Source organism: Nyctereutes procyonoides, unplaced genomic scaffold (genome assembly GCF_905146905.1).
Source record: "Nyctereutes procyonoides isolate TBG_1078 unplaced genomic scaffold, NYPRO_anot_genome, whole genome shotgun sequence".
Classification (NCBI taxonomy): domain Eukaryota; kingdom Metazoa; phylum Chordata; class Mammalia; order Carnivora; family Canidae; genus Nyctereutes; species Nyctereutes procyonoides.
In genome coordinates, this window is record NW_026575132.1 from 18,372,501 (window position 1) to 18,580,000 (window position 207,500).

Here is a 207,500-nt window from a genome sequence, read left to right on the forward strand (position 1 = left end):
TATATGCTAATATATTGTAGTTATAAATTCCAGTGTTTTAACTTCTATTGTATAATTTTTCTTATTTGTTACCCAATAATTGCCTTTTTTTTGCACTTTCAAGAAGATTGGAAAATTTTGATTAGGAATTCTTCATGACATGATTTTAAATTTAAATTTAATAGTCATCTTTATGTCAAAATTCCATTTTTAGAATTTTAAGTTATTTAATATTTAACTTTCTAGTGAGCTTTGAGTTTCTTTTCTTAAATTTCCCTCTAAATTTTGCCATGTATGGCTTTAATAATAACAGCTTACTAAAACTAACTCTGGGCAGCTATGCTTTATGACTGCTACGTATGCTTTTTTGGCCTATTTTCCATATAATATACAACATACAATCAGTCCTCCATAGCTTGTAGTTGCAGTTTGCTTTTCTCCCTCTTTTTGAATTGACTTACACTTGACCTCACTTTGTCTGCACTTTACTCTGTTTGTGTTTGACTCTATCTTCAACTGGCAAATTGCCAAGGTCACTGTGGATTCTTTCTAAGGCATTGTCCACTCTGTTCTCATTCTACAAATATATAAAAAGCTTGGTTTACTCACTAACTAATTCACTGTGTCCTCTTACATTTATACATGTTCTCCAGAAGATGTGTATGTACCTAATCCCGATCTAGGATATGTAGTCAATGCTCTTGAATTAAGATAGATTGCATCTAATCTTTCTAGTCAGTCTAGTAGTTATGTCTCTTTTTTTAAAAGGTAGGAATTAGTGTGACAAGATTTATTCTTTATAAATGCATGCTGCTTGTATAGATTAACCTGTTCTCTTTAAGGTACTTTCAAGTGGGGTCTCATACGTAACAGCTTTTTTATTATTCTAGAACACAAATCACATGTGTCTTGGCTTTTAAGTGTGACATAATTTCTACAAAGTCTCTTTTCCAGCTTCCTTTTGCACCATCCTTTATGTTATCAAATGTTAGATTAATAAGTACATTCATGAAAACTGCTCCCTCACTCTCCATCTCTCTAAATGCCAATTGGATCTTAATGACTGTGTCTCACTTGATTGGACATCCAAAGACATCTGATTTTTTAAAACCCCATCATCTAATAACCTAATATCTGTCTATCGTCATTATTGATAAATCTTCTCCCTGCCAAACTCTATCTACTGGTTTGTCCTAGTTTCTGTGATTGGGAGAAAGTATATGCCTTTAATGCAGACACAAGTCCACATCACTTTCCTTGCAAGAGTAGCCTTTTTTTTTTTTTGGTCCATATCCTTACTTGCTATGGTGTTCCTTGCTATATTAGGCTAATAAGAATCAGAACTGAAACATAATAATCATTTCTACCCTTTACATTCTATTTCCTGGCATCCCTTCTCAAACACAAGGTAGAGCTTTCTCTTTTGGAGTTGTTACTTTATCTTCTTTTACTCTGGGTTTGTTTGCTCTGCAGACATACCTTGCCTCTTGCTTTAAATTTAGCTCTTCAAAATAGCCTTTTTGTAGAATTCGTAATTGACGATTCTTTTTTTTCTATTCCTGAATATCTTTATTTCCTCTTATAGTCATTGACATAATTATGTTTCTGCCTAAATAAGCATAACTGATCAAGCAGCAACTCAGTACACAGGAATCCATTCATTCATTCATTCAGTCATTTTTTTCCAGAAGCACCTCTTGCATATTTGCTCTATTAAAGACTTTTATTATATATATATATATACACACATATATATATAAAACCATTATTTTCTTGATATTCTAAAATATCAATCAAGACTACAAATATGCTTTGTTCTCTGGGATGAACTGGTCTCATTTTTTCCAGTTGGTTACAGATCTCCCCTTGGTTACATCAATGGATCATCCAAATGAAGAGCCTATTTGAAATTAGTGCAAATACTAATACAAACTGTTAATTAGTGTTAACTTACTTGATGTTTCCTTTTTAAAGATATTTTTGGTCTTTAATGTGAGTGAATTTAGTGATGGGAACAAAAAGATGTGAAAAAGAAGAAACAGTACTTACAAGAAGAACAATGAACGTTTTGACCTCACTAGTAATTTAAAATTTAAATGAAAACAAAATGCCATTTTCTGTGCTTAGATAAGCAAATAAAGGTAATGCCTAATGTTGGCAGGGTGTATTGAGAGGGACACTCATATACTGCAACTGATATATAGATGGGTATACTCCCTTTGGAGAGAAATTTGGCAATGGTGACAAAAAATGGCAATATTGATATACACTGTAGCAACAATAGAAGCAATGGAAATCAAATATTTTTATAGCTCTTTCTATAAAGGTTTTAAAAGAACATGTAATGATATCAAACATATTCTTAGTATAATATTACCTCACAAAAACCTAATGCAAGCTGATCAGTTTCAAAACTATGACACTTACATAGGGGTGAATGCTAGAAGATGGTACACTAAAATGTTAACAGATTTTATGTTTGAGAAGTGGATTACCATCTATTTTTCATATTTGAAATCTTTAAAAAAATTAAATGAAAATAAATATCACTTAGTACTTGATACTGTACCATTTTCAATACCAAATTTATCAAATTAAATGCTCTTAGGGATTTGGAAGGCTGAATCCTTCCATTCCTCTTAAGAAATGATAAATAATTATACTAGGTAAGGAGACTTTTCACTCTCTCCCTCCCTGCCCTGCTGTTTTTTCTTTATTCACACACACACACACACACACACACACACACACACACAGCATTCCAATTTATGGAAGAAATAAAATACTTTCTCAGCATTTGATAAAAATGCTCAGGAATCAAAATCCAACAAAATAAAGAAATGCTTGGTTTCTAATAATTTTTAATTTTCTGTATGAGATTGTGCAGGGGAAAGTAGCCCAGTGCTATAAACAGTAGTAGCTATGATAAATATATCCATAGAAAAGGAGTAAATTTATATAAAATATTTTTCTTTTTTGAATGAGTGACTTATAAGATTAGAGGATTTGTATCCTGGCTCATATAAAATATATTTCAAATGCACAGATTTCCCCAGGGCCCTGTGTGTACATGCATGCATCCTCAGTTGTGTACAGATAGCTTATATGAGGGGAGGACCATGTAAATGCTATCAGAGGGAAAAAAATCATTTCAACCTGAAAAATACTTTCTTTTGAAATGCTTTGATGACATGTCTTTCATAAAAGTATAATATTTCTACTAAATATTTCATCTCTGGCTTTAATGTTTCCTACTAATCAGCTCTTATCATCTCACCCCTTTGATCTATCCTGATGTAAACTCTCTCACTAACAATCTTGTTTTTGTTTTTTTTTTTAGTTTGGTTGTAGATTTCTGTCTATCTTGAACACTCAAATCTGAAAGTACTCATCATTTGATTTATTGGTCTTTCCAATTCCCAAGTTGATTGTAGAATCATGATGGATAAATTCTCTAAGTATCTAATTCAGAACACTTAAAAATTTTTAAAATTCTTCTGACCTTCCTGTTTCCTTTTGAGGACTGGAAACATGGACCAGAGCCTATATCCAGGGCCTTTCAGTGACCCAAATGAAAGCCCATTACAACTCTCAGGCTTACATTTTTCCTTAGACTCTACAGTCATGGAATTATATCCTGAAGTTATAGACATCTCTCTGGAAAACCATGTCTAGTTTATCATGCTTTTGGTTAACTCTTATAAATAGTCATGAAGCTACTTACTATTGTCTTTTCCTTGTTCAAACTCTGGATGGAGTCCTCAGTACTCCAACTGTCCAACTCAATCAAAGTGCAGGGAAAGAAGCGAGAAAATATACTACAACATTTACTGCATGAGTACTTCTGTATAATGGGACTATGATTTAAATCTATTTTGCATTTAAAAATTTCCATAATAAGTATATGTCATTTTTCTAATTAGGAAAAGGTAAGTCCCACTATTGATATCGATATATATATAGAGATTGATATATATATATATATAATATATATCAATCTAGAGAGAGAGAGACAGTGAGTCAGAGACAGAGAAAGACACACACACACCTACAAGGGTGAGACCAAGACCTGATTTAGAATTATACTAAACCAGTAAATATTGTTCTAAATTCTTTGTACTAAATTGGAAGTACCAGTTTCACTGCCACCTCTACCAGTTTCAATGCCCTCAAATTCATTTTCTGTGATCTTTCCCACAAATGTCATCTCTGTTCAAAACACTTCCACGGCTACCATGAATAGTATTTATGAATATAGGTCATCCATTTTAAGGCACACAAAGTCTTCTATATTTCTGTTCCTGTTCACTTCCTCACCCCATACCTGCAGCTAGGCTTTATCAGACTATTTCAGACTCCCCCCCCCAATATGCTGTATGATGTTCATGTGTCTGTGCTGTTGCTCATGCCACCCCTTGTGCTTCCCCCTTTCATCTACTTGGTAAACTCTTATGCACCCTTCAGGATGACATAGTTCAGGATAACATAATCCTGTATGTAAATTTTACTGGACATGAGCAAGGGGGCCTTTCATTTTTTCTTTCTTCCTTTCTTTCTCTGTCTTTCTTTATTTTTCCATTGCATTTGGACACCCTGCCATAACATTACTTATTTTATTAATTACTTATATACATTAGATTGAGATACTTTTTTCAGCTTACTTTCACCAGGAACCATGAAGTATGTTGGCTTCAGAGAATGTTTATACAAAATACATTAAGTAGGACAGAAGCATAAGCTTAAACTTTTTTCTTTTTAAAGAAGCAAACTAAGTCATCTTCACTCCCCCAGTTCCAGCACTCATTCTATACAAATGACGTTTACAATCTCTATGCCATTCTATACCATCTTTTCTATTATGGGAAGCCCTAGGAGGGAGCTTTCATTTATCAGCTTCCTTTCCAGGGCTACCAAAGGATGATGCTCCAGTGTTTCTAATCTACACAGACACACGACTTCCATGAGTGCTGCCACAAGCCAATGAGACCTTTTGCCTGCCTGATTAAACACACAGGACTGAAGGGCTACACGAATCCATTTCGACTTGGTTGAAGCACGAATGCTCAAGAACTTTATAAATGTATAACATTTTAAAAACTAAAAAAATCTTGACTTAGCAGTAGTACTTACATGAAATTCAGTGCTGGCTATTGTTTCCTGCACTTCTTATAAATCGTTATTAACTCTTGAGAGATATATAAACAGGCTACTTTGCTCCAGTTGTGTTTTACTTAATATTATTGATTGCTTTAAAATTTGGAATACAAATCAACGCAATAGTAATAATGTAATATGCTATTTTATTAACTCAAAAAAGAACAATCTATATTTATGGATAAAAGTTCATTTTGATGTAATTTTTACTATCTGTGGTTGGCATCGTCTTTTTCTGAGCAGAAAATGGCAATTCCTCAGGTTTCTTTGGGAATCCAAAATCTCCTTTGAGGCAAATTAGGCATCATGTCAAACACATATAAAAGCCTTTGATCTTTTGCATTATTAGAAAGTTACTAGTCTTTAGGGTGAGATTCCTAAGGTTATCCACTGTGTCTAGGTCATTCTATTCAGCTGCATAAGCAGTTCCTTTGATGGATGGCTGGTTTTCTACAACACTAGCATTATCTCAGCAGGAGAAGGCAGTGTTTGATGTGTTGCAATTTGTATTACATGTCCATGGAACATCTACAGACATTATCTCAGGAGGAGGGGTTAAGAGAAGGAGGAGCTGTGGCTAAAGACATTTAATGACAGAATGAATGGAAATTCAAAGATTGCCGTGCAGTCAGCCTTAAACACTGGACTGCACCCCCCATCTTTCTTTCACATTAATTTAAAAAATCTCCTAACCCAATTCTCATAAATACACATAATTTTATTTAATTTTAGTCACAAATCAACATCTTCAAAATGACGAGGATTTTGACAGCTTGCAAAGTGGTGAAGGCCCTGAAGACTGGTTTTGGCTTTACCAATGTGACTGCGCACCATCAATGGAGATTTTCAAGAGCTGGCATCAGGCTCCTCTCAGTCAAGGTAACATTGCCATATTTATTGTTTTGGATAAAATTGTATGGGGTATAGTTTAACATGAAGCAGAGGTGTCACTTAGGAAGCAGATACAGATATGCATATAGTTCTGAAGAGCTACTTGATTAATATCGGCTTTAATATTGAATCTACTGGTTTAATAAGTGTTCATTTTCTATTGCTTTGAGTAAAAATATGGAAATTTTCAACCAATGTAAAGAAGGGTCACAATTCCTGTGAATATATAAAATGTAAGTGTTCTGTTTAGAAAAATAGTTACTTTTAAAGGCTATCAGGGTCTGTCTGTGCCCCGTCACTAGTGCACACAGTTAGGGTTCAAACATGAAGTTGCTTACATGTTCATAAGCCACAGCACAAAAGGTAATGTTGTAAGCTATTCTTTACTAGCTCATTGTAAAGTTTTCTCTTGGGAATGTCATTTTTTTAAGGAAAAAATTTTGGACAGAAAATACATAATTCTAGTATTTCCTGACTGTGATGTAGACATCTTTGCTTTTTTTTTTCCCTTTCCCTCTCAACCCTTCCTTTGGTGGTCCACACTTATTATTTTTATTTTGCAGATTAAGACATTCAGGCAATTAACAGCTGATAATTCTGTCCCTCTGAATGTATCTCTAACTGAAGAGCAGGTCTGGGAAAAGAACATTAAGTGTTCTTCCCCACTCCCACCTTTGAGTTATGAAATTCCAGTAGAAACTTCTGTTCCTTCCTATAAATTTATGAAGGCATTTATTACCAGAGAAGTTGGAAATTATCCATGGGAATTTTGCCAATGAAAAACATTTTTAGTGAATATAAAGTTTAAGTAATCACAGTAGCTTGAAATAGATTGCTTCTTTAGTAGTAAGAGCTATAAAAAGTGAAGTAGAAAAAAACCCAAACAACCTCTATATGTTGATGTAAAAATTGGTTCTAATAGTTTTGGGTGTTCTACTAATGCTTTGTATGCTCACTGGGTTGGCTGAAAATCCTCCAAATACTTCCACAACTTCCATTGCTTAGATTACTCAAGTCAGGATTCAGCATGATTTTAGCCCAGAATGACATCTGTAGGACTAATCTTTGTGCCTCCTGATCTTTGTGGCCTCCAGTTACAGGGTGGGGAAAGAATATGCATCAAAAGAAAGGAAGAGGGAGGGAGACAGAAAGAGGCAGAGGTGAGGAGTGAGGAGGGGAGGAAGAGAGTGAGAGAGAGAGAGAGAGAGAGAGAGAGAGAGAGAGAAAAGAAAAATAACACAAGATCTCAGGAGAAAGTATCAGAAACTACCATTTTTAAAGTAAGAAATCTAGAAACAACCTTTTTTTTTGGGGGGGGGGGGTTTCAGTTAAATTGCAACAAGACAGCCAGAAAGGAGATATGTTCTAAACTATCATTGAAGATGCACTGACTAGGTACAAACTCTGAAAGCGAATATTGGTTTTAGTTCAGTGTTAGTAATATCTCAGGGGTCCTCATATATTACTGCAGAGAGAGTAGAGAGTAATGAAAATACTATCACTTACAGTTAGAGGTGCATTCTAAGACTACAAAGTTGTGTCCCTGGGAATATCTTTTTCTTCTTACAAAAAATACGTAGGTAGGGATAGGTGTACCTCTATCAGACACCAGGAACACAGAAATCGAGTGACTACTTAAACTGGCAGAGATGTGACCAAGATTAGAAGCCACTTTTCCGTGACCATAAGTGCTCCCTATGACTACAACCACAACAAAAATGATTTAATTATGTGGATAGACTACAGTGAAAGTGGTTTTTCTAGCTCACGGTGGCATAAGTGTTTTAAAGGTCTGTCAAAGTTCATAACTAAGAGTGACAAATTTGTAGGAGGAATAAGCCACCGTTTCATGATGTAAAAGTCATTACTCACACTCAGTCATCACTGGCCAGAGTTTTGGAGGAAAGCCAGGCTTGACAAATAGAAGTTCTTGAACTTCTCAATAGTGGATTAAAATTCCATATAGCAGTCTCAGGGGGTTTGTGTTTTATTCACTTATTTTGAAACAGTCCTCTACCTGCTTTACTTCCTGCCTTCATTTTTAAAACTCAACTCCCTTAGAAGTTATATCCAATTTTATTCTTTTAGATGGACCATACAAATTATTAGGATGTGGTTCCATAATGGTCAGTGAAAGGCAGTGAGAGTTGGCATTATCGCTATTTATAGCTAGTAAATAGATTGCAGAAGATACCCTGTGGGCAGACCTATAAGCATTGCCCTATATATTAGTTGCCTTTTTAGTGGCTTTGGAGGTCACTTTTCTTCTCCCACTGGTGACAGAGGGGGTTTGACGACAGCAGTGACGCACTTGGACTTTTATGTGGCCCTTCCCTGTGTATTTATTTGTGGCCAATATTTACAAAGTGTACCTTGCCAATCGACACAGTTGTATTTCTCTTATAGGGACGAGGAAAGAATTTCAAGGTACTCTACAGTCAAGGGAATTAGATATCAAGGATAAATATGATCAATGACCATATCAAATGGAAGTTTTAAAGATCTTGATCTCTTTCTATTAACATAGAAAATGTTCAGTGCTCAATATTACATTCAGCCCGTTGTAGCTGTGTAGCAGAAAACATACTGGATGGGGAATAAAAAGATTTGGATTTTAACCCTTCTTGTGCATTTCTGAACTTGGTTAAGTCACTTATTCTCTTTGAAACTAAGTTTTGTCATCTGCAGCATAGAAACAATTCTTGGCTTACTCAAAGGGCTGTGTGATTATCACATATAATCAGTGCTTAAAAATCTACAAAATACTGGGGCGCTTGGGTGGCTCAGTTGGTTAAATGTCTGACTTTGACTCAGGTTATGATCTCAGGGTCCTGGGCTCCCCAGCTCAGCACGAATCTGTCCTTCTCCCTGTCCTTCTCTGCCCCTTCCCTGCTCATGCTGTCTCTCAAATAAATAAATAAGATCTTAAAAAAATCTATAGAATACTGTAAAAGCAAACCCTGGATACTTAAGATTTTATTTATTTATTTTAGGAGAGAGAGAGAAAGAGAAGGACAGTGAGCACAAGCGGGTGGGGGTTGGAGTGCGGGGTGGGGCAGTTGGGGAGAGAGAGAATCGAAAGTTGACTCCATGCTCAGTGCAGAGCCTGATGTGGTGCTCTATCTCACGACTTCAAAATCATGATTTGGGTAGAAACCAAGAGACGTTTAACTGAGCCACCCAGAGCCCCCAAGCCTGGATACTTAAAAAAAAAAATTCTGTCCAATACATTTTAGTAAAAAGACTTAGTGGAAAGATCAGAATTTCTTCATGTTTTTCATGAACTATAATTATTATAATGACAAAACGTCTGATGAAAATTCTCAAATATATATAATGATGATTTTTTTCACCTTTGCCTTAATATTAAACATAAACCTAGGAAGATATTGCTTATAGCAAATTAAACTCAAGAACTATGGAGCAAATGATCTCTATTATTTTGAATTCAATTCCAAAAGTCAGGATGTATATCCTAATATCTTTTTTAATGCTTTTATCTTGGGAGTATACAGGAAGAATAATAAATGGAAATAAATGAGTAGTAAGTGCATAGTCTCTGATTTCAAGAAACTTATAAATTTAAAAATTCTGAATCACAAGTTCTGGGAAGCCACCAAGATGAAATAGTTTTATTTTTACTTGCAAATGAATTTGGAAACCAAAGGTATTAAATTGAAAAGGTTAAGTTCCTTATGAATATAAAAGGGTTCAGTAGGTACTGCTTCTCACGGTAATCCACTTGTTTTTCAAAATGGTGACCTGTGTTACAATTAAGCCAAGAATCTAACAGTCCAAGTGTCCTTCTCTCTGGTACTTCAGATACAATTGAGCCCTAAGAGTCATTATTCCCTTTGAATGGTTTTCATTTTGTAAGATTTTTATATTCTGTTTCCAACATGAAACTACCTATTTAGCTCAATCTTGAGGAGCTATTGTCATTTGACTAGAAATTGGCAACTACAAAAACTCATACAATTAGAATCATTTAGTTTTATTGTACTAGCTTTAAAGACATTCACAGGAAATAGAGTTCATTATTATATTGGAGTTTCTTTGTATGTATTAGAGGTGGGGGTAGGGATAGGGTTATCATACACTTTCAAAAATAGCTATTGTATTAAACCTTTAATACACATAGATATGTTTTTAGGGTTGGATTTCATCCATGATATTACAGATTTTTGAAAAAAAAAAAGATTAAAATTCAGTCCTTGCATGGAGACTGCTTCTGCTCCCTCTGCCTGTGTCTCTGCCTCTCTTTCTGTGTCTCTCATGAATAAATAAATAAAGTTTTTAAAAAATAAAAATAAAATAAAACTCAATCCCAAATGAGTGGTTGAAAAATTGGTCTGGATTATTAACAACATTGTATATTTTGGATTGATGATATTTCTTTAATTAGGAAGTAGCCTCCTTTTTGTTTATGTACTCTACTTTTTATATCCCCCCCCCATTCCTTCTAAAGTATAGGCTCTTTTGTTGGTCATTAAGAGTGCCTTGTCATTTTGAGCTTCTTGCCAAAAACTGTTGAAAAAAATGATAGTCAAACAGGACCTAGATAAGCATAGGGCGAGTGAGCCACTAAAAGTGCATCAGTAAAGCAGGGCCATGGTGTGCCTCCATCCATGTTGCCTAAAACGCACCTCACTCACTTCATCTGAGTTACAATCCTATGTAAGAAGCTAAGAAATCTGATAGGGGAAGTGCCTATAGAAATGGGACAAGTCTTGGCCTTTTACTTCCTTCTCCAGCTGATGGAGATTTGAGTTTCCACCTGACCATGCTTAGCAGAATTACTGATGGTGTAGAAGTGAATTTAGGTTCTACTCTTGTGGAAATGGAGAACATTCCTTTGCCATCACATCTTCATTAAACCTTTTTCACATTTCTGACTTGTACCAAAGCCTGGGGGTATAATAGAGAGTTTTCAGTATTTCTTAGCAATGGCCATGCCAGAGCCCACTTCAAGGCTTCAGCAGTTTGCTATGCAAGACCAAACATGCTTGATGTGACTAGTATTTTCTAGGGTATGCATGGTGACTGAGGTGTGAAGGAAGCTGCGTGAGCCAGCATCAGACTTGGTTTTGGACTCTTCAGTCTTAGTGACCAATAGTTTCCACTTGATTTTTTTCATCTGATCTAAATTAATTCAATTCATAAACATTTTCTTTTTAATTTTTATTTATGATAGTCACACACACAGAGGGGAGAGAGAGAGAGAGAGAGAGAGAGAGAGAGAGAGAGGGAGAGAGAGGCAGAGACACAGGCAGAGGGAGAAGCAGGCTCCATGCACCGGGAGCCCGACGTGGGATTCGATCCCGGATCTCCAGGATCGCGCCCTGGGTCAAAGGCAGGCGCTAAACCGCTGCGCCACCCAGGGATCCCTCATAAACATTTTCAAGGCTCCTCTATTCCTTTTTCTTGTGTTGTTAACTTACTAAATGCCATATGTCAGTCTTTTATATTTCACAGGGAGATTATTGGCTAACGTGAAGTTCTAACAGATGAATCAATCGGGTCAATGCATCACTAAGAATTTTACTGAAGAAGTGTCATCTATGATGTAGAACTAAATAAAACCATATTAATTTATTACCATAAAATAAAAATTAGCTTACAATATTGGAGATCCCTCTCAGAATAATTTTACCATGTAGGAGACGCTCATTAAGGTACTTGTTAAAAAACCTACCCTCTGTGAATTTATTTTGTAATGGAATTTTTCTAAATGCTACATTTTATTCATAATGAGAAACATAACTAGAATAAAAATTACTTATGGATCTGACTCATTTGTTTACAAATGTCCGGAACAGAGAAGTATTCAAGTAAATTAACCTTGTGATTTCCCCCCTCAGCAATGGCTTAGGTTTAACCAAAGCCAGAGAGCTTAATATTAAGTTAGGATGTTGTAAGGCTTAATTGATTACTGCTGTTACACTACTTTTACTTGTAAGTGTTAGGCATTATAACTACAGAGGATCTCATTAAAAATGCCACACAGAAATTGTGCCTTAATTCTGAATTTTAAGTATCCATATTCTGATAGTATGATTTCAAGAGTGAAAAATAAGGTTAATTTACCAATAAAGAATGCCTTAATATTTTAACTTTTACCATATTATCTGTGCAATAATAACTGAAATAAATGCTGGCTTTAAGCTCCTTCCTTTCTAAAGCTTGCTTCAGATTTATTTTATTTCTGGGAAGGATGAGTATTGATGTAAACTAATAGCTAAGAAACATCAGGTAAGCCAGAAATCAAAGATGTTATATGGCTTTAGGCCTTGGTGAAAATGGAAATAAACTCATGGGGTTTCAACTTTTTCTGATATACAAATAATTTATGTAGACAAATGATTTAACAGCAGTATAGTCAGATTCCCAGAGTAAATCATTTTCATTTCTACTACTAGCTCAAGGGGATTATTGCAACTATAATGTTTTATATTCAAATATTTTATGGAGCTTATTGATAAATTTGTTTGGGGCTTTACATCCAGAATATCTTACTGATAAATTCTCACACTCAGGGGAAGAAACAATGTAGTTATCCCCATTTCATGGATGTGTAAGTGCTAGAGTTAACACAAAGACACATGGATGTCTGTTTTGGTACACCAAGTGAAATATGCCCGTAGCAAATCTGGTTAGACTTTTAATTAGGCCCAAACACCACTTAGAATTTTTTAATTTGGCATTTTGCTTACTGTGCTTATATACTTGAAGCCATCATTGATGTTTAACCTGGTTTCAGAATGCTCTAAATCACTTCTCCTGCTGTAATGTTTTTGCTTACTCAAGAGTCCACTTACATACCACACTTTATCCCCACATAAAATAAATTATTTATATTTTATTACCTTTTTTCTCCCTTTTTGTTTGCATTTTAAGAACAGATTATTTAAATCAAAGAATTAGTAAGGGTGCTTGATTTAATAAACAATTCTCTAAATAGGATATTTTAGGGCAGTGCTATTTATAGTTGACATATTTCTTCCACTTCAACCAAAATATTGTCATGTGTTGTAACAAAACATGCTGTCTTTCAATTTTCAATTTGTTTCTTTCTCGCATAGTCCTGTAAGCTTCACATATGCAGAAATCTAATGTGATAGGTGTTTACTGATAGCAATTTTCGACTGCTAGAAAAGTCTTATTTTGACTTCTTTCCACTGTCTCAAACTAAAGGATCCAAAGAAAACTGCTTCAAAGGACCAATATTTTTGAAGTTAGCCCAGAGTGATACTGGGATGTGGAATGATTAAGGAATGAGTGGATGACTTTTAATAACATAATACTGAATGCAAAGGAAAAGCCTAAAAACAGTAATGAACACTGGGCTCTTTTAAAACTTTCATAGGTTAAATTATAAATTATTCTTTTTTTTTTATAAATTAATTTTTATTGGTGTTCAATTTACCAACATACAGAATAACACCCAGTGCTCATCCCGTCAAGTGTCCCCCTCCGTGCCCGTCACCCATTCACCCCCACCCCCCGCCCTCCTCCTCTTCCACCACCCCTAGTTCATTTCCCAGAGTTAGAAGTCTTTATGTTCTGTGTCCCTTTCTGATATCTCCCACACATTTCTTCTCCCTTCCCTTATATTCCCCTTCACTATTATTCATATTCCCCAAATGAGTGAGAACATACACTGTTTGTCCTTCTCCGATTGACTTACTTCACTCAGCATAATACCCTCCAGTTCCATCCACGTTGAAGCAAATGGTGGGTATTTGTTATTGAATTTTGTTACTTCCTAAGCCTAAGTCCTCTAAATCAGTTGAGCATAGCACCGGGGACACATTTTCAAAGCTTTTTGAAGGAGAATTTAGCTGTGTGACTCCTATTATTAGTTGCTGCATTGTTCTTATCCTGGAAAGTTCTTTGAATCATCTACCCTCTTAAACCTAATTTCAAACTGAGAGTATTAGGGTATAAAATTTTGGTCATTTATTTGTGGTCGCCTAAAGCTAATCAGTCATCTTACCAGGAAATGAAAATAGACTCATAAATGTAGGTTTACAATGAATTTTAATTTTGGGGAAAAAAAATCAGAAGCCCTAAAGAGATGAGATGTTTAGGGGAAATGGAAGATTTGCTTATAGCCTCACATTTTTGAGATCATTAAAAAATTTATGATATGGTAAAACAACAATATCAACTTCCTTGGCAGACAAACCAATAAATAGAGGATTTGTTGGAATTTCTACTTATATGCAAGCTGCCTCACAAAAAAATGTGTTTTTGTCAGAAATTACCTATACTTTGTGAAAGAATCTCCAGGTTCTATAAATATTAGAACGTACAGCACCCAAAGATTGTGCAGTTTATTAAAAATTCCATTTAAAAAGTAGCATAAGGATACAGATCATGTAGAAATTTATGTAATTTAGTTTAACTTAGAGAAAAATACAATTGTAAAATAAAAGGTTAAAATGGAGTATTTACATATATATAGGAAAATTCCACTTTAGCCTACTTAAATATTATGTGTGGGAAAATCTACTATCTTATGGGTGTTCCTCTTCTAAATTTGCAGACAAAAGTAATGTTTAGTAGTACTAGGACATAGGAACTACTAATTTCAGTCTTTATCCCTCAAAATCATATAAAGTCACAAAAACACACAGTTTCTGATTACTTGTTTTGTAATCTAAGTGGCTTCCAGATCCACAGTATCTGTATACTCCAGGCTAAAAGAAATCAAACTATAAGCGTGAACTAGTTTTGATGCCTTTTTCTTGCTACCCACATTGGCTACAAACTGTTGGCCTTATTTGGCAGGGTGGGCATGAGGTGCAGGGGTTTGTTTGCATTTTTTGTAAACATAATTACATGGATGGGAGAAAAATACAATTGTGACAAGGTGGAGATAATGTTATTAATTGCAGACACAATTTAAACATTGGTTCAAGGTCAATCAAGAGACCTTTAGAAGGTATAGGGAAGTGTATGTATGTGTGTATGTGTATGAATTTTATTTTAGGCAGTTGCATACTAAACCTGTGCTTAGTGGCCCCTAAAAGTGAATGCCTACTCCCAGACATTGAGCAACTTGGAGGTACCATGAGCTTTGGACTAAGGACCTTGACTGACCTTTAGGCACAATGTCAAATTCACCCAAAGTTTGGGCTAATTTTTAATGTTTGAAGGATACATGAAGAAAAGAAATCCTTTGGGTGTCCTGCCATGTTCCATATGCATCTAGTTGTTGTTTCTGGGTTAGAACCCCCATAATTAGCAAAACTTTATTTCTTGAGATTCTCCAAAGCCTTTGAATTCTTATTGACTTGTTTGGCTTAAGTATCTATCATGAGTTAGGTTCTCCAGAAGCAGATACTGAAATGGTGTTTAGGGAGCCAGATGTTTATTAGGGGTCAACTCCAGTGGAGGGAAGTTTGAGGAAACAGAGTCGGGCAGAGAAGTAAACTGTAGTGCAGGCTTGGTGAAGCATAGGTCAACCTGACAGAGAGCTCCAGATACTCCATCAGAGTATCCTATGTTGGACCTGACCTTTCATCTCCCTGCCTGGTTCAGTAGCCAGCGTGGGCATGGGGCTCTCCATGCTGGGCCTCCATGGGCTCATGGCAGGACAGCTCTCTGGAGCTAAAGTAGACCCTGAAGGAACTGATGACTATCCCCAGGCCTCCCCCCCTTGCAGCAGGACAGTGGGTCCTTCATGAAAGGACCCAGAGGGGCATCTCCAGGTTTATAGCATGTACGGTCCTAATAGTCTTGAAAGCTTCAGTTACTCTTCTCAAGGGCTTGGAATCAGTATGAAAAGTTCTCAAAGCCCTCTGGTTCTCCTAAGATTACAGGATATAACTAATGGCTTGACATTTCACTTTGACAATTTATAGATTTAAGTTAGGTGATTCTTGGTTGACCTGGGCATGTTGCAGTTTATCCATGACAGTTTTGAAAGAAAGCTCTTATTAATAAATTCAAGTGAGTTTGTAATTGCACTGCTTTTTATCCCTATTTTAAAAAAATTGAAAAGAAGGAATAGAAGTAGGCTTAGAAAAAGAAAAAGAGGCAATACATAATCTTAAAATGAAATTTTCTACTTGGCTCCAAGCAGAGGGAAATGATAGAGGGTTGTGGATTGTAAGCCATATTGATGACAGTCAGAAGTCACTGCTTTTCATTTACTAGTGAAATGATCTCGACTCCTCCAAACCTCAGTTAGCTTTTCTTTAAAATGGAGATCTTAACATTATCCATCTCATTGTTTTTTATGAGGATTAGAAGAGAAAATCCATCAATAGCTTTAAAACAGGGCCTAACATGTCATGTTAATTGGTATTAATGAGGCCTCAAGGAGGGGATCAGGGTAAAGTTCCCAGGGAGGTCAAGGTGCTCCCAAATCCTATTTTTCCAACATAACTTCATAATTTTATTTGAAATAAGATACATTTCTCAGAAAAGTAGACATTTATCACTCAAACCTATATACACAATTTATCTGTGCAACTGCATATAGACCTTAATAAGCACAGATAACTATATATGACATCTGGTTTATGCCTTAACAGGGTCTCATTAAAGCAATACCAAAGGTAGAAACAGGACTGTGACGGGTCACTCTACTTCTATAAGGCATGCTTAAGACATGTTATGCTTTATTTTTTTTCAAACATAATGATTATTTCAGAATTAAAATGAAACAAAGTAGGAGGTGCTTTAACATATGGACGCAAAGTAGAGAAAAATTGAAGTATACTTGTCATCTTTAGTTACTATTCTCAAAATTAGTTAAAATATTTAATGTGTTAAATATATACCAGCACTAAATGTAAATCTCAGCAAAAATATCAATAAAAATATGGCAGCCTCAGTTTTTTTTCCAGAGGGGAATAAAAACAGGTTATTCATTGTAAACTATTTGAGGATTTGGTATAGAAGTGTAATATTATGAGACTATTAGTGAATGAAAATAAATGGAATTGACCCTGACATATAGAAAAATTTGGCAAGCATTTTAGATGAAAAGTAAGGGAAGAGGGGCACCTGGGTAGCTCAATCGGTTAAGCCTCCAACTCTTGGTTTCAGCTCAGGTCGTGATCTCAGGGTGGTGACATTGAACCCTGTGTCAGGCTCCACGCTCAGGGGACAGTCTACTGGAGATTCTCTCCCTTTTCTTTTCCATATACCCCTCCCCCACTTCTCATTCTCTAAAATAAATAAATAAGTCTTTAAAAAAAAAGTAAAGGAAGAAAGGAGAATAATTGGGCAATGTATGCTACATCTAGTTTATTCCTTTTCCCCAGTGATGGAGGATTAGATTTAAGTCGATGTTAAGATAATAATTAGTACTGATAATGGAAGCAACCTATTAGGAAGCCCAAAGAATAAAGATTAGAAATCATCTTCTAGGCTCTTCTGAAGACATTAGTTGTATGAACCTAGTCAGTGTAGAAACCTAGGGGTGCTTATGACACAAGGTTGACACCCAGTCCCAACTCACTCTTTACTTTCATCTTCCATCTTTTAGCATGAACTATACCTATGTGGGACATCTGTATTTGCTCACGAGTAAAAATAAACAAGCCAACAAAACCCAGTAGCCAGTGGGCATTAGAGAATTGTTTTGAAAAACCATGATATCAGCATGTGAACAACATCTTAACATGACATAATGCCCCCCCCCCATATTTCTGTGCATTCACCAAGTATGTAGTGACTGCCTTAGTGTGTGAGCAACAGTGGGCTATTTCTGTGAGAATATAAAATCGAATTAGGCATTGGGTTTTCTGTCTCAGAAGTCATGAACTAGCAAAGTAGAAGAGTCATTTCAATTAAATCAAAAGGTAACATACAAACAATATACACAAATGCAATGAGATCACAGGAAAATCAGTTGTTAATTCTGACTTGGGGGAATCTTTGAAGAACTATCAGGAGCAGGACTAGGAAAGATAACCAGGTTGTAGACAGGAAAAGGAAGCACAAAAGTCTAGAAAGGTGGGGGGTCTAAGAAAATGGGCCAGATGATGGAACTCGGAATGTTAATTGGAAATCTGAAGATTAGTATTATGAGGTAAGTGTTTAAGAAAGATAGCTTTTAACTGCACTGCATAGGACAGGTAGAAGCAGGGAGGGATTGGAGACAGGGAAAAATTGGGAAGCAATAATAAATGATGATGGAGATTTTCTCTTGGGTAGTGACAAAATCCAATGTAATGTGGAATTAATTCTAGACGTAAATAGATTACTACCTATGAGCTACTAATAGTCATTATGAATTAGTAGATACTATGATGCGGTGGAACTGTTTTATTTTACTTTATTATAATAAGAGTACTATACTATAGTATAGTAAGATTATTACAGTAAGAGTAAAAATAGAATAGTATTTTATTATAGTAAGAGGATTTATTATAGTAAGAATATATAGTATAATAAGAGCATAGTAAGAGTATAGTAAAAGTAAGAGAACATGAGACTCATCCTCTTAACAAATTTTTAACTGTAAATTTTTTTTTAAATTTTTTTATTTATTTATGATAGTCACACAGGGAGAGAGAGAGAGGCAGAGACACAGGCAGAGGGAGAAGCAGGCTCCATGCACCGGGAGCCTGATGTGGGATTTGATCCCGGGTCTCCAGGATCGCGCCCTGGGTCAAAGGCAGGCGCTAAACCGCTGCGCCACCCAGGGATCCCTTAACTGTAAATTTTTAGGGATAATGTTGCACAGCAGATCACTAGAACTTATTCATCTTAAACATTTGAGATTTTATGTCTGTTGGTTAGTAACTCCCATTTACCCCTTCCCTTAGCCCCTGGCAACCACATTTCTTTCTGATTCTATGAGTTTGACTATTTCAAATATCTTTTATAAGTGGAATCATGCAATATTTGTCCTTCTGTGACTGGCTTATTTCACTTAGCATACTGTCCTCAAGGTCCACCCATGTTGCCATATATAATGGAATTTCCTTCATTTTTTAAAGCTAAGTAATATTCTGCTTTATGTATATCCTATATTTTCTTTATATACCCATATATTGATGGATAGTTAGGTTGTTTCCATATCTTGATTACTGCGAATAGTGTTCAGTGAAGATGAAGTTCTAACATCTCTTTGAGATCCCGATCAATTCCTTGGGTAAATATCCAAATGTAGGATTGCTGGATTATATGGTAGTCCAGTTTCACTTTTTTTGAATGGTCTCCATACTGTTTCCCATAATGGCTGCATCATTTTGCATTCCCATGAATAGTGGAATTATTTTTAATACAGTAGTAATTATTTAAGTAACTTTATTATCTAGCCTGTTGGACCAGATGTGATTTGAAAGTTCTTCTCCCAGGGGATGTTAGGAAAAGATGCCAAAAAGAGAGACACGGAAACTCTAACATCTTTCTATTAGACTTACTATCTTTGGATATGAAAGATTTGTAAAACCAATGACAGTGAGAAAAATATTGAACTAGAAATCTACATTTTATAAAAGAAGTTCAACTAAAAATAAGACAAAGGAAGTAAGAATTCACAATATGGTAAAAACTTACATCAAGTATAAAATGAAAAAATAAATGTTGTTATTTTCAGTATTAAAGTTTCTAATTTTCAATGTTAAAGGAAATAATGGAAAAGTGGGATGTGGAAGATAGTATATACTTTCATTTTTTCTGTCTTACCAAATTCATTAATCATTTAGCAGTACTCTGCTAAACAGTTAGTAGATTATCTTATTAAAGTAATTTTCCTAAAGTGTGAATAAAGCTTAATTATGATGTAATGACTTTATAAAAAGGAATTGCTGTACCCACTTACATCTCTAGTTGGTAGAATATGGAAGAAAAATACTGTGAAAGCAGGTGTTCTTTATTCCCTTAATTAGTCTCCCAGGAAATAAATCACATGTTATTTTTATTATTTTTATTTTTTTAATCACACGTTATTAAAGACAGCTGTACATTGTCCATTGCTTCTTACCTTTGTGAGCAGCACCTAAAAGAAATAGTTAAAATATGACTGGAGCAAAGGAAGAATGCATTCTTTAATCCAGTTATGTTCCAGAGAAACAAAAATAGAATTACGTAGCACCTTTGCCACCTGATAGCCATTCAAATTTGCCGCCTGATAGCCATTCATTCAAATATTGCATCTTTGCCACCTGATAGCCATTCATTCAAGTACTCATTCATTCATTCACTCCTTCATTCATTCATTCATTTTCATTCATCCATTCAACAAATCAGTATCTTATACTACTAGTAAGATTTTAGGGTAATAATTAATGATACATTCTCTTCAATTTCTCTATTTAGAATCAATACAGAAATAAGACACAGTATTCAAACAGATAGCAGTCTACGTATCAGCTTTATTACTGTTAATGCTACTTAGAAAACAGGACCTAGATATGTAACCAAATAGGCTTCTTGGAACTTCTATTCCCTTAGTCAAGTGAATACAACTGCAGCTGTCCCGCCTTGATGTACAACTTAGAACAGGTTTCTTTGAAAAGAGATTAAGAAAGGCTGAGCCAGTCCTGCCCAATTCCATTTTCCAAAGCCACCAGTAATTCCTCTTACTTCTTCCTTGTGGACCAGGGGTTAAAAGACCATTTCCAAAGTCTCTGAAAGTTAACTTCATGGTCCAAGGTATGAATTCAGAGAGGTACAAAATGGTTTCTCCAGTCACTCACTATGTGCCAGACATTTTGTTATGTGCTGGTGATCCTGTGTGGGACAGACAGGCAGGCTCTCTGTCCTTGACGTGGTCTGGTGTTGTCTATAGTCTTATTGGAGAAATTAGTTACATGCTTGGATATGGGGCAGTAAATAACAAGTGTCAATTTTTGTTTAGCCTTAACTTGGGAAGGGACAAGTCTTCTGCTTGTTTGGTTAATGCACAAAGATAATCAAACTTGGATTTCTAACAAGTGGTAGGATTTGGGTAGGTAGAAAGAAGAGATGGCAGGGATGAGGGTGAGAACTTGGGCATATCCGAGTTATTATAGCTCTTCAAGGCTTATTTTTTTCTGACAAAGTCTTCAAAGGCATCTGTAGAGCTGACCTTTCATATACAGCAATTAATCATATTTATACATCCAAAACCAAAACTAAGCAAACAAAAAACAAATGAAAAAAGCAATGTAATCCATATTTTACCAGCAAGGGAATAGGGAGAGAGAAAGAAAGGTGGGAGGGACGGTCAGCATTGCTCTCTCCAAACCAACTGCGTTTATATTACCTCTCCTTTCCATCCAGAAAGTACAATTTTATTTTTTAATATTTTTTATTTTTTTAAAGGAGTAACTTTTTTTTAAGCAAAGCATCTTTTTTTTTAAATTTTTATTTGTTTATTTATGATAGTCAGAGAGAGAGAGAGAGAGAGAGAGAGAGAGAGAGAGAGAGAGAGGCAGAGACACAGGCAGAGGGAGAAGCAGGCTCCATGCACTGGGAGCCCAATGTGGGATTCGATCCCGAGTCTCCAGGATCGCGCCCTGGGCCAAAGGTAGGCACTAAACCGCTGCGCCACCCAGGGATCCCAAGGAGTAACTTTTTAAAAAAGATTTTATTTATTCATGAGACACACACACACACACACACACACACACACACACAGGCAGAGACACAGGCAGAGGGAGAAGCAGGCTCCATACAGGGAGTCCGATGGGGGATTCGATTCTGTGTCTCCAGGATCACACCCTGGGCCAAAGGCAGGTGCGAAACTGCTGAGCCACCCAGGGATCCCCACAGAGTACAATTTTAAATGATCCCTAATAAATAGGGCTGTGCATGGATTGGTATGGATGGGGCCCGGGTAGAAGTAATTGACCATAGTCTATGATTTTTTTTTTCCCTTAAAGCATCTGCTTTTTTCTCCAGAAATCTACCCTCTCTTTACTTAAAATAATTCCTCACCTGGTTACATGGAAAATTATATTTGTTCTTATCCTAACATGTCAATATATATTTACAACGCATAGTTATTTTATCTTTTAAAATCTGTGACCTAAGCATTTGCCAAACACCATGTGATTGATCTCATTGAAATAAGATTCCCAGATAGACATTTCTTGTTCTGTTGCTAAGGTTCCTTTCACGGTTGCCTTTAGTGGGCCATGCATGTTTGGGTTGTTTTCTAAGCATTTTATTGTCAATTTGGTGGAGTCACTATGAATAAAAGCTAATAATAACAACAACATTTAACTAGTCCTTTGACTTTGAGTCACTTAAATCTAAAATTAGATAGTGGATTAAAAGTTAAGTTTTTTATTGGCTATGATTTTGAGATTTGAAGAATATTCTTATAATTTCATATGCATTTAATTAGTGATGAAGAATTACACTATAATGAAAATGAGTACTCAATTAAAATTAAGGCGCTAAGTGGATCCTGTCACACATGGAATTTAATTTTCATGAAAGTTTTACTGAGAAAAGTTATTGGAATATTAGTTAAAGACCCAGAAGGGAAAAAGTAAAATGAAGAACTGTAAGGACATGTGAAAAAGAATTGAGACTGTTATCCCAAGTTAACAACAACAAAAGAAAAACAAAGGAAAAATCCAAAGTATCCATCTGCAAATAATGCTCATATGTGTATTCACATTTTGGAGAATAGTTGTTCTCCATGTCTAGTGAGAAACTAAATCGTCCACAATTCCATCAAGCAGGGGTCAGAGTTGACCCACTTTAGAATGTATTGCATGCTTCCTTCTATTGCTCTGCAATGATTGACAAAGAGATGGGCAGCAGCCAATTAGACTCTAATTTCTGTTTGAGTAAGGTGGATATATACATGTTTACTCAACTCATTTTGGTGATTGAGCTTTCAGGGTGCAAAATAACTTTTTATCCCTTTGAATTCATCTTGCTTTAGACCTTTCACTTGAATCTGCAATGGCAAATTCATATTTTTAATACCTGAGAGTAGTATAAGAAATCTAAAATAATTTTTCTTCAAGATTCATTTCCATAAATTATCCTAAAATTAAATAGAATAAAACAGAATTTTCTTCCCATTCCTCTATATTTTAGAATTTACTGGGTAAGGAGAGCTTTCTCATTCTTTGACTATATTTGCAAAGTGAAATAGGGAATGAAACAGTTTGTTAAGTGATTCAAGCACTGTCAGCCTCTTTCATGTGAAATGCCTAGTAAATAGTTATAAATGATCTTTTGTTTTGTATTATCATGATATTTGTCTGAGATCTGCATACATTTTTACACTTATATGTAGCATACTCAATATGCGTATGCTGATTTAACCATCCACTGATCTTTCCCTTCTTCACCCTTGTCTCCCTCAATGCCACTCATATCTCTTTCCCAACATAATATCTTCACATTGTTAGACTAGATTAGAAATGTTATAGAAAGGCATTCTTAGTTAAGAATAATGGAAAGGCAACTCAAAACAAGTATTTGCTTGTTTTTAAATTCATATCTTGAACAAACTAAAAGCTGAATAATAATGATTAAAATAGTAATGATTTCCAGTATATTCTTATGTTATTTTCTTCAGATTAATACTCAGTGAATATTTAGTGCTGCAACAAAAATTGAACAATTGTCTACTCTGTGCCAGGCACTGATGTTGGCCCTGGAGGTACACCAGCAAAGGAAGCCGACCTAATAGTCTGCCCACCTGAAGTTTGAAAAATAAGGCAGTGGATGATATATTAGGAAGCAATGACTGCTATAAAGGAAGAGTGGGCTAAGCAGATAAAGCACTGGGGAAGATATTAGCAGATAGAGCACTGGGGCGCATATAATTATTTTAAATAGGAGGGTCAAGGTAGTTCTCGCCAAGAAAATGGTTGACATTTGAGTAGATGTGAAGGAGTCTTTTTTATTTTTAAGATTTATTTATTTATTTTAGGGAGAGGGAGAGAGATCTCCAGCAGGCTCTGCAGAGCACAAGCCCAACACGTGGCTTGATCACATGAGATCATGACCTGAACTGAAACCAAAACTTAACTGACTGAGCCACCCAGACACCCCCTGAAAGAGTCTTTAAATTTTGGACTTTAAATTCATAATCCGACATGAATTTCTTTTGTAAAATTTTAATTTGTATTACTTAAAGATGGAAAAGAAAGGGTGAATTCTTTTATTAAAGAAAAATCTCCCAAAGCCAAGGAAATTTTATCTTTGTTATCCCCACGTCGTTCAGTGATATTCTTCTTGAGATTTCTTCTTTTTATCATTCATGCAGATATCTAGCTCTTTTGCTAAATGGAGGGCCTAGGGACACTTGTCCATGTATCTCCAGAGCCGAGCATGGGACTTGGCACATTGTAGGTGCTCAGTGATTTTTTTTACCTGAATGTCTAAGCAGTCTTATTGGCATATACATTTTTATTAATCACACAGGGACCATGTCATGACCATGTCTACTAAGGTCATTTACTTAGTAGAATTCATATTTATGTATCCTTTGGTTAGTTTCCCTGACATCGTAGGGGTGTACAGGCTTCTCTTCATTAAGGTTTCCTTTGTACTTTCAGCATTTGAAGTATTAAAGTGCTCTGGCAGTAGGCACTTAAATTATCACTTAATGTTACAATCTAATTCCTAAGGCTATGGACCTCTTTCTACTAGGATGAGGCTACTGAAATATCTTACAATAGTAACTAGGTGATTTCTTTTGGACTCATTGGAATGAAATAACATTTGGGGAACTATTAGCTAGCAGAGGGGATTCCAAATAATAGCTCTTTGTTCAGAGTTCCTCTATCAATTCATAGATAAGTCAATTGGTACTCATCATTTTAAACTCATCAGAGGCCCATGTAGTTAAGTGGAATATAAAGGGTACTATAGGCAATAAACAGAAGCCTTGTAACAATATAATGTGTAGTGGGAAAGAGCATTGGAAGATCTATAAAAGCTGCCAAAAAGAACAAAAAATAAAATTAAAGGATCAAAAAGACATATTGAACACAATCTCAGGGACTATTTCAGGCAACAGTAAATGTCTCCTCAAATATATCTTTAAAAGGCTGAAAGCAAAGTAGAAATCTAGTCCCATGGAGAGAGAAAGAAAAATGGCAAGTAGAATTGTAGGAACAAGCTAATAAGAATTGGATTTGCTTATGTTAATTTTTACCTTTCTTTAAAATAATTATATGGTGTCTAACCCAGAGATCAATTTGCAATTCTTAAATGAGAAAAGAAAAAAAAAGATAAAAAAGTAAATGATATTTTAGGCAAGTATGGCTTAGACTAGGAGAGATAAACTGGGGTAGAGAGAACAGTTGCATTTGTAGTTCATGCCCATTTTGCCAACTAACTACAGTTATTTTTAAGTTCTATCAAAGTTACATATTATTTAGGAAAATATTTTCTTCCCTCCTTCCATTTTGTGAAACATGTAGGTTACACATGAATTTCTCAAGAACAGAAAATAGTCCTTTTAGTAGAAAATACTTTTTTGACAGTGAATTTTCATTACTGGACCAAAGAGTTTCACCTAGTGAAACATGTCAGAGATACCTAAGGAATTTTCCCATTAAAAATTCCCCTACCGAGAACCATCACCATAGACATTTGATTAGCTTATAATCTTTAGCAGTACACTGAACATTATTATTCTTACTTTCTAAAATCAACAACCTTGAATTGTAATAAGTCTTGAATTGTAATAAGTCAAGTCATCAGTCTTGAATTGTAAATAAACAATAGTTGGCAAGTTAAAATAAAATGCAAAATAAGAAAATCATGCTATTAGAAGAAGTGACATGCACAGTTGATTTCCTGTATACAGAAGCAGAATTCAGAACTTGTGTAGAAGCCTTGCCACCACTCGTATTACATTAATTACTTATTTTTCTTTATGCTGAGTAATTCCAAAGCTTTTAAAAAAATTTAAATTCAATTTAGTTAACATAGAGTGTAGTATTAGTTTCAGGGGTAGAATTTACTGATTCATCAGTTGCATACAACTCCCAGTGCTAATTCCAACATGTGCCCTCCTCCATGCCCATCACCCAATTACCCCATCCCCTATTCACCTCTCCTCCAGCAACTCTCAGTTTGTTCCCTATAGTTTAGAGTCTCTTATAGTTTGCTTCCCTCTGTTTTCATCTTATTTTATTATTTCTTCCCTTCCTTATGTTTATATGTTTTGTTTCTTAAATTCCAAAAAAAAGTTGCTGAGAAGATAAACCATAATTATTCAAAGATAAAATATCAAGCTTGAGATCTTGAACCCTAGTTCCAAAGCGATACATAAAATGAAACTTTATCTTAAAGATTATTTAATAAGCCAACAAAATTCCTTTGGGTCACTCCATGGCCCCACACATATGCACTCACACACCGAAACATATATAAGAAGTGCAGTATAGCACTTTGTCCAATCTTTCTCAGAAATAGATCCATGCATTGTGCCTCTGATTTTAAAAAAATGAATTCTCCTGTTGATAGGAGTATCTTCAAGATATCAATTTTAATAGGATATACTAAATTATTTTGCTTGTAAATATAAGTTCATGTGTGTGCATATCTACTATAAACAATATTTAGGCATAAAGTATATTGGTTTAAAGATGATCAAACACTGCTTTATACATTAAAGAGCAATCATTAGAATGCCAAGAGTTTTGTGTACTTTATACCTAAAAAAGGGCATTGTATTTCTATGGAGAAGGCTACTAGAGAAAAATAATCAGGTTTTCCCATTTTAACACTAGAAAAGCTGACTGCCTGTTGCTGAACTAAAAGAGAGTAGTAACAAAGGTCTAGAAATCACTTACTGAGCTTCTGCTGTATGCCAGTGTGTGTGTGTGTGTGTGTGTGTGTGTGTGTGTGTGTGTGTGTGGTGGAAGTGGGGGTGGATGGTAGGGCACAAAAGGATTAGACACTATGAGTCTGGTCCTAAAACTGTAAGAGAAAGAAAGTAGAGAATTCCTGTTTCTCTTTAATGGATGCACTTAATCTTCTCAGAGAGAACAGAGAGAGAACAGCACCCTGATCTCCCTTACTTCAACAATTTCAGCTCATGGCCAAATTTATTTATATGTCTATACATTTGCCCTAGCCCTTGAATATTTTAAAGGAAATCTCATATATCATATTATTTTATTCTTAAATACTTTGCTGTATATCTTTTTTAAAAAGGGACTCTTAAATATAAGCACAGTGCCATCTTCAATCTTAAAAAATTACATCAAAAATTAACCAAATTTCCTCAATTCTTGCAGAGATATTTTTCTTTATATTTTTGTAAAACCATATTCCACTTATTTTGCCCTGTAGTTTCTTACGGAGTCTACATTTTGCCTCTCAGAATGTGGCTTAACACATTTCTCCCTTCCCTGAATTTTATGGATATTGAGATTTGACCTAATTTGTTTCAACAGTAGAATTTAGAGTATTTTCGAAGAGCAGCTGATGTCTGCTTCTAAGATAAGTTTCTCTCATTGCCCCTCTTCTTAGTCATGGATTTTTCAGAGGCTGGTTCAAAGATTAGTATGGTGAAGTAATCAACTTCAGAATGCCTTATACTCTAAAGAGAGAACCAGACATAGATACCATTAACTCTACTAAAAAAAATATAATGTGATCTCTTTTTAGATGTTTCCTAGTGCTTCCTTTTGTATCAGTATTAATAGAGGGACAAAGTTTTGGCTCCTCTATGACCATAGAGCTCACCATCTCTCTGAGGTTTAAGCTAGAAGGAATCTTAAAGATTATCCATCACATTGTGTTCTGGAGCCCTCTTGTGTGATGGAGTTGTCCCATGGGCTGCCTCTCTACACCAGGTCTCCGGAACACAATGTGATGGATAATCTTTAAGATTCCTTCTAGCTCTAAACCTCAGAGTGATGATGAGCTCTATGGTACAATACACAACGTTTTTGCAAACTCATGAACTTCCCTTAAAGCAAGACGCGGGCCACGCTCTGGAATAGTAAGGGGAAAAAGATAGACTTAACATTTCAGCTCAACAGAAGTATTTCTGGATTGTCAATAATTCTACAAGTAGACTTAGAATAGACAGTGTATCAACATGCTTCAGTTCTTTTTTCAAGCAAAACAAAACAGCTGCCAGTGACGAGTCATACGTTTGAAGAAAAGTGACAAGGAACAGGGGAGCAACTCCAAATAGAGGCAGTATGGTTTCATCAACTATGGTGTACATTTATTTAAAAGTGTGTGTATCATAACTTTGGATATTTCTCAACTAGTTGTGCCTCATGTTTTGTATTCAGCTAAGATTCATGGATCTGTTTCTTTAGGCACAGACAGCACACATTGTCCTGGAAGATGGAACTAAGATGAAAGGTTACTCCTTTGGCCATCCATCCTCTGTTGCTGGTGAAGTAGTTTTTAACACGGGCCTGGCAGGGTGAGTAATGCTCGTGCTCCAAGGTTTTACTCTTCCTCTGTGTAGAGGAATAACTAGATGACCTGACTCACAGTGGGAAGTTGAAATCATCACATCTTAATAAGACTATATATTCGGGGATCCCTGGGTGGCGCAGCGGTTTGGCACCTGCCTTTGGCCCAGGGCACGATCCTGGAGACCCGGGATCAAATCCCACGTCGGGCTCCCGGTGCATGGAGCCTGCTTCTCCCTCTGCCTGTGTCTCTGCCTCTCTCTCTCTCTCTCTGTGACTATCATAAATAAACAAAATAAAAAAAATATATATATATAAAAGACTATATATTCTCCTGACATTGCTCTGTGCTTGCATGTGGTCTATTTCAGCATACACACAAACTCTTCCCTGCTGCGGTAAAATGAAAGAACACAAATACTGTTATTCCCCTGAAAATAAAGAATAAAATTAATCCTAGAAACCTTGAGTCCAAGGACACAGGTTATATGAGATTACTAAATGGCTTCTGCGAGGGAAGGTATAGATCTGAGTCAGGTAAAAACCAAGCAAGGAAAAGGATGGGTATCACACTGGTGCCATTCCTTTAACACAGTTAAGAATCCAACTTACGCATCTACTATGAACTACTATAAGGAGCTAAGAAAGTTCTTAGGTATTCTGTGTAATTTTGCACTATAGTAAGAAAGGTGAAATAACAGATACATTTATTGTCTTACAGGTTCAGAGATCTAATATTTTCAAAATTTATAAATTGAGACTCAACTCAGTGTTTAAGATTTGCTAATAGATGCGTGGCAACAAAGATAAGAGCTGCCACAGAAATCACACAGCTGTTCTAATCAACCAACAAATGTTTGTTCATTGGGAACCAGAAGACTAAAGTTCTGATCAAATTTCAATGACAATAGATTCTGCAATATTGAGAAAAATCACTTAACCTTTCTGAATCCTAGTTTCCACATCTAAAAATGAAGGAGCTGTATTAGATAGCAATTTGTAGCTGAGATTAAAAAAAAAAACAAACAAGCTGAGTCCTTTAAAAAATTTGGCTGGGTGATTTCAAGAGGTTTCCATTAGAGATTCAATGAACTAAACTTCCTTGGAGTATTTGAGAAATTCTTTAGGAAAATTCAGTTAACCTTATAAAGACAAGGAGACATTGGGTTAACTGATATCGAAGTTATCGACTGATCAAACTTCCATTATATTATTAACATACATTCTTCTGTAAACTCTCGACTCTCTGTTTGAAATGAAGAATATTAGGTGGGTTTTAAAATAGTTCCACTGGTGAGAACATTAAATTACAGTGTATGAAAGCTGTTTGCAAAGTTTTGCTTCGCCAGGCAATTATTTAAGCTTTTCGACAGCACTAATTACTAGCTGTGTTAATATACCTGCCAACAAACAACTGTTTAATATAGATCAGAATGATGGAGGGCACTGGAGTTTTCTTCCCTGTGATAGATTATGGGTAATAAATCTTGTCACATCACAAAAGTCAAACAGGACCTGATGGATTAATTTGCTTCTAACACTGCAGTTCTCTAGGACAAGCAGTATTTATTCATTTACCAGAGAGAGTATTGTAAGCATATGTTTAAAGGGAACGGCCGGTTCTTTTATGGAGAGAAAGAAGAAAGGGAAGTAAAATTAAATTAATTAAAGTTGTTTTTGAAGTAGAAAAAGGCATTCATTAATAAGATTAGTCCACAGACCCTATTTTCCATTGAGAATTGTTGCTTTCATTCATTGTGTGGCTCACTCAGCAAGGTGGTTGATAATTAAAGGGGTTATTTTGTTTTTCATCTTCAAGAAATGCATTTATATTGTGTGTAAGCCTTGGTTAAAAAATTATCAGTTCCTGACAGGTGAGAGGCATCTGAGAAATTAGCTGATGGAGGTGTGGATAAATATTACAGCACTCTAGTCACCTCAGGGGTTGCTGAGCTGAAAGACTAAGTGTTTTGTTGACAAAGGTAGTTCTGGGAGGAGTTTGTCTGGATGGGGTTGAAGAATTTATGTTGACTACTGCCTGAGTTGAACTTTATTGGTTTCAAGGTTGTTGATTCTGTCCCCCTCAGCACCTGAATTCATTTTCAGTAGTACTGATCCACAAGAAAAAATTTGGTTTAACTCTTTCTGCAGAAAGTGAAAAAGTGAGGGGGGCAGTGGGTGAGTACAGGGGTGGGGGGAACCGCATTTGCATTTTATTCAGCACAGAGAACAGCTACAGATAACTGCTGGTATTTACTGGAATAATGTTTCTTAATATTAAGAATAAGAGTGATATACATGCATATATATATATATATATATATATATCATAACATTGAGACTATATGTGTCTTTAACTTTAAAATAAAGACCTAATGCATTCCTCCCTAATTCCACATTAGTAGTTTAAATAGTTATTTGGAATCTTTTGATTTAGAAGTCAGAAGTGCTTCAGGTCAATTTTTGTGGGATTGATTTTTTTCTAGGTTGATAATGATTCTCAAACCTATATACCTCTTTCTAAATCTATTTTAACAATCAAGTATATTGAGCAATTCTTTCTTAGAATATATGTATTCTTGTTTTTCCCCTTTTCCAGACTTTAAAATAAAAACCTACGACCTTTAGGTTATTGGGTAATTCTAGCACAGAGATGAACTCAGTCTTTTTTTTTTTATGATAGTCACACACACAGAGAGAGAGAGAGAGAGAGAGAGAGAGAGAGAGGCAGAGACACAGGCAGAGGGAGAAGCAGGCTCCATGCACCGGGAGCCCGACATGGGATTCGATCCCGGGTCTCCAGGATCGCGCCCTGGGCCAAAGGCAGGCGCTAAACCGCTGCGCCACCCAGGGATCCCTGAACTCAGTCCTTTTAAATGTTCAGTGAATTTTAATAAACATAGATACCCATGAAGTCACTGGTGATGCCAGTGACTTACCAAAGATGTAATCAGGATACTCTTCAGTTTCCTAAAAGACATTTTAAAAAAGTAACTTAAACATTTTTAACAATTAATATTTTGGTGAAACTGGCATCCCTTAATAGTAAATATCAGTTTGGATTCATGTCTGGTAGGCAAGGAGAAACTTCAGGATACCTTCAAACTTTAGATAGAACAGTTTTTTTCAAAGTGAAGACCCATGAAGGAAGTTTTTAAGGAATTAAAGAGTTGAAGATGTAGAGAGAATGAAAATTATGTGCCTTAGTACTTAGTACTTATGAGTCAGTTTATCTTAAAAGCAGAATCAGACCCACAGATACAGAGAACAAACTGATGGTTGCCAGAGGGAAGGGGGGTAACATTGTTGTCAACTATACTCAAATGAAAAAGCTTTTTCAAAAACTCAGTTTGTCTTTTCATATCAGTCGTATGATGGGATAGCTTTTCATACTCTACCATAAAATTTCTTTAGATTTGTAAAATCTAGAGGCATCTTTATAGGATTTTAATCTCATGTTCTCTGATTGTCAAGAGTTCAATAATTAAGAGTACGTATGTGGATTGTAGTTTTGTAGTTACATACATTTTTTTGTTCGTAATTTTTTGGCATCTTTACTCAGGTACCCGGAAGCTCTTACTGACCCTGCCTACAAGGGACAGATTCTCACCATGGCCAATCCCATTATTGGGAATGGTGGAGCCCCTGACACTACTGCACTGGATGAACTGGGACTTAGCAAATATTTGGAGTCTGATGGAATTAAGGTAGTGCCAGTGATGACTATGTAAAAAATCTCAATTCAGGGCACTTAGCTGGCTCAGTTGCTAGAGCATGAGACTCTTGATCTCAGGGTTGTGAGTTTGAACCCCACGTTGGGAATGAAGCCTACTTTACAAAATTAATAAAAAGTCTCAGTTGGGGGGGTAGTTGATTTATTTTTAAGAATTTAAGGCGGTCAAAGTTTCTCCTCAATACTGTAGTACAAATCATTAAACTTGTGTTCTCAACCTTATGTATACGAGAATAATTTTTTACATGATATTATTTTGAATCTCATTTTTCATGGCACTTTTCATTTGTTCTTAATGCCTTGGATGAAACTTGGCTAATTTGGAAAGATGTTGCTATAAGTCTAAATGACAACTATGCTACAAGAAATGGTGATGAATTATGTTTTAAAAGGTCTTTGGTAATCAACTCTGTATCAACTATTTGCCTTTTAATCTTATCCTACTTAGGGGATGAATAAAAGATAGCTATGTGCCAGTCTAAAAGTAAACACATTAAGATTTCCTAATCAAAATAAATTTGGATAATATTAGGAATGTGGACCATAGAAACAATAAAAAAATCTATACTCCAAATTCATCACTCTATTTTTCTTTTTCTTTTTTTTCCCCCACTCTATTTTTGAATGGCTTGGACTGATCATTTAGCTTAATTCTATTTCTCACCATTTCCCCCATATATCTCAGTATCCTTTAAATGAAGATGAAAAATTATTTATTCTTCATGTACATTAAAGTAATTATTAATTAGATTATTGTTAAATGCCATGAAGAAAAAGTACCATGGTGCTGAGATGGGAGCCTAGTTTAGTCATAGAATTTGGCAAATGGGGTAAGACTATTCCTCGATGTGGTAATGAAGGTAATAATGATGTATTTTATTTATTTATTTATTTATTTATTTATTTATTTATTTATTTATTTATGATGTATTTTAAGAGAAGAATGTTGATCTTTTTTTTTCATGTCTCCAGAATTTTAAGCCTTGTATCTGTGGATATAATAAACGTTTTTTTAAAAATTGCAAACAGACTCGTAAGACAAGTCACAAGAGTTGGATAGTATTTTGTGGTCACCCCTTCAAAACAATTCCCTGTCTTTCCAGGTTGCAGGTTTGCTGGTGCTGAATTATAGCGATGACTACCACCACTGGCTGGCTACCAAGAGTCTCGGGCAGTGGCTACAGGAAGAAAAGGTGAGAAATATGCAGGCTGACCTGTCTGAACTAATTCTCTTCTAAACACCAAGGGCCATGTGTTTTTGGTTTAATCCACTACGTGGCACTCACACAGGCTTGATAGCATTTATTTTTGGGGAAAGGACCTAGAGAATGTTTTAGAATCTCTTATTTTCTTGAGCCACTTAATTTTCCCATCCTCTTATATCCAGGATTGCGACATACAACTTGCATCATGGGTTCTAGTACTGGCTTTACCGTTAACTATCTGTGTGATTTTGTGCAGATCGTGTAATCATACCATACTTCCTAAATGTTTAACTCTATGGGATAAATAGATTGCTATTAAATTTCTTTCTGCTCAAACATTACGACTCTATGACATATAATTTGATATAATCTTATTTGAAGTAGTAATTGAAAAAGGTCATAAAACCTTGTCTTATACTTTCCTTAGTTTAAGTATTATTTTCTAATCAAATAAGAGGATTCTCCTGGTTTCAATATCAGATGTACTTAGAGTTAAGAGACCTGCTATATTTTTGGCTTCATCTCCAGTGTTGCTATAGCTGTTTTTTGTTGAATTACTGTGGGGTCTATAACTGATAGAGTATTATTCTGAGAAGCTCTGCCACACAATGAACATCTACCTAAATGTTCCTCCTTTCTGACAAATCAAGAAATCTTGATATTGGCTTCCTGGGTTTCATTCTTTCTAAATCATAAAGAGGGAGAAGAAGGCATCTATATCATCCTCTGAATCATTGCTCTTTCATTCTCAACCATTATCTCCATTCACCTCCATTCGAGACAGCTAATTTTTGTAATGGTCATTTAGGAGACCCTCCGCTTAATGTTTCCTTTGTGTCATCAGGCAACTGATATTACAGCTGCTCTGTGTCAGAACCAAAGGTTTGAGTAAAAACTTAATCCATGACTTGTTAGTTTGTTTTTAAAATGTGCTTTGAAACTTCTTTCATGATCACAGACACATAGAGTAGAAGAGGGTCTAAGTATCTAGTTCACCTCTTTCTGTGTACAGTGAGGAAGAACACGTTGCTCAAACATCACTCAAATAAATGGGAAGAAAAAAAATTAAAACCTGTTTTGTTGCTTCCTAACTCATTGCCCTTTTATTTTACCACAACTGTCTCTATCCAACCACTCAAAGAAAAGAAAACATGGTGGTATTGCCTGATTTCCTAATAGGATGGCCAAATCTCATTACAACCTGACTACTTAATAAGCACCTTCAGAAAAATGAGTTGAGTGTCTCATAGGTAGCCAGAACATTTGGCTTAAAATGTGGATTTGCATATTATTTATATTTCATTGCTTATGAAGTTCACAAATTCCATTATTTATATATATAAATACATTTAATATATAATTATATATTATTATATATTATAATATATATAAATATGTAACATTACCTATTTAACATCCTGTTGTAAAAAGAAACAACACTGTAGCAGAAGATTGATGTTCCGAATTTCTCATTTTTTATTCTGAGGAAGGGCTTGGGTATTAAGAGTCCTGTTCCCAACTGGAACAGCAATTTACCGTGTTCTGACAACACAGTCACCCTGGGTCAGAGAAAAGAAGGAGCAGGGAAATTATTTACTGCTCAAGAAGATAGATGATGCTAAGTTTATAACTTGAAAACAATATGCTGGATCTAATTTCCTCCAATTTCACTGTCACTACAAATTTTTTTTCTTATAGATCCCTGCAATTTATGGAGTGGATACAAGAATGCTGACTAAAATAATTCGGGATAAGGTATGATCATCATCTTTAGCCAATTCTATGTTTCTCTCTCTCTCTCTCTACATAGATAGATAGATAGATAGATAGATAGATATGGATATCTATCTATATATATATTCCTGATATATATCGCATATAGTATATTTATGATGCTCACTCTTTATAAATTAAAAAATATAATATATATTCTATTTTTTCTCAGTGCTTGAGGAATCCAACGATATGAGAGAAAAAATTGGACCAATTTCTGTCATTTGGGCCTCTGTCATCTTGTTTTACTATTTCTGATGTATTTTCAAGACTGAATACTTGATTGGGATGCTTGTTGCCAAATGGACTTGAGATTAATTCACTTGGCAGCAGGTTATTTAGTGCCCACTGTGTGTTCACTGTCCCAGTGAGTTGAGGCCTTTATAATTCTGCTCAAGTGACAGGGTTAGTGAGACCAGTGGAGAAGGTAACCAGGTGCATAACGATTTTGCCTCAATTTAATAGTGACCTGCTGAAAAAGGCAAACAAGGAAGTGTGCAGCATTGGTGCTGTTATTTGTTTAGTCTTGGAAGAGTAATCTGTAAAATTAATGAGTTATATTTCATGGGTGTGTCCAATGAGCCCTGCAAACGTTACTTCAGTTATATAGTCTTTCGTAAGACTGTACCAATGACCTAGATGATAAAAGGTAATTTTATTTTTTGCTTGCATATCTGATTGCTGAACCATCTGACCCCTCCTTTTGAGAATATGTCATCATCATCTGCTTGCTTCTTCTAGTTGGAAAAGGAGGGCACTATTTTTTTCCCTACACAAAACCTTCATATCCCAGACCAGAAAGAAAATTACCTCACTAATGCTAACTTAATTCCCCAAATACCACTAATGTTTCCCATTGAATTTTATTACATAAAAAAGGAAATAATACTATTTCAAAGTGAAATAGACTCTTCAAGAAAATCTATTGTAGACTCCTTATTAGGGGATCCCTGGGTGGCGCAGCGGTTTGGCGCCTGCCTTTGGCCCAGGGCGCGATCCTGGAGACCCGGGATCGAATCCCACGTCGGGCTCCCGGTACATGGAGCCTGCTTCTCCCTCTGCCTGTGTCTCTGCCTCCCTCTCTCTCTCTCTCTGTGACTATCATAAATAAATAAAAAAATATTTAAAAATATTAAAAAAAGACTCCTTATTAGAATGCACATTGACATAGGATCTCTGTAAAGAGAAAGAAGAGCTTTCTGAAAACAGCCTTTTGAAGAAGGCACAGCCACACACCCATGACTGGAAGGAAGACATTGAGAGCTTACACAGTCCTTCCACTCCACCTATGATTTCACTTCCTCCTCCATAATTTTCCTGAGATACCAATGAGAATGACATGCTGGTACTTTCCACCCTTACTCATTCCCAGGTGACTGCTCCTTTCCTTAAGGGATACATTTCAGAAGGAAATAAAGGCTTCTTTCTCTTCCCTTCAATGCAGTGATTTCCTTGGACCAAGGCAAATCAATGAATTATCTTGACTTTCCCCAACCCCACCTGGTAAAGTCTTGGTTACTAAATGCAATATGCTATTTTTGTTAAATAGATAAAGCTACGCCTACTAGCAAATAAGTAATTCTTATGACATATCTAATAATAAAACATTGGCTGTGTTCAGGCTAGCAAGGCTAATTTGTGAAAACCTCACAGAGGTCTAAACATTCTTTAAAATTCAGGGCCTTAGGGACAACAGGACATTAACATATTCAAAGCAGCAAATATTTTCAACTCTACTTCTCAAAAGTTGTGACTTATAGAGCATTTTCACATCACTTTGTAAATTAATTTTACTACCCTAATTTACTTAATTCTCCTTCTTTTCAAATTTCTACAACTTTTAGATTTCTTATTTTCTTCTCAATAGATTGTCTCATCCATGTCCCCAGTGAACTATCTTTAGGGCACATGCATCGAGGGAAGAGGTACCCTAAATGCTCTAATTTGCACCAGCCTGGAACTCAGTCAGACACCTGAATTCTGATGCCTTTTGAATTTGCTTACTCTAGGTGCCAGTTTCCACCCTAAAAAAAAAATAAAAATAAAAAATAATAAAAAATAAATAAATAAATAAATAAATAAATAAATAAATAAATAAATTGTACTTCCCAGGGTGTTTCTCGAAACATATTGTGCAAATTACTTCATCTTTCCTGGTTGAGAAGATGAGAGACTTCTGCTGATGGTTATGAGCAGTTATAGAGACATTTAGATCTTGGAGCAGCCATTTCAATCCCCGTGGATGGATCCTGTCAGTACCTTAACTATTGCTTCCTTTTAACTAATTTTGTTTTTGATAGGGTACCATGCTTGGGAAGATTGAATTTGAAGGTCAGTCGGTGGATTTCGTGGATCCAAATAAGCAGAATTTGATTGCTGAGGTTTCAACCAAGGTGAGAGATTTCCCTTCCATTTTTTTTGTAGTTTTATTTCTTAGAATATCAAAATCTTCACGTAGGCTGAGGTCATCTTCCTGAAGCACCCACGTTGAGGGGGAGAGGATCTCATAGCTGCTAAAATATATATTACAAATTGGTGCATTTATTTTTTTAATTTGTTTAAAGATTTTATTTATTTATTTATTTATTTATTTATTTATTTATTTATTTATTTATGACAGAGAGAGAGAGAGAGAGAGAGAGAGAGAGAGAGAGAGAGGCAGAGACAGAAGCAGGCTGCATGCAGGGAGCCCGACATAAGCCATCCGGGCTGCCCCAAATCAGTGTATTTAAAGTTAGTAACTTTTACTTGCTGCAATGTAGCATCATTCAGAATGACTCTAGAGAACAGCATCTTATGAAGAATTCGTGCTGTGAGAACTTTGGTGCACCAGGGCCTTTCCTTAAGAAAATGTTATTAAAAGACTGAAAAATCACCTAATTAATAGCATGTCAGCCTCAGTGAAAACATACATTGATATTATCTGATATTCCCATTCCTATGCCTATTCACATGGAAAGGGGGACCATGATTATGGGTCCCTGAGGATCAGTCCTAGCCTTGATGCTGACGTTGGTCACAAACATGCATTCACAGGATGGTGAAGCATAAGAAATATGAGTTGCTAAAGACAGTGAATTTTATTTATTTTTTAAAAAATTTTTAAAAGATTTTATTTATTTATTAATGAGAGACACAGAGAGAGGCAGAGACACAGGTAGAGGGAGAAGCAGGCTCCATGCAGGGAGCCCGATGTGGGACTCCATTCTGGGACTCCAGGATCACACCCTGGGCCAAAGGCAGGCACCAAACCGCTGAGCCACCCAGGCGCCCCAAGACAGTGAATTTTAAATTAGACATGTAATTTTTTATATATTTGGAACCTGAATATGTCATATGCAATATTCCCTTGTTTTTAATTCTAAAATATGTCCATTCAAATGGCATGAAACTTTTTTTGTTTTTGTTTCTATACATTCCCCTGTAAAGTGATTTAGTTGAAGACACAGCATGAAAAAGGGTGATTTTTCTTTTTAGAATTGAAAACTACCTGGGAGATCTACTGTGGCCTTTTCCACATGTGAGGAACACTGACCTAGAGAAATTCACCTTAAAATAAATTCTGTAGTCATAAGGTTAAAAATAGTGCATAATACATTCCTCTCTTCAAGACTCATAATGCACATTCATATATTCATGTGTGGTCTTGCTTAAAACTTGCCATTCTGTATGGGGAGTATATAATGTACTTTGTGTGGGGACCAGCAACAAGGAGCCTCTCTGTATTTTTGTCTACATCAAATCAAGAGAGCGATTGCAATGGTGAAAACTGACTCTGTTTCTTAATGCTAGTGCAATTAAATAATTTCACTGTAGCTGTGATAAAATGAATGTTTGTATCAGATTATATTTCTTCTCTGAGTTTTGTTTGGATATGGTTGATAACTTAATTCATTGTCTTGTAATTGCAATTTGATGTAGCTACAACTAGATGGTAATATTGCTTTCTTTTGTAGAGGCCTAAGGTTAAAAATAAATCTATACTTTTTCAGATTATTTGATGAGAGAGCTGATCTGTAGCACTTATGGATCAGCTCAGCAATAATTTCCCCAGATCATGGAAGGAATGGGGCATTTTTTTTTCTCTAGAATAGTTAACAGGGGAAAAATGTGACAAATTTTATAGATAGATAGATGATAGATAGATAGATAGATAGATGTATTTCAAGTGCAATTTAAGGATTATGATTTCCCATTCTATAGAGTTTGTGGAAAGTGGCGAGTAGACATTTCAGTTAAAGTAAAATGCTCTTTCAAATATCCAGGTTGCAACTTTCCTCTAAAACCTTTTGGAAACATTGAAATCATCCTAAATACAGGATATACTAGGTAACTCTCAAAGCCATAGTCCGTGTGGGCACCCAGCCCTCTAGGCTTTCTCTCCATTTCTATTATTTCTCCTTTTATGACTTTGGGGAACTGCTTCTTGGGTAAATGCCTGTGAAAATAGATCTAGCTCCAAGCAGTGCTTAAGATGTAGGTAATGATTATGATATGCTCAGGGATCCTTTTATGAAGTCTACATTTAAATGTAAATGATTGCATAACCTAAAGAGACCAGTGGTCTACACTAGTTTAGCAATCCTCTGCCTCTCATACTGATTTTATCCATTAGCTCCATTGCATAAGCCTAATGCACAACAGCTCTGGCCCATCCAAACTTTATTGCAAGTTGAGGATCAAGTGGTATTTAAAGCATGATGTATCTATTACCACATCTGTCTAGCGCTGAATCAGGCAATAATACTTGAAAATTCCATTGCCACTGGTTGTTAAGAGGTAAAACATGGGAGAGCTTATTGTTAACTATGGAAGCAACTAATTTCTTAGGGATCATTGTTATTACTGTAATCAACATTTTGTATAAAACAGCAAAGTATCATTTCCCTCATAAAAAAAAAAAGATACAGTTTGTGGCACTCGCTGTGCCTTATAAATTGATTGTTAACAGCCAGTCACTCCCTAGTAGTTAGCAATCAATCTGTTGCCAATAGAAGTGCAAAGCATCCTCAGATGTGTTTATGATATTGGCGTGTTGCTCCTGGCTGGTACTTCCCTCTCACTGTCTGCTTGTTAAAATGGCAGGATGTCAAGGTGTATGGCAAAGGAAACCCCACGAAGGTGGTAGCTGTAGACTGTGGGATTAAAAACAATGTAATTCGACTACTAGTAAAGGTAAGTAATCTGTTCCGTCTGAAAGGTGAGGATTTGTAATTTTTTGAGGATTTGTAATATTGATCTTTCAGGTTAAACTGATCTCCTTTCTCTGTTTCAGAGAAAATTTGTGTGTTCCCTTGGAATGCCGGGGGATCTGCTCTCTAGTTGTCTTTGATCTACAAAATAACACATGTATCCCTGTTAAAATTAGAGATGTAGACTATATATATATATTTTTAAAAAATCTTTAAAGGCCACAGGCACAGAGAAGAATGATGGCTATTCTTACCACATATTGACTGACATTCTGAGATATGCCATGTTTACTTTCTTTGGGTTTAGAGATGACCAGTCAGTTGGAGAATTCCTCTACTGGACTCTGTTTATTATGTGCCAGCTTTTTACAGGGATCATGGCCTGATACAGTGCAAATTTTCATGTGGATTGATATAAACTTTTAGACAACCAATTAAAATCAAACCTTAAAAATCCTTCAGGAGGGTGTCACCATTATTATAATTTTTTCTTGAATATTGTTTTGTTGCGATTTTTCCTCCTCCCACCTCTCCATCTCTCCCTCTCTCCCTCTCTGTGATTCTCTGTTTCTGCTGATGCTGTCTCAGAGATCAAAGACTGTGTTTCTCTCTCTCCCTCGGTCTCAAACACTCATGCATACACAACATGCAGACACACACACACACACACAGACATTTGCATAACACCAACATAGTGTGAGTATAGAGGAATTCTTCAAATCACCTTTGCTTTGTTAGAGAATATCACCAATATACAAATCATGATTTCATATTCTGGTCAATTCTATTAACTAAAATTTGCATGGACTCTTCAGTAGCAGATGCTCTCAATGGCCTATATATATCTCCTTCTCATTTTACCATTATAAGGCATTTTGCCCAACCACCCCTTGAAACGTCTCTACTTCATTGCTTGCAGCCTCTCTTTAGATGGTTGGAGCCTGTTGGGAAGTAGGAAATATCACACAATTAATGATCCCAGAGCAATTCCAACCCAATGACTAGAGAAGGTCAGCATGTAGATATCCGAACATCTTTGTCCCATGACTGAGCTATCTTGAGGGTGGATAGTCAACACTGGCTCTCAGAGCTCCCCAGTGGACTGAAGCTCTAATTGTCCATAGGGCTTGGTAATGCACACTTCATGGGGTGCTTCACAGTGTCACTTTCTGTTGGTACTTCTTAGAAACCCTTCCAAATATACTTCTTTCCCTCAAATCCTTGTCTTAGGAGATGCTTCAAGGGAAACCATCAAAGATATCTTCCTACTGACTTCTATATACAAAAGTTCTAATTATTCTCTCAGAGGTATAAATACTACAGGTAATATGAGAAAACCCTAGGAAGGAAGGTTGATGAAATTTGGTCAGATTTTTTAAAAAGCAAAACTAAAAAAGGTGAGAGGTGGACCAACTAAAAATTTGCAGAAAATAGATTTATCTTTTTTTTTTTTTTTTTGGTCACTCTCTCTACGGCAGGTAGTGAAAATAACCTATATTCCTGGGTTCCCAGTCAGGAAATCCTTAGGTTCCGAAACCTCTTGAAGTAGGGAAAGTGTGTTATCTATTTTTTCAGGATCAAAAGTTTAGTGGTATTTTTTTCTCCACTTTCTATTGACCATTGGCTTTGTATACATCACACAAAACACAGTGAGCCACCAAGGACATTTTCCTCAGCATTCTCTGTTTGAATCATGTACTATTCTTCCCTCCACCTTAGGGAGAGGTTAGTCAAGAGATAGTCTAGGCAAAATTACCCTTTGGCAAAGAAAAATATTATTAAATTGATCATTTTTGCCTCTCTTTTCCAGCGAGGAGCTGAAGTGCATTTAGTTCCCTGGAATCATGATTTCACCAAGATGGAGTATGATGGGCTTTTAATTGCCGGAGGACCCGGAAACCCCGCTCTTGCACAACCACTAATCCAGAATGTCAAAAAGGTGCAGTAAACCTGGGGGTAATGTGTATCTGTGTGTGAGGTCAGAGGAAGTCTGCTCCATGCTGCTGAAAAGGTGGTAATATATTTTAGGTATTCAGATGTTCTTTAGTGCTCCTATCTGTGACCTCTGGGGCAGTGTCAGCTATTATATGAGAGGAACCAGTGAGGAGAGAGCACCAGAGGAAAAATAACCTTTATTCAGGCAAAGTAACTGAGATTGTGTCCTTGAGTTAAGAGAGCTAGAGTCCAATCTCCATATATGCCTTTCTGTGCAATTGTAAAATGACAGTTCATGTTTCTCACCATGATCTTGGGACCTATAACACCTTCAAGTTTCTGAAGATAAATATTAAGTTTTGTTTAGTTTGAATATGAGGTACATTTTTCAAATTCTACTGCTACACATTTGTCAGTCATATTCTTATTTATAGTCTAACTTTTTATTCAATTACTCTTCTCTTTACCTTGTTAATTAAGAAAAAAAAAGATGCTTCATTTTTATTCCTTTAGAGGCAGCATTTATTTTTTTTTTGGAACTGTACTTCTGGTTAATAAAAATTTTCCCTGATTTAGATTTTGGAGAGTGATCGCAAGGAGCCATTATTTGGAATCAGTACAGGAAATTTAATAACAGGACTGGCTGCTGGTGCCAAAACCTACAAGATGTCCATGGCCAACAGGTAAGACTGTTATATGTCTTTTTACAGGTCAAACTAGCTCTGAAATACTACTAATGGTAATTAACACAAAAGCCCTAGAGAACTTACATGCCATTTTCTTCAGAAAAAACAGATAATCGTATTATTACATAGTTCACAGTTGTTTGGTTACCTGATACCACTTTTATTGCATTTTTGAAAGGCAGCCTTCTCTAACAATGACATTGCTATAGTTTATTTTCCTCCCTTGGCATAAATTGAGATTATGTTCAATCAAATGATATTCCAAGGGAAACTGTTCTGGTTTCCAAACTTGGTATCAGAGCACTGATAACATTGTAAGACTAGTGTGACTTAACCACCGGGAAGTCTTCACATCCTCTCCATTTTACTTCCTTACCCCACATAATGCCAATTTATTCAACATGGTGCCCTCCGCCATGGCCTACCCTCCACAGAAAGTGGAATTCAAAATGATTCAGGACAGAGTAGTTGTCTCTTTATTATTTACCAAAAACTCTTCTCTGGCTTTAAAATTACATATCTCCCTTAACATAAATAACTTGTATTTGTCTGTTAAGCTAGTGAGCAACTCTTAACTATTTGTTATGAGCACAGTTCTCCTTTTTACTGATGGTAGAAGTTGAGTAGACCTGGTATTTAACACACAGTAAAGCTTCCTGAATTGATTTCTGTTGCTAAAATTATTGGCATTAACAGTCTATGGCTTTTCTCACAGAATAATTTCCACTAAGCAATTGAAATTTTCATATTTTAATAGATTTTCCTCATTCACTATTTTACAATGAATGCATTTATATTCTTTTCTTCACTTTTTCTGTTTCCTATTCTTTTTCTCCTTTTCTCTCCAGAGGGCAGAATCAGCCAGTTTTGAATATCACAAATAGACAGGCTTTCATTACTGCTCAGAATCATGGCTATGCCCTGGACAACACCCTTCCTGCTGGCTGGAAACCACTTTTTGTGAATGTCAATGATCAAACCAATGAGGTAAGTGCTCTCAATAAACCTGTTCAGTTGGCAATGGGTAATGCAGGGCTTTTCATACTCTGCTGTATAGACATCTTATTTATGTGGACTTTTTTGGTGTGTGTGTGTGTGTGTGTGTGTAAGAACTCTTTTTATAGGTTATTTCCCATAGTCCTCTGCTTTTTAAAAAGTCATTTCTGTCTTATTCTCTCATCAGTTGGCTCATTAAGATCCACTCTTTGAGTGGTTAATCAGTGATCATCTTAGCACATTCATTCTAGTGGTGGAGGTCTCTTTGGGCCTAGTCTATGAATTAACATCTCCACACAATTACATCTACTCCAAATCTAATACCAATATATCATACCAAACTTCAATTCTAAATATGCTTAAATTAAAAAAATAACTCTCATTTTATTCTTATTTTTTACCCTTACAATACCACCATATAATAAAAAAAAACTTTTCCCCCCAAATTAATTATAAAATAATAAAATAACAAATCATACACCCATAACTAAATACCCAACTCCAACCCAATTAAAAAAAAAACACAAATCCCAAAAATACCCATCAAACACACTCATCAATCCAACCCACTAACCCTCCTTCCAAAAAAAAAAACCACAAAACTTTTCAAATCATCTCCTCCCCCAACCAAATTATACCTAACCCCTCCTACTCCCTTCCCCCCATCCCATCTTACATACCCCCCCATCTTCACAACACACAACAAAACAAAACCACCTTACCATAAAAAACATCCTCCCCAATCTCCCCCCCACCACCACCATCCTCACATTTACCCTCACCCACAAACCTCTTCATCAAATCACCCCCATACACAATAAACCCCAAACCCCCCATAACACCATTTCCTAACATACCAAAAAACCCCAAACCCTATCATCACCTCCCCAACCTCCCCCATCATCACATACAAAAACAAACCTACGAACACCCATCCACACAACTACTTACCATAACCCAATATTACCACATCACCTTCCTACACAATCACACAATAAAACACCATACCATCACAAAACCACCCACATATCCCAACCCCCCCCCCAACCTCAGTCACCTTTTATTTATCCATTAATTTGCTAATAAACAGCCTCCTTATATTAACTCATTTCATGTTATTTCTTAATTGTGATTTCATTCACAACTATACTTTTGTCTACCTATGTCATACTACAAATAGCAAACACCTGTAATTCTATCAGCGTCATTATTTTTTAATTTAAATATTTGTATTTTTTTTGTGAGTTTTTGGTTCAGAGCTCAAGGTCCTCCTTTCAAACAAGAGCTTGTGGCGACACCGAAATGTCTGGAAAGTTGAGTGTGGCTTCTTCTCTCACACCCTATGGCCTCCAGTACTAAGAACTATAGTTCTTCTCTGTCAGAGGATACCCCCAGAGAAGACACCTGGGCAAAATGAGGAGAATCAGAATTTTCCTTCTGTAAATTCTACTTCCTCATCCCTGAAGTGCCTTTGTAGATGTAGATGTTTAGTTCATTTTTAAAGATTTTTAGGAAATAATGATTCTTAATAGCCCAATCGGTATAAACAATATTTACCCATGATGAAACATGTAAAGAAAATTTTGGGTGCCTGGGTGGCTCAGCTGGTTAAGCATCTGCCTTTGGCTCAGGTCATGATCCCAGAGTCCTGGGATGGAGCTCCCATGGGCCTCCTTGCTCAGCAGGGATCCTGTCTTCCTCTCCCTCTGCACCTCACCCCCCACTTGTGCTCTCTTTCTCTCAAATAAATAAATAAAACCTTTTAAAAATTATTTTAAAAAAAGAAAAAGAAAATTTGGTTACATACATTTATGGCCTAATGCATGCTGAATACTATTTTTTTTATTTAAAAATATTTTGCCCATATTAGTATTTCAGATTAGGGACATTGAAATTAAGACATGCAATATGAAGTAGCACTCAATCCCTTTTTTTTGGCCTGCCAAATAGTTGCAAAATGAATATTTTTGTTGAAGTTTATCATGTCTCGTGAAACAACAGAAGTAAATTCATTGGTAAAGTTTAAGAATAAGCTTTGGAGATATTTTTAGAGCTGATAGAAATTTTCAAAATCCAGTTATTTCTAACTTTAGGATACATAAGTAGTATAGCTTTAATTTCTTTTGTATTACTAGAGTTTTATTTAGAAGAAACCATTTAGAAGAAAATAACTCATAATTAAGGCAATGAAAACTTGACATTCTCACAAGGGATGATCTGAAATGTTCATTGTCTAGAACAATGTCTATTCTTTTGATAGAATTTGAAGTGAACAATTAGAAATGTTTATTTGATATAATTCTTAGAGTAGTAAATACTTAGTTTTGCCAATTTGGGCAGAAAAACAAAAAACAAACATTGCATATAAATACTTATCCTAAAAAATTGTTACTTAATTGAAGATCAAATTTAACTGGGCATATATGTATTTTATCTATCAGCTTATGAATTTTCTAACTAGTTGATTCTATTTTTTTTTCTAGTACCTATTTGATTCTTTTTTCTCATTGATAAAGAAAGGTAAAGGCACCACAATTACATCGGTTCTACCGAAGCCAGCACTAGTTGCATCTCGAGTTGAGGTTAGTATATGTGGGCTTCTTTTGGTTTATGTATTTTTGATTTTCTCCATCATATGATAATTTTTTAAATGAATGATGTTAGCCATTATAATGTTTATAAAAATGATTGGTAATCTTGTAATTACCCATTATGTTAGCATCTAACTATTTGGTCTGTTCTTGATGGTGTTCATTGGGATTTTCATGTTTTGATTTAAAATCATATCTTTTGCAGTTTGCTTGTTCTAGAATATTTGTAACAAAATAATTTAATAAAGAATAAGCTTTTAGTTTAGAATTTGATATGTTCTATCACTTAATAACTATAGCCTTATATATGCTTGAGATACAGTTCAGGTTATAGAATCATTAGAAACAATATAACCTTTTTTGTTTCAGCTAGAAGAATTATTATTCAAAAGCATGAATAGAATAATATTATTTTATTTAAAAGGAGCAAATGGATAAGAAGTACTATAGCGCAAACTTGAGTCCTTATTTGTGTATATGTATAGATTGATATAAGGTTTCTATCCATTTCCTTCATAGTTAAACCACACATATAACCAAATCATTATTATATAAAATTCAGAAGAATGTATATGTATTTTCAAGTATATATATATATATATGTGTGTGTGTGTGTATATATATATATCAACTCTTTTTACAAATAGAAATAATTGAATTATATGTTTACATGAAATGATAATTTGAGTTGGATGCTGTTTTAAGGATTTCCATGGCAGCCTTTTTTCCTGAGATGGAAAAATTGGAGGTAATCAACCCACCCAGTATGGAATCAAATTGTGGGTTCTTGGTAGCCAAAGAAGCCATGTACTTACTATATAGCATTTTTCTCAGGATATCAACTGAGGTTTCAGATGTTTTTCTTTTGTTAATGATGAGAAAAAAGATAATACCTTTGCATGTAGTAGGCATCCAATAAATACTTGTTGAGACAAACCAAGTTTCCCAAGTTCTTGTCTTTTGCAGTGGCCCTTTTCCTCTGAAGGGTTTGGCACTGGTGCCTAAAAAATAAGCAGTATAGTTATTTGCTTGGAATCATACATACAACCTGTAGAATTTCATTTGCTTAGATATGAGCTTTTTCTTATTTCATTTTCTGTAAGTATTTCTGGCACGAACTATAAAGGTGAAAGTGTGAATATGAAAGTTCACTCATGTCCCTTGCCTTCTCCGTTTTCATTTGGCCCAGAGTCTTGCTTTGTTCAGAAGAAAACTATGAAATATTGAATACACTTAAATTTTAGGGAGATTCTTATCATATATATACACACACATAGATGTATGTATTCACATATATATTTACATAATTTTTTGATATTTATATATCTTTAAATAAGATGTAGACCTCTTCTCAAAATTTCTTACTTAGGTGAAAAACACCTCATGAAATTTGGAAATTAGACTTTTAAATTGTTAGTCTTTTCCCTCACATATTATGTATTTTTTGAAACGTTGTACTTTAAATCATCTAAACGATGTAGTTAGGACTTCCCTTTCTGGAAATTGCTGATTTTCCCCTCTTACTAATCAGAGCAATGTCATTTTCTTATTGCTTACAGGTTTCCAAGGTCCTTATCCTAGGATCGGGGGGGCTGTCCATTGGTCAGGCAGGAGAATTTGATTACTCAGGATCACAAGCTGTAAAAGCCATGAAGGTGAGAGATCTTTGTAAGAATTAATATACTCCTTTAATGAGTCTAATTAGTATTTTATAATTTAGATTTATGACACTACCTCTTTTCAAAGTCATTATAATTGATTTTCTCAACTATTTCTTGCACATCTTATATTAAAGAAACTTTGATCACAGGCAAAACTTTTAACTTTCGCAAAATTTTTTTGCAATTTGCAAATCAAGAACTTTAGAGTGGTCTCCAAAATTATCTGTTACCACCTATTTATACTGAAAACATAGAAAGCCACATTTACAGATATTCCTCATTTCTTTGGAGGCAGTGAGACAAGTAAAATATACTTGTCTTTTGTGTGAAAGAGGAAATTTGCCTATCCTTAGTGCTCTAAGATAAATGTTCTAGAGTATGCTTCAGGCATCGCTGTGGTTAAAATGGAAAGATCCAGTTGAGGTAGCAAAGGCAACATATGTCTTTTGTCCAAGCTTTAGAAGTTGTTATCTGTTCCTCTGGGACTCAACTTCTCATCTGTGACTTGGGCTGGATGACTGACCAGAACGATGAGGTGGGTTTTCATGTGGAAAAGAGGATTTGATACTCATGTGGGAAAGAACACCCACCCTGTTTCTTCAAAGTCTCTTAATATCTCCCCAACCCTGTATCATAGTAAAACAAACCTTTAGAAAAACTTCATTGTACATACAAGGTATTTCTATTAAAGAGCTAACTTGGCTTCTCTTTGCTGTCCTTATTTACTTGAATGATCCCCATTTTGTTGCTAATCAGTTGTCCAGTGTATGTGAGCTCTTCTGTGACCTTGCCTCTGGCTTTGCAGTGCAAAGCCATTCTCCAGAGACTTGGCTAGGAGAAAGCAACACAAAGAAGACAGGAGACTAGGACAACAAAGGCAGGAAAACATTTGGCCAGAATTTTTCTTTTTGTTTTATTTCTGTGCTATATACATAGATTTTCACCTGACAAATGTCTGTTGAAAATAAATGGAATAGCAGATTTCAATTACGTTGCTTTTCTTCCCATTTGTTTTTATTTTTTAATACTCTTCTCTATACACGCATAGGTGCACACACAAGCACATATATTTTTCGTGCACACTTTCAAGGAATACTTTACTTCAGTGTATTATGATTTGATTTCTCTTTATATAGTTAGGGGATGTTCAATGCTTAAGATTGGTTAGAATGCAATGTAAGTGTTCAGGATTTATAAATACATTTAAGAGACATATGTTTTTTTATTCTATTTGGTAGTTTTATAAAGAATTAATATTTTCATAGCTTATATTTTTTTATGCACTTCATTTCCATTAGGTGAAGTTATATATTTTAACTGAAGAATAGGAATTATTAGTTATAGTACCGTGATTAATTAGGAAGTTAGTTGAAATGAATTTATGGACTAAATATTTAAGAATAATCAGATGCTGCATATATTATAGCCAGAACTATATTAGAAAAATAATATAAAATTTATTAGAATAGTTGGAAATTATTTCTAAGTTTTAAAATATATGGACATTCTTCACAGTCATTTGTGGAATCGTTACCTATATAATTTGATTTACAAAAATAACCATATTCATTGTATAACACATTCAGGGAAATACAAATATACTTAAGTCTGTTGGTGCTCTTCTTTGGTAGTGAGACCTCCTGTAACTTCTATTGAAGACGTGTTCTCCATTTAGGCTTAATTATTTCAATATCAGCCTATATTTTAAATGCATTTGCTTATCTGTATGTATTTATTCAAAAATTTCTGAATGATACTTTTTAAAAAATAATTTCTTAAAATATTCAGAGATGACTCATATTGAGGAAAGGGCATAAGACTTGAATCATAAGACTTGGATTAGAGTCCTAATTTTGCCATTTATCAGTTAGAGGATCTTTGGCAAGTCATTAAACTAATTGAATGTCAATTTTTTCATTGGTGAGGTAGAAATTTCTCTTGTAGCCTTAGTATAAAAATCAAATAAATTAATAAAAAAGTGCATTATAAGTTTTAAGGCACTATTTGAATTTAAAGTAATATGAAATATATTTAATATTTTATTCAGATCCTCCCCCCAGAACATGTAGGGCTTTCAAAGATGGTTTCTATACTCTGAATATTTTGTTGATGTTTTAGAAGAGTTCAAAATTGATGTGGTAATAGGTAAAATAATAAGAGCCATATGGCCATATTTTATAATAATTATTTTGCTAAGTGTCACCCTCATCCTAGTTTGTAGAGCTATTATTCTTCATAGCCTGCGCGAAGAATTATTTTTGAGGTCTCTCCAGATGTCAGAAGTAAGATAGACCTATAAATATCTTTATACACACACATAGACACACATTTTTTGCCATATGGTCATTTTCTTTTAATATAATATGTATAAAGAGTTGTATAATGCTCTTTGTTAAAGCACTACGTCAGGCATGACAATCTGAAAAGACGGAATCCAGCAGAAGGTTCTCAGTGCTTCCAGCAAGGAAATACATCATCTTGCATTTTAAGTGTACACTTCATGTTGGTTTCTGACAAACATCGGAAAGGGAAGCTTCTTTGATGTTGCCCCTGTTTCCACTTTATATTTTACTAATTTTTAAGTTTTTAAAATATTTTAGTCTTTTACAATCAATTGAGCTAGAAAGTTCAGTAGTATTCGTAGACTTCTAGTCAAATTCTATAGACATTGACTCCAGTTTTGCTTGATAACCTCTAGCAAGCACTTCAAGGTGAACCTCATGAGGTAGCCAGTTCTTTTTGGAGTTTTATTTTCAAGCAACTTTTTTACTTCCTGTCACTAAATGTTTGTTTTCCTTTCATTTCCATTCCATTCTCTAGCCCTGTTACTGATCTCTACAGCCCACAAAATAACCTAAAAGTTTTGTCACCCAGTTCAAACCCTTCATTTGAATATGGTCATTTTCTCCTTTAGACTATAGGTTCAGATTCTGGATCTTTTTGTTTCTTTCAGGAGGAAAATGTCAAAACTGTCCTGATGAACCCAAATATCGCATCCGTGCAAACCAATGAGGTGGGCTTAAAGCAAGCAGACACTGTCTACTTTCTCCCCATCACTCCTCAGTTTGTCACAGAGGTCATCAAGGCAGAACGGCCAGATGGCTTAATTCTAGGCATGGGTGGCCAGACAGCTCTGAATTGTGGTGAGTTCTTTTAAGTTTAATTGCAGAGTTGTGGCCCATGCACTCATGTGTGATATTTCTGGTTTGGCTCTATCTAACAATCATGCTCTGTGTGTTCATAAGAGCTTCTTTTCATACGCGAGGAAGCAGTTAGCAAACAGACACCTGACAATGTCATATGATAAATATTACTGGTTTAGTTCACAAAACAGCTGAGGTACAAAAAGAAACCTTTGACTTTCATGCTCTGGGGTGGCCAGGTGAGATCTCTCTGCTCCATTTCAGCATAATGCCTTTCCCTGTTGCCAGTGAAACCCTGAGAACGATTATAAATAAAACATGAGAATTATCGTTGATTAAATGCTTTGTGCTCTTACATGTTGGCCCCATGGCATTTGGGTTTCACTATATTTTCATCATAACATAGGTAAGTCTCTCTACCATCCCTTCATGCACCTGCTGAACCCAATATTCTGTGCTTTTTACATGGCTTCACATCTTTGGAACTAGATCATGAATGAGAATCTCATTAGCTAGTCAGGGTAATCAGTTGGTGAAATTATTTATGTATCAAATTTAAAAGTCTTAGCCAAAGTCAGATGGCATGTTAATGGAAACATTATTTTGATGATTTTGAACCCAGGTAGATACCCACCTCAGTGGGATTATTTAAATAAGAGGATCTCATTATAGGAATGGAACTTAGAAGGAAAGAAAATATATTAAAATCTAGAGAGGTTCACTGTATCCTACAATTTTTATTAATGAGGATAATAAAAATCATTTGGAGAAGATGATTGCATAAGTAATAATATCACCAGCAACATATTTTAATAGAATATCTTAAAAATTTCTCTTTTAATATATTTTTTTTTAAATCTTAAGCACAATTCTATTTTAGACTGTGGTGGCTTCTTGGAGTTAATTTTAAAATTTAAAAAATTTCAGGTCTCTGTTTAAAAAAGACGTAGGAATTTGAGATTTAAAAAATGATTATATCTGGTTCTGCAGGAGTGGAACTATTCAAGAGAGGTGTACTCAAGGAGTATGGGGTGAAAGTCCTGGGGACCTCAGTTGAATCCATAATGGCCACAGAAGACAGGCAGCTGTTCTCAGACAAACTAAATGAAATTAATGAAAAGATTGCTCCAAGCTTTGCAGTGGAAACGGTAAGGAATCTTTGTTCTGGAGAAACAAGGGCATTTTTTGTCTTATATTGTAGGGCGAGTGATTTGTCATGCCTAAAAATAATAGGTAAATTATCATATTTACCTGTATTTTCTTTTCTTTTTTTTTATTATTTACCTGTATTTTCTTCCAGAAATGTGTTAGTACCTCAGAGACTTTGTGTTTTAATTGCAGCATTTCATGCTGAAATATTTAGGATAGGTATTGATATTTTATGAAAAGGGAAGCAAAAGCCCAGGGACAAAATGATTTATCAGTGGTTGAAGTGCCACTGAATAGCACATCTCCTGAATTCATACAAAGAACCATGTCAACTTACAATGCCAAAGTGATCTTTACTTTCTGGGATCAGTCACTTATGTTGTATGTGCAGATGACCTGCGAATGGGAGATGATTGGATTGAACTTTTCTTGTTAGAATGGAATAAACAGTTAAACATGAAATCATCTAGAAAAAGCCATTGAATTTAATAAATCAGATTCATGACTGAGAAACTTGTAGCTTAGATGTTCAGAGAGAAAAGATTCTCTCATATTTTTGCTAATGTTTTTTCAGCTGTAGCCTGTTCCTATTGATAGGCTATTCCAAGGTACTACAATAAAGTTGACTTGCTGTATATCTGTTTTGGTCCCTGACTTTATTCCTGATTTCAGACATATAGTCAATGAAGCAAGGGTTCTGGAGGCAGCTTTTGGTGCAATTTTCCCATTGCAAAAATAGGCAGATCCTTAGGGAAAAGAGCAACTACTACCGGGATGACTAAAATGGGCTATGTATGCTTCAGAAAAGAATGCTCTCAAGTACATACTATGTTGCAGAGCTGTCAGTCAGGAAGAATCCCAGGATAGCTCTGCTGAACATTTGGAAAGCTCCTGCCATACATTTATTCTTTCATTGCCAGATTTAATTATGTCCTTGCTTCCTCAGGATGAGAAACAGGCATATGGGAAAGGTGTAATTACATTCCCATTGGTAGTGTAATAATATTCCATGACAGAAAAATATAGCCACCATATGTTGTATTCTGTAAGTTAAAAAAAAAAAATTCCAAGCTTCTGGGACTATTCTCTGTCTGAACTTGAAAAATGAAAACTCTCTTTCTATATAGTATTCCTAATAGCCTATTGCAGTAATATCACGTTCGTTTCAACAGTAGAAAACCTTGTATCATTAAGAGATGAAGACTTTTAAATTGATTTCAAAAATTCAGTATGGCTCCCATTCTCAAATTCACGATGATTATTTTAGTTTTGGCCATTGTTTCATCTTCTATATGGCAAAATAAAACTTACAACAAGAAGATAAAGGACAGCCTTTACTGTGTATTAAAAAAAAATCCTAGAATTTTACTTAAAATTTGTAAAACAGCACTTGTTTTTACCTGAATTGCTAGACTCTCTTGGTATGGTCTTTTTTGCTAGTGTGGTCAGCTTTTAAAACTTTTGAGTTTTTCTTTCTGATAGATTGAGGATGCTCTGAAAGCAGCAGACACCATTGGCTACCCAGTGATGATCCGTTCGGCCTATGCCCTGGGAGGGTTAGGCTCAGGAATCTGTCCCACTAGGGAGACCTTAATGGACCTTGGCACAAAGGTATGTATTTTCACAGACCAAATTCTTAACAACCAAGAAAACAGATTTTATATACCCTTTTAGTTACAGAAAGTTATGTAGATGAGAAATGACCTTTTCTTTGTTTTAAACCACTGTCGTGTTTTCTAAAAGTGTTGTCCAAAAGACAGGACCTTTGGAAGGGAAATGCAGTGCAGTTATTTACATTGGAACACAGCATTAACCCAAATGGTCCTAGAAAAACTGATGGTCACTCTAGTGGTGATCATTTTAATTGATGATGGTCAGTTGATGATACAAATGATTGTACTACTTGATTTCAGCGGTATAAACTCAATTCAATTTCATCTCCCTCTCCTTCAAAATCTGTTCCAAAACAGCCATTGTGCTAAAAAATATTTCAGTGATTAAAAAAATGAATAAAATGCCACATTTCCTATTATTTTTGGAAATAATTTGACATGGATGACATCTAAAATGAAAACAAAATACATTGTGTAGTTTGGCTTTACCTCCAATTCAAGTGTTTAAAATATATACAGTATAAACCTCTTAGTGTCATAAATGAGTGAGCTTTCTTCCAACTGCCACTCACTCATATAAGCAAAAATGAGATTTGAGTGTTCAAAATCTATGTTCTATCAAAATTGCTTTACCATATCACTGAAGAGGTCCTTTCTTAAGTATTAAAGAGAAAATTAAGATATGTTCCAGAAAATAAATTAGAGATTATCAAAGAAAACATGCTCCATGAAAGCAGAGGATTTTACTCACTTTTTCTTCTCACGGAATAGAACAATGCCTGATGATGTGGGGAATCAGTAATTGCTAGCTGAATGAATGAATGTGTGTGTAGCTAAGAGGCCCATGCACCTTAGGTGGTGGTTGTAGAAGTGAATCTAAAAGAATTATTATAAGGGCTACTTTGGGGAGTGCTGAGTAAATACCAAGCACAGCTTGCATCTGTCATTACTTGTAGAGTGAAACAAAATGTGGTCCTTGAATTGTTGACATAGGATTTTGAGAACAGATAAATAAAATTAATTATATTTAAACATCTATAATGACAAACTTACACGTCAATGACTTGGTGTTAGAATTTCTAAAGTTGCCAAAACAAACCAAAAAAAAAAAAGGGGGAAAATATATCAATATAAATAATTCTTGCTTCCATTCTGGAATTATGAATCATATATTTAAAGAAAAGACATATTTATAGAGGCATTTTTTCCTCTAGTATTATTAGATATTTTTAATACTAATAGTCTCATTATTACTCCCTGATAAAGTATAATTATTCTCTATTAAAAATATATTTTTACCATATAAAAAATTTGAATACTGAATTGTCTAAAAAGATTTACAATGAAAAAATTTGAAATGAAATAGTTCTTAATTATTTAAATTCCTCTAAGATAATCATAAGGCATTGAAATTTTTTTTAATCAAAAACCTAGCTTTTCCCTTGATGATAATTACTCTTATCATTAATTCCTAAACCACCCCTTATTCTCTTGAAATTATATTTAGCACCCTTAGAAGCTGCATTAACTCATGTAGGTCTCAGAGTTTGTCTTTTGTATAAAATCTTGAGACTGGAAAGAAGGAAGTTGAGGCAACAGGTAAATTTGATCTCAATTGTCCTGGTGTCAGAACATACAGCTGAATCCATTAGAATGCAGAAAACTTTCCCCAATCCGTATCCTTTGTTTCCTAGATTTCCTCTTTTAGCATGCAATCCTAATGACAAATGAATCATTATTAAATTGTTAATGCTGGCTACAGAGTTTTCTAACTACTTTGAAAACCTCATCATAGGCAGCTGTGGGGACAAATGTGTTACATTTTCAGTTGCACATGACTGTAGTGTTGACTGAGGTTAAAAAGATAATGTCGCGACACATTAAAAAAAAAACACCCAACTAACATTATTTCATTATACTGCCTGCTAATAATTTGAAAAAAATCAAAGTACTTTCCCCTGTTGCTTTTTCTTCCTTCTCACTGCCATTGCAAATCAAAAATATCCTGAGACAAAGGGGGACTTTTCTGTGTTGGATTTTCAGCCACTCAAGGTCCTAAGGTCAGAGACCGCCTCTCTCATATTTTTGGTTCAGTATTCTACACACCAGTGGGTACTCATAAATATGAAATGATAATTATACTAATTCATATCTGTTTAATCAGGCATACATGATATGTGACTCAGGGTATTTAAGCACTTAGGCGGTGATTAACCATAATAATAGTTGCATATGATTCTTCTAATTCTCAAGTTTCGCGTGCCATCTTGGCTAACTGTTTACAACCATCATTATCTCCTTTCTTCTCCTCATCAACATCAACTGACTTTTATTGTGTATGTCACTGTACAAAGCACTCTCAGCTATTTTAGAGAAAACTGGAGTCTTTAGACTTATTTTTCCATATTTATTCGCACTTATCACATTTTCTAGTTTCACAGAAGCCTTGCTGCTGAAATAATTCCATTTCCCTCTGCCTGATTGCTCAATTATTTTCTCTTTTTCCTAAATTAGTTTGATTTAATGTCATATCAGCACTTTGAATGGCAAGCCTCAATAATGTAAATCAAGCATATTCACTGCAGGATGCTATTCCTAGTACCCCACTGATTTTCTGACACATTGTGCCTTCTGGAGCATAGAGGAGGATGCAGGGTGGGCTTCAGACTTCGATACTGACCAGGATTTAGGACAGGGCATTTTGTCAAATATCCATGTTTAAACCAGTGCTTTTCCTTACTCTTTGATGTCTTTTGTCACCAATTTCCAGGCCTTTGCAATGACCAACCAGATTCTGGTGGAGAGATCAGTGACAGGGTGGAAAGAAATAGAATATGAAGTGGTCCGAGATGCTGATGACAATTGTGTCACTGTCTGTAACATGGAAAATGTTGATGCCATGGGTGTTCATACAGGTAGGTAAAGAATCTTCGGGAATTATAGTAATGCCTTCAGCTCATGCTTCTGATGATGCGTAGCAGTCTTTATTAAGTTATTTTCTTTAAATTACTATTCTTAGCTGACAGACTAGTGATAAAGTTTCACAGAAAATAGTATATCACAGTATTGAAAATAACTTCACATTCATTTTGATCTTCACAAAAACCCTGTGAAGTAAGACAGGTATTATCTTGATTTTATTTGAGGAAGAGGTCAAATGTAAGCAAGAGTGATGGCAAAATCTGTAAGACTTGGTGTTGAAAAGAAATGAGGTTAAGAAGGCTTAAATGAGAGGATGAGCATTAGTTACCAAGTGAATGAAAAAAGAGCCACAAGTAATAGAAACAGGTAAAATAAGTTTTTTTTTGGCAAATTTTATTTACTTATTTTTAATAATAATTTTTTTTATTGGTGTTCAATTTGCCAACATACAGAATAACACCCAGTGCTCATCCTGTCAAGTGCCCCCCTAAGTCCCTGCCACCCAGTCACCCCCCCCTTCCACCACCCCTAGTTCGTTTCCCAGAGTTAGGAGTCTCTCATGTTCTGTCTCCCTAAAATAAGTTTTTTAGCAAGAGAAACTAATTAGATAAGAGGGCAAAAATGATGACTTAGGATTTAGAAATACTAAGTTTGAGGCATGGGTGGAATTCTCAAGAAGAGGGTTGGTAATAGGGAGCTGGAATTCAAGAAAAGAAAATACAAATAAAGATGCTGATACAAAGTCATTGGGAGTCATTGGTGTGAAGGACATAATTGAAACTGGAAGCATAGGCTAAGTATTCAAGGGCATGGGCATAGAAAGACAGTAGGGTCAAGGACTGAACTTGGGAACTGTTTAGATTTACAGGACAGGAGAAAGAGGAAGGGTTAGTGTTGAAGATGAAGAGAGAAGTGATAGGAAGAAAACCAGAATGGTACACTACCAAGTAAGCCAATACAAGAAAATATTTTGTAAAACAGCTTTGGTTTTGGCCAAATCAAATGATGCGAAAGGTCAAGAATTAGGATTTTCATGTGGGTTTTTGGAGGTTCAAGAGGACATTTCGATGCAAGGTTGGTTATGGAAGCCATATTGAAAAGAATTATATGGCAATAAGGAATACACAGAAATGGGAAACTTTCACGAAGTGTAGTCATGTAAAGAATAAGAGAGATGTTCTTGTGACTGAGGAGGAGCTCTTCTTGAGCCAGTAGAAATCTGAGCATGTTTGTAGGCAGAAGGAATGGTGACTAAAGATTAAGAGATTGAAGACATAGGGCAGTAATTAGAGAGGAGTAAGACAATGGGAAAGGATGAGATGTGGAAAACAGAGGGATGAGGCAGTCTGGGTGAAGAGGAGATCAGAGTTTGTAGAAGGGAAAACTTGACAGAGAGAGAGAGAGAGATTTTGAAATGAAGAGCAGGGAAATTGAAGAAGTTAGTGTCGATCTGGTAAGTGGATGACTGAGGCCTTGATAGCTAGGTGAACTTGGGAAAGTGTAGAGGGGTTTTTGTCAGTAATGTGTCAGAGTAGTACAGACAAAACAAGAATCAGTTTCTGATGTGCCTTATATGTATTGCCTTGAGACAGTTATTTTCCCAACAAACCCTTAGACTAATCATGTATCACACAAATCAAGTCACTAAGATGAGTTATTTAGATATGCTACCAAATGACAAGTGTTGCTTGGATGTACAGGTGATTCAGTTGTCGTGGCCCCTGCCCAGACCCTGTCCAATGCGGAGTTTCAGATGTTGAGACGTACTTCAATCAATGTTGTTCGCCACTTGGGCATTGTGGGTGAATGCAACATTCAGTTTGCCCTTCATCCTACCTCAATGGAATATTGCATCATCGAAGTGAATGCCAGATTGTCCCGAAGCTCTGCCCTGGCCTCAAAGGCCACTGGGTAAGATCAGACTGATTGGCCATGTGTTTGCAGATTCTTTACAGATAGTTTTGGAAAACTGACAGCTAGTGGAAGACTGAGCTGCATTTACAAGCTATAGTCCCCATTTCTGTATGCTGGCTGCAGATCATTTAGGACCCTAAGGACATGGTTATTAATGAGCTTGCTGCCAGATTGAGGCAAATGATATTGCTAGCTGGCTTTGTTTGCTGGCTAATCATAAACTAATCAAAATCTGGGTGGTCAAAGCAGGCTGCAAAAAAAAAAAATCTGCTTCCTAATTGCACTTTGCAGATACTGTTAAAAAGTGAAAACTAATTCTCAATTTCAGTCCTCAACTGGTCTCTTCAGGTATATAGTAAATGACAGGCAAATTGTATAGTTGACTTGATTCAAGCATTTAGTAAATTATTTTATTTTAGCCAAACTCCACAGGACCAAACATTGTAGGGTTTTTCTATTGATAAATGTTGCAACCAGATGAATGAATTTGCAGGTCATTTAAAAACTGCTAGCAAGCATAATTGGAGGGAACATTAACTAGTACCTTTTGTTTCTATTAATATACTAAGCATATGGCATTTAAATTACATGGCATTTAAATGAGCAGAATAATTGCCTGTAAGGATTTTTTTGTTTAATACAGCTATGTGGTACTGCATGGAGTGGCAGTGAAATGTTGCCCTAAGCAAGAGTCAGGAGACCTGAGCTCTCTTTCCAATTCTCCTGTTGACTTTTGACGCATCACTTACTGTCTCAATCAGTTTCCTCATCTGTCAGATGGGGGAGAAGTATTAAAAGACTCACATGTAATTCTACAGTTCCATGCATTATTTTCTCAAATATAATTACCAAAACTATCCAGTCAAGTTCCTAGAGTGTTAGTTTTGTAAGGAGTCTCAAGCTCAAAAATAATTTGGAGAAAAAGCAAGGACCCACGCTTGCAATGTTTTCTGACCATTGCATGCCCTGCAGTACCAGCTAACTTCATGGTCTTCCTAGGTGCAGATGCTTATATATATTTTCAAAAGAATATATTGCAGATTCTCATCTTTGTGGAGGCTCTACACAAGTGAGCATTTTATCAAGGAAGTCATTGATTCAGTCATTAATCCCAATTAAAGAGGTGAAAGTTGGCAGTTGTAGCACTGAATGTCAGGCATAGAGAGTGAATTCTTTCATGATCCATGCCTCTCTATTTTATCATCACTCATGTTATTTTATAAGTGGCTATTAAATCTTCATACAGAACAGAGAACCAGATGTGTTTTATACCCTGATGTGTAATAATACCAGAATTTCTAAGAAAGACCACTTTATGTTTTGGGCTGTTTTTAATGCTCATTGCTGAAAGGAAAAAAAAAGTATCTCCTCCTTTATAGCTACCCACTGGCATTCATTGCTGCAAAGATTGCCCTAGGAATCCCACTTCCAGAAATCAAGAATGTTGTATCAGGGAAGACATCAGCCTGCTTTGAACCTAGTCTGGATTACATGGTTACCAAGATTCCTCGCTGGGATCTTGATCGTTTCCATGGAACGTCTAGCCGAATTGGCAGCTCTATGAAAAGTGTGGGAGAGGTGAGTCCTTGGTTTATTTCCCTATTTATTCTTGTTCTCAGTTATTTTGTCAAATCTTTAACATCCTTGAAACTCTTAAGGTTGCCTGGATACTGGGTTCTTGATTGGAGGACATATGGGAATGTTATTTCCTCCTTGGTGTTTCAACATTTCTCTGACTGTTAACATAAGACGTTTGTTACATGACCATTTCATGGATCTTAAAAGCTTCTATTTAAAAGGAGAGGCCTGGGACACTTGGGTGGCTCAGCAATTGAGGCTTTGCCTTTGTTTGGCTCAGGGTGTGATCCCGGGGTCCAGGATTGAGTCCCACATCAGGCTCCTTGTGGGGAGCCTGCTTCTCCCTTGTCCTGTGTCTCTGCCTCTCTCTGGTGTCTCTCATGAATAAATAAATACAATCTTTAAAAAAATTAAATGAGAGGCCATATATGTGGATGTAGAATATATTTGCATATATGAAAACCATATTCTCATATATAACTGAATTATAATGTGTTTTATAAACAAATCTAGAAAATAACATGATATAAAATGGTATACGGAAAAGACCACTGAACTAAGGTTAAGAATTCAATTTTAATCTATTCACACAGATTGTGACTTTACCCTCATTGGACCTCACTTTCTACATCTCTAAAAGAAAGGGGCTAGACTAGAAGATTTTCTCTCATGTGCCATCTAGCTCTAAAGTTTGAAACTGAGAAGAGCAAAATGGGCTATGAAGCCCTCTTTCATTATTCTGAAATGGTCTAAGCTTTGAGGACCTTAGATTTTTCATAATGTCCTTTTTATACTATTTGAAAATAAAATTAGCATTTGATTATTCCATCTTTCAAAGATGCAGTGCTCCTCTGTGCAGAAGGAAAGAAAGGAATTCAGACCCCAGTCTCTAATGGTCACTCTCTTCCCTCCCCCACCAATGGGTTTATTTCTTCCTGCATCCAGTTGGCTTGGCATAAGTGGAGAGAAGATGAGCCTTGGAACCAAATGAGCTTGGATTTTACTCTTGTTCCTCTAATTAACGACATTCATGCAAGACACTGGTCTTCAGGTTTTCCATCTGAAAATTAGAGATGATAATATCTACCTTGTGGGATTTTTATAAGGTTTAGGGTTACTACATGTAAATATTCAGTAATGTCTTTTAGATTCATAAGGAATCTCCAATAAATGTATTTTGCCAGTACTGTTGTCATTGTTTATGAGGATTTTTAATTACCAGCAGTACGTGTGAATCTCCATCCCTATCAATTAATTGATCTATTATCTACTTTATTTTATCTCATCCCTGTCTATATATGGCCAACGTCGGAGCTCTTGGTCTATGCCTAGATATCGAAGCTGGTTAGATTACAGAGCAAAGAACTATTTATGACATATTGTTCTATATTGGCTTTTATTTGTCCTATGTTACAGATTATAGGCTATCCTCAGACTAGCCACTGCAGAAAGTGCAGCTTAAATCTATCAGCAATGCAGGAGGAAAGAAGAAAAAAAAAAGCATTTTACTGATCATATTCATGCATGAAAGGGAGAATTATTACTATGTTGGTTTCCCTAGTTTCCAAGATATGAGCGCAAAATTTTAATGTAACAAAAGATAAGGAAAGTTTGACCTTTTTAAATTAAAATGTCCTACTAGTTGTGAAACAAAAACAAAAACAAAAACCTGGTAGTCCTTCATAGCCGCTTTAAATCTCCTTTTTTTTCCATCATGCTTCAAGGTATATAATAGAATTAAAACTCAAATGCCATGGAAAGTCTGGTTGGTAGTTTTTCTGCCAAATAAACAACTGTTATTTGGTTTATTTTGTGGGAAGTATCCCTTTTCACATTGCTCACAGTAAAATTTATAGACCAAAGAATATGAGATAATTTCTGTAATGTTTTCATTTAGGGCTTATTATCTAAGGGATTTTTGTTGTCAGTGAATATTTCCCATCAGACATTTAATTCAAGTTAGGAAGCATTTCCTGAGTTCTTACTCCATGCAAGATGCTGGGAGAATAAAACAGTGAATAAGATGTAGATGTTTGTTACACATTATCTGCAGTTGGTAAGTTCAGAATACATAAATGGAACCAAATGTAAAATGAATTCAACTGAGGTGAAAGTTAAAATACAGGGCATCCCTGGGTGGCTCGGTGGTTTAGCACCTGGCTTTGGCCCAGGGCGTGATCCTGGAGATCTGGGATTGAATCCCACATCAGGCTCCCTGCATAGAGCCTGCTTCTTCCTCTGCCTATGTCTCTGTCTCTCTGTGTCTCTCATGAATAAATAAATAAAATCTTTAAAAAAAAAAAAGAAAGAAAGAAAGTTAAAATACAGTATTTATGGGGTGCCTGGGTTGGCTCAATGATTGAGCATCTGCCTTTGGCTCAGGTGATGACCCCGGGGTCCTGGGATCAGGTCCCGCAGGACTCTGCTTGTGTCTCTGCCTCTCTCTGTGTCTCTTGTGAATAAATAAATTAAATAAATTAAATCTTAAAAAAACAACAACAACAGTGTTTATATACAGGTGCTTTGAGAATGTAGAAGAATAGGGTTAGGGAATAGGGTTAGGGCTATGTCAGTTATTCCATTGAAAAATGATGATGTTTTCACTTAATTAAGGTGAATTTTAATAATATAAAATATTAAAAACCACAAATTTTGACTGAACACAGTTATGTACTCCTTAATTATTATAAGATATGTTTTTTTCTTTTATGGATTATATTCCGTATACCATTATGTATAGTGTGCTTAAAAATAATTAAAATTTATGGTGAGTTACTTATAGAACTAGTTATTTTTATGCCAATTATAAAATATATAATACTTTAAAATTGTATTAAATATTCTAGAAATGTTTTCCTAATTTGATAGTACTATAAAATATTTTATTTCTGGCAGTCTCTCTCATGCTTGGGCAAGCAAGTCTATGACCATATTGTGTAATCCTTCAAATACCAGTATGCCTTGCAGGTTGCCTATCTGAATTGGACTAACATTTTATTTATCTCTGCTCTTGAGAATCTTCCCTACTTCTAATTAAATTTGGGGCCGCATGAAAGGTTATCTGTTTGGCTTTAGCGATTTTTGAATATGTATCTTGTCACACAATTGACATGAAGGTTTACCAAACTGACATGAATGGGAATTTGGGTCTATTTAAAGAATCATGGAAATTTACTGAAGGCAGCATTACCACTGTTATTATTTTAAATTGAAGACCAAAAATGCATAGCAATCTATTATTCCGTGGAAAGATTCAAAGACAGTGTTTATCCACTGAAAATAACTGGTTAGGCTTGAAGGCAATTTAAGTTTAGTTCTGACTTGTAACTTGTCCAAACCAAATCACCACATGGTCTTTCTAATTGATTAGTGTACAGTCAGCTATAAAGACTGTGGGAAGACACATTGAATTTGTCATGGGGAATTCAGACTCCACCTACATTCAGAATCTGAATCTGTCAGTATTCATTATGATTCTGAAGGTTTTATTAATATTAATACTTGGTTATAAAGAAAGCCAACCTGTCTTGGATTGTGACTGATAACCCATTTAGAAATAGTTCTGTTTTTGTGTTAATGTATGTCTGGCTTCCCTTCATTTGTTTTTTATTCTAAAGAACATCTGTATAAAAGCAGGATTTTATTAAGGAAGGGTCTATATGCTCCTTCCACATATTCCTCAGTTTAATATTATGGTCCAGAGCAGGTGCAGACAATTTCCTTATCAGTCTCAGCAAATAAAACTAAATTCCATATGTGATAAAAGACTGACCTAATATTGTTAAAGACTCATTATATCAAAACCATGGAGAAAAGGAGAGAAAGAGAGAGAGAAAAAAAAAAAAACAGTAGCAACACCTACATTTGAGCAGTATACTTCCTTATATGTTTTGTTCCTAAGTCTTTTCTGAAAAATATTCCATTTCTATGTGTGTTTCAAATTCATAATATAGAGACACTTTCTTTAAATACAAGTTCTTAAATGTGCATTGCAGGTCATGGCTATTGGTCGTACCTTTGAGGAGAGTTTCCAGAAAGCCTTAAGAATGTGCCACCCATCTATAGATGGTTTCACCTCCCGCCTCCCAATGAACAAAGAATGGCCATCCAACATAGATCTCAGAAGAGAGCTGGCTGACCCATCCAGCACCCGGATCTATGCCATTGCCAAGGTAATATGTGATAAGGGGCCCAGAGCAACTATTTTCTTCAGAGTACAGCCAACCTGGACTTCAAAGTAAAACTGAAACACAAAGTGGTCATGAATTCAGGGATTTTGGGAAAGAATCCGATTCTCTTTGGTAGTATAATACTGGAGACTTCTGTGGCTTTTTCCAGATTTTTCTATTATTGATCAATTCTATAATTGATTCTATAATTGATCTGCCTTTTTAAAATTTTATTTAAGCCTAGACTTGAGGACACATTGCAGTTTAAAGGATGATCACGTAGATAAAATGTTCCTTCCTTTTACTCTATATCCTATCAATAATACTCTTAAGTAGGTTTGATCATATTGACTTGCCAGTTCCTATCACTCTCATTACTTGTTCCTTGAAAATACATAAATTGTATTTTAGAAGAGAAGATGCATAAAATAGTATCATTTAGTATATGCTACCTCAGACTTTAGAATCTTTATTTGCTTCTTTTTCTATGTTTAAACAACAAGGGCTATAAAGATCTTCCATGATTATAGGCCTCTCTGTGTGATTTTTTTATTGATCTTAACTTTTAGAACAATAAAGCCCCACCTTTCTCACTTCTACCCCCCAGCTCCCTTTTATGCAAATTAAATGCCATATTAATCTCCTTTCATGTTTACTATGTGTAGGGTTTTGAAGTTTCAGCTCATCAGATTTTATAAAAGGTGACTTGGGCAGCTGGGACCTGTCTGGTCAGAAATCCCTGAATGGCTTTTTGACATTTAAGGAAGCTTAGGCATTAATCTGCCAACAGTATCAAACCACACTGGAGCTACAAAACCCTGCTGACCATTTTATATGTGCGTGCATGCATGTGGGATGAGTTGATGAAAATATGAATTCTTCCTTTAAAGAGGAACTCTGTCTTTGTAATTTGCCTTTGTAGCAACAGAAAAATGCTGTGAATGATTTTGAACTCACTGCAGCTTTCATGTCCGTATATTGAGAGTCTGTCCTGCTGAGAGGGGAGAAGGGGAGGGAATGTTTCCTTCGTTGCATATAATGTATACTCTCCTCACCTTTATGGTTTCTAAATGCAGGATATTAAGTTCCATTGAAATTCTGGCAGATGCTAGTGTCTTTTGATGGACATTTCTCAATATTGAGTTTCAAGGTAATAGAGAATTAACATTTTTCAATGGGGAGGGGGGTGATAGTAGTGAAGAGAGCGTATTTCAGAGAGCCGCTTCACCTTCTATATTGTTCTTATTTCAGGCCTTTGTTTAAAAAAGCACTCTACCATATTCATATGTGTAGATGTACATATGATTTTTTGGGGGTGCAGACAAAGGGCAGTAAGTGGATTTTTTCCTTTAGCCTAGTTATCATACTTCTGCCATTTTGAGGAGGATGAAAAAGGGAAGTATTTTCAAGTTCCCAGCAAGGCTGTAAAACTCAAGCAAAGCTCTCATTCTTTTCTAACAGACTTATAAAGGATGAGAATTTGGGGGGAACTGTGTGGAGGTTCTTTCTTGCACAGAGCACTCTATGTACGAGCAAGATTTTCAGAGTCTGAGGTATAAATTATTGTCTGTCAGAATGCCAGCAGAAGGAACTGGTTTCTGTTTGTTAGAGGTCATCATTACTGTTCATTTCCCCAGCAACCAGGAACTTGGTGATTTTGACAAAGAGAGTAAGGGCTGTGGAAGGCTGAAGGGGAAAAGGAATGAAAGGAGTGAGTAAATCTTCACTTGCTTTCATGGTTCTTACAAAAGGGCAAGTTGCTCTGAGGCCTGATTTTTGCTGCAGTCTTATTTCAGGATGACTGGATCATCACCTCTTTTGATCTGGGGAGAACACAGGGCATTATTCTTGATTTGGGAAACATTAGAGTAACCTCAAACTTGTTTGAGTCATTATGAACTTCACTATAGCTGTGTGACATGGCAAAGCTGCAGTGCTTGAAGATGGAAGTCGGAAGATGGGCAGGATCTGGCTTTGGCTTGGACACTGTGGCTGTGACTGTAGTTGTTCTTCGTCATAATGAAATAAGGATTCCAGGATTTTAGGTCCTCTGCCACGGGCAGGGTGATGAGTGTGTGTGACTGTATGAAAACTTCCTCTGGTCTGTCAAAAGTCTCACTAACTTAAGGTTCTATCCCCCTCACAGTATTGATGGCCAACAGCGAATGGTGCCTTTAATCACTTGGAAAATGAGACAGAATATTAAGTCCTCGGAAACCTGGCTATATATAGGGAGAATTAAACAAAAGAAACATAAATAGACTTATAAAATGAATATGCCTTTGAGTATTATCGTTATATGTCATTTTATGCTAGTCAACAGAATTATAAGCTGTGCTGTCTCTCGACACAGTCATTATCTCTCTGGTGCTAAAATCAGTGAGAGTTTAAAGAAAATTAATCTCCTTGGGTTGAAACAGAGTAGCAGAATTACTAGTTACCCACATTTCCTAATGGGTCTTAAAAATACAATGTGCCATCTCTAGAATATGTGGTCTTGAAGTATTATCTGATTACCAATTTTCATGGAGTACAAATATATATCTAAAGATAGTAAAGAAGAAGGGTGAACATCTTTTGAATATCAAGGTTTGGGTTTTGAGTGTTTATCTCCTCTTTCCATTGCCTTTTTTTACTCAGCTTAATGACCCATAGTTGTAATTTTACTTCTGAGAAATTGCTAAAGTAAGCTTGAGGAAAAAGCTGAGCTGCCTATCAGAACAGAAGTTATTACTACACTGTTTTGGAATATATTAGGATTTTGTAAAGTGCCTGTCTTAGCACAAAAGTCCTAGTAACCAATTTCAAAATAATTGTTTGAAGTCCTCTCTGAGGAAATATTCTAAAGAAATAACTCTAAGACAGATTTGATCCATAAGTTCTCACTAACTGGTTTGTGTGAGTGTGGAATGAGGTAATAAAAGTATGGTATTTGCCAAAGAGTAATTATCCAAAATACAAGTTAAATAATCATTATATTGATTCTAGATTTTCCTACCAATTTGCCTTAACTGTAGTCTCAAGAGGTAGTCTTTAATTCCAAAGAGATGTACCAAGTTTAGGACATAATTGGGAACATGGTTATATAAAAAGCAGGGAAGCAGAGCCTGTTAGGGGGATTTTTCTGAGCACACACTACTCTGATTAACTCAAGCCACCTCCTTGGTATGCCATTTGTGGATATAGTTGGCAGCATTGGTAGGTTTATTGAGAGGAACATCAATGATATGATATCAGTTCCATTCTCAGTCTCTAGCCGCAGGTTCTCTGAATAATGTGGAGAGGAATGGCTGCTATATGTTTTCAACCAAATAAGACATTTATAAAATGTTTGCCAAAGAAACCATCTCATCTCCTTTTGGCAGGCCTTGGAAGACAACATGTCCCTTGATGAGATTATGCAGCTCACATCCATTGACAAGTGGTTTTTGTATAAGATGCAGGACATTTTAAAAATGGAAAAGACACTGAAAGGGCTCAACAGGTAAGGCAGTGTTCCTCTGATTCATCCCAGATACCTTCTCTGCAGCTTTTGTCTTCCTCTTACCCTTACGCATTTGGCCAAAATTCTGATTCAATGAAGGAAATAGTGCCAAGGTCAGTAAGCAGTAGCCATAGCCACAAGAAATGGTATTTTAGTTGCTTACATTTTGAGAGGCATCCCTTGATATTTTTAACCGTCTTGCACCATTGCTGTCAAACATAGTGAGATTTTTATTAGGTCTTTTGAAGTCATAAAAATTGGTGTACATCTATGAATTCATGTGCTATTTAACTTACCTAAATCAAAACTCTATCAATCAATAGTCAAATAAATAATATTTCTATTTTCTATAATATTTCTAAGTTCTGAAGTCAGTTTTTCTCTTTTAATATCAACCTACATATTGCTGTATATTGATGAGCAAATGTATTCCTCTTGCATTCTACTGATATTTTTAACATTGGGACTTCCAGTTCAGCATACAAATAAGCCACATTCAAGTTTCTGTTAATAGATTCTTTACCTCTCACTAATTTACATTTTTATCTCCTTCATGGCCAATTATTTTTAAAATTTCATTTAGTGTTCAGAATATTCTGATAATGTCAGTGCTTTAAAATCTACTTTTTTATTTTTCATGGGAAGACCATTTGTTGGGGCACCTCAGGCTTATGTAATCACAGATAGGTTCTAAACATGGATCTTTGATAAGAGGAACATTTATTACCAATCTAGGGGAGAGACTATAATCCTCTTTATCTTCTCCCCTTTAAGAAGGTTCTGAAATGCATGATTATTGGAAAGAAGTCTCACCTACAAGCCCAGGCGCATGTTTAGAGGCGAAAATGTTTTGTCTGTGTAAATTATTGCCAAATGATTAGAGAAAACGTAAAGATATTAATCACATAAAATGTTGTTGAAGACAGTGGAAGTTCTCAAAGCCTACGTCTGTGGCATATAATTGGATTACTATGTTTACCTAATCAAGATGCACAAAGCGTGGGCAATAATAACATTTGCTTTTCTTTGAGCAAAATGAGATTCTTTTTCATCTATTGAACAGTTGCCCACAGTAAATGCTTGGTTTTGAAAATGGGAGATTCCAATTTGCCAAAAATGAAACTAGCTGTGGTTGCTTACAAGTCATCCTTTCTAGTGATCACATAAAATGAACAGTAGATAGCAAATAACGTTAAGAATTGAGCCTATACATTCATCTTAGAATTTTGCTGACTTGAGGTTTCCTTTTTTTGGTTTATGAGGCCAGCAGAACTTCCATGTTGAATTATAGTCTGTTCTACTGTTTCCAGTTTCAGACAACTGATTTTGGATGCCTGTGAAACCACTCCAATTAAACCACATGAGGGTGCTAGAAACTTGCAGTATGCCAATAGTAGCAGTAGGAGAGAACTGGGGTGAAAAATAGCAGATGTTTTTGTGATTTAGATTTTCACTTGATATACATTCTGATTTGGGGGCAAATTCTATGTTTTTAAAAATATTTTACTTATTTATTCATGAGAGACACACACATACACACAGAGAAGCAGAGACACAGACAGAGGAAGAAGCAGGATTCACGCAGGGAGCCCGATGTGGGACTTGATCCTGGGACTCCAGGATCATGACCTGGGCTGAAGGCAGCGCTAAGCCACTGAGCCATCCAGGGATCCCCAAATTCTATGTTTTAATTGAATAGTTTTGTTACAACCAGAAAGCAGGTTGAGATTCTAACTAAGCAAGTGTATATTGATGGTGAAAAGGTCCTTGGAGGATTAGACCCACTTACTGTTAACAAATCACTTATAATATCTTTCTGACTTCCACATGCTGTTACATTTATTCACTGATAATATAACATTTTTAGTTTCTATTTTCTGGCATCAGCATATTTGTAAATAGAGATATTTTGTATTTTTCATAATGACCAACATTTATAAAACTTTTAATAATTTAAGAGTTTAAAAAATTATACTTTAAAGTTATCTTTTGTTTCAAGAACTCAACAGGTGATCTATGGTGTTAGTAAACCTAAACCCTGAACTCATTATTTTCTGAATGATACTTTACTGTTTAATTCTTTCTGTTTTTTTTTTCTTTTGAGCGTCCTAGATGTACACATACAATTTGATGATGATTATTATTTAGAGGTGTTAAATTTAAAAAAGAAGGAATAGATGGCTGCTGAAGCTACCTGTCTAAATCATTGTATGATGCGTAAAGATATGAAGTTGAGTGGACGTCACAGCTGATAGATTTAAGTGTGTAGGACTTGAGTTTTGTTATTCTATTTTGGTTATCTTCACCATTACCCTGGATTATGATGTCATATTAACATATTTCTTGGGAACCCTGGGTGGCGCAGCGGTTTAGTGCCTGCCTTTGGCCCAGGGCGCGATCCTGGAGACTTGGGATCGAGTCCCACGTCGGGCTCCCGGTGCATGGAGCCTGCTTCTCCCTCTGCCTGTGTCTCTGCCTCTCTCTCTCTCTCTCTTTGTGTGTGACTATCATAAATAAATAAAAAAAATAAAAAAATATTTCTCAGCCTCTAAATATCCAAGGAGGCTTAATTATCGAGGCAGATACTCCTCCAACAGTAATAATAACTCTTTATTAGCAGTTGGCATTATATAGCTGAATTATGCATTGCCAGTTTGCATTACATTTATCTGTGCTTAACTTTGTTTCAAAATATCAACTGTTTTAGCATTTGGAAAGGCTGGCTTTCAATGTAGGCCTAGAAGGTGTACCTACTTATTTGGTGTGATAATTTGGTCCCCAAATTCTCTTGCTTCAACATATCTCTGGTGCCAATGTGCCCAGATCCCTTTGCACTTTCCTCATAAAAGTCCCTGGGAAAGTAGGCGATGGGGATCTCAGCTGGGAGAAGAGGAGAAACTTAGAGAGGGAACAAAGTATAGAATGCTAGAGTTTCACTATGCTAGAGTGAACCAAGTTTCACTTGATTCTTTTCCTGTGTGTTGGAAAGAGTGCAGGCTATGGAGCTAGTCTGGTTCCCCACTGTGGAATCATGGGCCCGTCACCTCCCTTACTTCTCTGGCCTTATATTCTTTCTGCTAACGTTTGCTTTATAGTTTTGTTGTGAAGCTTAAACAGTATGAATGTAAAGGACACCTAGCACATGATGAGTGCACAAGATTTTCCCCCTGAAAACGAAAATACTACGTTTTATAATGAAAAGTATTTTGGGATTTCAGATATATACATTTAAAGACTGTTTTTCAGAGTCACTTAACTTTCTTAATTTTCTTTATGATGTACTGTCACTGATTTTAATACCAGACCTATTTTTTTAAAAGAAGCAATGATAGCAAATAATACAAATGCTATTCTTACCAAAAGATCAATAATATTCCATTATGCTAATGAACAAAAATTCCTACTCTACAGTTGTTAATCATGCTAAAATTCTCCTAAAAATCCAATAAACATGTTCACTAGCAGAAAATGAGAATATCATTCATATTGATGGCCAGTCTATGACTTATATTTACATATAGTCATCTAAGATGAAGTTCAGAATTTGACTCCTAAAGGGAATATACCTATGTATTGAGTATATATGTAAATATCCATAGATTGGAGTGGGGAAAACAAAACAATGTTTGTAATGAAGTTGGCATTATGGAAATAACTGATGAGTTTTCCATGTCTGTGAGAAAGTGAAAATCACAGAAATTCTTTTTCTTGAAGGGTGGAGATGAACATGTGTCATGCTGAGGATGATATATGAAAGCCTGTCCTAGTCCAGGGCAATGAGACATTAGACCAGTGTTAGAATAATTGACTCAGCATCCTGGCTGCAAGTGCTTGCTCCCATCAGAACTCAGTTTGCCATCTCCAATACATGAGCATAGCAATGGTAGCCCTCGGGAGACTTCCAGAGCGATAGCCATTCTTACCAACTCAGGTGATAACCATTATTCAGACAGCTTCAACAAAAAATTTCTCTTCCCCACTTGAGTTCACTGACTTTCTCCTTTTCCTCTTAAATTGTTTATTGCTGCCCAAGGGCATGCTAGGAAAGTTGATGGTTCTAGGCAGTTCCCCAAATTTATAAGCTGGTGTAGTAGCTTTAATCGACCTAGAGTGATAACATATTTTACAGTGAATTTCTTTAAGTTTTGAAAAGTTTCTCTTTACTCAATGTGATGTGTAGGATTCCAATGCTTGTTATGTGTATGCACTGGGATTTAGATGTTTAATCTATTGACTTCACATTACTGGATCACTTTGCAAGAAGTTTAAGAAAAGTTGAGTCTGTCAGAATTTTTAATGAAGCTAAAACGTTTGCATAAACTCTATCCATTGGCTTTCACAACTGAGCTTCCCACATTTTAATGTCTATTTTCCCCATACTCCTTCATCTTACCAACACCAACTCTTTCACACATAATGCTTCTCCCATATAGAATTTTCATAAATACTCACTATAAGAAAAAATATGCTTATTTTGATCTATTAAAAATTACAAAAACCTCACCTGTAATCCTTTCCTCCATTAGCATATAGATAGATTCAATTTTGATCATGCAAATAAATCTGACCCGGAGGGCAAAAGTACAAGTACCATAAATCAAATAAATCAAATGTCAAATGTCTTCATCAGCTGGATTCTCCTGATATAGCTGATTCCCTAAGGTAACAAAAGAATGGATTTAGAATGATATCTTTTAATACAGAAACCTGAATTTTAATTCAATCAAACAATTCTGAATGACTGCCAAGTATGAGATAATAATCACAAAATTTATTGACTACATATCAGTCACTGTTCTATTATTTAATTTTTACCACAACCTAAAGAAATTAGTATTATCTTGATTTAATAGATGCAAGCTAAGGTGCTGAGATATTTAGCAACTTCTTTGCTATTACATACTAATAAATGACAGATGTAAGATCAAACCTGAGCAGGACTCCAGAGCTTAGGATATTTGATATTTTACCCCTGTGCTATATGTATATATTTATTCACACATATAGTTGTATACATGTATGGCGAAGGATGTGGAAAGGTGAATCAAATAACATCTGAGGGAAATAAAGTTATATATAGTAGACACTTTCAATATAGTAATGGTAATCAACAAAGGGATATCAGTCCCATCACCAGAGATCTAGCACACATAAAGTTTTCAACTATGTTACTCATTAATAGACAAGCACAGGTATAAGGATCTCTCAGTTGAACCCCTTTTGCAATAAGTGAGGAAGGAAGTCAACTATAATAAAGCTGGTTTATGAGCAGAGACTATTTCAGGACATCACACCCCAAACATTTTTATTTACAATATCAGGTTGGATTAGCAACCAATTTAGATTTTAGATTGAAAGACAACAATGATACTTAAAAAATGACAGCATGAATAGGCAAGAAAAAGAACCGTGAGGCTGCTAATTACCAGCTTTGAGCATCTGTTTATTTTCTACCTGTGTCTTTTTAATTTATTTCCTTGTTTTATTTTTTGGAGGCTTTAGCTATTACTGATTGGCATTTCAAAAGGAATCTGTTTTCGTCCAATTTAGCTATTTAAAAATAAGGGATATGACCGTTACCATATAGTTTATACCACAAACACATAGGAGGCTAAGATTTGGATCTATTTATCTATTAATTGTTGATATAAATTTAATTTACTGTGGATTAATGTACAAATTATTCAGAAATTGCTTTTGTCCAATATTCTATAGGCTTCATTTTTTTTATTATTTTAATTCTGATGATATTCTCTTCCTCCTTCACTGCCACTTACTGCTATATTCAATGTAGTGAAAAAGTAAAGTACCCTTTTGAAGGGCCCAATTTTCATCTGAACATCGCTATGTTCAATATGATAAACTGTGTCCATTGGTGAGTGCTGAAAAATCATAGGTGTGCCTATTGCTTAGGAAAACAATCTAGGGCAAATCCGGTGAGTTCCACTTGGGCATTCAAGTGCTAAATTGAGCTCAGTAAAGTTGGCCATTTCCCTGCAGCCACAAACTTCTGGCAGATGTAATAATGCAGGTGTCACCTTAGCTGGAACACTCCCTTTGAATGTCCTCTCCTACACATGTTAGTTTCTATTGACTTTTTATTTAACTTGCTCATGAGGCATGGCAAAACCAGACAAGAACATTTTGTGCTTATATTTGATTAAAGTTTTTTTTGGGAAAAGTGTCTTCTAAAAGTTGTTAAAACTTAGATATAAGACAGAAAAATGTCTGTACTTTGCTTTCTAATAATAGTTTATACTTTCTGAAAGAGAAAAACCTCTAATAATGAAAAACTTTAGTCTTTAAAGGGTATTCAATATAGAAATAATTTAGGGAAAGATATATATATGTATATATATTTCCTTATATATAACATATAATTGCATGTTATAATTTTGATGATACTCTACTATGGATATATTTTTGTGATACCATTAGTTGTTTAATATATGAATGATGGAATGTTGATGGTTGGATGCTTTAGTGGAGCCCATTGATTTGATTCACAGACAATGGGTTATATGTCCTCTGACCTCACTGCCAACTCACGATATTTCTGAGTCTCAGTTTCACTCTAGTTAAAAAAAACGACACAAAAAAACAAACTCCATTCATATTTTACTGGGAAGCCATGCAACTAAGATGAATATATAACATATTACCTGCAAAATAACTAAGTCCAGAGGAGAACAATTTTATCAGTTACTACATATTATCATTTTATGGCTTTAGTTTTCATACCCTAAACCACTTATCTAATAAACCTCTTTAAGAGTACCAAAAATTGAAGCTTACGTGAAAAAGTTTTTTTTTTTTTCTATTTGAAAGAAGAGTTTTACTGTGGGAATTTCTGTGCCTCTGTGAACTAATGACAAAAATACATTTTATTTTTAATTTATGTTCCATGTAATAAAATATTTTAGGTAATGCCATAGATTTAATAGGCCTCCATTAATTTTTTAACTAATAATTTATTGAATCAGATAGAATATAAAAGCTTACATCAAATATTTAATGTTCTGAGACTCTTCTTTGAATTCACTATTTAAATAGTGTTTACAAATGTGCATTTTGAAAGTGTAAGAGAGAATTTGATTCTAGCATGGGCAAGATAAATGTTTTACTCAAAATGTACAGAGTGATACTTAGATAATTTGTAAAATGGATTATATATATTTTGTGTATTGATTCTTAAATATTTGATAGTTCAAAATCTCAGTTGACTTAAAATAACATATACTCATAATTTGCATGTCTCTATTAATAGTCAATAATAGAACAGATTATCCCTATGTCAATATCTCTGATTTCAGCATGATGAGTTATGTATTTACTTGATGGCATTTCTCTTTATTAGAGACTCTTATTGGACCGCATGATATTTGTTCATCTATACAATCATTAATATTTATTGAGTACCTGCTATGCTCAAGGCATGGTTCTAGGTTCAATGCCATTTGTCGATGGATAATTGTTAGTCATTAACCTGCCTTCATTGGATTTATAATCTATTTTTGAAGATTAAATATACGCAGGTGGCTATACAGAAGAGATACTCTTAACGGACCAACTAGAGGCAGGAACACAAAGCCAGGAAAATTAAATGGAGGTTAAAAACAAAAGCTCTAAGACCTCTGCATATGTTATCTCACATAAATGTTAATTTAAGAGTTCCTAGAAAGCGTGCATATTTTATAAATAAAACAATGACTCAGATGTTTAAGTAAACTTTTCAAAGTTCCAGAGGTAGTGCATGTTGGATCCAGGATTTAAGGTCAGGATTTGTGAAATCCAAGGACAGCATATATCCCTTGAATATATCCCTAAATATATCCTTCGATATATCCCAGTGCCAGGGGAACCAAGGAAAGAGAGATTTCCAAAACAGAATACTTAAAATATAAAGACACTTTCAACATCATTGCATGATTTAGGGAGAGTAGAGAGGGAGAGAATTGAGCAAGTCCACCAAATGTGATGATCAGGGGAGGAAGGAACAGGAACTAGACTGTAAGGACTGAATATGCAAGAAGAAAGGAAGCTGGTAAATGGATGAATTTTACTTAGGAAGCAACGAATCGTGTTTGCTCTTATTTTGTTATATTTCTGCTATGTTTCATAAAAGTGAGAATCTTACTCTAAAGAAATTAAGTCTAGGGATCCCTGGGTGGCGCAGCGGTTTGGTGCCTGCCTTTGGCCCAGGGCGCGATCCTGGAGACTCGGGATCGAGTCCCACATTGGGCTCCCGGTGCATGGAGCCTGCTTCTCCCTCTGCCTATGTCTCTGCCTCTCTCTCTCTCTCTCTCTCTCTCTCTCTCTCTCTCTGACTATCATAAATAAATAAAAATAAAAAAATAAAAATAAATAAAAAAAGAAATTAAGTCTATGAACAGAAATTAAAGTGGATATTATCTACCTATTGTTCAGTGTAGGTAGTAGTTGGAACCACATAGTTTCATTTCAAGGTTCTATAATTATTTGATGCATGTTGGTACCATCCTCCAATTAAATTGTAAATTCCTTAGGGCAAATTCCAAATATCATAATGTCTTAATAGACTTTAATTATAAGTCTTAAGAGTTTTGCCAATTTGTGTGAATACAGAATAAAGTTCGCTATGCTAAAGCATAGCATCAGCTCTGAAACAGATAATAATGGCTTCCAATTCTTTATTGAACATATATTTTCTTGGGCATTGGCACAGTGTCTTCCATCAAGCAAACATTCAGAAATATTTGTGTAATAGTATGTCCATTACATAAAGATATATTCTCGGTAGAAAATGAAAATCAGAATTTCTTAGTCATGGCAAAGAAGGGAAATTAGAGTAGGAAAAACATGCATTTATAATTCCTGGTTGCTTCAAGAGACCCACAAAATGATTACCCAAAAAATATATATCCAAGATATAAACTCACTATGTTGGAAGACACTGTAAATCACTATCTTTACATTTTCATTTTTTAAGTGGCTATATATCTACTGATTAGGTAGGAAGACTTTGAATAAGATGTTCTCTAATAAAAGGGGATTTATCTAATTGTTTTATATTATCAAATGGAGATTTATACACACTGGAAGCATTATAATACCTATATGTACATTATAAAATCTCTACTGCCTGTTGACAAGCCAAAATTCTTTCTATTTCTGATTAAAAACAAAAAAACTATCCAAGTTTTCAAACTTGCACATTTTCTTGAAAGTTCTTGTGAGAAATATTCAAAAGTATTTACAACTATATGAAGGTTCTATTTTAATTAACCAAGTGAGGAAGTTTGAGGCAAAAAATATATACTTATATTATTTATGATACAGAGATCCATATTTCTCTGGTGACCTTAAGGTGAATTTCTGCCATAATAGAGGTAGAAAATATTACTCTTCTATTTTTGTAGATGGTGAAACTGAGTCACGTTGAGGTGTGTGTGTCAGACTGTATGTCACAGCAGTCAGAGGAAAGCAAGGAATCTAGCCCAGGGCTTCTGCCTGCAGTTCTAGTCACTAACCCTTTTCAAATGCTTCTTTTTAGAGATATGACTTTTAAATCAGACAGCTGGAGATCAGTTCCTCCTTAGCTGTCAAGTTGTGAGCTGTGTGTTTTCCTGCCTGAATTGTTGACCTCACTTAGAGCAGAAGCATTGTAAGAGATGTGCCCTTCTCTAGAACTCTTGGGGAGGAAACACAGGGACCTGGCAGGGAGAAAGTCATGGCAGGTAACTTTTAAAAGATGTAAACAAAATTCTCAAGGATATGGAGAGCTGGGATAAGGGGTTTCCTTTTACATTTTGCCATCTTTCAAATAGAAGACCGTCTACATCCATGCATACACACACATACATATTTTTTTTCTTTAAATAAGATGCAAATACCTATCCTCCATGTTAATGCAAGCTGGTAAAGATTTCCTGAAGTGTACAATGGAAATTACATTTATACAAAACAGTCTGCCTCAGCTGTAGTTAACAGAAGCTGGATAATCACTCACTGACCCCCAGAATTTTTTTCACCTGTTCATTCATATCTGAAACATTTCTATGGAGGCATAGAGGCTCTGAGTCAGCCCATGGAGGTGAGGTGCATGATTTCCTTCCTGAGGAGCATAAGGTAACTTAGGCCATGCTCCCCAACAAGTGTTGAAAATGCTTGTGTGCATATGCTGTCCAGAAGATCAGTTGTAATTTGCAGGGAGTACAGAGTACCTTGGGCCTCATTACCTCAAGGTATAGCCGCAGGAATGTTCCAGAGGGGGGAAAGGTCTGAGGAATGCTGAGGTGCAGGGGCCCATTTGAGATGACATACCAGTTTTGTTCTGAATAACTCTGCCTTTGCTTCTCCCCCTTCTGTTTCTCTTTCTCCCCTCTTGTGCCAGGTCTTCCCTTTCTTCCTTATCCCCTGGGGTCCACATTTAGGAAGTATTTATTACTGGTTTGGTATTGTGCCACACACTTCTTATGTCTACCATTTTATCTGATTGATGTGATTCCTTTTTTCCCAGCAGAGTTGGTGCCTGACTCTAGATTTGGCCAGTGATATTTCCCTATGGTTGGAATGGGCAGTCAGGCACTATTTGTCAATTAAATATAATGATAATAATGCAATCAGTATTAACATAGCTGTGGTGATATTACAAATATTGCCTCAAACCCTATCCTACCACCTACTCTTTAGCCGATGGGCTGATTTAATTGACCATCCTTTGCTTTAGGCAACTTGAAGGGAGAGCTACTCAATTTGCTCTTGAGTATAATAGTCATTAATGTGAAGTAAATGAGAATTTTTGCCATCCATGGGTGTTCATGTTTATTTTTCTGTCTTCTTCTGAAAAACACTCAGTGATAAAGATGTTTTGTTTCCTTGGAGGAAGTAGTCCTCAAATTAACATAGATCTAAGGTGATATGTCATCAGACATTTAAAACTAGAATTTTTTGACATCCTCCTAGAAATGACTTTCAATTTTACCCCCTTTAGGAAAGGCTTACATTTGCTCATTCAAGAACTAAAAAAATTGGTTAAAAATTATTCCTTTCATATGTTCCATTTGGCAAGAAAAAATCTATGTAGCGGTTATTGGTAGATAGGCTTCAGTTCAGGAATTTATTTTAATAAGATTCTGAGTAATGGTTTCTAGAGGTCAAAGAAAGTTCTATATTGAAAGTTATACATTTATTGCTTGGAACAACACATCTGATAGGTGGAAAACTACTCTGTGAAAACACGACTTTCTTTAAACAAAGATAATGGAGAGGTTTTAAAATACAGGACTTCCAGATAAGTTTATTTGGGAAATAACAGATTTTAAAACATCAAAGAATACTCATTTAATCTCAATTTTCTACTAAGGCCTTACATAGCATTTATTTTTATCTTTTGTATTTAAATTCTGGACATATAAGAAACTTGTATTTATGGGAAAAACCAGGCTTTTGCTTACTGAATACATCTTAATTATTGGGGAAGGATCTATTGAACGGATTTAAAATTATAAGTAAATGTATTGATCAGAAGTAAGAGAAGCAGTATTCTATAGTATGCACTTTGCCCTTTAGTTCAATCTGATCAGGTGAAAGCTGTACTAATCAGTAAAAACATGCTCTTTTGAATGTGATGGAACACTTTCTTATACACTAATAGACAGGACTTACTACAGTGACAGGGTGCCTTTTGTTTGTTTTTCATCATTACCAAACCCATGGCAGAGAAAAAGAGAGTCACAGCATTTTCTTTTCTTTTTTTAAAAGATTTTATTTATTTATTTGAGAAAGAGAGAGCAGGGAGGAGAGGGATAAGCAGACTTCCTGTGAGCAAGGAGCCCGACGTGAGGCTCGATCCCAGAATCCTGGGATCATGACCTGAGCCAAAGGCAGATGCTTAGCTGACTGAGCCACCCAGGTACCCCAAGAGCCACAGCCTTTTCAACTAGGAATCACTGAGATACAAAATGTGATTTATTATAGTTGAAAAATTACAATTAACCTCTAGTAGGTCATTTTCTCCATTATCATTACTTGGTATTCATAGAATGTAATCATGATATTATAATCAGTAGTATATAAGTGGTCTTATCAGATTGAAAGTAATACAATATTTCTGGATTATTGGAATCAGTAAAGATTGCTAAAAAAATGAAGGTAAAATTCATAAACTAAGAATTGCCTACTTAAAAATGTCTACAGTATCAATTGCTCATAAGCTTTTCCTCTTTGACTCTGTTTTTAGTAGTCTTTAGTAGACTTTCAGTTATCATCCCTTGAAAATCAATACTTGTAATATTGTAGCATATTATCACAATAGCGCTAAGTGGACCTATATCCTAATATATAATTTTCATGCTGATGTGCTTTCACATGGACCTTGGATCTGGGGTACTGTTTGTCCTGTGGATGAGAGGTAAAGATCAAGGTGTTCTTCAATTCCTCCAAAGACCTCACTGCTGTATAGTAACAAAGCATTGCGCTTTGAGAGATGAAGAGAAAATGGTGGTATTTACCCAATTGCCTAGGTTTCATCCTTTGCTTTTCTAAACTCAACTGCTATTTTTGAAGAATGTCTTTTGCATTTCTCTTAAGGAAAAGGGTAGCCACCTATCTCCTTGAAAGAAAAGATGAGAAGACAAATAACTTTTCCCCTGATTGCATTATTGGGATCGTGGCATGGTCTTGAACCTGTGACATGCCAAAAATAATCTGTGAAGCCTTGCAAAAGTCAGAGGAGAGGGCTGATGGGGTGTCTCGGGACAGAGAACATGTATCTTCCTCGGTTCTCTGTGCTTATTAAAGCAGGGGTCACTACTGAGCATCAGGTCCTAGTGTTTTTCTCAGCTTCTGCCTTTTAGGGGATTTTTAAAAAGAAGATAATAGTAAAATCATAAGCCCATCCCATAATTGTAGGCCAAGTGCAGTGCTCATTTTCACATTAGAGATTGTGCAATCTGGAGGGAAATTTGTTTAGTATTACTTGTGAGTTGGTGGATCAGATAAAAGCCAGTCAAGTGGAAGAGAGGACTGTGTGAAGTGTGCTGGCTCCCCTGGTAATTGCGATGCTGCAGGCGCTCCTCCAGTTAATAGATTTCCCCGGCTCCTCTATGCCAGGTGAAAATTTCCTCATTAAGGGGAATTTATTCCATTTCCTTTTATCATTTATTATTGAAGACTAAGTGTGAGTGGAGGAAGTTTCAGAGATGACAGGATAGAATTTTAAACAACAACAACTACCAAATCTACACTGGAAGTCGGAGAGAGACAGGAGAAAGGCTCGTATGGTTTATAAAACCAGAGAACACACGAGAGACTTCCCGCTGGAGAAGCTGAGCCATGCTGTCTAACCGTTAAAAGATTATGGCAGAGTGTGTAAAAGTCTGATGGTCTGTTTTGAAGGTGTTTTTCCCCCCTCCCCAAAATTTCAGACCTGTCATTTTGTGCTGCTAAGTAGAGAGGAGCTGAAGATCATGAAAAGGCCAGCATCACAGCTACTTGGTGCTTCTTTGTGTTACTGTTTAGATCCTTTTATGCCACGATAGAAGTGTAACCTTTGCAGAGTTTGCCCTTGAACTCTGAAGGCATGGAAAGGAGGTGGGGAGAAAAAATCATGTATATGATATAAGCCTGTTTTGGAGGATGCAGTGAAGATCAACAGACACATACTAGTACACACAAATACATACTGAATCACAGGAGGAGAATTTATTGTACATATTTTAAAACTGTGTGCTCTTTGGGCAATATGCTCCATTCAGCTGATCACATTCTTGCTTGGTATAATGCTCCCTAGATTTACAATACAATATAAATGGAGCATTCCCTACTGAGGCTTCAAAAGGCAGTTTTGAATTACAAATTCAGCACTTATATTTCTTTAATAATTATTCTATTTGAGTTTGTTCCAAATTAAGGTTTTTATTTTCCTTTGGAAAAATAAAAAAAAATTACATCCCTGTCCCTAAAAGAAGCTTTCATCCAACTTGATTTTGTTAAAAAAAAAAAAAAAAAAAAAGTCTCCCTCTGGTGGAAGTTCTTTTTAGCAGAAAAAATGGAGGACAGCCCAATGTGGGCAGATAAAGATGAGGAGGAGCATGTACCTGAATCTCTACATTGTTAAATGAGCTTTATGTTCACTTAAGATTATTCATTTTGCATTTGACTCTGAAGAGGTTTAACCTTATCTAAATCACTGGCCCAAAGCTAATGGATCGTATCTTCAAACTGTCTCTTCTTTTATTTTATTATAATGGGACTCAAAATAAAACTTTGTATCAGAACACGTAGGGAATAAAGTCAATTTTCTTCCCTATGTAGTGACATGCCAGCCAGCTTCATGTTATGCAAAAACAGTAGAGAGAGTGGATGAGAGAAATAAAGAGAGAGGCAACCTGTTTCTTGTCTTGGAGGTTGGGGTACCCCACAGAATTAAAGTAGCACTGAATGTAGGGAGGGATCTAACTTATCCATGTCTTTGTAATTATGGTGCTGGGTCAGAATTAACATGTATTTTGTCAGTGAGGAAGACTGAAATGCTTTCCACTATTTCATGAACATGCCTACAGAGTAGAAATTAATAACCAGAGAGATTATAAATAAAATACTATAGAAGATACATCACTTTGAACTTCTTTGATCATACCTACCCAATATTTGCATTCATATTAAAATAGATGAACATGATTATATTCACATGCCAGTCCAACTTAATACATCCTGATTTTCAAGATGTTTATAAAAATGTCATATCGTGATATTGATCTAGCTATTTGAATATTGAGCAAAAGTTAAAAAACTGTTTTGGGCTCACCAAGAAAATATTCTAGGAACCAGCTTGTGAGCTCAAAACATGCACTCTGCAAATCTGGCTTGATACATCTGTTTTGGAAATCTCACCCGATATGAATTGAGGAGGTGCCTATGGGGAAATAGTTTTTCAGCCCCCTCCTGAAAGTCTATCATTTGTGATTCATTATTCTGTGTTCCTGTTGCTCTTCTCAGGCGTCCCCTTTAAATAACGAAAACTCTCTGGGGTGGGGATGCTATGGGGAACAGTAATGATTGAGTTAGTCTTAGTGACAGATAGCTGATTTTTGCCACCAAAAATCAGCACAGAATTAATTCACTTTACTTTTTTTTATGCATGAGACCAAGTCTATCAGTCAGTCTTCCTTTTTCTTTCTTTTTTATTTGCTTGTTGGTAAGAGTCCAATTTTATTTGGTGAGTGGCGGAGGAAGACTTTGCATATTTGCTGAAGATGTCTTTAAATGCTCTATTGGACTCTTTTGGTGGAAAATAATAGGAGGAATTATGCATATTTCAGCAATAGAAAAGACTGCATTGCTGAATGTGGACAAAACAAATGCAAATTTATTTCAACCCTAATAGAAATGTGAGGAATCTAAATGGTTTCTTTTTTGTTTGTTTGCTTAATACCATTTTCTATAATTTTCATTTAAAGCAATGTAGCAACCTTTGAAGAATTGACTGATATTCCTTATAAAAAGAAATAAAAATAAATTGTTCAAGGCAAGGAAAAAAAACAGGTAGAGAAACATGACCAATAGAGCTTAAAGATAAATATATGATTACTTCTGGTTATCTTTGGACTTGAAGAACTTGCATTTTTGCTAGTTCATTGTTGTAATAACAGGTGTGATGGCTTTTTTCAAGGCATGTTTCCTAAGTGTGTCTGGATTGCTGCTATTCAGGATTAGGATTTAGTCATGTAAGTTAGTTCGGCTATGACAAAGGAACATAATATGGGTCCTGCCTTAGATAGTTATTGCAATAATAAAGAAATGTCCTACTGAAGATCTGTTTATTTCTGCTTTTTTCTTTTACTGCTATTGCACAATTATGGGAAAATGTCCTAGCAAGTAGCTAGAAAAATCTAAGGGTAAGAATTGGCTTAATGTTATATGTGCAGTATTTCTCCACCTAACTCAAGCTTCATACTTATGTTTTTAACAAAATTACAGATCATAGGGAAAATGTGTAGTCTTTCAGCATGCAGGTGAACGTAATATGATTTGTCTTTCATAAAACTCACAATTAAATATATTTATTTAAAAAGAACATCATGCATAGTTCTAATTTAGAAAACTAGCTTATTTATCAAGCACTTCCACTTTGAGGGTTAATGCACACTTGCATATAAACAAATGAGCAATTGATTTAGGAACATAATTTTGGCAAGAAAAGTGAAAATATACGTTTTCAAAACAAGTAGCAACAAACAAATTCTTCTGCTTTTGTCTCAAATTTTTTCTTTTTTGCAAGACTAAAGGTAAACATTAGAAACTTGGGTGTTTCAAAAGCCCTCAGGAGCTCAGCAGTCATCTCTTGGGTAAGGCCTTTCCAGACTTCCCGTGGCAGCTGGAAGCATTTCCCCTGAGCCACAGTCTTCTCTTGCATAATTTTTCACAGTGCAGGCAAATCTATGGCTATTTATTTGCCTCCTAATGTACTCTGATCTCCCTGAATATAGAGATTCGATATTTTTTCTCTCCATCATTAAAATAGGTAATACAGAAAGAACATAAATAAGATAAAAACAGAAAGGGTCTATCCCTGCCATGCCCATTGTGGTCTCAAATTATTGCGGACGCAGTTGCCCTTGCCTATAGTACATCTGTCAACTCCTTCATCCATATAAAGCCGAACTTTCTTTATGATTCTGTTCTCATCTCTCTACTGCCATAGTATTTTTCAACTACATCCACTCTCATTGTTATCTCTTTTCTCTGACCTCACATTGTACCACATAGCTTATCTCTCTGTAAAATGTTTTGAATCACTCTCTATCATTCCGTTGTCTCAAATATTGTTTTGTATCTTCATGGGCAGCACTCCCAGGTAGAAATTTCTGTGATGATAAAGTATTCTTTAATCTGCACCATCTAATATAGCAACAGTAACCATTGGCCATGCATGGCTATTGAACACTTGAAATATGGCTAGTGCAATTGTGAGTCAAATTTAATTTTAAAAAATTTTCATTAATTAACATTCAAATTGAAATAGTCACATGTGGCTAGTTACTGACATTTTGGACAGTGTAATTCTAGAGCATGAAGCACAGTACTTGGTACACATAGCAAGTGACAGATAATACTTAATAATCAGATTATGTTCAAGAATTTGACAGGAAAATGTGTTGCTCTGGGAGAATGTTTATCAAATACTTGAGAAGATTAAAAAATCAAAATAAGAATAGAAAAAAGAGACATTAAATTTATTGGGAAGAAATAATGAGTTAACTTGAGAGCAGAGGAAATTTAAGTGCCATAAGAAAAGCAAATTGACTAAGAAGACACATAGCTGTAAAAATCCAAACTAATACTGGTATCCAAAATCCAGAGACATGGCTATTAAATATACCAGACTGATTCTCTCTTTTCTAAACTCAGAATATGAATTAATTAAAGAAGATTAAAGAACAGGATGAACAAAATGCAATAGATTCAACTACATTCTGTTAGAATTTCAATTAAAAATGTTTTATTTATTATTAGATCTTCTGAGAACATACTGTTATATTTAAATTTCATGGTATTGACTATCAAACTGTTACAGTTGAATTTTATTGTATTGACTATAGCTTGAAATATTTGGTTAGATATACTTTTACAGAAATACTTTATTCTTCTGTACCTTGGCTCTTTACAAATTATTTCTTTGTACATTTTGAATTCTAGTTACAAGCTGATTTTAATAACTTGTTTTTTCTATTAAAGCTATGGAATTCCAGTTTCCCTTATTCATTTAATAAATATTTATTGAATGTTGTCTGTGGGCTAGCCTGCTAATCTTTGGGAATGATCTAGTAAATGAGCCAAATGTGATCTTTGTCATCGTGGCATATGAATCTAGCAGGAAAAGTCAGGCTGGTCAATAAAAGCTAAGAAACATTACAAATATTGGCAATATTGACATGCTCAGCAGTAGAGTTCCAATTATACTCCTGGCTCCAAGAAAATTAGTCAGTGAAGAGCCTTGGAAGGTCTGTGTGTGAGGGCAGACTGAGATATCTTCATGGATGAAACTTGGCTCTAGTTGACCTATGAAGTCAACTCCAGAGTAACTGGGAGTTGGAGAGCAGTCAGGTAGGTAATAGGAATGTCACAGCATTACAGGTGAGAGAAACAACACAAATACAGTCCACACTGTGGGTGGGAAATAATCACAGAGAACTATCTTGTCAACGTAGACAGATATGTGATATTAGTAAATAGAAGAAGTTTATGCAGAGGGTACCCAGTCTGATACAATGTTGGGATGCCCAGGTGAAGGTGATCCTGAAGATTCTATAAATAAAGACCTAGAGCATAGGTCAGACATTAGAGAAGAAGCTACAGATTTGGGAATTTTTAAAAAAATATTTTATTTATTTATTCACGAGAGATACAGAGAGAGAGAGAGAGAGAGAGAGAGAGAGAGAGAGAGGTAGAGACACAGGCAGAGGGAGAAGCAGGCTCCATGCAGGGAGCCCGACGTGGGACTCAATCCCAGGTCTCCAGGATCACACCCTGGGTGGAAGGCAGCACTAAACCGCTGGGCCACCCGGGCTGCCCAGATTTGGGAATTATTGACTAATTATGTTGCTTGAACCAATGACAGTGGTTAAATCTAGAGGGAGAGAGAAGATAGCCAGACCTTTAGTCTTAAATCTTTAGTCTTAAATCTGGGAACAAAAGAGAGAGCCTTGGAGGGGGGAAAAAACAGTAAATAATTTTTGTGAATTATAAAGTAGAGAGAGAAACAACTTACCAGAGGAAGGTATCTTTAAAGAATAACATCAAGCAGGTCATACGTTGACAAGTTGAAGAGAAGAAACTTAAGGAAAGTTTCCTAGATTTAGTAAGATCTTATAATATTTAATTTAGTCCATGATTATTTTGAAAGAGGAAATTCATTAAGATAGTAAACACAGAAGCCATTTTTCAGGAAATAAGGAGAGGAGAAGGTGCCAGGGGTGTGAAAGTAGGAAACCAATTTGGTCAACATTGAAAATACGAAAAGATTTCATAGAGGCTGGAAGATTTAGTGGGCTATTTATTTGTGCATCTTTAAAAGATAGGAGATCTAAAAATGCTGAAGATGGAAAATAAGGAGTCTTTGGTGTTTTTGAAATTGAAGAATTCACTGGTCCTCACTGTGTTTGTTCTAAAGTTGAATCTCTCTTTTTCATTAAATCCTAGTGAATCCATTACAGAAGAAACCCTGAAAAAGGCAAAGGAGATTGGGTTCTCAGACAAGCAGGTTTCAAAATGCCTTGGGCTGACTGAGGCCCAGACGAGGGAGCTGAGGTTAAAGAAAAACATCCACCCTTGGGTTAAACAGGTAAAGGAATTTCCCTTTCCTCGAAGGGGTAAACAGAGGCCCCAACATGTAGAGCCATTACCAATAGAAAGAGGGGTGGAATTCAAAAGTGATTCTACTGGTCCCATTGATGGCCACGATGCCACAAATTTTATTCAGCATAGGATTGATTTCAGCTTTAAAGGGAAAGGTTGAAGGGGCGCTGGGACATAAAGGTAAACGTGAGTACATGGTTTTCTCTGCTCAAATGAAAAAAAAAAATCAAAATGACCTCTTCTTTACTTTTTTGACCATGTGCAAATATATCTGCGATAAGGTAAATCCTCAGTGTAATAGGAGGACTTGAAATACTCTAGCATGGTGGCTGACCTCTTGAAAAGAATGGTTATCTCTTTTGGCACTAACTTTTTACAGGGTAATACTTTATTTTAAGTGCCCCATCATTATGGTTCATTTAGTATTCATTGTGATAGGGTTGGGCATAATGAGCTCATCTAGTATGCATGACAATCACACAAGAACTTTCATAGGTGTAGCGTTGTGATTTTTATTTTTTTTCTTTTTGGACTTTAGTAGAGGAAATGTAGAGGGATGCCTTGGCTTAAAGTACCACCAGCTGGTTTTTGTCCTTTAAAATCATTGACTTTTCTCCACGTGCTCAGGGGGCATACACATACCCTTTGGTCTCAGGTTTGATGCTGAATATATTCTGTTCAGCAATTATCTTCCTTCCTTCTCACCTGCCTTACACTCGCTTGCCCTGTTGGCCTTGAATTCTTGCTCACTAAGCTGAGCTCCTGGCCTTTGAGAACTGAATTGATTTACTTTTTCCAAATATGTTCAATGAGACCTTGTCCCCTTCCCCTCTTCCCCAGGCTTTAAGGTATTTGTGTCATCCTATTGCTCTGTGCCATAGGTAACTTAAATCCTATGCTTGAATTTGCAAACCAAAGAGTATCTTGCATACAGGTCATTTTGCTCTGCTCTGAGCTGCTTCAGACAGCTGTTTGGGTAAACCTTCCAGGTAACCAGTTGACTATATGACCATTTTGCTTTGGACATGAGAAGTACTGCTGTAATCCATCAGTGATGCTCTGGGATGTGTGTACTGTTCTTTATTGCTCAGGTGATAACTAGGTCATATCATTGTTTCTCCACACAATCTCGTTTTCAGAATTAGAAAATAATTGAATTGTGCCTACCATTTCATTGTCTTTGTATATGACAGTAAGAGGCATTAAAGGACTGCAGCACAATTTTTACTTTATTCTTGAAAAAAAATACAACAAAGGGAATAAAATCCCAATTTATTCATTTTTTTTCTCTTGCAGATCGATACACTGGCTGCAGAGTACCCATCAGTAACAAACTACCTGTATGTCACGTACAATGGTCAGGTGGGCACTGCCAAATTGCTGGATGCACAAGGCCCTAGATTTAGTGAATGGTCCACATGGGAGAATTGAAGTTTTGTGGTTTTGCTTATCTGTTAATGTTGGTATTAAAAATACATCGTGTGGGTCAGATGTGATCATCTCCTTCTATACTCGATCTTTTCAGAACTGCCTTAAGATGGTGAAATCAAACAAGTGAAAATATGATAAGGATACCAGCTACATGAACATACAATTATGGTGTGTTCTCATGGCTATTTAATTAAAAAGATACTGAACTTATTTTTTTATGAATAAATTTATACTTACGGGTTCTCAGAGACTAGTAGGGGATACACGTCAATAAGAGGAAGGATGAGAAAGGCAGACTCAGTGATGGGACAAAGAGTTTAATTTGGTTGAAGAAGAGCACACAATAACTTTTGTGTCTTTTTTTATTTTCCCTTCTCCTCAGGAGCATGATATCAATTTTGATGACCATGGCATGATGGTGTTGGGCTGTGGTCCATATCACATTGGTAAGGTGGTAACTTATATTTACATAGGACTTTACAGTTTATATAGTACTTTTCATGTTCACGAATAGAGTACACATTCACTCTATTATTCCAAGAATGATGTAAAACAGATGCTGTTAGAAGGAATATTTTGCAAATTAAGAAATTGGGGATCAGAGAGGTAAAGCCCCAGTTGATATGGCTATTAAATGGTAGAAATGGGACTCAAATGCAGTTCTCCAATCTAACTCCTTCTCCCATTTCATTGTGTCCCCCTTTTATGTTTTCATCCTCATGAACTAAATTGAGCCTCTCACTGAGATTGGGGAATGAATTACACTTTGGCATTTTCTCATCTGGCAGTTTTACATAAAGATGTGTATTTGCTCAAGAACTTCATATATCAACCAGAAATTACATTTGTAGATGAGATCTATGAATATATGACTTCTGTTAGTATCAAACACAAAGAGCTTGTATCATTTGTGCATAGAGCATTATATGATTTAATTAAAATATTATCACCACAAATTGTTACACCTCACCCAGTCACTTAAAATTAGACATTTAATAACAATGTAATAATAACTTACAGTTACAAAGTATATAGTAAACAGACAATGATATTTCTTTCTTTTTTTTTGACAATGATATTTCTGAACGAGTATATTTAACATCTAGTCTCACAAGTTATTCTAGTATGGAAATGATGAAATACAGAATTTAAAATGTATGTAGTCTTACTCTGTTACTTTAAACATAGTTTATTTTAGGTTTTACAATTAACCAAGTGCTTCAGGATATGCTACTTCAGCAATCTTTGGTCAAATATTGAAGTAGGTTGTAAGTGTTTATATCTTTACCACTTTAGTTATCTCATGGCTAAGTGGTCTACTGCCTTCTTCTCTAGACCTATCTTCCTTCCTATTCAAATTTTACCTAATTTATGTAATAGTTCTGCATTACCTTAGCGCCCAGGGAAGACTAGCTAGGCTGATAATCAAGTCTATACTTAATTGATAGTGAAAATTAGCATCCTACTATCTTTGAGTAATTATTGTTCTGATAAGAATTTTTCGGAGACAAAATCCTAATGCAAAGGATTAATACAAATCCCAGAACTTTCAGTTCTGTGGCATCCCAGTAGAGTTGATATTTTGAGGTATTTAGGCCATTATTGTACTTCAAATTACTTTTTAGAAGGTCACTCACTCTGTATGGGGTGGCCTTGCCAAGCTAAAAGGATATGCTTGGAAAGGACAGGATTTTCCAATCAATCAAGATATGTCAGAGCTCCAAGGCACTTCAAGGATCATTGGGTTTAGACCTCAGACAGCAGAGTAAGTGGAATAACTAAAACAAGAACTCAAATATTCTGATCACTAGCTGAGCTATTTTTGTGTACTGAGGCCAGTATGTTCACTTTGAGTTCTTTTCCATAAATGAGGGTTTTTTTAAATCATTACATTAACTCACATTAACTTTGAATTTGAATGTTTTAAATATGGAGATTACCAATTGCAGAATTTAGCATACAAAACAAGCCAACATATCATTGTTGTGTAATTAGCCTCTGTTTTTCCTACTATTAATATAGTGTGCATAATGGATCTGAAATTTACATTTTAGAGTTTTAAAAATTGCAATGAGAGGGCATTAGCTTCCTTCGCCTGGACTGACTGGCAATATCTTTCTGCTGCTCTCTGTGTTGTAACTTCGTTTCTCCACCCCTTTCCCAATCTCACCCTCTCTGCAGGCAGCAGTGTAGAATTTGATTGGTGTGCTGTCTCCAGCATCCGCACACTGCGTCAGCTAGGCAAGAAGACAGTGGTGGTGAATTGCAACCCTGAGACCGTGAGCACAGACTTTGATGAGTGTGACAAACTGTACTTTGAAGAGTTGTCTTTGGAGAGGATCCTAGACATCTACCATCAGGAGGTAAAAAGAGAAAAAAAAAAAAAAGAAAGAAAGAAAAAAAGGGGGAAAAAGAAGAAAAATATATGCAGTGCATACTTTATAGGTGTAATATATAATATATATATATATATATATATATATATATATATATATATATGTATGTTGTAATTCCCCTTAGGAGAAAGAGCTGCCAGCGTCTTCCACTGTCTAATTTTGTAGTGAAGCTCTAAAAATATTATCCCAGCCTTAGAGTCTTGAGGTCCTGGCACAGAGTGATTTTTTTTTTTTTAAGCATTCCAACAAGATTGAAAACTCTTCTTGGTAACTTGTGCTAGACACAGATTAACTATACAAGACAATCCCCCAAAATACTTTGCAGAATGATTTAATTGATCATCTAGACATACAATAAGCCTCATCTCTGTAGTTCACTTGTTGTTGCAGTTTAATAATGAATGGTCCCCAGAGGAGAGAAGTCAGTTGTTCACAAATGACCAGCTAATTTTTTGTGCCATCAGATGAAGCCATTAGTCTTCAATTTAAGATTGATGAGTTCCTTCTGACTGATATCGGTACTTCTACAGCTTTTTCTGACAGTTATTCTTCTACCAGTACTCTAATATTATTGAGAATATCTTCACTGTGAATTCCTATGATCACAGGGTACTATATGTCTATAGAACAAGTTAAAATATCTTACAGTTAAAAAAATAACTACTGGAAGATTTCAGAGTGATATCTAGGGGTTGTGTCCTTTGATGTGTTTACAGTTAATTTGCTACTATGGAGAATCATCCCTATGTATGAAATATGACCACTTACAAAAAAAATACTGAATTAGGGCCATAGTACTTAAATTCAAGTTTTGAACTTACAATTCATTGAGTTGCTCAAGTTTCTTAAATTCTGTGTTTCATCTTTGTTGTTGTTGTTGTTATTAATGAACCAGATGATTGTATATATGTGCTTCCGTGAAGGCACTGTGAAGATAATGAGATTTGTGGCTGAAATCACATTGTAAAATTCAGTGCTAGAACATGTGATGATTTTATTCCACTGAAGAAAAATAGACAAATTTAGTATGGATATATCATTATAGTTGTCCATTTGGGACTGGCCCACTTATCTTTTAATATAATGAAATTAAACCATTAGATAGAATATACACACTTTTTTATTTCCCTTTTTGACATGATTTTTCTAATAATTTTTTAAGATTCATTTCAAACCAAATGCATTCTACAAATATTTCTTGAGTACCTTTTGAATACCAGGCTTAGCAGGATAGAGAGCCATAAAACCTTTAAGATATTAGAATAGAACTGGGACCCATAACATAAATATATGAAAAATTACATAGTTGTTTAAAAAATATTAACAAGGATTACAAGAATTACAGCGGGCATTTTACACATAATTAATTATTTCCCCTTGAAATGGTTTAAGGAAAGATTAAAAACTTCTACAGCTGCCTTTGGATATGGTTATACATGGATATTAATGAGATCCTTTCATAATAACTGAGTTCAGTATGATGGTAAAAAATAAATTGGCACTTCTTTGAAGTTAATTGGCATTTATAGTGCTACTATTTAAGATATTTTTAAATGTCATATTGGAGAATTTAAGAACAATATTCCATTGATGTGTTTGTTAGACTATCTCACCGGAAATGTTATTTTAACATATATACATATCATACACACATGTATGTACATTTCCTTCTATGAGGTTGTTGTGTATCCCTTCACAGCCTCCAGGAGACTGCCATAATCCATCTTTGGGTGATGCTAAAGGCACTGAAACATTCAGTAGTAAATCTGCAGAAAATTGGAAGCCATCTAAACTTATTCAAAACACCCATTTGAGTCACTTTAGAAGGGCAATAGGCTACATAGCTACATAGGTTGATAGAAAGTATGATGACTCTCCTTGTCTAGGTCTCTTGGTCTAGTTCAGGACCAACACTATTTCCATGGCAACAAGGATGCACCTCTAAAGAAAACGTAAGGGGGAGTCAGAAAAGTGACATGCTGTGTGAGTAAAGCAGACTGGGTTGGTTAATAGAGCATTCACTCTTGATCTCAAGCTTCATGTTAGGTATGCAGCCTACTAAAAAAACAAAAAAAGAAGTCTTGATCTAAGATGGAGTGAAGGGGGTCCTTATTATTTTTTTAAAAGGTTTTATTTATATATTTGAGAGAGGCAAGATAGCAAGAGAGAGCATGAACAAGGAGGAAAGGAAGAAGCCGGCTCCCTGCTGAGCAGGGAGCCTGACCCAGAGGTCAATCCCAGGACCCTGGCACATGACCTAAACCAAAGGCAAATGCTTAGCAGACTAAGGCACTCAGGCACCCCAGAAGGAATCCTTGTGCTAAATTCTCCTTCCTGCCTGCTAATTTTTTTTAATAGAAAATGTTACAGTGATATATTCTTTTGGCTGCAGACATTTTTTATACTTTATAAAGAGCAATCATTAGAAAACTTAAGTCATTTGTTCCTTGTGATTGCATTCATGGATTCTTACTCCTTTAGAAGAAACTTGCATTGTGATTTTTTTTCCCCTTAATTTTGGTGTTGAGTCAAGAAAATGAGAAGGGGTGACTGCTATCTATGAGGTTTTGACAGATGATATTTTGTCTAGTTCACAATTTTGCTTAGGGTGCTTCTTAAAAGGGAGAGATATTCTCAAGTTATTTTGAGATATATGAGTTGAAAATTATGACATTATTTATAGAAGTTGCAACACTGTGCTTCTCTTTTATTAGATCTATTATTAAATCTATTTTCTAGGGATAAATTATGCAATAATCTTTACAGGCTACAATAATGAATAAGAATCACACAGGTCCTGGGTTGCCTGGGTGGCTCAGTTTTTTAAGTGGCCAACTCTTGATTTTGGCTCTGGTCATGATCTCAGGGTCTGGAGATGGAGCCCTGGGTTGGGCTCTGTGCTCAGTGGGGAGCCTGCTTGGAATTCTCTCTCTCTCTCCCTCTCTCTCTGCCACTCGCCCCACTTGCTTGCACGGTCTCTTTCTATATAAATAAATAAACCTTTAAAAAAGAAAAAAAGACTCACAGTTCCTGTCTTAACTTCACATTCTCCTTTTTTCTTTGGAGTGTCATGGTTTGAAAAGTTATGTAAATGAACATTAATTTTCTTCTATCTCAGCCCCAGATAAGACCCATTTATTATTATTTTTTTAATTTGTTCATTAAAAAGCAGATTGAGTCTAAGAATGCCAGGCAATATACCTGACACCTCATGATGTCCCTATTTGGTTGGAATCCTTAATTTTTCTGCTTTTACAATGAATAATTTACTGGATCATACCCCTTAAAATGTACTCTGATTAATGATATAATTGTTCTATTTTTAATACCTAATGCTATATGTATATATATGTATACAGTGGCACTCTAACACAATTTATGTTAAATGAATGAATAACATTCATTAATGATAGACAAAACCCATTAAAGAATGTATGACTCTAAACTAGAATTGAATTTCATTCCTAGCATTTGATTTAACTATAGTTAAATATAATCTTAAGGGTCTACCTGAAGTGTTGAAAATTAAAGTGTTTTATTAAAATGTGAACTACTAAGATAATAAGGCATGGTAAAGATAATAAATCAGTCTCAAAGACAGATGTACAAAGAGTAGAGTTTTGTAAGTTAGAGATAATACACAAAATTACAAAAATCTGGGCCATCTTTCAATGAATTAAATACTATTTATGTTAGTAAAATAAATTTTCTCCCTTGCAGTCTGTCCATAATTTGCCCACAAAAATAAGGACAAACCAAACTAAAACTGCATTTGTGGTGTGATTGCATTTGAATACTGTTTCAGAAATATTCTTGTGTGGTGTTACCTCAGCTTAGTGATACCAAGTTTTTTTTTTTTTTTTTTTTTTTTTTTTTAAAAAAAGGAAACTAAACTGAGTAAAAAGATACAAACAAATCCAGGTAAGATCAATGGAACTTTGGGACCCTGATGGAATTATCTTCAGTCTATAGTATTTAGAAATCAGTGAAACAAATCTGAATTTTAGGATATTTTATGTCAGTGAGTTATTTAAAACTATTTAGGCTTAAGTGATTATGATAATAATGATGATTTACCCATGTGGGATACCAAGTTCTTTTTCCTAAGTCCCTGCTAGTTCTGTGCTTGGAGTTGGGGCCAATTTGAGATGAAATTCTTTTACAAAGCTGTCCTATATTAACTTCATCCTACAAATATGTTCTCTTGTACTGACTTCTTTTTGCTGTGAGGACAAAACCTACGACTACACCTTCAACCATTACTCTAAAACATCCTGTAGATGTATTTGTGTTTCCAGTGATGATCTTTATTTGTACATGTAGTCAATGATGAGAACGGGATTTTGCAGAGGAAGTTTTTCTACTACTTTTCAAAAAGAATGTTTTAGAAATAGCTCTCCTTGTGTCCTCCAGCATTAATCACCTTTGAAACCAAGCAGAAAAATAGAGATAGCTTGAGATTCAAATATTTGGTTTATTAGTTAAACATAGCTGCTTTATAGTGTGTAGAATGGAGTTCTAGAACTGGCTTTGTATTTGCTAGGTAAGAAACATGGGCAAGTCATTTTCATCTTCACTGAGCCTCAGTTTCTTTAGCTGTAAAATGGGGAGAGTAATAACTGCTTCAGAGGGATATGGTAAAGGTCAAAACAGATGGTCTAGGGCAAATGGTAATATTCTTAATGAATAGTAGCTTTTTATGCTATTACTGTTTTGAAAGTTGCTAATTTGTTGAAAAATAAAAATCAATTTCATAGAGCATTTCAAAAAGTGTTAGTATATTTATTAATCAAAGGCTTTTCACTCAACTTTGAGCTCCTATTTAGTGCAATGGACCCCTATTTTTACTTATGGGTTCATACTTCTCTTTTAATACTACTCTTTTAGAAATTACTTTGAAGGGTTTCACATAAGAAATTTTTGTATGCATTTAATTGAAAAATTAGTTTTTAAGCCTCTAAAATATTAACTCTGCTAATAAACTAAAAATAATAAGCAAATAAAAACATTATTACAGCACAAAGAGTAAATCTTCTTAAAGGTTTTGCAGAGATGTATATTGAACATAAAAAATGATAAAAGGAGCATAGGTGCACTTATAAATATGCAGAACTGTGGATTATTGTTTTCCATACTGTTTACAGTGCATTTAAGCACTCAATTGTAGGGTGTTTGCTTAGGCAGTACTATAATTTATCTCATCAAAGAGAAATTAGCTTTATCCCTTTTAAGACTATTTCAGAATTATTTCAAATAATGATAAAATATATTTGGTACATATCTATTACTTCAGCACTTCTGATATTCATTAGTAGGTTATTAAGGCAAATACAAATTATTTCAAGATCAATGGCCTATCAGATATAATAATATTTTCTAATATTAATAATAATGTCTTATTTATGCACTTACAGTGTGTAAGGTTTTTAATGTTTTTTTTTTCTTATTTAACTTATATAGTGACCTTGTGAAGCAGGCCGATATTATTTTTCTAATTGTACAGACATGAAGACTGAACATCAGAAGGAGTTTCACAGAGGGAATTAAGATGGGAAGGAACTTTTTTTTTTTTTTAAATCTGGAAGTTTTGACTATTAATAGGAGATTAAGGTTAAGGATTCAGACACTGCTTTTAAGGCAAATAGTAAGGAAACAAGAACGAGGATCAGTTATTGGGTATTGTAGACAAGTGCTAAGGTAGCTGTAAAGGAGAGAGGAGGTAAAAATGGGAGGTAGGATTCAGACTGGACTTTTGTCTAAGGATGGTGTGTTAGGTTTTTTGGTAACTAAATGGAAATGAGACCGCCAAGGCAAGCGAGGGTCCAAGAACAGATTTTATTGCAGGCACCCTCGGGCGAGGTTCCACGACTCATGGAGGGGAAGAGTGAGTCGGGGAAGTCGCACCAAGACAAGGTGGCAGGGGGTTTACATAACGTTGTAAGGCAGAACGGTTTCCTATTGGTCGGCTCATATGCAAAGGAAGGATGGCAATCCAACCAGTCAGAGTGACCCTCACTATGCAAAGGAAGGATTGCAATTCGGTCAGTCAAAGGTGACTTCCTCCTCTGGGGTTTGAAGGGCATTGGGTCTGGTTGGGTAAGTCCAAAGGAGAGGTCTAAGGGTCTGCGTCAAGCTGTCAGCAGGTCATTGGTCCATTGGTGTCCCAGGTGGAGGTGGTGACAGGAACCTCAGCCATTTGGGGTATCCGCCATCTTGAGGAGTTTCTCTTCCCGCCTGGCCCAACATGGTGGAGTTTAGATAAGGGAGAGGGGAAGAAAAGAGAGGCAGCAAAGGCACAGGAAGGTTAATGAGGGTAGGGAGCTTGCTAACAGGCATGCACATAGTTGGGGATACCCCAAGCAGGAGATCTTCTTGGTGCTGAGAATGGTGACAGATAAGGCTGGAGACTCTTCATTTAACGTTGATAGTGATGAGACTACACTTTGTCCTTCAGGCGTAAGGAAACTTTGGAGAACTCAAGTATAGGAGTAACTTGGTGAAGCAATTTTGTAGGATGATTAATCTGAATATGAAGGGCTGGGGTAGAAGGAACAGGAGAGGTGAGCGTTAGAAGGGGAGATCTATGTCCCTTTAGGAAATTACAACAGTAGTCCAAGGAGCACTTGATGGTAGTAGAGTTCGTGGCAAAAATATTAATTGTCTTTATTTCCTTTCTCTAATTGTCATGCACGTAAATGTCACACATTCATGTGCGGTTGTGTGAAAGTCTGACACGGTGATGATATGTAGTTGTATGGAAGTGTCACACAGACTTTTTGTAAGTGCCTGGAAAGAATTAAGTTTATTTATCTCCTTGTGACATCATTTAACACTCTCCATTGATGGGAGAAATGAAATGATCCCAACACGTTAAGCATTTTCAGGATGGAAACAAAGGCAATGGTTCATTCATCATGTGACCTCAGTGGCCAATGTCGTGGGTGTTTTTTCCAGGCATGTGGTGGCTGCATCATCTCCGTTGGGGGTCAGATTCCAAACAACTTGGCGGTCCCTCTGTACAAGAATGGTGTCAAGATCATGGGCACAAGCCCTCTGCAGATCGACAGGGCTGAGGATCGCTCCATCTTCTCAGCTGTCTTGGATGAGCTGAAGGTGGCTCAGGCACCCTGGAAAGCTGTTAACACTTTGGTAAGGAGAGAAACACAAATCTGTTTTTAACGGTCGCTTTTGAAGAGTTGTAACCTGAATGTTAACAACTGCAGATGCTAACTGCAGAGCAGAGAGAAGGCTCTTGTGCCTGGTGACTTTACTTTAAAGTTGGTCTATTTCCGTGACCGCAGTTGAATGCTGGTTATAAATTTGGTGAGAGTATTCTCATTAAGATTCGGACAATGAAAAACATTCAAACTAGTTTTGAGCTTGATTGATATTTACAATTAGAAACCAGGAATTTTATGTATTTCAATGTCCAATTTACATTTTAATGGTGTCTTTTGAGAGGAAGGGTGGAAAGAATTGTGTTACCATTTGTCCTAAAGATGCCTTTCTGCAGTTCTATTGAGTATTTCAAACTATTCATGCACTTTTTTGTTGTTGTTTCCATTCATTAGAATGAAGCTCTGGAATTTGCAAGCTCCGTGGGCTACCCCTGCTTGTTGAGACCTTCCTATGTTTTGAGGTAATATATTGTTTTCCCAAAGTAATGATTTCAAAATTAGGAGATGCAGAACTATGTGCTGTATGCTAATAGCATTTGGCTTTGTTGTGTAGTAACTTCTAAATCCATCCACAAATCCCAAGTCAACATGACAGATAGAGGATGTAAGCGTGGTCCTTCAGCATACTACTTTTCTGTCAGAGGGTGGCAATAAGTCTACAGTCCTACATCTTAGAAGCACAGCATAGGGCATCTCCTTGCCAGACTGAGGGAGGATAGTTTTACATTAGAGAAGAGAACAATTAAAAAAAAACCCAAAAGCATAAACCAAAACAAATCAAACTTGGGATTTTTCTCCTCAGTACCTGTTTTCTCGTCGGCAGACTTGGCAGCTTATCTCTGACTATTGTCAGCACCTTCTGATGGGGCCTCTAGTTTGAATTTTTGAGTTTTGAGATCACATTTTTTTTTTTGGAGATGAATTATAATGGTGAGGGACAGGGACAGTGAGGATCTTTTATATTAAACTTTGAAACAAAGTTCTATCATCAAAAGAGAAGTTGTGAATTATCACTTACTCTCTTCAGATGTTACCACATGTAAGACCGACTTCACTGAACAGGGGATAATAAGAGAAACACAATTTGCTGTGCACAATTTGAAAGTGTAAATGGAATTTGAGATGGGATCCTTTAAAATAATGAAAAATTTGAAATGAGGTGGAAAGCTTTTCTTTTTATTTAAATGACATTTTGTGTAAATCTCAGTCAAATAATACTTTTTTGAGGTATTAATGTAAGTTAATTTAAGCAACACACAGACATTTAGGGGAGGGTTGCAGAAAGCAGCTTGGAGTATTGTGCTTCCTTTCTCATCTCTGCAATCTGTCTCTTTAGGACAGATTTCTATCCTGTGAATTATCAATGTTATTGCCTTAGCCTTCCTGTCTTGAGTAGATGGAAATTAAAAGCTCTTTGTGCAAAAATTTGCAATAAAGTAGAAAAGGTAAAGAAAATGCTACTTTTAAAAAATATATATTTTATTTATTTATTCATGAGAGGCTGAGACATAGGCAGAGGGAGAAGCAGGTTCCCTGTGGGGAGCTCGATGCTGGACTCAATCCCAGGACCCTGAGATCACTATCTGAGCCAAAGGCAAATGCTCAACCACTGAGCCACCTAGGCACCCCAAGAAAATGCTACTTTTTAAAAAGAACTGGAAAGTAGTATTTTTCTTCCATATTTTTCCTTCCTCTTTCCTCCATCTTTCTTCTCTTCCTATTACACTTTGAAAATACCAAAATTCAGCATAAATTGACATAGGCATTCTTTCTCACATAATTAGTAAGAAGGACATAGTTGAATTCCTTACAGTCAGATACTGTACATTATATTTGCAAATGTTACTAAAAATTGTATTCTTTTGTAAGCTGGTTGGTAGTAAAATGACCTTTTTGGGCAATAGACCTGTGGGTTAAGATCAGCCATTGTCAATGACCTCCGAAGAAACAGGGTAAAATTAGCTAGATCCTAGGGTGCCTGGGTGGCTGAGTCGGTAAAGCATCCATCTCTTGGTTTTGGCTCAGGTCAAGATCTCAGGCTTATGATATAGAGCCCCGTATCAGGCTCCAAGCTCAGCATGGAGTCTGCTTGAGTCTCTCCCTCTGCCCCTCCCTGCATGCTCTCTCCCTTTTTCTCTCTCTCTCAAATAGATAAATCTTTAACAATAACAAAAAAAGGAATAGCTAGATCCTAGAATGAATCTTGTAAAGGTTTAAGAATTACGTGGAACCAGCAGAGTGAAAACATCAATTCCGAAAGGATACTTTGGGATACGGCTATTGCTACAGCTACATGGTTCTCTTTGGACATTATCACATCTCTCACCCCCAACTTGGGTGACTCTTTACTTTAGTTGATTGTTCTGGTGATTAAATGGAGTAATGACTCAATTTGGGAAAAAGCGTCTTAGTCCAGACTGAAACAGAGATTGCCTGGAACTGTTCTGAGAAGCAGTCAAGTCTAGCATGCTTTGCTCCCAAATTTGTGAAAGAAACTCACCTGTCCTTCTCTCCTTTCCAGTGGGTCAGCCATGAACGTGGTATTCTCCGAGGATGAAATGAAAAAATTCCTAGAGGAGGCCACTAGAGTGTCTCAGGTAGTGTCTGATTTCTTCTTGGTGACTTTTACTTTTGTTAATTTCTACTTTATTTCATATGTCTTTCTTTTCACACCATGTTAAGATGGTTTTCCCTTTTTTTTTTCACCACCCAGTAGTCTCCTATATGTGGGGATAAGAAAAGTCAAATGCATTTAATTGTGTTTAGATCCTTAGGGTTAGTGGAAGAAGAAGACCAGTGCATACTGATCACAACATTTATCTGGTTTTAGACTCCAGGAGTGTGTGAGACTGGATAAGCATCCTTGTCTGTTCATAACTTAGATGTTGATCAAGTTATCACTGGGTTCCCAGCCTCAAGGACTATCCAACCAAGCTAATCATGTATCAGTGAGAGCTTTCCTGGTTTCCAATTCTCACACTTGGAGAAACTTTACCTTAGTCAGCCCTGCAATTTTAATAGTAAACTCCTTTGCTCATATATTGATTTTTTTTTTTTACTTTGGACATTCCATTTGTCAATTAATAAAAATGTTTATAATTTTTTGGTGATTCAACTGCCTTCCTCCCTTGCCCTCAGTTTTTACTTTCTCCTTTATAGCCTCAGTGTGATCCATTTAGGATTTACCCAGTGGGGTTATTGATCTGTAGACCTTGTACTGTAAAGGATGAAAGTAATGTTTTCCTTTTAAAAGCTTTCAAAAGCTTGTTGGGTTTTTTTTTTAAGAGAGAGAGAGAGAGCACAATTCATAAAGAGAGGAGTTTGATGTTAGGCAAGTGGAATTGGAGGGAGCTGAAGAGTGAAGTCAGAAGCAGTTCAAAGAAAGAGCATGGACTGTTCCTGCTCATGAATCCAGGCATCCCTTCTGTATGGTGGTTACTCCCCAAGGACATCAGGTCAGTGAAGAGAGTAGATAAAGATAGAGGGTGAGGAAGACAAAGAATGCAAAAAAAGAAAACCAAGTAGATTTTGAATTCACTTCTGTATGAAAGTCAGATAGCTGAGGAGGGAATCTCTCCAGTGGGCCTATTTTCATTAATGTGCACTGGAGCAAGACACTGTCTTCTTCCTTTTTGAGAAGCCAGTAGTTAGACCCAGCTGGGCTCATGTAAATGAGGAGGCAGGTCTCCTCTCTTTTCTGCCTGGGACACTGCATCTCACAGGGCCTCTACTCATAGAATAGTTTTAAAACTATTTTTTTCTGCTAGCATATAGAAAGGATCCCTACTGGACTAAAGGTTTATAATGGGGATGTCCTGACTGAGTGCATTCTGATTCAATTCTCCCCTTCAAGCTATAGCAAAATCTGGTATTCCCCATTCGGTGAATCTAGAATAAAATCAACTCCCATCAATCATTCATCTTTTTATGTATTCACTCATGTTTAGCACCTGCTATATAATGGCATTGTTCTCAGTATCAGGGGCCACACTCATACAAAGAGAGATACAGTCTGCTCTCACAGAGGACTCTCTTTACTAAGGACATCAGGCTTCAAATAATTACAATAAAATATAATGAGCATTGCAATAAGAAAACACAGAATGCTGAGGGTGAGTGTACATGCACTGGAATGCACCCCTAAAGAAGGGCTTTTTAAAATTAATTTAAAATGGTTGATTTAGAATTAACTGGTTGAAAGGTTTACATTGTGGGTGTGAGTAGAAAGAAAGGACAGCACAGGTAAAGGTTCAAAGCTGACAGATAGCATGGAGTTTCTAGAAACTGATAAAGTATTTAGTATGTGGCTAGCACACTGCGCATGGGGGAGGAGTAGATAGAGTAGGCAGGGAACAGATAAAGAGAACTATGTCATTATAATGAGTTTGGGGCCAGACTGCATTCATGGAAAAAGGTTAGGGGCTCTTGCCAGAGCTCAGGATAGAGGTGACAGTACCTTGGAGCAGAGTAAAGATAGTAAAGATAAAAGCTAAGTACACATATTCTAGAAGTATTGAGAATGTTCATAGAAGGCAATTAGGGAGTGCATGGAGGTAGAAGGTAAAAGAGTATCTGAAAAGGATGACTCCTGAGCTGCTGCCTTGGACAGCTGGATGGATGGTGGTACCACTTATTAAAATCGGGAATACTGGAGAAGGAGAAATTTTAGGGAAGGAAATCATATACTTTATTTTTGACCTTTGCTTTAAAGTGCCTGTGAGGAATCCGAGTGGAGATGCTTCAAAAGCAGTGGGTTATACAAGGTCATGGCTAGCTCTAGACATGTACATAAAATTTTGGAATTAAGTAATGTATTGGTTTAGTCAAAGATTTGAGAATGGAAGTGATCATCAAGAAGAGAGCATAGAGGAAGAGGAATGACTAAGAGAGACAAGAGGGATACACATGTAAGGGCTAAATAGAGAAAATAGAACCATGAAGGAGCCTAACAAAGAAGGAAAAGGTAGTTTATAGATATCAAAGGAAGAAAGTGTCTTCAGAAGGCCAACAATTTATAATGTTGCAGAAAGATTGAAATTTATTAAGAAATCTTCTTTCTCATTATAGCCAGGACTATTTTAGAGATTTGTTCAAATGCCCAGCATGGTAGATGCTGTCTCATTGCCCCACTCAGATCCCTTTACCTGTGGAAGCACCTGTCCCTAACTGTAGTGATGGCTGATAACACTTACCAGCTTGTGCCTCTTCTCTGAGTAATTCTCAGTCATATGGAAGCTTCATCAACAAGGAGGCAAGATCTCTCACCTCAGCACCGCCCTTAAAATGCTAGATAGCAATTGACCTTTGCCTCCAAGTGGGACTTCCTCTGTGTTGCAATTCACCCTCCAGAGCCCCCTGTAGGTTAAGGCCAAGTCCAATTTCCACTGAGACCATGGATGTACTAGCTTTTTCCTGCTGCCCCATCCTGTTTTTCTGACTCTCTTTATAAATCACTTGAACAAGGATCCCTGTCTCAGAGTTGGCTAGAGAAGCTAAGACAGCTGGTAAACTTTATCTTTTTTTATTTGAAGTTATGCTATTATCATCAGAATATAGGGAGAAAATCCCATAGAGGTCTCAGTACAGCTCCAGTAAGCCTGCTGCAGTAAGCATCAAATATTTAAAGAAGACGGAACAGAGATGGAATCTTTTTTTTTTCTTGACTAATAAAGAGTTGCATGTCCAATGGGCTTTTGAAGAAAAGAAAGTATGGAAATTTGTCACATTTAATAGAAGAGAGAAGCTTATTTATGGCATAAGATATTGGTTCTTTTGAATTTTCCACAAAATTCCTTTCTACTTAAAGGATTCTATTAAAAGAGATAAGATATATTAAATTGAACACATATGCATGAGATGAACTCCATGATAGTGGCCAAGAGGGACTTGTTCAGAAAAGGAGATGTTTGGAGAACGCTTAGGGGAGGAGGTAGTATTTAAGCCAGGCCTTGAAGCATGAGTTGACATTTGAAAGAAGGAGCTAAGGAGAGATGGTGGAGTGCATTTGGGGAAGAGAGGCACGCAAACACCATGCTTTAGAAGTGGATTAAGGCATGTCAGCTCCAAGTAATGGATTCCATCTTTGACCTAACCAAACTGGAACAAAATGAGATTCTCCTCCTAAATTCCCTCACAATCTCCTGGAGAGAACTGATTTAGGAAATTGCAGTGCTTGGAAAGATGAATGTAAGAAGAGAAAAAGAACTTGAACCAAGAAAAATATACAATTGTAAACAAATAAAATAGAGAGATGGTCATGACTCTGGGAACAGATAAAGGGACCCCCCCCCATTCGGCCCTCTCCGTAGCCCCTCTTTCCTCTCACTCACTGAAATGTCTATATTTGAAATTTCAGCACTGATGTTCAGTTGATGGAGTACTCACATTTGAAGAAAGACCCTCTGCCTCATGGAAAGCAGAGAATGACCTTGTTTTTACCAAATGAAAGAAAAAATTGGCTAATGAGTCTGTGTAGTGTGTTTAGCATTAAGATCTTTACAAATATTACCCTGGGATTTACTTAAATATACAATTTTTACTTGACACTCTACACACAATGTCTGCCCTTGTGTTTTCCTTGGTGACAGGAACACCCAGTGGTGCTGACAAAATTTATCGAAGGGGCCCGGGAAGTAGAAATGGATGCTGTTGGCAAAGATGGAAGAGTAAGTGCTTTATCACCATATCCCAGATCCCTGCCATCCCATCAAGTTTCTTTGTTGTTGTTGTTCTTTGAAACAACACAGATTAAAGGTCATGATTTCTATAAAACAGGTCTCTAAAAATAGTGGATGAGTTGCTCAGTGCAAAAAAAATTTCAAATTCACTGACAATTTAGTTGATGTGTCATGGGCATCATATATCCTGTGTTTCATACTGTTAGAATTTCTCTTTGATGATATTCAAAATTAATTATCGTCCTGTACTCATCATTCTTTTTGAATAGACTTTTCTCTCTCATTTTCTTTTGTCTGTGGGTTTCCTTTTATGTTTCAATGGGTATTATAAAAACATCCAATACTTTTCTTTCTGAAGTTCCTAATTGAATCCCTAGTTTTTCTCCTCTCTTGATTTCCCAGCCTCCACCTTTTTATTGCGTTAATAAAGACAAAACTAAACAGAGTAGGGTGGATAAGGATAATAACATAAAATTAGCTCACCACATCACATCTTGTATTGCTAGTACGACGAATGCTTCCAACTTCAGGGAGAAATGAAAATGTGAAGAGTACTTTCCTTTAGTTTGCTAGTTGTACTAATAAGGCATTTATGATTTATCTTGAAATATAAGAAGTTATGTTTTAGAGAGTCCATGTCATTTTATTTGCTTTAATGAAAAGTTTTAAAAATCGTCCTTCATTTTCTACTTGGTAGATACTTTTAAAACACTACTGAAAATGTTTAATCTTTTTAGCTTTTTGGCTTCCAGATTAACAGTTCAAAGTAGTCTTTATATCTGTACACACACACAGCAGTGATGACTTTTTACTAGAGTCATATCATCCTGAGTTTAAGTACCCTTAGAAATCACTTATTTCAACCCCACATCCTGAAGGATGAGAATTTTCATGCCCAGAAAGTTGTCACCTGTTTTCTGTTTAACAACTTTGGTTACAGACAGCACAGAAAGTTGTCAGGTTGAAAGATGTCATATATATATATGGATATCTCATTTATTCCTTCTTTTGAAATAAAGTCTGTTTCCCTAGAATTTTTTCATTCCTCACCTTCTGGCCTCCAGAATTGTAGAGCATATGTTTAATCTTTCTTCCTTTTCAACATTTTAAGTATTTGAGACTGAGGTATAAAATGAGAGGGATGTGATCATACCAATGTCAAAGTGGAGAATGTAAAACTGGCCTAGAGACATTTGTGGTTTTGTTTTTTTTTTTTTTTTTATATAATGCCTGTCCGTTGGCCTGATTTGGCTCCAGCTTGCTAGGATATGCTCTTAATCTAAGCTTCTCTCAGAAATCAACATTGCTTATCATCCTGGACTCCTTCTTTTGGAAATGTTCCAGGTTATTCACATAATTTTTAAATAGTCACACTCAGAAATGGACATAGTACTTCAACTATATTATGATTTTTTTTCAGAGCTCAGTGGGAGTATTGCCTCCCCATTCCTAGACAGATTTGAGCATTTACTATGCACTAAATATTGGGTCAGACATTGGGTATGTGTTCTCTTTTATCCTTACAAACAAAGATACCATTGTTAGTACTGCCTTACCAGAAACCACGGCTGGATAGATAAAATACCTTGCCCAGGTCACAGAGCTCGAAAGTGACAGCAGGAGACTCAAATGTCACTCTGCTTTAAGCCATTTATAAATCTGATTAACAAATCATTTCTGTAATTTGTTTAAGTCTTTTGCGGTTACCCAATTATTCTCCCCCACTGTGAGCTTTTTATTTCCCAACGACACACATACTGTTAACATTCAGGTTATGATGATTGAGACCATAAACTTTGGAATGTGACAGGTAAGGGTTTCAAATCTGACTTGGCCATACAGTAGTCACATGCACTTGGGTTATTTCTTCTTATCTTGCCTTAGTTTCCTTACCTGTAAGAGAAGAGAAAGATATGTTATTCTTGCTTCCTTTCTTTCTCAAATTTCAATTAAAAAATTTCTTGCTCAAAAAAAAAAAATTTCTTGCTCTGGATCTTAAGTCTTCTATCTGGTCCACCTAAGTTATACATACCCCTTGCTAGGCATTACCCCCTCCTAACTTTTCTTTTCCAGTGTCTAAAACCTAACCTGGAAGGAAAAGATAAAGATTGCTCTGGTTTCTCCCAAATGCTTTAGTTTCCTATTCATTCCTAAAAGTCAACATAGTTCAGTTGTTCTCTTTTCCTATGATTTGTCCCCATTCTAATCAATGGAGGAGGGAGGTCAGTGCAGCCACTGTCCACTGCCCCAGAGGCAGTCTGTCACTGCACAGGGAGATGGTGAAGTCTACACGCCTGCACAGCTCTTTGTACTCCTCTCGTCAAGGACTCCATAAAGTAACTTGACAGTGTTCCAGGCATCTGTTAGAATTGGGGCAGGGAAAGAGACAGGACAGGGAAGCAGTAGCTTCATCGAAGTAGGTGCCTGACAACTCTTTCTAAAATCTTCTTTTGGCCAGGTTATCTCCCATGCCATTTCTGAACATGTGGAAGATGCAGGTGTTCACTCAGGAGATGCTACTCTGATGCTGCCCACACAAACCATCAGCCAAGGAGCCATTGAAAAGGTCATCATTTATCAATAAAAGTGAAAGGGGGAAAAGTAAAAAAAAATATATATATTTTTTAACTAGGTACCAAAGTAGGTCATAGCTCAGGTGAAATGTAAGTATGAGGCGAACTTTCTTTCTCTGCGTCTGCTGGGTATTTTAGAGATAACGATTTCCTTCCTGCCCTTTTGAGCCCACTTGGCTGTATGCGAGTGTGGTGGTTCTTGAACCTCAGTATGGAACCTCAGGTTGCCATAACAACCTAGGGAACTTGCTAATATACAGATTGCTGGACTCTATCCCCAGCTTCTGATTTAGTAATTCTGAGCAGCGCCCTCAAATTTGTATTTTTAACAAGTCCCTCAGTGATTCTGTTGTTATTGGTGTTGGTCTGGGGACCCCCCTTTGAAGAACACTGCTACAGATGATTCTAATGTTTGGGGGCCACTCAAGTGCGCTGCATTTAAAGTTATGCTTCTCAATTAGAAGCAGGTGTGCAGCAGTCACGTAGGAACCTTCTGGAACCTATAGTTTTCACTCTCACCCTTACCCTCATCTCAAACCAGCACATCCTAATGTGTTGCTTTCAACCTCTTCTTTGGAGTCATTGCTTTAAAGATCTTCCCGAGAATGATGCCTCAGTACTCAATATGCGCTGCTAGGTGGTCTCAGAGACCATCATCTTAAATAATTCATGTTAATGTTCCTTTACTCTTTAGGTATGTTAGGTCAGGCTTGGCTTTTTTGGTGAGCCTTACCAATATCCTGCCATCAGAATCTAGGTAGGACTGTCTGGCTAACTGGACACTGAGCTGGATTCTGAAGATCATTACACCAGCTGCCTAAGTGAACAACATCCCTGGATTTCAAGCGTGTTTTAGTTTATCATATCAGTACAAATAATGTCAAGAACTCAGATTTTTCCAAACCTTGCAGAGTTTGATGTGCCATGGACTCTACTGCCTTTTACAACCAGTTAAGTTGCTGAATCACTCTTATAAAATAAGAATGAGGAGCTCTGGTTTCTTGCTGTCCACGGCCCCTCATTGCATGGATACCTTCCGGCTCTGGTTGGATATAAGGATTTGTATATGTGACACGCAGAGCCTCCCTGCAAGGAAATATAATTTCTTTCTGACAATAATATCTACCCATGTAGAGTCCAGGGCAGCAGAAAAACACATCAAAGAAATCTTTCTGGTCTCTTTGCAGTGCCAGGTAATATCAGGGCCTGCTCTTCTGAGCAGGTAGGTCATGAGACTGACAGGAAGTTTGGACTGGAGTTTCTGATGCTGAAGCAACTAGACTGAAAGAATTCCATTTAGTCCTCAAAGTAAAAACCAGTATATACAGAGGCAGATAGATAGGGACGTTTGGCAGAAAAGTAATTGTGTACAATTATTTGTTCTTTTCTTTGCTAGTCTATTGTGAATACTTAGTACATATTATTATTTTGTTGGTAGATGCCTACTAGTGGCTTCTATTATTATTATTATTATTATTGCCATTATGACTGCTATTATTATGGAAGTGTAGTTCTCTGTAAAGAGAAATTAAAGAAATCTAAGTAATAGGTGTTTTCTAACCAAGGTATGCTCTTTAGCACTATATCATTGTCCTTTTGATCTAGGTGAAAGATGCTACCCGAAAGATTGCAAAGGCTTTTGCCATCTCCGGCCCATTCAACGTCCAGTTTCTTGTCAAAGGAAACGATGTCTTGGTAAGAAATGCCAAGGTGCTTGAGAGGACACCACTGCTGTGTTTGGTTATGTTGATTTGTGTCTTTCTGGTGATCTTGTCTGTGAGCACAGACAGAGCAGCTGAAACTCCTACAGCTGTTCATGTCTGAGGGTAGGTTGTTGTACAGCATAGAAAGCCTGCCTTGTTTGAAGGCAGAGGCCCTTGGTGACACTAATATATATGTCATAGTTCTGCAAAGCTCTCTGATCCACTGGAAAGAGGATCACTGTCTGCCATCTGGTATAGTACAGATGGACACAGTGACTATCATAAAGTAATCTGAATATGTTGAATAATCATAAATTGTATACACTGAAGTTTTAGATACTATTTATATACAAAAAATTGTTAAATCAAGTAGACTAGTCTTAATTAATTGAGTCTATTTAATGTAACCAATCAGTAATTAGTATTGGTTCAGCATCTACTATGTGAAATCATATGGTGGCAACAAAGATGTATACACAACAATCTTTGCTCTCAAAGAGATTCAGTTTGGTGAGGACTGGGAAGATGACTTTGTAGACACCTATAACATACGTTAGAATATAATAGCTGCTGGACGGAATGTACAAATACATCGTACTGGAGTCATAGAACAGAGAGAGCAAATCTGCTAGCCTGTGTCTGTGTGTGTGTGTGTGAACACACATACACGCACACGTGTGTGCCTGAACACATACTTGAATATCATATACCTGGTTTGGGGTGGCTTTCAAGGGAGATTTTGAATTTTAAGCTGGGTCTTAAGAATGACTGGAATTTTGACAAGTAAAGGAAGGGAGAGAGGACATTGTATTTACATAGAACATCTAAGAGAAAATTTGGCATATTTTAGGAGTTAATGACCAATTCAGTTTAGCAAGATCATTTTTCTAGGGAAATAGTGGAAGGTAAAGTTGGAAAGTAAAATTGGGATTAGGGAAACGGTATAAGATAACATAGACATATTGAGGCAAGAGAATAGAAAGCCTTAAAGTACTAGACTTTAATCTGATGGCCAGTGGAAACCCACTGAAGGTTTTTCAGTAGGGATGTGGCATTATCTGAGTTCTGCATTAAGATCTATCAGCAGTGTTTGGGGATGAAATTGTGGGAAATGGATGGAAAAAAGTCAGAATTCAACAATACTGACTAATAAGAAACTGGTTAGCAAATGTGTAAGCAGTGGGAGGGGAAGCAAGACGCCAGCAAAAGAGCCAGTCCTGGGGAAAAACAGCTAGAACCCCAGGAAAGGGAGGATATTAGTATGTTGTCATTTGGCTCTCACCATCTCTTGTCTTTTTTTTTTTTTTTTTTTTGGATTTTGTTATCTATCCAGGTGATTGAGTGTAACCTGAGAGCTTCTCGATCCTTCCCCTTTGTTTCCAAGACACTGGGGGTAGACTTCATTGATGTGGCCACCAAGGTGATGATTGGAGAGAGCATTGATGAGAAACCTCTTCCCACATTGGACCATCCCATAATTCCTGCTGACTATGTTGCAATTAAGGTAACATTAAAAAAAAAATCTATTAGCCATTTTTTTTAAGTTTCAAGGAAATTAAAGGAATAATTTTTCATCAAAAATAATTTTGAGGGGTACCTGGCTGGCTCAGTCAGTGGTAGAGAATGTGACTCTTGATCTGGGGGTCATGAGTTCAAGCCCCATGTTTGGTGTAGAGCTTACTTAGAAAAACTTTTTTAAAAAGTAAAAAAAAGGCCGCCCCAGGTGGTTTAGCAGTTTAGTGCCGCCTTCAGCCCAGGGCGTGATCCTGGGGGCCTGAGATCCCACATCAGGCTCCCTGCATGGATCCTGCTTCTCCCTCTGCCTGTGTCTCTGCCCCCCTCTCTTTCTCTCTCTGTGTCTCTCATGAATAAATAAATTTAAAAACATTTTTTTTAAAGTTACTTTATAAACCTTTTAACTAAAATGCTGGACTACGGATTTTTGATGTTTCCTTTGAATAGTGCACACAGGTAACAGGTTAACTTTATATGAACTTTCATCTCTTTCAAAAATAACAAAAAAATCATTTAGAATTACATAACTTCAAAACCAACTAGCTGAGTAAATTATAAACGATGTTAATGCAGCTGATTCATGGTGGTGTCAGTTTAGTTGGTAAACAGAAATTCTGGACATACTTTGTTAGGATAAGGCTTGAGTTGTGCCCCTTTTGAATTATGCCAAGACGTCAGGAATGCCTGGATCTTATAAAAGTGTTACCCTGTGGTGTCGGTTAAATTCTAACCTACCTTGGCCACCTTGCCTCATTCTTATTTTATTCAGCAACACAATTTTTCCACTTGCAAAGTTGAAATAGCAGTTACCATTCATGGTGGTGCCACGAAGGTAATGAAACTGATGGCATCTTTATGAGGGTTGACCAAAAAGGTTTAAGATTTGCTCACTAATTTCCAATATGTATGTATATTTCTCATAATACCTTAATAATAAAACCATTGTGCTCCTCCAGCTGCCTCAGTATGTCCATGCACAGAGTATGTATATTTATGACCTTTAACTACTTCACGGGGCAAGCATGAGGATTAGTGAGATACCATATAAATATGTTTGAATATTTTAGAAAAAACATACAACGGAATCAATTTATATTGTGTGATGTATTTATGCAACATTTACTTATTTTGGATGCCTTCAAACGATTTCCATTCCTATAGGTACTAGTGATCTCAAACATAACTGTGTTATAGCTGAGACTCTGACTTCTGACTTTTACAGTGGAAGCTTTAATAAGCTGAAGCTACAAATCAAAAAGTATTTATTAATCTTATTTAACTTAATAATTTAGGATGACTTGATTTTGTAGTGCGTTGCAATGGAATGTCACTTGTTATATTAGGGAAGGGTGGCAGTTTATTCCTGGAGACTATAATACAGCATAGATTGTTAAAGTTTTCAGTGAGAATTATTCATAGGTAAAAATACATAGGATTTTTTTGTTGTTGTTTGAGACCAATAGTAGAAGGCTCTGACAAATATTTCCACTGGATATTCCCTATATAAATTTCCAATTCATGTTTCTTAATTCATAGATGCAGAAATATACACACATACATATGTATAGGAAACAATATCCAACTAAAAACAATATTGATGGATAGATATTCATTTTTCAACATGCACTGTATCTTCCAGTTTACTTCCTTCCTAGTTACCATTGTATATGATTCTTGACTTTTTAAAAAAGAATTACTTATTTCTACTCATTCTTAACATAGGACTAGTGAGGTGGGTAGATGTCCATAGATGAGGGTACAGAAAAGATGGAGTGCAGAAATGTATAATAACTTGACTAAGAATGACCCCTAGCTAGAACTCCCAGGATAACTTAGGAGGGTACCAGAATCAAAGGAAGAATGGTCCACACCAGACAAACGGATAGAGATGCAAGAAATAAGGATTTGGTTCTTAGTGAATTGCACTGATAAAATAAATGAAAAAGAAACACTCCTATCTATGTTCTAGTTCACATGAAAGTTCTGGGCAAAAGTGTTCCCAAGCAGAATGTTTTTCAAAGCATTTTAAGAGGTGTCAACAACAGTTTAATGTCTCAGAAGTCAGCTTTCAGACAGACATTTCTGGCATGGTTGCCTGTTGCAAGTTCAAATGATCAGAAAAAGAAGAGGAATGTTTCAAAGGCCTACCAAGAAAAAAATGTGTTTGAACTCAGTGTTTGGGGAGACCAATGCCCAGTAGACTTTGTTTGAAATCACTCCAGTAAGAATATGTGTAGGCCAGATTAGAAACACTGGCCTAGACTGGTCACAGGGGCCCTATTTACAGAAATAATTTGTGATTATTTAACCCATGATTTTGGCCAAGAGCTCAAGAAATTCTTGGAACAGGGTTTTAAAGCTATTTTTCAAGTCAGATGCTTGGACCAAAGAGATTTTTTATGTGTCTACCATAGCCTAAATGAATCCTGTGAGAGATGATTCACTAAATATATTTATCCTCTCCTATTCCTTTTATACCTTTCTCTCACATATTTTTCCTCCCCATTATTTCTGACAGGCTCCAATGTTTTCCTGGCCCCGGTTGAGGGATGCTGACCCCATTCTGCGATGTGAGATGGCTTCCACTGGAGAGGTAACTAGTTAATGACCCATGAACACTTTCATTAAACCTACTTTGAAATCTATGGTTTTATGATCTGAGTATAATACAGTAAGTAAGTTACTAAGTATTAAGGGGACAGAAACTTCTGTTATCAGAGTAGGTCTGAAAGGGCTTAAGAATTTTGAACTAAAGAAGAATCTTAGACCTCTGTGGACCAGAGTCTAAATTTTGACTTATATTTAATTTGTGAATATAATATATGTGTTCCTAATTCATTTCCACATTACACATTGAGAACAGCTTCCAAATATCTCTTTAGATGTCTAAGTAAATATCTCCTGGGTCTTTCTGTTTTAAATTTTAAGGTCTTTCTATAATGGCACTTCCCACCCCCAGCCTCCTCATCTGCTTGCTGCTATGAAATTAGATCATTGGATTTTTACTAGCAGTATGTAGAATGACTGTACAGCATTAGAAAGATCATGGACCTAAACAGTGTGGAATCGGTAGATAAATGCAAAATCCCCAAACAACTTTCAAAGCAGCTTGAATCTCCTGGGGACTATCTAAAAACCTATAATGGAATTGGCCACTGGATGTCCCTCTTCACTTGTGTTGGGATGCTTGTCAGCTGAAGGTTTCTTTAAGAATGTGAACTGTGTTTCTTGTAGAGAGCTGTCAGATTCTAGAAAGTTCCCTACATGTCAGTGTCAGGGCATTTTATGAATCACCTAGCCCTTGACAGACTTACTAGATACAACCTTCAGATTCTCATCAGTGCACATCAGAGTGGCAACATCAGACTGTGAGGCATCATTGTTTCCTCCTGCTATTAAGGAACACCTGAAAAGGGAAAATATTTAATTACAATAAATACGTGACGTTTTATGTGGTTGCCTGGTTACAAGCAACATCTGTGATGAGAAGTTAAGTGAGACAGGAAGGCAGGCAGTGAGGAATAAATGGCTATCTTGTTTGTATTTGGACTGGAGATTGCCTTATCTTAGCTCCTTTGCTGCTGCTTTTAATTTAATAGGTGAGAAAACCCAGCTCTAAAACGAGGGGCCTGCATTACAGTTCTCCGCTGTTTAAGGAGATACTCTTCAGGTTCATCTGGATCCCATGGTCACCGGGTAGCAGGCGTGTTTACAGCAGATCCAGGATTCAGATCAGGGAGAGATGTTTTTCTTTGTGCTGCTTTCTCTAGTGTGGGAAACTTATTTTCAGTGCCTCTGTCCATTCTGCTTCCAGACATACATTATTGGAGTTGCTGAACTATGAAAATATGAAAGAATTAGAAGCTCAGCTCACCTTTGTTCTTATCTATTTGAGAAATATAGAGATAATTCTTCTTCCATTATTAGAGTCATACTTCCAGGTGTCACTGGGTGTGATGCTACAAGGCCTGATTTCATAACTGAAATCAGAATAATAATTCTAGCTTAGTGAGATCTTAGTTATGCTTCAAAGAGACATTTTCAGTGTTCAAATGGCTTGTTGAGGGATTAAATTAACCTTTACCTCTTGATCTAGGTAAGGGGTATTTTATTCTCTTAGTGGCAAGGTGGGAATGTTAGTCCAAAGCTTACTTGAATATCGGACTGATTTCTATGTATTTTGTAGAAACCTGACTGTTCTCTATGTATTTTGCTGAAACCTGTGTATTGTTGTGTCTGCTTTTATGATGAAATTGCCTCGTCCTGTCGATAGAATTTGGGTCTCATTAACTGAGGGTGACATGACTTAAGCTAGTTGGCCAGTAATTGGCCAAAGATAGTGTTCGCTGTAGAGGGAAAAGCAACATGGACTGGGGGTTGGCTGAAGGTCACAGTTATGAGAACATCCCTTTTACAATATGGGAGTCATTTGCTTAAAGAATGAATTTAGCCATCAGTGTTATTTACTATAATGGTGGTTCTGTACCTGTGCCAAATGATGATATGTATGGCCAGATCTATTCCCATCATGCTCAAATATACCACTTGTTCTACCGTTATGGTGGCCATTTTTGACTTGTAGTCATATAGCAGCACAATTACCCGAGATGAAACTTCTGTGTATCCTGACATTATACATTAGTTTGGATTTTTGTTTTGTTTTGTTTTGTTTTGTTTGTTTGTTTACATCTGGCTGTGGTATTTAGAACTAGTAGCAGGGTGTTTCCGTTCATTTTATGAAAATGATTTTTTTTAAAAAGGTCCTTTGAGATTTTCCTGGATTTATTGAATTTCTCAGAAGGCTTTCTCATAAGCCGTATGAAATGACTCCTAACCAATTGATCAGCAGTTATGCATTTGTGCTACTGACCCATGAATTCATGCACTGTGGCATTGCATACATAATATACTCTGTTATTTAAACATTAAGTCATATTAACATTTGGTAACTTACCACATTATGGACCAGGCACTATGATTTGTATCCAAATAACTCACAGTAGAATCCAGTTATGTTACTCCATGGAGTGTTGTTGGAGAGAGAAAGAATTGCTTATTCATTCATTATGCTTAATTAAAAACATAAGATACATCTGCCCTGGCAAGCTTTTTAATTCCAGAATTCAGACTGCATGGTCTTTGGGCAAGTCAATAAAATCTAGCAAAGGGCTCTACGAGTAAAGTGTTTTCCATTTGTATTTATTTATTGGTAAGAGCTGTTGACTAGGATTTGCTTTCCTTTTATTTTATTTTTTAATTTATTCTAAACAGGTGGCTTGCTTTGGTGAAGGCATTCATACAGCTTTCCTAAAGGCAATGCTTTCTACAGGGTTTAAGATACCCCAGAAGGGCATCCTGATTGGAATCCAGGTAAGTGGTGTGTGGTTGTGTGCATGCCCTTGGGCACATGCTAGGAGTGGCTGGGAAAGGACCTTAATTGTGGAATAAAAGAGGAGAGATCTTAAGTCCACTAAAGAAAACAGCAACTAATAGAAAAAATGGACACTTGTTCTCTATATCTTCCCTGTGTTTTGCCTTTTTCCATTGCAGCAATCAATACAAATAAGTGCCTAAATAAAATGAACAGAAAGAAAATGTCTCTAGTAAAAAGGGTATTTGTTCTGAAAAGGACTTAGGATGCCTTAAACAGGAATCTCTTCTATTCCTTGGTTCTATCTTTTCTATATGTTCTGCTCTTCGTTCTTCATCCTTAGCTTTCTGTAAAGTGGGAGTCTCACCTCTTCCTTCTCTCTGTCTCTGTCTCTGTCTCTATTTCTTGACTTTCTCCTTTGCCATCTCATGACTGTAGTATTCACTGTCCTATCCATAACTTTCACCTTTAAATCTTCATTCTCGGTCATCCCCTATTTTCAACTATCTTCTGGATACCCCTTTCTGGACGTCTCAAGCCCAACACATCCCAAGCTGAAGCTATGTTATCCCTTCCTGACCTCTGTTCCTTTCTTCCTTATAGTCATTCATTCACATTTCAATTTCTGCTATAGATCATCCACAACTTATGGTGGGGTCATGTCTCAATACACCCATCATAAATTGAAAATGTCAGAAAGTCAAAAATGAGTTTAATATACTGACCCTCCTGAGCTTAGTATGGTTTACTTTAAGTGTTCTCAGAACACTTTATGTGAGCCTACAATGGGGCAAAATCATCTAACACAAAGCCTGTTTGTAATAAAGGATTGCATATCTCACGTAATTTGTTGAATACTATATTAAAAGTGAAAAGCAGAATGGTTGTTAGGTGTATGGGTTGGTTATCCTCATGGTTGTGTGGCTGACTAGGAGCTGCTGCCACCCACATCATCAGAGAGTGTCCTATACTGCTACTTGCTAGCCTGGGAAAAGATCAAAATTCAAAATTCAAAGTATGGTTGGTACCAAATGTGTATTGCTTTCACTATTGCAAAGTTGGACCTTTTTAAGTCAAGGACCATTTGTAAATGTCAAAGATCCAAAGCCGAAGAAGACATGGACATTATTTGAGGGATTTTTCTCACTCCATGACTGATTGAAAGTTCTTGAAGGGAAGTAGCTTAATGGGCTTTAGAAAGTTAGCAGAGCCCACAATATACTGGGGAGGTTCTTGAATTTTATTATTTGGTTAAGTCTTCTGAGTCAAAGCAGGGTGAAATAATTATAAATAATTATAAGACAATATCTTTATACAATGAAAAGGCCATTATTGGTGTATTTTTGCAAATCAAATGGAAATCTCAGGGAAAAATGATAGCCAAGAAACTTCGATTACTCCTTGTAATAATTATTGCAAGAATGTACAGACTGTTCTGTTTATAAATTTTCCTGAAAAATACTAAATGCTTCCCACCTGGTCATTCACTTACATTTAAGGTTAGGAATTCTTGGGTCCTATAAAAACAATAGATGGTCACCCCTGCTGTACTTTTAATAAGCCCAAACCCTGCATGGTTACAAAAAAATCAATAAAAATATAATTAGAGCAGTACCAGGTATTCTCAAGCCAGTGGGTGATTATTATAGATACCATCTCATTAGGGTGTCTTAATATCAGCAAATTAGACTGGAGACTAGATCGGTAGTGGCTCTGGAGAAGTTTCTGCAAAGATCAACTTGGAATTCTGCTTTATAAAGGTGCCAAAAGGGAGATGGAGAACAGTTAGAGCAGAGGCTAACAAGATGACTTGCAATCGTCAAGCTTAATGGCAGGTTGGAGACACATCACACCATATGAGAGACTCATCATGTTATAAATGAGTATTAAGTATTATTAAGTCACAAGTATGAGAGTATTTGCCCAACTTCCAGTGATGGCTTAAAGTTTAATGTGAGACCTGGGGGCATTCAGAGGAGACCATGCCCTTAGTCCCCGTCTTCACAACTAATCATAATAGTGCTAACATTTTAAAATACCAGTTTAAGAGGCAGTGATGTATAAAATTGTGCCTTGTTTGGTTCTAGTGCCGCAGGGAAATATTAAGCAAAAATTAATTCGATCCCTATAAAATATTTGTATGATTTTGGCATCAGTGAACAGAATTTTTTGCTTTATAGGTGAAAAAAAAAAGAGGGTTTTGTAGGGTAAAAAGAATTTTCTTAAAGGAATGAGGTTCTTCTGCCCAAAGAACTTTTTTCTTGCAAGTGCACAATGTTAGGGCTTTAGATATGTATCTATTTTAATTAAAGAGTTTTAAAAGCATATTTAAAGAAACGTTTATTGTAAAGTTGTATTTAATACAGTATTTGTAGCGGTGGTAAAATTGATCAGTGGGAGATAGGTAAGAGTCACTCTCTGACCTACTCTATGTGGGCGGCAAGGAAGAGCTGCCAGGGGCAGCAGTTCATATACAGCCTTTCTGTTACCATCTGGGGGATTTTCATGGAGAGTGATTTTTAAAAATGTAACATCATAAATTTAACTGAACAATATGACAGGATATACTAACCAGAGCATTAATGGCTAGAAATATCACTGGGTGTCTTAGCATGGGACCAAATCTAACCTCCTCCTTTTACCCAAACTTCATAGAAACTGTGAATAAAGTAATTAAGTTTCCACATTTCAGGATGCATTGTATTTTTTTTAATCATTCTATTTAATGTGATTCTGCATGGTCAGAATAATTCATATGGACTTGTTCAAATATATAAAGTCAGAACTGAGAAGGACCTAAAAAAAATACTGCTGACATACAAATGGGCATGAGGGCCAGTAAATACGAAGGAACACATCCAGTTGAGTTATCGAGTGAAGTTCTAAGAAAGAAATCCACAACTGCATTTTGACTTAAGATAATCATTCATTTAGCCTGATGCTGTAGAGACTTAACTCGGAGAAGAGCACCGGTAGCCAGCACCACTGCAGTTAATTTGCTTTATTATTCCTTCATGGAGAAGTGAGGAAGATAGTACCTGTCCCATTTATTTGAGGGAAAGGCCTTTTTGTTTTATCTCCCCACCTTGACCCAGCTTCCCGCTATGAACCTGAGGATTTAATTGAAGATACCTTCACTCATTAATGTTCACAATAGGTTGCAAGAGAAAATTGGGAGAAAAGAGAAATTATGGAGAGAGAGGTAAAAGTGACCCTGAGCCAGGAAACATTTTTTTCTTATTTTTGATAGTTTAACACATATTTATAATAGTAATTTCTTACTAGCAAGTATCAGCCACTTCTCAGCATTTAGTAAATAGTGTGTGTGTGTGGGGGGGGCACACATGCTAATTTGTGATACTGCAGTCTTCCTAGCCTCTTATTTCTCTTCTCTTTCCCATCCTATTCCTTTATACACAGCGCCTCTGCTTCTGCCCTCCCAGAGTTAAATCCTATGGGACAAATTACCCAAGGAATTTGAAATAGTCATAACATCAATTGTGTATAACGAGAACTTAGAAGGGAAAAATCAAGATTTAGATTTTGTCAAAGGATTCTTGTCAACTATTACATGCACTAAGTCTCTTAACACGAGGCTTTCTATAGGCTCACATCCTAACATAAGAAAGGCATAATGTAGATTTTATGGCAACAAAATCATCTTTGATTTTCCTGCAATATTTCCAGCTTCCTTTCATCCCATCAGGATTTATTTTTAGGTGCTATGAGTAGGCAATCTGCCTTATTTTGAAGTTTTCTGGAACACCCTTTAACAATAAATGATTTACTCTAGAGTAGATCAAGAGCACTCACTGTTTTTTCCCCTCTGATTGGGCTATTCAGTGATGTTTGTGGAGTGGCGAGCACCATCCTGACATCTGCGCTTCAGCATTGCTCGGAAACACAAAGCAAGCATTTTATTTGAAAAATACAACTCCAAGTGACATGAATAACCTTTTATCTTCAATACAGAATTATTAGGAACAACCATAGAGTTGTCGATGCAGACGTCCCTATAGAGTCCACAGGCACCACACAGTATTAACTTGGCTTTCTGTTCTGGAGCCAGAAGTTGGATTAATGTGAAAGTGATAATTGGAGGAAATATATATATATATTTTCATTTTTAAAGGACTTTCCTTCTTATAAACATTTTCCAGGAAATAAATCAGCTTGTACTTTTCACCTTTAGTAACAAATGGTTTCTTACCCAGGTATTTTCAATCAGCTATTAAATCTGGGGCTACTCAGATACAAGCTGACAGCTGTAATTTCTTTTTGTAGAGAGGCTGTTTTATGTGTCACAAGTGTTCAATACATGTTTGATAGAAGTTTATAATGTGGCTATGAAAGCCAACACCCCAGACCAGAAGGCAGAGTGGTTCCCTGGCTGGGAACTGCCAATACTGTCATGTCGGATATTTATCTTTTCCACTTGGGGGACAGCATTGAAACAGCTCCATAATGAGGTTCTGACTGGTGTCTGCGGGTCTTAGAGGACTTGCTGACTTATTTTACTTTAAAATAGCAAAGAAAAAAAATTACATTCTGGTACTCCTTCCTTAACATTTTTCATTGTGACTTTGGCCAAGGTGAATGCATCTTCACCTTAAATTATAAGATGAGTGAAGGATTGTTCCCCTATTCCCTCTTCCCTCCTACCCCTAAACTTAAGTGTGCATCAGAATCACCTGGAGGGTTTATTAAAATGCAGATTACTGGGATTCATCCTCAGAGTTCCTGATTCCAGAGATCTGAGGTGGGGCCCAAACTTTTATAGTTTAAACAAATTCCCAGGTGATGCTGGTTTCCCTGGGAACCACATTTTGAGAACCACTGTACTTGTGAAACGATATATTTTTTAAAGATTTATTTTAGAGCGAGAGTATGGGGGGAGGGGCAGAGGGGGGAGAGAGAGAGAGTCTCAGCCAGACTCTGCTCTGAGCATGGAGCCCAATGCGGGGCTTGATCCCATGACCCTGAGATCATGACATGAGCCGAAACCAAGAGTTGGGTGCTTGACCAACTTTGCTGGCCAGATGCTCCTAAAATGATATTTTATTTTATTTTATTTTTTTGAAATGATATTTTAGAAAATGGTTTCAGTGTTATGTTATCACATGGCCATATCTTATTTATGACATTTTGCTAGGGGAAAACTTAAGAAATTGAGAATAGTTCGTTTTATACACAATTAATGTATCAGTTAACAAATAAGCTGTTGGACAATTTTATATTGATTCTTCTAATGTGCTCTAGCACTTACTCAAGTCTGTCCTGTGTTCAGCAGGAGGTCACAATGTAATGTTCCAAATCAGGGAAATTTGACAAAATTCAGAAGTTCATTTAGAATATTTCATGTATATTTGCTATATTTTAAGGAACCCTAAAATATGAAGAAAACCTAAGATGCCATCTAATTCAGCCCCTTGCTTTCCAAGAAGAATCAAACTTGAAAAGTGATTATCCTTTTCTTCTATTTAACCTATTCTTAAAGAGACTGCCATATGCCTCATTAAATTGCCCTAATGTTACTGCATTACTCTGATTTCGTACTTATTTGTTTCCTTTTTTTATGTCTAGCCTTGAGCTTCTTGCACATCAGGCCCATTTCTTCCTGTTGGTCCAAGCAGGAATGGAAAGCTACTATCCTGGGCATGGTTACAATTTGTACTCTAGAAGACTGTCCATGAATAACCCCTGAGCTTGCCTTAGCTGAGATTCATCCAGTTGCATTTATCTTTTCTATTTGCCAATAGTTTCCTCTCATAAAACTGCAGTTCTGGGATTGAGAGGGACTGAATCTGAAAGAATTTTATATTTGAACATAGTCTTTGGAGTCTTTCCCTAGGATTTAGATCTGTTCTCAGAAAGCCTCTGCAAGTAAATATTAGGAGGTTTTATGGGCTGAACATTATCAAAATTGTACAAGGATCTTGATGTGTTTTGTTATCGCAATTCTTAGTTTCTCTGAGACTCTGAAATAAGATCATCTCCTTGATTTTTTTTTTTTTAGCCATTACCAGTATGGTTTCTAAATAGATTATAAAACATTTACTGAAGTAACCAAATTATTTCATCTATAAACGTTATAGAAAGCAGCCAAAATGTTCTCATGTAAGGCAAAATAGATATGTTTTTAACTGTGTATGATGTTTATATTCTGTTTAGCTCAGTTCTCAAACATTCAAGTTAATGAGGTCAAGGTAGGGAGTTCTGGGTAGGCCACTTAGCTTTTTTTTTTTTTCTTTCACCCTGATCACTGGTCTTGCAAATATTGGCTTGTGGTCACAAAAAGGAGGTAAGTTCCAGAATGGTGGAACTCGGGTGACAATGTGCAGGAGTCCACAGAAAATAGGACCAGATGGGTCCAGCTGAGGCTCTAGGAAGTTCACAGCAATGGGTTCTAAGAAAATATCTGAACAGTGAGATGGAACATGAGGGAAGCCTGTTTGGAAGTAAGGTATATGTGTGGAGGAAGTTGACTTGTATTTGAAGTTTGATGGCCAGTAGAGAATCCAGGCTTGGGAACTAGGGTGCAGGGGCAGGAATCTAGTCCTTGTTTAGTCTTCAAAATAAACATTTTAATAATAATAATTAATACTTAATGAGAGCTATGAATGGACAAGTAATTGTGCTAAGTTCCCGTACTGACAGTTATAAATCAACTCACTGAATACTCACAAGGACCCTTTAACAAAGACACTGTTACTATTCCCATTTAACAGGTGAGGAAAGTGCAACAGAGAGGTTAAGTTGCTCAAGTTCACACAGCTTATTGTAGAGCCCCCCAAAATAGATACACTACTTTGTTCACTGCTGTTTTAAAAATGAAGAGATGGAGACTCAAAGACATTAACTTTTCTAAGAACACGCTAAAAATGAATAGTAAAACCAGGATCTGAAATGCAGCTTAGTGACTCTAGAGCCCATTCTTTTTTGCTCTTTACTTTAGAGGTAATGCAAAATTGAGTCCCAAATGGTTGACTTCTTGCAGGGAGGTGTGCACAAGCTGCTAGGACAGGGCACAGTTACCTAAGAGCAGGACCAGTTAGAATTCAGCAATTAGAACTGGTTGAACAGGCGGACTGGTCAGCAAGGCTGCCCTGGTTTTGATCTCCTAACCCAGGTCTTTAAATTCTCCCTCACTAGGGGAAAGATCCACATAGGACTGAGTGGATCTTAATCTGCAGACAGAGTGGATTAAGTAGGGAGTGGAGGAATTTGAGAGCAAGGTGAAAAGTCAGACTGTAGCGAGCAAGACAGTGTGGATGTCATCTTATCTATATTGGGAAGTAAGTAGAACTCCTACTCACTATAGGAGGATTAAAGGATCAGACTTGCCACCTTTGAACCTTTGACTATAAAGCACCTGGCAACGTACGGCATCGTCTTCCATGATGGCGTCAGAGAGTACCATATTGCAGTATACCTAGAAAGTGAATTTTGTTAAATTCTTTTAATTTCAGCAATCATTCCGTCCCAGATTCCTTGGTGTGGCTGAACAATTACACAACGAAGGCTTCAAGGTATGCAATATTAATTTTTTTCAAGTCTTTTTCTATAAGCATTGAAATCTATTCACAGAAGAGAATATTAATGATTCTTAAGGAATGAAATAGCTCAAAATATATCCTTTCAACTTGAAAGGTTTAACTAACTTGATAGTTTCAAAACTTCAATAGAATAAAATTATTAGAAAGACCAGTTTTAAGTTATAACAAAGGTACCATAAACTCCACAGAAGTTGGCAGCTACAAACTTAGAAGGTTTCGTTTACGCAGAATTGGGACCAAGGTTCAATGCATTTCCCATATATTTTTCCTTTATCCTTTTCTTGTTTCGATACGAAGTCACCGTCTTCAGCTGCTGCGGTTATAGGCAACACTTTTTTTTTTTTTTTTTGCCATGAATACCTCTACACAAAGCCTAGTTCAGTAAAATAAAGTGATTCCCGAGGCTCAGAGTGGGCCTGTGGTCATGGGGCTTTATTGATCTGATGATGATGAATCCTCAGCTGTGAATCATTCTTTGTTTCTTCCTCTACAAAAGCTTTTTTGGTTTTGTAGTAACCAAATTGTAATAACCAATTGAGGTTATTAAATTGTTCCTTAGAATATTTTAAGCATACTCAGTGTCCGTGACTCAGGACAGCAAGTCCAAATCTCTGTTCATGGTATTATTGCTTCTCATATATACCACTTTCTTCTACTTTATGTTTTAAATGACACGTGTATCCCAATAGGCTTCTTTGCTCTGCGAAAGCCTTCCCTGTGATATAGTAACTGACTTTTCCCTTTTAAATGCAGCTTTTTGCCACGGAAGCCACGTCAGACTGGCTCAATGCCAACAATGTTCCTGCCACCCCAGTGGCATGGCCGTCTCAGGAAGGCCAGAATCCCAGCCTCTCTTCCATCAGAAAGTAAGCACTGGGCACACTTCTATCCTCCCACAGCTAGAGGATTAACTTTGGGAGCCAATATGATGAAAATATTTCACTTTACCCTATTGCAATTCTTCTAAAAGTCCTCTTAGCCATTTCAGATGAATAAATCTGTGGATCTGTTTCATTCTTGTGAATTTTGCTGTTAACTATAACATATTTGTGTGCATGGTGATATGTAGCATCTTTCAAAATATCTTTTAGTTAGGTTGCATTCCTTGATGGACACCGAGATCCCAGTGATGAGAATCAGAGACGTGGAGAACATAATGCAGCACTTTATATTTTACATCAAAGTTATATTATATACAGATGTGTATATCAGGTATAAGATTGGCTAGCGGCATTTCTCCAAGGTTGTGCAACAATAAATCAGCCCAACTTATTGAGCACTTGCTATATGCAGGAGGCTGTGATGAGTGATAGGATAGCACCATCCATTGAACTGCCTAACTTACTGTTCTCTGATCAGGTTGGTTGTTATATGCCTTAGGCTATGTCGTCATGAGATTTGATAAGACATGTTATTTTCATGCATTACGTGAGTCTTTAGGAACTCCATTACATACATCCACACTTATAGATGTACGTGACATAGGTATATGAGATAATTCTTAGTTATTCCAGGATATAGCTACCATTTTTTAGGGCTCTCAAGAAGGCAACCTATAACTCAGTAGCAAATTTTTAAAAGATGGGCAAATCGTTCAGCCCTTAATAGACTTCCAATGATGCTATAAGCACTTGGTTAGGACTTTGTAATAACAATTATTAGCATTACTTCATGCTTTGGACATTTAAGTGTCTCCTAGTGCATGTAGCAGTCCCACAACAGAATGTGAAGTGGTTTAATTCAAAATCAGATGACTTGTGTTCTCCTACTGTTATCTGAGAGGCACTGGGAAGCAGGCAGTGAGGTAAAGTTCATCTGGGAGTTGGGCGTATGGGGGTAGAATGGACTTCAATATTGGAGGAAAAAATCTCCTTGTAAAACAAGTAAATACCTATCAAATTGCCAATTCTTCCATAGATAGACAGCATTTGAGAAAGAAAGCCCTTTCCATTTAATCAGACTCTCACCAGAATTCTTTCAAGAACACAAAAAATTGTAACCCCCAAATGAGTGTAATTTGAACCCCTCTTTAGGCATAGAGGAGGGTAGGTGGTGGTCGACTCAGTATGACACTGACTTGAATGGTGTAAGAGAATAATTACGTTAGTATTTTAAAAAACTAATTATAAAATATATAGGGCCACCTACAAACTTTTGTTTATTTTGATTATTCATCCAGATTGATGAGAGATGGCAGCATTGACCTGGTGATTAACCTCCCCAATAACAACACTAAGTTTGTCCACGATAATTATGTGATTCGGAGGACAGCTGTTGACAGTGGGGTTCCTCTCCTCACCAATTTCCAGGTATGTTTGTTTCCTCAAATATAGCTACATGCAGGTTCTTATTTCTGCACCTCCCTTAAGAGTGCTCATCAATGTATGCACATCCCTCTTCTCCCCTTCTTGTAACATTCAGAATGCAGAAGAATTTTTAAATAGAATCTAAAATAATGGTGCTATTATGGTAGGTCATGTCCTAACGGAGACAGTTGGTGATCAAGCAATTGAGATAATCAAAAGCCATGGAGAGCCATGCTCTCTCATTAGCCATACAATTATCTTTTAAATAAAAAGTGTGGTGTGACATGGAATAAAGACACAAACTTTTATTCCATTGTTTCTAAATGAAAGGCACCACATAAGAGCAACAGGTTAATGATAATTGAGGAACCAGGTATCATGCAAGCGCTTGTCCAATTCACAGAAAATGATCACATGAGGTATGTTTAGCCCGACTTGGACATGATGTATCAAATTTACCACCAAGAAGATCCGTACTTCAAGACACATTAACTTTCCACCCATCATGCTTTTTCACCCTAAATTTGTTTTAATCCCTTGGAGAGTTGGGGAGCAGGATAAATTTATTTTGGTAAGGTCTGAGATATAGGAGAAGGTCCCGAAAAAATAAATCCTTTTGTGTCTTTCATCACATGTCCCTTTGGAAATTGTTTGCTCCAGCTTCCTTAAATATTCATTTTTGTGTCATGTGGTTCCCTAAGATTCCTTCCCTTTTGATTTCAGGTGACCAAACTTTTTGCTGAAGCTGTGCAGAAATCTCGCAATGTGGACTCCAAGAGTCTTTTCCACTACAGGCAGTTCAGTGCTGGGAAAATGGCATAGAGAAATAGACACTCAGCTCTCTCCGAAATCAACCCAAGCCACACTGTATCTGAAAGAACTGAATCCCAGCCATCTTCCATACAGACAAATATTGATACGAAACTATTTCAGTTTACCTGGTTATGCCTTAATATTCTTTCCTTTCACAAATTATTGTCAGCCCCTTTTTACAAACCTTCCATAAACTCCTCCCTAAATAACTTGTCCTTCATGAGAATTCATCTGTGTTCTAATGCCTTATTTTTGGTGGGCTAAGCTTACCTACGTGCTTTTTTGCAGTTAACATTTTATGGTGCTGATTAACAATGATCAAGGTAGAAAACATTGCTACTCTGTCTTCTGAACTATTACTATACATACTTTCAAGACACTATTGTCATTGCTTTTAAATAGCATCTGCCACACTCAGGACATTTTCAACAAGGAAGAAGAGTATAAAAATTTGTTAAAATGAAATACAGATTTAATTTATGAACCCCTTCGTCATGATGTTTGTGTAATGTATCTTTTTGATAATTATTCTCCATTATCTGGCTCATCCAGGGATATCGCTATCCCTTTTCACAGTACTGAATTTGAGAAGTGACAGAGGTCTTTAAAGTATGGATTTCCTTAAAGCACGCTGGTTTGCAGCCTTGTGTTTTTGAGTATGTTAGCAGATGCTAGATACCACTGAGGTGGTTTTCTGTTCTCATTTTCCTTTGGATTTTAACCTGAGCCAAGTGAAATCTTCAGACTGATGCCCTCTCTCCCCACCCCTGACTCCCCACCCCCTGCCAAATTTGGAATAACTTGGAAGTTATGTCCATTCCCTTCAGATGATAGATTCTGTTGATCTACTGAGCCCCACACTGCACTATGAAATCTACACATTTTAAGCACAAGGCCCCCATTCCTTCTGCGTACAAGAAAAGTCCTTCCTGCAGGGCAAACTGTGTCATTTTTAAACTTTTTGTGTTATTACAAGTGCTCTAATTGTAAACTTTTAAATAAAATACTATTAAGAGGCAGTATGTTTGTATTCTTGCATTTATTTTATTACTTTTTTAACATTGATTTAACTGATTTAATAAAATCAGTTCACTTCTCTGATGAAACACAGTTTTAGGCCAGGATTATGTCTCTTTTCTTTTTTCTATACAAAGTCATATAGGATATGAATGGGCAAATTAATATTAAAAGGCACACCCAGGCTGTTATATTTTTCCTTTTTTTCTTGTTCCCTCACCTTGTGTATAAGTCTCATTAAAAAATTTATCACAAAAAAATAAAAATAAAAAAAATAAAAAATGTATCACATTGTTATATGGTTATATATTATCTTTGATCTAAACTCTTTCAAATATATACAACCACACACTAAGGATTGCTACATATATATAATAAACTTTTAAACAAATGTCACACAACACAGAGAGACGTACTTAAACCCCATCAAAGGCTGATCCATATCGCCTGGTGGAGATAGTGCTAATTTAGGTCCCAGTGATAACCATATTCCAGAAATACCACCTAAAATGGGGCTTTGTGAAGGTCCTAAGATAATGATGGCTTAATAGTTGTATGCCTCCCCTCTCACCCCACAGTGATTAATCAAGGGATTACCACTTGATATAGACCTCCATGAAAGGTTTGCAAATTCATTTTCTCCTTCTCTCCTTGTTACCACAGTGGTTGAAACCTTCATTGTTTCGTCCCTTTAATATTATAGTAATGTACTCCCTGGGCATCCATTCATTCATTCACCTGAAAATATCTAGTGAGATTCTGGTTAGTGTAGAATCCAGTCCCCTCCTGGTTAGTGTAGGATCCGTGATCCCTCCTGTCATTCTAGTACTTTTCTGACACTGTGCCACTTATCACTATCACATCACCATAATAACTCAAGCCATTCTAAGCATTTTACATGATTTAACCCACTTAATCCCCTAATATTCCTATGAGTATGTGCTGTCATCTCCATATTGCAAGTAAAAAGTAATATGACCAAAGTCGCACAAAATGCAGTCTCACTTTCTTTATGTCTTTTAAAAGCGCTCCCCTGCAGGGAGCCTGATGTGGGGACTGGATCCCAGGACTCCAGGATCATGCCCTGAACCAAAGGCAGATGCTCAGCCACTGAGCCACCCAGGCGTCTCACTTTTTTAATGTCTTATAATGAAGACAAACATGTAAAAAAATACATTTCTCACAAAGAAGAAAGATTTAACTTGCCTACAGAGATCAGGGAAAGACTTTTCTGGGGGAGATGGCCTCATGTATTGTCTTGAACAGTGTGTCATAGTTCCTTAGGGAGACTAATGGTTTAAGGCATCCACTGGAGGAAATTACAAGTAATTTATATGACAAACTCAGGGTATCTGTGGAGAAAGAGGGCAAGGGGCAGAAGTCGGGGCCAGATTCTTGGTTGTATATGTTTGAGCCACATGTAAATTTTTAAGACTTTGTAAGTAATTTTGGACTTAAAAAAATTGTACTCTTCTTTACTCAAATTTACCTATTAGTAATATTTTATCCCATTTACTTTTTCTCTCTTACTTTTTTTTTAAAGTAAGTTCTACATCCAATATGGGGTTTGAACTCATGACCCTGAGGTCAAGAGTTGTAAGCTTTACTGACTGAGCCAGCCAGGCACCTCTATTATTACTTTATCATCTTTGTATCATCTATCTATCTATCTATCTATCATCTATCTATCTATCTATCTATCTATCTATCTATCTATCATCTATCTATCTACCCATCCACCCAGCATTATCATCATCCGTCTATTTAAACACATGTACACAGGGAAGAGAAAAAATACACTTCAACCCAAAGGAATCAGGCTGCAAGTGACCAATTTAGAAATGTAACTCATAGTTTGAGACAATATTGCTTGCTGAAACTACTAAACATTTGAAGCAATAGTTAAGTTTATGTATTGTGGGAATTTAATGAAGGTTCTTAATTTTTTTTATTAATTTGAAAAGACTATTTAAAATACAGGAAAATGAGAAGAGTAATAATGAATCAAGCAGCATTGTTCCTAAATGAAGCCCATATTTTTTGTTGGTGAAATAAAGGGTCTCTGGACAACAGAAGACAAGATACATACCCTCTCCCTTGTACTGATATGATTACCTTGCTGTTTTCCAATGTTTCAAACTTAATACTTTAAACACAAATAAACAGTGCATTCAGGATCTCTGGTTGGCAGAGGGAAATACAAGGAAATGGAAGCAGATTTGTGTTCAGATTTGGCAAGGTTTTGTGCTTTTGGAACATTTTTATTCTTTCATATAAACAGGTTAATGCGTTTTTTAAATGTCTGAATCTGTTATATATCACAATGCAGACAGACAACATAGGGGCTGTGTCTGTGGAGCTGAATAGAAAATCGAAGTAGCTTTTTCCATACTGAGAATTTAATAGCATGCAAGGAAGACCAGCGCTACCGGGTGGGGAGAAAAGGAGCTCAGACGGCTTGTGAAATGAAGAGGAATAAAGAATGATCCATTTATAGATTTAGGATTTTATGGCTTTGGAAAGGTAAGTAGAATATTTTAACTGTACTTCTGTCAAACTTCCCTCTTAAACAGCATTCCTACTGGAAACTTTTAAAAAAACAGCTACAACATTCATTTATCTCAACAGCTGCAGGTACTTGAACCTCAGCTTCCACAGTGTCCACAGCCTCTTGAACAATGAAAGTGGAAATTATCAGAGAAACAAACCGTGGCTGAATGCAGTTAAGTGCTCTGTAATTACACACCAGTATTACCACATGACTGCTGGTGCTGCCCCCCGCAGGCACAGGTGCCATAAATGCTCACACACACCCAATCAAATCCACAAAGACCTTTCATTACCTATCATTTGAGGCACCCTTAGCTTGAAAAAGACTAGCTCAACTTTCTTTCCCTTCTTTCTCTTACTGTTTCTTTTCCCTTTGTTCTTATTCATAAAAATTCCATTTTTCCTGATGAATATTACTGTGCTATTTTATGAGAAGCTGGGGCAACTGGTGAGCGTGAAGGTAACGTGACAAGAAGAAGAATGTCTATTCTCTCCTCCTCCTGAGTGGCTCCCAGGGCTCTGTGAAAAATTGGTAATAATCGCCCCTACTTTTTCTCTTGCACATAATGTAGGGTGCAAGGTTTCCAGAAAGAGAGTTTAAGTATCTACAGCTGTTGAGATCAATGCCTAAGGGGGGAAGGAGGGAACCCTCAGCAAGTCAAAATTAGCACCATTTGTGCATGCTTCTTGTTGCTTAAAGATCATTTTTTGAGTCTTGACAACTTTCATTTTATAAAGGACTCGTATCCACAAAGAAAACTATTGATTGTTGACCAGAACAAAAAATAGGCTTTTCTGCATTAAAGGTCCACTTTCTCTCTCCTGAAACTACCAGCCTAGCTAATTATTTCTTTAAGGCCTTCCTTAGAAGAACCCCACAAACCACAGAGAAGTGCTTTTGTTCATCAAAGGAAGCAACACCAGCAGTCTCACAAAAAAGTCAAAGATGCTGTGTCTCCAGATGACAATTTCCCATAAAAAGCTTGTTGCCGTTAGCAGCCAAAATGAAGATAGACAAGATATCAACATGCAGAAAGGAGAGAAATCCAACAAACTCCAAACATGTTACTAAGAAGAGAAATAACTTGAAAAATGTATTTTATTAACAAAGAAACATTCTAATGGCCAATGTCTAGATGACCATATTCTCCTTTCTGAAACTTAAGGGCATTTGGCAATTCTTTCATAGTCTCCTTTCTACCTCCCTATACAAGATCCTGAAGGGTGAAATATGGCAGGGCTTTGAGGTCTTTAGCATAACTGAAATTTTCTGCTGAGTGTTTTTCATAACTCTTTACAAATTTCCACATAGAAAGCTGCAAATTAAATTTATATGAAATAATTTAATTAGATTGTAACATTTATTTTAATCTCTCCATTCAAGAGGATTTACATATGGATCCTGTTTTAAAAAATGTTTTCTAATTAAAATGAGGACATAATGTCATATTATTTGCCAGGTTTGATATACTTTCTTTCCGACTCATAATTAAAATATATAGGGTGCCTCAGGGGAAAGATAGTGATGCTGCAGTTAAAATATGAATGAGTAGGAGATTTTAGAGATTTTTTTTTAAACCACGAGGCATAAGTATTTGATGTAAATTGGGCTCATACTTTATTTATTGTATCTTATTGTAGAATAAGACAAAGCAACACTGAATTGACCCTCCCCAACATTGGAGGCCTCCGGAACAAAAAATCAACTTGGCCAATTGTATTACCTGCCTTGGGGTACTGTGAGGTCCTGTTTGCTTCTGAAGTAACTTGCCAACTCTAACGCCTGGTTTTGTTGAAGTCTGTGGATCTGAATTTCCCATGGAAATGGGAAATGCCACCAGATGGTATTTTGTAGTCTGAACCATCAGGGAATGGTCCCTGACTTACTCCCTCTCTGAGTTTTACCATGCTAATCTCCTTGGAAGGCCAGTTTTAAACAGATACTCTCAGAAGTACATGAACCACACCAGGTTTTGGGGTACACATAGTAGCTAAATGTCGGTATGTACTAATGTCCATATGGCAGTGTTGGTTTTAATCAGTGATGGTCTTCTTTGATCCAGTGAGGTTACCCTGTTATAAGTATTTCCAGATCATCTCAACATCTTTTTCTTTAATCTGAACCTAGAGCTGAGAGCTAATCATGAGTCTCTATGCTGCAGAAGGTAGAGTGTCCAGGAGGTAGAGAGATATTGTCTTACTGATTTGTATTTCTGGAACCTAAATGATAGTATACATTGAAAACTATTGAATCCACAATATTTTGATACAAAAAAGTAATAGTGGTAAGAAATTTTTGCTCAGAATAATTGTGGTCCTGTCGCCTCTTGATTTAGTTAGGGGTTCCTGTTTCCTCTCCTGGCTACCGGACTATGACCAGTATCCACTGGCCTCCAGTTTAACTTCACTCTTCATGTCCATAGGAGGCTGGAGCAGTTTGTAAAGGAAACTCCTATCAGTGTTAATTTCCCAAATCTTCAATTCACTTTCTCTTCAAGACTATCACAGATCAATATAATTATCTTCAATCCTACTTGTTTCAGTAATCTTATGAAAGTTTGTATATATCTCCATGCCCACGATGTTAAATAAACATTTATTGGCTCCAAAAGTTATATTTATCTGTGACTTCATTTATTCTTTCTCTATGGTTGTTTGTTCATTGTCACTTACTCTTCCTTTTAGTTCTTTTTAACTTCCTATCATAGAATATTTCACACAGAATATTCATGGAAATCTATTTTTTTTTGTTGAAAATAGATATTTTAATTTAGGAATGTGTAGTTGCTTGCATATAATATTTCTGTATCACTTCTCTTTAGCCTCTTTGTGTCAAACTTCATTAATTTCACAAATAGTTTTGAGTAGCTATGTTAAACAAAATTGAACAGTTTTGGAGACCTGGGTGGCTCAGTGGTTGAGCATCTGCCTTCAGCTCAGGTCATGATACTCGGTTCCTGGGATCAAGTCCCACATCAAGCTCCCCACAGGGAGCCTGCCTCTCCCTCTGCCTGTGTCTCTGCCTCTCTCTGTGTGTGTCTCTCATGAATAAATAAATAAATCTTTAAAAAAAAAAGTTTTGGACTTGTGAAGCGTACAGTTTAGTGGTGAATGCAGAGAGTTTTTTAAAAAATTATAATAGAGCCTGATTAATGCTGTAGAAAGGGAAGTTTAGGGGCCATATAAACACATGTGTGGGGCAGGTAAGGGCAGGCTTCCACGAGGAGGTAACATCTAATCTGAAACCCGAGGGATACATAAGAATCTACTAGGTGAAGTGTGGTGCATTCCACAGTGTATAGCTCAGTGGCAACAATGTGCATGAAGATCCAGAGGCAAAGAAAACAGTACATTTGAAGAGTTGAAGGAAGCTACGTCTGACTGGAGCAGTGAGTCCAGGCTTGATGGTGAGGGTAGGGAAATAGACAGACTAAATCATAAGAGCCCTGTAAGCCATGTTAAAGGATTTGAATACTTGACTAAGGATAACAGGAAGCTGTTGAAGTATTTTAAGTTAGAAAGTGGCATACTTTTGCATTTTTGGAAAACTCATATTGACTGCAGAATAAAGAATGGATTGAATGAACCTGAATGAGCCTGAATGGAATGTAGATTTTTATGGGAAGAGGTGACAGGATGTTGAAGCTGGTAGTTAGGCACGTGTTTATTGGCATGAGTTGCCTGGCAGGGCCACTACTGTTTTAAGCTGAAAGATAATTGTAATATATAATCATGGTGAACATATTTTGAGCACTTATTCTCTAACCTGTGCTATGCTAGCATTTGAATTATGTTATCTTTTATAGCTCAAGGTCATATACAGGTGAAGGGAGGAGGTAGGGAGAAGCAGTGCATCTGAGGAGATGGAGCTGCAGGAGAGAGAACAAGAAGAGATCAAAGGAATTAAGACAGAGGGCAGGTAGAATGGACAAACAGAGAAGAACTGGAGGTTGTCTGAAAACCTATTTAGTCGCATGAGCTGATTTGGGGATCCTTGTGAACATGTTCATGAAACCATGAGATAAAACCAAATCTGTGGGAATTGGTGCCTTTCAGTGGACCCAGAGGATAAAGAAGTCTGCTGAGAGAGCTGCCAACTTGCACGGACTCATTCCTGAATACCCTGGAAGTGTACTCTGAGGAGCCAGTTACAAGGGGGAGTGAGAGGTCCTTGCTTATTTAGCTGGATCCCAGTGTGGCAGTGAAATCTGCTTATAAATGTGAAATGAATGTTTTAAGCCAAGGATTTTAGGATTACATGATGATAGAATCAGAATGTTAAGCTTGATTGCCTTGTGGCAGAGCCACATATCATACACTTTCATGGTTATCCAATGCTGCATAACAAACTATGCCCAAAGCATAGTGGGTTAAAATACTATTTTGTTCTATCTCATAATCATGTAGGTTAGACATCTGAACCAGATTTGGCTGTATGATTCCTCTGCTTTTGTGGTATTGGTGAGGTCATTTTGTGTACTCAACTGGAGATGGGCTGGTTTTGGAGGTCCAAAATGGCTTTACTCACATGTACAGTGCCTTGGGAAGGATGAGTGAGTGCTTGGGAGACCGAGACTGTTGACCAGATTGTCTACCTTTAGTGTCTCTAATGTGGTGGTGTCAGGGCAGTTGAACTCCCTACATGGCAGTTGGCTTTCCCTAGGGTAAGGATTGTGAAAGACCTAACTGGAAGCTGCAAGTCTCTGTATGACCTATCCTTGGAATTCTCAGGATGTCACTTCCTCTGCATCAGAATTGGTCAAATACAACACTAAGGGCAGCTCAGATTCCCAGAGGAAGAAATTAGACTCCATTCCTCAACTGATAAAGAGTAGCAAAGAATTTACAGCCATATTTAATTAATCACACACCCCTAACTCCAAGTAGATCATTTGCAAATATTTTCAACTGATCTGAGACCCTGAAGATTTATGTGTGCAGTTACCACCACAGCTGTAAACATCATTCACAGGGCAAATCTCATCAGCAGTGTATGAACATTTTCTTATTTGAAAATGTATCTAGGTCTCCCACAGTGCAAAATAACATTTTGCTGTTGAAGGCTAGGTAGTACTTTATTTTTTTTTATTTTTAGGTAGTACTTTAAAGTCACCTGGGTCAAGGTCTGTGATAATAGTTATTTTGACTGACTCAAAGGCAAAACAGAGAATCTTTGCTAGAAAGATCTATTTGGATGAGTCTTCAAAAAGATAGGCAGAAGTTCGGAGACACTGCTTGGCTAGGACTAGGAGAAGACGATGTCTGCTTGGCAAGAACTACTACTCTGAATATGATCTACCAAGGAGGCACCTACATATACTCTCCTCAACTATGGGATTTTATGGTACTGATCATGGTGCTTTGCAATGGAAAGCGCAAGATAGGCTTTAAAGAAATGACAGCATACGTATGTGTACGCTGTCTTCCCCTCTCTAGTCGGGTGAGAGTACTGGTGTGTGTAACAATTAAAATCTAGATTTCTTGGGTTTGAAGTCTGTCTCTACTGCTGACTTGCTGTATGACCTTGGGCAAGCTGTTTAAACTTGTGCTTCAGCTTTCTCAATGGTAAAGAGGAGAATGTAATAGTACCTACTTTATAGAACTGTAGTGCGGGTAAATAAGACAATCCATGTAGACTGCTATACAAAAGTACCTGGCACAGAGCAAAAATTCAATAAATATTCATTCTTATAATTACTTTTTAAGAATAGACTGCTGATTTCTAGGAACAGCTTAACTCTTGGATAGAAGCATCATTAAATCCATGACATCCTTTAATACCGTTTCAAGGGATGAAGATTTCACTCGCAAGCAACAGTTGACCTACTCCAGGATCTGACAAAATCAGAATGAATTTTGAAATGTTTTGCCATGTTTGTGCTCTCAAGCACAGAGGTACCTGAAAATCAATGTAAAGACAGATATCCAGCTGTTCAGAGAAGAGGGGAGATGCTTTTCTTAATAGATAATAAAGATAGAAAGTCTCAAAGGTGTAGAGCATGTCAATTATATTGAGACCCATTCAGGAATTTAGTTCTTAACTAATTGTTTTCCAAATACAGGAACTGCACTCAAATCAATGGATATATTTGATCTGCCACTATAAAGCAGTGCTATACCAAAGCTACTTAACTAAAAATAAAATGATATTTTAAAAAAGTTAACTGTTGGAGAAATAGCCTCCATAAATTTAACTCACTAGCTATGATCAAGAAAAAGCCTATTAACAATAATTGGTGGGTTCTCAGTTTTTAAGAATCCATAATTAAATTTTATTGTTTTATAAGTGATTTGGATTAATGACATCCATAATAGACTGATGCTCATTCCCTACTTTAAGAGAAGAGATGGCAGTTTCATAGAATCCAGTCATTTACTGCAATCCTCGAGCATTTTATTTCCTGCCAAGGCAAATCTGCTACAAAGCCCCAGTTCCTCTTAGGATTTACTGAAAAGTGACAGGTGTTGATTTGCTGGTATCTTTCTCAACAGATTCGAATGAGCTAAACAAAATGACTTCTCTACCCATTTAGTCAGAAAAATAAATGGGGACACCAGCTAATGAGGGAATGTAGAGTTAGCTGGACTCAAAGCATTCCAAGCTGTTGGCAGCTGGAATCAAAAGAGGAATCATGCAGACAGTTGCTCGTGTTTATTGCTGAATGTGAAATGAGAAAGCTACTTCATCTTCCCCACAGGTGCAAGAACATATAGTTATTAATTACAGCAAAACACATTTATTGACAACCCCAAGCCTGCAGAATCCCACACTCAGCAAATGGCTTTCAAAGTTCATCCAAAAAGCACTTTAGAATCAATACAAAAGCACTGCATAGTTGACGAATCTGTGTCTAGTAAAATTCTGTACCCGGAAAGCATGACATAGGCTGGTCTCTTAATATTTATGTATTTGAACATCATCGATACTTTCTTTCTTCTTATGGGAAACCTATTAGACACAAATTTTTCTAATTTTTTGTTGCTTTGATAGGTATGGTTATAGAATATGAAGATGATTACACTAATTTCACTCATTCTTTGAGGTTTTAAAAACAATTTTATTTTATTTATTTTTGAAGATTTTATATATTTACTCATGAGAGAAACACAGAGAGAAAGAGGCAGAGACATAGATAGAGGGAGAAGCAGACTCCCGGTGGAGATTCTGATATAGAACTTGATCCCAGGACCCTGGGGTCACGACCTGAGCCAAAGGCAGACACTCAACCACTGAGCCACGGGTCCCTTAAAAGCAATTTTACTCCTTCATTGAGCCATATAACATATTAAGCCCTTTGTTCACTTATTCATTTAGTAAAGGTGTATTACATACCCCTTTGTGGCAGGCACTATTCCAGATGCTGTGGAGAACATATATAAATTCATAAGGACTTATAATCCTATAGGACCTATATTATGAAACAACTGGAACATACTATGCCAGTATTTGATCAAAGGCTAAACTATAACCAATGGACTTTAAGAACCACCTTAGTTAGAGGAGGGTAGGCACTTGAAGGATTTACAGATGAAGGATCCTGAGCTTGGCTGCCTACAGAAATTGAATGGCCATGCATATTTTATATGTATATTTTTCAACTTGTTTCATTCCAAATAGGATTTGAGAGAAGTTATAGAAACTATACTAAACTAACTATTATGTATAAAGTACCAATAATAATAAAATAAAATAAAGTAAAATAAGATAAAATAAGATGATAAAAATGATATTATGCAATGACTCTAAGGGTTGGTTCAGGACTCCAAAATAGACCATCAATTTCTGCCTGGTTTTTTGGAGATCAGTCTCAGATTTAGTCCTCTGCTTCTTGGCAGCCAGGGATAGAAATGAGATAGAGTAAAAGAGATATGTGACCCGAGGTCAAAGCACACAAGTTGTGCTTTTGTGTATAAATATGCAAGATAAAAATTTCTTATAAACCCTTTAAAGGGATACTGTGGGATATAGTGGATTAAATCCTCAATTTCTTAAAATTGTTTGACAAGAAATAAAGCTCAATGAAGATTTCAGTTACCCATTTTTCTAGATGCTTCAAATCAAACAACCTTTATCCCTTTGCACTTAGAATAAAGCCACGTTTTACCATAAATTTGCATGCCTCCTTCTCCTTTCAGCTCAACTCCTTTGCCTCTCATTCATTGTGATTCTGTCATTGGAGCTTCCTAGTTATTTCTCCAACTCACCAAGATGATTTCCTCCTCCTTGACCTTGCAACTGATGTCTCTATGCTTATATCTTTCCTCCTAATCTTGCCAAGACTAGTTCCTTATAGTTACTTAAATGTGCCTCAATGATTATTTTTCAGAGAGGCCCTCCTCATCTTCCTAGTTACTCTTCATCATGTAGCCTTGCTGATCATCTTCACAACACTGACCACTACTTGAAATGAGTTTCATGATTTGTGCATTCATTGCCCATTTTCCAGTTTATCAACTCTGAGACCTTATCTGTCTCATTCATCAATCTATCTCCGTGTCTGGAACAGTGTCCTGAACATAGCAAGTGCTCAATAAACACTTTATTTCTTCACTGAATAAATAAAAAAAAAAAAGCTAGATTATCAGAGTAGTGACCTACTTTAAGGGACAAGCATAAAAATCTAGCTTTATATCTACAAACAATTTTGAGAATTTAATCCACTATATCCCACAATACTCTAAGATGTTTATTTTTTTTTAAGATTTTATTTATTTATTCATGAGAGACACAGAGAGGGAGAGAGGCAGAGACACAGGCAGAGAAAGAGAAGCAGGCTCCATTCAGGGAGCCTGTTGTGGGACTTGATCCTGGGACTCCAGGATCACACCCTGGGCCGAAGGCAAGTGCTCAACACTGAGCCACCCAGGTGTCCCTTTTAAGGTGTTTAAAACAACATCTTCGATTGCTCAGGATCCTTTATCTGCATATCCTCCAAGTGCCTACTCTTTTCTAACTAAGGTGGTTCTTAAAGTCCATTGGTTAGTTTAGCCTTTGATCAAATACTGACAGAGTATGTTGTAATTGTTTCATAATATAGACCCCATAAGATTTTAAGTCCTTATGAATTTATATATGTTCTCCATAGCATCCAGAATAGTGCCTGCTACAAAAGGGATATACAATAGACCTTTACTGAATTAATAAATGAACAAAGGGCTTAATATGTTATATGGCTCAATGAAGGAATAAAATTGTTTTTAAAGCCTCAACAAATGAGAAAAATTAGTGTGATCATCTTCATATTGTAGAACCATACCTATCAAAGCAACAAAAAGTTAGAAAAATTTGTGCTTAATAGGTTTCCCACAATAAGAAAGTATTGATGATGTTCAAATGTTCTAAAGGAGAAGCTCCACTGTGTAAGCACGTTTTAAGCCTCAGCATACATCATATTTGCTAGTATCTCATTGGTCAAACCAATTGCATGACCAAAACCAAATTAAGGGGTAGAGAAAGAGACTTTACTTCTTCATAAAAATATTTATATGAATATTTCCCTTTGTGATGAGCGATTTCATGTCCTATTGTCATTTAAAAAATTAACTTGCAGAAGCTTTACTTTTGACATTATAATGTCAAATTAGGCTTTTTTATATTATTTACATTTCAATAATTTTTCCCATTTTGACTTTTGTTGTTTCACTTTTATCTGTGGTAGATTTTTATTTATTTCTCTGTTAAGAAAGAGCAGTCTATTTTTAAGTTTTCAAATTCATAAATGATAAGGGTTATTTGTACATGTAAAACATTCTGCCTATCTGAACATACTACTTAATGAAAAGCTTTTATTTTATTATAGTGTTTATCAGTTTCATGGTTTTTCAATATTTATATGTTTGATCCAATTGGAGATTTACAAGTGAGGAAGGTATCATTCATTTTTTTCTAGAAGAGTATCTAGATACCCCAACACTATCCATTTAATAATTCCTATTTCCCAACTAATATGCTTGCTACATTTATCATATGCAAAATTTTCTGTAAGTGTCTGGACTTCTTTATCTATTCTAATTATCTATTCATGAAAGTTATCTTTCTATTCATATTGATAGTATGTATCAATTGGGGGTCCTGTAGGAAATAGATGATATACTCCAAAGTTTATTTGAAGAGATTACCAAAGGGTCTATTTACAGAGGAGTGGACAAATTTAAGGGAACCCACAAAGGAGGGTAAAGCCCACAGTGAGTAGAAACAATGGGCAGCCTTTTATCCCCTAAACCTGAGGAGGTAAGAGAGGGAACACTGTTGCCATAATCCAGGGAGGCTTTCCTCTATAGAAATAAATGGCTGGACCAAAAGGAGTTGTGTGGTCAAAGAATGCAGCTTCTTCCAAAATTACAGCCCCCTGCAAAGAAGGAGCTGAGCTAAGGGAATAATTACTTGACTTTTATCCTTTGTTCCTCCAGTCTCTAGGGCCAACCATTGTTGAACCCACCCAGAAACCCGCCTGATGATAAATCCACAGTTTCCATCTCCTAAGAGCACAGAGCAGGGTAGAAAAAGGCAACTCATGGATCAGGAGGGGAAAACACACAGTGACCAGTTTATCTATCATATTTTCAATTATTATAACTTTGATTTTTAAATTATTATAACTTTTTATATTATTTAATAAATGTTAATATGTGATTAAATAAATTTAATAAATGTTTTCATTATTCTTCAACTTTTATTATCTCCCACATATGTCTTTTTTAAATTGAGATATAATTGATTTATTTATATCAGTTTCAGGTATGCAGCATGATGATTCAGTATTTGTATGTATTGTGAAACATAAAAAACCAATTCAACTGTTTCTTGATGTATAGTTTTTCTATAGAAAGTTTACTTTAGGGCCGTCTGGGTGGCTCAGCGGTTTAGTGCCTGCCTTCGGCCCAGGGTGTGATTCTGGAGTCCTGGGATCAAGTCCCACATTGGGCTCCCTGCAGGAAGCCTGCTTCTCCCTCAGCTTATGTCTCTGCCTATCTCTCTGTGTCTCTCATGAATAAATACATAAAATCTTCAAAAAGAAAAAGAAAGTTTATCTTGATTTAAAAGTCTGCTTCAGTAACTTTGTTTTTGAAGTATAATATATATATATATATATATATATATATATATATATATACAGAAAAGTGTACTATGATAAATATGCAGCTTGACAAATTTTCACAAGGTAAACACATCCATGTAATCATCATCCAGACCAAGAGACGGTCATAACCAGCTCCCTAGAAGTGCCTTCCAGTCTCTACCTCCTCACAAGAGGAGCTACTATTGTCTCCCAACACTGTAGATTAATTACAGCTGCTTTTGATTTTATATAAACAGAATCATACACATATTCTCTTTTACGATTGCTTTTTCGCTTCAAGGATATGGTTATAATATTCATCTACGCTGTGTGCAGCTGTAGCTTACTACCATAGGTAAATCACAGTCTATTGTGTGAATATGTCATTTCTTATTTATCCTATTTATCCATTCTACTACTGTTGGGCATTGGCATTGTTGCTGGGTTTTGGCTGTTCTGAATGCTGCTTTGAAGACCCTCGTCCATGTCTTTTGGTGAATATACACGCTTATTTATGTTGGGCATTTATCTGAAAGAATTGCTGAGTTAGAGAGTTAATATGCTTAAGCTTTTTTGGTACATACTGCCAGTTTTTTTTTAAGTCATTTTACCAATACATTACTGCTAGCAGTAAATGACTTTCATTTACTCCATGCCCTCACCAAAACTTATTATTTTTTTTGTCTTTGTTTTTTGTATTTTGGCTCTTCTTCATTGCAGTATGATTTACATTTGCATTTCTGTGATGACTAATCAAACTGAAAGTGTTTATTGGTCATCTGGACATCCTTTACTGTAAACTGCTTGTCCACATCTTTTATCTATTTTTTTAAAATCTATTTTTTATTGGATCATCTTCCTTTTTTAAAAACTGATTTATAGGAGTGCTTTGTATATTCTGGATCTGAGCCCTTTGTTAAATATAGGTGAATATGTGTTGGTGTGTTGCAAATTTCTCCCATTCTACAGTTGGCTTTACTTCAGAATTTTAATTGCATATTTTGATAAACATTTAGTTTAACAAAGTTTTATTTATTTACTTACTTTTTATTAGTTATTACTATTTATCATTCATTTCATTTGTTTCCTTTTTGCCTTCTCCTGTTTTAATTGAGCATTTTATGTGATTCTATTTTGTCTCCCCTCTTTCTTAGCACATTAATTTCATTTCTTTTATACATTTCCTTTTTTACTTGTTGCCTTAGAGTTTGCCAAATAGAGTTTCAATAAATCTAAATCCGCCTCCAAGTAACATGATAGTACTCATTAGTTCAGGTAACTTACAACATTACAACAGGGTATTCCCAAATCCTTCTCCCATCCTTTATGACACTGTTGTTATTCCTAAGCACCCAACACATTGTTGCCATTATTACTTTAAGCACTTGACTTTTAAGTCAAGTAAGAATATGAAAAAATATATATTTTATTTTACCTATAGTTCTCTCTTTGAAACTCTTCTCTTTTTGTGTTGTGTAGTTCTGAGTTTATGATCTAATGACCTATATCATTTTATTTTCAGAGCAGTAGTGAAATTACTACAGATTTCCTTCTTTTCATCCTCTACTCTCTATGAAATGATTTCCACGGATTACATTATTTTTCTTTGGTTATATATATATTTTTTACCTCTTTAGAGAAATATATTTTCCTTATTTGATTTACTATTTAAAAAATGTATGTTACATTCTGTATACGAAATTTGAGGGAATCAGTGTTATATGCTTTCTTCTTTTCCCAATTATTATTCCTACCATTTCCAATTCACTTTAATTATTTTCCCTAACTCTCTCCTTCACATCATTTAGTGTGTTTTAACAGTCTTGTCTCCTTTTTGTTGCTTCTCTGATATGTTTCATTTTTGTGATTCTTTCTTACTTCTTTTATGAGCTCTGCAAGATTATGTTTCATCTCGCTCTGTTGTCTTACTGCATTTCTTTTTCTGAGTTCTTATAATTTTTCTTTGAACTCTTTGATTAATTCACTTGGTTATTTTGAATTCATGGCAATATGCCTGGCCAAGATTTTTATCTGCTTGGTGGCAATATTTTTTCTAGTTATTGTGTTCTTGGCCTGCCATTTGTTTTTTCTATTCTTTTTTCCTAAAACTATTTTTAAATCACTCTGTCTGTATCCTCTAAAAAATGTTATAATATGGTTTTGATTAAGGTGACAAATCACATTTGAGTCAGCTATTTGCACAAAGCCTATGTGAGGAGGTGTCTGGGCAATATTCAAATTGGCAGTAATTAATTTATATGTGGGTTGTTTAGCCTTTATTTGCCCTCCTGTTCCCACATAACCTATTGGCTTTTCAGTTATCAAAAATGACTAGAAATCAGACTCTCTTTAGACTCACCTGCAGACTACTTTCTACAAAGATGGCATGCATGTCTGTGTGTTTGTATTCTGTTGTACAAAATTTATTCTAGAGAAAGACAAGCCCCCAGTCCATTTACTCTTTTCATATTATTCTAAACAATATGCATCAGTTAGTACTCCAATCAAGTGGCCCAGTTAAATGCAATAATTGAGGAGAATTTAATAGTTTAACAAGGATATAGTCATAGTTAAGAGAAACCCTAAGAGATGATGAAGTACTATATGGCTAACAAAGATGGAGCCAGGATTTCCAAGGGCAGGAGGGTATATGAAATGAAGTATTATGGAAAGAAACACACACACACACACACACACAGACACACAGAGATAGAAGTAGATGGATGGAGAGATGAGAGAGAGAAACTATAGATGTAAAAGCTGGTTTCCCAACAGGAGCTATTTTTTTTTTTTTGTTTTGTTTTTGTTTTTTTTTTTTTTTTTTTTTTTTTTTTTTTTGGTAAAAGAATAAAGTACTGCCAACTTGTGGCTCAGTGAGGAGAGAACTAACAGAATAAATACCCCATCCATAACTTTCTGCCACCTTGTCATCTCCTGAAGTATTTCCCATTGGCCACATCCAACAAGGGAGGTGAAGGCAAAAGCATCTGGTTAATCAGTCCATCAAAGTCAGCTGACTGAAGGAGAGAGCAGATTGGAATAGGTATAGAATGTATCTGTAAAAGCAAACATAATATAGGCTGGTGAGCAATGTTGGTTTTGAATTTGAGTGCTTGTGATCTATTTTAAATTAGTGGGATATTTTAGACAACACACACCGAAATTTGCATGGGATAAGTAGCCACAGGTTCCCTTTTTTGATGGATTCATACATGTTTGTTTTATCTTTATTGCACTTGACAGCTTTCCTCATTTTTTTAGGGGTCTCTGTGAATGTTCATTAAAAGTAAATTTGGGGGTATTGTTTCCTATTGTATTGAGTGATTTCCAAGAGGATGAGGGGGAAGAAATGAATTAACTTATTATTCTGACGATAGTATGGCAACGTTTTGCAAGAACATGCTATTGGACATGAAGAAGCTTTTGGGAGGCTATTGAAGTATTACAGATTATAGATGATAATGGCTTGTATTTGGGGGTGAGAAGTTTGAGAATTTTAAAATTATATAGCAGATTTAGCAGGACTAGGTTAATTGATTGGACGTGATGAGTGAATTAGATAGAGATATGGATGTTTTCATATTTCTGGCATAAACAACTTTGTGAATGTTGATTCCATTGGCTCAGAGAATGGTTTCATAACAATGGGTTTGTCTTTATCATACGTTTTTCTGGAGTCTCATGCCACTCATATTTAAGAAAATAGTGGTGACTTTTATAATGTGAAATTGGTAGGTTTTTATTCAATAAGAAGATAAATCAATAAGATTATAAACTCAATAGTAAAACATGTCCTAAAACTTTGAATGTTTTTCTCTCAGGGTGTAAATAAGTTGATGGGATCTTCTCCTAGGTCCTCCTACTTTGTGATCTAAATCTTTCTTTCTTCATCTACAAGTGGAAATGGGTGAAACAGGGAATGACTTAACCATGTTAGAGGATGTGGCCTAAGAGGATATTGGGACTTTGGGAGTGAACAGTACTTAAAAGGGGCTGATGCCTCTGAAAGGGGGAAGGGTTGGAGGAGATGTGTTACTTATGCAGCTGTAGGGATATGGCTCTAAGAGTATGCATGTGATGTGCTACATGGTGCTTGGGGAAGATAGACTAAGTATACCATTCCTCAGTCCTTGACTCTGAAGTTAGAAACTTATTTGGAATTTGGGATTTGTGTATGTGTCCTTGACAGTCTTTGGAAGTGGGTAAGCCATATTTTACAACTGTTTTCTCCCCCATTACCAGCAATTATGTACATTTTGTTGGCAGGGAAAAATTAACCTCCTGGTGAGAATGTTTCCTGTCTGACTGTCCCACCTTCTCCCGGTAAGGTAAATTACATAATGCCCAGGTTATACAAACAATATTAAATGAGGAACAGGTTTGGGAATAAAATCTTATGTTTAGTTTAGCATATTGAGGTTCAGGTGACATATGCAAGTGGAGATCTCTGTTAAGCAGTAGAATAGATAGATAATCTGAGGCTTAGAAAGAAATGTTTGAGTTGAAGACATAATTTTGGGTATTATCATATAGAAGGCAAGTAAAACTGTAGGAGTGCATGAGATTGGCCAGGAATGGAGTGCAAAGTGAGAAGTATTCTGAAGAACCTGAGATTCCCCCAGGAATGTGCATTTAAAAGTTGGGGAGAGGAGGGACACCTGGTTGGCTCAATCTGTAGAGCATGTGACTCTTGATCTCAGGGTTGTAAGTCCAAGACCCACATTGGGTGTAGAGATTATGTAAAAATAACAGCTTTGTAAAGAAAGAAAAAAGTTGGGGAGAGGAGAATGGTTCACAAGGGAAATTGAGATGGGCTGGTCTTAAGAAAGTAGAAGGAAACCCAGGAGAATCTGAGCTCACAGAATTCAAGGAAGAGAATATTTTAAAGAGGAGAGTGAGGCCATTTATGTCAAATACTGTTAAGAAGTCTTGTAAAATGAAGAATAAAAAGTTTTCTTTTGAGTTACAAAATATATTGGCTGTATTGAAATGTGCTTTCCTTGGTGGTATGGCAAAAGCCATACTGGAATGGCTTGAGAGTCAATAGCAAGTAGAGACAGGAAAGATACAGAACTGTTTATGAGGGTGATGGAGAAAAGGGATAGAAGAACAGCTTGGAAGAACATGGGATCCAAGGACTGTTTTTCTTCTTAATTTTGCAAAGGGATGATTAAAGTATATTTAAATGCTAAAGGATAGGATCTAGTAGAAAGAAATATTCAGTAGAGATGCCAGGGACAACTTGTAGCCACAGAATTATGAGAAAGTGTCAGATAAGGCCCTTTTTAGGAGGAAGGACATTTCTACCATTTTCAAAGTTGAGAAAGAGGTGAATCTGGACCCCTATGTGAGTAGGTCTATGTGTTTGGTGATGAGTCGTACAAGTTTCCTTACGATGGATCTAGTTTATTGTAATTTATTTATGATTCTAATGTATTGATTATAGCAAACTCAGAGAGAGGATTGTCCACTAAAATTGCAGAGGTTTGAGAAAAGTCAGGATGTAGGGAGAATACAGAAGACTTAAGAAGAGCACCGTGGAGAGTTGGAAAACAAGCCAGGCAATCTTGAGGTCCTTGATGAATTTGGAAACCATATATGTGCCCCATTGCATTATATTTCTCTGGTACTTTAAAGCATCTGAAAAAGAAAGATGAAACGGATGACCCTAGCACAAAGTCTGGCACAAAGAATTACATGACCACAGGGAAGCTAGTTTTATCTCTGTAGAGCAAACCCCCTTTGTTGCTTAACTGAGAAACTCTTGTGGTAGTAATACCATCTAAAGTGATTTTACTCTCTTATGTAAAATTTCCCCATGATTATAAAGATCAACGGGTGGATTTTGATGTAAGAAATTAAAATCTGCCTTTTGTTGATTATACAGTCATTTGCTACATACAGTTCTCTACTTGAAATTCAATTTAAAGTGCTTTTTAAATACTATCATGTGCCTAGTTGCGTGGTTAGCACCAAGTTAAAGAAATACAGAACACGGACTTCCTTCAAGGAATTCATGATGTTCTAAGCTTGATTTTAAGAGGCTGTTTTCTTAATAGTCATATCAAAACTTTTAAAAATGTGTTAACTCCTCAAATATTAAGTTTACGTGTATAAATTTGTGTTTAGACCAGAAACAAGTCACTTCTAAGGCAGTATATTTTATAATACCCTGTTTCTATAACAAATGAGACTTAGAAATTTCTGGTTTTGCTGGTATTCATGTAATACTGCTCCTTCGAAAGAGCAACAAACTACCTTTGTAGGACATAGGTAAAAGGGTTAATATATGGAGTCTGTGAAGACTTCTTTTCTTTTTTTTTTTTTAATTAGAGACCAAGTTCCAACTTTCCAAAATTCTTTTTTCTTATTTGTTTTTTTTTTTAAAGATTTTATTTATTTATTCATGAGAGATACAGAGAGCAAGAGAAGCAGAGACACAGGCAGAGGGAGAAGCAGGCTCCACGCAGGGAGCCCGACATGGGACCCGATCCCGGGACTCCAGGATCATGCCCTGGGCCAAAGGCAGGCACCAAACCACTGAGCCACCCAGGGAATCCCCTTTTTTCTTATTTGTATCAGTATTTGAACTACATTCTCTTCCCTGTTTCTCAAACAATGCTGAAGAATGTCACAAAGGTTAAAAAAAAAACATTTAAAATAAGGTTTTCATAAGGCAGTGAACTATTAAGCCATAGTTGCATATACTGAAGCATGAGTAGGAAGTGGAGACAGGAAAGTTAGCAGACAATGTTTTCCAGGAGGCAAGCTAACTCCTTTATTTGAGTCTTAAGTATTGGTATGCATGAAAAGTTTTACTGTGTATATCCAAACCCAAAGTACAAAGAATGAAATAAAGCTGGTAGTTTTCAGCTGCTCTAGGTGACCTATTCAGAATTGCTAAGAAGGAAGAGTACCATAAATCTTTTTGTGTAAGAACTGTTTTTATAAAAGGTGTATGTGGGTAGCTTTCATTTAAAACCAAAATATTTTGACAAATCAAAACTTCAACCAGAACCACTGTGACTAAATTTAAATCCATACGTTGAGATATAAAATAGCACTAATCACATATTTCAGCTGTCAGAATCCCTGGCAAGAGTAGATTAGTGAAAAAAGGAAGTCATAAAAGAATAAGGAAAAAAAATCTGACAGGGGTAAAAAAAGATGGTTATAAATGCAGCAAATTTTCTCTGTAGATTCAAATGTTTTCACTAAACAAGTCAAGAAAAGATAATTTAAAATCTCTGTAAGAGGATTTGGAAAGTCAAAATAGACATGAAAAAGACAGACCGTGCAAGTAACAGTTAAGTCTGGGGAGAAATCCCTAATAATTTTTATTCAAGTTCTTTTAATCTCATTGAATTTGAATGCCATTCTAACTTGGAGACATTACGAAATCTAAGATCAGATTTGTTTTTCCTATTGATATTCTGCTGGAAGGGTAAGTCATAAATTATTTAAATAAAGAATAATAAATCTATTTGAAAGGGCCAGATCAAACTCATAGAGATATGTATTATTCTCCCAGAACTTCACAGACTCCAAAGGCAAGTAGAAGACCCCAGAGGTCACACAGTTCATTTTCCTGTACTTAGAGCATTCCAGAAAGACAGCTTTGTTTCTTCTTATTAAGTTTGCAGACAGGCGGTTGCTATACTACTGGTCCAATTTCCCCTATTAAATTTTGGTTCAATGATTTCTTCTCTATCAACCTCAACATTCCATTTACTCAACAATTGGCAAACATCTAGTGTATGTCGGATACTGTACTACTCACTGAAGGAACCAAAGTAAGTAAGAAGGCCTCTCTCCTGTAAAATACAGAGTGTTAAGTGGAAAGAACTGGATGCCCTGGGAGTTTGGAGAAGGGCATCTACACCAGATGAAGGGAGCCTATGAAGGCACATTTGAACTTAGTCTTGAAAATGCCATTTAAATTAGCTAGGAGAAAGAATGAAAGCAGAACATTTCAGGAAAAGGAGGGATCACCTGCAAAGATGAGAGGGTGTTAGGAGTGTAATGATTTCCAGGAGGTCCATACGCACTGGGTAAAGGCTACTGTGGGTAGGGGATAGCAGGAGGTGAGGCTAGAACAACACTTTACAAAATATATTTTGGAGAACGTTAGTCCCACTAGCATTACAAAAAAAAAAAAATGTTTTCAGATTCAGTTAATTTGGGGCAGTAAAATAAATTATGCTGTTCTTCTGGAGATTTATAAAGAAATAATCATAGTATCATTTTAAGAAATCCTATACTATTGAATTTTTCTAAATACCAAACATATTGTACCAAATAAATTGTTTTAGTACAACACTTTCAGAACACAGAAATGGTGCTCCATAGCACATACTTTGGGAAACATGGAACTAGCATGGGAGAATAAGGCCATGATAGTTTGGCTTGTAAACCAAACCAAGAACTTCAGTCTTCATCCTGAACACTTTGGGGGACAGTTGAATGATTTTTTTGACATTAATTCAGCCCATTTACCAATATTTTTAATTATCATCATTTTTTGCATATCTGTATTTTTAATGTAAAATCTTATTCTTTTAAAAATATATATATTTTTAAAGATTGTATTTATTTATTCATGAGAGATGAGAGAGAGAGAGAGAGAGAGAGAGAGAGAGAGAGAGGCAGAGACACAGGCAGAGGGAGAAGCAGGCTCCATGCAAGGATTCCAACATGGGACTGGATCCCGGTTCTCTAGGATCAGACCCGGGGCTGAAGGCAGCGCTAAACCGCTGAGCCACCCAGGGTGCCCAAATCATATTCTTTTGATCTAAAATCCTTTCTTTGAATTTTCCTTTAGTGTGATTCTAAACTCAGAATTGAAAAAAAAATTTTTTTTCCAAGTTCAATTACTTTGTGTGTGAAATTACTAATGTATACCACTTGATGTATTTGGAGTTAAGTACACTCCTGTGAAACTATCACAATTTATGCCATACACCTATTCAACACTTCCCTTTTATTATTATTATTATTATTAGTAGTAGTAGTAGTAGTAGTAGTATGTGTGTGATAAGAACATTTAACATAAGATCTACCCTCTTAGCAAATTTAACTGGAAAATTCACCAATATGTAGAATTTAACTGATGCACTCTTGATGCTTATTGGATCAAGAAGAAATCAAAAGAGAAAGTAGAAAATACTTTGAGGGGAATGATTTTAAAGCAAGGAATGAATATGGTCAGATCAGATGTTCATTTCAGAACTTTCTCTGGAAGTTTTGGACACTGTCAGCTTTGCCAGCTTTGGTGGCTACATTAGTAAAAGGTGAAAAGGGGCAGAGAGACCAGTTACAGACTGCCATCCTATTTAAAACAGCAATGCAGGTGTGACCTAAACAGCAACAAAATGGAGGGAAGAGGATAAACAAGAGGAATGCTGATGAAATAGATAGAAGCTGATGAGTTCCCATCCAAAATATTGGGATCTGGAGGCTATGGGAAGGTTTGGTTGGCAGGGCAGGCATGGGAGGAAGCACTAGAGGCAGAAAGCTTGGAGTAGTATTGGGATAAGACTCTGGGCAAGGAAAGAAGACCGGAGGTGTGTATATTGGGAGCAATGGCTCAGGAGTGGGAGGCTGAGGGTGATGTCTGGAGTTGTAGTGTCTTCACTACTAGGTGGAGGGACTACGGAGGTATTATCATCTAAGACTATGTGATGCTTCAAGTCTGTGGTCTACTCAGGCTTTGTCCACAGATCCTCTGTAGCATAGTGTTTTATGTTTTGGCTCCTCTCCACATGGTGTGGTAACCTCTACACTCGCTCGGCTTCCTTTACACCTCTGTTCACTATTGGATGTTTCCCTATAGGTCACAGATGATGGAAAGTTTCCTCGAGTTTCCTGGTTAGAGCTTCAAGGATTCTCGTTTGGCTCTGTCATCTGTAAACTCACCTGATTCCCCAGCACCCCCTGTTTGTCATCCAGTTCTTCATCCTCTTACCAGCCCCTTTAGAATCTTCTATATTCTCATGCTCATTTCAATTCCAGATGAGGGCTGGTATTTCTGCTTTCCCTTCTGACTCCTCTCTGAAACTAGTTTCACACTGTGGTCATATACTTGCTGGGGTCTAGATATAGTCTGTTAGATGGAATGTTCTGGTAGGATGACTCACTGTACTGGTTTGCCTGTGGTGGAGGACTTTCTGGGATGTGAGATTTTTCTTTGCTAGAACCAGGAAAGTCCTTGGACAGACCTGGACATTCGGTCACCCTAAACTGTTCTGCCTCCCGGCATAGTGTCTGTCATGTGGTAGACCTTGATTGTTCTAAATAAATACTAGCTTAATTAATCAGACACCTCTGACTTACCAGATAATTATGGGCAATATACCATTTTATCTTGATGATGGAAAATGTTCCATTTATTTTACATATGAGGAACTTGAAACTCACGAGGTTGTCATCTACCCAGGGCCATATAGTAAGGAAATGGCAGAGTCATGATTCAAAGCGACTTGTATTGTTTCCAGAATGCAACAGTGTCTGTATCACCTCCCACCATCCACCTGCTTCAATTCTTGTGTTAGTGCTCAGCTTCGGGAGCTGTCAGAGACAGGCTCCACAGGAAGGAGGAGTGTTGATAGAGTGAAGCACTCTGCACACTCCCAGTAATGCCACTACCCTTTTCTTCCCAGGGCCCTTTTCCCCAGGGCAGCTTGTTATCTACAAGAAACATGAATTCATGAGCAAGAGCAAATTCCTAACTATCAGCACGAGTTACAAGTCAGACATTGGTAGTTACTTTTATCTTTGTGCACATATCATAAAACATATCGCTTTAATAACCCTTAGACTTCATGTACTCTTTACACCACAGCTTTTATAACCGAAATTAAAATGCTACAGGATGAAAAAAAAAGATTTCTTTTCTGTGTTTACCTATAGGTATCTTCCCAATGGAATTGGCGCCTTATGTATTTTGTATGGACCATCTTATGACGATAGCTGACATCTGACATCTCCTATTTTGGAACAAAATAACTCTCCAATCACTTTGAATTCTCTTTGTAGTGTAGATTTATAATGCAATGTTGAATTCTTTTAATAGAATATTATTATCAGATTAGTTACTCATATGGCATCTATTATCTTAGTATAATAAACAAATGTAGCTCATAATTGTAAATTGTATTGTGATTAATGAGTGTGTCACCCTTGCACAGCAGTAACATATTTGCTCTTTGTTTAATCAAATTTAAAAGGAGATGGAAGAAGGAATTATGATATGACACCTACTAGAGATGAAACCGATAAAGGAGCTCCAGGTCAGTGCTTCCTTTTCCTGTGTATGAGCAGTTTCTTTGATATAAATTATTTATGTAGCCAGAGATCACAGTGGACTAAAATGTACACAGAGTCACACATCTATCATTAATTATATAATGTGGTATGAAAAGTTTCCTATTTCTAAAAGAGCAATGAAAATGAAAATAACTGAGCCATGAAAATACAGTAAACGCTTTGCCTAATATTTATTTTTAAACTTCCAAACTGTCACTGTTCTGCTTCCTGGATATGTGAAGTATTGGCAATTCTACAGTTTGTATATTAGTTGGTTTAGCAGATTAAGCTTTTTAAAAATGTATCTATACTATGGTCATTAGAATATTCACTAATAAAAATGACAGTCTAATGCAGAAACTAATAATTTGATTAAAATGCTTTAAGAAATTTTTACATGAATAAGTTAAAGGCCAGTATTTTTTAATGGCAAGTCAAAACAAAACTACCTTTGTCATTAGAAATTAGGCTGTTTGCAGGGCACATAGGTGCTTCTGTGGATCATCTGACTTGGCTCAAGTCGTGATCTTGGGGTCCCGGGATTGAGCATCACATGGAGACCCAATCCCTATTCCTGGACTCCCAGCCTAGGCACTCAGTGGCGAATCTGTTTTCTCCCTCTCCCTCTCCCTCTGCAACCCCTCTATCATGCCCCCTCCCCGACTCAAGTAAACCAACCAATCACTCTTAAGAAAAAAAAAAAAAAAGAAAGAAAGAAACTGGGATGTTTTGTAGTTTTCATCTTATATCAAAGAATATAAGAATATTTTTATTTCTACCACCAAGTATAATGAAGGCTTTGGGCAGCCAATGCAAGCACTAAATGTCATAAACCCAGTGTATGACAATGATGGAATAATGATGGTCATTGTTTTAAAGAGATTCAAACCACTCATTTGGCATACTTATTACATCTTATCCTCTTTCTCTTTTGCTTAAAAAAAAATCTTTCATGTATTTAGTTCCTAGTTATCTAATATTTAAGTACGTTGGTGACAAAAGAGATTTTATCTTTCCTTGTAGCCCCTGTAAAGCCTACCATAAGAGCTCCACATCTTTAAGGCACTTGTAAATACATATTGATTGCTTGATCTATTATTTTGGAATAACTGTGTTAAGAACATGGCAAGATTGCTATTGAAACAAGCAAAATAAATTGATGTGACATATCTCAAAGTTAAGGGATTAATCAATTATACTTCAAATTTGATAGACGGAATAATATCCCACTAATTACCAGAATTTAATGATCCATTCTTGCCATCAATTTACTGCTGCTGCCAGGAGCTAGAAGAGGCCCTGATTCCTGAATCAGATGTGGTTGGCTAAATGCAGGCTTCTTATTAATGCCCAATAAGGCTCCTCATTCTGCCAAATTCGACGAGCACTATTTCCATTTAAAAGTCTTGTTTAAGTTGTTCTTACAATATTATGATCATTTAGAGATTATCAGTGCTTTAGAATAGTTTTTACTTTTTTTTTTTTTGATGGAGGCTACCTGGAGTTATTCTCAAAATGTAAAAAGATATATATCAATTAAGTTCTATCTGGCTCCAGTTTAGGAGTCTAATAACTGCTGGGAGAAAGTTAAAAAGAGTAAGAGAAAGGACAGATCTGCTGCCTGTGAAGGCAGGCTCTCAGGATGACTACGACCATGTGGCGGATGTAAGGAAAGGACTAGAGGCTTCTCTCTTCTGCTACGTGCGGAGGAGGATGCAGATGTTCTAAATACAAGTAGGTAACAGAGGTGAACCAACTTTTTTTCGTAATTAATGTGAACACTCTGATTAATAGTCTGTGGCTGATAACAGAGAAGGTAACAGAATCTTGGACAGCCAAATGCTGAGGGTGGTTGAGAATAAACTTCTGGGGAGATTTTTAACCACACTCTGAGATGTGTACGTGTGTTAAAAGAGAGATGACTAGAGGTTTTTTGTTTTTTTGTTGTTGTTTTTTCCTTTAAAGTAGTTACGAAGAAATATATCCTAGGTCTTTATTTCTGAAAGAAATTTTTCTCTAGAAGAATTATGTTTTATTGAGCAGTATTACTTATATTTACTTGCTTTAATAAAGAGTTATGTTTCAGTACCAAAAGATATATTCTAATGTCTTAAATATAAATGACTATACGCTGCTTCTGTAAAAGCGTAGATGTGTAGTGAACTAAAATTGCAGGTACAAGGATTTTGAGTAGGGAATAAGCCTGATTTTAAAGGTTGGCTCTTCTCAACTAAAAACACAGCATAGAAGCACTTTGTATGCCTGAATAGAATCGCTAATAATAATGAACTAAACCATTGATTTGGGAACAGAAGGCACAATATGAATTCTATTTACTAAGCCTCAGAATCTTTGGAGGCAAACTCTGTATTACTAAGCAATATTAAACCTCTCAAATCCTGGCTCTGTGTTCATTTATAGCAACATATACTTTATTATTGAAAAGAAAAATCTGCAGAGGCCAACTAATTAAAAATTCTCCCCTCTCTCTACCACACAACTAAAGAAATGTTCTAAAAATCCTCGGGCAAATACAAAACTTTAGATAAAATCTGTAGTGTAAATATTCTATTAGTCCAATGATTTAGGTAAATGGTTGGCATTGCCGGTTTTTAAAAATACCATTATATTGTTATAATTTGCCTACCACACATTTCATCCATTTAAAACGTCAATTGCCTAGTATGTTCAAGAGTAGTGCAATCATCACCACAATCAATTTTAGAACATCTTAATGACCTCAAAAAGAAACCCCACAATTCTTAGTTTTTACTTTCCATTTCTTCCCAATGTCCCCCGCTTTGGGCAGCCACTACTTTCTGTATCTTGGGACAAAAGGTGGTCTTTTGTTGTTTGCTTATTTCACTAGCATGCTTTCTTTTCTTTTCTTTTCTTTCTTTTTTTTTTTTTTTAAAGATTTTATTCATTCATTCATTCATTCATTCATGAGAGACACAGAGAGTGAGGCAGAGACATAGGCAGAGGAAGAAGCATGCAAGGAGCTTGCATCCATGCAAGGAGCTGGATGTGATACTTGATCCTGGACCCTGGGATCACACCCTGAACCGAAGGCAGATGTTCACTGAGCATGTTTTCAAGGCTCATTCATGTTATAGCAGGTATCAGTTTTTCCTTATTGTTGTCATATTTGGTTATATGAATATACCACATTTTATTTATCCATTTACTGGTTGACGGACATTTTGTTTCCAGGGGAACTGGGAGACCATGGACTCTCAACCCAGCACATTCCAAAGAGCTCACTGAAGATTCTTAATCTCCTCTCCAGAAGGAATTCAAGGACAGACACCCAACGTAGCAGACGAGCGACAGAAGTGGGAAGGTTTATTAGAGCAAAAGCACACTCTGAAGATGTGAGAGTGGGTGAGTTCAAGGGTGAGAGAAAGCAGAGTCCCTGGGTTTATTTAGGTTTCTATCTGAGTAAGGGACAGGTGGGGCTAGGTAGGGAGAGAGAGGTAGACGGCTACAGGATCAGGCTCACAAAATTCCAAAAATGTGGAGATGAAAGGAAACCAGAAATAAAGAAAGAAGCCAGACCATCCTGTCCTAAGTGTCAGAGATGGGGTCTTGTTATAACAGCTACTTGTGACCAATGAAGAATTCCTGGACCCTAAAAATGAAGTAAGCCATTGAAGGTGTTACCAGTAGTCCTTAATGGTACTATCAGTAGAGAAGTTAAAAGGACTTAGGTTCCCTGGTTGGCTTCCAAAAAAGGACCAACTCTACAAGCCCCCAGTGGCAACCCTGTCAGGAACCTTCTCACTCCTGAAGATCTTTTTCTGTATCCTTGCTTAATAAACTTCTGTCACTTTATTCACTCTTCTTTGTCTGCAAGATTTGTTCTTTGACTCCGTGAGACCAGACCCTAGCTCTCCCCCATCATGTCCTTTTACCAGCGGGTGGGGTGGGGGATATTCATTATTTGGGGAAGGGAGCAGACTTTCTGCCTTTTTCTTTTGTATGTGGTCAGGGGTTCTGGTCATGGCACCGCCATCTTGGGCCTATCTGGTCCTAATCCCACTTACTATGGAGTGTTGCCTGAAGGGGTGCCTGGTCTAACAACATGGGTTGTTTCCATTTTTTAAATTATTATGAATAATGCTTTGAACATTTGTTTATGAATTTTTGCGTGTGGGTAGGTCTTTTCTTTTTGGGGAGGAGGGGCTTCCACCTAGCAGTACAGTTGCCAGGTCATACGGTAGCTGTATAATTAACCTTGGTAGGAATCACCTGTTTTCCAAAGAAGCTTTGCATTTCCACCAGCTTCCTATATGGGTTCCAACTCTGGATACTGGTGCGCCTCCTCCAGGGCTTGCTGTGATTGTTGATGTATGTTTACATTTTTAGTTGCTTGGCTGGATTATTACTGTGAAATCTGTGTCCGCCATTCTACCCTGCCTCAGAGGATGCCACCTTTGGCACCACACAGAGTCACCCTGGGATGACAGTGGCATTAGCAGGGTTCTCTTTGTCTTTTTCTCTGATCTCTGTTAAACTGTTTGCCTCCGTTGGTATCATATCCAGCTGCCGGCAGCCTCTAATTGCTGGCTGATTGTTCTATTGTTTTCAACAACGTCCTGGGGCATATTATCTCCAGTCTAATCCAATTAAATTTTGATCTCAGCAGGGATTGTCTTTGAAGCTAGCCTTTGAGGTTTGTCCTGACCCCAAAAGAAATCTTTCTAGCTCTCTCTTTCCCTCGTCTTTTTTGTTCAACTCCTACCTGGTCTGTGGTTTAGCTTGTTGGAGTTACCAGCCTTCTTTTAGTTGCTTGTGACCAAAACCTCTGGGCCACTGCTCTAGACCTCAGAGTAAGGAAAGTGACCCACTTCCCTAGAAGTGACATCCCTACATGAGTGGGCCATTAACTTTTGATCTTGGCTTGCCTCTCCCAGCACAGAAACTCTATCCAAGCTGGAAGTGACCAGAGACAGGCAATCAGGAGCCAGTATTCTAAGTTTGGGAAGGCCTGGATTGCTCAGTCACTCTTGTCTGGAATAGAGCTTCTGCAATGCAGAGCTGTAGGATGAGTCCTAGTGGTTTGTGCCCTGCCAAGTGCGTGCTGATGTGGGAAACGGAGGCAGAAGAAAACTTATTAAATTTCCTTACTACCTGCAGCCCATTGACAAGTCCTTGAAACAGGCAGAGTGACCTTCCTCTGGGGACTCATCTGTCCGAGTGCTGATACTTTGCTAAGAGCAAAAGGTAATCTTAGCCTGACCCCCCCCTCCCCAAACCCAGGATCTTGTAAGTCTACTTAACATATAAAAATTACTTTGGAAATTTTCTTTATCTCTAAACCCCCAAGATACGTGTTGACGATCATCCCCCAAGCATATGGCCCATGAATATCCATCTGAGGGGTCTCATGATTAAGGTTTTGTTAGACTAATAAATGACTTTTTCCCAACAATAGCTACCCCCTCAAGGTCCTGGAAGCCTTGCTTCCAAAATTCCTTAGAGACTTATGACCTCCCTAACCCCCTCCCAACTTAAAAGTATATAATGGACCACCCCTCATGCCCCCACTGCAGCTCTTTCTGCCCAGGGGTCCTGTCCCTGTGCTTTAATAAAACTACCTTTTTGCATCAAAGACATCTCAAGAATTCTTTCTTGGCTGTCGGCTTCGAACCCTAATGCCTTTCCTAAATCTGTGTGACCCTTGACAAGTTGCTGGGGAAGAGATCCCTGTGTTCTTGGCTGTACCCGCCTGGAATTGAGCTATGATCACAGTGAGCTGGGGGAAAGGCAGTAAAGGCTCAAAATGCCACAGACTCACTGTTCTTATGAAGATTGCACAGATAGTCTTAAATAAATGTTTTTCCATTTTCTATATGCCCATAGGACAATATCCGGAGACTTAATTTATTTTTTCAATATTTTTCACCAGTTATGGTTGTTTCACTGGTGATGGTGATGTGGGGAAGAAAGGCAGAAGGAAATGCAGATAAAATTAAATTTCCTTATAACCTGCAGCCCACTGACAAATACTTGAGGCAGGCAGAGTATAACATTTCTCCAGGAAACTCCCAACTGTCTTAATGTTAATGCTTTGCTAGAGGGAAAAACAACTTTAGCTTGATAATAGCTAGAGCTCCAAGGTCCTGTGAGTATTCTCTAGCATATGAAAGTCCTTTTGGAAACCTCCCTTTCTCTTTAATTCCCCCAGCTCCAAAGTATATAATGGGCCACTTCTCACAACCCTAGGGCAGCTATTTCTGTCCATGGATCCTGTTCCTGTGCTTTAATAAACCACCTTTTTGTGCCAAAGATGTCTCAAGGATTCTTTCATGGTCATAGGCTCCGAACCCCAACATTTCCTGTATCAATACGGTCAACAGAGCTCCTAGCGTTGCTACTTCCGATGTTATCTCTCTCCATACTCTCCTGAGAAGAATGTGTAACTTGTACACATGTCAATTCAGTTAAGTCAAAAAGAGAATTCTAACAAGTACACAAAGAACAAGAGCAAATCACCTACAAGTCAGTTTTATGTTATACTTTTTGCCACAGAAACCCAATTGCAGAAGATAATGGAATGTCACTAAAAAGTATTGAAGGAAAAGGAAAAAAAAAATACACCAGCTATTATCTCACAGCTTCTGGGGGGCAGAAGACACGTATTAGCTGGGGTTTCTGCTCAGTGTCTCAAACAATCAGCAGTCAAGGTATTAGCCAAACTATATTTTCATCAGAGCTTTAGTGACTAAGGTAAGTTCTGCTTCTAAACTCCCTCCAGTTGTTGACAGAGTTTATCTCCTTGTAGCTATGGAACTGAGGGCACCATTTCCTTGCTCACTGTTGTCTGGGGTCTGCGTGCCTCCCACAGTTCCTTGCTATGGAAGCTTCCCTATCATTCCCTCACAACATGGTTGCTTACTTCACCGCCAGCAGGAGAATTTCTCTCTCTAAGTCTTCTAAATCAGTCTTAAAATACGTAACATATCCATGGGAGTGACATTGCATCACCTTTGCTATATAAAGTAACTTAATCAAAGGCATTACATCCTAGCTCTTTTGCCATAATCCATCATTTAGAAGTACTAGCAGGTTCCACCCTCTTCAAGAGGAGGCAGTTATACAAGGGCATGACTTTAGGGTGTGTCCACCAAACCTTTCTATACTAGGAATATTTTATAGGAATGCCAGTGAGTTAGGGACAAATGGGGCTAGGCAGGGCTAGGTAGGGGGCCACAGAATCAGGCCCACAAAAATCTCAAAAATGTGGAGATGAAAGGAAACCAGAGATGAATAAACCAGACCATTGTGTCCCAGGTGCCAGAGGTGGGGTCTTATTATATCAGTTACTTGTAACCAGCAAAGAATTACTGGACCCTAAGAAGGGAGTAAGCCATTAAAGATGTTATCACTAGTCCTTATTTCAATGGTGATCTCAATAGATATATTAAAAGATTTAGGTTCCCTGGTTGGGTTTCCATAAAAGACCAACCCTACAAAGCCCTCAGTGGCAACCTTTGCTCTCCTTTGTCCACGAGATTCATCCTCTGAACCCGTGAGACAAGAACCAAGCTCTCCCGTATCATCAATACACAAAGTTTTTACTTAATTTTAGAATAGTCTGTGGTAGGTTACTAGTTGAACAATCAGTTCACGGAGGAGGGCCTGCTGAACATCTTCCTTCCAAACGTCCCTGATGCAAAATCTCTTCTCTCAGGGCAGTGCCCTGACCTTTATATATTTGCTCTGTAGGCTCTGATGGGAATCATAATATCAAATTACAACATACATTATTTATTTTCCATTTCTATTTTATATTCTGTGGCTTCAGCCTCCAAGGAGTAGGGTACATCCTTGGAAACTTTTAGTTCTAAACTAAGTCTTTAAAAAGTAGAGGAGGAACTCTGGGATAGGGAAGGTGTGCAGAGGCAGGACTGGGTTAGCCCAGGCGAAGATTTTAGGAGACAGATGCCTATACATTAGATGAAAAAGAACAACAGGAATAGCCAGGGAATGGAAAGACAGACTTTTGTAATCTTGTTTATAGTTTAGTAGCAAATCAAAAGAGGGATAAAATCAGCTCAGTTGTTTACTCAAACACCTATTTTTAATCCCTAGTGAATCAGTTAATGAAATGCTAAAAAAGAAAGTTTAGAAGGTGTGAAGAACATTCAAGACTATGGCATTACTCAAGATTAACATGATGAGTTTCATTCCATAGTCAGCAGTGAATCCTGCAAAAATCTATTAAAACAGCCAGTGACTTATCAACATGACACAAAAAGGCTATTTCTCTGTCTTTCCTCGTGGTTCTAGTACTCACTGGACTGCAAGGATATGTCAGCACAGAGGCTATGGTTGGCTTTGATTCCCAGAAGCTGATTAATGATGGTTGTCCTAAGTAAGCAGAAGTTACCAATAAAATTGACTCTAATGGGTGCTTGGGGTGTTGTTATTACACAGCTGCAGACAATAAGCCAAGAGGAACAGCTGATGTACATCTTGAGATCAAGATAAGAGGTGGCGCTTGGAGCTATAGTTTAGTAGAAATTGCAGAGTATTTATAGTACTTATTGTATTTGTGGTGCATTAGTTGAATTGGCAGGAGTATAGCTTGAAGAGAGCTATGGATCTGCTGCTCAAAAGCATGTTGAGTAGAGGCTGAAAACTGCTAACTCCAGCTAGTCTTCTAATACGTCCGTGCCAGTCATTGATGTGGAGAGCCTCTCAAGTCAGAACATTTGCTTGCATCTTTCATCTGCTTAATTTCTTTTGTTTGTTTTTATCTTTTAGGATAAATTCTCCAAACCTTACATGACCCATAAGTCTTCCCGTTATTTCTCCCTTGGTTCCTTTCCAGCCCTCCCTTCCAGCCCCATCAGCTCCAGCCTTCCTGGATATCATTTTTCTTCAAAGTATCTGACTCATTCTTGCTTCAGATTTTTCATGCCTGCTGCTTCCTTCACTATACGTACTCTCCCTTTCCCTTATTGATCCTACTCATTGTTCATCTCACATTAAATGCCCCTTCCTTGAGAAGTCCTTTCTTTAACCTCAGAGTAAAATTAGTCTCCCTGTTACATGCTCTTAGAACTTCTTATGCCTCCTTTGGGCCATAACTCTTACAATGCTGATCAGAATGTATTTATTTTCTACCTTCTTTACTGGACTGAAAGCTCCATGAGGGCATGTGTCCTCAGAGGCTGGTTCAGTTCTGGGCACTCAGCAGGCTCCTTTGTATCTATTACTCAGGTGGAGGGATGAAGAGCAGGACTCTGGAGCCAGAAGCAGGCAGCCACCTGTTGAATGAGGTGTGTCACCATGGGTAAGTTACTTAATCCCGTTAACCTTATTTTCTTTACATGTGAAAAGGAATGATATCTTTCTTGTACAATTTCTTGAGAATTAAATGAGATCATGCATATCAATCTGTAGGAATAGCATAAAAACTGTGGTGGATGAAGCACAGATAATTGGATGTGGCCTTTGTATGATATGGAACTCATTATCTTCCTGTGTTTTACATCCTTTCTTCTTCTTCTTCTTCTTCTTCTTCTTCTTCTTCTTCTTCTTCTTCTTCTTCTTCTTCTTCTTCTTCTTCTTCTTTTCTTCTTCTTCTTCTTCTTCTTCTTCTTCTTCTTCTTCTTCTTCTTTTTTTTTTAAGATTTATTTACTTGAGAGAGACACTGCTGGAGGGAGAGACAGAGGGAGAGAGAATCTCAAGCAGATTCTATGCTGAGTGTGGAGTCAGAGGTAGAGCTCAATTTCATGACCCTGAGATCAGGACCTGAACTGAAACCAAGAGGCAGAAACTCAACTCAACCAACTGCACCACCCAGGCACCCTTTACTTCTTTTCTTAATGAAAAATTTACTCTACGTGTCCCAGAGTGATGAGAAATATATATCACAAAATACATAACTGATTTAATCCATTTTTGACAGTTGTGGCTAATGTCTGAGAGGTTTTTCTTCCTTTGGGTCATAAGCCATTATTCTGGGTAATTAAAGGTCATAAATTTATATATAGTTCTCCCTATGGTCATATGTAAACATTGCTGCCATATAGTAGACACTTCATAAAGGTTAAGTCTCTTGTTTCATCCTTGTGTGATAAAAAATTTCCTTGTCGGCTTATTTATTCTCCTTCTTTCAAGAGATTAACAGTATTAGAAATATGGTAAAAGACAAAAAAAGAAGTTTCAAAACCTTTTTTTTTTTAAATTTTGAGTAGGCTTCCCCAATGTGGGGATCAGATTCACAACCCTGAGATTAAGAGTCATGTGCTCTACTGACTGAGCCACGTAGGTGCCACAGAAGTTTCAAAAACTTAAAAAATTAGCTTTTAATGAAGAAAATTTAGCATAAATATGTAAAAATGGCAAAAATGCAATAGTACAACAGGTCACCACATGGATTTCATGGAGACTCCACTTTTTTAAATGACTTACTATTTTTATCTAGGTAATGTTACTGTTAAGAGCTGGAGGGAAGATTTATTTAGCAAGGTACTGTACTTAATACTTTCCATGTGTTAATCTTTGCAACAACATTTTGGGATAGGTACTCTTATTATCTTCATTTAAGTAACAAGGCACCAGAAAAAGGTAACATGACTTGCTTAAGGTAAGTCACACCATCATTTGGCATGATGGAGCTGGCAGTCAAACTTTTTTTTTTTTTAAGATTTTATTTATTTATTCATGAGAGACACACAGAGAGAGGCAGAGACACAGGCAGAGGGAGAAGCAGGCTCCACACTGGGACCCTGATGTGGGACTTGATCCCGGGTCTTCAGCATCACACCCCGGGGCCGAAGGCAGGTGCTAAACCATTGAGCCACCCAGGGATCCCTCGCAGTCAAGCTCTTAACTACTATGTTATTCACCAAGACAATGAAAGTATATTTCTCACGTTTAAGGGTTACTAAGGGCCACCTGGAAAGGATTATATATATATATATATATATATATATATATATATATATATATATATGTTTAAGATTTCATTTATGAAAGACAGTGAGAGAGAAAGAAAAAACTGGAGCAGGGGGAAGGGGCAGAGGGAGAGGGACAAGTAGGCTGAGCTGGGAGCCCTCTATGGGGCTGGATCCTAGGACCCTGAGATTATGACCTGAGCAGAAGGCAGATGCTTAACCAACTGAGTCATCCAGGCACCCTCAGGGAAGCATTTTTTTGAGAACGTTTTGTCCCTGGACCTACTACCATAGATTCTGATTTAGTAGGGGGTTGGGCCCTAAAAATCTATATTTTTAACCCATGATTCTAATGGATTAAATGCAGATGTTCCACAGATCACTTTCAGAAGCATGGGGTTTATACATCCTTGAAGAAAATTCAATTAATTCTTTGAGTCCTATTATAAGGTAAAAGGACTGAAATACTATTTATTTATTTAAATTTTTTTGAAATACCTTTTATAAGGTATAGGACTGAAATTCTAAAGTCATTTCCTAGGAAGAAAAATACTTTCTATGTGCAAAACCATATTTATCTTGATGTAATCCAAGCTAATATTAGCCAGATTAACTATTACTACATTCAAAATAAAGGGTTTCAGAATAAATGATTATCATATGTGTGTCGGTAAGATTGTCCTCAAGTTCTAGGGATCAGCACTCTTCTTCATGGCACATTGTGATTTGGATTCCTCAAACTGACTGGGCCTTCATCCATGTACTCAATTCATTGCATGTCTCATTCTTTTCAGTTTCTCTTCTGGGTTGCAAGCAAGCAAGAACTTGCAAAGAAAACCCGATAAAATATATTTGGTTAATTCAGGAAAAGGAAATCCAGGGCCTCCTATAAGCCTGTTGTCTTATTATTATAATAATTCCCTCTGCTCCACTCTGAGAAAATAAAATGGGTCTGGAATGACTTGTTTGTGGTTGATTGTGCCATACCCCAGTATACTGTTTCCTTTTTTAACCTCTTTTTCTTGTTTCACACTAAAAATTACATCTCTAGTCAGACAAAAATATAGCACCTGTCTTGACTTCAGGCTTTCCTTTGCCAAGTTGTGCTCAGTGAATCCAAGATCAGATTCTCCTGAGGCCAAGCAGGGTAATCAGCCTGCCCAGACTGACCCAATTAAGTTTAATTAGTTGTTTCTTTATCTTTAAATTTCCTAGCCAGCTGGATTTTATGGTTTTTATTAAACAACGAAGAAGAGCTGAATCTTTGGAATTAGTTGGCCTCTCAGGTGTTTTCTGTTGGTAATAAAACTCCAGGAAATCTTCAAGTCTCCATAAGGAAGTCAAACGATACCAAAAAAAAAAAAAAAAAAAAAAAAAAAGACAATTTGGCTCCTCTTCTCTCTGGCTCTCTTTGAAACGGAATGTGTTCCTGTTTCAGCTTGAACAAGTATCAATCTCCTCTATCATTCTTTGCCAAGATTGTGAAGATTGTGTCTCACTGGTGAACCTGACACGGTGGCAGTCTTGAGTCTCACCACTCCTCAACTGTGCCTTTAACTTTTTCTGGTAATTGGAAGTCAGTTGGATGAGTTAGACTATAGACAGTAAGGGGTGGGTGGGTGTGGGGAAGGTTTCGAGAAATGCATGAAGTGTCTAGAAGGAAAGCAGAGTTAAAATAAGTCAAAAGGCGAATTAGATGAAGACTAGGACTCCCAGGAAGTACTTGCCTTGAAGAAGACAAATGAGAATAGTTATTAATAATAGTGGACAATGAAGGTTAAGATTGTGGCTGTGGTTGAGCAAATTTCATAGTGAGCTCTTTGGTGGTGGCCGGTCATTTTATACAGATGTTACCAACACAGGTGCCAGGGCACCTGGAAAAGTGTTTTAATTTAATTTTCTCCAGTCTTACAGCAGTACTGTGAGATAATTATTATGCCCTTCTCATTGGTAGACACCGAATTGCTTATTACATCTTAGGATACCTAGGATGCTATTTAGCGTTTCCCCCTTAATTGCCATATTTCTTGCTTTCCCTCTGTCTAGTCCCCTTCTCTTCCTCCTCTCCTTCTCTCACCCCTTCTAGTCCTCCTCCTCTAGGTCCCTTGCCCTCCCCCATTCTGGTATTTAACTCTGTGCTTCTCAGACTTTTCTGTACATTGTAATGACCTGAGGAGCTTGTAAAAAAACAGCAGTTGCTGGTCCCTACCCAGAGTGTGTGGTTCAGTAGATTTGAGTTGGAATCTGGGAATTCCTAACAGGTTCCCAGGTGACACCACTGCTTCTGGTCCAAGGACCACACTTTAAGAACCATTTTAACTGACATGATGACCTGGTCTCTACTTTGCAAGTTAAACCAGCACAACTTTAGATCGATTTTGGAATTTATTTGTAGAATTGCCAGTATTGTCCTAGGCGATCTTTATTGTCATTCCATGTAATGAAAATTGGGGTTACAAATACTTAAAAATGAATATTTGATAGCTTTTCTGATGCAATATTATAATATTAATACCATCAATCAGAATTACTTTCAAAACAGGAAGAACTGAAGCTCCTAAATTGGGGTAATCCCTGAGCTATGTATAATGCTGCCGCAGTGAGTTGTAGAGGCAAGAAAATTAGAAAAGCATAAACGATTGCAAAATTTTTCACCTGATTTAAACAACTTATAATTTTATGTCCAAGGTAATTGCTTTTCAAGACTGTTTTTCTTTGCATCTGCTATCTCTTGCACTATTAAACCATTGCCCCCTGATACATATTAAATGTGATTTAGTTACCCTATCTTTAGGAAGAGATGCTAAAACTGAAAAGGGCTACTTTCCTGGTTGCTAGGAGGGGACCAGTTGTTGTCAGATGGGAGGGCTACACTGGAGACAGAATAAGGATAAGGCCAGGGGGACATGGAATAACGATAGAACGGAATTGTTGAAACATTTTTCAACCCTAAGCTTGAAAATCAAGGGTTCCACAGCATTTGAGTCCTCTTTCTTCCTAGAAACATATTCTTACCTATTTCGGATACTCCTTGGATCTCTCATTGGCAGCTCTTCTGTCTCTATTTCCTTTGCTAGATCCTCCTTTCCAATCTCTAAAAGTACCTCAGAGTCCTGAGACTTCTTTGCTATTTGTACTTACTCTATGTGTGACCTCACGTAGCAAAATACCTTGAAATGATGTACGTATGCTAATGCATTCCAAATTTATATCTTCAGTTCTGACCACTCCTCTTAATACAGATTTCTATGTCCAACTGCTTACATGGTATCTCTATTTGAATGTCTCATTTTCATCTTTATTATACTGTGGCCATGAATGACATCCTTGATTTCTTCTAGAAACTGTTTCTCTTCTTGTCTTTTCCAACCCAGTTAGTTCTATCTCCATTTTCCTTGTTGCTCAGGCCAAAAATGTTGGTGTCATTCTAGTTTCCTCTCCTTTACCTCTCTAATCCATTGACCAAACTTGTTAACCCTTTCTTCAAAATGTTTTCTACCACATTCACTCTTGTCTAAGCAACATGATTTCTCCAGTGGTTTCCAGAAATGTCCTCCTGACATATTTCTCTGCTTTAGCCCTTATCCCTCTATAGCCTTTCTTCACGGAGCACCCAGAGAGATCACCATGTGGCTGCTTTCTCTATGTCCTCTAGACTGGATTTCTGTGTTGCGAATATTCTTGCTTCCTATTTCCTTACCTCCTACCTCTAACAAGTCTCTTTTTTATCAGGTCTTCCAGATACTACTTCTTACTTCCTTTGCATGTTTGGTTAGAGAACTGTCTTTGCTCCCCAAATGCCCTTTGCATGTCTTTATCACCTCCTTTAACACAAATAACAATCAATTGTCTATTTCTATGTATGTGTTCTTTACTAGGCTAGGAGTTTTTTGGGAGTAAGAACTGGTCTTAATCCTTCTTTCTCCAGAGCCAAAGTTATTGTGCTGTGTGCAGTAGCAAATGCACAATGTATGTTTATCAAGCAAATGAATGCAAGAAAAGGTTGAACATTAGTTTGGGAAAGAAGGTTGGCAATTTTTCCCCTTGAGGTTGTAACAAAGAGGGTAAGAGTAATAATAGTGGATAGAGTAGATTTGAGCACATGTTAGTATTAGGATGGTCCAAAAAATTGGAGGTTTCACATGATAGACAATTTTTTTTCTTTTTCTGCTATAATTTAGTAAGAACATCTACAAAAACTAGGAGGGTTATGAGTAGAGGGGATACCTGAAATGATTAGTGTTTGGGAATAACTGTTTTATAAAGTGGTTTATTAGTTAGGTTTCTTATGGGAATAAGTGGCAGAAATTCAACTCAAAGTACTTTAATCCTAACACCCCCTCCTCCCACCACAAATGGGAACTGTAAAGAGCTGGTAAGTCTACGGTCATGTCAGTGTCAGAAACTCACTTGATGTAAGACATTTTTCAGTTTCTTCTACTCTCCTTTTCTTGCTACCTTTTTGTTTCCCTCTGTGGACTGTCCTCCTTTCTGTAGAAAGTCTTTCCATGTGGTAAGAGAAGTTAAGAGGCTGTGACGGTTCTATACTTGCATCATTTATACTAACAACCCCCAAGGAAGCAGATTTAGGTACATGAAGTCCCTGTGAAGAACCCTGGTTGATCCAACTTGGATTTTATGATCATTGCTACGCCAACCACCATTTTGGAATTAGGGATTGATTCAGACCTTAGTGGTTGCTGTGGCTATCCATCAATTTAAAATGACCTGACATTCATTGTTTTAGTAATAGGATCTCAAATTTTGGAGGTGGAGGGGATTACTTGTGTTCTCACTGTATATATATCTCGGCATAATTTTCCTCAGGATTTCCTGGCCCTTCTAATGGGACTAAGCTAGGTTCACGGGACTTTTCACCCTAGAATTTTAATGTTGATTTGAGTGACATAAATAAAGACAGAACATAGTTGGGGTTCATTCTTTTGTGAAGAGAGCTGCTCTGTGGGCTGCAGAACAGCTCTGGTTCCTGCCAATTTCTACACTAGATATTTTCTTAGCTTTTCATTTGATTTTAGGACACTTCTGATATATTTTTGTTTCCACATTTTTCTTAATGTAGCCAGAGTTGTGTTTTGTTACTTGTACCCAAACAATGCATATATATATATATGTATATATACGCATATATGTGTGTATATATATCCATTACTGGCAACATTTATATATATTATATAAATGTTGCCAGGAATTGATTACACTCTCACTTCACTTGAATTAAAACAAGGTGTAGTCAGGTTCAGCCAGGCATTTTGGCTTGGTTTTTTCCTTTTCCTCCCTACCCCTTTCTTTCTGACCTTCTGTATATTTTTGTTGTTTCTTTGTTTTTTATTTGATTTTAATTTTTGACTGACACATTGACTTGAAAGTCTATTCATTCTGTCCCCCTCCCACCGCCATGTCACAGACAGTATATGTATATACATATATATATATATATGCAGATACATACACATACACACAATGATGATGGAAATTACTGGACTATGTAGTTAAGTTTGACCTTTCTACCAAACTACCAAACTCTGGAGAGAACCTCCATGATGAGTATATAAATCTCATCTGAGGGGAAAAAAAAGCCACATGTTAGTCTTTTCTATAACTATTCCCCCATGCTAAGTACAAAATTCTCTAGATGTTGAAGAGAGGAAGAATGTATCACTCTAAGGTCCTTAATGCCTGTTTGTAAGTGACGTTTGGTCTTTTTTCTTAATCTTTATGAAATTTTGTTTCAAGTTTAAGTTCTACCTCAGTTCTTTTTATTTTATCTTTTTTTCTGTTATAATCGTGATATGGAGGGAATAGTATCCTTTAGCTATTACTGAAGTACTATGCGAAATGCTTAATGAGTTACCATTTCCTCAAGCTCAAATAATTCAGTAAATGAAGCAGGATGATCAGTCTATTCTGTCTAACCTAATTAAATTTAATTAGTGCTTTTGTTTTTAATTTTTCGCATTCAGGTGGATCTTGCAATTACAAGCGCTGGTTTTCTATTGGATGCATCTCAACTATAGCCCATAAATGTTTGAAAAGTAGGTGGTGGGGGGACGTAAAATAAGTCATCAGGTAGTCTTTTTGATAGAAGAAATATTCAATTTTAGATTTTCTGAACTAAAATACATTCATCAACAAGTAATTTTTGTGTGAGGAATGTGGAAGCTCAGCAATGCTGTCAAGTCGGGAGAAGATGCTTAATAGAAATGTAAAATTGTGGTCTTTATCTTTATGGAAACTTGCAGTCCAGTCTCATGAAAGAAAGAATAAAATGTTATCAGGAATCAACCACACTTTCACTTCACTTGAATTAAAACAAGGCGTAGTCAGGTTCAGCCAGGCATTTTGGCTTCCCTTTTTCCTTTTCCTCCCCACCCCTTTCTTTCTGACCTTCTGTATATTTTTGTTGTTTCTTTGTTTTTTATTTGATTTTAATTTTTGACTGACACATTGACTTGAAACTCTATTCATTCTGTTCCCCTCCCACCCCCAGGTCACAGACAGTAGACATGGAACAGACTTTCTTGGAAATCTTAGGAGGATCTAAGTCATTAGATCCTGACTTTAGGGTTAATGTTGGCATCAAGAGAGTATGTGATAGCATTTCAAAGCATAATGCAAAGGAGTAAACTTGCACAAGTTTTCATAGAACAAATCTCACTATATATCATGTAAGATCATTAGTAATAATCCTTTCATGGTTTAACTTTCTGATCATCATCACAGCACCCATTCCAGTATGAACAGTGAGGTCTCTGGCATAGAAGATAAGCAAAGTCAAAAGAGCAAGTGAACAAATGCAAACTTTGTCTTTATTTCAGAGTTATTTCTCATGGGGGTCTTTTCCAGGTGTCTTCTACTTCCTCATGAGCCCTTCAAATTCTCAGGCACACCAGCCAACCAGGACTTGACAGTCCTATGTTGATTTAGGGATCCCTGACAAGATGCTGCTCAAAGGCATACTGTCCTTCTTAAGGTCCAGAAGCAATTGATAAGATAGATGTAAAAATTATTCATCAATATGAATTATCTTACAAGTAACAGAAAGCCCAGTTCAAACTGGCCCAAGTAATAAAACAATGAATTGACTCATGCTCCCAGAAGTTTCTTAAGTGTCATCTTTGGGGAGCAGCCCCAATACCTGTGGCATTTACCTATAACCTGTAGCCACAGATTGCAATAATGTATATTAAATCATCCCAACTCAAACTATATAGTAATAGGCTAATCATAAAGCCTATAAAAGTATTAGAATAAAATGGAGTTTTTCACTGTATATGTTTTAAACAAAAGTGGTAGAGATTCATACAATACTATTAAGGTGAATTAATCAATGTGGAAAACATTATACATGGGAGTAGAAGTTTGATTATTGCCTGTGGTAAAGATAACTAAGACCCCCCAGTATTCCCCCCCTTTTTTTTCTTTCTGTAATTGAATTCCGTAAGTTTTAGCTGGTATATGGCATATGACTAAAGACCGTACAGCCTAGCCTTCTTTGGCAGTTAGGCATGGCCTGTAATAGGTAGAATGAATGTTTTAGTAGGGAGTGAGGGTGAGGTAGGGAATGAATAAAAATAATATGTGCAATTCTCTTCCTCCTCTCGTCTTCCTCCTCCTCCTTCCCTGTTTCTAGCTTCTTGCTCTCTACTCTTTTTAACCCTTCCACACCAGCTAGGAAATGGTGGCAAAAAATAAACTACCTTGGGTCTAGAGTTGAAAGCTAAGTGTTGAGTGGCAGGGCCACCCACCAGATTTGGACTAATCAATCACATTTGGATTGTTATGTGTGAGAGAAATAAACTTACATTTTGTTAAATGGGTAGTTAAAATTTTTTTTTCTTATATCACTTAATCTGAACCTTAAGTGATATGCCAACCAAAATGGTAAAGTGGAATTAAGATGCTAATTGGTTTCATTTATCCTTCCATCTGGGGGTATAGCTCAGCCCAGTTCTGTTTGTATAGCCTCCTCTCAGGCCTCCCTGAAGAATGGACTCTTGGATAACTGAACCATACATTCCCTATTTCTATGGTCCATTTACAATATACTGAATGAAGGCGTGTCATTAATACTACTCTCTGAGCTATAGCTACTTAAGTCTAGGTTGGTTATCTGATCTATGTACACTGAACAAATCTCCTTTTCTGAGGATTAGGAATTCTGGCAAGAGAAAGGCAGAGGCTGAATTATGTTACTGGTAGTAAACTAGATGGAATAAAAGCTCCTATACTGCAGTCCACTTAGCTCTACTTCTTCATGCTTCTCTTGAGGTCTGAATGTTCAAATGTCTCCCTTGCTTTTAGTAATTTATTCCTTTATTCTTAGAATAAAGAATCTTATTCTTAGAATCATGTGTTTGTTGTTTTAAATAAAAATTTTAGTTTGGAATAGTTTTAGATTCACACACACACGAAATACAAAGTATAGAGAGTCATTGCATATCTCACATTCATTTTGCCCAATTATTAATAATGATACATTTATTACAGATAATGAAGCAATATTGGTAGATTGTTATTAACTAAAGTCAACAGTTTATTCAGATTTCCTTAGGTTTTGCCTAAGGTGTTTTTTCTGTTCGAGGATCTCCTCTGGGATATCACATTGCATTTGACTGTAGTGTCTCCTTAGGCTCCTCCTGGCTTCTTCTCAGACTATCTTTGCTTTTGATGACCTTGACTGTTGTTGGAGGGTACTAATCAAGCATTTCTTAGACTGTCTCACAATTCTAATGTCCTACTGTTTTCATCATCATTAAACTGAACTTATGCATTTTTAACAGCAAGACTAGAGATGTAAAGTACCATTTTATCACGTCATATGAAGGATAAATACCATCAATAAATTGCCATTTTATCACATTGTATCAAAGGTGCATCATACTAACATTGGCCCCAATCAGCTGACTGAGGTAATATTTATCAGCTTTCTTACTGCAAGGTTACTCCTTTCTATACTACCATCTTTAGAAAGAAGTCACTATGCGTAGCACACACTTAAAGAATGGGACATTCTACTTATTTTAGAGTTGAGTATATGCATAAATGATGGGATTCTTTTGCATGGAGTATTTTTCTCTTCTCTCTCATTGATCTCTTTATCAAGTATTCATATAATGTGGGCCGATAGATATTTATTTTATATGTAGTTTGTGATCCAATATAACTTATTTATTTAGAAGCTCAAATTGTTCCAGATATGGTCAATAGGAGCTCTTTCAGTTGGCTTCTGTGTCCTTTTGACAAAATTGTATTTAAGTATTTTTTATTTTTCTTCTCTTTCTTTCTTCCTTTCTTCCTATTTATTTATTTATTTAAACCACTTTTGTACTTTCTGGTACTACAGGATATTTCAGATTCATGTTGCACATTTCCTGCCCTAGTCCTAGAATCAGCCATTTCTCTGAGAAACCCTAGTTCAGTTTTGGGGGAAATAGTATTAGAAACCAAGATCTGGTTACAAGATGTGCCCATTACTAATGGAATATCACTGCTTCCAGGCCCTTTCAGCTGTCAGAGAAAGAAAACATATGTATATACTATTCTGCATACATACACGTTTCTACAAATATTTCTGTATGAAACCATCTGTATCTATATTAAGCAGAATATGAATTTATACTAATGAGTCCACCTCTAAATCCATTACTACATGGGTCATTCTCTCTTCTATCCTTTGATTACCTATAATGTTCTAATAGTGAAAAATTTGGCTCTCCCATCTGCCATCCATTTATTTAATTGTTCAACTAAACATGGATTTTAGTATCAGAATGGTTAATTTGTATCCCCAATGGGAAATAATTTATGAAATAGAGTACAGTCCCTATGTACAGTTTATTTTGCTTTTAGTCTTATAGACTGCTCATTTCCAAAGTTACTTGGATCAGCACCTTCTCTCCCAGTCTTTTTGGTGACAGGGTTTCATGTATTTATAGTATAGTTAGATTGTTTTATCACATTCTGTATTCCTTCTGAAATTTCCTGACATGATATATATATATATATATATATATATATATATAATACATATATATTATACATACATACATACATATATATATTTTAATTGCTAAAGTCAGTTTGAATTTATTTCTGATAATTATTGCTAATCCAACTTTAACATACTTTACAATAAAATCTATGAGGCAATGGGGTTTGCAATAGTAGGGATGTGGACTTCCCTACTATTGATGGCTTTGTGTGAATTGGAAAGAGATGTCCCCACCACATGACATTTTACTCCCTTCTGCCAATAAATTGTTAAAATAAATTACAAATGGAAATGGTGACATGAACGGTGCACCTTGCACAACTTAACCAACACTACCAAGTGGCCCTAATCCATATCCCAGGTATTAGAATAAGTGGGTAGACCATTGTTTGGTACCAATATGCAACTCTGCCAGCCCAGAAGTGAAAGGAATGTCTGTCTGTGGGCCATAGAACAGACCCTATCGTGGAGAACAGCCTCAGAAATTTAGGTTCAGTGAAGTTCCACAGTCTCTGGAAAGACGTTAAGCAGAGTTAAGAGCAAGAGGTAGGCCAGCTCCACAGGATCTGAGACCATGCAGGAAACCAAGATAGGAATTGGGTTGGTAGAGCCAGGATATATCAGAGGTTTGTCTCAAGAAAAAGTGAGAGAACATGAGCTCAAGAATAAGTTCAGAGTAGCACTAATGTTATTGCACTATATGTTAGAACTAACTGAAATTTAAATAATAACTTAAAAAATAAAAATAATGGGCAGCCCAGGTGGCTCAGTGGTTTAGCGCCACCTTCAGCCCAGGGCCTGATCCTGGAGACCTGGGATCGAGTCCCACATCAGGCTCCCTGCATAGAGCCTGTTTCTCCCTCTGCCTGTGTGTCTGCCTCTCTCTCTCTCTGTGTGTCTCTCATAAATAAATAAAATCTTTAAAAAAAAATAAAGATAACACTAACATAAAGGCTTAGTAGAAGCTATGCCTACAGCTCTTTACATCTCTCATAAGAAAGAATGTGTAGAGCAAATTGTTAATGTGTTTTACGCATTTATGTTTTTTCTATCATTTACAAAATTATTTTTTTTTCAAAATTATTTTTAAATATTAAATTAATTGCTAATATTTTAAGAAATCAGTAGGTTGCATATTAAAAAAAAAAGTAGATTTCTGGCTCTGCTGAGCAACTGGAAGATCTGACCACCTGGGCCTCTTTTGTTGCCTGACAACAGACTGGAGCAGAATGGATATGTCCCCATGAGAGAGGCATTTGCCCCCTGGTTTGCCAACATCCCTATCATTCTTACTGTCTTTCTCTGGGCTGCTTATTTCACAATCTCTGCCTCAGAGTCCAGATCTCTGGGTTATGTAGCCCCAAGTATGAAAGTTTAAGGGTCACAGAACCAAGGAACTTAGTGGGTCATTGCATCTATATTTCCAGCTTAGCCCCGTAAGGCAGAGTGTGAAAAAGATTCCATTGTCATACCCAATGCATTCTTTTTACTAATCATATCTGTTTCTTGAGTATCCGTTATTCTCTCACTTATTAAATTATTTATGTAACCTAAAATGCATTTATATCCTTGTTTGCTTGTTTTGACAGCTACCTGTCCCGCAGGGATCACACTGAGCTTGCAAACAGTTCTGTCTTGTTTATGTTATTTCCAGGTTCATGCTGTTTTAGTCTATGCGTTTCAATCTTTTAACTATCATAACTGCTCTTAATCCTTCCAAGGCAGTCATTTTTCTTCTGAAATGTTTAGACATTCACTTACATTCATTGATAAGAAATAAGATCAGAAAATTTCAAATTCTGCTTGAAGATTTGAAGTCCCCAAGTGGGCACTAGCAAGCTCTGTCACAAGGAAGACTGTTCACATCAGTGTCACTTCCCGGAGAACCCGCAAAGGCCATTAGTAACTCAACGTTCTTTCTTTTCTATGTACTCATAACCCATTTGTCTAATAAGTTCTGAACTTTGGCTAGGGGACAATGCCAGTGTCAACAGTCGGTATATACAGAATTCAATAATTTCTTCTTTCTGAAAATCAAGATTTTTGATTAGTGTTCGGTATTGTAATACTCTTTTGGATGTTTCTATAATTCGAAGATTCAAAAAATGGTTAACTAACCTCATCTACAAGTTCTTTCTGTCTCCTAGATTTTATTTTTCCAAAAGGAAATTAATTATCTTCTCATCCATATCGTATTTGACTTCAGTTATCTCTGATACTGTGTATTCCTACTCTTCCCATGTTGAAATCCAGTTTTCATCTTTTAGAAGATAAGATCAAGCTTTCTCTCTCATATGAATATCATACATTTTTTTTGTAAACTGCAAGTTTATCAATGCAAGGTTATTGTCTACTTACCCTACAGAAGAATATCACATGAACATTTCATAGAAAAACATTGATTTTGAGTAATTTAGCTTATTGTATATCACTTGAATGAAAAAGGTGCAAAATATGAGCTCCTTAGTAATTATTTAATTTATGTAAAGCAATGACATTTGGAGGACATTTGCACAACTCTGTGTCACCACAGCTTGGTCTTTCAATTTTTCTTCTGATGACTCCCCTGGTATCTGCTTATAGACTTATAAAACAATTTTCTCTCTTTCCTTCAAATTTCTATTTAAAGACATTTTGATGAATCAGCAAAAACCCTACTTAACATGTTCTCATTCTGTTCTCTGACATTCTTCCTTTTACTCGCTGAAATTCTTTACTCTGATATAAAACTAATAAGAATTGTGTGATTATTAATACTGACAATATAATACAAAGATGTTTTTGACTCTACCTCAGTTCTTTTTTCTTTCTTCCAACACACATGCACACACACACACACACAAACACACACACAAAGACACGAGTTCCATGAAACAAGCTCTTTTCTTGGGTTAGTTAAATGGATAGTCACTGCTTTCTCTTCCTTTCAGTATGTTCTATCTCCTGGCCATATGGGTAGGGTATTACATTGGTGGTGATTAACCCTTTAAGGATCAATGAGAATTTGATGGAAAACTATAGATTCTCAGAACAATGCACACAGATTAACAAAGTACACTATGTGTGTGGCAGGGAGTGGGGTTGGAATATCAGCTTTCCTGAGTAGTGTTTGTGGACCTGACATTAAATAATCTTGCATTAAGGTGCCAATCCAAATTTCTTTTGCAGGTATTTTTCATTCTCCTGAGATAGAGGAACATAGGTTGTGTGTTACGTAAGAGCTTGCAGTCTTTTTTTTTTTTTTTCTGTCTCTGCAGAACAACATTGATCACTGGTAATGATGGTTAGCAGGGCCAACAATGGTGGTTCATAATGACTGGTATGAATATAGCCTTCTTTCTTTCCCTCAAAAGGGTTTCACCTACATGCATCAAATAGAGAGTTTTGCCTGCTAGAAGTTCCTCTTTATGTTCAATAGAAGATATGATCCTGTGACTTTATTAACATTTCTGTAAAACTTTGAATCTTTGATAAACAGAGATGCAAATTTTCTTCTCATGTCCTCCCTTTACTTTAAGATGGTTTATATGAGATTCATTCTGTTTCAGCTTCTAGAATTCCTCCTGGTCCCTCTCCCCTAAATTTCCCTGAATGATTGATTGATTTTTGTGCAGTCTAAGATCTGTTCATCTGCTCCCATAAGCGAGAGTAGAGAGAAGACATTCTCCAGCCACTGCCTCACTTCCTCTAAGGAAATGAGGAAGCTCATAAGGACAATGCTTTTACCTGCATCCAGCAGGAACACAGACCCTCCCTGTAGGCAAGTGGAAGAGTTTCTGTACCTCTTGTATTTGCAGGCACAGCACTTTGTAACCTTCCCTGGGAAAATCCTCCATAAACATCACAATAAATGGCCTATTTGCTCTGTGTTTTGACATCTGGGCTACTGGTTTCTGTGTTGATTTACTCCCTCTCCAGTTAGTTTCTGTCGATTCATTAATCTTTTGCAATTGGCACTCACAAGAACTAAATGTTGCTTCCTTTCCTTCAGCACACCCAAAAAGGCCCTTGACTTCTTCTGTAAAATCTTTTGTAGTTAGCATCACGCTGGACGTTGAGTGATTTATTTTGGTTTGGAAAAAGATAAGCTTTGTTTCTCAGCTTTAAGCATGATAAAGAAGCGCTTTGCAGCCTGGTCAGAGTAGTGGTAGTAGCATGCTCTTCTGTCACGGAGTTTGAAACTTTGCTCTGGAGAAATCTATTTAAAGGAATGGAACATGGTTCCTAGTAATCACTCTTATGGGATGTGGTGGGTAAACCATGAGGCTTTGGAAACAAAGCAGCTTTGTTGTTATTTTTAAAGTACTTGAATCCATCTGATGAATCTTTAAGATATCAATTAGAGAAGAGTCAAGTTTCAAATTTACTGGTCTTCCTTGGCTCTGATTTACCCTGGAAGGTAATAGTAAAAATTCCATATAGATGGATTGACTGGAGTATTATGTGGCATCTGGAAAGTTCTTCAATATTTGAAAAATAACATTTTCCTCAATATTTATATTTCTTCATTGGTTATTTTTTTTATTTTTTACTTTTTTTTTTTTTTTGCTTTTCACCATTGATTATCTTTCTTAAAGTGACTTTGGCCAAATTAGAATATAGGATTTTAGATAATGATGAGATATTATCCATTTATGAAGAGAAATAATTCTCACTTTTTAAAAGTCCTGTTGGACTATAGCATTTTAATTTTGGGCTTCTGGGCTTCAAATATCCATAGCTTTTGATGTGTGTATGCCAAATATAAAAGTAAATTTGCTGACAAGGGAATTACAATTGATTATAAATAACATTTTTGCAGGATCAGTATGTGGTTTTTCTCATTGATTTAATACATTCTAAATTAAGTTATACTGAATTACTGTTGTAATTATTAATAATAATGGTCAGCATAATTATGAAACGTTTCACCCAGACAATCAAAGCATTCTACTCATTACTCGTTTTAATTAAATATATGGAGAGTTAAGTAATTAGGGGAAATTCAGAAAAAAACAGAAAAAACAGCAACAAACAAAGTATATTTATTTATGGGTGTTTTGTTTAAAACAAACATTTACTGAAGACTTCATACCAGTGACATCTAAAGAATTATTTTAATATGTTTCTTGAAAAACATAAAGTTTACACAGTTTTGGATTATATTCATAACATTAAAAAGAATCATAGATAACCATTAAGACAAAGATTTTATAAAATACTCATTATCATGAGAGTAAATTCTGAATTGCAAAAGTCCCAATAAATCTGGGTAGATGACACCTTTTTCTTTTACCTCCTTCCCCTCTCCCCTTTCTTCCTTCTTTTTAATGAAACCCTTTTTATTTCTACGTTCCTTTGTATTTTTGAGAATCTGGGAAGAACTGAAGCAAAACTACTGAATATCCTAACAAGAACCCAATCCAGACATAGAAACTGTTACAGATCTCCTAATGAGGCAACCTGCTGGGGAACCAGTAGCCCCATTTCACAGTCCCACCAGATCTTTTTTGTCTAGAAAAGCTATGAGTTCATAGCGGACTCACTGAACTTTATGTAGGTGATGTGCAAATTTGACTCTTTGAAGAGACAAGAATGTTTTGATGAAAATTTTCTCATAACAGGCAATCACCCAGTTAACAGGTACATAAAGAATTCTCTGTACGCCCAGTTCTATTAGTTAGGTATGCAAATACAGATCCGTGGTTCCCTATTTACAATTCTGAAATTCTAAATCTCAGAAAACTAAAAGCTTTCTTTCAAGTTATCTGACTGCAAACTCTGACCTCAACTGAGCTGGGACGACTTATAATATTTTTAAAGCTTACAGAAAATTAATATATTTAATTATGGGGTGCTGCCTCAAACCTCACTGGAGGTATGAAATATGCAGACTTTGCTGTATATTATCTTTTTAGAATCTGAATAATTCTGAGTTCTGAAATGGGGCTCAAGAATTTTAGTTAAGTGGCTGTAAACTTGTGCTACCATCATTGCAAATCATTTGGCAAAATGTTTTATAATCAATTCTTCAGTACTTATTTTTTTATAGCATATTGATTTCGTACTATGTTCGATTACTTGTTTGGCATACAAACTTTCTAAAAGTAAAATATATTTTTTGAAATGACTTTCTGTTGAATATTTACTATGTCCATAGTTCCCACTAACTGTGTTTTATGTATGTATATTATTCAGATTAGGAGACTGAGATGAAGTAAATGTGCCCAGCATTCGGTCAATACTAAGTATGAGAGCCAGGTTTTAAAACCAGGTATTTGTTAACTTTTGAGGAGCCTAAACCCTTGACTGATACATTATTTCTTCTATATTATTATTATTCCCCCTTCTTACTCTGTTATGGCTTTTGTTAGAAAAAAGGAAGAAAAGAAAAACTAAAAAAGTAAAATCCAGTTATATGGGTTGTAACTCCTATAATAAACAATAGCCCTTGGATGCATTGATAGTCTCATTATGGACATAAAGAAACTGGGCCTCAGTGAGGTCAGGGAACTAGCCCAAGGGCTACATGACAAGTAACTGATTGAGACAGATTTTGAAATTAGGCAGTCTGAATTCATGCTCTTGACCATTGCCACTTGTAAACACTTTGGAATTTCTTCTGTGTTGACCTTGGAAGTACTTAATTCTTTGCTCACAATCCCCATCTCCTAGAAGTTTCTATTGTAAGTTAAATGCTTAGCTTTATCTTGGCATTGGTAGCAAACCATTGACTATTATCTATTGGCATTAAAGGGGAGCAGCATATGCCACCCAGAAGATACTGCTTTGCATATTGATTATTTTGAATTAACCTAACTTTGAGAGCTAGCTGGTGTCAGAAGGACACTCTGATTCACATTTGTCCCCTTGAAAGCAGGAGCTAAATCTTCCATGTAAAATGTACCCTCCCTGTACCAGGAGGGTAGAAGGCATCCTTATAACCAGAGATGGGGAAGCTAGGGACGAGAAGCCTGTAAAAACAAACTTGTATCTTCTTTACCATTTTACTACCTCAAACCCAAACCCCTTTGTCTTGTCAGTTCTTCACAAATTTATTGTTTTCTTTATCTAAAAGGTTTAAAAACTTTCTGCCCTATTCATGTTTTTGTATCATATTTTTGTGGGACTCCTATACATATAAAATTAAATTTGTTCTTCTCCTGTTAATCTGTTTTATATTAGTTTAATTATTAGGCCAGCCAAAGAACCTAGAAGGAAAGAGGGAAGATTTTTCTGCCTCTACATGATTCCTGACAGTAAAAATGTGTTGAGGCAGGCCTGGGGGACTACAGAGAGACCTCAGTCAGGATCACAGTCATGAGTTAAATACCAATACAAGTGTTTTGTTTTGTTTTAGATTTATTTATTTATTTATTTATTTATTTATTTATTTATTTATTTATTTATTTATTTATTTATTTACGAGAGACACAGAGAAAGGCAGAGACACAGGCAAAAGGAGATGCAGGCTCCCTGTGGGGAGCCCGATGTGGGACTCGATCCCAGGACCCTAGGATCATGCCCTGAGCCAAAGGCAGATGCTCAAATGCTGAGCCACCCAGGTGCCCCCCAATACAAGTATTTTTAAAGTGAGAATTAAAAACTAATGATTTGTATTGGATGACACAGGAGGAAGATTACATTTTTAAGTTTTATTCTTCCAGAATAATTTCTTACCTATCTAAACATATATGTATATCCCTTACCCAGACACTTTCTTCTTAAAGCCAAACATTAGATACTATCCATATTTTTTGTATCATTTTTCTTTACATTGATATAGTTGCATATAGTTGCATATTAGCATCATGAAGGGTTGTCTCATTTAAAATATAATATCTTTATTTCAAATATAAATAACATAGATAAAATTAGAAAGGTATTATGGAAAAATGCTACCGTATATCATCATACAACACTTCAACAATAACTCACAGCCAGACTTTCATCTGACTTTCACCTATCTACTTTCTCTCTTACATTATTTTGATACAAACTCAAGATACTTTATTATTGGAAAATTATTTTGTAAATACATTTTATTTTTTTAAAGATTTATTAATTTATTTTAGAAAGAGAGAGAGAGAGAAACAACATGAGTCTGGGAAGGGGAGAGAGAAAGAATCTCAAGCAGGCTCCCTGCAGAGAGTAGAACTGGCCCAGGGCTCATATCCCAAGACCATGAGATCATGACCCCAGCCAAAAACAAAAGTCTGTAGCTCAACCAACTGAGCCACCCAGGTGCCCCTATTATTGGAAAATTATTGATGATTATACAGTCTTGTGAAGGTGCTGAGTCTGTTTGAAATGTTATCATGTGCAGTGCTTCTCATTTTTTTTGAAAGCCCTAGTAGCATCCAGCTGCTCCAAAAACTATATGTAAAAAGAGAACCAATAAATACTAATCATATTGGTGCATTGGTTATCTATTGCAATATTTTTTCTTAATGCATGATAATTTTTGAAGTCAGCTTTCTTTTCCTACCATTGATAATTGGCAGTAGGTCAGAGCAGGTGACTGCTGCACTACTGGTTCTGAAACCCTCTCCAGTGATACTCATAACTTGTATTTACAACTACCAATGAAAGTGGTGAAGGTGGGAACTAAACTTATATCCAATGAAGTTAACTGGTTCTGATCAATTAAATAAATGGTGATAAGATAACTCGATGAGTCAAGTAGTTATATGGAAAACGTAATTTTCCATGGATGCATGGTTAGGCTAGCTGAATCTCCGTCTTCCAACAAAGCAGTCTTTTGCTTTGTGTAGAAATAAGCAGTTATTGTGAGAATGAGTATTTGTGACTATTCCAGTCAGAATTTCTAAGATTGTCAAAGTCTAGGGAGAAGCTACAAATAGATGCATTGAAGAATTTCCACAACAGTTAGCTGAAATTATTAATGGAGATGCTATTGCTTGCTTCAAGTATTTAATTGTCTATAAAGTAAGAAATTATTGAAGAAGAAATAGCAGTGATGAAATCTTCCCCTCTCCCAGAACTCATCATCCAACTTAATTTTAGAGACATTCATGAAAATCAAATTGACAATGAAATTTTTGAGATAGATGATGATCATTTTTGAGCACAATTTAAAGACCCTCAGGCTATTAGCATATGTAACTGGTAAGAAAGACATCTATTAATTGTCTCTTTATTAAACTACTACTATAATATGTAGCATATTGTCAGTTTTTATAGCCATTGGTTTGGTTTTAGGCAGTTAATATTAAAAACATATACCTGTTATATATTTTAATATTGGTATTTTATTATAATTATATAAGTTTATTATAATTATTTAATCAACATATCCTACTGAAATAACAGTGTAAATTATTCACTTGTAGTACCTCAAATCGAGATGCTTATCTAGGAATCAATTTTCTTAAGTACAGAGGCTTCTCTGCTTAGAGATTTCATGAACCTGTATTTTACCATGAATTGACGAGGGTTCAATTATACTGAGGTAGAAAGAAGTACCTCAAGACTTCTTGAGTCTTACCTCAAGACTCAAACCTCAAGAGAATCTCATGAGACAAATTTGAAACATGGCTTCAGAAGAGATGAATAAGGAAGAGAGAAGAGGTCAGGTGCTGCCTTGAAATGCTAGAACATTGTATTTCAGTGAATCACAGAGATCAGTAGGCAGTAGAGAAGGGTCCGTTCTAATTACATTTTTTTTCTTACTTCCAACCAAGGAAATGGGTTTATTAGAATAGGCCATTCTTACAACCTCCTGCATATCGATATTCTCCAGCCGAGTATTGCACCATTTATTACTACATATTTAATGTATGTTTTTAAAATTTTTTGGTAACTTTTGATTTTGAAATAATTTAAAACTTATAGAACAATTGTGAGAATAAACAACTCTCATTTACCCCTTATACAGACCCCTCAATTGCTAAGATTTACCACATTTGCTTTATCCTTCTCCAAGTACATAGATACCTACACAAACACGCATACACACACAATTATTTTTTCTGAGCTGTTTGATCATATGTTACAGATATGATGCCACCTTAACCTAAAATACTTTAATGTCTATTACCTAATGACAAGAACACTCTTGTATACCAGAGAACAATGACCAAACTCAAGAATGTTATATTGGTATAATATTATTGAATCTGCTGACTTCATAAAAATTTTACCACTTGTCTTAAATGTAACATATCGCTGAATATATGTTTATGAATATGTGTGCATATGTCTTATCTGATCTAGGATCCAGAAACACACGTTAAAATTGGTTGACATATCTCTTTAATCTGAAACATTTTTCAGTATTTTTCATTCATGACCTTTTTATTTCTAAAGAGTAGAAGCTAGGTATTTTGTAGAATTGAGCTCAATGAATTTGTCTGATATTCCCACATGACTAGATTCAGTATATGAAGAATGTAAAGGTCTTTAGAGCAACGAGGAATACGTGTTTCTGGTGAGGAAGACAGCATATTAATTCCATCTTTATTAAACTGGTACTTTAATATGCTTCAATGTTTTATGTTAGTTTTTATACCAACCCTTTGGATTTAGGCAATTAATGTTTCTGAAAACAGAGTATCTATTATCTTTTTAATGTTTGCTATTTTCATAAGATCTAAATAGGTGTGTGACAGGTGTGATGTGTCCTCAGTGCCACTATATCAGGAGGCATACGATGTTGGTTTGTCCCATTACTAGTGATGCTAACTTTGATCACCAGTTTAAAGTGGAGTTCGCATTGTTTCTCCATTAGAAAATGTGGGGTTTTTTTGGTCCTTTTAGTAATTACTAAGTAATTTGCTAGAAGATACTTTAGGACATATAAATAGTCTGCTTTTCCTCAACCGAATTTCAACCATGAGTTTTAGCATCCAGTGATGATTCTCGCGTATTTGACTCACTGTAATAGAGGCTTATGTTCATTTTGTAACTTAATCATTGTTGCTATATTTGTCATTTGGAGTCTACTGTAAGGAAGAGGTCTACTTCACCTCTATTTGTTTATTATATTTGTATTAGCATAGATACATTGATTCTTTTATTAAATCAAGTTGAGGCATAATTAACATATATAAATGCATTCATTTTTAGAGTGCAATTCAATGAGTTCTGACAAGTATAAATACCCACACAACCACCATACCATCAGATTAGGGAACAGTTCCATTACTCCAAAAAGTTTCCTCATTCCCCTGCAGTAGGTCTCTAGCCTCATCCTCAAACCCAAGGCAAAAAGTAATCTATTTACATCTATAGAGTAGAATTCCCTTTTATTTTATGTCTGGCTTCTTTCAGGCAACCTAATGTTTTTGACATTCATCCACATTATTGCCTGTATCAGTAGTTTGCTCCTTTTAATTGCTTTTTATTACTTTTCATATGTGAAGACATGTGAAAATTCTATTGAACAGTACTATTTTCAATCATTAATTTTTCCTTTTTATTATTTCCTTCCTGTGGGTTTTCTTTGGTTAATTTTATTGTTGTTTTCTTGCCTTTAATTGGAGAATTTAATTCATTTAGTTTATTTTTCTATTTTAATTGACATGAGTTTCAGTTTATGAATTTTCATCTGATTACTGTTTTCAGTATAGCCCAGAGGTTATGATAACATATTATTACTTTTGAGAAATTCTATCATTTTGGTTTGTTTTTTGCTGTTCATGCAGGAGTTGCTCAATAGGTTTTTTTTGTAAATTTCTATATAAAAAGGACTATAAAACTTTTGTTATTAATTTCTGGTTCCATTTTGTTTAGAGCAGAGTATCGTTTGTAATATTTCTAGTTTATGGAATTCATTGGCGCTTTCTTTATAGCAGCAAATATAATGCAATTTTGTGAATATTTCCTGTGTTGTTAAGAAAGATTTTTTCTTTGCTGTGAAGGCATAAAGTTTAGATACACACAAATATATACACAATCTATATTATTGATTATATTGTTTACATTTTCTATATTAATGCTTTCATTTTTGATCTTGCACTTAAATTAAAAGTAGTATGTTAGGGGTGCTTGGGAGGCTCAGTCAGTTAAGCATCTGACTCTTGATTTCAACTCAGGTCATGATCTCAGCGTTGTCAAATAGAGCCTCATGTTGGGTTCCACATTCAGTTCAGAGTCTGCTTGAGATTCTCTTTGCCCCTCTCTTGACTCTCTTCTTTCTCTAAAATAAATAAATAAATAAATAAATAAATAAATAAATAAATAAATAAATAAATAAATTTAAAAAAAGTAGTATGTTAAAATCTTCTATTAGTGTATGTCTCTAGTGTCTTCTGCAGTTCCTACTTCTGAGCCATGGTCACTGTGTTGTTTGATATATAGTCACTACTGTTTCAACTTTATTGTGATTTTTAGCAATTGAGAACCAATTGTTCTCTTTTACTATTCTCACTTTTTGTCTTGAATTGAACTTGTATATCAATATTTTAAACTCAACTTTTTAAAAAGAAGTATACTTTTATATATAAGGTTATACCATTTTTCTAGTGATTACCTTTATGAATTATACATTTTATGCCCTATTTCTCTGCTTTTTAAATTTAACCTTTTAATGTCTTTTTGTCAGCTTTTAATAATATATTTTTGCTGCTTCTTATTGCCATATAACAATTAATTGTCTTATTATATTTCCATTTTATATCTACTTGTTCCACTGACTTTTAGTTGCATTATTTCTACTCTTCAGAACATAAAACTTTTATGTATTATTATTCCTCTCTCGCCACCACATTTAAAAAGAAATAGACTATTTTAAGACTGTTGTGAGTCCCCAAACTGAACAGAAAGCATAGAAGTCCCATTTATTCCTGGTCCTACTGTCAAAGTCTTACATGTGAGAGTAGTACATTTGTTATGATCATGAACCTACCTTGACACATTATTACCACCCACAGTCCACAGTTTACATAGGGTTCACTCCTGATATTGTGTATTCTATGGACTCTGAAAAATGCATAATAGCATATATCTACCATCATAGTATCATACAGGATACTTTCACTGCCCTAAAAATCCTCTATGCTCTATTCAACCCTCCCCCTGACTCTTGGCAACTATTGATCATTTTAGTGTCTCCATGGTTTTGCCTTTTCCAGAAGGTATATATTTGAAATCATACAGTATGAAAACTTTTCAGATTTTTCTCTTTCACTTCCATGTCTTTTCACGGTTTGATTATTCATTTCTTTAGTGCTGAATAGTATTCCATTATCTGGATGTATCAGTTTATTTATTAACATACCTACTGACATACATCTGTATTGCTTCTAACTTTTGACCATTATAAATAAAGCTGCCATAAACCTCAGTGTCCAGGTTTTGTGTGGACATAGATTTTCAACCATATGGGTTAATACAAATGATTTCTGGATCACAGGGTAAGCATATATTTAATTTTGTAAGAAACTGGCAAACTGTCTTCCAAAATGACTGTACCACTTGCATCCCCACTAGTAATGAGTGAGAGTTCCCATTGCTCCACACATTTGCCAAGATATAAGGTTGTCAGTGTTTCTGGTTTTGGCCATCCTGAGCATGTAATGGTATTTCATTGTTGTTTTAATTTGCAATTCCCTAAGACTATATGATATAAAACATCTTTTCATATACTTCCCTGCCACCTGTATATCTTCTTTGGTAAAATGTCTGTTCAGGTCTTTCAGCCATTTTTTAATTGGGTTGTTCCTTTTCTTATTGCTTTCTTCTATTTCTTTGTATTTTAGCTAACAGTTCTTTGTCAGATTACATGCTTTATAATATTTTCTGCCAGTCTGGACTTATGTCTTCCTTCTCTTGACATTATCTTTCACAGAACAGAAGTTTTTAATTTTAATAGTCTAGCTTATCAATCATTTCTTTCATGAACTATATTTTTGGTGTTACATCTAAATATTCCTCTCCATAACTGAGGTTATTAGGTTTTCTCCTATGCTACCCTCTAGGAGTTTTATAGTTTTGCATTTTACATTTAAATCTCTGGCCCATTTTGAGTTAATTTTGTGAAGTATGAAAAGTTTGTGTCTAAATTCTTTTTTTTTTTTTTTGTAAGTAATGCCCAGTTGTTCAGCATTATTTGCTGAAAAGACTATCTTTGCTCCATTGTATTGCCTTTGGTCTTTTGTCAAAGGATCAGTTGATTCTTTATATGGTGTATTTCTGGACTCTTAAGTTTCATTGATCTATTTATTTATTCTTTTACCAATACCAAAGTCAATCACTTTAGCTTTATGGTAAGTTTTGGAATCTTGAGGTTCCTCTACTTTGTCCTTTTTCTTTGATATTCTGTTGGCTATTCTGGGACTATAGCATTTTTATATAAACTTGAGACTAAGTTTGTCAGTATCTACAAAGTACCTTGCTGGGTTATTTTTTATTATGAATATGTTAAATCGGTATTTCAAATGGAAAAGAACTAACATCTTGACAATATTGAGTTGTTTTATCTGTGAACAGGGAATATCCATTTATTTAGTTCTTGGATTTTATTCATCACAGTTTTGTTATTTTTGTCAAATAGAACTTATACATATTTTGTTAGACTTACACCTAAGTATTTCATTTTTTGGTGCTAATGTAAATTGTATTATTGTTTTAATTTTAAATTCTACTTGTTTATTGCTGGAAATTGGTCAACTCTTGCATGTTAACATTGAATCTTGCATCTTTCCAAGAATTACTTATTAATTTTAGGAGTGTTTTGTCAATTCTTTGGATTTTCTACATAGATGAAAATATTCCCTATGAACAAAGACAATATTATTTTCCTTCTTATTTTGCTTCCACAAAGATAGTTTCTATAACCTTCTTCTGTGAATCAGCCACACTTTTGTTTCTTTGCATGTTTTCTACTTTTTTGGTTGAAAGCTTGATATTTGGGTATAATCATGTGGTACCTGCAGAAATCAGGTTCTCTCCCTCCTTAGGGTTTATGTTGCTTGTTGTGTGTGGGATGTACATATTTACTTTTTAAGTGACTTTTCTAATCTAATTTTGTAAAGTCTGTATTTTTTTTTTGGCATATGTGAGCTCTGAAGTCTGTTTTTCTGTTCTTTTAGCATATATTCAGCTAATGTTTTGACTGAGATTTACTTAAAGGCAAAGAGACAAGAAAATTAAAGAAAGAAAAAAAAAGAAAGGAAAATAAAACTCTCTCAATCTTTGCAGACTGGATCTCCTTCAATACTGGGTCAGGTCATTTGCCACTTTGCCTTAGCATTAACTTGGTGCTCAACCTGAGCCTTAAGGATACCTAGAGGTTGAAAGCTTAGGGTCTTCTCAAGTCTTTTCTGAGCAAGCATTTTTGCCCTGCATATGAACAGAGCTTTGAAAATTTTCCAGTTTACACACATGTGCTTTTGAATGCCCTTATTTCCCAAAGGAACTCTGTCTCTAGAACTTTCTCCCCAGGTTCTTGCCCCATGCTTTCCACATGTCTAGTGTTGGCCCTATTTGCTCATTTGCTTACAGTGTTTACTGGGAAACCTTCTGTATCAATGCTTTTCTTTCTTAAGCACATTCTGAGTTAGACAAAACAAAAGCAAATGCCTTCTTCAGCTACTCAGGTAGGTTAGAACAGACAAACACAATTCTTTGAGATAAGATCTGTTCTGTTTCCTCCAGAAACCAGGAGCAAGGTCTCCCATTGTGAGTGTGGGCTGTGTCTCAAGACTACCACTGAGCTGTGAAAGTGGGTGAGGCAAGAGAAAATAAAAATGTTGCAAAGTTTTCTTACCTTTTTTAAGTTGTATTTTTCTTGATTAAGTGTTCGGTAGGTTTTGAGAACTTTTGACTTTTTTCAGAATTCTTACCGAGTTGTTTCTTATAATTATGCTTCTATTTTCAATAATTCTGGTGGGAGATGGGCCCTTGGAGCTAACTACTTTGCCATTTTTGAGGACATCACTTTTTTTTTTTAAACATTCTTTTCATTTTTTTTTTTATTTATGATAGTCACACACGCACACACACACACACACACAGAGAGAGAGAGAGAGAGAGAGAGAGAGAGGCAGAGACACAGGCAGAGGGAGAAGCAGGCTCCACGCACCGGGAGCCCGACGTGGGATTCGATCCTGGGTCTCCAGGATCGCGCCCTGGGCCAAAGGCAGGCGCTAAACCGCTGCGCCACCCAGGGATCCCGAGGACATCACTCTTTATGTAAATTTTTAAGTCATTGTTCACTACTCTGTGCAGTATGCCTCTTTGTTGCTTTGTTTTGTTTCTTTTTGGTATTTTAAAATTCTCTGTGAGAGTATGTTTTATCTGAATCCCGTCTTTTCTCTTTTGGATTATCTTTCTAAATCTCACTAACTCTCTACAAAAGATTGTGATAGGGGCTTAAGAAATAGTTCTGATGGAAATTGATATTTATTTTTCTACTTTTAGATAATCTGAAGTTATGTTTTCTGTCTTCCACTTTTGTTGAAAATATAGAATTTGTGTGGTTTCATTTGTTTTATTTGTTGATCTGTATAATTTTTGGAGGACGTGTGGGGAGGTTTGGGTTTAGGCAGCTACCATTATCTTGGCTACCTAGAAGTTCCTTTACTATATGTTTTATTGGGTATGATCATGAGAGTGGTGATGCCATCTTTATTCAAATTGAATTTTCATTGTTATATATTAATAGATAGTCAATAGTTATTGAGCATCTCTTAAATGTTAAGTCTTGTGTTTAGTTTTGCAAGTATGAAGAGACCGACATGATCAGTATCTTGAGGGATTTGTATTTGAGCAAAGGGAGAAACAGATTTTTAATATAATCCTGTAATTGCTCTTGTCATATCACTTTCTATACTCCATTTAAAGGCTAAATGTAGGGACGCCTGGGTGGCTCAGTGGCTGAGCCTCTGCCTTTGGCTCAGGGCGTGATCCTGGAGTTCTGGGATCGAGTCCCACATCGGGCTCCCTGCAGGGAGCCTGCTTCTCCCTCTGCCTATGTCTCTGCCTCTGTTTGTGTGTGTGTGTCTCATGAATAAATAAATAGAATCTTAAAAAAAAAAGGGTAAATGTACGTATATGTCTGATCCTCATATTCCTACAAGATATCTTCTGCTGGCAACTGGAAAACTCAAAAGCTCTTCTGTATAGTTCAACAACAATGTGATCTATATCTTAAAAAATTATTGGTTGGTACCTGCCACCAGTTGTTGGTACCAATCAACAACAAAAGTACCAGTGAAAGGATGGTTGACCTTCATATCTAAATCTCCAAGTCCTTGTATTTTAATTAATTTGTAAATATCTTTTGAGTATATACTATTCTATGTAAGGCCCTATGACATGTTGGTCTTCTGTGGACAAACGATAAAAAATAGGACCATATTGCTTTCCATGTACCTGGTACTAATCAGTGAAGGAAAACACATACACAAATTGTTTAAAAACCGGGCAAGACTTAAAATAAATGCCATAATAATGCTGTAGTTGAGGTATGGGCCAAAAGATATAAGCATAGGGCTATGTGCTTACCAAGATTAGATATCTAATCACTGTATTGTATACCTGAAACTAATGTAACATTGCGTATCATTTATACTTCAATAAAAAAAGTAACTAAATTGATAAATACTAGTTCCATCAGTATAAAAAAAGGTTAGGTATTCGGGGCTCATCTGGAACTTTATTATTTTTTAAAGCTTTTATTTATTTATTTGACAGAGAAAGAGAAAGAGCACAAGCAAGAGGAGTAGGAGGCAGAAGGAGAAGGACAAGCAGGAGAGAAGCAGGCTCCCCCCCCCCCCCCCCCCTGAGCAGGAAGCCTGATCAGGACTGATACCAAGACCCTGGAATCATGACCTGAGCAGAAGGCAGTTGCTTAACCAACTGAGCCACCCACATGCCCTTGTGTGGAACTTTAGAAGCAGGAAGGCATTTTCAGAAGCCTTGGAAATGTTGCACTTGGGGAAAAGGTTCATTCCTTTGCATATTTAAACTTTGCTTTAAATACAGTTAACAGTCATGCCAGCCTCCCTGTGAGAGTAGACTTTTCATTTCCAGAGTGAAACAATGAATATCAAGGACAGTGACAGGCACAGTACAGGAATGAACAATACAGCCGACTTCACTTAGTCAAGCCTCTAAGTATTTCCAAGCTAGCAAGTCGACGGGACTTTTGACTGGATTGCATCTTGTATTTGTTGTATTTATGAAAAAAAATTAAGCTGATTTTTTTCCTTACTAAAAAGAAGGCAGGTGCATAGAAGCCTAGAAGCTATAACTTATGTGTATGTCAACTGAAGATTTATTTCTAGATAAAAAATAGCTGGTTTGGCAGCAAGAATTTTAACTGTTGAATCTGTTATGATTCTAGTTTTAATTAGTTGTTTATTGCTTATTTAAAACAGATTGATGATGTTGATTTGAAACAGTTTGTGATCATAACCAAATTGCTTATATAGGGTTTTCCCTGATATTTTTCTTAGAAATTGTTCTGCCTGTCAGAGCACTGCATGTTTGCCTAATTGAAATAAGCCCACCCCAATCCTATTGCACATGTAAGGTAATATTGCTCAATTAGTTTGCATAATTTTACAACAGGAATTGGATTTATTTTCTGAATTAGCTTTCAGAAACTGAATTGTAGCTCACAATTTTATGTTTGAGGGTCTGAGATATGCAGCACTCTGTTCCCATTAGTTAAGGAAGCTGTATGATAGGAAATTAATTTTAAGTGTTGTTTGACCAAGAAATTGCAAGCAAGTGGCCAGAGGTCTAAAGCTGGGGCATAACCAGGTTCCCAACACCTACCCATCTAGACACTGCACACCAGCTTTGAATGTTAAAAAGTACATTACTGATACTTTAAAATAACATGAAATTTGGATTTCTGGCTTTGTTGAAAATTCAAGGTGTCTGGCAATGTTTATTAGCCTCACTTCCCAAATGGCAAATTTAAACCAGAATGCAAAGACTTTGTCCCACTTCAAATGGACCATATTCCCCATATTAACATTCTGTATCTTCTATATTTCTTTATTCTTGCTCACTTCACTGCCTAGTCATTGTAGGCATTTGATCTTAAATGAAAGCATATTTAACCTCCATTTCAAATGTCCAAGTCATCTCACTTAAAATTCTCTTTTATTTTTATTGAACATATACAGTAATACTGATAAGATAAAATATGTTCCATACAGATCAGGAACAATTTTAAGAAATTATTTGGATGTTTTAGCAAGACCCTAGGAGTCTTGGTTATGTGTGTTCATATCTGAAAATACTAGAAGACAATGAAGAAATGAGATCCCAAAAAGTAAGCATCTAACTGTATTTACTGTTACATAAATACTGTTACATAAGTTACATTTTTGTTTCATAAATATTTAGTGGCATATATTTAGTAAATACTAGATACATAATACAATTTTAGAATGAGTAGAAACACACGAATTCCTTTTTGTTTATCTTGGACTTAGTTATACGTTGTCTACATACACTGGTACATTGTGGTTTACTTCTGTATCTTATAAAGTGGCAATTACATGTTTGCCAATATATATTTACTTTTGTAGTCAGAAAAATATCAATTACACGTCTATTTGATCTTTGCTTGGTGGAGATAAAGATCTTGCCAGTAACTTAACATGACCCCCCCTTTTTTATTGTTGTTATTATAACAAACAGCATTAAATGTGACATTTAATGATGTCATATTTTGGGAGAATACCGGTCAGAAAAAGTACTACTGCATCTTAGTTTTGCAGAGACGGAGACAGAGTCAAGAGTCTATGATGGGTTTTTCCCAACAAATTTATAATCAGAGTAAGGAAAGAAGATTTATGATCTTAAACTTTCAAGTGAGAACACTTTCTTTTCTATTCTTCAAAGCTTACTGTGTAGATCAAAGGTGAGAACAGTAGGTTGGGAGAAAAACTATATCATAAGAAGTTGATCTTTTCTAAAATTGTGATATTCTTGTTCTAGTTTCCTTTATTATATGTAGCAAGAACAGAAGGTAAGATAAACCAAACCTCAATCTTCCACACTGCAGCATAGAACATTAACCTTAAATTTTTTTGTGGTTATCATATGACATCTTTCTCCTTCTCCTGCCTCCAACTGTCTACCAAAATAGGTTTATTAGTAGCCTTAAAGTCTATGTTTTTATTAGTTTCTATTTATTAGGATTAGGTCTTAAATGCTAAATCTACTCTAACATTCAAATCTCCCTAAGCCTTTGGATCCCTTCCTCTATAACATACCATGGCAGTTTTGACATATCATTTTATTTATTGTAGGCCACCTTTGGGTCCATGTTTCAGCCAACCAAAGTGTTCCGACAAACTGTTAGAATTATTTCTCATCCACCAAATGGTAATGTTAAATTCAGAATCTCTACTTTATAGGCCTGTATCAATAAATTTGGCCTGATGCAACTCTATGTTGCACTGCCATCTCACACCATTAATATCCATTGTCACACATACTCCCCAGATTTCTGTTTTATGTACATTGGAAACATTACATAGTTCTTTTAGAGTGTAGCTCACGTCCTCATGGGTCATGATTTACATGTAACTTTGTTGGGCCTGCTGGGACCTGGGTTTAGCTTAGAGTTAGAAGGAAAGAGGAGTGGTGGGCACGCCTCCTGAGGAGAACTTGGAGTATCTCACAAGACAATTCCTTGGGGCAGGCCATTTCAGTTTTTAGGCAAAGTAGGGTAAATTACCTCAAATGGGGGGGGGGGCGCAAATGACTACTTTTACCGGCAAAGAAACCTCAATAAAATTTAGGGCTTCAAATGTCTTCACCTTCATCAGGATCTTCCCGTCTGTTCCCAGGGTAATTTTCAGGATCCCATTCCTTTCCAGTCCATGCCCTCACTTAAATAGCATTGAAACCCTCTGACATTAGGAATTCAATTTGTGTTGTAATTCAGCTATTCAAAGAATGGGATTCTGGGTTTAGTTTTCAGTGACCTCAGTCCTGCAGCTATAGGAGATAAGGGTAGGCCTAGAAATTTGCAGGTCATTTATAGAGTACCCTAGCAGGGAATTTGAATCCCTGAGCTCATCCTTTTCTCTCGCCAGCTCATCCAGCACAATTAGGAGCAATCAGCCAACCTCATAGTACTCATTAGTTTGGCAAAAATCTTCTAAGTGATCAAATACATGGTCACTTAGAACCTGCCTCTTGTAAGTATTTCATCAAGAATATCCAACGGTGATATTTTCTGTTTCTTTGTTGCCACATCACACTATCAACTATCAGTGCTATTTTTGCTACTGGAAATAGAATAATTTTTCCAAATCTAATCAGAATAGCAATTCCAGGAACCCCAGAACATATTTAGAAAACTCATTCTTGGGCAGTCCAGGTGGCTCAGCGGTTTAGTGCCTTCAGCTCAGGGCGTGATCCTGGAGACCTGGGATCGAGTCCCACATCAGGCTCCCTGCATGAAGCCTGCTTCTCCCTCTACCTGAGTCTCTGCCTCTCTCTCTCTCTCTCTCTCTCTGTCACTTATGAATAAATAAGTAAATATTTTTTTTAAAGAAAGAAAATTCATTCTTAAGATTCTTAAAATGCCTGAGTGGCTCAGTGGTTGAGTGTCTGCCTGAATTCAGCTCAGGGCATGATCCCAGGGTTCGGGAACGAGTCCCACATCAGGCCCCTTGTGGGGAGCCTGCTTCTCCCTTGCCTGTGTCTCTGCCTCTCTCTCTCTGTGTCTCTCATGAATAAATAAATAAAATCTTAAAAAAAAAAAACAAACAAACGAGATTCTGTTTCTCTAGAACTGCTTTCAATAATTAAATTTGTGTTAGTCAGGGTTTTCCAGAGGAAAAAAGTAGCAGCCCCTATGGTCAGGCTTATACCAGATAATGCTACTTCTTGGAGCACAGATGGATTCAGAACCCAAGCTGAGAGTATCAGATTCTCTTTCTTTAAAGAACTGACATATTCTTAAAAGAAAGAGAAGCTGGATCTAATTTAAGCTTGGAGACTTAGAAGCTTGCTGAATTGGGAATTCAGCATCAACATCATGATGATCCAAAGCCAATCATAACCCAATGTTTGGAAGAGCAAAAATGATCAGCTTGTTGGAGATAGTTGACAGACAAAAAATAGATCTAGATATATTGTAGAGTAAAAGAGAAAGAAAACAAGAGATCTCTCAGTTCTAGTTCCAGCTGGGTGTACTTTTGGCACTTGGGGTCTGCCTCTGCAGGTCTCCTGATTCCTTGTACTACATTCCTTTTTACTTAGTATGATTGGGTTTCTGATCATTGCTCAGTTCACTTCCCTGTCTTTTCCCTGAATTGTTTTATGTGCGTTTTATTTATCTTTTAGAGAAGAACATAAATTTTAGAAGAGTTAGATCCTTTTTGTGAGAATTACAAGTACTCTGCACTTAGAAGACCCTAAAATGTCTCTCAGATTAAATACTAAAATATCTCCTTAAACTCTTATTTTTCTTGCTACTACAATCTTCTCTTCATACTCACTGTACCGTAGTTCTTAAATTTGTTGGGTAAAAACCCTCCTTGAACCTCTGGTGAAATCTATGATCACTCCAGAAAAATCCATATTATACACACACATACATAAACACAGACTTTTGCCTTTGATTTCAGGGATTATAGACTTCAGGAACTTAGTAATGAGCCCAAATAACCCAGGTTGGAAATTTCAATCTTTAAAGTATAACTACATTTCTATAAAAATGTTGTCATCACCATATTAATAATTCACTTGGGAGCTTTCATTTTATGGAATCCTATGGTGATTTGTAGATTAAAGAAACCTTCCTGAAATACAGATATTTGCATTTTTCTCTTCTATAATTATGAATTTTAAGGTATATAATATTTAATACCAATATTATAGAATTCTAAGCATGTGTCAGATTTAAATTGCTTATATTTTCTTGGTTATAAAACTACCTCACCATATGTCTAATCCAGAGAATGTAGCTACATCTATTTTCCCTACGAGAAAAAAATCCACTTATAGGGGAGGGTTTTTAAATTTAATATTAAATAATTAAAATCCAACCTCACATAGACATCTCAAATTAAGATTGTTTACATGCTCTTTAATTAAACGCAATTAAGAAGCTCTCTCAAAGCATTTAGGCCCACAGGGAGCCTTGGTTGTACTGATAGAATGACTCTTAACATAGAGGAAGTTGCCATGGTACTTGTGGAGGAGTTTCCCTTCAGAAGACACGACAGGTACACTTGTTTTTGCCACATGAGGAAACAGATGCTGAGAGTTCTCATTAGGAAAAGATGGATGAAAAGTTCCGCCTGCCAGTCCTGGACAGTAAGAAGGCTCCTCTGTTCTGCTCTTGTCCTTCCAAATCTTTTCTCATCCCAGCATCAGCCATCATGACACCTAAGGCAGATCATGTTGTTCCTCGACTCAGAACCCCTCAGTGGTGCCCCACCTCACTGAGAGTGCCTCCCGTGGATGGCCAGACCCTGGGAATGTAGGACCTCATGCTCCTCCTCCCTACCTGCCCTTATCTTTGTGGCCTATTCCTTATCTCCATCTAATCTTGCTCTGGCTCCCTCGATCCAGATACATATCTGCCCTCTTTTCCTGGAATGCTCCCTGGAAATTCATGTGGCTTGTTCCTTCATCTCTTTTTAATATATGATCACTGCCCCCTTTTCAGTGGGTCCTTTCCATACTATTTTCCTCATCCCTTCTTGCCCCTTTTACTTCTTGACCCCACATGCTATATTCTACTTCCTTGCTTTATTTTTGCCATAGCACTGATTATCAACTGACATAGTTTATATTTTATTTATTTAGTCAGTTTATTCTGTCTTTTTAGGCTAGGATATAAATTCTTAAAAGGCAAAGGTTGTGACTTATTTTTCTCTTTTTAGCGCCTGTAAAATTATACAAAGTAAATATTTGCCCAGTAAATATTTGCTGAGTGAATGAATTCTTGAATAAATTAATGAAAAAAGAGTTAAATGTAGTTTTCTGACTAAATTGATTACTATTATGGTTTTGTTGAATTTTTATTTATTTATTTATTTATTTATTTATTTATTTATTTATTTATTTATTTATTATAGTCACAGAGAGAGAGAGGCAGAGACATAGGCAGAGAGAGAAGCAGGCTCCATGCACCGGGAGCCTGATGTGGGATTCAATCTGGGTCTCCAGGATCGCACCCTGGGCCAAAGGCAGTCGCTAAACCGCTGCGCCACCCAGGGATCCCAAATTTTTATTTTTTAAGTAATATTTTTTACTTTCTGGGGGCTTGAGCTTGTCTGTACTTGTTAACAGCCAGGCAAATCCACTTTTTGCATCTATACTGGCCAATTTAGCATTGCTTTATTTAGTTGTGGTAGCAACTCCTTGGGCTAAAGTAGGCACTTCCTGAAATTTGGTGACGCTAGTTACTATAAATTGACAAATGAGATTGTTTGATATGACCCCGTGTTCACAACAGGATGAATAAACGTTGTGGAGAAGCCAATCTATTTGAAGAAGTTATTAGGAATCTTAAGTCAAAATGTAGAATTTGAAAGTGACCTTGGAAAAGAAAAATAAGCTTTGGATCAGTCTTAGCATTTAAAAAAATCTGATCAGTAATCATTAAAAGCTCAAACTGAGGGGCACCTGGGTGTCTCAGTTGGTTAAACAACCAACTCTTCATTTCCGTTCAGGTCATGATTTCAGGGTCCTGAGATCAAACCTCACATTGGGGTCTGCACTGAGCATGGGGCCTGGGGTTGAGATTCTCTCTCTCTTTCTCTTCCTCTGCCCTTTCCCTCCTTGCACACACTCTCTCTTTCTCAAACTAAAAATGGATGAGCTAGAAAGTAAAAGTAAACTAAAAATTTCATGTTTAGCAAAATTCTCAAGAGACTTAAATGAGGTAGAGCTGCAATATATTCTGATTTCTGGGTGATCGGTTCTTCAATAGAAGAGAGGCTCCGACTTTATTGCTAGGAATTGTATTGTGTTGGAAAAGTGTAAGCGGCAAAAGATGAACAAACTTTCAGAAATAGACCTTTATGGTATAAAAGTTACTCTTGACTAATCCTTTTCCTTAACTATAGCATGTGGTGAGTGATGGGAGAAACCCCAAAGGGATCAGAGCTCTAACTTTGAACCATAGCATGATGTATAGAAATCACATTCGTCATTTTCTTTGAGTCCAAAATACCAGCCATCTAGAATTAGATTGTATTCATAGGTATTCTTGGGGTTACAACAATTCTGTTTTTATAACTAGAAACTTAGAACATGAGGTCTGGCAAGAATATTGGAAGTTACAGCTGTGTGTTGTTAACAGATATGAAACATAAACCACTCCTCCAGCAGGAGCTGTCAATAGGCTGTCTTTCCTCCCCTGGTGAGTTTGCCAGATTGGGTCATTCTGCAGTTTTGTTAAGGGACCGTGTTAAGGCAAAGTCAAATGGATGGCTCAAGAGTGGCCACTGCTGCAGCTAATTTTGCTAAAAGAAGGCAAGGAATTTAGTAGTGACTACTTGGGTAATTCGGGCAAACTCAGGGTGAGTCAAATGACCTTGTGCAATTTAATGTAAGATGCAGTGAGAAGAGCAATTTGCTTAGTTTGAATTGGGCTATTGTGATTTATTTAATTTCTCTGTTCAGTTTTACACCCCACGGATTTGTGAAGCTACATCACAGTCATAATCTGTTGGTGATTATTCATATAAATGAGTTTATAGATCCTGCAAGGACAAGCTTTATATTTGTTTTCTCTGAGCAAATATTATCAAAATTACTGGCACATAAAAGAATCTGGATTCATGGTTAAACTGGTGGGATGTTAAATTCTCTTTCCGTTTTGTAAAATACAAATGACAGATTATTAGGTCACTTAAATAAAGTGGATGTGCTGATTTGTCAACACATTTCACCAGTCAGAATACTTAACAATAATTACAGGATGTTCCAAATTTTAAATGAATATGAAAGAGAAATAATTCTTTTGCTAATGAAAAGTGTTTTTAAAAAATATTCAGCTTGTTCGAATGAGGTACACATGGTAATAAACTTCTGTTTTCTTTTATTAATCTGTGCTTCCAAAGTAGTAGTAGATTTCGTCTGAATATTTAGTTTTTGTGTTTATATATTTCTCCAAATTTATACCACCCGAGCTGTCCTCTTGGCATTGCAGGTAATCATTACCTGTCATTAAATAAATCAACCCCTGTTGGTATTCATTTCAGAACATATAGCTGCCCATAGGAGAAGTAGTTTAAATAGAAAACTAGCACCTGCAATTGAAAACATCTGTCCTTGAAACTTTAGTTTTGAGGCTTATATCTGGAGCCACGTCTTTCTTTTCCTTTTAATATATATGGGATATATATATATATATATATATATATATATATATAGTGTATATATATGGTGTAGCTCTTCTGATGGAAAGTTTATATAACTCTGTCCCAATTTCACCTTTTCTGAAGGGTGCTGACTTTTCTGTTTGAGAAGCCTCCTCCTGCACATCTCAGAGAGAATTTCAAGAATGCTCTGTAGCCTATATTTTCCCCGTATTCTCCAAACCAATATTTGGGCACTTTTTGCATAATATAATATGCAAAAACAAATTGCATGATATCATATGCAAAAACCCAGAAATTTAGCTTTGTATAAAACTTAGAAAAAGACTACTATGAGAAAAGAATCTTGAAAGGAAGTGAACAAATATTCTTATAGGAGATGCAGAATGACAATGCCAGCCAACTTAGGTGTCATTCAGTTATTGTGAAAATGTAAGGAAAAAATAAAAATTTCACACTTACCATTCTTATCAAGTATTATTATTTTACTCAGAGTTCACTATATATCTGAATCTTATGCTATTATTGCACATATACATTTGAAACTCTGAAAATTACAGGTCAATAAAATTATTTGTTACCAAAAAACACACCATTTTAAAACTCTGGTAGTAAATCCATAAATTCTCAACATTTCTAGATGGCCCAGGTAAAGCTTAGAGCATGTGGACGATCTGCATGCCGTTATACCAGGAACATTTTGAAGAACAAAGGTTTATCATGCTGATTTTGCAGGGATGAAGGATATGTGCCAGGTTTCAGGAATGACTCTTTCCTAGAGGAATCATCAGGTCATAGTTTTGTAAGATGGTTGGTGTTGTAAGTAAACAGTTTATAAACTACCTTAAATTATTCCGAGGAGAGACCTAAGAGCCAAGCTATAGTAAATCAAATACCACGCAACAAAACCAACTTATTTCGGAGATAACTTTTTTGACATTTTTTTCTAGCATCTCTCCTTTGTAAAATGAAGCAAGGGCTCAGAAGACAAACTGTTAAAAAGACATTTTCTCAAAAACTGAGTATAAACTTGGCCCAGGAGCCACAGTAGCTCTAGCCCCAGCTGAGTGACACCAGTGGCATGTGCAACCAGAAAAAAGGCTGGAAATGTTGCTCAGTCAAGGTAGGAATCTTCTGATAATCATTAGGAGTTTCTTCATCAAACACAGTGTGTACTAACAGTGCCACGTTTCAGTCCATTGTACAATGATAGAGTCCCTCACACACTGATGCTAATAATCACTACCCCAAAGTCCCTGAAATTTATATTTTCTTCAACACTCATAAAATAAACATTTATTACCATGTTAGATTGTGATAGGAAGTGAGGGGCAACAGACTATGCTGCCCCAGAATATGACTACAGGAATTCAGGAGATGCCGCCCACAAATATGCCACTTGGGCCTACTGATGATTTTGAGCTATAGGCACTTGAAAAACAGCAAATGCAAGGAGAAGCCTTCTCTGAACTCTCCTTATCTACTAAAGACACATCCTCCAAAAGGAACTCAACTGTCACTCCCCAGGAGTTTCATCAGCCAAGGAAGATTGGCTCTTGTCACATGAGAGGAAAATACCCAGGCACACACTGTCACCAACTCTCACACCTCCCATCTATTCTTCGAGAGACCCATTAATTTTTCTCAAAACTCATGTAGCCTGAAGAGACCTACATTTCCCTTTTAAGGCCTCTTTTCCCATTTTTAGTATGATATTTAAACCTGAATTCTAAAGTCACATCATTGGGTTACTCATTTTTCCCTGAGCATCTCCTATGTATACATGAGGTACACATGGTAATAAACTTCTGTTTTTCTTTATTAATCTGTGTTTTATTACAGGGATCTCAGCCAATAACTGAGAAGGATAGAGGGAAAATTCTTTTTGGAATGGAGATCAAAGACATGGGAAAACATGCAAATATTACACAATATGGTTTAGCCAGTGCTATAATAAAGGAAACTTATGAGAGGCATCTGGTTCCCACAGTGTTAGGAAAGGATGGGAGTAGGGAAGTCTTCTTATAAAAAGGTGCTTCTGAGTGTCACCTGGGTGATTCAGTCACTTAAACATCCAACTCTTAATTTCAGCTCAGGTCATGATCTCAGGGTTGTGAGATCAAGCCCTGTGTCAGGTTCCTTGCTGGGTGTGGAGCCTGCTTAAGATTCTCTCTCTCTCCTTGTCCTTCTGCCCCTCCCCTGACTCTCTCCCTTAAAAAAAAAAAAAGTGCTTCTGAAAGTATTTTGGAAGGATGGGATTCATTTGCCAAGTGATTCAAACAAGGGGGAGATTAATGTCATGGAAGCATATTAGAGAAGCTGAAAATCATTTTGATGTGATTTATTGTGAATGAGAAAATATGATCAAAATTTAAAAGAAATAATCCCCAAAGAGGGCAAATTTGATTATAAGAAACATGAATAGTTTGAAGACAAATGCAATGAAAATTTTTTGTTCCTGTGTAATAGTGTAGGAAAATGAAACTCATTGGGATCTTTATATTATTAAAGTGGAAACTGAAATGAGTTATTACCAGAATAAGTGTGGTTCATCTTCTGAAAGTAAGGAGGAGATGAAGTGGTGATTTGAAAGGAGCATCCATCCTAGAATAGAATGTGACAAAGCAGGGGCGAAAGCCCATTTGTCTCTAACTGGGGAGTGGTTTGTCTTGTCTCAGTGTCTAAAATGAGAAAAAAAATGTACACTACGTTAAGTGAAGTCAACCTGAGACGTTCACAGAAATTAACCTGTTTTGTTTTTTTTTTTTAAATGGGTAAGTGGTCTTTGTTTCTTACTAACCAGTTGGTATTAGTAACACTAGAGTTTATTAATAATTCTCAGCTTAGTTTTTAGGAATACTGAATTTTTTTAAATTTGCATTTTAAGCATATTTAAAAGGCATCACATCTGTAATTGTTTCGTGCTGCAATGAAAAGAGCTGGCAGCTGGCTCCTTCGAGCCGAGATTCAGCTGCCTTTTCTTCTCAGTAAGTGTAGAACCAAAGATAGGGATTACTTTTATAAATATGTAATTATAAATTTTTTTCAGATTCTGATTAATAATTCATCCGTAACTCCTATAACATTATGTTATGAATGTTAAACAACTGGATGAGTCAAAATTTGATATTTAAGGAGATTAAGGGGAATATTGTGCATGTATTTTAGTTTCCATAGCTGCCTTGTAGAATATTAGTAGAACATAATTTAAAATAAAGTTGTTTCTTTTACTGAAGGCCCATATCCATATGTTTTACTCAAGAAAGGTCATTATTATCAGTGGCTTTTAATATTCATATGGACTACCTTATATGGCTCTGATCCAAAATAGTGATGCTAATTTCTACCAGAAAGCAGAATTAGATAGAATGTAATATTTCCCTTCACTTTTTTACACACAGAATTTGCAGTCTACTTTAAAAAATATCTGTACTGCAACCCAGCAGTTGAAATTTAGAATCTTTGGGTGCATGCGTGGCTCAGTCAGTTAAGCGTCTGCCTTTGGCTCAGGTCACGATAACAGAGCCCTGGAATTGAACCCCGCATCAGGTTCCATGCTCAGTGAGGAGTCTGCTTCTCCCTCTGCTCCTCACCCTGCTTGTGCTCTGTCTCTCTTGCTCTCTCTCAAATAAATAAATATTTTTTTATGTTAGAATCTTTTAATTCAAGTCTTAGGTCAGTCTCTTAAAAGTTGGGCACATTTGGGTAAAATTTACTTAATCTCTCCTTGTCTTACCTATAAATAGGAATACTAAAAGTCTTTCCCTATAAGGTTGTTATAAAAATTAAAAAAGACAATGTATATAAAGTGTTAAGTACTGGGAATCCCTGGGTGGTGCAGCAGTTTAGCGCCTGCCTTTGGCCCAGGGTGCGATCCTGGAGACATGGGATCGAATCCCACGTTGGCCTCCCAGTGCATGGAGCCTGCTTCTCCCTCTGCCTGTGTCTCTGCCTCTCTCTCTCTCTCTGTAACTATCATTAAAAAAAAAAAAAGTGTTAAGTACTATATCTAGTGCATAACAGGAATAAACCTATTGAGCCTTAGCTATTTTTATTATTGAAGTAGGGGGTGCAATGGAGTAAAAGTGTGTGTGTGTGTACATATGCCAATATGCACAGTAGTGACTAAGTAGGAGTGGGATTAGCTGCATAATTTGTGGGGCCCAGGGCAAAGGAAAAATATGGATTTTCTCATTCAAATATTACTAAGAATTTGAAAATAGCTACAAAAGAGCCTTAGGCCAAGTATGGGACCTGCCCAGCCTGTGGCCTGTGTGACTGCATAGATTGTACATCCATAAAGATGGCCCAAGTAGGAATAATAGAACATGGAGATCTATTTTGAATAAAAAGTCAGAACAATACAATTATTTGAGTGATGTTCTGAAAATAATACCTGAAAGTTGCCTTTGTTGTGTTTCTGAATCAATTATTGCCTTAAATGTTTATCAGGAAAAAACAAAAATAAATATAAGAGGACCCATAGTATGTAAAGAAATCACAGAGTGAACGTGATGATTATTTTATGTGAATACTGCCTTTCAGAATGCATTTGTTTATATTAGGGCCTATTTATATTAGGGCCTCAATTTTTAGCCAAAACATGTTTGTTTTTTTGTTTGTTTGTTTTAAACCTTCCTATGGCTTTCCCCTGTTACATGAATAATAGAATTCAGACTCTTTACCAGGGCTTACAAGGGTTTACTAGTGAGGATAAAGCCAGTGGCTATAATAAAACGAACCCTCATGTGGTCAACACAGTTCAAGTTTTCAGGTGATCATAAACTGTTTATTATTTGTTTGTTATTTTAGAAAGAGAGAAGAGCAAGAGATAGCATGGTAGGGATAAGGGAGGGGTAGAGGGTAAGGGAGAGAGAGAGAACGTTAAGTAGGCTCCATGCCCAGTGCAGAGCCTGCCACAGGGCTCCGTCTCACCACTCTGAGATCATGACCTGAGCTGAAATCAATGTATAGCAATGTATAGCATCATAGCAGAACTGGCCATAGCACTTCCAGATGGTAAATCTTTATGCCACGTTGTCCAGAAAAAAATTAAGAGCTCCTTCAGGTGGTTTTCTCAGATAATCAAGAAAGATACTTTCTCCACAAACAATTCCTTATATTTATTGAGCCCTATAGATCATGTTCCCATTTCTGAACCAATCACTGTGGCTGGGGAAGTGCAGTTTGGCTCAATGAATCAGGACTTTCCCTGTCTCCACCCCTGGAAGCACCATGTGAAACATGCAGGCTACTTGGAGGTGAGGCAGATACACAACAAGCTGACAGGATAGTGAGGATAAGAATAAAAAATCAAGGGACACCTGGGTGACTCAGTGGTTGAGTGTCTGCCTTTGGCTCATGGCATGATCCCGGGGTCTTGGGATCGAATCCCTCATCGAGCTCCCTGCCTGCTTTTCCCTCTGCCTATATCTCTGCCCCCGCCCCGTCTCTCATGAATAAATAAATAAAACCTTAAAAAAGAAAATGTCAATATACTTCTAGTATTTGCAGGAACAATGGAAGACGTAGAACAGGTCAGTAACAAGTAAATCAAGGAACAAGTCAAGGAATTAAGAGGCAAGCATATTGGAAGCTTTCTTATGTAACAACGTGGAAATGGAAATACCAGTTATGGCCCAAGTGCATTTGTGAGAGTGTCAATGAACCAGCATCTGATGTGTCCTGAACTAAAAAGGAGTGATGCTTATCCTGCCACTTAGAGGAGTGTGTGGATCGCTGTGATAAGGAAGTGTACATGGGTGGTGTGAGGGATGGAATGGGTTTCTAAGGGGATTGGAGGAACAAGAACACCTATCCCACCTCCAAAGACAGTGGTGTGAAGAATGTGGAAGGGAAGACCACCACCACCTAGACCCTTAAGGCAGAGCCAACTTTCTGTTAAACAAGGGGAGATCTAGGGGCAGCCCAGGTGGCTCAGTGGTTTAGCGCCACCCAGAGTGTGATCCTGGAGACCTGGATCGAGTCCCATGTTAGGCTCCCTGCATGGAGCCTGCCTCTCCCTCTGCCTGTGTCTCTGCCTCTCTTTCTCTCTCTGTGTGTGTGTCTCTCAGGAATAAATAAAATCTTAAGAAACAAAACAAAAAACAAAGGGAGATCTAGAGAAACATCTGAATAGAGGGATTTGCGTTAGTTTCAGAAGCCTCTGTGGATGCCCACCTTGTCTTTACTCAGGCTTTACTCTAGTCTGTTAGTTCTCTCACTGCCTATGAGCCCCAGTGCATGCTCATCCCCCAAACACACACACACACACACACACACAAAGTCCTTCATGCTTTTGTACCTGTTCACCTGCAGTGCTCACGGCTCAGGGACACTGCACTCAGGCACCTGCTCAGCCACAGCTACGATCCGGAGAGACTCTCACACCATGTTGGATGTGGTATTGTGCCCAAAGCACGGCTTCCCTGAGATGTAGTTTCCCCTGGTTCGTGCGCAGAGCAGTGGGGTCTGGTCTCTGAGTTCGGATCCTCCCAACCTTACCTGTGCTCTGTCTCCCCCTTAGCATTTCATCCCCTACCACCTCCCCTCTCTATACTCTGAGCTGAAGAAAGTGAAAACAGTTCCATCTCACCCCTTAATCTGGCCCTTCTTTTCCTCTCCAGGCTCCACCATCCTTTCCTCCAAAACATTGATAGCCACTCTCTCCAAAGGTTTCTTTCTCCCTAGTTTTTATTCCTTTGAGGTAGATGACCAAACTACATCTTTCTTCTTTCTCCTTTTAGCCAACAGTCTCTTGGCCTACCCCTAATGATACAAAGCTTAAGGAGAAGGGAAAATCTGTATGAAAACGAGATAAGAAGTACCTGGAAGTGTTTCAAAATAGCATCCCTATCACATACCTTTCTAGAAGGCACGTCCACATACAATATAACACTTATTTTCATTAAAGTTAATCTGGAAGTAGCTGTATAAGACAAAGTCATTAGCTGTATCCCTGTATATAAAGTATATAAAAATACTTTTTACCCAAATGAGTCAGTTCCCCTTACCTGTCTTCCCTGCATTTTGAATTAGTCAGATTTTATTGTGCCTATTTATTACTTCTTTTTCAAATGTCTTTTTGTTGTCTGTGAATAAGTGTTTTACTACTTTATTGGTTCTCTGACTTTTTATCTGCATAAATAAGCTAAATAACTTAGATCTAAAAATAGAGGAAAACAAAAAGGCTTGGGAATCCAGTGACATTCCAATTCTTTGTCTGATACTAACTTTCTGGTTAATTCTGCGCCAATCCTCTTATTATTCGTTAGCTGGAGAAGTGGTTGGTCTGTGTTCCCCCACCGTGTGTAGCTCTCTCAGTCACCTCCCTCCTGGAGCTGTTTTTTCCCTTAGTGGTAAATGGAAAAGGTTAATCAAGATAATCTCTAGGGTCCATTTCAGCTCTTTAGCCTACAAGCTGGATAATGTTTAGCTTACAGTT

General features: G+C 36.4%; 1 protein-coding gene across 1 annotated transcript; it reads left to right on the top strand.

Annotated features, from left to right (window-relative positions):
* Positions 1-5,741: 5,741 nt before the first annotated feature.
* Positions 5,742-127,960, top strand: CPS1 (carbamoyl-phosphate synthase 1). The gene is made up of 37 exons (XM_055345190.1): positions 5,742-6,012; positions 28,239-28,348; positions 31,903-32,047; positions 33,177-33,266; positions 34,977-35,033; positions 37,352-37,444; positions 40,137-40,226; positions 42,054-42,182; positions 42,755-42,861; positions 43,713-43,851; positions 46,350-46,442; positions 48,011-48,106; positions 51,066-51,255; positions 52,246-52,403; positions 53,887-54,015; positions 56,788-56,932; positions 58,640-58,850; positions 60,233-60,431; positions 64,427-64,603; positions 67,966-68,084; positions 87,267-87,408; positions 88,719-88,784; positions 89,236-89,299; positions 91,035-91,216; positions 98,204-98,398; positions 98,821-98,888; positions 100,949-101,024; positions 105,015-105,092; positions 107,563-107,670; positions 109,283-109,372; positions 110,714-110,884; positions 113,414-113,488; positions 116,167-116,265; positions 123,736-123,795; positions 124,576-124,688; positions 126,002-126,131; positions 126,852-127,960. The coding sequence occupies exons 1-37, from the start codon at positions 5,887-5,889 to the stop codon at positions 126,948-126,950; spliced, it is 4,419 nt and encodes a 1,472-aa protein (XP_055201165.1). The 5' UTR covers positions 5,742-5,886; the 3' UTR covers positions 126,951-127,960.
* The last annotated feature ends 79,540 nt before the right edge of the window (positions 127,961-207,500 follow it).

Excerpts from the sequence above, each read along its gene's own strand:
- CPS1 (XM_055345190.1), top strand. The coding sequence starts at position 5,887 with ATGACGAGGATTTTGACAGCTTGCAAAGTGGTGAAGGCCCTGAAGACT. Across the intron at positions 32,048-33,176 it reads TGGAGTCTGATGGAATTAAG|GTTGCAGGTTTGCTGGTGCT; the intron begins GTAGTGCCAGTG and ends CTGTCTTTCCAG. Across the intron at positions 109,373-110,713 it reads TCAAAGGAAACGATGTCTTG|GTGATTGAGTGTAACCTGAG; the intron begins GTAAGAAATGCC and ends TTATCTATCCAG.